At 47.5% G+C, this 269,140-nt stretch overlaps 76 protein-coding genes across 76 annotated transcripts; 37 read left to right on the forward strand and 39 right to left on the reverse strand.

The window, feature by feature from the left end:
• Nucleotides 1-2,447: 2,447 nt before the first annotated feature.
• N7498_001694 (Phospholipase patatin family protein) lies at nt 2,448-3,527 on the reverse strand (the record flags this gene model as incomplete). Its single annotated transcript, XM_058448756.1, has 2 exons — nt 2,448-3,370; nt 3,413-3,527. The coding sequence occupies 2 exons, from the start codon at nt 3,525-3,527 to the stop codon at nt 2,448-2,450; spliced, it is 1,038 nt and encodes a 345-aa protein (XP_058311100.1).
• A 15-nt stretch (nt 3,528-3,542) lies between these two features.
• On the reverse strand, nt 3,543-5,689 carry N7498_001695 (uncharacterized protein; the record flags this gene model as incomplete). The annotated part of the gene is made up of 3 exons (XM_058448757.1): nt 3,543-3,964; nt 4,046-4,591; nt 4,690-5,689. The coding sequence occupies 3 exons, from the start codon at nt 5,687-5,689 to the stop codon at nt 3,543-3,545; spliced, it is 1,968 nt and encodes a 655-aa protein (XP_058311101.1).
• Nucleotides 5,690-8,635: 2,946 nt separating this feature from the next.
• On the forward strand, nt 8,636-9,100 carry N7498_001696 (uncharacterized protein; the record flags this gene model as incomplete). Its single annotated transcript, XM_058448758.1, has 1 exon — nt 8,636-9,100. One exon carries the CDS (start codon nt 8,636-8,638, stop codon nt 9,098-9,100), a length of 465 nt encoding a protein of 154 aa, XP_058311102.1.
• Nucleotides 9,101-9,868: 768 nt separating this feature from the next.
• On the forward strand, nt 9,869-10,483 carry N7498_001697 (uncharacterized protein; the record flags this gene model as incomplete). The annotated part of the gene is made up of 1 exon (XM_058448759.1): nt 9,869-10,483. The coding sequence occupies one exon, from the start codon at nt 9,869-9,871 to the stop codon at nt 10,481-10,483; it is 615 nt and encodes a 204-aa protein (XP_058311103.1).
• A 1,229-nt stretch (nt 10,484-11,712) lies between these two features.
• N7498_001698 (uncharacterized protein) lies at nt 11,713-12,348 on the forward strand (the record flags this gene model as incomplete). The annotated part of the gene is made up of 2 exons (XM_058448760.1): nt 11,713-11,939; nt 12,111-12,348. 2 exons carry the CDS (start codon nt 11,713-11,715, stop codon nt 12,346-12,348), a joined length of 465 nt encoding a protein of 154 aa, XP_058311104.1.
• A 3,069-nt stretch (nt 12,349-15,417) lies between these two features.
• N7498_001699 (uncharacterized protein) lies at nt 15,418-15,862 on the forward strand (the record flags this gene model as incomplete). The annotated part of the gene is made up of 2 exons (XM_058448761.1): nt 15,418-15,672; nt 15,725-15,862. The coding sequence occupies 2 exons, from the start codon at nt 15,418-15,420 to the stop codon at nt 15,860-15,862; spliced, it is 393 nt and encodes a 130-aa protein (XP_058311105.1).
• Nucleotides 15,863-17,390: 1,528 nt separating this feature from the next.
• N7498_001700 (uncharacterized protein) lies at nt 17,391-17,750 on the forward strand (the record flags this gene model as incomplete). The annotated part of the gene is made up of 1 exon (XM_058448762.1): nt 17,391-17,750. One exon carries the CDS (start codon nt 17,391-17,393, stop codon nt 17,748-17,750), a length of 360 nt encoding a protein of 119 aa, XP_058311106.1.
• Nucleotides 17,751-17,934: 184 nt separating this feature from the next.
• Nucleotides 17,935-20,003, reverse strand: N7498_001701 (phosphotransferase family protein; the record flags this gene model as incomplete). Its single annotated transcript, XM_058448763.1, has 4 exons — nt 17,935-18,821; nt 18,873-19,247; nt 19,311-19,613; nt 19,928-20,003. The coding sequence occupies 4 exons, from the start codon at nt 20,001-20,003 to the stop codon at nt 17,935-17,937; spliced, it is 1,641 nt and encodes a 546-aa protein (XP_058311107.1).
• An 866-nt stretch (nt 20,004-20,869) lies between these two features.
• N7498_001702 (zinc knuckle domain protein) lies at nt 20,870-22,620 on the reverse strand (the record flags this gene model as incomplete). Its single annotated transcript, XM_058448764.1, has 3 exons — nt 20,870-21,767; nt 21,834-22,319; nt 22,469-22,620. 3 exons carry the CDS (start codon nt 22,618-22,620, stop codon nt 20,870-20,872), a joined length of 1,536 nt encoding a protein of 511 aa, XP_058311108.1.
• A 1,139-nt stretch (nt 22,621-23,759) lies between these two features.
• On the reverse strand, nt 23,760-24,348 carry N7498_001703 (uncharacterized protein; the record flags this gene model as incomplete). The annotated part of the gene is made up of 2 exons (XM_058448765.1): nt 23,760-24,185; nt 24,241-24,348. 2 exons carry the CDS (start codon nt 24,346-24,348, stop codon nt 23,760-23,762), a joined length of 534 nt encoding a protein of 177 aa, XP_058311109.1.
• Nucleotides 24,349-30,558: 6,210 nt separating this feature from the next.
• Nucleotides 30,559-30,868, reverse strand: N7498_001704 (uncharacterized protein; the record flags this gene model as incomplete). The annotated part of the gene is made up of 3 exons (XM_058448766.1): nt 30,559-30,666; nt 30,724-30,762; nt 30,812-30,868. 3 exons carry the CDS (start codon nt 30,866-30,868, stop codon nt 30,559-30,561), a joined length of 204 nt encoding a protein of 67 aa, XP_058311110.1.
• A 4,138-nt stretch (nt 30,869-35,006) lies between these two features.
• On the forward strand, nt 35,007-35,654 carry N7498_001705 (uncharacterized protein; the record flags this gene model as incomplete). The annotated part of the gene is made up of 4 exons (XM_058448767.1): nt 35,007-35,170; nt 35,195-35,362; nt 35,417-35,495; nt 35,517-35,654. The coding sequence occupies 4 exons, from the start codon at nt 35,007-35,009 to the stop codon at nt 35,652-35,654; spliced, it is 549 nt and encodes a 182-aa protein (XP_058311111.1).
• Nucleotides 35,655-35,684: 30 nt separating this feature from the next.
• N7498_001706 (uncharacterized protein) lies at nt 35,685-36,557 on the forward strand (the record flags this gene model as incomplete). Its single annotated transcript, XM_058448768.1, is given in 3 exon segments — nt 35,685-36,116; nt 36,129-36,262; nt 36,281-36,557. The coding sequence occupies 3 exon segments, from the start codon at nt 35,685-35,687 to the stop codon at nt 36,555-36,557; spliced, it is 843 nt and encodes a 280-aa protein (XP_058311112.1).
• Nucleotides 36,558-36,807: 250 nt separating this feature from the next.
• N7498_001707 (uncharacterized protein) lies at nt 36,808-38,327 on the forward strand (the record flags this gene model as incomplete). Its single annotated transcript, XM_058448769.1, has 3 exons — nt 36,808-36,876; nt 37,764-38,067; nt 38,098-38,327. 3 exons carry the CDS (start codon nt 36,808-36,810, stop codon nt 38,325-38,327), a joined length of 603 nt encoding a protein of 200 aa, XP_058311113.1.
• Nucleotides 38,328-40,834: 2,507 nt separating this feature from the next.
• On the forward strand, nt 40,835-45,485 carry N7498_001708 (uncharacterized protein; the record flags this gene model as incomplete). Its single annotated transcript, XM_058448770.1, has 2 exons — nt 40,835-42,096; nt 42,149-45,485. The coding sequence occupies 2 exons, from the start codon at nt 40,835-40,837 to the stop codon at nt 45,483-45,485; spliced, it is 4,599 nt and encodes a 1,532-aa protein (XP_058311114.1).
• A 1,486-nt stretch (nt 45,486-46,971) lies between these two features.
• N7498_001709 (uncharacterized protein) lies at nt 46,972-52,621 on the forward strand (the record flags this gene model as incomplete). The annotated part of the gene is made up of 3 exons (XM_058448771.1): nt 46,972-48,425; nt 48,475-52,070; nt 52,131-52,621. The coding sequence occupies 3 exons, from the start codon at nt 46,972-46,974 to the stop codon at nt 52,619-52,621; spliced, it is 5,541 nt and encodes a 1,846-aa protein (XP_058311115.1).
• A 333-nt stretch (nt 52,622-52,954) lies between these two features.
• Nucleotides 52,955-53,961, forward strand: N7498_001710 (uncharacterized protein; the record flags this gene model as incomplete). Its single annotated transcript, XM_058448772.1, has 2 exons — nt 52,955-53,268; nt 53,316-53,961. 2 exons carry the CDS (start codon nt 52,955-52,957, stop codon nt 53,959-53,961), a joined length of 960 nt encoding a protein of 319 aa, XP_058311116.1.
• Nucleotides 53,962-56,197: 2,236 nt separating this feature from the next.
• N7498_001711 (uncharacterized protein) lies at nt 56,198-59,618 on the reverse strand (the record flags this gene model as incomplete). Its single annotated transcript, XM_058448773.1, has 10 exons — nt 56,198-56,767; nt 56,831-57,070; nt 57,239-57,352; nt 57,403-57,515; nt 57,669-57,837; nt 57,904-58,092; nt 58,291-58,423; nt 58,471-58,597; nt 58,829-59,210; nt 59,268-59,618. Coding segments are annotated over 10 exons (2,388 nt in total), but the record flags the coding sequence as incomplete, so codon positions are not given.
• Nucleotides 59,619-69,820: 10,202 nt separating this feature from the next.
• Nucleotides 69,821-71,739, forward strand: N7498_001712 (bZIP transcription factor; the record flags this gene model as incomplete). Its single annotated transcript, XM_058448774.1, has 4 exons — nt 69,821-69,893; nt 70,026-70,844; nt 70,899-71,521; nt 71,677-71,739. The coding sequence occupies 4 exons, from the start codon at nt 69,821-69,823 to the stop codon at nt 71,737-71,739; spliced, it is 1,578 nt and encodes a 525-aa protein (XP_058311118.1).
• A 257-nt stretch (nt 71,740-71,996) lies between these two features.
• Nucleotides 71,997-72,640, reverse strand: N7498_001713 (uncharacterized protein; the record flags this gene model as incomplete). Its single annotated transcript, XM_058448775.1, has 2 exons — nt 71,997-72,533; nt 72,593-72,640. 2 exons carry the CDS (start codon nt 72,638-72,640, stop codon nt 71,997-71,999), a joined length of 585 nt encoding a protein of 194 aa, XP_058311119.1.
• Nucleotides 72,641-73,107: 467 nt separating this feature from the next.
• N7498_001714 (uncharacterized protein) lies at nt 73,108-74,389 on the reverse strand (the record flags this gene model as incomplete). Its single annotated transcript, XM_058448776.1, has 2 exons — nt 73,108-74,246; nt 74,314-74,389. The coding sequence occupies 2 exons, from the start codon at nt 74,387-74,389 to the stop codon at nt 73,108-73,110; spliced, it is 1,215 nt and encodes a 404-aa protein (XP_058311120.1).
• A 1,922-nt stretch (nt 74,390-76,311) lies between these two features.
• On the forward strand, nt 76,312-78,087 carry N7498_001715 (uncharacterized protein; the record flags this gene model as incomplete). The annotated part of the gene is made up of 1 exon (XM_058448777.1): nt 76,312-78,087. The coding sequence occupies one exon, from the start codon at nt 76,312-76,314 to the stop codon at nt 78,085-78,087; it is 1,776 nt and encodes a 591-aa protein (XP_058311121.1).
• A 2,631-nt stretch (nt 78,088-80,718) lies between these two features.
• N7498_001716 (Ty1/Copia family ribonuclease HI) lies at nt 80,719-83,971 on the reverse strand (the record flags this gene model as incomplete). Its single annotated transcript, XM_058448778.1, has 3 exons — nt 80,719-82,286; nt 83,094-83,482; nt 83,535-83,971. 3 exons carry the CDS (start codon nt 83,969-83,971, stop codon nt 80,719-80,721), a joined length of 2,394 nt encoding a protein of 797 aa, XP_058311122.1.
• A 787-nt stretch (nt 83,972-84,758) lies between these two features.
• Nucleotides 84,759-85,315, reverse strand: N7498_001717 (Lipopolysaccharide-modifying protein; the record flags this gene model as incomplete). The annotated part of the gene is given in 3 exon segments (XM_058448779.1): nt 84,759-85,000; nt 85,048-85,210; nt 85,226-85,315. Coding segments are annotated over 3 exon segments (495 nt in total), but the record flags the coding sequence as incomplete, so codon positions are not given.
• Nucleotides 85,316-87,056: 1,741 nt separating this feature from the next.
• On the reverse strand, nt 87,057-87,925 carry N7498_001718 (uncharacterized protein; the record flags this gene model as incomplete). Its single annotated transcript, XM_058448780.1, has 2 exons — nt 87,057-87,866; nt 87,920-87,925. The coding sequence occupies 2 exons, from the start codon at nt 87,923-87,925 to the stop codon at nt 87,057-87,059; spliced, it is 816 nt and encodes a 271-aa protein (XP_058311124.1).
• Nucleotides 87,926-91,545: 3,620 nt separating this feature from the next.
• N7498_001719 (uncharacterized protein) lies at nt 91,546-93,021 on the forward strand (the record flags this gene model as incomplete). The annotated part of the gene is made up of 1 exon (XM_058448781.1): nt 91,546-93,021. The coding sequence occupies one exon, from the start codon at nt 91,546-91,548 to the stop codon at nt 93,019-93,021; it is 1,476 nt and encodes a 491-aa protein (XP_058311125.1).
• Nucleotides 93,022-94,857: 1,836 nt separating this feature from the next.
• Nucleotides 94,858-95,772, forward strand: N7498_001720 (uncharacterized protein; the record flags this gene model as incomplete). The annotated part of the gene is made up of 2 exons (XM_058448782.1): nt 94,858-94,961; nt 94,986-95,772. The coding sequence occupies 2 exons, from the start codon at nt 94,858-94,860 to the stop codon at nt 95,770-95,772; spliced, it is 891 nt and encodes a 296-aa protein (XP_058311126.1).
• A 2,162-nt stretch (nt 95,773-97,934) lies between these two features.
• On the forward strand, nt 97,935-98,417 carry N7498_001721 (uncharacterized protein; the record flags this gene model as incomplete). Its single annotated transcript, XM_058448783.1, has 1 exon — nt 97,935-98,417. The coding sequence occupies one exon, from the start codon at nt 97,935-97,937 to the stop codon at nt 98,415-98,417; it is 483 nt and encodes a 160-aa protein (XP_058311127.1).
• A 4,069-nt stretch (nt 98,418-102,486) lies between these two features.
• N7498_001722 (5'-methylthioadenosine/S-adenosylhomocysteine nucleosidase family protein) lies at nt 102,487-104,162 on the forward strand (the record flags this gene model as incomplete). Its single annotated transcript, XM_058448784.1, has 3 exons — nt 102,487-103,300; nt 103,341-103,607; nt 103,723-104,162. The coding sequence occupies 3 exons, from the start codon at nt 102,487-102,489 to the stop codon at nt 104,160-104,162; spliced, it is 1,521 nt and encodes a 506-aa protein (XP_058311128.1).
• A 1,558-nt stretch (nt 104,163-105,720) lies between these two features.
• Nucleotides 105,721-106,221, reverse strand: N7498_001723 (uncharacterized protein; the record flags this gene model as incomplete). Its single annotated transcript, XM_058448785.1, has 1 exon — nt 105,721-106,221. The coding sequence occupies one exon, from the start codon at nt 106,219-106,221 to the stop codon at nt 105,721-105,723; it is 501 nt and encodes a 166-aa protein (XP_058311129.1).
• Nucleotides 106,222-107,134: 913 nt separating this feature from the next.
• Nucleotides 107,135-107,650, reverse strand: N7498_001724 (uncharacterized protein; the record flags this gene model as incomplete). Its single annotated transcript, XM_058448786.1, has 1 exon — nt 107,135-107,650. The coding sequence occupies one exon, from the start codon at nt 107,648-107,650 to the stop codon at nt 107,135-107,137; it is 516 nt and encodes a 171-aa protein (XP_058311130.1).
• Nucleotides 107,651-109,581: 1,931 nt separating this feature from the next.
• N7498_001725 (uncharacterized protein) lies at nt 109,582-110,100 on the reverse strand (the record flags this gene model as incomplete). Its single annotated transcript, XM_058448787.1, has 2 exons — nt 109,582-109,643; nt 109,740-110,100. 2 exons carry the CDS (start codon nt 110,098-110,100, stop codon nt 109,582-109,584), a joined length of 423 nt encoding a protein of 140 aa, XP_058311131.1.
• A 221-nt stretch (nt 110,101-110,321) lies between these two features.
• On the forward strand, nt 110,322-110,708 carry N7498_001726 (uncharacterized protein; the record flags this gene model as incomplete). Its single annotated transcript, XM_058448788.1, has 2 exons — nt 110,322-110,540; nt 110,598-110,708. The coding sequence occupies 2 exons, from the start codon at nt 110,322-110,324 to the stop codon at nt 110,706-110,708; spliced, it is 330 nt and encodes a 109-aa protein (XP_058311132.1).
• A 2,955-nt stretch (nt 110,709-113,663) lies between these two features.
• N7498_001727 (ankyrin repeat domain-containing protein) lies at nt 113,664-114,650 on the forward strand (the record flags this gene model as incomplete). Its single annotated transcript, XM_058448789.1, has 1 exon — nt 113,664-114,650. The coding sequence occupies one exon, from the start codon at nt 113,664-113,666 to the stop codon at nt 114,648-114,650; it is 987 nt and encodes a 328-aa protein (XP_058311133.1).
• A 2,673-nt stretch (nt 114,651-117,323) lies between these two features.
• N7498_001728 (uncharacterized protein) lies at nt 117,324-118,061 on the reverse strand (the record flags this gene model as incomplete). The annotated part of the gene is made up of 2 exons (XM_058448790.1): nt 117,324-117,555; nt 117,616-118,061. The coding sequence occupies 2 exons, from the start codon at nt 118,059-118,061 to the stop codon at nt 117,324-117,326; spliced, it is 678 nt and encodes a 225-aa protein (XP_058311134.1).
• Nucleotides 118,062-119,002: 941 nt separating this feature from the next.
• Nucleotides 119,003-121,316, forward strand: N7498_001729 (uncharacterized protein; the record flags this gene model as incomplete). The annotated part of the gene is made up of 5 exons (XM_058448791.1): nt 119,003-119,318; nt 120,187-120,227; nt 120,312-120,589; nt 120,656-120,682; nt 120,752-121,316. The coding sequence occupies 5 exons, from the start codon at nt 119,003-119,005 to the stop codon at nt 121,314-121,316; spliced, it is 1,227 nt and encodes a 408-aa protein (XP_058311135.1).
• Nucleotides 121,317-123,528: 2,212 nt separating this feature from the next.
• N7498_001730 (uncharacterized protein) lies at nt 123,529-124,034 on the reverse strand (the record flags this gene model as incomplete). The annotated part of the gene is made up of 2 exons (XM_058448792.1): nt 123,529-123,593; nt 123,641-124,034. The coding sequence occupies 2 exons, from the start codon at nt 124,032-124,034 to the stop codon at nt 123,529-123,531; spliced, it is 459 nt and encodes a 152-aa protein (XP_058311136.1).
• Nucleotides 124,035-124,701: 667 nt separating this feature from the next.
• N7498_001731 (uncharacterized protein) lies at nt 124,702-125,354 on the forward strand (the record flags this gene model as incomplete). Its single annotated transcript, XM_058448793.1, has 2 exons — nt 124,702-125,051; nt 125,180-125,354. Coding segments are annotated over 2 exons (525 nt in total), but the record flags the coding sequence as incomplete, so codon positions are not given.
• A 2,689-nt stretch (nt 125,355-128,043) lies between these two features.
• Nucleotides 128,044-128,898, forward strand: N7498_001732 (uncharacterized protein; the record flags this gene model as incomplete). Its single annotated transcript, XM_058448794.1, has 2 exons — nt 128,044-128,217; nt 128,320-128,898. The coding sequence occupies 2 exons, from the start codon at nt 128,044-128,046 to the stop codon at nt 128,896-128,898; spliced, it is 753 nt and encodes a 250-aa protein (XP_058311138.1).
• A 2,088-nt stretch (nt 128,899-130,986) lies between these two features.
• Nucleotides 130,987-132,774, reverse strand: N7498_001733 (ankyrin repeat domain-containing protein; the record flags this gene model as incomplete). Its single annotated transcript, XM_058448795.1, has 1 exon — nt 130,987-132,774. One exon carries the CDS (start codon nt 132,772-132,774, stop codon nt 130,987-130,989), a length of 1,788 nt encoding a protein of 595 aa, XP_058311139.1.
• An 816-nt stretch (nt 132,775-133,590) lies between these two features.
• On the reverse strand, nt 133,591-134,157 carry N7498_001734 (uncharacterized protein; the record flags this gene model as incomplete). Its single annotated transcript, XM_058448796.1, has 1 exon — nt 133,591-134,157. The coding sequence occupies one exon, from the start codon at nt 134,155-134,157 to the stop codon at nt 133,591-133,593; it is 567 nt and encodes a 188-aa protein (XP_058311140.1).
• An 899-nt stretch (nt 134,158-135,056) lies between these two features.
• On the forward strand, nt 135,057-135,604 carry N7498_001735 (uncharacterized protein; the record flags this gene model as incomplete). The annotated part of the gene is made up of 2 exons (XM_058448797.1): nt 135,057-135,228; nt 135,282-135,604. 2 exons carry the CDS (start codon nt 135,057-135,059, stop codon nt 135,602-135,604), a joined length of 495 nt encoding a protein of 164 aa, XP_058311141.1.
• Nucleotides 135,605-135,959: 355 nt separating this feature from the next.
• On the forward strand, nt 135,960-136,727 carry N7498_001736 (uncharacterized protein; the record flags this gene model as incomplete). Its single annotated transcript, XM_058448798.1, has 1 exon — nt 135,960-136,727. One exon carries the CDS (start codon nt 135,960-135,962, stop codon nt 136,725-136,727), a length of 768 nt encoding a protein of 255 aa, XP_058311142.1.
• Nucleotides 136,728-141,083: 4,356 nt separating this feature from the next.
• Nucleotides 141,084-141,824, reverse strand: N7498_001737 (uncharacterized protein; the record flags this gene model as incomplete). Its single annotated transcript, XM_058448799.1, has 1 exon — nt 141,084-141,824. The coding sequence occupies one exon, from the start codon at nt 141,822-141,824 to the stop codon at nt 141,084-141,086; it is 741 nt and encodes a 246-aa protein (XP_058311143.1).
• A 1,752-nt stretch (nt 141,825-143,576) lies between these two features.
• On the reverse strand, nt 143,577-144,524 carry N7498_001738 (exonuclease/endonuclease/phosphatase family protein; the record flags this gene model as incomplete). Its single annotated transcript, XM_058448800.1, has 1 exon — nt 143,577-144,524. One exon carries the CDS (start codon nt 144,522-144,524, stop codon nt 143,577-143,579), a length of 948 nt encoding a protein of 315 aa, XP_058311144.1.
• A 235-nt stretch (nt 144,525-144,759) lies between these two features.
• Nucleotides 144,760-145,995, reverse strand: N7498_001739 (uncharacterized protein; the record flags this gene model as incomplete). Its single annotated transcript, XM_058448801.1, has 1 exon — nt 144,760-145,995. One exon carries the CDS (start codon nt 145,993-145,995, stop codon nt 144,760-144,762), a length of 1,236 nt encoding a protein of 411 aa, XP_058311145.1.
• A 574-nt stretch (nt 145,996-146,569) lies between these two features.
• On the reverse strand, nt 146,570-148,546 carry N7498_001740 (putative sensor histidine kinase/response regulator; the record flags this gene model as incomplete). Its single annotated transcript, XM_058448802.1, has 1 exon — nt 146,570-148,546. One exon carries the CDS (start codon nt 148,544-148,546, stop codon nt 146,570-146,572), a length of 1,977 nt encoding a protein of 658 aa, XP_058311146.1.
• Nucleotides 148,547-150,600: 2,054 nt separating this feature from the next.
• Nucleotides 150,601-152,938, reverse strand: N7498_001741 (uncharacterized protein; the record flags this gene model as incomplete). Its single annotated transcript, XM_058448803.1, has 3 exons — nt 150,601-150,917; nt 150,970-152,171; nt 152,229-152,938. Coding segments are annotated over 3 exons (2,229 nt in total), but the record flags the coding sequence as incomplete, so codon positions are not given.
• A 1,206-nt stretch (nt 152,939-154,144) lies between these two features.
• On the forward strand, nt 154,145-155,736 carry N7498_001742 (response regulator; the record flags this gene model as incomplete). Its single annotated transcript, XM_058448804.1, has 3 exons — nt 154,145-154,718; nt 154,777-155,435; nt 155,494-155,736. 3 exons carry the CDS (start codon nt 154,145-154,147, stop codon nt 155,734-155,736), a joined length of 1,476 nt encoding a protein of 491 aa, XP_058311148.1.
• Nucleotides 155,737-156,989: 1,253 nt separating this feature from the next.
• On the reverse strand, nt 156,990-157,371 carry N7498_001743 (uncharacterized protein; the record flags this gene model as incomplete). The annotated part of the gene is made up of 2 exons (XM_058448805.1): nt 156,990-157,179; nt 157,226-157,371. 2 exons carry the CDS (start codon nt 157,369-157,371, stop codon nt 156,990-156,992), a joined length of 336 nt encoding a protein of 111 aa, XP_058311149.1.
• Nucleotides 157,372-157,932: 561 nt separating this feature from the next.
• On the forward strand, nt 157,933-159,324 carry N7498_001744 (uncharacterized protein; the record flags this gene model as incomplete). The annotated part of the gene is made up of 5 exons (XM_058448806.1): nt 157,933-158,114; nt 158,166-158,491; nt 158,556-158,896; nt 158,953-159,115; nt 159,164-159,324. The coding sequence occupies 5 exons, from the start codon at nt 157,933-157,935 to the stop codon at nt 159,322-159,324; spliced, it is 1,173 nt and encodes a 390-aa protein (XP_058311150.1).
• Nucleotides 159,325-159,410: 86 nt separating this feature from the next.
• On the reverse strand, nt 159,411-160,901 carry N7498_001745 (uncharacterized protein; the record flags this gene model as incomplete). The annotated part of the gene is made up of 2 exons (XM_058448807.1): nt 159,411-160,767; nt 160,819-160,901. 2 exons carry the CDS (start codon nt 160,899-160,901, stop codon nt 159,411-159,413), a joined length of 1,440 nt encoding a protein of 479 aa, XP_058311151.1.
• A 6,644-nt stretch (nt 160,902-167,545) lies between these two features.
• N7498_001746 (NAD+ transporter) lies at nt 167,546-168,448 on the forward strand (the record flags this gene model as incomplete). The annotated part of the gene is made up of 2 exons (XM_058448808.1): nt 167,546-167,846; nt 168,243-168,448. The coding sequence occupies 2 exons, from the start codon at nt 167,546-167,548 to the stop codon at nt 168,446-168,448; spliced, it is 507 nt and encodes a 168-aa protein (XP_058311152.1).
• An 864-nt stretch (nt 168,449-169,312) lies between these two features.
• Nucleotides 169,313-170,899, reverse strand: N7498_001747 (C6 zinc finger domain protein; the record flags this gene model as incomplete). The annotated part of the gene is made up of 1 exon (XM_058448809.1): nt 169,313-170,899. The coding sequence occupies one exon, from the start codon at nt 170,897-170,899 to the stop codon at nt 169,313-169,315; it is 1,587 nt and encodes a 528-aa protein (XP_058311153.1).
• Nucleotides 170,900-174,905: 4,006 nt separating this feature from the next.
• Nucleotides 174,906-176,323, reverse strand: N7498_001748 (ferric reductase family protein; the record flags this gene model as incomplete). The annotated part of the gene is made up of 5 exons (XM_058448810.1): nt 174,906-174,922; nt 174,991-175,174; nt 175,223-175,290; nt 175,342-176,077; nt 176,126-176,323. The coding sequence occupies 5 exons, from the start codon at nt 176,321-176,323 to the stop codon at nt 174,906-174,908; spliced, it is 1,203 nt and encodes a 400-aa protein (XP_058311154.1).
• A 1,629-nt stretch (nt 176,324-177,952) lies between these two features.
• On the reverse strand, nt 177,953-179,100 carry N7498_001749 (uncharacterized protein; the record flags this gene model as incomplete). The annotated part of the gene is made up of 2 exons (XM_058448811.1): nt 177,953-178,507; nt 178,558-179,100. The coding sequence occupies 2 exons, from the start codon at nt 179,098-179,100 to the stop codon at nt 177,953-177,955; spliced, it is 1,098 nt and encodes a 365-aa protein (XP_058311155.1).
• A 290-nt stretch (nt 179,101-179,390) lies between these two features.
• Nucleotides 179,391-183,660, forward strand: N7498_001750 (DUF3723 domain-containing protein; the record flags this gene model as incomplete). Its single annotated transcript, XM_058448812.1, has 3 exons — nt 179,391-179,814; nt 179,918-180,210; nt 180,268-183,660. 3 exons carry the CDS (start codon nt 179,391-179,393, stop codon nt 183,658-183,660), a joined length of 4,110 nt encoding a protein of 1,369 aa, XP_058311156.1.
• Nucleotides 183,661-187,791: 4,131 nt separating this feature from the next.
• On the forward strand, nt 187,792-188,528 carry N7498_001751 (uncharacterized protein; the record flags this gene model as incomplete). The annotated part of the gene is made up of 2 exons (XM_058448813.1): nt 187,792-188,019; nt 188,073-188,528. The coding sequence occupies 2 exons, from the start codon at nt 187,792-187,794 to the stop codon at nt 188,526-188,528; spliced, it is 684 nt and encodes a 227-aa protein (XP_058311157.1).
• A 537-nt stretch (nt 188,529-189,065) lies between these two features.
• On the reverse strand, nt 189,066-190,122 carry N7498_001752 (uncharacterized protein; the record flags this gene model as incomplete). The annotated part of the gene is made up of 3 exons (XM_058448814.1): nt 189,066-189,576; nt 189,631-189,928; nt 189,990-190,122. 3 exons carry the CDS (start codon nt 190,120-190,122, stop codon nt 189,066-189,068), a joined length of 942 nt encoding a protein of 313 aa, XP_058311158.1.
• A 3,999-nt stretch (nt 190,123-194,121) lies between these two features.
• On the reverse strand, nt 194,122-194,854 carry N7498_001753 (uncharacterized protein; the record flags this gene model as incomplete). Its single annotated transcript, XM_058448815.1, has 3 exons — nt 194,122-194,137; nt 194,173-194,771; nt 194,819-194,854. The coding sequence occupies 3 exons, from the start codon at nt 194,852-194,854 to the stop codon at nt 194,122-194,124; spliced, it is 651 nt and encodes a 216-aa protein (XP_058311159.1).
• A 382-nt stretch (nt 194,855-195,236) lies between these two features.
• N7498_001754 (ribonuclease H family protein) lies at nt 195,237-195,950 on the reverse strand (the record flags this gene model as incomplete). The annotated part of the gene is made up of 1 exon (XM_058448816.1): nt 195,237-195,950. The coding sequence occupies one exon, from the start codon at nt 195,948-195,950 to the stop codon at nt 195,237-195,239; it is 714 nt and encodes a 237-aa protein (XP_058311160.1).
• Nucleotides 195,951-196,774: 824 nt separating this feature from the next.
• N7498_001755 (uncharacterized protein) lies at nt 196,775-197,023 on the reverse strand (the record flags this gene model as incomplete). The annotated part of the gene is made up of 1 exon (XM_058448817.1): nt 196,775-197,023. The coding sequence occupies one exon, from the start codon at nt 197,021-197,023 to the stop codon at nt 196,775-196,777; it is 249 nt and encodes an 82-aa protein (XP_058311161.1).
• A 2,380-nt stretch (nt 197,024-199,403) lies between these two features.
• On the reverse strand, nt 199,404-201,786 carry N7498_001756 (protein kinase family protein; the record flags this gene model as incomplete). Its single annotated transcript, XM_058448818.1, has 2 exons — nt 199,404-201,589; nt 201,642-201,786. 2 exons carry the CDS (start codon nt 201,784-201,786, stop codon nt 199,404-199,406), a joined length of 2,331 nt encoding a protein of 776 aa, XP_058311162.1.
• A 162-nt stretch (nt 201,787-201,948) lies between these two features.
• On the forward strand, nt 201,949-203,016 carry N7498_001757 (exonuclease/endonuclease/phosphatase family protein; the record flags this gene model as incomplete). The annotated part of the gene is made up of 2 exons (XM_058448819.1): nt 201,949-202,357; nt 202,616-203,016. 2 exons carry the CDS (start codon nt 201,949-201,951, stop codon nt 203,014-203,016), a joined length of 810 nt encoding a protein of 269 aa, XP_058311163.1.
• A 3,808-nt stretch (nt 203,017-206,824) lies between these two features.
• N7498_001758 (MgtC/SapB family protein) lies at nt 206,825-207,658 on the reverse strand (the record flags this gene model as incomplete). Its single annotated transcript, XM_058448820.1, has 1 exon — nt 206,825-207,658. One exon carries the CDS (start codon nt 207,656-207,658, stop codon nt 206,825-206,827), a length of 834 nt encoding a protein of 277 aa, XP_058311164.1.
• Nucleotides 207,659-208,389: 731 nt separating this feature from the next.
• On the forward strand, nt 208,390-210,613 carry N7498_001759 (vWA domain-containing protein; the record flags this gene model as incomplete). The annotated part of the gene is made up of 2 exons (XM_058448821.1): nt 208,390-209,953; nt 210,009-210,613. The coding sequence occupies 2 exons, from the start codon at nt 208,390-208,392 to the stop codon at nt 210,611-210,613; spliced, it is 2,169 nt and encodes a 722-aa protein (XP_058311165.1).
• Nucleotides 210,614-214,390: 3,777 nt separating this feature from the next.
• Nucleotides 214,391-215,140, reverse strand: N7498_001760 (uncharacterized protein; the record flags this gene model as incomplete). Its single annotated transcript, XM_058448822.1, has 2 exons — nt 214,391-214,687; nt 214,754-215,140. The coding sequence occupies 2 exons, from the start codon at nt 215,138-215,140 to the stop codon at nt 214,391-214,393; spliced, it is 684 nt and encodes a 227-aa protein (XP_058311166.1).
• Nucleotides 215,141-219,236: 4,096 nt separating this feature from the next.
• N7498_001761 (uncharacterized protein) lies at nt 219,237-220,028 on the forward strand (the record flags this gene model as incomplete). Its single annotated transcript, XM_058448823.1, has 1 exon — nt 219,237-220,028. One exon carries the CDS (start codon nt 219,237-219,239, stop codon nt 220,026-220,028), a length of 792 nt encoding a protein of 263 aa, XP_058311167.1.
• Nucleotides 220,029-220,665: 637 nt separating this feature from the next.
• Nucleotides 220,666-222,843, forward strand: N7498_001762 (uncharacterized protein; the record flags this gene model as incomplete). Its single annotated transcript, XM_058448824.1, has 3 exons — nt 220,666-220,927; nt 220,977-222,750; nt 222,804-222,843. 3 exons carry the CDS (start codon nt 220,666-220,668, stop codon nt 222,841-222,843), a joined length of 2,076 nt encoding a protein of 691 aa, XP_058311168.1.
• Nucleotides 222,844-225,606: 2,763 nt separating this feature from the next.
• N7498_001763 (uncharacterized protein) lies at nt 225,607-225,929 on the forward strand (the record flags this gene model as incomplete). The annotated part of the gene is given in 2 exon segments (XM_058448825.1): nt 225,607-225,632; nt 225,650-225,929. The coding sequence occupies 2 exon segments, from the start codon at nt 225,607-225,609 to the stop codon at nt 225,927-225,929; spliced, it is 306 nt and encodes a 101-aa protein (XP_058311169.1).
• Nucleotides 225,930-233,115: 7,186 nt separating this feature from the next.
• Nucleotides 233,116-233,533, forward strand: N7498_001764 (uncharacterized protein; the record flags this gene model as incomplete). Its single annotated transcript, XM_058448826.1, has 2 exons — nt 233,116-233,208; nt 233,396-233,533. Coding segments are annotated over 2 exons (231 nt in total), but the record flags the coding sequence as incomplete, so codon positions are not given.
• Nucleotides 233,534-247,029: 13,496 nt separating this feature from the next.
• Nucleotides 247,030-248,034, reverse strand: N7498_001765 (chromo domain-containing protein; the record flags this gene model as incomplete). The annotated part of the gene is made up of 2 exons (XM_058448827.1): nt 247,030-247,224; nt 247,327-248,034. 2 exons carry the CDS (start codon nt 248,032-248,034, stop codon nt 247,030-247,032), a joined length of 903 nt encoding a protein of 300 aa, XP_058311171.1.
• Nucleotides 248,035-262,311: 14,277 nt separating this feature from the next.
• N7498_001766 (uncharacterized protein) lies at nt 262,312-262,965 on the forward strand (the record flags this gene model as incomplete). The annotated part of the gene is made up of 1 exon (XM_058448828.1): nt 262,312-262,965. The coding sequence occupies one exon, from the start codon at nt 262,312-262,314 to the stop codon at nt 262,963-262,965; it is 654 nt and encodes a 217-aa protein (XP_058311172.1).
• A 525-nt stretch (nt 262,966-263,490) lies between these two features.
• On the forward strand, nt 263,491-264,772 carry N7498_001767 (SDR family oxidoreductase; the record flags this gene model as incomplete). The annotated part of the gene is made up of 5 exons (XM_058448829.1): nt 263,491-263,512; nt 263,573-263,746; nt 263,808-264,046; nt 264,110-264,187; nt 264,257-264,772. The coding sequence occupies 5 exons, from the start codon at nt 263,491-263,493 to the stop codon at nt 264,770-264,772; spliced, it is 1,029 nt and encodes a 342-aa protein (XP_058311173.1).
• Nucleotides 264,773-265,187: 415 nt separating this feature from the next.
• On the reverse strand, nt 265,188-266,775 carry N7498_001768 (FAD-dependent oxidoreductase; the record flags this gene model as incomplete). Its single annotated transcript, XM_058448830.1, has 4 exons — nt 265,188-265,364; nt 265,447-265,564; nt 265,648-266,607; nt 266,669-266,775. 4 exons carry the CDS (start codon nt 266,773-266,775, stop codon nt 265,188-265,190), a joined length of 1,362 nt encoding a protein of 453 aa, XP_058311174.1.
• Nucleotides 266,776-267,940: 1,165 nt separating this feature from the next.
• Nucleotides 267,941-268,795, reverse strand: N7498_001769 (SDR family NAD(P)-dependent oxidoreductase; the record flags this gene model as incomplete). The annotated part of the gene is made up of 2 exons (XM_058448831.1): nt 267,941-268,431; nt 268,507-268,795. 2 exons carry the CDS (start codon nt 268,793-268,795, stop codon nt 267,941-267,943), a joined length of 780 nt encoding a protein of 259 aa, XP_058311175.1.
• Between the last annotated feature and the right edge of the window lie 345 nt (nt 268,796-269,140).

Below are 269,140 nucleotides of genomic sequence, written 5' to 3' on the forward strand. Positions count from 1 at the left end.
TAAAACGGAGTCAACAGCAGACTTTGCCAAAGAAATGACGAAAACATCTTCCGCAGTCATCTCAATAGAAGGCTTTCGAGATGATGAAGCAACAGATGGTAAGACAAAGCATTTACAATTGACAACTGTACAATCGGCTAGAGCTAGTCTGTTTTTATCTGACACTCTTTACAATCCGGGCTATTTGTCGATGCTACCACCAATGAGTAAAGAGACGGCCCTTTGGACCGATACTTCTCCTCTCTCCTATGACCCCACTTTTATCTCCGTTGGATCTTCAACATTTTTGTCACCAGCAACAGAGGAAGTGAAAGAAAATTCGCAAATGTCTTCGATGGTTTCTTTAGTAGAAGGAGCTCCAAATTTGAGTAATGCGTACCCCCAAGCCAACCCGCCTACGCGATTCGCCTTTGAACAGATTTGGCCTACTCGCAAATCGCCTGAAAGCTCACTATTCCGAGAAAGCTTGGATCTGCCTAGTAGCATCCACAATAATCACAAATATATGAATTCAAGGTCTTCATCGGCGTTGGAGTCTGTTAGCGCTACGCAAGAAGTGAAAACAAGCCCGATTTCACACTGCTCGCCCAGCATATTGACCACATATATCTCGGCCATTCAAGACCCTGAAGAAAGTCCGAATTCAGATTCAATCCAGACTTCTCAAGCAAATAGTTCCATGACTTCGGCCACATCTGATGCGAAGCCAACCAATGTAAACGATTTGACAATGGCTGGAAGCAAAGCGTCTCGTTATATTCAGAAGCAAAGTCTAGGAATAATCCTGGGAAGCATCTCTGGCGCTGGGGTAATGCTCTGTGGCATTATTTTCTTATATCGGCCATGCTATCAGCGTTTTAAAGAGGCTAGGAAAGATACCTCTCGGATTGCGAATGACTCTGAAAACCGCAATCATGGTAATAATTCATTTGCCCGTCATTCCGAATACCGGGAAATTTCACGTTTCTCGGTGGACTCATAGGGCCTTTCCTTTTGTCCCATTTCCGTTTGTAAGCAGTCATAAGGATTCGTGACTTCAGCATTTTCAATTATAAAAAGCACATAGTTCTTGATATTTCAACAACTTTGGTGTTTTGCTGCAAGTCTGACTTCTTGCTTTGGCGCCTCAATAGTTGGCATGTTGCTCTTAATGCAAGTCATATCCCTGACCGGTTTGGTTGACGACATGATCGGCTTCACGGCGAGTTACCCCAAGCGGCCATCTTTGCAGCTTCTTCATGCCTGGATAATGCTGTTGAATTTTTCCGAAACAACCACTCGCCTATTATAGGGACGTTTTACCTGCTTGCGCGGCTTTATGAGATTGATGTAGGGTTTTGCAGTGACTCGGCGGCTTGGTTAAAGGTTTGAAAAGGCTTTTCGTAATAACGACACACCAAGTCTCCCTTTCATTTGGCTGAAGGCCTCAAGCTTCAGGCTTCAGACTTATCGATAAATTATTACGATTGTGAATCAGATAGATACATTCGAGTGTAAAAGTGGTAATACAGAAGAGTGTTGCTTTCAATTGACATCCGTTGCGTTTAATTTACACACTACATAACGAGCCTGGTTAAAGGGATAAAATGGGCGCAGCCCTCGCAAATTTCTTTCTTATTATTTGGGTCTTCATCATCTTGGGATTGATTCTCGTCTAGAATTGACGTTACCTCCTCCCTTGGAGATCAAAAACGACACTATCATAACACTTGATCTATCAATTGATGAAACTCTCTTTCTTCGGTAAGCAGGCCTTCCTTTGCACTGCTTGATCTGACCGTTCTCACGCGTAGCAGGAGATTTAACTTCTTTCAATCAACCTAACGATTTGGTTCTCCACAAACCAAATACAGCATCAAAGAGAGACGCTTCCCCGGCGCCTGTTTCTTTGATGTCGAAGGTGTTCGAACTTAGCACTTATTCTTGCAAAGGAGACAATTCGCCTTCCTTGGATGTTCACCGGACGGCAAAAGGTCTAAGTGATGTTTCGAACAATATGCCGGCAATGCACCCAAGCGACTCTGGCACCAGTTAATCTACTCAGCTGCGCGCAAAATGAAAACTTCATATCCATCGATCAGCTTGTGCTAGAATTATGGATGGAATGCTCTCTTGTCACTCTAAGTGACGGTTCGGAATTTTTTGGAATGTTACTGTAAAGGGAATAACTTTATAAAGGGAATAACTTTAATACGCATAAGACGAAAGGTTCCATATTTAGCCTCACAGATGACATAAAGCAGACGAGTCTGTTGTTTCGGACAAGAGCTGGTTGGGAGGTATGCCAAAGTACTCTTGCCGCCCAAGATATCAGTGCCATTTTTCTTACACAATCCCGTCGATCCCATGACCTTGATCTATTAATTTTACCCTCTTCCTTCATCCGTCACCTGTAGAGAGTGTTTACCTCCAATCTCTACGACTAATGACGTGGAGCCCAATTGTTATTACAACCGGCGCTTTTTCTTGCTCAAGGGGGGTTCTAAGAATTGGACCATGCGTCGAGTTCCGCGGAGGCAGAAACATTTTCTTCGTGGAGGCCATGTAAGCATTGAGTGATCGGGACGGCCAAAGCGCGCAAAGGCTTGCTGATTATCAAGCATTTCTTGCACGGATCTTGGGAAGCCGCCAACTTTCCGTCGAAAGGAGGAACTAGTAACTTCAATCGAAATTATCTCTTCCAGGCTTTTCACATGGAATGCGACTTTTTTGCGGTAATAACCGCACTCGTAGCAGCCGTCATCCTCTTCAAGAAGGCCAAGAGAATGACCCCGAGCAGTTTGAAATTGCCCCCCTGGGAATTCTTCGATCACTCTTCTGAGCACACTCCTAGGTTGTGAGTTTCTGCAGAGAACCGATCCCTGACAATAATACGATCCATTATTGAGGACTGGCTTTTGGTCGATTTCGAAGAAAAAACAGCCGGTAACCAAGACTGCACGGACTAAATCATCAGGCACATTGTATGTTGATTTTGCCAAGTCTACCAACTTGTCCACGTCGTCCAGTCTGGGAAGGGGGCAAGTGACAACATGATTTAGCCGATATATATCCTCCCTCAGGTGATCTGGTATATAGTTTAGTGCCTCATAGAAACCCTGCTCACCATCCATGGAGGGGGAAGACATAGCTGCCCGAAAGAGGCGAGGGACGGCTCCATCCTTAAAGATGTTCCCAGTATGATGACCGTCGCGGCCACAATCCGAAGTGGATCCGGTGCCTACCGATATGAGAAGATCATGTCTTCCCGCTGTGGGCCAGATAATAGCAGACTCCTTCAAGGCAATGGAAACAGGATTATTTGCACGCACGCCACCGTCCTGTAAAGGACCAAATCCAGGGAGAGTTTTAGTTTTGAAAAACCTAAATTCTTATTAACAAAGACGTGTTTTGTTCGATCAAATAAGCTCACCAAGGTGCCGCGACGCTACATCGAGCACTTGAGAATTGTTACATGTCAGCGCACCGATCAGAAACGGAAGAAAGAAAGAAGCAGCGGTGCAGGCTTCAAGAATTAAAAATTCCATAAAGAAAAGGAAAACTCACGCTTCCCAAAGGAAAGGGTCCTCGTTATGTTTCTGAGGTTTGAGGAATATATATGCTGCCTCAACCGGACGAGGCCCAACCCCCCTATAGTTTGCTATAACGCATGCTTTTCCATCGGATATTCGACTCGCAATGATAGCAACCCGACTGCTCGAGCCAGAAGTCGTACCAAAATCAAACATGCGCCGGTCTGAGCCCAACCCATCTTTGAGCACGTTGTCCAGATTTTTCCCATCGTATTGGCCATCCGCCAAGAGTCCCACGAAGCACTTTAGCCATTTTGGGCATTTGAACATTGATCTTTCCTGAAAAAGATTCAACTGGGAGCCAAAGGCCTTTCGAGCAAATTCTGGGAATTTGCGAAAACATTGTTCTACCGAAGATTCGTTGAAAATGATGTCCATGATATTCAGTCCCCCTGGGATCCAACATATTAGCGATTAGGGGCCTCGGCAGATCATGGTGAACCATTACAGGGTAGAACCAGTATCCAACGTACCAACACTTGTACCGGCGCAAAGATCAATTATTTGAGGCAGCGGTATCTCTTTTCCCAGCCTTTTCTCCAATGATTGTAATAATCCCAACTGAATTATCCCTCGGATTCCTCCGCCATCCAGGCTGAGAACGACAGGAGGCTTTGTGGGAGGGAGATGGCGAATTGATATTTGTAAACTTTGGCTGCACACTGGGCAATGGGGAATGTCAAAATGATATTCTGCGGTCTTACTTGGCAACCCGAATATAACTACACATGTATCGCAAATTGCATGATGACAAGGGAGCATATGCTCTGGCGATCGACATAGACATAGAAAGCATGAAATTGTCGAGTAAAGACCTTTCCATTTGTGATAAAAGTCGCTTAAAGCGGTTCTTCTGATACTTGCTGAATTTTGAGCAGGGCTCATTTCTCGGGAATTTCGACCCAATTGGGCCATTATGGAGCTGCAAAACAATGACGGGTCAAGCCCTGTACGTTTATTCCAAGCCTCCCAGCATTGGACTTTGTAAAGGTGGTCGAAGACATCTTCGTGACGGAAGCCTGGATTATTAACTTGTTAGTAGATAGTTCATCTATCAGGTGAAGTATGAAGTTGGTGCTCTTCGAGAGGTTTGTGAGTTATATTAATGATTCCTTACGATGCATCCCAGGGGGGTACGCGTTCATTAGCAGTGCGGAAGCAATAAAGGCATGAATAGCTTCAGCAGTGCAGCCCAAGTCATTTGCGTGGTCTAGAAAGCGCACCAAATGATCTGCGGAAATCCAGTTTAGCATGTGGCTTTCGCGCGCAAACTGGAGACAGTCCAAAGTCATTTTCCCCGGGCTTCCCATTTCCAGCTCAAGCGTTCGACTCCAGAGGGCGCACAAGTGTAGGCTGGAGAACGATATACCCTGCTGAATTCGCTCTGCGCGGGAAATTTGGACCTGATCGAGAACGACACGCCGTAAGGGCTCAAAAGCTGCCTTTGGGGATAGCATCAGACGGTGTCGAAGGTCTAGAAAAACGATTTCCAGCTTAGTATCTCCATTCAAATACTGCGAAAAGCATTTAGTAATGGTATCAGCGTCCGATTCTTCATTGCATGTGAGGGCAATGATAACGCGCGTTAAGCTGGGAGCTGATCGAGAGCCAATTTTGATGTTGGGACGTGGACCGTCAAGCAACTCCAGAACCTTTCGCATCTCTGAGGAAGTGTTTACAAAGAAGCATAGGACCTGTGCCCATGTGAAAATGGCACTCCTGATCACATGTTGCTTTATATCTGCTAGGGACGGCGTCTCCTTTTGAGATATATGGTATCGCTGAAATTTTTCCGTTGACCAGCGACATAATCTTGATTCACCTACTCCTGAATCATTGAATAAATTGCTTTCTGCAAAAAAGACTGGGTATTCAGTATTCGCGGTCTGTGTACTGATATGCAACCGAGTCAATCCAGCTGGCCCCCTCCGTGTTATGTTGTTATGAGGAAACAATGCTTGGAGTGCTTTGATCCTATTTCCATTACCTGCGAACCAGATCAGTGACGGGTATTGCGTTTCAGGGTGACTCAATCCCTCCACTAGCGTCTCCAGACGCCCTGTATCCACTAAGGTCCAGCCAGTAGCTTCTGGTACGAGATCAAGCCACACCGCCATTGGGATGATTTTATCTATTGCAGAATTGCACATTCGGGACACCAGTAGCTTTTATACGTAGCATTGCGGGAAATACGTGATTAAAAGTGTTGATTTTTGGCGCCCTCATTTTTGGAAAAACATGATTGATAGTTGATAGTTCAAGATTGAACTAGCGAAAGAAAAGAGGTGAAATTATGCTATTGCTACTGCGACAAGAAGTGCCTTTTTTGACCTGACTAATGAGATGTCTTCCACCACGAATCACAAAGCATCACAAAGCCTTTGATTCTTCAAGCAAGCATGATATCTCTATTTTGATGGGATAAAGCCTCACAAGTACTGTAATTACTATTACTTTTTGATCTAATAGCACCAAATTTGCCTCTGAAAGAGTGCTTAATGGCACTGCGATCCATGACCTTGGGGGGTACAATGTACTAGGTAAATGCACAATCTCGTCTTCGTATACAGAATGAATTTTTTTATTGTAAATATCAATTGATGATCAGGCCCTCAATTTGGCAAAGTTTCTGGAGACACCCATATACTCCACAATACAGAGATTTTTTGCTAACACATGTGTTTGTTTTTAGCCCGCATTTAGCGGTGGCTTGAATATGCTATGCATATGGCAAGAAGTCTCGTTTATATATCTATTCATTTCTCACTTGATCTACCAAATACTTTTGCAATGTTAATCTGGTGGTCGAAGCTTTCTCGGTTTTGGTTCAAGGTATGGCGAAGCAGGTCTGCCATCTCTTGCGGCAAGAGCTTTCAAGAAAGATGTAGCAGATGTGGACAAATAGATCTGGGCACATTATACACGCAGATGCTCAAAGAGGAAGCGCAGATGGATTTGAAGTATAATCTATGCGCTGGTGTGGCCAACTGGGTGCTCCTTGCGGGGTACCTTGTGGTTCCGGGCACTTTCACATCCTTGAAAGAATCCGATGAAGTTGAACTAACACTGCAGAAGAATGACGCAGGGCGTGTTCTCTTGAAAGCCATACAAAATCCCCCACTTTTAGTAATCGCCTGCATTTTCCTAGTGGCTGGGATTCTGATACTCGGGTGGCTCTCGGCCGTTTTCAAAGACAGCTATACGTGGCTGATTAATCGAATCTTCATGTAAGAGGCCCACCTTGGATGTGAGCAGTTGAAATTAATAAACATGCCAGGCCAGCTTGCCTGAACGCCGCAGCCGGATTGTTGACAACTGTAATCAATGTCTCAACCTCGCAATCTGGTGAATGTTCTGTGATGGCAATTATGACATTTCTCGTCACAGGAATCACCTTCCTTTCATTTCTCACCATCCTTGGCGTTTATAAATTTTGGAAATTGAGAAAGGTTATTGAGAATGACGAACTTCAGCATCTATCAAGTCTGCCAAAGCGGTTCCTTACAAGCATCAGGAGATTTTCGCTTACAAGAATATCTAAAAGCTCCTAAAACAGCGATAAAGGGTCTCGAATATATTTAGACTATGTTTATAGCTACTTTTAGTCTATATTTAAGAAGAGCAATGGAGCAACAGCTCATTCAGAGCAATTTAGGGCATTCTGTACTCTTCCAGCAATTAGAAAAAAAGTTATCTCCTTGACTATTTTTCTATCACTTGAGATCTTAGAGCCCACCAAGAGTGTGTACATGTAAAAATGTGTATATGGAAAAGCAAAGATGAATGAACATTACTGTATGTACAAACCATAGGCTGGCGACGACTTTCACCTCCCCGTGGTGCCGACTGGGAACCTGTGAATGCCTTGCCTGGAGGTATTTGCAAAACTAAGAAGACTCACTACCGGCCAACACTGTCCGCTAGCTAGGGCTACGGCTGGAGTAAGAGCTCAGGGGTCAGGGGCCCTGACCCCCTTGGAGTGCTCTCGGGCTGCTCTGCTGAAAGGAGGATATCGCTGGGTCTGAGGAAACAGAAACGACAGAGCCAAAAACAAAAACGCGAACGACACGGCACGACCCAGCATGCTTGAACCCCCACAGAGAACGACGAGGTACTTTGGTTAGTAGGAGGGACAACACTGTGTTGCTTGGCTGTTCTGGGTACAGAGAGGATACAACTGGACGAGCTCCTGTGAGACACGGTCAGCCTTGTCAGAACGATCTTGCAAGGTAGCGCGAAACAGAGTTGACAACCTGTGGGGCGCAGCATATAATGGAAGCGACGGAAGACTGGGTGGGCGGACTGCAGTTACGACACTTTCTAGGGCTCGAGAGGAGGGACGCGCGTGTCGGTCTACTGAGAGAATATGATTCTGAAGATGACCATCGAGGATGGAGTCTTTAGGGCGGCTATGGAAGTAGGCTTAAGGTGCAGACTGGTATTGACTTGCGGAACCTGCTGTGCCCCGCGAAGGATGCGGAAAAGGATCGAAGGGGACGTAAGGTGGAGGGTCTATGTAGGTAGACATGCTGCCATCTCTACAATGTATTATCCGACTTGCTTAGCTTAGGAATACAGATCAGTTCTTGACAACGCGGCAGAAACGGATCAGTGGGCATGCGGACAAGCTAAAGAAACCGTGGAGCACTTCCTCTTTCGATGTCGGAAGTGGACGGCGCACCGGACGGAACTACTACAATGTACCAACACCACCCCCCCCCGGGAGGAAATACGCCTTCCGATGATCGGAAGTGGACACCCAACTTAGAGGCGGCACCGTGTAGACATTGACATGGGCGGCCCATGGATATAGGGAGTGGTTTTATTGGGGTTGCCTCACAATGCCTGTAACCTCACCATGTCTGTAGTTAGCCTCACGTGATATCTACACCGACATTTCTGAGGGCCTCTTCCTCCTACAACTGCCTCACGAGAGTCAGTTGCTGGCCTCTGCGGGTAGCTCGTCATCTCTCACGCAGTCAAGTGTCAATTTTGTGTTTCACGTCCTTACCGACGGCTACAGCACCGATAAACCCTAAGGCCTGACTATATCCCCCTTCACCATGACGTTCAGCCAGTCTAGCAGTGTCACTCCCGCCCCGCTCGACTCCGCTTGGCCGCCGGCCCATATCTGGGAAACCATGGGTGCGGCCGACCGTGCCAGTTGGTTAGGACAGATACAGAGAGACAGGGCTAGGCGCCTTGAATTAGATGTCGCAGAGACCGATCTACGCCGCAGGAGGCCTCGTGCGGACCTACAAGATGACGATACTCCCGAGGAAAACCGTGAGCCACCCCCTGAAGTCAAACCACTCATCGACATATTTCCGGGTGTCTCCGCCGCCCTTCTTACGCGCGTCTTCGAGAGGAAGTTGAAGGCGACTGAACTCATACGCTTCAAAGAGAAGTCAGTCACCGAGCTGGATCAGGATGACAGAGTCTTCAAGATGACCGAGTCGGGAGGCACAGTAGGCTTCAAGAAGGCAACAGCGTCGCTTAGGGACTGGGGCCCTAACCCTCAAATATAGACGACCTGCTTTCTTGCCTATCTGGCCGTTGTGGGATATCTCTTCGGCGAGAAGCATCCTAAGGCAGTTCCCAACCTACTTATGTTTATGAGGCAGATCCTGGACTTCGCTCAGACTTATCAGTGGTCGGAAGCAGTTCTCCCACTTGCCCTTAATTTCCACCAATATATACTGGATAAAGGAGAGCTATCGACGGACAACTACCTGGTCATAGGCCCATTTCGCGAGAAATACCTCCGCCACAATCTCACCCTACCTGCGAAGTCACCAACAAACCCTCCAATCCGGCCTTGTCAAGCTAGGAATACTAGATCTTCGAATAATGAGTTAGAGATTTGCGACAAGTTCAATATAATAGGGTGCTCCTGGGAAGGCTGCAAGAGACGTCATGAGTGCACGGCATGCGGCCTCAGCGAACATGGCGCCTACTCCTGCCGCAAGAAGAAATAGCAAGTGATAGCACTTAGGAACTGCACTAGTGGCACCGATAGCGTTGTTCTTAATCCCTTCCCTCCAAGCCTCATACCGCAGGGGCAACCACCTAGACCCAACACTGCTGCTCAATACCCCGTTTTCAACCCAGAGCTCCCAAGGTTACAATCCTCTCCGTCACCACTGTACGCGAAAGGCTGGAGCAATCTCCTACGCTACTATCCAGGCGATCTCGGCTCCACCATCGCTGGCATCCTGACCTACGGTGTCTAGGTCGGCTATAGGGGCAATAGGCAGTTTCGCTACTCCTCTAACCACCACATACACGAACCCGGTATGATCACGGCCAAACTAGCAGAGGACCTTAACCTCGGTCGTGTTCGACTAGCCTCTAGGCCCTCCTTCGTTTCACCGCTTGGGTTAGTCCCTAAGCACGATGAGGGATGGCGCCGTATCCATGACCTATCTTGGCCCCCTGGACAGGGCCTTAACCAGGGCATACCCGACTCCTGGTTAGCTATCGAATATATGTCAATCGACAAGATCTATGAGCAAGTCATACAATCTAGCCCAGGTTGCACAATCATCAAGAGAGATATTAAGGACGCCTTCCGAATAGTCCCTGTTGCCGAGGATAACCAGTATCTCCTTGCCTTCCAGTGGAACGATTCCACTTATGTTGAATGCTGTCTCCCCTTTGGCCTCGTAACGGCTCCATTTCTCTTCAACCTCTTCGCCGAGGCACTCCATTGGATACTCCAATGCCTCCTACCTTTATTCTACATCAATCATTACCTAGACGACTTCATCGTAATTACCCAGTCTCCCTTAGTGCCCGACCCCACGGGTCCCTTCGACGAGGTTTATAACAGAGTCACCGACTACCTACGTATCCCTCGCAATACTAAAAAGGACCGGCAAGGAACCTGCGCTATAGTCCTAGGTATCTAGATCGACTCTATTATAATGGAAGCTCGTTTGCCACCAGAGAAGTTGTGCCGCGCCACATTGGACGCCGCAGCTGCCCTGAATGCGGCGAGTCTCTCCCTTAAGCAAATAGAGCGCCTTATAGGCTTACTAGCCTTCTGTTCAAGAGTTGTCCGGCTTGGAAGAACAAGGTTACAGTCCCTATACACCTTCTAAGCCTCTTTCCCATATGGGAGTAGCGCGCGCCGCCGTATCCCTTACGAGGTACGTGACGATTTGGAATGGTGGAGGGACTCCTTGTCTCTCTTCAACGGCGTACTCCTGATTGACCCCTGCCGCCGCACTATTACGCATCTCTATATAGATGCCTCTAGTATAGGCTAGGGGCTCTTCTTCTTCTCATCTAAGTCTACATCAGACTGCTGGCTAGCCCATTGTCACTAGCTTCATCAAAGCAATGCTACCACATTGGCCCTTGCTCAAGACGTATATGCGCACATTAATACTCACGAAGTAGACGCTATCCTATAAGGCTTCCTACTTTTCAGCCACTATTGGCTCCATCATACTCTCGTTATCCATATAGATAGCTCTATAGCGCACACGGGACTTAAGAAAGGCTTCCTTCATGGTCCGTCTAACGCACCTCTGAAGAGCCTACTTATCCTAGCGGCGGCGAGAGACATCCACATCGTGCCACACTGGCTCCCCTCCCGGGAAAATACATTAGTAGATACGCTCTTACGTAATAATCTTGAAGATATTGCTAACATTTGTCCCCACTGGCAGGACCTCTCGGTATTGAACCGCCCGCGTGGTTCTCTTCACGAGCTCCTCAGCTCAATATAGGCCACCTGAAACTGCTCTAGAACGGACTCAGCGCTAACACACGTTCCGTCTACCTCTCCGTTTAGCGTAATTACGAAAAGCACTGCGCGCTTCAGAATTTATCCGCATGGCCAGTTTCAAGATATTCATTGACCTTATGGCTAAGCGCACGACTCCTTGGTAACGCTAGTCAAAAGGCCGTCAAGCCTGACACCGCACTCGCCGACCTAGCAGCTCTCCGAGCCTACTATATCGACAATTTCCTTGACGATAAACTCTTTGATAACAAGCATTTCCGACGACTAATAGACGGCGCGAGAAGACTCAATCCCATAACAAAAGTACGGGTCAGAAAACCGATTTCGCGTGACACTATTACGAAACTATCCGCGGGCCTCGTCGCACTGCCGTTACGTCCCTTAGACATGACTACGAACCTCCTAGATGACCTAAACTTCGCAACCGCGTGTCGGGTAGCATTTGCTGGGTTCCTCCGCCTCGGAGAATTCACCTATAAGACTGAAGACCTTAGCACACGTTCTATCTTCTCCGCCACAAAGTTAACGCGCTCAGACGTCAGATTCTCGCCCTCGTTAGACCACGCGCAACTCACACTTAAGCGCAGTAAGACGGACCGCCGTCACGAAGGGGTGTAAATTATCCTTGCCAAGACGGGAGATGGCGCATGCCCAGTTGACGCGCTTCGGAAACTGCTACTTCTCGACCCCAGAGGGCCGGACGCCCCATTGTTCTCCTTCGGCAGAAGACCATTTAGCCGTAACAACTTCCTCTCGACCTTATCTACTAAGCTAAGAACACTTAGGATACCGACACACGGCTATTTAGGTCATAGCTTTCGGAAGGGTGCGGCTCAGCATGCGCACGATAGTGGGATACTCGACGACCAGATTCAGATGCTAGGGAGATGGACCTCGGAGGCGTTCAGGGTCTATTTTACGACGAACGCGTCAGTTCTGTACAAGCTCAACCACCAGTTCCAGACAGGCTCGCCCGCACCGCTGTCTCTGCTGCTTCCACCACCGTCCCCTCCACCATCCTAGTTTGGCCCGGGTCATTTGGGCCTATCTGACGCTACGGTCTACGACCGCAGCGATAGGTGACCTGTTGCGGCCAAACTAAACTCTTCTTGCTCTCCTTGACTGCGTGAGGTCACCAATAAAGGGAGTGGTTTTATTGGGGTTGCCTCACAATGCCTGTAACCTCACCATGTCTGTAGTTAGCCTCACGTGATATCTACACCGACATTTCTGAGGGCCTCTTCCTCCTACAACTGCCTCACGAGAGTCAGTTGCTGGCCTCTGCGGGTAGCTCGTCATCTCTCACGCAGTCAAGTGTCAATTTTGTCCCTCCCACCTTCCCTCTGTATATAGGATCCACTACAATACAGACACATTGCCTCCCTACAAGGGAGCGCGGACGGGCCTATCTGACGCTACGGTCTACGACCGCAGCGACAGGTGACCCGTTGCGGCCAAACTAAACTCTTCTTGCTCTCCTTGACTGCGTGAGGTCACCAATAAAAGGGGACTGAAAATCTGCCCATGGATGGTAATATATACATATATTACATATATTAATCGACATTTCCAAAAAATTTCATGGTAATTACATAAAAATCCAAAAATCTTGCCCATGGGCAGGAAAAAAGTGTCCATGGGCATGCCCATGTCAATGTCTAGCGGCACGGGCCTCAATATGTTTCGCCATCGCCACGGGGCCGACTCGAGGCCACCTAACCATGCCGACGAACATAAATCACCCCCCTTTCGCCGATCCGACCCACCAACCACCTCGTGTTACAGATGGTAGACGCGCTTCAACTGCCGAAAATAGGATGTTGAACACTTGGAGAAGCGCCTTCAAGCCAGCCTACTAACAAAATTCCTAACCCACGAGGATGCGCTGCGACACTGCTTGCTGGAAATGACGTATATGGCAAGGTTTTATGTATGGGCTCTAAGGAGACACAGTGCTGTATGTATTATGACATGTATAGTAGATCAGCGATAGTTGCCCTTTCGGCTTAGCCGCTGGGCGTTATTGAATTGTGTGTGTCTGTACAAATCATGTATCTCAAGCTGTAACTCCCATATATGGGCTCCTTTTTATTGACCGATTTTCCTTGATGTGGACAGGGCTGTAGTCTTGTGTTCAGCTGATGGAATTTCTAAATCGCTCGTTGCCTAAGGATCGGTTGCCTTCGGGCCGACGAATAAGAGAACCCGCAAGATTGCAACCATTAGGGAACTTCCTTGGAATTCTAAACTATAAATCCAAGTTCAAAATATTGTAATTCAAGGAATTGTACGTCTTCTCATTTTCTGTTCATTTAAGAGTCCCATCGTATACGTTGCATGAGACGATTCCAAATTTCGATGCGTCGCTCAGGAAAGCAAACAGCAGGCGGTTTTGGAATAACCAAACCAGGTGAAGAACTGGGCTCATAATCAGTCGGTGTCCTGTGAACCGCAGGCTGCGAGCGTGACCTCTGTAAAGGTTAGTCTTTACGGGGTATTTTCCGCGTATCACAAATCTTACTATTTCTTCCTTAGATGGAACAGGAACATTGGGGTGGGAATGGTATGTGTAGATCCTTCCATTTGGCATTTCCATGGTCAACCAGCTCCGAATAGCGTATAGTCTCCAAAAGTCATTATGGCGTCGGAGAAGATTGTTCCGACGCTTTCGCAGCTGTTCCTGCTTAACGCGGCTCATAACTGGAGCCATACATATAGCCCTCAAAGTCAAAGTAAAAGTCCAGCCGGTGAAGATATATTCTATGCAATTGAAGGCAAAAATAATAGGTCATTTGCAACAGGGATCGTCAGGCATAATAAATGGCGGTTTCGGTTAGACAGATTAACAAGCTCAGAAGTCCATCACAGGTCAAATGAGAAGCCTCACATTTTAATGGCCCATCAACCTAACGAAATCAACGTCCATCATTTTCATATCTTTCGTGACTGATCATCTCCTTTTGAACCCCATCTTAATCATAGTTCATTAAATGCCCCGATCATCTAGCAAAATCTGGAGACGTAAAACAATAATGGCCATTCTACAATATATGGTCATTGTCAAAATACAAAAATGCCCCTTAAAATTTCAAGAGATTTTTTTGTAAAGTTTCTACGGCCTACTTCATATAATTACGGTTCGTTTCTGAACCCTAAACCCAGTGGCTGGTTACATTTGCCCACCAATTTCTCTATTTCTATTTGACTAATTAACTATATCAAGTCCAAATCATCGAGATTTTTTCTATACAGCCATTTTTAAATTGCCTTGATCAACACATAAAGAGTGAATCTTTTCTGGCCCCGCCGCCAAGATTTCAACGTAGATCAATCATTAGACGGACCGCACAAATTTGAAGATCAGCTAATGCACACCTACTTTCAAATATCTAATCCTCCCTTGGGTAGAAGAATGCAGTCAGCTTCTATAGCAATCTATTAGGGTCTCTGATCTCATGCGGTAGGGAGTCCATTTGGGGTCTATGAGCTGGATAATCTTGGTCGCGTCGATTTCCCTTACCAGCTTATGCGGCATATGTTGGCTATCGCTCCTGAAAGGTGTATGTGGCTCGGAAAGCCTTAAAAGAGCACAAGCCGAGATCCAGTACATAATAGAAACTGCGAATAAATCAATTCTTTTGTCTTGTTTTTATTTACAGTACACAAACAAACGTCTGAGAAATCATGGAATGTAATGGCAATTGATCTACAGGACTTCTAGATTCCGTCATGGGCAACAAAAATGGAACACGACCTCAGATATTGCATTATTTGAATTCAATTCATATCGACTCATCTGCTCCTTTCTGGTGGCTCTTCGAAATTTCCGGACACTATATAATTCCACAGGCCATTGCAATTTAATTGAGTAATTTAGATCTTCTACGGCTTGGGGAATATTTTCAAATAAACAGACCGCAGATTATCGAGGGCCTGGTGGATGAGTCACGCATCAATCAAACGATGAGTGCAATGAATCCGTTCTGGACATACCTGTGACAGATCTTCTGGGCAAGCCAAGAAAACATTATATAGTTCGAGGCTGGACGGGCTCTAAACACCATATTCTTCAGTCTACACTTGCAGTCAAAGATGCTTAGTCGGCACTATCAGCGGAGTGGTGACGCAGATTCTTCCTACAATGGCACTACCCTCCGATCCAATGATTCCGATACTCTAGATCTCTCCTCGGATTACGAATCCGAGGATCTTCTGTCGGAAACGAGTGCGGACAGGGCATTTGTTGTTTCCGACACTGACGCGCTTTCATATAATTCCGACAGATCCTCTATGGAAGGAGAGGTCTCACGTGGCTTAGAAGAAGGGACTTTGGATGAGATTGAAGACGTGAGCTACTTCACGCATATAATGATGTCAATTCTCTAACAAATGATGGCAGCCATCACCTCTGGGAAAAAAGAAAGCGATTAAAGCAATCTCAAAGAGAACCGTCTTTTGCAATGGTCAGCCAGAAACGCATCTCCTAGTTCTTTGGTATTCCTGGGAGAAGAGCAGAAACCCTTCAGAGACCGAATGAGTGCGCAAGAATCCAAATACACCGCGAGTGACAGACGCGTTTTCGAAGTAACAGAGGCTTTTTTCAAATGCTGGGGAGAGTGGTACTGTATCACTTTTTTCACAATCGCGAAACTAGGGACAATTTTCCCGGTGTGCCAAGCTTTTGCCATGTTCATTGTGTGATAGATAAGGCGGCTACCTCACTCAGCTCTTTGTTAGCGCTCGTGCAGAATGTAATTTCCCTGGAAATACCTAGTTCCTAGTGGCTCCAGTTCCAGCACTGTGTACAAACTTTTGTACGGAATATCAGGAAAAATAAAGGGAGCGATTTTATTGGGGTTGCCTCACAATGCCTGTATCCTAACGTGATATCTATACCGACATTACTGAGGGCCTCCTCTTCGTACAACTGCCTCATCAGAGTCAGTTGTGGTTGGGCGTCTGCTTGAAGACCATGTGAAGAAGTTGAGCAGCCGTTTCCTTATTGGCAAGCTTAAACTGTATTTTTATCCGTGCGGCCAGGCCGAATGAGTGCTTCGTCCAAATGCTCGATGTGGTCGGCTGTCATAATGAGCACCCGGCCTTTTTGAGATGACACGCCATCAAGAACATTAATAAGGCCGGATAGGGTGACTCAAGTGCCTGAATTGCTCTCTTGATCTGCATCCGCGTCATCCCTTCGTCTCATCCCACCTCAGGAGCTTGCAGGGACAACAATTTCCCGTTTGTCTTGGTGCCTTTACCCGACACGTTGCATATTGGTACCATGGAGAACTAATGGCAAAGATGATGATCCTGAGCTGGACTGGAACGCGGCTTCAGCATGTCGTCAATGATGAGAATTCCGTCTTCTTTCATCAGAAGCGCGACCAAGCTCTGACCGTGCTTCGGTCCCACGGAGTTGTCCATGGCGACAACATATGGTGCAATATGTTGTGGGATATATTAAATGGCCGTTTAATTGTCGTTGACTTGGAAGATATGAAGTGGCTGAAACGCCCCCAGGCCCTTGAACCAACGTCTGGAAATGCACGGCATGGTCATCTCTCAAAGGCGGTAAAATGTCGGCTGATAAGAGTGGGCCTTTTTTTTTATCTCAGCCTGCATCTGGTAACCCCAAGGGCGCTTACTGCAACACCAACCCATCACTCAATACGCTTTCCCCAATCCTCTCTCCCCTTCTCTTGGCGTAGCGCCCCTAGTGGACGCTGCCACATTTGAATGGCTGCCACATGATACGGCAGGGGGCGCTTCGAGATCTCACGCGGTCCCGTTTTTATAAACGTAGCGAGGCCTGCTCCACAAAACCAGCCGACTTGATTTAATAACGGCCAATGATTTAGTATCGTATGCAATCCATGCGCTAAGTCAAACATTGAGTAGACGCCCAGGACCCCTAGCGCTTTGCTCGGTATTGGCATCTGATCGTAAGAGCATCACATATAAGATGGCTTTCGTTCAGAGAAAAGAATCTACTCTACGCCCTAGGTTATACCAAATCTCGAACTCGGAAACTTTCAGCAATTTTTTCCCCTACTTTTCTAGCCATGTCGAGGGTCGTCAAAGCTTTTCGGGAGTTCCTCGTTGCGGAGAAGACTTTTCGGAAGATTTTTGCCAAACAAACGCCCGGTAATCGCATTGCACCCCCAAGGACCAACGCAATGGATGCCAAACTCCAACTCCGGCTTGATGCCGGAGAGGTCGTGAACGGCAAAAAGGCGATTTATCTTCAGGTCAATTCGCAGGCCAAGAACGAAGCATTGAAAAAGTTCAAAAAGAAGTATGGAACTGATGCAAACCTGGCTACCGCATTCATCGATGAAGATACGCCAGAAGAGAAGCAGGAAGAGGTCTTCGAGGAGATGTGGCAGCATCTCGAGCCTCAGATCAGGGAGAGACTTGGTTGAAATAATGTATGCATCGAATGCATTTAAAGGATCTTTCTATTGGTACTGACGATGACCTTACTTTCAGCGAAAGATGCAACGACCGACATACTTCGATGGTGGAGCATGCAAAGACGCATTCCAAGTAGTTCTCATTTGTGGACCAGTTGGGTCAAGATCTTGTATGGCGTTCGATTTGATGCGTTCATGTATCTAAAGGAAATGGCCATAAGCCCCGGACTTCATCTGGGGTCTTGTTAAGACCTGGTTTAGAAACATAGTAGTCGAACAACACCTTGTTCCGAGACTTTATCTCGGTGAAATCGCGCTCGGGAGGAACCCAGCCATCGTCGTCAGTATCAAGAACTTGCTTGACGAAGCTGCGCATTTCGTACCATTCTTGATAGACTTGAAACTCCTTCGTGTGTGCTGCGATCTGCTCGTCATTGAAGTTGAGCGATAGACCTTCTGTGAACCCGAGGTCCCGCTGACTGCGAAAAAGTTCTATCAACGTTTCCCGGAGCGGGAGAATTCCCTCATCCCAAGTATCAACACGACGGAACAGTTCCTTCAGTGGCGAGGGGACTTGCATCGCTCTCCAGGCTGTTCTGTCATTCAAAAAGGATGCAACCTCATAAGCTTTTGTCCAGGTAGCCTTCTCTTTATTATATAATGCAATCTCTTTGTCATCGGCGTCCATATCTTCATAGTCAGGTGGAAGCTGAGGCAATACCTGGCCCACTTGGTAATCTTCGGGCGGAGTTAGAAAAACAGGCCACCTGACTTGTAAAAACAAAGGATTGATAGAAGTATGCTGCCAGTCAATAAAGCCAGTAACCTCGGCTGGGTTATCTTCAGCGACAAAGATATTTCCCATATGAAGATCGGTATGCCATAGTGTGGGCTGGGATTGAGCTAGCAGCTTAGGATTGTTTGCCGCCGCTGGCATAACTCTCTTTGCCATATCGAGGGTTATTAAATGTTCCTCCAAGGGACTATTCAGAGAGACTGGTAGGTCTGGATTGAGACCGTGTTGAGACTTAATGAGTGAGCGATTGATGAGAGATTCGCCTAAATCAATGGTTGTTTTCCCTTTTAAAAAATATCAGCTATAGTAAGTCCAGGAAAAGGAGCGATACTTACAAGGGCCGCAGTGAACACTAGGACTATGCTGCATAGACCAGGCAGAATCACATGAGGGACCAATGCAAAAGAGACCCTCAGGATCCACGGATTGATCTAATGAGATCAATTCATGCTCACCCAAGGAGCCACTTAGGGAGCTTTTGTGGTACAGGCTACCAAAAGCTGGAAACCGAATCTCAGCAAGTTCACGCTCCCATTGCGTGAGACGTTTAATGATCGATATCCGGTTGCTCTCTCCCATTTCATTCCATTTCTTAAAGATCTGGACACCAGGGACCCGCTCCATCACAATATACTCAGCGCCTACCGGGTTGGTTGAATCGGCACTCCATGCTAAGACCTTAGGCACAGGAATAGTGGTATGTGTCCTGACTGGATCGAAAATTTCCATCAGTTTTATAAATTGACGGGATTAAAATAGGAGATCAATCTTACCGAAGCTCAAGACCGCAACCTCGGATGCTGTGCAGTACATAGGCCTTCCTGCATTCGGGCACGGAATTTTGACGATGTATTCTGAGCCATCTGTGGTTGTCACAAGGAGGGCCTTGCTGAACCCACCCTCCATCTTCTCTATCTTCGAAACCTGCAATGCCCCGGCTCCGGGGATGCTTGCGATCACATCACATAACCGGTCAACATCAAAACGAACATAGCGCTTGGAAAGCTGGCGGTCTTCCTCGGAAAGAAATCGGCCATTTGTGTATTTGAACAGCTCCTCTTTGGAAATGGGGTTTCCTAAGGTTTGATCAGCATCGCCGACTCGGTAACCTTTTAGGCAGGTTGTACCTCGAAACGTGATAGATAGGCGTCTTTTGGATATGTCTGAAATTAGGCTCCTATGAAGAGTTCGAGGCCGTAAGACTTTTCTCAAAGTCTGCATGGCGCGAAATTCCGGTTGTGAGACGTAGCCTGAAGAGGGTTTCAAGATGGGCGGCTGGGGACGCGTTCAGGGCCGCGGTAGGAGGCGGCGCCGGATTTAAATATGTCCGCTTCTGCGCACTAAACTACGGACTTAACCATTAGTAATCACTCCGGCCAATGAGAGGTACCGAGCCACTCATGTTTTGTTTTGCATATTTTCTGCTCGCGCATCCGTGTATCCTTTGTAATGTTCGCTGATCCCATCAAGTGCAGTGTGAAATTGAACCTTCAAAACAAAGAGGGTGTTTAATTGTTGCTATTGGCCAAATTAGCCATGTCATCCACCCTTGTTGAGCCCCGCACACCTCACGTGTATTTCCAAACCTTCCTCACGTGAGCGCCAGGGAGCAAGATGTAAATAATTTTTGCCGGTGGTGTTCAAAGAGCATCTTACCCTTTCGTTTTTGAGTCCACTGAGATATGTAGGAATTAATTTCTTTTTCACCAACCCTCAACCCTCTTCCCCCTCTCCTTGTTGACCCTTGTGTTTTCATCACCATCAATTTTCTTCCTCTCTATAAACAATACATTATGTTGTAATGCAAAAGGAATGATGATGATGATGATGATGATGATGATGATGATGATGATGAATTCATTTGCCCGATGTAGCTCGCTCTAATATATGCTGCTATGCGGGAGTGCTGTCAGGCCTGCCGACTGCTAGAAGTTGGGTACCAGCCCATTGGACGGCCGGTTCCTGAAGCTCACAGTGTGAGTTTCCAATCGGTCCTCCCCGAATATAGAAATGCAAAAACGATAAACACATAGGAAACTGCACGTAATGAATGCCATGGCCCCGTCCCCGCTCCCCGAGGGGCCCTTCCCTTCTCACTGTTCGTCCCTACATGACGTCCCTCATATTCGCCATGGGCAAACTTTTCACGCAACCATCCTAGCCATCGGCTGCCGCTCACGTGTTCGTTTGGATCAAGGGAATGTAGTGGATATGGCACTGCACTCCTAGCGGGCGCCATCCTTCTTCTTCCGTCACACTGTCTTAAGGGGCCGTATTTCTCGACACTCTTTCCCACGTCCGGAGAAATGATTTGGGATTATTTCCAAGAACTTCATTGCTGTGACTGATCGTCGTCACTCCGCTCGCTGACCTCGTACCATATATCATCGTCTGGGTCTTCGATTGTGGGTGCATCGGTCAAGATCACCGGAGGAGAGGACTTGCATGGTATCGGGACGGGTGGCCGTAACCAGTCGCTGTCGTCCGGCTGCTCATCCATGATATCCTCCGGTTCGCCCACGCGGCACTTCTTAGACATCGTGTGTTCAGACTCAGTTCTCTGGGTGGCCGTCTGGGATCTTGTTGACCGCTGACTTGCCGACTGTACTGGAGGCAAGACGTGATCTTTGGGCTTGGTCTTTGAGCCTTTCGGGCGACCCGGTCCTCTTCTGGGCTTCGCGAGTTTGATGTGTTCCTCGAGTGATGTCTCCTCTCTCGTTGGTTCTGTCTCAGGTTCCGTTGTAACCTGCGGGGACAGGTGAGAGGGATCTGCCTCCTGCTCCCCCTCTGGTGCATGTATAGGTGCATCCAGGTCGTCCCTTTCGGTGGCACTCGGTCTGAACGGAGATGACGTGGTGTCACTGCTTACGGTATTTCGGAAATGTAGTGGGATGCGGTGGTACGCAGGGCAGTCGGCCAGTGCCTGTTTTGCCTCATCCAACGCCGTAATCTTCACTGGACATTCTCGACTGGCTGGGCGACGTCCTTGGCCGCAATTGGCACATTTGATTGTTATCGCCTGCCCCCGTGTCGACGGACACTCCCAGGTCGGGTGCTCGCCGGCGCAGTGGCCGCATCTATAAACGTTGGAACAGTGTGACTGGATATGCCCCGGTTTTTGGCATTTTCTGCACAGCTTCATCCGTCCCTCGCGGCAGACTCGCGACGCATTGCGGATTTGCTTCCCCCAAACGACACCAGAGATGATAGCACGGTTGGCCACGACGGGGCTGGTGAACTCGATCAGGATCGAGCCCTCCGCCCGGATACCCGGTCGCGTCAGCTAGCCAAGATACTGGATCTTAGCGCTTTCGCTCCTCTGTCGAAGCAGTTCGGCTGCAACGTCGGTCATCGTCTCCGGGGTGAGCTTCATCGATTTTACAGGAACGTGGTACGCCACGACGCCCCACGACGGCTCTTGGACCACGGAAGCGGGCCCGAATGCCTTCAACCATCCCGTATGCTTACGAAGAAGCTCCTCCCCTGCAGCACTGTTTGCTACCATGGTTACATCGCCTGATGGTAGTTTTCGAGCTGCAATGAAGGCAGCCCCTTCAGCCAAAGCGGCAGATTTCTTCTGTCGAGCAGTAGTCACCTTTTGGCGCTCCGCCCGCTCGACCAGCTCCCTCGGTGAGAGCCCACGAATCTGTTCACGGTTTGATCCAACCTTCACGATGACTTGACGATCCTCACGAAATTCGATATCAGGCACCTCGGCAGACGACGTGCCGTTGCTCCGGGTACTGGGTGACGCCGCCTTGGCCAAGCCGCGCTGCCAGTCTCTGGCTCAGAAGTCGCGCCACGCTGCTGCGGAATCGGCCGCAGTGGAGGACAAAGTTGTTGATACAGTGTTCGTTGTATTTTCGATGGTGTCCATTCGCTGGTTCAGACGTTCGGTGTCGGCGTTGATCTTGGTCAGCACTTCAAGCACCTTCGCCATTCCCTGGCCGTCGCCCCGTTGGGCATGGCATTGAGTGCGTACTGGCGGACAGCCCGAATATATTCAGTGACGTATCCGTCCGTCGTGCCATTGTTTTCTATGTGGTCCAGCACCAGGCGGGCTCCCTCTACGATGTCGTACATCGATATGGGTCGGCCGCCGCGGGTTTTGGTGTTCTTCTCCTGTCAGGGGGCAATTTCTGTGCGTTCGCACCAGTCACAACCATTGCTGCCATCCGCCTCCAAAGGGGTATTGGACGATAGCGCTTGAGGTTAGGAATATGATGAATTAATTCTGGGTCCCCTCCCGGGAAAATACATTAGCAGATGCGCTCTCACGTAATAATCTTGAAGACATTGCTAACATTTGTCCCCACTGGCAGGACCTCTCGGTAGTGAGCCGCCCGCGTGGGTCTCTTCACGAGCTCCTCAGCTCAATACAGGCCACCTGAAACTGCTCTGGAATGGACTCAGCGCTAACACACGTTCCGTCTACCTCTCCGTTCAGCGTAATTACGGAAAGCACTGTGCGCTTCAGAATTTATCCGCATGGCCAGTTTCAAAATATTCATTGACCTCATGGCTAAGCGCACAACTCCTTGGTAACGCTAGTCAAAAGGCCGTCAAGCCTGACACCGCACTCGCCGACCTAGCCCCTCTCCGAGCCTACCATATTGACAACTTCCTTGACGATAAACTCTTTGATAACAAGCATTTTCGACGTCTCATAGACGGCGCGAGGAGACTCAACCCTAGGACAAAAGCACGGGTCAGAAAACCGATTTCGCGTGACACTATAACACTATAATGAAACTATCCGCGGGCCTCGCCGCACTCTCGTTACGGCCCTTAGAGATGACTGCGAACCTCCTAGACGACCTAAACTTCGCAACCGCGTGTCGGGTAGCATTTGCTGGGTTTCTCCCCCTCGGAGAATTCACCTATAAGACTGAAGACCTTAGCACACGTTCTATCTTCTCCGCCACAAAGTTAACGCGCTCAGACGTCAGATTCTGCCCCTCGCTGCGGCGACTTGGCAGTCTGCGGTTGAGAGACCGCCTAGACAGCAGTTTCTGGATTAATGACGTAGCCAAGTTGTCAGGATTTTTTGATGAACTCATTACCTGCTCCATCGGAGTGAGGTTGGTCCATCACGGGGTGAGGTTGGTTCATCAAAACGCAAATAAAGAAAAGCCCAGCGGTAGCACGAACCTAGTACTGAAGTGACGATCTTCTTCAGGGCAAGTGCGTCAAGACAAAACATCCTCTTCTACTGCAAAAGCCTAAGCCAACTGTGGATCGCCACCATTGCTGTGGGTAGAATCACGCTCCGGCACAAGCTCAGGAGAGCAGTTTTCCCAGTCTTTAAGAACACCAAGGATGCCACGCCGAACGTTTTCAAAGGCGTCCTCAAAGTAGACAAGTAAGGCTTCCTGGTTGGCGTGTCGATATTCTAGAGACTCTCGTTCTTGGCATAAATTTATATTGATGGCACGTAGCGCCTCGTTCTCTTTTTCAAGCCGCTGGCTGTGGGCTTTCTTAGCGGAATAAGACTCCCACAACATGGAGTAGAATCTCAACATTTGGGCAGCCGGCTGCGAGAGGTGGAGAGAGTCTTGATCTAAGCACTTCAGCTCTTCGACTAGAGGTTGGGAAGGATCATGAAGGGTCTGGGACTGGGAACTTTGAGGCAGTATCAATTCGGGCAACTACTGACGAATTAGCATAATCTCGGGACATGTCTGACAGCCATTGCTCTGCAACCTCTTCCTCTGTTTGAATGGAGCATTGTTCGCCATGCTCGAGTGCTGGACAAGATGGATCTTGAATTGGCGCGGCGACCGACTTGTGCTCATGGTCGGGGTTGTCCATGGTCTCTGCGTTAGTAGCTGAATAAGGTGCTGCCAACATTTTGACACCGGGGAAGATACTTTTATATTGCAATCAATCGTTTCAGAGATAGATCATTTTGTTTGATTATCAAGACTATCGGCTTTTATCGCCCGTGTTCAACAACCTACGGGGCTGATAATTATTGCGGGCGGTACAATTTGCCCGTCGGAGCATATTGCAAATCCCAACTGGTTAATCAATGAAAACGAGTTACTCACTGGACTGGCTCCCCATCAAGGAAAGGGCTGTGTGTAATACTTGGTGATGAATTCGGTTCCGCAAATTGGTTTGCCATATTTCTGGTAAGATCAATTGGCCAAAGGCTCCAAGGGTAAAGAAACTATCTCATCAGGCTGATTTTCGTCCCTACTTTCTGAGTTATGGAAATTGATGATGCGGTGATTATTCCGTCGACCCCTGGATGGATTGAAGCAAAGAAACGCGACCGCATTCTTCTTGTGTCCAGTGGGTTGGGGCTAGAGTTTGATTAGTCATCCTGCCACACCCGCTTCGTAGGAATGGCCAGACAGAGCCTCGCATTACTGTATCTGAGCAGGTACAGCATAAACGGTCACTTTCTGGTAGATTTACGAATAATCTGTAGGGGGGGTTGGGTTTGTTGGTAAGGTTGGTACGACCCAGCTAAAGCCGATTAGTGTGCCCCCGGATGCCATTGGAAATGTATTTGTCTACAGTGCTACTTATATATTTTGATTGGGGTTAGGAATAAACCGAGATACGGATTATAATTCCCTAATAGGTTGTGGAAAGCTAATGTAAATTGATATGTACCTAAAAGAAATAGCTCAATCAAGTATCCCAATCACCCTTAAAGCACGAAGAACCGAGCTGGACAAGCCGCTTCGGTTGAGCAAGGCTCACGTTTTGTTTTCTTAGCAGCGATAGGGGTTCAACTGAGGTTCAACTGGGGTTCAACTGCGGCCATATCTCACGTGATCCGACTATAGTCCCAGACTCCCAGTGAAGTCCCTCGTCCGAATCCCATATAAACCAATTCCTTTTCTTTTCTGCTAAATACTGTTCACTCTGCTAGTCAGACCGCTATCCGGCGACTATACCACCGATGTTAATGTATATGCCTTAGCACCTTCTGCCTCAACACAGAAGATTGCTATAGAGGCCTGGTTTTCGATATGCTACTGTGGGTCGCCTGCGTGTTGTCGGCAAGAGACTCACAACGTAAGCGCGCTAGTGACGCGGTATTGCCACGGAACGATACCATAAGTTAAGGCTAGACTATAGCCGCGAAGATGGCCCCCTCATCATCATTATCTTGGAATACCCAACCTAGAGCCATGCGCGTATAGGTTATGTCCTTGGTCGTGACATAGGGCCTGGGCAGAGACAAGTTAGTGCAAGGATCAGCGGAACGCGTGATGGGTCACCTATCGACCCCCTTCGCCCTCCCTATACTGCTCCGAGATAGAAGCAGAGCGTATATGTTGATTCGAACTTTAGATGATCGGGACTATGGTCGAAATTTGATCTATGCCGTCCAGTGGTTTATCCTCTATAGACAGTCAATCATGTGAACTAATAGCCTCCCTAGCTCGGTGCGTCTGTTTTGCCAATATACCTGAGAGGACGTGCTATTAGTGATGATGACCTTCTGGATTGGACTGGCCCCGACATAGGCGAGCATGACTGTGAGGGATGCTCCGAGAAAACTGCAAAGAAATATGGCAAGATATATTCGCGTAAGCTGCGAACGAAAAAGAGAGGAGGCACAATGAGATCCCGGCACTCCGCGCGACCCTTTGACCCGAAACGATGCTGGAAACTGGGTCGTGGATAAAATCAGCGTCGACCTTTGGTGGGATCCCGCTCCTTTTCAACTTACGTGCCCGTGCGCTCTGCCGTGTCAGTTGCTGAATATTTACTTAACGGAAGTTTCATATAGCGCTTAATTCCACTAATATAGGCAATTTAACGGAAGTGAAATCTCAAATAATTGTTTTAATTGTCTCATTGCTACTTCGCTCGGAGTCTATTATATTAGTTCAATATAACATTACGACCCTGACTGATCCGAATGGGAACCTACACTACTCGTTAGAGCCGATTCTTTCTCCAGCCAGACCCCCTTTTTGTAGGTACCGGCCCACGAGGAGGCCTAGGGCGCAGCCGTAGAAGCCAGTCTTCGCGATCCTTCCAAATGGTATCGCCTAGGTCTACGTGACCAACCGGATTCACCAGTAGCGTAGGAGCGGTCTGCCGCCCCTCCGCGTGACGGGAGTCTTGGTACCGCCGATATGTTAATCGAAAGGTGACCCGGCCTCCTGAGCCCGATGGTATCGTCTAAGTGCGCTCTAGGGGCCCCGAAGGCTACCGCGGGTGGAACATAGTCTTTTCTCTCCTTGGGACAGCAGGTAGCGTATAGGAGGGGTGGTCCAAAAGGCGATGTATATCTGGGGTCTTGCGCTGGCGCTTCCCTCTATAGGACAGTCGGGCCATTTAGGAATGGAGGATCAAGGCGAGATGGATGAGAGCAATCGAGCGGATCATCCAGAGCTATTTATCCGCTAGGCCGTTGCCGCCTGGGTTCTCCTAACCAGCTGTAGCTGAGTCCGACGGAAGATGCCCTTAGCTTCGATGGAACGTTCCGGTGGGAGGGCGGTGTAGGTTATATAGATGATGCTTTACGGGGCCTAATGGAGTCGATGTAAGGTACCATCAGGTTTTGAAGTAGAACTCCAGACAGCCTTATATTCTGCTACGGTTCGGCCTCTATGTCACCTGTAGCATTTTGTGTTCTCCTGTACGGCGTCGAATAAACAGCAAAATTCCTATTAGGTTCCCCCCGGTCCTAAAAAGTGCTGGACACCCATCCATCAAGGCAAAGAGGCCAGTAGGAGATATACTTATTCAGCAGACACACAAAACTGTGGTAGAGCTAGCGCGATAATAGCTATCGGGTCCTTAATCGGTCGACAACGTTCAACGTTCGAAGCACTGCAGTCGCAGTTGTCCCGGCTCTACGAGTGCCAAAGCAACTTGTTGCGATGCTTGAGTAATTGCTACGAGCTCCTGTTGAGTAATACGACGTATTGATTAAGTAGGGGTGGACCCCCTTCGTATAGAAACATACTCTACGAGTTAGTGGTTTTCATCACTCACACTATACTATCAGTCTTGTGTCTGGGTCACTAGGTAGTCATTTTATATAGTACGTAATTCACATCTCTAGAATAAGCGCACGCATTTATTGGAATGACTCTGTCGAGCAACCAGAAGCGCGCGTAGGTGCGGCAGCAATGTCGCGAGGCTCTAGCAGCGCATATTCGTAAGAGCCCACCGAAGAGATTCCGTACGCGGTTGCCTACTAAATAAGCTGCTCAGATGAATAACTAGGTCTGGCCGTTGCCCCTTAACGCGTGCGCTTATAGCCCTCCTTGGAAGATGGCTACGTATAGTCTATGCTGGAAGGGAAGGAATATCTGCTAGCGACTAATCTCGGTAACGGTACGGTCGGTCGCTGCCAAGATATTTAACAATCACTTAGTTCATCGCTTAAAGCGGTGGCCCCTCTAGGACTATAGCTAATAGGTGCAGACACAACATCGAATGTAGAGGTAAGTGCCTATAGTATCTTTCGTTTTGACTGGTAAGGCTATGTAATAGCCCTCCTAACACGAGCAGCCCAAATCTCCGAACGCTGGCTTCACATCTTTTATAGAAACGATTCGGCAATTAGAACATGAAAAGCAAGGCCTTACGGTCGAGCTTGAACGCGAGCGGGCCCGCTCGAAGGAGCTGCTGAGTATAGACCGAGAACGGTAGGCAAAGACCTACTGTCTAGAAGAGGAGCTAGCAGAATGTAAGTCCTTGACCGAGTAGCTCGAGAAAGAGATGAGCTAGGCGAGGGATGGAATCATTGTAGCCGTGAAGGTCTTGCAGAACTCCCAATTGTTGAACGAGGATTAAGTTTTCTTATAAGCGGATAAAGAGGATTCTAGCACGCCGTTATGTAGATAGCAGTCCGATGCCTATATATGGTGGAGCAATTTGTCTTACTAGACGTTTCTAAAAAAGTCTAGAGCTATGGAGCGATCGCTAGTCACAGGAAAAATCAGATGCCCTAGGCGTAAAAGGCACCCGTTGCCCGCGTTTTCTGTAAGGGTATGGGATTCTGTATCCTAGGTGGCCTGAACTTTAGCTAATGTTTGATTTCTAAGTAATGCCCAATCCTACGGAGATACAAATTCTGGCGCAAGTTTTTAGCCAGCGCGGCTGCCCTGATACCCCGACTCTATCGTATGTTGAAGATTGGAGCCTTTATCCTAAAGCACCCAAACCGGTCGGCTTCTCTCTGAATTAGTGGCTGCCGATTGGTTAGCTAAGCCTATAAAGCTATTTAGAACTAGGCTGCTGCTTAGCGCCCATTTATGTAGTTTGCTCGTCCAATTCACATTCTCCTTGGGTTCCTACCTGATTCTTTTATGGACCACCGAGTAGCGGTGTGAAAGAACAGTTTTATATGAATTTCCCTTTAAAAATGGTTCTCGAGAAAAGGGGTATAAATATCCCCTAGGGAACAACTAGAAAAAACCATCGCATTACTTTTTCAATTCCAGATCCATCCTCTTCCGTCTGATATTGTACCATCCCGAGTCTCTGGGCAGCCATCGAAGCCGGCCACGACCAGAATCGCTCTAGAAACCTTACCATAAATCAACTATCCAACCATTTTGAAGTTTCCTTGCCTGCCACTATTAGCGAGCCCCGGCTTCGACCTCAATGCGTTGCAATCCGAGCCGGGTACTAATGCCAAAACGAAGTTTTAAGTAACAGTCGCTCAATCGTAAGTATTAAGCTGGTTTTGGCCTAAATCTCTAATTCTCCCCGATTGCCAAGGGGTCTTTTAAAACTGTTGATGTGTCCCGAATGTGAGGCTTAAGTCTACACTCGGGGAGGCACCTAGACATTTAGGATATAAAAGCCACTGCCACCGCCGATCGTCTTTTATGATAAACGCGTCTTTGACCTCTACCGAGAGGACCAGGCGTGGCTTCGTTCGACTTTTCATCCGATGAGCATAAGGCACACACTAGATAGGAACGAGCCATACGTTTAATGTTTGTTTCCTTTTCTATATAAATCTATTGCGATAAAGCCAAAGAAAGTACGGAAACTCTGAGAGGAAACGGTACTAATGAGCCCGTTTTAGTATCTAAGATGGCCTTTGTTTGTTCCATAAAGTTCTAAGTTATTTTGGTGTGAATATCGTCCACGATATTGGCTCGCGACTGTAACCGCTCTTCTCACCCAAGCTATCGAGTAGTTTTTATTCGCGATAGCAAAATAGCTTGGAAACCCTCTTTTATATACGTCTTAGGAAATCAGAAACCTTTTTCGCAACTCTTTTGGCCTTGTGGTGGCTCTGTGGTACCTCGTTAGACTGTGACGTAGAACTAACTTGATAGGAGGACTGACTAGGCGAGTATTGGATTGCGAGTCAAGTAGCTTTATAGGATATATTTCTTCTAGCGAGGGCGCTTGGGATCTTCTCGTACGGTCTTCCTCCGCAATAGGTTCTTCTATGGCGGAGGGAAGTAAACCAACGTGTGAGGCAAGGCTCTTCTGCTCCAACGACATAGACCGGTCGATGGACAATGCCAACTGCAACTTACGTGTAAGGCTCTGCGCTCGAAGGATTCTAGGACTTACCATATCGGAGTGTCCGATGATGATCGCGCGTATTGGATTTGGATCGAGATTTACGCACGAGGTAAGGCCCCCATTGAAGATGGCAAGCTTTTGTAATCCATAAGAGTACACCGCAAATAAATTCAAAGTGAGCCTACTGACAGAGTGGTCAGGGGCCTTATACCTTTTCGAATAGTCTACGCTAAGGATTGAGCGGTATTGCGCGAATTCTGCAGTTTATGATTCCCCAGATAGAATTAAGTGAGATATAATTCGTCATTCTCCCTTCTTATTGTTGACTACTAAGCCCACTCCAGCTACATGGAACTAATCCCGTAACACGCCTCTTCATTGCGACATAGTCCGACCTCCCAGCTCAGGGGACCGAGCGGTGTCATTTACAGCAATGCTGCCGCTCCTATCCTCAAGGTTGGGTGGCTTGTCTGCTTCGGCTTGCCTTACCACTGAGTTGATCAATACTTCGACGGATTTGGGCTCCTCGTCACCCAATGCCATTCCATGCTATCTAAGGAGGTAGTCCGTGACGGTCCCAAGCCTTCGATTGACATCGTAGAGAAGTTCGGCCACTTTGACAGTCTCGTCGAGCTCGTTGCTGGTCTGCGCTAGCGACTATTGTACTGCAGCCAGGTTATGTTCATACTTTGCAATGATTTTTTCCGCTCGAACACTCCGTGTGTTGAGCGTCGCAATCGTACGAAGTACTTCCTGAGCACGGTTAGCTGAGCCTTAAATGCATCGGCGGAGAGAAACATACCGAGGCATCCATATCGATAAAGCTCGGAGACGGGGTAGGAGGTCGATAGCCGGCCATGGAATGCACAGAAAGCCGCGAACGTCTTGAGTGTGCTGCTTCTCAAGAAAGATTCTGTGGCTGCAAACCCGGAAGATATATACTTATAGACAGTTCGGATCGCTATACTGTCTTTCTTGACCATCAAGACATTACTTTTATCCGTCCTTCCCTGAGGGTTGGGATGTGAATACAGAAAATAGTACCACGATGCTGTGCCACCAACTTTCATGATTTCCTAGCAGCCAAATGATTGCTTCGTGCTTGATGTTCTGTTTCAATTCAACCATATGAAGTCGAGGATGCGTAACGTGATGCTCAATATGATTATGATTATTGCTTATCATTTAATCGTACCGTCCACCGACACATTTCATCGCACTTTCCCCTTAATAGGATTGTGTCGGCGACAATTGCTGACTGACATTATATGACTGCTACGGTACAGTTATAAAACCTAGTACCAGTCATTTGCCTGATGTCTGGGTCTTCCCGTCGGATCCTCGTGTTGTCCATCAACACATCTTGTGACCACAGCCAGCACACTACAGTAGAATTCGAAAACAGATTACCTCCCAGACACACACACGTTGTTTCTCGGCCCATACCCGGAACGACGCTAGGCCATATTAGGCTAATATGAAAAATCCCCTGCTGAGCAGTATCGTGGTATAGAACGTATTGGGCTGTAATGTTCTAAGAGTCATTGTAAATTTCCGTATTAACCCCTGAAAAGGGACCACGTGATAATTACATCATAGCTAGTGACGTGACTGGCGGACAGTTCGAAAATCACCACAGGAACGCCTCTCTCCCTATTCAATTCTTCCAGGCCCTGTCCCTCGATTCGGATTCATGGCTAAGCTACAAGATCTACCGGCGGAAATGCTGTCTGCAATTTTCGCTTATATTCGGTCCGTTGAGGCTCTGCGCTCTCTCTGTTTGGTGTCAGAAAAACTCTGCGGTGTAGCTCAGCCTCTACTGTACCACGACGTGTTTCTAGGATTTCCCGATCTGACAGATAACTCCTTACGGCCACTGTTCCTCTTAGCTCGCACTGCTGTCTCTTGTCGTTTTTTAGCTGCCCGAATACGTCGCATAGTCCTTCGTTTTGCTTTCAACGACGTGCTGATTAGACATCCAAGAAGTCTTACTGAAGTCCGTTCCACTGGCTGGCAGTCTCGTGCAATTCAAGTGCGCAATGTTACGCCCATTTTTCCGTCCAGAATTCCTCAAAATTTAGATATGGATGATTGGCGCTCCAGACTTATCGCTTCTGCTTCACTACTCTTTGCTAATACACCCAATCTTGAAGACCTGACTGTTCCGACTGGTTTTTGCAGCGTCGACTGGTTAACAACTTTTTGTTCGACACCTATTGATGACCACCACAAGTTTCCGCTACTGGGAGATCTAAGGGTCTTGCATCTTACGTACACAGACGGCGACACAGACGGCGAACGGATGGATCGGGCCAAACTCAGCCTCACAGATATTATACCGCTTTTATCGTTGCCACGGTTGGACAAGATTCACGTGGATAACTGCTGTGGACACATCCCAGGTATATCATCTTACCTGTTACCTGAACAGGCTCCTCACGGGACTTTCGACTTTTCTGAGATATGTTTCCGATACAGTTGCGTGGATGCAACCAGCATTCACACGCTCATGGCGGCCTGCAAGTTTCTGAAATGTTTTAATTACTCCGCTTGTGCAAGCCCTTTTAACCAGTTCAATCCCTTAGAACTGAGGTCAGCACTCAATAGTCAACGGGGTAGCCTTGAACGACTGGATGTCTCCTTCTACGATAACATGGAAGATAGTGACTATGTGCGGGTTTGGGGAAATATGTCATACGGTTCATTCCTCGACTTCATCAATCTGACATCGTTGGACGTGGACCAAGCATTTATTGATGTTCTGCCGGGCCTTCCTCCTAGCCTAAAGGCGTTCGGTCTTCGGAACTGCTACGCCTCTGTGTACCACAGTATTTGTTATATAGCTCAAAAGGTAAATTCAGGAGCGACGCCATTGCTCAAGGAAGTCTTTTTGAGCACGGACGTTTTAACTCCGGGGAAAATGCTAGATTTGCCGTCAAGGGGAGCCACAGATGTTCTGTTCTATGAGGCATGCAATCTTTTGAAAAGCCTCTTCACTGGAACGGACGTCTGCCTCAGACTTGAGAGTGATCTTTTGTCACACATGGCCCATGACTACAGCTTTGCTTTCGAGTTTGACCGGTCGGGCCAATTCTGGCCATTGATATATCTCACATAACAACTTGCAAGTCGGGTCTTGTTCAATCCCAAATATCTTTCGTTTTTTTACATATTCAAACCCAGCCCCGGTATCGTTTACCAAATCTCGAGAATTTCTGTGGGTATTTTTGATCGCCTGTTCGCTGCATTCTGCTGCCTCGGCCATTTGAAACCAGGTCACCGACTGGCTTTGTATCATATCACTGATGAGATGTAGCTTGGACGGGGCTAGTGACGGTGCCGGTGTCATATTGCGCGGGAATTCTGGCAGATCTCAGATAGTGGTGCTGTGAAGGATGGACGTCGGGTGGGAAGGTGTGTATAGGAGTTTCGTGTAAAGTACGGTATTATACGTAAAGCGGTCGTTCTGGATTTAAAAAAAGATCTATTGCCCTGAAACGAACGAAGTGAGAGAAAGGGATTCTCCGCGGGCGGGGATACCCCTGTTACTGGAAACTTTATTTTTTTCGCTGTTGTTAGCCAGATTACGGCTTCTCATTCGCTACTTCGATCCACTGCCTTTCTCTGATTTGCTACCTTTTCATTCCACGCTCTCTTTTGATTGCTGTTCGAGCAATGTCCGGTTCAGTTTAGTGTTGGCGGGTTTTAACCTTAATCATTGGCTCTTTCTACTATAACCCTAACAGCTGACTCTCTAACCCTGGTATCCGTGCCTTGTGCTTCCTATTCATTCGTTATATCCTCATGCTCATTATGTGTATGGTTTTGCTACGCACTTCTTTAAGAGCTTCATCTGGTTGGTTAGGTGACTCTGACGTGTCTAGATACACCGCTTCGTTTTATATATACTCTTGTGTTTTGGGGTTTACTGTTTTTACCTATCAAAGTCTTCGGGACTGTTTGAAATATTCTATTGTCCACTTTGTATTCTTGAAGTGCTTGCCTGCTATGCATATGGATATGACGGAGACATAAACACATTCTTATTTGATATCGATATGTCCTTTTCTGCGATTCAACCTAGGTATGCCCTTCGACTACTTCCGGAATTCTTTCTCCTCACCATCTCGTCCTTCACTATTGGGTTACCGGCCTAGTGCTGTATAGCCCGACTCCCCACCTCTTACATTCCTTCCACCCACTCCGTCGGCCTCACGTCTATGTCCTTTCCCTCCTCCGTCGTACGATTCACTAATTTGTCGCAATCATGTTACTGGCTTTTCCCTGGCTCCAGCGCTACCATCTCAATTAACCCCACCCTATCCTCACTTCCCTCCCCTATCCTATATGACCCCGTCGAGTGTCCATTCCACCTTGGTTGCACCTGGCTTCTCGCAGACGATACTCCCACCTAAAGTCACCTCCGGCGTTCGCGCCGGCCCTTGTAGCTAAGGTGTTTCATCAAGTCCTCGTCTTCTTGCTCCAAGACCGACCTTGGATACGACTACAAGACCCTGTCTGCCTATAGTCTCGGCAGCTGGAGGTCGAGTTGTTCCAACTTCAATTACCGTTGCTATAGATCCGTTGGTTCGGGATGGGATATCTCCAGCCCTACAGTCCTAGTCTATGCCGAGAGCTCCGACCGATGGATTCCTAGGACCGGATTCCTATAGCTATCGATTAATTCCGCACTTACCTAGCTCGCTTCAGTCCGCCGCCCCAGCAAGAGGTCGGGCCCGTCTTAGACGCTTCTGCAGCCTAAACGACGTATGCTGGACACCGATACGGACTCTAGCTACATCATCAATAAGGCTCTAAAGTTACTGCGTGATGAACTTGAGTCGAGAAGTTCAGCATCTACGACGTTTCCACTGGTGCTCACTGAAGCTTAAATAAGAGCTTCCATTGCCTAATATCAAAGTCATATAGAAGATTCATCAAAGCAAGGCGTCTGCTTATCCTGCGGGAGGTTTGTGCCGATTCTGGAGATTGTAGAAATGGAGGACAGTGACCCTTTGCTCCTGCCACTAGCTACCCACCTTGACTATTGCGGTAAACATAGCGACGAGTGGGATATATATTTGACCTACCTTAAGTCTCTATCTCAAAATTCGAACCCTCTCGCCGCATCCATCCAAAATACAGTTCTACGTGGCCAGCAGTAGATCCCTAGCCTTTCTTACAGGATTTGGGGCCAGGCAACCCTTACTGACCATTGGCATGACCTATCGTATTTTACTAGCGCATTTCTAACTTTATTTCCCCTCGGCATTAGCGGCTATCTGGACGAGCGTTTATTCGACGTCTCTTTGTCTTCCTTTGCGGAGTGGGCATTAAAGCACTATAGCAGGAGGTATGGTTTACTGAATGCTATTAGTTTATGAACTTCCGTCTCTAACTAGAGCAGGTTTGCGCGCTATAGAATCTTCATGTATCTGATATATAACGTGCTTCTGATTCGAAAATCTTCCCTCGCGAATAAATTAGTCCTTTAACGTCGGCACTAGTCAACAACCGCTGACGACATTTCTTCTCTTACTAAGGATCGACTTCGTAATGCACTACAAGATCTAGAGATCCATCATGAAATCAAAGACCTAGCAATTTCCCGTCTGCTATATGTTATGAAAGCAATTGCTATATAGGTCCCTAGCTCTTTCGTTCAAAAATTGAGAATGCGGTCTGAAATCCGAGGTCTCATCGTCCGTTTTGGAATGCCTACTTTTTGGGTTACCATTAACCCCTTAGATTTACGGAGTCCACTTATCATTATCCTGGCTGGTGTTGAGTATTCCGACGACATATTGTCGGCCTCGAGCTCCGCTATTCGAGGTGCGACCGCCACATCCAACCTAGTGGCGGTTGCCTCATTTTTCTATAGTGTTTATACCGCTGTTCTGGATGGGTTGTTCGCTAGCGGACGCGATCGCACCGGGATTCTTGGGGATGTTTCAAATCATTATAGCGTGGTTGAGACTAATGGCAGAGGAATGCTGTATTTACACGCAATAGTGTGGCTCAAAGGCAACCTCTCATTTGCTAATCTACGAAGCCGCGTTCTCGCCGACGCTGAATTTGCTACGCGTGTGCTCCACTACCTCGAAAGTGTCATCATCTAGAGCATTAATAAGAGTAGCCTCGTTGATCCGGAAGTCAATCTTGTGCCGATAAGCCCTTCTGCTTCCGACCTAGAATCGGATCATGATTTCTATATCAGGCTAGCTGATGATAGCAACCTCGTCGCTCGATCTAAGTAATTGCACTCTAAAAGGCACTTCGCCACCTATTTTAAAAACCGCCCAATAGACTGGTCTAAAAAAATTTGTCGCTTTGGTATGCCCCGTGAAATCGTACCCTCGTCTAAGATCGATGATCTTAGGGTGACTCACCTAGCTCGGAATCATCCCTGGATAAATCTATGGAATCCCGCTATTGCTAGCTGTCTCCGTTCAAACCACGATATCTCCTGGCTCCCAACCGTCTCAAAATCGCTGGCCCTAGTCTACTACATCACTAACTACGCCACGAAAGACGACGTTTCTCTATAGCAGCTGATAGCGAAGGGAGCACTCTTGAAGTAAGCAATTAAAAAAGCAAAAGCTACCGACCCACCTACTGCTAATGATCTACGGCTTCGGGAAAGGAACATAGATAATTTCGCGCTCCGTTGCTTTAATAGCCTAGCGCACGACCGGGAAGTGAGTGGTGTTTAGGTCGCTAGTACCTTACTCTATCTCCCTAACTACTACACAGTCGACACCAAATTCGTCCGTGTCAACCTATAGTGGCTAAGGCAGTATGTACGTGATATTCAACGTGAGCCCAGTACAAACGTTAATGATTCTCCTGGAACTACTAACGAACCCTGTACATTCCAGGCTGGGGATATAGCTCCAGTGAGTTTGTTCGATAACTATAAATGGCGGGGGGTCGACCTTGCTACCTTTTCATTCTTTGAGTACTGTATGCTAGTCCAAATAGGAAGGAAGCGGAGAAATCATCACGATCACTTCGACTTTGACCCGCGCCACCCAAGATGTGGCGCTTACGTCTAGTATATCGCTCGCTCACCATCCTAGGTAGCCACCGTCGCATTTAGTGGACAACTCACATAGTATTAAATGGCGGAAGACTCCATCCGCGGAGGGCATCTAAAGACCGATGCTATTGCGAATGATCTCGGTGAGATACTTCTCGGTCTTTTTGTTCCCTGGGACAAGCTACGCGAGAGGTTTCTTTGTGGACCCCCTGAATCCAATATCTTGTCGTATATCTGGTCGTCGGTTAAGCCCACACTGGTGCTATATATCTAGGAATTTGCCACCAATATCGAACTTCTTCGGAAATCGAAAGACGACTGCTAAATCGACGCTAGATTACGGTATTCATTGAACGACCGCGCTGAGCTGTACGATTGTTATGTTAATAACATAGATCTGGCCGACCATGGGCATATAGACGCACCCGATTGTGATGATATTATGGCCCCCAAAGATAAGCGGCTCACGGCGGAGACTTTGATCGCCGCTTATAATATAGTAACCAAAACCTAGGGCTAAGATTGTTTCATCGTAGTAAAGAGAGCACCGGTCTTGGCCACTTTCTGCTGGGCACACAGTCTCACATAGATAAATCCACTTCTATCTAGTACCTATTCTCTCCGACCTAATCACGCTTTGGATTTAGAAATCGTTGCACCCACAGTCCTGCAAGATTGGGAAAAGCAACTTTCCAGCTATAAAAAGCCTTTTCAGGACGGTGACCTTTCCAATATTACCCCACACCTACCTGACTTTGATCTAGTAGATGAAGATGGCATGCTACAGCCTATACTGATCAACGCAAGTATGCCTAGTGATTCACTAGTAAGGCTGGATCTCGAAAATCCGACACCGGATTCTCTCCTTAGGCTGATCGTCAAAGATATCCCACTAAATACGAAGCAATTACTCGTAGTGCGAAAGTTGTTAACTGAAATTATGTCGTGGACTGAATATCTACACGACTCATCACGGCGCGGACAACTACTTCTGTGTATTACGGGCGAAGGTGGTATAGGTAAGACGTAGATACTAAAGGCCATCGAAGCCGCCCTGTGTATTATTAGCCGGAAGCACGAAATTATCCTTATAGCCCCTACCGGAGCCGTAGCAGACAATTTAGGAGGGAACACCTATTATACTTCCCTTGGTATCAATCTTTCCTATAAAGCTACTGTAAGCACCCGCGTTCGACGGTTATGGGCACGAAAGACAATCCTGGTGATTGACGAAATAAGTATGGTGGATCTGAAAATGTTGAGTGTGATTAATAACTAATGCAAAGTCGCTCGGTCATTGCCGAGATCCTCTCCCGATCTCTTTGGCGGCCTTCCAGTCGTGATTCTTATGGGCGATTTCTTCTAGTTCCCTCCTGTTCGCGGTCCACTATTATAGAAAAGACCAAGGTATGGAGTCGACGATGATGCCGCCGGCCGGCTCATTTAGCGTAGATTTGAACACGTTATCATTCTCGATGAGCAAATAAGACAATCCGAGGATCCATCGTTTCGTGGGTTCTTAACGCGCACGAGGCAGGCAGCATTGACCGAGGACGATGTTGCCCGCCTGAATTCCAAAGCTATTTCCTCACTTATAGATCCAACATCAGAGGATGCCACTGTCATTATTAAGTTAAACGCTATACGACACCCAATTAATCGGATCCGTATTGAGAATTTCGCTCGGCGAAGGTCTTAGAGAATTTATGTCTTTCCCGCTATTTACACTCGGACTAAGTCAACTGGCTAAGTGAACCTTCGGCTTCAAGCCCATGACTTACTGCTCTAGCTAGATCACAGTGCCCAGATTCCATTCCCAGGCCTTCTTCTTTACACAAGGGATATGCCGACCGTTATGCTCACCAATACCTACACCCCTCTTGGTTAGGTTAACGGTGCCACGGGCACCGCAGTGGGGGTTGTTTTGGATCCAGCTGGAAAGTTTCTATTTAATATGCGAGATCCTAAAACATCACTAATATACTCGCATAGCCGAATTATTTGACCTAGATGACCTTTACACGCTCTGTACAAGACCGCCTGCCTCCGTAATATTCAAACCAGATCGAATTTTGCAAATGCGTTTTGACCATCTTCCACCTTCGACTATGCCGATCTTCCTAATGGAACGTTCCATCGCAGTGAAAGACGTCTCCGTGAGAAGGAAACAGGTCCCGATCTGCCCCGCTTTCTGTCTCACCGATTACAAAGTGCAAGGATCGACTCTCTCTATCGCGATCCTAGACCTAAAGAATGGCTCATCTCGGCGAGGACATGATTCTCATCGGAAGTACTGCTCCCTTTACGTTCAGCTTTCTAGGCTGCGGTCCTTTCAAGGTCTACATTTACTCGAGAAGGTTACTCTTGATGATCTCCGCTTTTCTCCCGACCCCGACCTTATCATGGAGATGGATAGATTGCGTGCTCTAGAAGCGAAGACACTTACGGCCTGGGCTTGAACTGTCCGGTAAAGCCTCTTTGCCTCAAAAGCTTCATACTTTTATTGCCACACTCTATATACCAAATTCCACTAATTCCACGTCGTTTCAGGGCTTACAGCGTGCCACAGCGCGCGTCTTCCAGTGCCCTGAAACGAACGAAGTGAGAGGAAGGGTTTACTACCGCGCGCAGGGAAGACCCTTGTAGTCAAAACTTAATCTATGATGTTGCTGTTAGGCAAATTCTACTTGCTTATTCGCTAGTCCGACCCACTGCTCGCCTCTGGTTCGCTAATTCCACCTTTCTTCTCATTCCACGCCCTCTTCTGATTGCTTTTCAGAAATATATCGTCTTAGTTTAGCGTTGGCGGTTTTTATCCTCGCTAACTGGCTCTTACATCCATAGCCCTAGCAGCCGGCTCCTTAACCCTAGTGTCTGTGCTTCATACTTGCTGTTTATTCGTTATAACCTCACTTCCATTACTTGCATTCTTTTGCTACGCACTTCTATAAGCTCTTCTTCTGGTTGGGTATACGCCTGCTACGTGTCCCGGCACACCGCTTCTTCTGTTCAAAGTAATTCCCGCCGTCTTCTCCAAAGGAAAGGCATTTCAAAATGCTCTGTAGCGTCTTTTCTTATTTATGGGACGCGTTGCCTAATTCATACTCTCATATAATACGGTGTTCTAGTCTTCATCATCCCGTTATCTTTCTATAAGTCTCCACGGAGAGATGTCCAAGCATGACGTTTGACTACTTTCGGAATTCTTTCCAATTGCCGTTACAAAATTCTCCAAATAATTTTCCCCACGCTCCTGGACCTCCTGCTTCTTTACCCTACATATACCTTCCACCTTCCTCACCGGCCCCGCACCCTTGTGCTTTTCCTCCACCCTTGTACGATTCACCGGGACGTCGCGAGCATGCCCCTCAAGCCCCTTGTTTCCCGTCGAATCCGACTTCGCCGCCCCGAGTGGCCCGGCCCGATTGTCGTTTCCCTCCACCTACCTACACCACTCCGCCAAGGGTACAATCCCTCGTCATGCAACCTAGCAACCGGTCTATTATGCCACCGTCAGCTGGATCCATAACTCCGTCCACAACTTCCTCCGGTCTCTAAAGCGATTATTCTAGGCAACGTGTTTCGTCGTGCCTCCGTCCCATTGCTCCAAGGCCCACCTTTCATTCAACTACCGCTGCAAGATCCCGTATCCCCACAGTCTCGGAAATATCCGAAACTGACCTTCACGGCCAACAATCAGTTCCCAACTTACCTAGCTCGGTTCAATCCAATACCCCAGCGAAGAGGCCGGCACCCTCTCAAACACTTCCACATTCCAAAAGGCATATGGCAGGTACTGAGGTTAATTCCGTTCACATCACCAATCAAGCTTTGAAATTATTGCGTGATGATCTTGAATCGAGAGAGTCGGCCTCTGCGGATTTTCCACCTGTACTATCTAAGACTCAAATACGAGCTTCCATTACCCAATTTCAGCATCTTATAGACGATGCCTCGCAGCAGGGTGTGTGCTCATCTTGTGGGAGGTTAGTGCCCGTTCCGGAGCTGGTGGAAATGGAAGACGCTGACCCTTTACTTCAACCAATGGCCGGCCATCTTGACTACTGCGGTAGGCATGAGAACGAGTGGGATGTGTGTTTAACTTGCCTCAAGTCTCTGTCTCAGAATGCCCTTCCGAAGCTTTCGGCTTTGAACCGTGTGAATATGTCGATGTGTCAGAACTACCCGGCAGTTCTGGAAAGTCTCACCCCAGTCGAAGAGTGCATTATTGCTAGGTGTCACCCCCTCGGCGCTATCTTGAAGCTACGCCCCGGTGGCCACGCATCACCCGCGTCTTACCGTGCTCTGCGTGGCCACTTTATCGTCATTCCGCAGGACCCAGAGCCGCTTCTCGACATTCTTCCGAGTCCGACATTATCACTGCATAACGTAATGAGGGTTTTCTGGTTGGGGAAACAGCCTCCCACTTATACAGATCTATCTCCGTTCCTGCTGGTACGGAGACACAGTGTGCTTACGGCTCTTCAATATTTGACACGCCATAATCATGTTTATTGCAATGTGGCAATCAATCATTCTATGCTCGACACTTGGGAAGACGACTTCATTCCATCCGATCTTCAACAAAATATAGTTTCTATTACTCTGGCCGATGGCCAGGAACGTGAAGGTTACTCCGTTCATTTGGACACGGGTAATCATGAAAATGATTTCCAGGCCGCGCAAGATACTGTCCTGGACGCACATTCCAATGCGCCTTTAACGACCGGATCCGTTTCTACCGATATCAATGGTGAACGTCAAAATCCCGATAGGCGTCTTTTGAATGCCCTGTTAAACGTGATTTCGAACGATGCAGCGTCATGCGCCCAGCGTTCGCCTGAGCATGATGGACAGCGGATCCCAACGCTTTCCTACAGAATTCACGGTCAGGCCACCCTCCTGGATCATTGGGATGATCCGACATACTTCACGGCCGCTTTTCCAACTTTGTTTCCGCTAGGCGTTGGAGGCCATCTGGAGGATCGTTCATTAAATGTCTCTTTGTCATCTTTTGCTGAGTGGGCACTGAAACATCATAGCCGGAGGTATGCTTGCTTAACAGTGTTTTTGATGAACGACCATCTCTTACTGAACCAGGTTTGCCCGCCACAAAACCTTCATGTATCTGATATACGATGTGCTACAAATCCGTAAGTCGTCTCTGGCGAATAGATTGGTCCTTCAGCGTCGTCACTGGTCATCGACCACGGACGATATTTCTTCTCTCACAGAAGATCGGCTTCGTGATGCGCTGCACGAGCTAGAAATCCATCATGAAGTCAAAGATCCAGCGATTTCCCGCCTGCTACATGTTATGAAAACGATTGCCATGTGGGTCCCCGGCTCTTTCGCTCAAAAATTGAGAATGCGCTCTGAGATCCGAGGCCTTATCGTCCGATTTGGCATGCCCGCTTTTTGGATTACCATCAACCCATCGGATTTACGAAGTCCACTTGTTATCACCTTGGCCGGTGTTGAATATGCTGATGATATTTTATCTGCATCGAATTCGACTCTTCGAGCTGCAACCGCCACATCCGATCCTGTCGCCGTGGCCTCATTTTTCCATGGCATCTGCACCGCTGTTTTGGATGGGTTATTCGCGAGCGGGTGCGATCGCGCAGGAATCCTCGGAGATGTTTCAAACCATTATGGTGTGGTCGAGACCAACGGTAGAGGGATGCTGCATCTACACGCAATGGTTTGGCTCAAAGGCAACCTCTCATTCGCCAATCTGCGAAGCCGCGTTCTCGCCGACGCCGACTTTGCTACTCGTCTGCTACACTACCTCGAAAGTGTCATTATCCAGAGCGTAGATGAGTGTACCCCCCTTGATCCGGAAGTCAACCTCGCGCCACGATGCCCTTCTGCTTCCGACCCAGAGTCGGATCATGATTTCCACCTCAGACTAGCCGATGATAGCAACCTCGTTGCTCGGACTAAACAAATGCACTCGAAAAGTCACTTCGATATATGTTTCAAATACCGCCTAACAGACCGGTCCAAATCCGTTTGTCGTTTTGGTATGCCTCGCGACATCGTGCCCTCCTCTAGAATCGACCGTCTTGGAGTGATTCACTTGGCTCGGAATCACCCGTGGGTTAACCCATGGAATCCTTCAATTGCCAGCTGTCTCCGTTCTAACCACGATATCTCTTGGATCCCGACCGTCTCGAAATCGTTAGCTCTAGTCTATTATATCACCAACTACGCCACTAAAGACGACGTGTCTCCGTGGCAGATGATAGCGAAGGGAGCACTCTTGAAGCAAGCTATTGAAAAAGCCAAAAGGGCTGACCCACCAACCGCCACTGACCTGAGACTCCGGGAGAAAGACATGGACAATTTCGCCCTGCGTTGTTTCAATAGCTTGGCTCACGACCGAGAAGTGAGTGGTGTTCAGGTCGCCAGCACCTTGCTCCATCTTCCAAGTCACTACACTGTCGACACAAAATTCATTCGTGTCAACCTATGGTGGCTTAGACATTACGTGCGCGGCCTTCGACATCAGACCGTTGCAGGGGCTGATAGTTCCGCTGAGATTGCTGACGAGCCCTGTACCTTTCAAGCCGGGGAGGCAATTCCGCTGAGCCTGTTTGACAACTACAAATGGCGCGGGGACGACCTTGCCGCTTTCTCACTCTTTGAATATTGCATGCTGGTCCAGATAAGAAGCAAGCGACGAAATCGTGGCGACCACTTTGAATTTGCCCCAGGCCACCCGAAACGTACCACCTGTATCCAGCATGTAGCCCGCTCAAGGTCTGAAATAGCCACCGTCACATTCAATGGGCAACTGACACAGTATCAGATGGCGGAAGACGGCGTCCGGGGCGGCCATCCGATGACTGACGCCATTGCGAATGATCTCGCGGAAATTCTTCTCGGCCTCTTCTTGCCCTGGGAAAGTCTGCGCGACAGGTTGCTTTGTGAACCTCATCAAGAGAATCTCTTCTTGTCTGTTTGGTCGTCCGTCAAACCCACACTTGCGCCGCATATTCAAGACTTTGCCGCTAATATCGAGCTTCTTCGAAAATCCAAGGAAGATTGCCAAGTTGACGCCAGATTACGGCAGTCTACAAACCACCACGCCGAGCTGTTCGATCACCATGTTGGTCACATAGACCAGGCGGACATTGATCCAGAAGATCCACCGGATAGCGACTATTTCATAGCTCCTGAAGATGAGAGGTTCACGGCGGAGACTTTGATTGCCGCCTATAATACTGTACGCAAGACCTGGGGTCGAGATTGTTTTATAGCTGCGAAGAAAGCATCCATCCTGGCCACTTCCTGCCGAGCACATGGTTCTGCACCGATAAACGCGCTTCCTTCAAGTACTCATTCACTCCGACCTGATCACGCCTTGGATTTAAGATTCGTTCCATCCACAATCCTTCAAGACTGGGAGAGCCACCTTGCCAACCATAAGAAACCCGTTCAGGACGGTGAACCGTCCGAACCTGCTACCGCGCCACTGCACGACTTTGATCTAACAGATGGAGACGGCGTGCTGCAACCTGCATTAACCAATGCAGACATTTCTGACGACACACAAGCTCGACCAACGCTCCTTGAAGATCTAACACCGGCTTCTCTGTTGACGCTGGTTGGCAGACACATCCCCCTGAATACAAAGCAATCCCTTGTCGTGCGAAGGTTATTGTCTGAAATTATGACGTGGCCTGATCAGTTATTTGATCCATCAAGGCGCAAGCAACTCCTCCTCTGCATAACGGGCGAAGGTGGCACTGGTAAGACCCAGATACCTAGAGCTATTGAGGCCGCTCTGGAACTTCTTGGTCGAAAACACGAGGTCATCCTCACTGCCCCTACAGGCGCTGCAGCAGACAATTTAGGAGGCAACACCTATCATACTTCTCTTGGCATCAATCTTTCCCATAAAGCAGCCATCAGCGCTCGCGTTAGAAGGCTATGGGCAAAAAAGACTATCTTGGTTATTGACGAAATGAGCATGGTCGATTTGAGAATGCTAAGCGTGATCAACAACCAATGCAAACTCGCTCGCTCACTGCCAAGATCCTCTCCCGACCTCTTTGGCGGCCTTCCTATCGTGATTCTTATGGGCGATTTTTTCCAGTTCCCTCCTGTTCGCGGCCCACCACTATGGAAGAAACCAAGATATAGAGTTGACGACGACGCCGCCGGCAGACTAATCTGGCGTAGATTCGAAAACGTCATCATTCTTAACGAGCAGATGAGACAATCCGAAGACCCTTGGTTTCGCGAATTTTTGACACGCGCGAGGCAAGCGGCATTGACCGAGGACGACGTTATCCGCCTTAATTCCAAATCTATTCCCTCGCTTATAGATTCAACCTCGGAGGATGCCTCTGTCATTGTCAAATTAAACGCCATGCGTCACCCGATTAACCGGATCCGTATCGAGAATTTTGCTCGGCGGAGATCTTAGAGAATTTATGTTTTTGCCGCAATCCACACTCGGACTAAGTCAACTGGTCCAACGAACCTTCGCCTTTAGGCTCATGACTTGCTACTCCAACCAGATCACAGTGCCCAGATCCTATTTCCGGGGCTTCTTCTTTATACGAGAGACATGCCTTCCGTAATGCTTACTAACGCCTGCACCCCTCTCGGTCAGGTCAACGGTGCCACGGGTACCGCGGTAGGGATTGTTTTGGACCCAGCTGGAAAGTTGCCGCTCGACATTTGAGATCCCCAAACCTCACTAATGTAATTGCACAGCCGAACTTTTTGATTTGGACGATCTTTACACTTTTTGCACAAGACCACCTGCCTCCGTTTTATTCAAACCCGACAGAGCCTTAACAACACATTTTGACTATCTCCCACCTTCAACCATGCCAATCTTTCCAATTGAACGTTCTATCACAGTGAAGGGCTTGTCCGTTAGAAGGAAACAAATCCCGATCTGCCCCGCTTTTTGTCTCACCGATTACAAAGTGCAAGGCTCGACCATCTCAGCCGCGATCCTAGACCTAAAGAACGATACGGCTCGACGAGGACAAGACTCCCATCGAAAATACTGCTCACTGTACGTGCAGCTTTCCAGACTGCGATCTTTCCAAGGTCTCCATTTACTCCAAAAAATTACTCTTGATGACCTCCGCTTTACTCCCGATCCTGATCTCATTGTGGAAATGGAAAGGTTACTCCGCTTAGAAGCCGAAACACTTGCAACTTGGGCTTCACCCGTAGACTAGGCCTCTCTCAACTCACATCTCAAACCTTTCTACTGCCACGTCCTCCGCATCAAAGACCACTAATGCCACGTCGTTTCAGGGCTTACAGCGTGCGACAGCGCGCGTCCCCCAGTTAATCAACACGGATGTACGTGTGCGCGAGACGTTGCGAAAAGAGGTGGCTTGACTATATATGCCTTGTTCTGCCACGCACGTCTGTCATTCGCCCTTGCCTGTTCGCGTACCTGCATTATTGTCGCTTTCTTCGGATTAGATCGTCTTGGCTTAGGGTTGTAGGGTTCGCTCTGCATAATTATGCACCTCCCGCTACTGTGATTGCTTCATCATCTGCTTCTTGCCATCCAGTTTATTGCAACCCTATGCTTTCTATCGCCACTGTAATGTCCTCTTCGAATAGAAAGAACGCTGTCTTTTCCGTTGCCCCTCACTTTCCCTTTGTCTACGTCTCCCTGAATGTTGTCTAATCGGTTTTGCTCTGGCTGTGGGCGTCAAGTACGTCTGTCTACGACTATTCAATCGCCAACATGTCCCGTTTGTCCATTTTCCCTGCTCCCACCTATACGGGAAACACGCCCCTGCTTACGCTGCTTTGTTCCAATTCCCGCGGATTCTCCAAATATTCGCTGCATGCCTTGCGAGGCTTTACTCTCTTCAAATCCGTATTATAGTCCGTGCTATGACTGTCGACTTCCATTCGCCGCTCGACCAGGTGTTATGCGTTGTCGTAACTGCAGATTGAGGAGATCGAATGTGGTGCAGCGTCCCTCCGATTTTCGCCAGACTATTGGTATATATTTTGACCCTAACCTAAATTCTTTTCCTCCACTAATAACACCCGCGCACCCCCCTCAACCCAAGCGTCGAAGATCTATACCTCCAGGTCTACCATCGACAAGTCGGTCTCCCATTATCGACCGGGCTGTTGAATTCCTGCTCCAGGAACATGAGTCTCGCGTGCGTGCTTCGGGGATGTTTCCACAGGACATATCCACCCCACTTGTGCGCCAGTCTATAGCTCGATTTGAGAAGGAAATGGCTGTCTCCAGCCGAGATATTGCTTGTTGCACTTGCGGCATGCTTATTCCTAGCAATGACACGCGTCGATTTCTTGATGGAGATCCTGTATTGGAGCCATTGGCAGGCTTCCTCGATCGATGCGGCTACATTGATGGCTTCTGGAACCTATGCTCAGGATGCCATGCGCCACTCCTACGCGGCTCTGTTCCGAAGTTCTCCGCCGGTAACAAAATCAACGTTGTTCTGTGTCAGCATTACCCCGAGGCTCTTAAAGATCTTACTCTTACCGAAGAATACCTGATTGCCAAGTCCCATCCAGTGGGGGTCGTATTGAAGCTGCGCCCTGGAGGCCGATCATCGCCAGCAAGCTACTATGCGTTACGCGGCCACTTTATCATTATACCACAAGACCCAAAACCTCTCCTTCGAATATTGCCAAGCCCTGACCTGCACTTCGCTGAACTCATCAAAGTCTTCTGGCTGGGGAAAATTTCCCCGACCACCGCTGATCTGCAGCCATTTTTCACTGTTCGTAAGCACAAGGTGCTTGCTGCTCTTCGCTATCTCGTGCGACATAATCCTTTATACGGCAACGTTACTATTGATCATTCTGCTGTCAATCACTGGCCCGATGAGTTTATACCTTCAGACATACAGCAGCAAGTAATATGTGTAGACAACACGGATCACCACGAACGGGCGGGCTACAGTGTTAATTTGCAAGAAGGTAACTACGAAAACGACTGGCAAGCTGCAGAGGACAACCACCAGTTCATCGACGATTCTCTTCCAGTCACTGGTTCTGTTACTACTGACTTGAATGGAGATCGGCAGAACCCTGACCTGCGTCTGCTGAACACGGTGTTTACCCTTGTCAATGACCCGCCGCTCAAAACGCAACCTCAATTTGCCCCCACCAGCCACGCAAGCCATTCTTCTCAACAACCTACCGCTCATCAACGGGTCCCTACGATCGAATACCGTATACATGGCCAAGTATCGCTTCTAAATCAATGGGACGATCCTCATTATCTCACATCTGCTTTCCCTACGCTTTTCCCGGGAGGGATTGGAGGTCATCTGGATGATCGTGCTGTAACTGTATCCCTTGTTGCTTTCGCAAATTGGGCACTTCGTCACCATAGCCGGAGGTAAGTTGTTCTCCGGCTATCCGTGCAAACTGTTAGCTTAATTTTTTAGATTCGCTCGTCACAGGACGTTCATGTACTTGTTATACGACATCATACAGCTGCGGAATTCATGTCTTGGCAACTCTCTTCTCATCAAACGATCCCAGTGGACCTCGGTAGCTAGGGATCTAGACTCACTTAATGTCGATCGCCTACAAAAGGCAGCTGAGGAGCTTAGCACCAATCAAACCACCTCGGATCCGCTAATCCGACGGCTACTCAAGAACATCACCGCCATCGGTGTACAAGTACCAGGATCCTTTTTCCAAAAATTACAGATCCGGGCAGAACTTCGAGGTCTTCTCGTTCGAGAAGGTATGCCAGCGTTCTGGCTAACAATCAACCCTTCCGATCTTCAGAATCCTCTTGTTCTGGTTCTTGCTGGCGTCCAGTGTTCATCTGACCTCCCTGCTAACGTGACATCGGCCATCCAATCCGTGACAGCAACGTCTGACCCTGTGGCTGTGGCGAGATTCTTCCACTGCACATGCAAGGCGGTGCTTAACGGTCTTCTCGGTAGCAAAACTGCCGACATTGGGATCCTTGGGGACGTTTCTAATTACTTTGGCGTGGTGGAAAGTAATGGACGAGGCATGTTACATCTCCACACATTGGTGTGGACTCGAGGAAATCTTGGTTTCGTCCGCTTGCGTGACCGTGTCCTCGCAGACGGTGATTTCGCAAATCGAATGATCACCTTCTTGGGGACTGTCGTGATGCATAGCTTACATGGCTCTGACGAGGACGATGAATCAACCCTCTCGAACGTAGCTCCTCCATCAACTGGCCAAGAAACAGACTCGGAATTCATGCGGAAACTTTTTTACGATAGCAACCGTGTTGCTCGTACGAAACAACTTCACTCCAAGCGACATACGGCAACTTGCTTTAAATACCGCCCACAAAGATCAAACAACCATGTCTGTCGCTTCGGTATGCCTCGCGATCTTCTAGACGCAGCAAAAGTAGACGAGTACGGCATCATTCACCTTGCTCGTAACCATGCTTGGGTTAATCCGTGGAATCCCTCCATTGCCACCTGCATCCGCTCAAATCATGACATCTCCTGGATTCCGACCGTGTCCAAGTCGTTGTCCCTTCTGTATTACATTACCAACTACGCTACCAAGGATGACGTTTCGCCGTGCCACATGGTCACAAAAGCGGCGCTGTTGAAACAAATGATTGAACATGCCGCCGCCGCTCCTACTCCTAGCACGGTAGATATAAGACTCCGTCAAAGGGGCATGGACAAGTTTGCCCTCCGCTGCTTCAATAGCTTGTCCCAAGATCGTGAAATAAGCGGGGTCCAAGTGGCGAGCACATTACTTCAACTTCCCTCCTACTACACACTCAACTATAATTTTACTCGCATTAATCTCTGGTGGCTCAGACGGTACGTTCGTTCGTTAATTCCACCAGGACAGTCTCGTCGAGATACCTTGCCATCAGATACGATTGGAGAAGAGCCATGCAATTATGAGCAAACCGCAACTGCACCGGCAAATATATTCGACAATTATAAGTTGCGTGGTAGTCATTTATCTTCCTTGTCCATCTTCGAATACTGCATGGTAGTGCGCACCAAGAGACTCCAGGATGCGACGACAGAAGACATCCCCTTCGAGGATGCACATCCAAGACACCGAACCCATATACAGAGACTGGCTCAGTCTCCTTCTCAGACGGCCACAGTAACCCTACAAGGCGAGCTGACAGAATTTCAGTCCTCGGAGGACTCCGTCCCAGATGGAAATCCCACAACCACAGCGATTCAGAACGATCTTGCCGAGATCCTCCTCGGACTTTTCATTCCTTGGCAAAATCTGCCCTCACTTTTTCAACAAACACATCCTCCTGCCACATCAACACATGATATTCTTCATCATGTTTGGACATGTGTTGAACCAACACTTCCACCATATATTCGTACATTTGCGGAAAACGTTGAGCTCCTGCGCAAATCAAAGAGTGACTGCCAAGCTGATGCAATACTTCGCAGCCGCACTAATGAACGCGCGAGCCCAATCGACCAAGAACTGGGTAGTCCTCCGTACCCCGCATCGGGTTCAGAAAATGAGGATCCGCATCTGCCACAAAATCTAGATGGTTCACTGACCAAAGAAACCCTTCTGGCTGCATTTCTGGCGATAAGTCGACGCTGGACGAACGAGGCCCAAGATGCTCAACGCCAAATCACCACTCTCGCCTCGTTTTCTTTCACTCTAACCCTTCAGCTACAAAATCTCCGACCCCTCCACATTTCTGACAGCACATTATATCAGTCGTCTGGTCTCAGTTTCTTTCCGGTGTCCACTCTGAACGAATGGCAGGACCAGATTAAGAATTTTACGAGGCTCACTACCCAAGATCCAAACACTGCATCGTCAACGTCCGCTGTCCCAGACCTTGATGACTCCAATATCGACCTTATCGACAATGTCTTACTGCCTGTACTCGCTGGGTCAGATGCACTCCCTGACTTGCTGCATCTTCGCTCGCGAGTGGGACAAAATCCCACTGGGTTTTCAGTAACTTCACTCGTACGCGAGCTTATTCCCCTGAACGAGAAACAATGCATCGTTGTGGAAAAAGTCCTGACCGAGATCCTCAACTGCACTGACCATCCGTATGATCATTCACAGCGAAAACAGACACTCCTCTACGTAGGAGGTGAAGGCGGAGTGGGCAAAAGCCAGATAATTAAAGCAACTACCGTTGCTATGGACTTGCTTCACCGCAAGAACGAGATCATCCTGATGGCCCCAACAGGAGCTGCCGCTGATGTTATTGGAGGAAGCACCTACCACACGTCTCTTGGCATTTCTCTGAACCGGTATCGACGGACCGGTGTGGGGCAAAGGGTTCGCAGGCTATGGACGCAAAAAACCATTATGTTCATAGACGAGGTGAGCATGGTGGATCTCTCCGCGCTTAGCATCATCAACACCCACTGCAAGATCGCCCGATCTCTTGAGAGGTCATCGCCGGACCTCTTTGGCGGTTTACCTGTGGTTATCCTTATGGGGGATTTCTACCAATTCCCTCCTGTCCAAGGCCAGCCCCTATGGAAACCTCCGAGAAATGGGACCGAACAGGATGGGAAGCTTATCTGGAATCAGTTTAAACAAGTCATTATCCTCGACGAGCAGATGCGCCAGGCGGAGGACTTACCATATCGGAACATACTTACTCGTGCGAGGACTGCCACACTTACACACGATGATATTTTGGTGTTGAACTCAAAGGCGATAACTTCACTCGACGATCCGCGTCTGCATGCCACGACGGCAGTCGTTAAACTAAACGCGCTCCGACATATCATAAATCGTTTCCAGATCGAGCGCTTCGCTCGGTCAAAACGTCAGAGAATTTTGATATTCCCCGCGCTTCACACCCGCACAAGGTCCTCTGCGCCGACCGATCTAACGCTTCACGCGGATGACCTACTCGGGCTTCCCGAGCAGGGAGCAAAGATCCCTTTTCCGGGACTTATTCTCTATACACTTTCAATGCCGACAATGCTTTTGACAAACATATGCACGCCTGCTGGATTAGTTAATGGTGCGACTGGAGAGGCTGTGGGCGTTGTGGTTGACCCGGACGGTACGTCAACCCCCCTTAATATATGCGGCTTCTTATCTTATAGGACTCGTTCGCGTTTAGCGGACTTCCACGAGCTTGATGAACTGTACACCTTCTGTACAAAGCCTCCAGCGTGTCTCCTGTTCAAACCGAGCCGATCGAAATCGATTTCTCTTCCTTCTTTAAGTGAAAATGTCTTACCTATCTTTCCACTCGAGGCGTCTATAACTGTCAAGGGGTTCTCGGTGCGTCGGCGACAGGTCCCTATTTGCCCGGCCTTCTGTCTCACCGACTATAAAATTCAGGGTACGACCCTCGAATCCGCCATTCTGGATCTCAAGAATGATCGCAAAATTCGAGGCCAAGACGCCCACCGGAGATTCTGCTCTACTTACGTGCAACTATCCCGTCTTCGTTCACTTGCTGGTCTTCATCTCCTACAACCAATTGAAATGAGCGACCTACAACACGCCCCGGATCCTCAATTGCTCGGTGAGATGCAAAGGCTGCGGGCACTGGAACCGAACACTCTTGCTGCATGGCAATCTGATACCTCGAGATACCTCACCTAATGCCCAGTCATTTTTTCCCGTATCTTGCGTATATAGGCGATAAAGTTAATAAACACGGGCCTATCCCTGTCTCTTCTGTGCCTACCTCCTTCCTAAGGGAAGCGGTGAGGAAACTTTCCTTCTAATGTTTCGTATCTGCACTTATGTTCATGCACTATCGCAGTATCGACCGGGCTATCCCTGCCAGATCCACCCATATAGCTACCTACACGAATATAGACTATCGTCTATGTCTTCCTATTTTCGTCTTCTATTCAACTATTAACCCATATAACCGATATCTTCTCATCCTACTAGATTATCAAACCCCCACAAAACCGGTCCATCTCCATTATGCCTTCCCAAGGCTCTTTCCCAGCCATTCTTCATATTCGCGATTTCATCGACCATGTTGAACAAGATCCAACACGCCCCGGTAAAAGCCTATGCATGCAGTTACGTGTATCACTCAATATACCGGACAAAGATATACAATCAGACGATGTTGAACAGGACGACATTCCCACTTTAATTCGATTATTCAATGAAGGGAACCGACCGGACCTCTACCAATCCAACGCTTTTATTTATGCGTGGGGCTCTTTTCTCGCCACCTCCTCTGACAGTGACGGCTTCCACATCCTTCTCCATGCTCATGGCGTTGAGAGGTTAGTAATTTTCACAATCACTAAGCACACAAATTGACCCACACTAGGCACCCGGGCGACCAAGAAGATACTAGTTCATATTTTATGCACTGCCCTGAAGCGGCTTTGCCCGTCGTAACCGTCCTTGCGACTGTCCTTGAGCGTGAAGGTCAACTAAATACTGGCACAACTCTCCTACACTACCGTCTCCAATCTACAGTTTACAACAGTTCGACTCGGAGCCATAACACATTCCCCCTTACTGCATACTTCAAGAACGGGCAACGTTGGGTGAACTTCCCACCACTGAGCATCAACACCAACATTTTTCTGACAGGGCGTATTTTCGGCATCACCAAGAACAATCGCCAGCTAGCTGTGATTACGGACGACATACATTTCCTTCCAACCCAACCGCAATCTTTGCCATCCACACCATCTCCGACAGCTAGTAAACGGAAACGCCAGGACCGCTGGTCCCAAAGGGCTAATACTGGTTCTCCACTCAAGCCAGCGCCCGTGTTGGAGGATGATTCGATCCCAACCCTCCGACAGTCATACAGCCCCACAGGAACTACTTCCATGAACAATGACGGCGAAGGAACGTTAATAACCTGGCCGGACACGACCGACGATGGTCAACCCTTACCACAACCTCGCACTCCTACACCAGAGCCGCGTTCCCAGAGATCACGAAAAAGACCCAGAAACTAACCTTCTCATTCAAAGCTCAACAATTTAAACCTCTTCCCCAATTCGCACCTTATACTCTCTTCCAGGTTCAGTCCTACGAACAACTTCACCTCATTACTCACATACATTATGTTCTGTCTCAACTTATTGTTGGAGAACCTCCCATTCGCTTTCCCTTTTTACCTTATCCATTCATTACAGTTCAAAGGGGAAAATGACAATTTCAGCAAACAAACATTACTTCCTCCTAGAAATATTCTATTCGTGTTCACCGTGAGGACTGTGATTCTTTCTGAACACCATCTTTTCATCTAGGATTCCCGTAAATACCCCTTGTTTATCACTCACAGACCGAAGAATTCTAGAAGCGCACAAATATATCCCCCGCGCATTCTGATAAACCGCAACTTAAGAAATCTATTATTTAACCAGACCCTATCTAGATAACGACCACCGTCCATGCAGATCACGTGCGGCTAGTCATGCACGCACGGCAGTGTTAACGAATCACAATGCGAGGAGTATGCTACCGTGTATGCCACCATGTAGACTCTTACGACTCACCTTTTCTATCACCCTCTACTTTCCTTCTATTTCCACTCAATTTCATCGTTTCAGGGCCGATGCGCGCGCTGCGCGCGTCTTCCAGTATTATAGAAGGATTATTTACGCCTTCTCTTAGTACGGATTAGCGTCGTCTCGGGTACGGGCCGAGAAACAAAGCGTCAGTGTCTGGGGGGTAATCTGTTTTCGAATTCTACTGTATCCTGTCAAAACCATGCCAAAGATTCTCTCACGGTTGACCAAGTGGTTTGGCTTGGAGGTGGTGCACGTTATCGTTATTCGCCGCTCGCGTCGTGGGGACCTCCGCTTTCTCCAGTCGACCTTTCCTCCAGATCATCCTACGGTAAGTGGGAGCCGCCGACTTTCTTTACCAAGCTAAGCATGGGAATAGGAAGTGACGTTGATGCTCGAAGAAGAGGAGACAAAAGCAATAAAGGAAGCTACTTTCTGTTACAACTAGTCTCAGGGTTGAGACAACTAGGTTCCGGGTCGATGTGGAGGCCGATGAAGTTCGTTTAACATTTCCAGCGCTTTGGGAACTGTAGTATTCTCGCCGTGCCTGTAGATGGAATACTGGGCTAGAATGTTATATGTATTTAGCCTGAAAGTGCTTTTGATCTCTATTAGAACTGGCCTCTGCTAGGACGAGAGATTTGAATTTCGGGCGGGCAAACGCAAGTCTGCTTTGCTTCTCGATTGTAGTGAGAATGTGGTAGACTCTAGTCTATCCTTTCTTCGAAAGAGGTTGCGACAGGCACCGGTACGTATTGGGCAAAGCGCCTGGAATTTCCTGACTATTTGATCAAGTAGTGATGCGTTGATTAAATGCCTGTCCCCGTTCAACTCGTTAAATGTTTGAGACATAGTAGTGAGGCGAAGTTGTCAATGCTGGGTATAGGAGAATGCGAAATGAACAGGCACTATTGCAATTGATTACATCTCCCCACGCCGAGACTTTAAATATGCGGTCCTATGATCTACACCCGGGCATTTTGAATGACACTGTCGCATTGTTGATGATATATTTACGGCGAGGAATTGGCAGCGAGGAATTGGCAGCGAGGAATTGGCAGCGAGGAATTGGCAGCGAGGAATTCGTCATGGTGTAACCGCAATGTTGAACCCTGGGTGTTTGTCCTGCATGAAATCGGCGTGGACTAATTGGAAGTAAATTGAGGGCTTCCAATTTTCACAATCAATCCGACGAGATCGGGAAGGCTCTACTTCGAACGTAGTAGCCCATCAAAATCATGACATGTATTCTAGCTAAACACTTCAGCAGCAGCCGCTCACCGGTGCTTGTTTTCGTCTTATCGGAGCATGTGGGGTACAATGGTCGTTTCGTTTCCTGACGAGTATATCATTTCGTTCTCCGGGCAAATGCGGGTCGGCGTGATCGTTGCTACGAGCGTCCTATCCTGAAATTTATGAGAACGGAGCGAAGGACTCAGCAACCGTCCGGCGCCTGAAATCGTCGTTGAAGGAGATCCTAAATCACCCAGGGCGGACCGCAATGCCAAGAGATCAGTCGCTACATTCACCGCAGGCATATCAATGTCCGCTTATTGGCAAAAGGTCTAGATATTCCGTAGCATCGGCCTCGTACATCCACAAAGCAGCCCTCTCAAGTCAATGTTTATTTTTGATGCTATTCTCAAAACCAGTACCTCTCGACAAATCCATTGTCATCGCTTCACACGACCGCCCACCGCGCCAACCACATTTGAGCATAGCGCCTCAGGATGCCGTCTTCGACAAGATTTACGCAACCATCTCGCAGGGTCCGGCTATCCCTTTCTGCCTGACTAGTCAAGAATCGCTTCCGGCACAGGCGACCGCAGGGCACGTTGGCACTAAATAACAGCTCATAATGATGGATTAGCTTAATAGCGGGGTTAGTCTGTTCCTCGCCTCGCGCCTCACTCCCACGAAGCAAATTCATCCACTCCTCGAACGGCACGATCTCGAAATCATACCCGCTCTGCTTGAGACTGTCCAGCAACGCAGTCCAAGAGAACTCGCAAGGGTTGCACACATTGTAAATCGAATCATCTATCAGGGTCACTGTCGAGCTATCGTATGCACAATCCGCTCCATAGTCGCGGCTAGGCATAGAACACGCCCTAGCGATCTCGAGGATGACCGTGGCAAGCGTGTTCACGGGGAGCCACGAATATATATGGGGCAGCTCAGGGAGGGCTTTCAGGGTTATCGCGGAACGGATCATGAGGGGTAGCGCCTCACTCTCCTTCCACCAGCCCGTCTCTAAATGCCTAGAGACTTATCCAATCCGGAGAGAAAAGGCCTTTGCTCCCGACCGACATACGTTGCTCACCATATGCTCCCCCACGAGTTTCGATTGCCCATAGCCTAGCAGCGCGCTGTCTAGGCGCAGAGGCTCCTCGGTGACCTTCACGGAGGACGCCCCTAGAGCCATAGACACGGAGGAGCAAAAGATCATAACCGCAGGCTCGGGCCTCCTCACCGACAGGGAGAATTCGATCAGGTTATAGAGGCCCCGAACGTGCGGTTCGAAGAAGGAGAGAGGCAGGTGGAAGTTGACCGGCTATACGGCGTGAATGATGAGAGAGACCGATTCGTGTATATATCCAAGGATGTCTTCCTCTGTATCCAGGCCAAAGCCCTATTAGTCGAGCGCGCCGTTCAAGGCCACGATCTTGGTGGTTTATTCACGGGAAACATAGAGGCCTCTCTCGGCCAGGCCGCCTAGTACGGCATCGAAGGGCGAGTGCCGTCGCGTTAGACAGAAGATCGTCGTAATCGTTTCGTTATTTAGCAACTCGAACAGAACGTACGCGCCAATCGAGCCAGTCGCTCCTATCAAAAGCTATGTACCGTTAGACGTATGCCATGAGACACCCAGTCGGCTTCACATACCACGTTCTTTAACTCGGGCAGGACCTCCCGGTGCGGGAGATGCTTTCCAAACCGCGAGTACTTCTCAATCCATTCCGCCATGACTAATGTACCATTGTCGCGCGCCGCAGAACCTAGGCCCACTTATAAGGAGCAGATGGTTTGGGCGAGCTGTGATATGCTGCCGCTTTCCCACACCACATTATCACTAGGCACTCGATGCCGATCGAACCGGAACTGCTTGATAATCAAACGCCGTAGCTAGATCGATTTAAGACTATCCACACCCTCGACGTATATATTAGTAGCAGCGGAAGAGACGGGGATCCCCAACGCATCCCGACACAGTCGGAGGAGGCAAGTTTCCGTCGCCGCCAGGTCAAGGCGGTAACCGCCATGAGGAACGGCGTCCCTAGCAAAGAGATATTCTATCCGCTCGGCATACGTACGATAGATCTAGGCTCGGATGATAGAACCTTTATCAGTCCGAGGCAGCTCGGCGCTATGTGGGAGGATAGCCACCGTATCACGTGATATCTGAGAAAAGGCCTCTGCCCAAGCATTGGCCTCCACGATGTGAGGCCAGATTGTCTCGAGGAACTCGGCGTCCGGAAGCCGCGGTGCGTTAGGGGCCTCCTTGGCGCGCCAGATCAAGAGGCCCAGGAGGGCCTTACCGATCCCCACGACGACCGCTTCGCCGACCCAGAGATACTAGTTAATATAGCCTTCTGTCGGAAGTGGCCACACTTTTTCGCCGTTGACGAGGGTGATGCGGTCGTCCAACCTAGCGACATACTTCTAGCGGCCTGGGATCGTGGGGTAAGGGCTAAAGACGTCCTAGGAATGGAACGATCTATAGGGCTCATCTAAGTTGGATGTCGTCAAGGCCAAATGACCGGCCAGATAGACGCATTCGTAGAGGCGCTCACTACGAGGCTTCATCCAAACATAGGACCGGAGGTTGGCGAAAAACCTTAAATAGTTCCAGAAGGGGTCGCCCAGGGGCCGTGAGATTGACTCCGCCACTAAGCCCGCCTCGGTCCTAACCGTTAGTTAGCAGGCGATTCGCTCGTATCACCGTTCACTCACAGGCTAAATAAACCTCCTAGATAGACACCCTCGAGAACGAGACGGTCCCCCAGACTGTCAGGGCAAGGTGCGCCTCCGTACGCGACTAGCTTATATACCTTCAATACCGAAATCCCGCCCGGGTGGTCTGCCAGCAACTAGAGCATATATAGCATTGCTGCTACGAGCTCCAGTTGGGCCTCTCTGATCGCGGAGATAACACTCGCCGCTGTGAGTGGTAGCGCAGCATTCCACATATACGCGGTCTTGCGCATATATATAGCCTGCAAAGCGGTGGACAAGCCGTGAAGATAGCACCAAGGCAGAGGACTGAACGTGGTGAGTCCGGGACCTCTGGGGGGATGGGTTATAAGCGCACGATGCGAAAGGAAAATCGGCTTGGGACTACCGGTGGATCCCGAGGAATAGAGAATCAGGGCGATGTCCTCGGGGTTATGTTGTCGGGGGAGGGCCACAAGGTGTATCTCAGCCATATTGTTCGCGGAGCACGAGCGTATCGGAGAACATTTCAGGAGCTTCTGCCGCAGGATGTCGCCCACTATTACGCGGATCGCAGGCGTTCGCCTATATATAATCGTCTTATAGCCGACGGTCTCCAGCAGGGCAACGCTCGCCGAACTGGACAGTCTAGGCGAGATCATCATAACCGTATAGCCCAGTCGACTTAGAGCCAAGAATGTGACGACTATATCGAGATCTGACCTCGTTAGGAGTGCTACAATTGGACGAGAGTCATAGACCTATGTAGCATGCCACACTGTTAGCATCACTGCGCAAAAGGACGTTTGCATATATACCGCTTGTACGCCATCGCTATCTAGTCTCGCAATCGTTTGATTGATCATGGCATCCAAGTCCTGTCCGGTGTAAGACCGGTAGGATGCTGGGCCATCTTCGGACTGGGGATACGCGAGGATGGGATGCTGGATAGCGTCTGCTGTACGTAGGCGGATTAAGTCGTCAAGGATTTTCATTTCCCCAAACTCTGACGCCAAGAGTGTCGTGTAGGTAGGAAGAGTGGATTGCCCTATGGTATCGCTCTGGCCGTCCATCATAAAGGCCGCGGGACGTTTGTATTTGCTGTACAGCGAAGAAAGGAGGAGCTTGGCGGAAGAATGAATCCTACCAAGTAACGAAGAGGCTCGTACCCTGCCAAACTTATAGCGTGACCCCTATGAACCACCGTCATTGGACTTGGTTGCCAACTGGGTCCTTTTCTCGTGTCCAAGCCTCTTCTGGCGAACTGACCCAGTTGAGCCGTTGCCTCGCTCGCTTGGAATAAAAAACAATGAAGTTATAACTTATATAGTCTAATGTCCAGTTAAACGTAAAGCCAACTCAAATGAGGAATGACCTTTGTAATAATAAAAGGTCTGTGCATTTCGTCATTTGAGTATATTGATTTTCTGGCCCGGGAAGATCATTATATCTATTTGATTAGTCCAATTTCTTTAGTCAATTGACTCGTTTCGTCTGCTTCACCCTTCCCTGCCATCAATACTCCAAAGAATAAGCTTATGTTATCGTCTTAATTGTGCCGCTGCACAGAGACAGCTTTCGTAGAGGGTTTGCTATGTGACCGAAGCTGACTGGGCTCTCACCGGAGTAGAACTCAAGTAATTGCAAGGCCTTTTATCCTGTCTTTGCTTCTGTTGTCCCACACTGGACTTAGGCTGCTCTTCAAGAATAATTCCGTACCCGTGACTTAAGCCAACTCTTCTATACCGATGGCGAAGCACGTTAAGCAAGATACTACCGATGTTCCATGTATATACGTATAGACTACTTGTGACTTTTTCAAAGACGTATGGGTTCTACGAGCCTTGTCTCAGGACAACGGTATATAACCAGCGACCAGCCGTTTTACCTGTATTGGACATTCATATATAGTTGCGAGTTTGGAAATGGCATAAAGTCTTATGAGCACTTAAAGTACAAAAGTCAAATGTAGATCTTAGCTTCCTCGAAACGGTCGTTTGAGTACTAGTCTTTAGCACCACGAAGAGGTGTCTAACTTTTCGCTGGAGGGAGCTAACGTTACAAGGCCACGCGGGGGCACTACAACACCCGGGTTTCTCATGTCCGAGCAGGGGAGATCTGACGTTATAAGGCCACGCGGGGGCACTACAACACCCGGGTTTCTCATGTCCGAGCAGGGGAGATCTGACGCTACAAGGCCACGCGGGGGCACTACAACACCCGGGTTTCTCATGTCCGAGCAGGGGAGATCTGACGTTACAAGGCCACGCGGGGGCACTACAACACCCGGGTTTCTCATGTCCGAGCAGGGGAGATCTGACGCTACAAGGCCACGCGGAGGCACTACAACACCCGGGTTTCTCATGTCCGAGCAGGGGAGATCTGACGCTACAAGGCCACGCGGGGGCACTATAACACCCGGGTTTCTTATGTCCGAGCAGGGGAGATCTGACGTTACAAGGCCACGCGGAGGCACTATAACACCTGGGTTTCTCATGTCCGAGCAGGGGAGGACAGAAAGTGTTCTGAATCCTGGTCTATAAACCACCGCGAAAGGCTAGGCTTTTATGGGAAAAACTAGGGTGGCCGAGAGAGACCATTTGCACGGACCCTAACTTCACATTTCCTATTCCAACTCGCCCCATGCTCACCATTCCCTTCAATTCGACCTCGTATAAGTCGGCTTTATGACAATAGAAGGCAGCCGGAATGATCAGTTCACGTCGACAAGAATTTAGTTGAAGCCAACAGGAACCTGCGGCCCGAAGCCATGAATTCCCCACTGGTTCTCGATAGCAATAGCTGCCCACGAGCAAAACACCAAGAAAGTGTATGCTTGTTGTATAGCTGCGGAGAGGGACATTAATGAACAAATTGACTCTTTCGCAAACTCGGTGTAACTATCGCGTCGTCTAGATGAATCTAAACTATGTGTTCTTGCGTTTTTGGGGAGCAACTCCAATTACTCATATTGAATTGCCCATATTGAATTTGTTCAGATCCAATTATTCAAATCCAATTGCTCAGATCCAATTGCTTAGATCCAATTGCTTAGATCTAATTGCTTAGATCCAATTGCTCAGATCCAATTGCTCAAATCCAATTGCTCAAATCCAATTGCTCAAATTCAACTGATTCGTTTTAGAGCTTGCAGATTCTATCATCCGCCTAATATTGATTTTTTCGAAGTGTTGGAGTGTGTTTATTTAGCTAGAAACTGCGCCTTGGCGTGGAAAAGACGGACTTGCCCTTGGAACGACTTATTAGTGGGTAGGCCGGACGCATAAGTATGTAGAAGATGTATTTTCCACCACGGAGTCGACCTAGATCCTACTGGTTGTCTAAGCTACGATCTGCTTAGGGAAGTGCGGATTCTCTGGCCCCCTAAGAACCGAGTAGTCTTGTTCGTTCAGAAAAATGATGTACATCTATTACCTCTAGCACATAGTATGGACTGTGTAAATTCAGCGGACTCGGGCCCCCACTTGGAGTATGAGCCTCTGGGCCAGAACTCGGTCGATTCCAACGGTCATAAAAAGCTAACGGCTGATCAGTACCGTCTATTTGACCTAGTATGGCTTGACTGTTCGAGGAAGGCTCAGTGGGTAAGTCCGAAAATTTCTAGGATTAGGTAGGATCATCAACATCTGTTTAATTTAGTCTCTAAATTCATGCCCTCACGGACTGGACCCCACTATTGCGCGGATTAATAGACCGGCCGCTTCTTTTCACCATAAAGATTAGTTTAGTCCCTGGATTTTCCATGCCCGAAAGCATTTTCGAATAGCAGCTTCCTCAATATCGTTTGCTAGCTGCTACATCTCACTTGAACTTAATCGCATCTTTTTATGCCCAAAAGACATGCCGAGGGACGCCACGCTCTCTCGAACCTAGGCTGGAGCCCCTCCCCTCCGAGCGGCCCCAAGAACACGGGCCGGCGTATTTACTGCCTAAGTAGGTTAGCCTTATCCCACGAGCGCCGGCAATTCACTTCGTCCCTCTAACTAGGGCACCCGGCGGCAACCACCGGTATGCTATTGTCACGATGTGGAGATTATCTAGGAGCCTCGCTAATCTTTGGATCTATTACTGGTAGGCACTACCGGAGGGTATCCTAGAAAACGAAGTGTAGGAAAGCGCCAGAGACGATCCCAATCATGCCGATTGCAGAGTTGTCTTTAAGAGGGCCGACAGAGATCGCGCGTAACTAATCGCGCAGCTCAATAGGCAACGTTAGGTAGCCGCCGAGACTACACGGTAGTTTGGCGTCGAGAGAACTAGGCTTAATGGATAATCACGAAAGCTCAATTTGGACCTGTAGGCAGCTAAGGAAGAGGTCCGCCAGCTGAAATAGGAGAATCTGGATCTACAGAAGCGCTTTGACGAGTCAACACTAGACTAGGCGATCTATATGCGACGGGACGAATACGAAAATACTTTAGACGAGTTAAGCAAGCTCTCTTCATCCGTGACAAGGGCAATTAGATCGAAAAAGGGCAAGTCTATAAGCGAGGTCGAGAATATTTACATAACTAAAGACATACCCCCTTCCGATGTTCTACAGAGCCCTTAGGTATAGCCCGAGTAGTTTAATATACTCGACAATGACGCTGTTGCGGATGATATGGTACCGATGCTATCTACATCCGAAGCTCTAGCGCTACTAGACTTTGATACGTACGGAGAAATATCCTAAGGGGTGACATCGTCGAAGCTAGATAGTATTTTGCGAGATCTATATTAATCTAATCTTCTTTTCTTTTGCATTATACGCTCAGCGGCTGTCGGTCTAGTATCGGTAAGGGTATGTCTCTCAATATAACCGACGACTACTACTAGATGGAATTAGAGCACATCCCCTCCGACTAGTGAATTGAGATTACCTTGAGCCTTGGCTTCTGGCGAAGACGCTCGGGGAAAAAAAACTTAATTTCCGTAGATAGATCACCGTCGTGTAAACTTCCTGGTCTAGACTGGCCGGCTTAGTCGTCAAAGCTGCCCACATCGGAATGAACACGGCGTTGATGACTTATATGTCTTAGAACTGGGGCAAAGAAATGATCTCCATAGATGATCGTCGATTAACGGAACAAGCTAGTCATAAAAGCTGTTGATGATAGAGTTTGACCGGTTATGTCTCCACCACCGTATGCCCCACTCCGTGCAGCGCGTAGCGTCCTATATATAATTCACCCCTCCCGTATATTAGCCGCAATCTTAAATAGACTGCACGCTTATTCACGTTTATACTAAGGCCGAGAAACTGCGCTTAGGAGATAACGACGAGATAATTGTCCCTAGAGATGTGATATGGCATACCGTAGCTCTAATGGGGGCCAGGGAGACCTAGATTTATGTGGGTCAGCTGAGATTCGAGCTGGCCCGACGAGAGGAACGGATTGATACGCTATAGGATAAAGAAAAATAAGTTATATCTGTTTCGAGAACGGCGTAGGGGCAGGACGATTAGATTTCGTCAGGCGGTGTTTTTCTATGGCTATGATCTTATGCGTAATGGTGTCTTGGCCACAATATGAACTATGGATTAATCGTCTGAAAGGGGACAAAGCCTTCGATCCTATAGATCGCAAGGTTAGTCTATGCCTAATACGGTAGGAGTCTCTTGCGCACGGTGCTCGTCTAGGACGACTAAGCCGAACCTTCCGAGGCGGATGGTGAGACATTTGAGAGGATCACCCTGTCGTGATCTTTGCCCACCCAAAAACACTAGTACCGAATAAACGAGAAGAGCTATAGATCGAGGCTAGTAGGTCAAAGCCTTGCGGTAGAGGGTGGTCTCCTAATATTGATTATAGTCTGTCATCGTTGGCGCTCTATGCGGGTAACAAGGCCTGAGCTCCAGGCGATGACGGAATGGTTATCGAAAGGATCGTCGAGGCTCGGCGGGTGTTCGAGACTTTCCCCGGGCGGGGCTGCAAGGCTAGCATGATTAGGTTACTCAATGGATCTTCGCATAAGTCCAAACCGTGGAGCTTACGGGAACAACGGCTGCTTGTAGAAAATGGTAGCGATCCACCCGATCGACGTTGGTGGGTCGCTTATATACAGGACACCGTTAGTGATCTGTTAGCTCGGGGATCAGCGGCGCTAATTTGAGATTCCTGTGTGTAACGAACCTTCTCAAAGGCAATTTGGTCGAACTTAGGCCAAAGCAGCGATCGGTGACATATACACAGAGCAACGATGGCGCGTAAGTCTTTCCCATTATAAACCTAAGTTGTCCACTTCCCACGGCCACCTTCCCCCGAATTGGAAACAGGAATTCACCGTCCTAAAAGGCCGAGCTAAGTCTTGTACCTACACATCTCTCGGCATTGAGCAGGATGGGTAGTGGCTTAAACAGGCTCAGAGATAAACGAGGGACGCTGCAAGCTCCGAGGATGCCTTGTCATTACTATGCTTACAGTGCCTCCCTGCCAGGGAACACAAGCATGGCGACGCTCTAGTTGTCCTCATTCGACTGCTATGATTCCAAGGAAATGCGCAGTCGAGGATCGGGACATAGTGAAGAAGCTATACTTCATCTGGCGTGACCGGATATATACGCGAAATGGCCGGATCTAAATTAAGAAGACGGCTTTTAGGTGGACCCTCATCTCGGATATAGGCGCTAGATATCCGCCCGAGCTTAGACAAGAGCGAGGGCTGCTCTGGATGATTTGCCACGGACCTGGGGGACATAGCCCGCCCTGGATCTCCATTATGAAACGAGCTCGCGTGAGGAGATGCTTGGAGAGAGATACCTTATGTGCTGCGACGCCATCCAAGAATATACGAAATGTAGGCTCATCCGGAGAGGGAGATCGAGTCTGGCCAGAGCAAGAGCGGCCTTCTTGATTGGTGCATCAATTAAATATTAAAATACACTTCACGTCTCTCGGCTGGCAAGCCCCTGCCCCCGAGGTGATAACGAGACGTTCGTTAAAGGATCGTCGAGGCCGCTAGTACGTTGGAGGCATGCCTCCCACGGACGGGGCCAATTGGATGGTATGATTGGCTACAATATACTCAAATACTGATGCAGTGGGCCCACAAGGATAGAGCTCGCCCCTGCCAAGACTAACTACACCATTCCTAAATAGGAATAGACCAAACTGTAAATTTGACGACCTGGCTTTGGCGTGGGTATAATCTGGCTGTGTGTGATACAAATATAGTAGCTAAGAAATCATTTTATCAAAGCAGAGGGTCTGGATCTCCCTCTTCTCCACGTCGAGTCTCTCCTCGATTCATTTGACTCCTGACCTTGTCCTTTTTGGCCTACTGCGGCTGACGCTTGGGCCTACCTAGTTTGGCTTTACATAGATCGTTGATCTTTGCCTCTAATATGGCCACGGTTTTTTGGAGGGTAGAGATCTCATTATATTGCTGGGCCACTGTCTCTATCCCTTGCTGCGTATTTTGGTTCCAGTCGTGCTGTCGTAGGAACTGTTGCTCTAGACCACTGTCCCATTAAGTTAGCATAACTAATTCAAATCAAGTTGCAGCGATTCATAAAAATCAAACTAGCTGAGGCTATACTCACTCTACACGATTATGTAGGCTAGAAGAAGTGTCAGCTAGGGCTGGGGCTGGGGCTATTTGGAGGGTCAACCAGAGATATACTGGGTGCAAAGGTCAAGGATGTTGTTTCCAGGAGGCTTGAAAGCTCCATCCTAAGCCAATCCGTCGCCGTAGTGGGCTCCCGAGGCGTAATATCCATTCTGTGCTGGCTTATGGCTGGCACCGTCTAGCGGTGGCTGATTCTCGTATATATAAGATTGTTCCTCCTCGTAATCACAATCTAGATCCTCCGAAACAGCACGAGATTCGGGAACACTCCAAAGGTCGGAGGCTCGGGATAATCTGGTGTCACGCCTTATGAACCATTGATTCTCGTAACCCGAGTGCTAGTCAAGAGTATCGTACGATATAGTCACTCAAATCGTTCGGCAGATCACGTCGTAGGCTAGGAACTAGGCAAGGGTTTAGTACGTAGAGGAACCGAGATAGAATATATACCCCAAGAAATTGGGGGCTATACCAGGACCCACTGAACACTTGGAGTGCCATTAGTCTAGCCCTTTTTGCACGCCCTCTGGTTTTCCGAGCGGCCTACGCCGAACAACAAACGCAGGGTACAGGGGTCTTGGGTCTTCGATTTATATGCCTATAAGCCGTGACCTCAGTTGGAACGCAGAGATACCGCGCAAAATTAAGCCTAATCATATCGCTGTTAGTGTCGAGCACCTTTGAGACCGCGAGGGGATATAGGTGACTACTGCAGGAGTATGATTAATGCCCCTCTCTAATCTGCGGGAGATATGTATACGCTTGATTATCTGCTGCTGCTGAACTGGGAATGAGATAGGGGCCAGTGTGGATGTGCAATTTAAGCTAAAATCACGGGCATCTTTTCCACAATCGCGTAAAATAGCGTCTTGAACCACCTAGCGACCCGACGTGGGCATTTTCTGGTGTTCCTTAGCTAATTGACTAATCCGCTAATGATAGAAAAGAGGTAGTAAATCTGTTTAATTGCTCGTTGTTGCGATAATACCATTTACTACCATTGTAGCTAGACTGTATAACATAATACTATACGAAATCCCCACTTGACCACCTCAATTAACTAGGAGCGGGCTGTTGGTGGGTAACTATCGTGGGCCCATAACACTCCCGAGATGCCCTGCTTTGATCTAGTTCGTAGGCATCGGCTAACATATTAATGGAAGGCAATTTTTGCGTGGATTAAATTCACGATTTGCCCACTTCTTCTGAAAACATCTTTACGCACTGGGTGCAGTTGAATCTCCCACCGATCCATCTTGAGGGTCTATCGTGCACTCCGATTGATTACTGCTTAGGCGAATACAATGTCCCGAGGTCGGTACATACCTTGGACCTCCGAAGAGGAAAAGCGGCTTCTGGCGTGGCTGTCACGTCTTCAGCATCTGCCCTGGTGGAAGATAAGCTAGGAGTATTTTCGAGAGTTTGGAATCCCACGAACAATTCATTCCTTGCGAGGGAAATTGGACTAGCTGCAGAAGGGCCATGAACGCTAGCGTCCTATCTCCTAGAGGGCGTCTGAGTTTCATCATTTAGCAGCACGCCGGGCACGTCGACGGGAGCAGAGGCTTATGGCAATATTCCCAGTGTCTCCTCCACCGCTTATTCTTAAGAAATCCGATCCTCGATTTCGTCGACTACTGCAATAGATGCAGCGGCTTGACATTTGTCGAGAGGACGTATTAGCGGATACTCCTCCCGTCGCGGAGAATCACCTATCTCCCCTCCCACAGGCCCGGAGCAAGCCAGGTGAGCCCTGAATATACGAGCATCAATTTGCAGACACACCACTTACGGCTCTTGTGATCAAATAGAGAACTCTCCTACCTACCAGCCGTCCGGCCACTCGCCCTACTCGTCGCAAAGTTTCTGGAAGATTTATAATTATATCATTGGAGGAACCGACAGGAAAAGGTGAAGAATGAATTGCAGGAGCACGAAGATGTACAATATGAATACAGTCAAGTAATTGTCTTTCTGGCATTCGTCCTGATAGCAGGCTTCAATATTCCATCTCTATATACAATGGCACATGTGCAGTATCTATTTCCAGCGATTTCTATCCGTGCGTACTGCCATTGGTCAACAGAGGCGAGAGCTGCCGCGGAGAATAACTTACACTGTTAATGGATGGGTTGGCTTCCGTGGCTCTTTTTGCAAGCAAACTCGGCAGGAGAAGTTTGAGTCTCGCTGGGGACATCCCTGGTAAGGTACGACGATCAGACAAACGCACGCGATTGAGCACAACACTCACTTTGTCGAGCCCCTTGCGGCTTGTTGAGATCCGAGCCTTTCTGTTCCGGCCTGAGGTTGACGTAATGGCTCAGGGTTATAGAGTGTGTAGAGTCGAGGCAGAGGACCCTGGATCGGGAAAAATGAGACGTTCTGATTGTGTTTATCGGCGACCATGATGCTGTGCTGGGAGCCTGGAGCGGTTTTGGGGGATGTTGAAGCAAGAGGACAAGCACATCCCAGCAAAGATTGGTCTCGGCGCCAAAGCTCGCGGTGGGCCTCTAGGTTGCGCTCAGATACGCATGTGATGGAAAAGGATCCGCAGAGGGTATCGTGTTACTTATGCACGAAGCCCGTTTGGGGCTCAACAGATCGCCGCGGTCAAATTGTGGTACTGCCAATAGGAAGGCACATTTGCGGGGAGAGTGGCGTTTCGGCGGGTACAGTGGGGATGCGGCTGGTTGGTAAAAAACTAATTTCCCATAATTCCAAATAAAGCCCGAATTAGGAGCGGCGTGTCATCGTATCTTGATGCCGCACGATTTTAGAAAGCAAAAAACAAGATTCGAATGCTCTGGCTTGAAAATGGTATGGCCCAGTGGTAATACCTGGCAGGGAATACACCTCGTCACGTCTCCATCAAGCTTCTCAGGGACGCTCCCAGCCTTTGCCGGAATTTGTCGTCGCTCTCGTGATAAAGCAATTTCTCTGAAAATATCACCATCCCTGGTCGATTAATCTTCGGGAGAGACCTTCTCATCAAATTCAAGCAAAAATTACCATAACGGGCATGTCGTTTGAGAGCTGATACAGTAGAGCCTCCTGCCACTCTCCCGACAGGGACCCGCATGCCGGCCTCCGCTAGCGGTCATTTAGAGATCACCCCATCGTAATTGTGTTATGCGCGGTACGGTCTAAATATCTAGTGGAAAAATACCACGGTTCGGGCAAGAAAAGCCCCACAGACAGCTCCTAGCGCAACGGCCTGAGCCACCTCATTTGACTGAGCTTCGAAATAGTCCGTTCTATTGTTACATGAAAGATGGGCCGAGATATCTCGCTCCGTACCCACGCCAGACTCCAGCCGAGGCACACGAGCTACTCGGCTATGCCAGGAGTATACTTGGTCAGGTATGCATTTCTTGTAGCATGTGCCTATTGTTAGGAAGTACTGTGGGTCACGAGATAGAGCCAGATGTAACGCCCATGCATGAGTAGTGCGCATCATGATGACAAGCCAATACGTTCAATACAGTGGATCCAATAGCACTAAGGACGGTCTATTGGAGCAATCTAACTCTGAAGTGACCGAAAATATTTCTCTCTCGAGCAGTGGCGAGCATCTTTGATATTCTACACATACGAAGGTTTGCACTGTTCGTGTTGAACGCTTACTCTGACTGCCTAAATTCTCCTCCATTCTACTTTCTCATCGGTGTCATCATGCAGGAACAAAGTCACGGTCAGTACTCCCCGACCTGAATCGACAGCTTCGTAGCTTTCATCTTCTGCTGCGGAAAGACCTTTCCCTCAGGCCCTTCTACGAGGCATGCACTTTCTCACGCAAAATATGACTGAACGTTCCCAAGTGAATTCACAGCGGGTTGTATCGCCATTCGAAGAACGCCAGAAACCCACTTTAGGTAAGTGCTTTTCCGACCGCTGTGATAAGTGCGATGACTGAAAAAAATCTAGATGGCCACCCTCCGAAACGTAGAGGGCCTAAACCCAATTCAAAACCGGCCTTGAAACGGAGGCAACAATTAAATCGCCAGGCTCAAAGGTGGAGGAAACACAGACTCCAAGCCCAAAATCACAAAGACTGATAACGTACAGAACACATCGCGAAAGAAAGGAGCAGTACGTGCGATATCTTGAGCATGAGATTTCACGCTTGCAGGAAGAGAACAAGAACCTTGCCGAAGCCTACGCAGCTATTCAACCAGAGGGTAAAATGCCACTGTCACTTCGGGATGAAAATGAAAAACTGCAAAAAGGTCTTGGTTCGCACAATATCGAATATCGTCTCGAAAGAGGGCAGCGCGGCTCGTTGTGCGACTCGGTGAGAGGGAGCCAATCGAGTTCAGTCGCAGCGACTAGCACCGCGATGCGAGCGGTCGGGACTCAAACCGAAAAGCGAGTGTGTACCTACGAACGTAATGATGCTCTCGCTCCATACAATGTTTCCATGGCCTCTTTGAAGCCCCTGCCCAGCAGGGGTTCCGCGTCTGAAGTAGTGTGGCTTCCCGGAAGTGAAATGCCAGCAAAATCTAAGCACCCACCGGAGAAACCTCAGAGATCCTCAAAAATTACTGGCGTATACATCCTTGTTGCGTCTAGCAACGAGACTGATGTGACGCTTTTCACTATCCCAACGCTCAGCAAGTCCCACTCTCACGCAATTGTTATGGATCTTGCAAAGATCGACGACCATCTCAGTTGGACAGATAGAATCCGACATAAGCTCATTGAAAATCGGGCTGAGTTTCAAATCGGTGGTGCTTGCTATGGTAATGTCTACATCACGACAAAGTACGATTTCCAACCATATGAGACGATGCGTTTTACGTGCTTGATTCAGAAATGCCTCACCGGTAAGAGCCGTTAATGATATGAAGTTCCGTGTTCTTTGTAGTTAACGGAAGCAGTGCTCGGCAATAATATCACAATATCTCGAGCATTACGGGAAGCAGATCCAGAAGTGGATAACAAGATGCAGCCAGCAGCACCGGCGTCATTTGCATCTGATGTCCAAAGCCAGGGACGCACCACGAAAATCACCAAACGTGGTCGCTTCATACATCAACCAAAGCAAAGAACGACCGCTCCGCAACGCAAAGGAAAGATTGGTTTTGCCGCAGGTTTTGGCCAAGTAGAGACAGACCTGCATTCTCGCGTGCCTAGAGCTTCCAGGAGATGGACAGCATCAGAGAAAATGCAGTTGCAAGTGTTACTTGAGATTTTAAGTACCCGGAAGCATTTTAGCTGGAAAGAAGCTGCACAAGAATATGAAAAGCTTTTTAATGAAGGAAGAAACCCAGTTTCTCTTGCACGCAAAGCTCGCTCAATGGGCTTCCCAGGTCTACGAAAGCTCAGGCAAAAGCATGCAGACCCAACAGAAGTCCAGCACACTGTTTCTTCCAGCGAGGATTTTGCAATTGAGCGTCTCTCTGAAACTTCACCCGAAAATTTACCAGGCGCGGAGTCTTTCCCAGACTTCTCTGAAACCCGTTCTCATTCCCAAGAGCGGGGCAAGCCTTGGGCCTCCTCGGTAGGTTCCACGGACGAACATCGATTCGTGAGGTATACTGTACAAGGTGAAACCCATGCTCCGAGTCAACTAAGGGGCAAAGAATGCGTCGGGAGCATTAAATGGATGTTAAATTAGATCAGAATGCCAGATATCTAACATTGTGAATCGATCAGTCTGGACTTGGCTCGCAGATTCTATTCACTGTTGCAAGACACACCGGACATAATCTCAAATGATTTTGAGGCTTTGACATATTTTCAGAGATTACTGATTATCTTCTGTCCCTATCTAGCACGCAGCTATTGTATGCGTCGCCTGCCTGCAAAAGTTCTTTTCCACAATGATTTTTACGTATTGCTTTATTGGTGACCTCACGCAGTCAAGGAGAGCAAAAAGAGTTTAGTTTGGCAGGAACGGGTCACCTGTCGCTGCGGTTGTAGACCGTAGCGTCAGATAGGCCCAAATGACCCAGGCCCAAATGACCCTGGCCAAACTAGGATGGTGGAGGGGACGGTGGTGGAAGCAGCAGAGACAGCGGTGCGGGCGAGCCTGTCTGGAACCGGTGGGTGAGCTTGTACAGAACTGACGCGTTCGTCGTAAAATAGACCATGAACGCCTCCGAGGTCCACCTCCCTAGCATCTGAATCTGGTCGTCGAGTATCCCACTATCGTGCGCATGCTGAGCCGCACCCTTCCGAAAGCTTTGACCTGAATAGCCGTGTGTCTGTATCCCAAGTGTTCTTAGCTTAGTAGATAAGGTCGAGAGGAAGTTGTTGCGGCTAAATGGTCTTCTGCCGAAAGAGAACAATGGGGTGTCGGGCCCTCTGGGGTCGAGAAGTAGCAGTTTCCGAAGCGCGTCAACTGGGCATGCGCCATCTCCCGTCTTTGCAAGGATAATTTGCAGCACCCCTTCGTGACGACGGTCCGTCTTATTGCGCTTGAGTGTGAGTTGCGCGTGGCCTAACGAGGGCGAGGCGAGAATCTGACGTCTGAGCGCGTTAACTTTGTGGCGGAGAAGATAAAACGTGTGCTAAGGTCGTCAGTCTTATAGGTGAATTCTCCGAGGCGGAGGAACCCAGCAAATGCTACCCGACACGCGGTTGCGAAGTTTAGGTCGTCTAGGAGGTTCGCAGTCATCTCTGGGGGGCGTAATAGCAGTGCGACGAGGTCCGCCGATATTTTCGTAATAGTGTTATGCGAAATTGGTTTTCTGACCCGTACTTTTGTTATGGGATTGAGCCTTCTCGCGCCGTCTATTAGTCGTCGGAAATGCTTGTTATCAGAGAGTTAATCGTCAAGAAAGTTGTCGATATGGTAGGCTCGGAGAGCTGCTAGGTTGGCGAGTGCGGTGTCAGGCTTGACAGCCTTTTGACTAGCGTTACTAAGGAGTCGTGCGCTTAGCCATGAGGTCAATGAATATCTTGCAACTGGCCATGCGGATAAATTCTGAAGCGCGCAGTGCTTTTCGTAATTACGCTGAACGGAGAGGTAGACGGAACGTGTATTAGCGCTGAGTCTAGTCCAGAGCAGTTTTAGGTGGCCTGTATGAAGCTGAGGAGCTCGTGAAGAGAACCACGCGGGCGGCTTAATACCGAGAGGTCCTGCTAGTGGGGACAAATGTTAGTAATGTCTTCAAGATTATTATATGAGAGCGCATCTGCTAATACATTTTCCCGGGAGGGGAGCCAGTGTGGCATGATGTGGATGTCTCTCGCCGCCGCTAGGATAAGTAGGCTCTTTAGAGGTGCGTTGGGCGGACTATGAAGAAAGCCTTTCTTGAGTCCCGTGTGCGCTGTAGAGCTATCCGTGTGGATAACGAGAGTATGATGGAGCCAATGGTGGCTGAAAAGTAGGAAGCCTTGGTGGATGGCATCTACTTCGTGAGTATTGATGTGCGTATGTGCGTCCTGAGCAAGGGCCAATGTGGCAGCATTACTTTGATGAAGCTGGTCATAATGGGCCAGCCAGCAGTCTGATATAGACTTGAATGAGAAGAAGAAGAACCCCTGCCCTATACTAGAGGCATCTGTATAGAGATGCGTGATAGTACGGCGGTAGGGGTTAATCAGGAGTATGCCGTTGAAGAGAGACAAGGAGTCCCTCCACCATTCCAAATCGTCACGTACCTCGTAAGGAATACGGCGGCGCGCGCTACTCCCATGTGGGAAAGCGGCTTGGAAGGTGTATAGGGACTGTAACCTTGTTCTTCCAAGCCGGACAACTCTTGAACAGAAGGCTAGTAAGCCTGTGAGGCGCTCTGTTTGCTTGAGGGAGAGACTCGCCGCATTCAGGGCAGCTGCGGCGTCCAATGTGGCGCGGCACAACTTCTCTGGTGGCAGACGAGCTTCCATTGCAATAGAGTCGATCTGGATACCTAGGACTGTAGCGTAGGTTCCTTGCTGGTCCTTTTTAGTATTGCGAGGGATACGTAGGTAGTCGGTGACTCTGTTATAAACCTCGTCGAAGGGACCCGTGGGGTCGGGCATTGAGGGAGACTGGGTAATTGCGATGAAGTCGTCTAGGTAATGATTGATGTAGAATAAAGGTAGGAGGCATTGGAGTATCCAATGGAGTGCCTCGGCGAAGAGGTTGAAGAGAAATGGAGCCGTTGCGAGACCGAAGGGGAGACAGCATTCGACATAAGTGGAATCGTTCCACTGGAAGGCAAGGAGATGCTGGTTATCCTCGGTGACAGGGACTATTTGGAAAGCGTCCTTAATATCTCTCTTGATGATTGTGCAACCTGGGCCAGATCAGATTGTATGACTTGCTCATAGATATTGTCGATTGACATGTATTCGACAGCTGACCAGGAGTCGGGTATGTCCTGGTTAAGGCCCTGTCCAGGGGGCCAAGATAGGTCATGGATACGGCGCCATCCCCCATCGTGCTTAGGGACTAACCCAAGCGGTGAAACGAAGGAAGGCCCAGAGGCTAGTCGAACACGACCGAGGTTATGGCCGTGATCATACCTGGTTCGTGTATGTGGTGGTTAGAGGAGTAGCGAAACTGCCTGTTGCCCCTATAGTTGACCTGGACACCGTAGGTCAGGATGCCAGCGATGGTGGACCCGAGATCGCCTGGATGGTAGCGTATGAGGTTGCTCTAGCCTTTCGCGTACAGTGGCGACGGAGAGGATTGTAACCTTGGGAGCTCTGGGTTAAAAACGGGGTATTGAACAGCAGTGTGGGGTCTAGGTGGGTGCCTCTGCGGTATTAGGCTTGGAGGGAAGGGATTAAGGACAACGCTGTCGGTGTCACTAGTGCAGTTCCTTAGTGCTATCACTTGTTAGTTCTTCTTGCGGCAGGAGAAGGCGCCATGTTTGCTGAGGCCGCATGCCGTGCACTCTAGGCTAGAGTAATAATTAATGGGAGTGGTTTTATTGGGGTTGCCTCACAATGCCTTTAGCCTCACCATGTCTGTAGTTAGCCTCACGTGATATCTACACCGACATTTCTGAGGGCCTCTTCCTCCTACAACTGCCTCACGAGAGTCAGTTGCTGGCCTCTGCGGGTAGCTCGTCATCTCTCACGCAGTCAAGTGTCAATTTTGTCCCTCCCACCTTCCCTCTGTATATAGAATCCACTACAATACAGACACATTGCCCCCCTACAAGGGAGCGCGGACGGGGCCTATCTGACGCTACGGTCTACGACCGCAGCGACAGGTGACCCGTTGCGGCCAAACTAAACTCTTCTTGCTCTCCTTGACTGCGTGAGGTCACCAATAAAATGCAAGATAGATTGGTCAAAGAGTAATCGCACATCCGTTTCGGGGCCAATGAAACAGGCTTAGAAGTATGTACTGGAACTCAATTCTGCTTTCATAATAGACTGGTGCAGGCCAGGAACAAAGTCGCACCATCGAAAATAATTCCCGGAATTCTCATGTGAAGCGTCAAGTTGATTTTCAATCAACTTGGTCTTCTATTTGTATAGTTATATAACTTCCCGTATCCATCTGACATAACCAATAAATTTGTATGTAGAACCAAAGTAATCAGCTTACCAACGACACGGCTTCAGCAACCTCAGGTGTGAAAGAGATTGACTCGTTCACCAATTTGTGGCTTCCAAGTAGATCATCGATCCACCTGTCAACAGTTCTCCAATCCCAAAGCCCCTTAGGTCCCCTCAGGCATCTGTGCTGCTTTAATACCAGAGAGATCTTGGATTCAATTGCACGGCATGATCGATCAAATCCTCGCCGCAAAATTAGGCAGCGGACTGCTTTATGCCTAATACCCCGAGATGAGAAATAGATGATGATTATTAACTCCTTGTTTGAGCATCGGATATCTTGAGGCATCGTAAAGAATTTAACATTCCTCAGCCTTTCCAAATCAATTCAACAGTAACAAAAGATGTGAGGATTTGGCTGATTAAGAAGTGTTTTGTCTTGTAGTTAGGCTGAAGTAGGCTTAGAGCCCTGTTCAGTAGCCCTTTTATGGGTATCTACCATGTAGCTACTTTGAGGGTCGGGATGGAGCTAAGTTAAACAGGCGGGAAGAAATGTCATTATCTTAAGCCATCGTTATCATGAAGGGACGCGAGTGGAAGTCTTCAGCGAATTTGTTATACTCGTTAGCAGCTCTCAAATCTTGTCCGGCACTTTCTTGACGGTCTCATTATAAAGTTTTGAGGATTGTAATTATGTGAGGGAAGATCTTCGGTACAAGACTCGAGGCCTCAAATAAAGATGAAATCGCTTCTTATTCCTTGACTCACCTGAGCCTATAAATTCAACGGTTTTCAGGTTTTCTTTCATTACTCCTACCTCACGTACAATTATCTTTGTAACATCCAAATATGCCAGTTTTGCGGAACAATAAGTCTACCGATGCAAAAGCGAAAGGCGCAAACTCGTCTGGGATCCAGAAAAACAAAGGCAAAATCAACAAGCAAAAAGTAGAGAAGGGAAAACTCCTCGAGCAGAAAGCCAAGGCACAGCAAAGCAGAGATGCAAGGCAAAAAGATCTCGAGGCTCTTCGGCAAGAAGTCGAAGATATCCAATCTCGCTTGAAATCGGAGGTTTCCGAGGATTCAAAGCATAGACTCGAGGATGAACTCAAAGAAAAGCTCGCCCGCTGCCAGGGAGCCGAACAATCAGTTGGAGAACTGAACGAATCGATCGAACAAATTGAAGACGATCTGATGGATATTGATGAAGATACCACTCAAGAGCCTACGCATATCAATGAGACCCAAGCGAGCGATACGAATACCATAGAAGTTCAAGAGAATGATGCAAGTACCAATGAAACTCAGGCAAGCGATATGAGTACCAATGAGACTCAGGGAAGCGATAAAAATACCAATGAGACCCAGACAAGCAATACGAATAACATAGAATCTCAAGAGAACGATGCAAACACCAATGAAACTCAAGGAAGTGATACGAGTACGAATGAAGATTCGCAGCTTTTCGTCAATCAGATGGAGTCGTCGTTGAACAACGAAGGTCTAGATCAAGAAGCATTGGGCCAACCTAAAGATTATAAAGACTATATTTTTGTTGACTTGACATTGGATGACGAAGATAACCCAGATCAGCTATTTGAAGACGGTACGGTAACTTTGAAAAAGAATTCGCGGAGCGGACTTAGCTATCTTAACTCATATGGGCCCAGAAACAGCGCTATGACTATTTGGAGCTCGAGTGCAGCCCCCAATGAAGTGAAAGAATGCACATATCTCCAAGGCGATCCTCACCGGAAAGCAATGGATCCGGACACAACCGGAAAACTCTTGTACAAGTGCAAAATTGGCAAGATCAAGAGAGTTGCCTGGCAACCCAAGGAAGAAGGTATTACCATGCTGGACTTAGTGGAATCAGTGGAAGAGTTGAATCCCGAAATCAAAAAAACAAATCCAAAATACCGCTATCCACTCACCACGGTTCTTGTTGACTGGAAGGCGAACATCGATTTGCCTGATGTTTGGATTAGCCGCTCGGATTGCAAGAAATTGAGTAGCTCAGCGGAAAGTACGAAAATAGATCGAAGAATCTATGCGGTGGCTTTGAATCAAGTGCGAAACTACAGAAATTGGGCAGGAAAGCGGCTTGACAACGAATGGGCAGGAAACAAGAGAGAAGGAAAAGATCAAAGTCCTTCTATCCCTCCAGAATCACCAGAGCCCGAGGGGCAAATTTCGGCCGAGGCTCAGAACAACCAGGTTCAGAACAGCCAGGTTCCGAACAACCAGGTTCAGAACAGCCAGGTTCCGAACAGCCAGGTTCCGAACAACCAGGTTCAGAACGGCCAGGCTCAAAACGACCAGGCTCAGAACGGCCAGGACCAGCATTCCCCCAGCCACGCTATATTGAGCCATGGCAACGAGGAAGATGCCCAGCAAGAATCTTTCAGCGAAGAAGCCAATCAAACGGAGAACATAAGTGACTTCTACGAGATATTCATGGAGAAAAAAGATCTTGACCCAAATACGCCTTGGAAAAGCATGGACAATGCGACTTTTGGTGAGTTCGTAGCGGCGACAAAGAGCTATATCAGGCATTCGAAGGAACAGAACATCATTGTTCAGGATGACATGAATTTTGGAAAGTCTTTCAAAAAATGGATATAAAGATTTCTTCACGTAGATGAAGACAACAAGCCTTGGAACCAACAAATCTCGACTTGTTTCTGCTGAACGTGAGGAGTATAGCAACAGGGATCAGCAACCGAAAGTTTTGTTTTTGTTTGTTTCTTTATCTATTTTTTCTCTTTCTTATTCACAACACTTGGGCACTGTCGCAGGCGGCGAGGCCCTATGCTCTGTTTGGTATATTGCAGCATCTAGATTGACAGTGATTCTTGATTAAATTGTCTCGACTAGTCTTTTTACGCTAGTGGGTATCGCACGCTTTTGAAGTTTCTCTCTCTGGTTAGTTTCGACGCGTAAATAACTCTCGCGGTCTCATTCAAGAAGTTCCTGTGAAGAAGAACCTATTTCCTCACTGTGTTCGCGTGCACTTTTTCGGAGAAGCTGACGACGCCGACGCTAGAATCAACTGATGGCAGGCCTTTTTACGTCGTTATCTACCAGATAAAGGACAACCGCACTATAAGAGGCAAATGAGCCATCATACGTTACTTTGAAAGCTCCAATAGCAAGTGCGGCAACACCTTAGCTCTCCGTCTAACAGTGGACTCGATATTTGTTGGCTATGCTCCCGAATTGGACAAGGAGCTCCACCTGCAGCACACCAGACAAGGCCGTCAATTTGACCCTTTGAGGCACTGCCGTCAATCTTGGGCGGTGATTCTGTGAAATTCTAGGATGCGGGTTCTAAATTACGCATTTTGGGTACAAGCGAGAAGGACGAGGCGAACAGTTTATTTGCCGCAATCACACGGACAGGGCGCGGGGTCCCTGAGGGTTGCTGTTGCTTACGCACTTGCAAACATTTCCTGGTAGCCGGGGACTGTTCCCTTGGTAGTCTCCGTCTGAATGGCAATGGAGCTCGCCACTCGTCGAAATCCCATGGATGAGGAAGATGGCTTTCATAGGTTCTGGAACGAGAACCCGTACTGCGGCACCGATTTCGCCTGTGTTCCACTCTCTTACCCACTGTTTCTCCGCAAGAGTGTAGAGCGTTGTGCGGCTGTTTGACATAAGTAGAATGGGAGGACTAGAGTAGTCTGAGGCTGGCCAGGAAGACCGCAAAATGCGACATCTCGAGCGACTTGTTTAGCGCAGCGTTCGGTATGCCATCTGGCCCAGGTGCTTTGTATAAAGCTATCTCGGAGACTACTATAGTCATTTCGTGCTGTTTGGCTGCCGGTGTTTCGACTCCAGAAGAAATTAAGTAGCTCTGACAGGCCTACTTGTATAGTCCATTACCACAGCTTTTCACCCAATAATTGAGGCTTCTGTTCTCTTGAAATTCACCATGCCTCTCATCATGGGTGTCTCTCAGTTTGCTCCATAGGCATACTTCACGGGCAGGCCAACTGGGATGACACCGCTTCACCCGATTGGCATTGATCTCAGGCCCCCAGTGCTAGTGAGGTAGTTGACTCCCGCACAATAACAAGTTTTATTAGTGACCTCACGCAGTCAAGGCGAGCAAGAAGAGTTTAGTTTGGCCGCAACGGGTCACCTGTCGCTGCGGTCGTAGACCGTTTCGTCAGATAGGCCCCGTTCGCGCTCCCTTGTAGGGAGGCAATGTGTCTGTATTGTAGTGGATTCTATATACAGAGGGAAGGTGGGAGGGACAAAATTGACACTTGACTGCGTGAGAGATGACGAGCTACCCGCAGAGGCCAGCAACTGACTCTCGTGAGGCAGTTGTAGGAGGAGGCGATCCTCAGAAATGTCGGTGTAGATATCACGTGAGGCTACAGACATGGTGAGGCTACAGACATGGTGAGGCTACAGACATGGTGAGGCTACAGACATGGTGAGGCTACAGGCTTTGTGAGGCAACCCCAATAACACCACTACCTTTCAGGGCGACCTACATAGGGCAGATATATTTATTATCATCGCCACCGGGATTGACTAGGGCTGATTTCAGAGCGTGCACGCCATTTAGACTGCGGGGAGAGTGTTACCTAATAGATAGCTACTGCGCTCCAGAGCTATTAGAAAAGCTCAAAAAGAGTCGGCCTTTGACGAATGTTATAGTTTCTGACTAAGCTCCCTACAGCTGCCTTTGCTTATACTTCGAAGGTTGCTTTAATGCAAGCTAATAGTGACTTTCCAAGACGCTGTAATCTGGACTCCTCAATTGCCGTTCCAAAGCATTCGTTCCACTGCTGGCTCAATGTGCAGTGTATAGTCCATTTCTTTTGAGTTTAGTCCCTATAGGGATATCCACATATCTTATTTTGAAGTAGGTTATTGGGATGAACTTGAAGTAAAATATAAACTATTTGAGGGAATAAGAAACTGTTGTAGTTCAGAGGAATGAATTGATTATTTATTCAGAGGGAAACATGAGGCTATATATATACAGCGAGAAGATCAAGTTGATTGGAAATCAACTTGGTTCTTCGTATGCATACTTCGGGATTAATTCCGATGATTCGGCTTGGTTCCTGGTCTGCACCAGCCTCATATCACAACATTCCCCCTCAGGATCGCTTTGCTGGCAGGGCGATACTGGAGTTGCGCAGAGCAGGCAGGCCTCGGTAAAACTCCTCAAAAACCGTCGCGGGAAAATGAAGTGGAAAGAGCGCCTGTGCTGTCATGCATGTTGCCTTGGAGTTTCTAAGGCGTCGACTCCCAAGAGGCTACAAACTTGGCAAAGGACGTAGGCCCCAATGGCTTGGTGAGACCATCTGCGGCCTGTTCCTCAGTTGGAACATATTGAAGTCCAATCTCGCCTGTATCCAGCACGGCTCGCTGATAGTGAAACTTCACATTGAAGTGCTTTGTCCGTTTATGGAATTCGGGATTGCGCGATAGCGCGATGGCGGACTGGTTGTCAGCCATGATGTTGGTGACCGGAGACCGGTACAGCTGCGTTTCGGTCAGAAAGGTGCGGAGCCACTGCAGATGCAGAATGGCATTGTACTGTCCGATGTATCCGGCATGAGTGGTAGACGTGGCCACTTCCCCCTGTCTCTTGGACGACCAGGACACTGGCGCTCCTGCAAGCTGGAATACATAGCCAGAGGTCGAGTACGCACCTTCAGTGACGACGGAACCACCAAAGTCGGCGTCCGTGTATCCAATCAACTGTCCACTGCGGTAGGTAATACGATGAGATTGCGTGGCTTTGATATAGCGAAGCAGTCGCTGCAAAGCGACTTGATGATGCGATTGCGGCTGGGACGTGAAGCGACTCAACGTACCCAATGCAAACGCGATATCCGGTCGCGTGCCGACCATCAGATACATCAACGAACCGATGGCGGTCGCAAACCGTGCTTTTGCTTCCTCGTCCAAAATTTCTTCGTCTGGACGATGATTCAAGATTTGCTTGGGATTCATCGGCGTGGACTTTGGCTGACAGGTCTCCATACCAAATTCGGAGAGCACCTTCTGGATGTACTGTTGTTGGTGAATGGATACGGACCCATCAGCATGATAGTCGAACTGGATCCCGAGGAATGAACGCGGGATGCCCAGGTCATTCAATCGAAACTCTGTTTGCAATGCCTGTTGCACTTGTTCTATTTCGTGCGTGTTTGCTGCAGCAACGAGAAAGTCATCGACATAAACACAAATGACGCAATTCGGTTTATAGAACACACAGTTGTCCGATTGTGCCATGATGAAACCATGAGAAGCCAGGACGCGGTGGACGCATTGGTACCAAATCCGCGGGGCCTGCTTCAGCCCATACATTGAACGGCGCAGCCGACACACGTACCCTGGTTCTTCGAAGCCCTCAGGCAACTCCATATAGATGGACGAGTCGACATCACCATGAAGAAATGCGGTGACCGCGTCGAATTGGTGGAGTTCCCATCCGCGCAACACGGCGCTGGCGACAATGCAGCGGACCGAGTCCATCCGGGACACAGCAGCAAACGTTTCGTGATAGTCGATGCCATGTTTCTGCCGGTAGCCTTTGATGACCAATCGCGCTTTGCGCGTTCCGTTGGCTTTGGTCTTGAAGACCCATTTGCAGCCAATCACATGATCTGTGGCGGGGACGTCCTCTCGCCGAACCTTGTCCCAGGTTCCGTGTTCCAGGAGCGACGCATATTCTTTCTGGATGGCGGCCCACCATTCCAGCTGGTCTGGGCCCGACACAGCGTCGCGAAAGGTCGCCGGGTCGACTTGTCTGGCCGGTGCGGTATTCAAAGTGCCTGCCGAGTACACCTTGCCTAGTGACTCCAGGGGTCACCTCGACGGTCTTCGTCTGCGACCATAGATCGAATACCCAAGATCCGATGTCAGGTCGTTTTCTTGCTGGCTTGGATTGGCCACTGGAAGTGTCTCCTCTTCACGCCTAGGTGGCGTTTTCTCTCGCTCAATCGCCAGAGGTACTGGCGATGCCGGTGGTGTTAGCAGCCCTTTGGCTGAACTTCGGTGGAAAGACAAGTGATGGAGGAGCGTTGTCCAGGAGGTCGTTGCCTGTTTCCCCCTCGATGAGTGGCGCCAACGGGGTCCTCTCATCGAACTCGACATTACGCGAAAAGACGGTCTTTCCAAAATGTATCTCATAGAGCTTGTACTGGTTCGGTTCACAATAGTCTAGCAGTCGACACTCGGATGATCTCGGTCCGAGTTTTGCTCGATGCTCTTTTGGGATTAAGACTCATGCACGGGAGCCGATCCGTCGCAGATGCAAGAACGAGGGCGGTTTTCCATATAGAACTTCAAACGGTGTCTTCTTCTGTAAGATCGATGCTGGCGCGCGTAATTTCAGATAGACCACCATGTCCAAGAGCTCGACCCACCCGGATAGTACGATTGGTGCGTTCGGCCAGCCCATTTTGCCCTTTGCAGTATGGCGGCGATGTGGAAGCGTATTTAGCTCGGAATCTAGCGGTGTAGTATTAAAGATAGAATGAGACTCGAGCATTATTTCATATTCAAATTTCTGAACTCTTTTTACTCATCGAGAACACGCCATCAAAGGATGATAGAGGCCCCCAAAGCCACCGCGGCAGCAAAAACCCCAAGCATACCACTCAGTCCATCCCAAGTCAACCTGGATCCAAATTTTAATGCCGCATTTGATGTAGACGAAGCACTCCCGGTAGTAGCAGTCGTAGAAGCAGCACTCTCAGTAGCCTGGGCATCGGTTTGATGATGCACAAGAGTTATCATTGGCATAACGGAAATACCCATAAACGAAGACGCGACTGAGGCATTAGCAAAAGTCTTCTCGACATACGAAATGGGATAGGTAGCGGTGATTGTGTTCCACAATTCCGTAACAGCTGTCCCATTCCACGTTTTGGTCATAGTTATTTCCTCGACATCCGAGACGGGTGGCAGGCCCTCACAGCATATTGTGACCTTGTAATTCGAGACTATAGAGTAGCATCCAAGAGATACGTCTGCCGTCATGGAGCTAGGACAACGTTAGCTAAACAATCTCTAATTCGTTACTTGCACAGACTCACCGCGGACAGCACATGACAGCGCTCTCTTTCGGGTCCAAAAGCTCAACTAACAGGGTCGCTGGGTTTGGAAATAACTGCTCACGTTGGGAGGTGCTCAGTATACCCCAGGCGCTCAGGGAATTGTCGGCATCACGGGCCGCAACGCCGACGGTAGCCCATCCCGCTGGACAGTACAGTCCTGGTGAGAAGTATGTTTCCTGATAAATTTCCGTGGGGTTTAAATTGTATGACGTTGTGGGCGTGATGGTACCTGTTGGGATACAATCATAATTCCAGGTAGTCGAGCATTGTTCCGCGAACATAAAGTTAGGACTAGTACCGCGATAGCCGATCATAAGGTTGCTCATGGTAGAGCAACTTGCCGGGGCTGTGAAAGTGGCGGTGATAGGGCCCCAGTTGTTGAAGGTGTATCCATCACTAGTGGTGATGCTAGGCATGTTTTTTATTGCTCCTTAACTCGAGGACTGGAATATTCCTGCACGTCAAAGAAAGCCGGGGATGGATTCTGGAGCAATGGGGGAAGCCAGGGCTTTAAAGAGAAACGTACAAAGCGTCCCCAAGGGGAGGGTATGAAGACGGACCCAGGGCGGAATACGGCGTTAAAATGAGGAATGCCCAGTACGCACGAGTCATCAGCTCGTGTCAATTACATCCCTGCCCTTTGTACACACCGCTCGTCGCTAATACCGATTGAATGGCTCAGTGAGGCCTTAAGATTGGCTCAGGAGGCGGGGCTTGTAGTGGGCTCGTTCCCCTTCCTCGTAGGTAAGATATTGCTGTCTGACCGGGCTCGGCGAGATCTGACCAATTGTTTCCCTGGAGAAAGCCCCGGGGCTCTAGCTCAAAGGTTGCATCAGCTGGGCGGCTATACGACGTTTAAAATTGTGGCCCGTGGTCCCGCTATGCTCAATTGTCCTTAGTGTTTTCTAGTGCGTGCTCGGTCGGGCAAAAATTGGCGACGGCAGAGCTAAAATCGATTGGCCAGAAAGAGTGTGGATTTAGCCCTATACAAGATTTGAAAGGTATGAATTTGGGATTCTAACGCCAGAGAAAACACCGCTTAATGCATCATCATGAACAAAATACGAAAATCATCAATGCATAACTAACCACGTCTCGAAGGGCACACCCCTAGCCTTTTGCTTCCTATACGACCGGCGGAGAAAAGAACAAGCTCAAAATCAGACGACGACGCGTTCTGCCTATTAAATCACACCAGTAGCATCACTCGGCAGCAGGAGTAAGATACCGATCCCGGAAAGTGCGCACCGCATTATTAGCAGTACGCTCCGCGTCTCGCGATTTATCGATTAAGTAAGCGATCTTGCACGACAAATCCGTAAACCCCTGATCGACCTCGATATAGTTTGCTTCAGGCCCAGACAATACTAGTGCGGCATGATGAGCCTCTTTCCACACAAGCGGATGCGAGATAAAGACAGAGCGACAGTTTAGGAGATACTTCCCTCTACCGGAGAATCTGCGTCCCTCAGTATGAGCAAGGAACATATACCGGCAATGATCTTCAATAGCAAGAAGATTAAATCGAATATCGTTCTCATCATCTCAGTCAATAACACGCACGCTAGCCCAGCTCTTCCCAACAGCCGACTTGAGTAGTTTAGTGCGCACAACGGGGCTAGACTACTCCGCCAAACGAGCTGCTTCTTCTTATCCTAGAACGCAATAACCGGTAGGAAGGATCCATCGGGCGCGATTTCGCCCTGGTCAATAGCTGCAATGCGACGACGCACTTCGTGGTACGGCGACGCGATCCAATCCTAGGCGACCGTGGCGGCAGGTATAAATAAACCTAAATCTAAGAAAAGAACTGTGTTCGAATCAGTACGCAGCGGTCCCCTGACGACTCGCCCAACGCATAAGGCGATGTGAACGCCTTCGGCCGCTACCTCCCTACCTCTACAGTAAACGTATATATTAGAACCGTACTGCTGAACGCCGCATCCACCTAGAACGTATAAGTCGCTGGAATCGGCACCATAGAGATTGGGTACGTGATCCGATTTAAAGTCGCCACGTCGGCTAGGCTGACCAAAAATAATAAGGAATGGTTGAACGGGCTAGGTAATAACACAAGATAGGTGATACCATATTTAGAGTGGCGGTACACCACACGCCTTCCTAAGGACTAGATCTCGAAAGAGACAAAGCAGGCGTATACAAGAAAATCGCTGAAGAAAACAATATATATTAGGTACGCTTCTTGTATCCTTCATCCTTTGGGGTATAGGTACTTCTCTGGCAATAGTCGTAAGCTACTTAAAGTCTTTTGGGAAGCGATGGTTTACTGTAGATCTCAAATACTAACAAAAGATGTTATTGGCTCGCGTCGCAAATAGCAGGAGAGCTATGCTCGTGTGGGGCGAGACGACCCTTGTACTATAAGGCTTTTTGGTAATATGCGCGGGAGGTGAAGGGCATAGACACGAGCAATCGAGAAAGCTAAGGTATCGCACTGGAAACGGTTCCTTGATGAGGCTGGCGAAGGAAAGCTTTGGAAAGCGGCTACTTACATAAAACCGCGAGACTCCTAGGGGCACATCTCCACTCTCAGGGTAGGTGACAAAGAAGTAGCCAGCAATAGAGAGAAGGCTCAAGCTTTCATAGGCCCTTTCGTCCTAACTATAGCAAATCCCAAGAGGAAAATATAGCCCACATTCTAACTCGAATCCCGTGGCAACCAATCTCCAAGCTTGAAATCCGTCAGTCCCTTAAAGCGGCCAAGAGCTCAACAGCGCCAAATGGCCTCCTGTCGCTAATATAGAAATGCCTCTAAATATATCTTGGGACACCATTACCTGGATAGTCGCCTCATCAATCAACCTAGGCTATCACCCCAAAAGGTGGAGAAATGCCTGGATCGTAGTCTTGCGGAAACACACTGACGGCTTTCGACCCGAAGGGAGCTTCCATAGGGTAAAAATGACAAGCCTAGATGTGCGTCTCTAATCTAAAGGTATCCCGGCCACTGCCTAGACCTGACTTGCAAGTTTTATGAGCGGACGGTAGGCTAACATCGGGTTTGACGATTACGACACGGAGGTAGCGCCACTAGACAACGCTGGGCTCGCTCAAGGTTCCCCTTTGTCGCCCGTCTTGTTCGATTCAACTGTGACCTAGTTGACCAAGCCGTCAATTTGGACGGCGGTGTATGGGCCTTCATCGATGAATACTTCCGCTGGAAACATCGACTGTGACAAGGTTAGCGATTATTCGCGCCTTAGCAACATTAAGACTTACCAAAATGCACAGAAGAGGCACGCGCCGCATTCACGCGTGAGAAGCCATCATTCAGCACACCCAAAAAAACCTGGAACAAGCGATGCATTGCAAGCATATGCTCTCGTTTGGTGTCTCTCGCAGGTGGTCAAGACAAATTGGGCAATCTTCGAGGTGCTCGCAATCATTAGAGGAAGAGAAAATACAAGAAGTTGTTGTACTGCGAAATTCAGAACTGATTTTTGTCTTTTTTTCAATACGACCGCGTCCCATAGGGTCTAATCAAGCGTTTTCATTCGCATACGGGTCATCCCCGTAAATCTCATTGTCACCCCCTGTGCTTACTGCCATCCGTCCCTTGCTGCTCCTCAACAGCCCCTTCCTCGCATCAACTAACGGACTGGCCCACTTCTCCTGGCCATGCACATTTACTTTATGAGTCGTCGCGCCTAGTCCACTGGGATGATAGTTCACATAGATGTTTTCCCACTTTCCGACGGGAACTTGGTAGACTTCATGCATGATGCCGAACATACGGCTCTCTTCGGTCTTCCCCTTGGCCATAACCTCGGTATTCCAATAGCTCCAAGCCTCGCGATGCACACCACCTTCTGTATGAGCAAATGCATGCAAGCCCTCGTACGTGCGAAAGTATGCCAAGATCATGACCTCGTTGGCTGTCGCACGCTCGTTCGCCATGTAGCTACTGGCGCCGAGGAAGTCATACCGTTCGCTGTTGTCGTCGAGATCCTTCACCATGCGATTAAAAAAGGAGCTAATGGTTCGCATGTGTGGATGGAAAATGCCGAGCGGATGGTTGCTGCGGGCCGCGAGCTTAATGACGACGATTGGATTTTGCGATGGCGTTGTGCTGCCAGGGAACTGCGCGGTGGTTTTTCCGGGGACTACGCCAGACATGTGTGGGTTTGGCCGCATGCCGTGCCAGATGAGAACGCTGTCGATGAAGCGGACGATGAAGTAGATGATAACGGGTAGAATGGCGACGTGCGTGGGAAGAAGCAGCAAGAGTGTAGATTGCAGGAGGGCACCGAGGAAAATCCAGGTCGGTAGTGTGAAAGCGTCACGGATGAACTAGCATGGATGGTCAGTCGGACAAGTGGGGGTAGAAAGGCTCCAAGATGGACATGCATTGGCCGGATTGCTAGTGAAGAATTGCGACCGAGGTCTAATTTCGGCCGGTGTGAAGACTGGCGTAAAAGCAGACATGGCTGATATTGGGTCGTGGTGATATTTTCCACTTTTGGTGGCTGTTGACTTGCTGTTAAGCTGAAATGCTCCGATGTGCCTGGTAGAGGGCTTGAAGGAGTGGACGTAATCGGTTTTGTGACAGAGTTCTTGGAAGCTGAATGTGTTGGTGACTTAGAAGCAGCTCTATCGTTAGGATATGCCCACAGCTTTATACTTTTTTGGATCATTCAAATCCGAAGATTAAGGCGTTTAAAGGCATCGGCCCCGAGGAGGACCGGCGGGGTTAACGTACTAATGTCATAGCATAACTAAATCACTCTATTGGTGGACTTGTGGAGGTCAGACTCGTTCTACGCCTAGCCTCTTCGATATTCTCATTGGCTCCTTTCTCCCTGGGCCAATCGCGTTCTTGCTTTGTAGCTTTGACGCTCCACCATCAATCACCTTCGGCGCAGCCGGTGAAACCAACCCGAAATCATGCGGTAAGCCTGCAAGGCGCACCAATCGCGATCTTGCTTACAGTTCGTTAATCCCCCATCTAAAGTGACTAATCAATGCTAAATTGGCACTATATACACACTAGTCTAATACTTCAAAATTATAGAGCGTTGGCGCGATGGTTAGGAAAGCAATATGGATTTATCTCATGGCCATCATCGTTGAAACAGCCATTGATAATCGCATTCCAACACGGTAAAAATTAAACCTCTGGCATTGGCAGGTCCAGCGATAAAAACAAACTTTGACCGGAATTAGCGATGAAATTTCGGTTCAATTTGGAGAGGGTAGATGCTCTATATACTGCTGCTGTCGTGCCGGTGGGCGGCGGATTTCTGCATCCGGAAGAAGCTGGGAAGTACAATGTCTGTCACTGCTAGACAACCTGACCCCTCAATAGATATATGAGTGAACTATCTCAACGATAAAGCTTGATGTCGGAGCAGATTGAGCAATGCATCCTAGTTGACGGTCATTCTGGGAACTGATAGGGACACCAACTTTCACTGCGGACACCTCATCTGCTTATATAATCGTTGTCTCGTGCAAATGCCACACACATTCCATCTCCCTGGGCCAAAACAAATTTCCAGGTTTCTTTCAATTTCCCAGTAGAAGCCTAGGCAACCATGGAACCCCCTAAAGAAGAGATCTTCAATAGCCGTGAGGAGTTGCTCATCTCTGTTCGTCGACATGCCATTCGGCATGGCTATATTATCACTATACATCGGTCAACGGCCAACAGACAAGTCATTCTAGGCTGTGATCGAGGGGGACAACACAGGAATCGACTGACCGCTCCAGATGGAACAAAGCAGCGATTCACTACCACAAGGAGAATTAATTGTCCGTTCAAGCTCTACGGAAAGAGGCTTCCGGATAACAGATGGGATTTACAAATCCGATGTCCCACTCACAACCATGAGGCTGACGATCTCATGGGCCATCCACAAGCCCGCCAGCTTACAAATGACCAATTACAAGACCTCAGTCAAATGGTGGAGATTGGGACTCAACCGAGAGACATTCTGGCTCTTCTTCGGGAGAAAGAACCTTCAATTCCATTGATATCTCGTGACATCTACAACAAGCGGCAGACGATCCGCCGAGAAAAGCTAGGCGGGAAATCACCTCTTGAATATCTTCACAATATGTTGGTTGAAGAGCAATGGAAATTTGGATTCAAGCAAGACTCTGAAGGCCGTGAAATGTTTCTAATGTTTGCGCATAGAGAGTCGATTGACTTCGCCAACAGATACAACAGGGTCTTCGTCTTGGATTGTACATATAAGACAAATCGATATCGAATGCCTCTTCTTCACATTGTTGGAGTATCACCATCAAATGCTACCTTTAGCGTTGCACTGTGTTTCGTGCATAATGAGAGAACTGAGAGCTATGTGTGGGCTTTACAGACTTTCTTCTCATTTCTCCAGCGCTATTAACATCTTCCAGTTCTTTGTACTGATCGAGACCTCGCGCTACTAAACGCTATCGAGGAAGTCTGCCCTCGGAATCCACACTTACTTTGCATTTGGCACATTAATAAGAATGTGACGGCAAAAGTTAAAAGTCAATTCGCGACTTCGGATGAGTTTGATGAATTCTACGGTCTTTGGATGAAGCTTGTCCACGCCCCGACAGAAGATGAATACAATAAACGGCTTGCTGACCTTGAGTCTAAGTGCGGAAAATATCAGTCCGCTATACACTATGTGAAGGGGGTGTGGCTTATTCATAAACAAAAATTCGTGGTCGCCTGGACTAGGCAAAATCTGCATCTTGGAAATGCTGCAACTTCACGTGTTGAAGGCTCACATGCCTTTATTAAAAAGCATATCGGATCTTCATCTGCCAGTACGCTGATTGTGTTTGAACAAGTGAAGCGAGCCATCCAAACCCAGATTGACATTCTTAAGTTGGACGTTGCTCGTGACCGTCTAGAGAATCCACTTGTCACATCACATCCGATTTACTCTAAGGTCACCACACAAATTACTCGATATGCTATTAAGCTTATTGAGCAGCAGTTCCAGAAAGCTAGGTCCGCCACAGAGCGTTCACCTCTACCAGCATGCACCAATGTCTGGACTGTCACAATGGGCTTGCCTTGTGCCCATCGATTGACCGTCTTTCTTCAACGCAGTATTCCGATTGAACTTCAGGAGGTCCATTCATTCTGGCATACGAATGCTAGGCATGGCTCTAAATATCTACCCCTTTTGGAACCTCGATTGCCAAATTCATTTTTCAAGTCTCGGAAAAGACAATCTCCATTCGCAGATCCAGGAAGGATAGAGAAGCGTGCTCTATGTTCGTTTGAGGTGGTTGAGACACGTGATAAGAAAGCAAATGGAGAGAGGAGTCAGAAGAGAGCAGTGAAATGTTCTAACTGTGGGAGAATTGGGCATACTTTGCGAACATGTCCTGTAGCAAGGAACGCTTGATTTTTATAGATAGTTAACCTTGAGGCTGTTGCCGTGGCTACTGTGGCATTTGCACGAGACAACGATTATATAAGCAGATGAGGTGTCCGCAGTGAAAGTTGAGGTGTCCCTATCAGTTCCCGTCACTCGGGGGTGGACTACGTTAGCATTAAAACCCAGGGTGTGTCAGCTGCATAAAGGTCACATGCGTGGCTATAATAGGCAAGACCTACAAGAATAATGCTAGTGCGGTTACAGTAGTTTTCGAAATCAGCTATACCGTCATACTCTTACTACTTGATTCGGGGAAAACTAATTCCGGATAACGCTAACGTGTTTAGCTCACCGCCTTAAAGTTCCAGCAGTACCGTTATCGTAATGATTGTATTGCCATAAATGAGTCATCGTCATAGTACAGTAAGGTTACATGGAACCATCCAGAATTGTTCTGTAGATCTGGCGATCTGGCAAGATCGCCTGCTAGCTTCCCTCTCCCGTCAGCCACGTTTTGCCTCTTTCCCCTCATTCTTCCCGCATGCAGCGAAGCCCTCGTTGTCGCTCGCCAGTCATAATTCCGAAGGCTGTGCTTATCCTGTAGGAAGCTAAACCTGGTAGGGAAAGATGTTTTGTCTATCTCCATGGATTTTGCTTTCTACTGCGCATCTCATTCGTTACCAGCCCCAAACCTAACCTGGTTCTCCCAGCTAATGTGGCTTTATAAGGACTGTGATTACGGTGAGATGAGCCAGTATCGCCTCGATGACACATCTCAGTTTACGGAGCACGAACTATGGGAACACCACTCGGATTATGCCCCGACACCTGGCTATTGCGGCAGCCCCTACGCAGCGATATCGACCCTGAGCCCCTCCCCATCGAGTGTAGTTGAGACTAGTATCGATCCTACGAGTAAACCCGCCCCACACACTCTCAAATTTCTCCAGCTGTGTGAGTGGGAGGATGGGAAGACCTACGACGAGGACCCGCCAACGTGCATCCACTACCGTGTAGAGTGGCGAGTGACTGTCAATAACAGGGAGGTGTCAAAGGACACGGAAGAGGATGTTGTTTTGGCACCTAGCGCCTTCTGGCAGCTGTCCTTGGAAAAAAAGTTAGAAAAAGCTCTACGACGCAAGACTGCTCGCCATCGCCAAGTGAGACCAGATGATACCGTCATAGTGGCATCAACAACCGATCGTACCAAGCGAAAATTGACCAAACGATTTGACGATACCGATATATCTTGGACCGCAATCGAAAAGCAGCTTCTGATGTGGTCAGATCTTTTACTCCGTGGAAAAGACCTTACGCTGAAAATCAGTTTCAACTATGTAGACGATCGTCATTCCTCTCCATCCGCTGGTCGGAAAGGGGAGAAAAGAGGGAAGTCATCTGTCACGCAAAGAATGCTCGGTGAGAGGGACGCACAGCTTGACGCAGAGGAAAGTACTTCTGGCGGGAAGCCAATTTGGCGCAGCGTTTATAGTCTGATGCGATGTGACTCGTCGACGTGTCAGCATGGCCCCCATTGTTGGGTGGACCCAGTGGGGAAAAAACACTACCCGCTCAAAGCTCATCACATCAAACGCCTAATCACCCACGTTGAGAAGGGTGGTGTGCTGGAAGGTCACAAGGACGTACCAGAAGCAGTTCGTGACGAATTATACCGGGAAGAACAGGATAGACTGGGTAGAGACAAGCGCAAGGGAGGCCATGTCACTGGTGCAGGGTCACCATATCCACCTATCAACATCAATGTTTCGTCCTCGCAACCTGCGCCCCAAGGGCTTGATGTCTCGGTTCCGAAGGCAGTAGATAATTTGCAGACTCTAAGCCCACTCGACATCCCTGGTCTCAGAGATGTAGCTGTCAAGGAGTACGGGGAGTGGCAGGTGTCGAATGTCGAGAATGACACCCTCAAAACTGCATTTCGAGAAGTATGTGATGTAATGCTCGAAAACGGTCTTGACCTTGAGCAGGTGTATAGGGATCAGAATCCCCATTTCTTCATTGAAAAAGGGATCAAAATAGGCATCGCTCGACGTTTCGTAGAGGATATTGGGAAGTGGGTTGAAAGCGTCAAGAAAGTCTTACCTGTCCTTGAAAATTATTAGTCTAAACAATTTGGCATTGTGGCGTCAAGGCGTCCGTGATATCTGGCCTTGTTTTCAAATATTGTTCATCCAACACTAAGCTTCTCCTATTTATGTTACAGAGAACCCATTATGAATCATTTCTCTCTTCAGAAATATTTGATTTAGCGAAAATAATAAATAATTGGGGGCTTTCAGGTAGCTATTTATAGCTCTTTGAAGAATGCACTCCGGACGCCATTCAGAGAATGGGCTGCACAAGGTCAACTACTGATGGGTGCGGTGGAAAGTTGACCTGGGCAATCGAAGCTTCCCCATCTAGCAAGTTGACCTCTCGGGGATTTTCTGGCTGTGATTTATCACTACCCTGTCACCCCTCACATAAATGATTCATAGAGACCCACATCTATGTCCAGCCAATCGCTGCGCGGAATGATGGACGCTCATCTCGCTACATTTCTGAGGCCAACACTTTTCCCCCACCATCATTTTCCCATGCATTTTGGTGCCTTTGGTGTCCGCTATTCGCACACAAGTCACCATCTAACTACTTGACGTCATTTACCAGGTGCTTTCTCTTAGGAATGGACGGTCCAGCCTTGGCATTTGCCAATCCTCGAATGAGTCATCCTGCACTCAGAAACGCGCCTCGCTGCCTTTACTGTGGCCGCCGTACCAAAGAACAGCGTTGCTCGCGTAATAATAAGAACGGCAATTATGGTCGTCCATTTTATGCCTGCTATAGCTGTGGAGAATTTGCCTGCTTTGGGGATATGCGAGGTGTGCTGGCAGAAAACCCTACATGCTCCTGTGACCACGGAATGCAGTTTAGCAGACGAGCCATAGCAGGTGCAGATAGTGGAGAAACTAGAATTCCGCGGTCGGTTTTCTATCGGTGCGCCACCGGGGGCTGTCTGTACTTCGAGTATATGACAGACGAAAACAACCAAGTTTTGATCTACGATGGCTTTGTCTCTCGGAATGTCCTGACATCGTTGGGTTTCTGATATTCCCAATCTTGCCGCAAGGTACGTTTGGTGAACGCCTAGTCGAACATTATGGCCGCAATGATGGGTTGGACCTTTTTATTTACAGTGATATTCGAAATCAGATATACCAATATATTCTCACGAATTAATTCCCGAACCCTGACCTGAAACACACTAAACTAATTGTGGTTACTTTCTCAACAATCCCTGCCCTCTTGTAGATCGTATCGACTAGTAGTAACAAATGAGTCATGGTTATAATACGGAAAGGGTCCATAGAATCTCGCACCGATTTCATCGCAACGGCTAGCACTACAGTAGAATTCGAAAACAGATTACCCCTTGGACACACAGGCTTTCTTTCCCAGCGCCCCACTTAGATCGCGTTAAGCCAAATTAGGTTAGAGACGGTCCCACAGAATTTTCTTGATGTATCTCTGGTAATTAGATCACCAAAATCACCGTAATTACTGGTTCCGGCATTGGGCAGACCATACTTGCCGAAACGCCCCGTGGCCATACAGTGAAAGTAGACAACAGCTTCCCCTCCGAACACACGCACTGTCGATCGGCTCGTACTCGAAACCACCCTAGTCCATATTGGGTTACTCGATAAAGGGAGTGGTTTTATTGGGGTTGCCTCACAATGCCTGTAGCCTCACCATGTCTGTAGTTAGCCTCACGTGATATCTACACCGACATTTCTGAGGGCCTCTTCCTCCTACAACTGCCTCACGAGAGTCAGTTGCTGGCCTCTGCGGGTAGCTCGTCATCTCTCACGCAGTCAAGTGTCAATTTTGTGTTTCACGTCCTTACCGACGGCTACAGCACCGATAAACCCTAAGGCCTGACTATATCCCCCTTCACCATGACGTTCAGCCAGTCCAGCAGTGTCACTCCCGCCCCGCTCGACTCCGCTTGGCCGCCGGCCCATATCTGGGAAACCATGGGTGCGGCCGACCGTGCCAGTTGGTTAGGACAGATATAGAGAGACAGGGCTAGGCGCCTTGAATTAGATGTCGCAGAGACCGATCTACGCCGCAGGAGGCCTCGTGCGGACCTACAAGATGACGATACTCCCGAGGAAAACCGTGAGCCACCCCCTGAAGTCAAACCACTCATCGACATATTTCCGGGTGTCTCCGCCGCCCTTCTTACGCGCGTCTTCGAGAGGAAGTTGAAGGCGACTGAACTCATACGCTTCAAAGAGAAGTCAGTCACCGAGCTAGATCAGGATGACAGAGTCTTCAAGATGACCGAGTCGGGAGGTATAGTAGGCTTCAAGAAGGCAACAGCGTCGCTTAGGGACTGGGGCCCTAACCCTCAAATATGGACGACCTGCTTTCTTGCCTATCTGGCCGTTGTGGGATATCTCTTCGGCGAGAAGCATCCTAAGGTAGTTCCCAACCTACTTATGTTTATGAGGCAGATCCTGGACTTCGCTCAGACTTATCAGTGGTCGGAAGCAGTTCTCCCACTTGCCCTTAATTTCCACCAATATATACTGGATAAAGGAGAGCTATCGACGGACAACTACCTGGTTATAGGCCCATTTCGCGAGAAATACCTCCGCCACAATCTCACCCTACCTGCGAAGTCACCAACAAACCCTCCAATCCGGCCTCGTCAAGCCAGGAATACCAGATCTTCGAATAATGAGTCAGAGATTTGCGATAAGTTCAATACAACAGGGTGCTCCTGGGAAGGCTGCAAGAGACGTTATGAGTGCACGGTATGCGGCCTCAGCGAACATTCCGCCTACTCCTGCCGCAAGAAGAAATAGCAAGTGATAGCACTTAGGAACTGCACTAGTGGCACCGACAGCGTTGTTCTTAATCCCTTCCCTCCAAGCCTTATACCGCAGGGGTAACCACCTAGACCTAACACTGCTGCTCAATACCCCGTTTTCAACCTAGAGCTCCCAAGGTTACAATCCTCTCCGTCACCACTGTACGCGAAAGGCTGGAGCAATCTCCTACGCTACTATCTAGGCGATCTCGGCTCCACCATCGCTGGCATCCTGACCTACGGTGTCTAGGTCGGCTATAGGGGTAATAGGCAGTTTCGCTACTCCTCTAACCACCACATACACGAACCTGGTATGATCACGGCCAAACTAGCAGAGGACCTCAACCTCGGTCGTGTTCGACTAGCCTCTAGGCCCTCCTTCGTTTTATCGCTTGGGTTAGTCCCTAAGCACGATGAGGGATGGCGCTGTATCTATGACCTATCTTGGCCCCCTGGACAGGGCCTTAACCAGGGCATACTCGACTCCTGGTTAGCTATCGAATATATGTTAATCGACAAGATCTATGAGCAAGTCATACAATCTGGCCTAGGTTGCATAATCATCAAGAGAGATATTAAGGACGCCTTCCGAATAGTCCCTGTTGCCGAGGATAACCAGCATCTCCTTGCCTTCTAGTGGAACGATTCCACTTATGTTGAATGCTGTCTCCCCTTCGGCCTCGCAATGGCTCCATTTCTCTTCAACCTCTTCGCCGAGGCACTCCATTAGATACTCCAATGCCTCCTACCTTTATTCTACATCAATCATTACCTAGACGACTTCATCGTAATTACTTAGTCTCCCTTAGTGCCCGACCCTACGGGTCCCTTCGACGAGGTTTATAATAGAGTCACCGACTACCTACGTATCCCTCGCAATACTAAAAAGGACCGGCAAGGAACCTGCGCTACAGTCCTAGGTATCCAGATCGACTCTATTATAATGGAAGCTCGTCTGCCACTAGAGAAGTTGTGCCGCGCTATATTGGACGCCGCAGCTGCCCTGAATGCGGCGAGTCTCTCCCTTAAGCAAATAGAGCGCCTTATAGGCTTACTAGCCTTCTGTTCAAGAGTTGTCTGGCTTGGAAGAACAAGGTTACAGTCCCTATATACCTTCCAAGCCTCTTTCCTATATGGGAGTAGCGCGCGCCGCCGTATCCCTTACGAGGTATGTGACGATTTAGAATGGTGGAGGGACTCCTTGTCTCTCTTCAACGGCGTACTCCTGATTGACCCCTGCCGCCGCACTATCACGCATCTCTATATAGATGCCTCTAGTATAGGCTAGGGGCTCTTCTTCTTCTCATCTAAGTCTACATCAGACTACTGGCTGGCCTATTGTCACCAACTTCATCAAAGCAATGCTACCACATTGGCCCTTGCTTAAGACGTATATGCGCACATTAATACTCACGAAGTAGACGCCATCCTACAAGGCTTCCTACTTTTTAGCCACTATTGGCTCCATCATACTCTCGTTATCCACACAGATAGCTCTATAGCGCACACGGGACTCAAGAAAGGCTTTCTTTATGGTCCGTCCAACGCACCTCTGAAGAGCCTACTTATCCTAGCGGCGGCGAGAGACATCCACATCGTGCTATACTGGCTCCCCTCCCGGGAAAATATATTAGCAGATGCGCTCTTACGTAATAATCTTGAAGACATTGCTAATATTTGTCCCCACTAGCAGGACCTCTCGGTATTGAACTGCCCGCGTGGTTCTCTTCATAAGCTCCTTAGCTTAATATAGGCCACCTGAAACTGCTCTGGAACGGACTCAGCGCTAACACACGTTCCGTCTACCTCTCCGTTTAGCGTAATTACGAAAAGCACTGCGCGCTTCAGAATTTATCCGTATGGCCAGTTTCAAGATATTCATTGACCTCATGGCTAAGCGCACGACTCCTTGGTAACGCTAGTTAAAAGGCCGTCAAGCCTGACACCGCACTCGCCGACCTAGCAGCTCTCCGAGCCTACCATATCGACAATTTCCTTGACGATAAACTCTTTGATAACAAGCATTTCCGACGACTAATAGACGGCGCGAGAAGACTTAATCCCATAACAAAAGTACGGGTCAGAAAACCGATTTCGCGTGACACTATTACGAAACTATCCGCGGGCCTCGTCGCACTGCCGTTACGTCCCTCAGAGATGACTACGAACCTCCTAGATGACCTAAACTTCGCAACCGCGTGTTGGGTAGCATTTGCTGGGTTCCTCCGCCTCGGAGAATTCACCTATAAGACTGAAGACCTTAGTATACGTTCTATCTTCTCCGCCACAAAGTTAACGCGCTCAGACGTTAGATTCTCGCCCTCGTTAGACCACGCGCAACTCACACTCAAGCGCAGTAAGACGGACCGCCGTCACGAAGGGGTGCAAATTATCCTTGCCAAGACGGGAGATGGCGCATGCCCAGTTGACGCGCTTCGGAAACTGCTACTTCTCGACCCCAGAGGGCCGGACGCCCTATTGTTCTCCTTCGGCAGAAGACTATTTAGCCGTAACAACTTCCTCTCGACCTTATCTACTAAGCTAAGAACACTTGGGATACCGACACACGGCTATTCAGGTCATAGCTTTCGGAAGGGTGCGGCTCAGTATGCGCACGATAGTGGGATACTCGACGACTAGATTTAGATGCTAGGGAGATGGACCTCGGAGGCGTTCAGGGTCTATTTTACGACGAACGCGTCAGTTCTGTACAAGCTCAACCACCAGTTCCAGACAGGCTCGCCCGCACCGCTGTCTCTGCTGCTTCCACCACCGTCCCCTCCACCATCCTAGTTTGGCCCGGGTCATTTGGGCCTATCTGACGCTACGGTCTACGACCGCAGCGATAGGTGACCCGTTGCGGCCAAACTAAACTCTTCTTGCTCTCCTTGACTGCGTGAGGTCACCAATAAAGGGAGTGGTTTTATTGGGGTTGCCTCACAATGCCTGTAACCTCACTATGTCTGTAGTTAGCCTCACGTGATATCTACACCGACATTTCTGAGGGCCTCTTCCTCCTACAACTGCCTCACGAGAGTCAGTTGCTGGCCTCTGCGGGTAGCTCGTCATCTCTCACGCAGTCAAGTGTCAATTTTGTCCCTCCCACCTTCCCTCTGTATATAGGATCCACTACAATACAGACACATTGCCTCCCTACAAGGGAGCGCGGACGGGCCTATCTGACGCTACGGTCTACGACCGCAGCGACAGGTGACCCGTTGCGGCCAAACTAAACTCTTCTTGCTCTCCTTGACTGCGTGAGGTCACCAATAAATAAAGCAACTAGACAAACAGAGACGATAATCATCTCGCCTTTGATTACCAGTGGACGCAAATTTAAGGCCTAGCAAAACACACTGATCTGTCAAGGAGGCTGATATCTGCTCCATGCTCACAAAACGTACGTATTGGCCCGTGTCTGTCGAGACTTCGACAGGTCGACAAGCTATTTTGCACATATTCATGTATATTTTCTTCGTTCGGAAATATTCAGCAGGGAGACGCGATGAACCACAGTTTCCGCCACCCTTACGTTTGCAAGAGCGACATACAGTTGCGACAACGGCAGATACCGGTTCGTTCCAAAAGTTGAGATCGAAATAGGGCAGATGATGTTCCATGGGGTATTCTACCAGTAATAGTGCCGAGCAAAGAATACACCACGCAAAAAGATGGTTTTGATCCAAATCCACTATCTGGGAGGAGGTCCAAGTGCTGTCTTTGACGGTTGCAGTTTCTGGGTGCATTACTTCGTCGGTAGGCCATAGAGTGTTATTGTAATGGAGCAAACTTGATCCTTAGAATTGGCCATAAGCGATTGGAAAACTAGCTGGGCATGTATAGTGTACGCACCTGGTCTCTCTTGGGTTGTTATTGTCGGAGTGTTCCACCAAGGATCGGCTTTTGTCGTGGGTAATGAAGCAGGGGGAGCCTTTCTACCTTTTTTGTTCACCATTTTGGCGTATCGAGACATTCGCAATAAAGGCGGGATAAGTGGGTTAAAACGGCCGAAGTACGCCAGATATAACGGGACAACTCTCGTTCCATGCGGCATGCAGGATTTGAGACCCTGGAATTGTCACATTCTACAAGGTCTTGCGAATTTTTGAGTCGTGCTCCTTACCTCAAGTGTAATGCGCAGGATAGTTTGACTGTACAGTCCCAGCTAGGTTGAGTACATGGGGAATGCTGAGATCATCATCTTCAAAAACCGTGGGAAGGAGGCTGGTCAAAAGCCCGGAAAAGAAACTTTGCCGCTTTGAGCAACAGGATTGTACAGTCATGCTCGAATCGGCACGAACAAAACAGGCTGAGCAACTCTTTCCTGGGCCCAGAATCAAAGCCTCAGTGCATACCAATCACTGGGGTGGGCCGCACTAAATCAAGGGCCGAAATGCAGCTCACATATTGAGTAACCACTAAGATTACCATTCAGTGAGCAAAGACCATCGAATAAGTTGACCGAAACTGCACAGTATTACCTGTCATTGATGGCCATTATTATAAATGAAGTGCCCGGCATTCCGACGACCTTTTACTACAGTTAGCCATACAGGTATTTTATTCAAGGTGTCAGGAAAAAGACTGATCGACAGCTGAGAATGGACAATGGTTGCGCGGAAACCCAAGAATGCGATGCTATATCTCAAGTTATATCATCAAAAGCTCTCTAGACCAGATATGGTTTCTCTACCAAGCAGACAAGACAATCAAGCATGGAGGGGGTGAAGCCACCGTAATTTTCGCCAAGCCGGCTCTGCTCGAAAAAATCGACAAACTATTCGCATGAAATGTGAGAGAATACATCAATTTCCCACAACTAGTAGTTGTCTACAATCAGTCTAGCGGAAAGAGCTCTGTCTTGGAGGGTCTTACAAAATTGAAGTTCCCTCGAAACAGCAGGCACGCGACAATTTTCCATGGTATCTATTTGAAGATATAGAGGTGGCAGCCGAGGAAGCCGAGGAAGACCGTAGCGCGGAAGAAGTCCTGGAGGAACTTGCCGATCCTTCAGGATTCTTCGGGGGATTGTATCCGGAAAACGAGAAGCTGCAAAATTGCCCGTCGCTCAATTTGACAATGACTCTCTGCGGCCAGGCGTGGAATCCCCTGTCCTATTTTCGAGGAGAAACTAGAAGAATGTAATCCCCCTGCGGATGCAGAGTGATGTAAAGATGCGTTATCCATAATTAGAACGGATTTTTGGCTCAGGCCACCTTCCACAATGCCTCAGCAGCTGGTCAATAAAATCTTCGAATAGAGCAGCATCAGTGGAGCCTTGAAAAACTCGAGAGAGCACGATTCCATCCTGAGAATATACAGGCAGTATCTGGTAGCGCTGATCACGATGGAAGTTGGCTACCTGTAATGGTGCTACGCCTAACGGAGACCAGCCTGTCCGTCTGAACCCAATTCGCTTATCACATCCAGATTCATCCACATAGACGGAGTGGTAAGAGTAAAAATCCGATATGTTATGTGGGTAGAAGTCTCTCAAGTCGGGACTCTGCTCCTTTGCTCTCTGTCGAGCCACCTTCTTTGACCAACCGACCGAAGCGAGAGCTCGCTTGATACTGGAATTTGTCACCTGGACACGGAATTCGTCCCATAAAAAAATTGCCATCTCGTCCAATTATAACCCTGGCTTTTCCAGTAGATGATCGCACAAGGCCTGTAACATCGGAGGAGTTACGCTTCGTCGTCGACCGACCTGAGTTGGGGGTGCTCTGACATTTCCGAACCAGCGAAGGTTGTTGCTGATGTTAATGACTGATCGCTTGCTGCATTCAGCAGCTTTGACCATTTGTGAGGTGGTTGGTGATTCGCTCAATATCATATCTTGGATCATCTCAAGCTTTAGGAGGGGCAGTCTTGGTGCCATGTTGTACATAGAAAGACAGTAAAAGGATCAGAATGTTGGGAGGTGGGATTTGGTGGAAGAGACGGGCGGGAAACCAGCGAATGTGAAGGAAAACCAATCCATTTGCTCACCTCGCTCACCCCTCTGCTCAGAGGTGAAAAGATTTTGGCCGAAAAGTCTGGGGGATGCTAGGTACTAGGAAATGTACGTGACGTGCCGTGATGGCCATGCTGGGGTTCCTGGGAGCTTTACCCCTCTCAAAGCTGCGGCCCTAAAAAAAAAGGCGATTGAAAGACCGGCGCATTACCCCTCGATCAATCAGCATCAATAACAAACTGCAATCTATTTGTTCTCCAAATATGTGCAAAAATCGCTGAGAAGAGGCTCTTCTGGTGCTAAGGTTCAAGCGTTTTATCCAGAAACGCTTTGGCTGGTTATCGCGAGACTCGCTGGATCTGACTACTCTGGATCGGGTCGAACCGTTCCTAGGAACGGCACAAGCCCCACCACATGGAAACATGATCGACAGATAGCCATTCAGGAAGCGGTGTGGTGGGCGGAAAGGCAGATGATGACGAGGCTGAGGAAGTACCCCTCTTTCAGCTCAAGTCCAGAAGATCAACGTGGCAATCATATGTAGTTTACAGTACCTGAACTGGCCAATTTTGTTTTACCTCTGCCCTCCTCAGCAATGCCCTCCATCAGCTTTTCAGTTTGCCGACATCTTTTTTAGACAATAAGGGCCAAGGTCTCTTATTTTGCTAGGAGAAAGAGAGTTCTTGATTGACCTATCCAGCACTATCCCGCTCGTCTAGACACTCTGCTTCGTCGAGTCGTCCTCCATTCAAGATGGCTGAGAACCCCCCATCACAGCTAGAGCAATCAGTGTCACCACAAAATAATACTAGCCCGGAAACACTCCCATGCCAAAAGCGCCTTCGACATGATGCCTATACTATCGGATGGGTATGCGCCCTTCCAAAAGAACAGACCGCAGCGAGAGCCATGCTAGATGAAGAGCACGAATCTCTTCCGACTCGCAACGACCATAATGCATATACCCTTGGCTCAATATGCGGCCACAACGTCGTCATAGCCTGCCTCCCTAATATGGGAATCAACCCTGCCGCGACTGTCGCGACCTCTATGATAAACATGTTCCCATCAATCAGGTTCGGGCTGATGGTAGGAATTGGCGGCGGAATTCCATCAAAAGTCAATCTGGGTGATGTGGTGGTTAGCCAACCTGTTGCTGACTACCACGGGGTGGTACAATGGGACATGGGGAAGCTGGAACGCGGTGGGCAGTTCGTCCACACTGGCTCGCTGAACAGACCTCCGAACGCGCTTCTTAATGCGTCCAATCGGCTGAAAAGTAATTATGAGATGTACGGATCGAAGATAAATGTGTATCTGGATGATGTGGAAAGAAGATTCCCGCGACTGGCGCCAAAATATACCAGGCGTGAGTGCTTGGAAGACCCATTGTTGGTTTCAAAGAGGGGACGTCGGACTTCGACCGAAGACCATTTTCTGTCTAGCCCATGGCAGGCGATCATCACAATGATTGCATATCTTCTTGGCTTATGGGCTATTAGCCCAGTAATTGAGGAGAATAAGCGGCTGTCAGAGAAGGCAGAGGAAGCACGGACCACAAACAGAAGTGAGGATACATCATGGCCTGATCGCATCCGGGAACAAAGTGGTTAAGGACGCCCAGTCTCGAGACTCCCCCGATAAAGCATTTGGCGGGCACTTGTTGTGTGTCGAGATGGAGGCAGCCGGGCTTATGAATGATTTTCCATGTATTGTTATCCGGGGCATTTGTGATTATGCGGAGTCAGGGAAAGAAAAAACCTGGCAAGAATATGCTGCAGCCGTGGCCGCTGCATACGCAAAGGAACTTTTGGGATGTGTGCAGCCCAGTGTTGTTGATGCCGAGGATTCAGCGAAGGCTACATTGGAAAAGGGTTAGTACCTACCTACCTACCTACCTGAATCTATCGGTCGCAGATGTCGAAATGACCAGCAAATAGCCGAGACCGGATATTATATGATCTTAGACTACGTCCTGATTGCGAGTAGTCCAACAACAGATTGATAGCATGCAGCAGACGACAGTCAAAACAAAAGCCACCACTGATTCTATCAGGTTTAACCTCCATACCGGTGAAATCAAGCGCTGGCTTTATCCCCCGGATCCATCTTCAAACGCCAACCATGCGAGGACGCTCCGCCATGAGGGGACAGGCGCGTGGCTGCTCAAAAACCCAGTCTTTCAATCGTGGTACTCGAGGTCACGTCGACAATTATGGCTGCACGGGGTCGCGGGATGTGGAAAATCGGTTCTCAGTACAAACGTGCTTGATTATCTTGCGAAGGGAAACGACGGTCTTGTCCTTAGCTTCTTCTTCGATTTTAACGACGTCGCAAAACAAACATTGGATGGCATGCTGCGCTCGCTTGCTTTCCAGCTTTACCACAGCGGCATAAACTCGCTTTCCAGCTTTACCACAGCGGCATAATCTCCGCCAATCATCTCAATACTTTGTTCCAGGCACACCAGAATGGCAGTGAACAAGCCAGGAAAAATGTGCTCTGGGATGTCATGATGCTTGAAGCCCAGAGTGAGGTCTCCATCATTCTGGACGCATTGGACGAATCAAAAACTAGGATCGATGTGCTTCAGTGGATCAAAGATATGATATCTAGGCCAGAGTTGGCCCATGTCTAGCTACTTCTTACCGGCCGACCTGAGTCCGAGTTTCTGCGCGAAATTCCCGCTTTGATAGGAAGAGAAAGTTGCCTTCCATTTGATAAGCAGGCTGTCAACTCAGATATCCGCTCGTGGGTCTTGGCACAACTTTCCCAACGGCGTGACTTTACAGAGAAGCCCTTGTCGCGGCATCTTCTTGAGGAAATTGGGAGAAAAGTTGGCGAAGGTGCTGACGGGATGTGAGAAATTTGCGCTTCAATAAATAAGCTGACAGATTGCTAAAGCGCAAATTAGGTTTAGGTGGGCATTCTGTCAGTTGGACAGCCTAGCTCGATGTCATCACGAGGCAGCTATAGAGGAGGCTCTTGCATCTTTGCCAGTGAATCTTAGTGAGACATACGATCGTATGATTAAAAGTATACCGACAGAGCTTAAAACCGACGCGATACGCCTGCTTCAATTTCTAGTCCACTCCAAGCGACCGCTCAAGCTCGACGAGGCTAAGGAAGTAATAGCGACAAAGATCGAAAATGAGCTGCAAGGGTTCAACACCAAGCGTCGATTGTTTTGCGAGAATATATTGGGTTATTGTCCCGGCTTAGTAATAGTCGTTCATGGCACTGAGAAAGAGTTACATCTTGCCCACTTTTCCGTCAAAGAATACCTTGTCGGGCAGAACCAGTTCAATATTACGGCTGCCAGCATTTGCATCACGAAGACGTGCTTAACTTACCTTACAGACATAGGCGGTGATCATAATGCCATCAAGGAGAAATTTCCGATGGCACGCTATGCTGCAGAGATCTGGACGAGCCATGCTGCGTGGGCTCAGGCCTCCGAAGATATAGTCCAAATGATAGTCCGATTCCTGAACAAGGATACGACATTCCAACGATGGACCCGATTATATCAGGCTGATATGGGTTGGAATACTGACCCTGATCTTCGCTAATGGGGATCCACCGGACGCTGATCTGATTTCCATGCCTCTGCAGTTTGCTCATAAGCTTGTAGATTTGACAGACAAATTCCTGGCCCGACTGTTGTCGCGGGTTCTTCAACGTGAGAGCCGCCGCTTTGTTGGTCGTGATCAGTGAGATCCTATAGTCTTTCAATCCCACGAGTGTCTTGAGTGTATGCGCCATTGCCGCCAGCTCCGCGGAAAATGGATTTTGCTCTGTTCTCGCGCTCAACGTGACGGACAAGGTCTTCAGTCTCACTTTCCGATAGCGGGGTGGTTGTTTCTCGACCGCCACTCCAAACCCGACTAGCTCATTCCGCGCCGAGCTGCTGAACGCGATTAGCATTGATCCGCCTAGTACAGTTGATCCCTCGGTAATGGGCTCATCAGTCTGCATGCGTGCTTCCTATGGTGCCAGTGTAAACGGGTTGATGGTTTCCAGTGATTCCATATCGATATTCTTAAGCGCGTCCGCTACTTGATATAGTGGCGAGCGGTGGTATCTCCTGAACTTCCGGATTCGATCTGTGTTTCTGCGAAGAGGGTTGGTTTCTGGTAGTGTGTGGAGGTCTGCCCACGTCTTCACGGCTCGTCTCCAGAATCGGTGTTGTGCCGTAGCAATGTGGGCCTCGGCCTCCGCTACGCTAGTCGCAACTGTGAGGAATGTCCCCATAATTGCTTGTGCTCCTACCCTTTGCACTCGGTTGATCGGTCCGATGTTCTTATTCTTGAATGCGTGCATCCAAACATTAGAGGCATAGTCCACCACCGGAGCCACGGTCGCTGTGAAGAGCTGTCGTGCGGTCGCTGGGGAGAGGCCTTGGAGCCGTCGTAGCTCCATCGCGGCCTCCAGGCCCTTAGATGCTGCCCTCGTAATATGCTCCTTATACTTTAGTCGCGTGTCCATCAGGACCCCTAGGATTTTGACCTTGCTTTTAGGCTCGACCGTCTGTCCCTTGACAGTGAACGGCTCTTAATCCACTTTGCGAGCCTTGGGTGCGAAATGTATAATCGCCGTTTTGTCTGCTTCAAAAGTCGCTCCGCTCCTCCTCTCCCAGTCGAGCGCTTCATTAATAATGGTTGTGATACCTTCCCGATTACTCTGCACGGTTGGCCCTGTAACCCATACGGTAAAGTCATCCATCCACGAAGGCAATTGCTCCTCCTTGGCCGTCGATCGGTCTCTGCATAAGGTCTGCGTTGAAGAAGAGAAATAGGATTGGAGACAAGGGCGAGCCCTGAGGCAGTCCAGCCTGTGGTAGGTTCTGGATCTCAGATATTTGCCCATTGATCTGGATGGTCGCCGTTCGTCCTGAGCAGAACGCCTCAACCTATCGAAGCAGAATCTCCGGTATACCTCGCGCCTTTATCCTCTGGATCAATCGTTCTTTACAGACCCTATTGTAGGCCCCCTTGACATCGAAGCTGATCAGGCTCAGCACTCGTCGTCCTCGCCATGCTACGTAGATTTGTTCCTATAGGAGTAAGAGTGCCTGCTCCGTGGACCGCTGCTTTCGGGCCCCAAAGTGGCTGGTCGGGAGTAGGCCGTGGGTCTCCACTGCGTGCGAGATCCTTTCTGCCACCACTGACTCCAGGATTTTGCCTAGCGTCGCGAGCAGTGAGATTGGCCTCTATGCCTTGGCAATGGTGTAGTCTTCCTTATTCGGTTTTCTTAGCGGAATGATCTTTGCGTGTCTCCACTGTTTCGGCACCGTGCCTTCTTCCAATGACGCCTAGAAGAGATCGAGGACTCGGTGTTTGACCGTGGGCCAGGTCATGTTCCACACTATGGCCGGCAGGCCATCCTCACCTAGCGCCTTCTATGACTTCGTTGCGAGCAACTGCCGCTCTACCTCTTCTATGGTGATGGTCGGCATCTCTACCGGCGCTCTTTGTGGCCTAGTTCCCTCATCGTCAATGTTGTCCGGCAGCGGTGGGAAGAATTTGGTCAGTAGTTCTTCCGCCTGTTCTTCATGATCGGTGGTAACCGTTCCATCTGCTTTGAGGAGCTGCGGTACCTTCCCGAAGGCTATGTCTTCCCCTGATTTCAGATACTTAGTAGCTTTCCAGATGTTGTCGTTGTCGGCCAGAAACTCGTTCCAGTGTTTCTTCTTCTGTTTCCGAATCGCGTCATGGTATTGCTTCGCGGCGCTTGTAGCTATATCCTCTAGCTGTGGCACCTTTCGCCCTGCCCGTCGCTCCGAGCGGGCGCGGTTTCTCCAATGTGTGTATATTTCACGAAGTTGTGTTAGGTCCGCCGTCCACCATCGCTTTGCGTGCGGTGACGGTTTGGCCTTCGGCGTCAACGCACGAACCGCTTCCGACACCGCGCACATAAGCCGATCGGTCTTCTGCTGTACGGAGCCTTCCCACGGGGTGTTCTGTAAAGTCCTTGCAATGCTGGCATTAATCTCTTTCCACGGTGCATTCTTTAGTAGCAGTCTGTCTATCTACGTTGGAGCTGTCTAAGGCGCATCAAAAACGGTCTCAATGGTGCTGTGATCTAAGCCGTGCTCCGTTCCATGGACCGCACATTTGATCATCGAGTCCGTCAAGTTTTCCGAGGCGAGAACGAGGTCGATCGTCGACTCGCAGTCCCCCGAATATCCTCCGCCGTGCTATGTCTTGGTGCCCCATTTAAGCAGGCTACTGAGTCCAAATTCATTCAGGAGGTCGATGATCGGATCCGCTTCGCCTTGTCTAGCCGAGGACACCTCGTCTCCTCCCCACAGTTAATCATGGCGATTGAAGTCTCCCATAACAATGAGCTCCACCACCGTCCCCGCGTCTCGCCGTACCTTTGTGATTGCTTTTCCGAGGTGATCGCACGCATCAGTCAACGTAGAGGCATCTCCTCCCTCCACATAAACTGATGCTATGAAAATTCGTCGCTCAGGAAGCCGAATAACGGCCGCTGTTAGGTCCGCCGAATCAATCCGCACTTACTCCGCTTCCACATCCTTATTCACCCATAGCATGCTTCGGACCGCCCATCTCGCTTCCCTCCACGTGGAGGGAACCATCTTAGTCCATTTATGATGCCCCATCGGGGTAGTCAAGAGCCGTCCTTGAATCCTCCTCGCCTAGGGTTCCTGGATTGCTAGTGCCACTGCGTCCTGTGTCTCTTCATCGTTCATCAAACTGTCATACACTGCACCCTGTTTCCTCACATTCAGCTGCATCACTCGGAGCGTTTTATTCATTGCGTGGCGGGTAGAGCTTCCGACAACTCCTGCTGAACGATTCGTAAGGGCCCCCGCATGGAACGCACTTCGGAACTGTCTGGTCGCAGCTACTGTGGCGATGGCCTTCTGCGGCGCACTTTGCGCATCTCTGGGCATTCCTGCACTGGAAAGCCTTGTGGCCAATCTCTTGGCAGTTGTAGCATTGCATTGGCCGCGGCCGATACTCGAAGATGCTGGTTGTCCCGGATTCTCCTCCGACGGAATGCGGATTTGGTTAACCGCAAACTGACGGTCTTGGTCTTGGTTATCACATTGCTAACCGCAACCGCAAATTTGCGGTCTTGGTTAGTAAAGTGATAACCAAGACCAAGACCATGCCGCAGTCTAACTGTTACAGTGATATAGGGCAGGTTAATTTTCCGGAATCAGTTACGCACTGCCCGTCTCGCAAAATGAGCATTGGAGAATGAGTCCGAAGGGCGTATATCATCATGTGCGTGACTTTGTAATGCTGGAAAAACTGTTATCGCTTAATATTTCCGGCAGAACCACAGTCGATTTATTGTTCCGGCAGAACGATCCCAGTCCACCATGTGCGGGCAGAACCATCCATAAGGCCGGCAGAATGATCCGCGGTTCATCATTCCGGCAGAATGATCCATTCGACCATAATGGGGGCAGAACGTTCATTGTAACGACTTTACAGCCATGACGAGCCGTCGTTATGGTATTGTAATACTAGCCAGCGTCAACATATCACTATCTCACTTCACACGAAATTTTGCGTAGTATCATTCTCGCTTGTTGAGAGAAAGTCATTTGAAAATATTTCACTCATGCTTATTTTTGACATATTCTCAGAGCTTTCCTAATCTTTACCATTTGCAAACTGGTAGCTTTGAGCTGAAGTTGTTCATTAGACGGGGCTCAGAACTTAGGTAAAGATCTCGCAGGGCAAAGGTATTTACTCGTGGGTGCTACAGTATCACTACAGCTCTTAGTGCCTCATATTTCCAAGAAACACGATTGGCCTTCACAAGTTCGACTAGTACGGCCTATGGCCTGGAATGAGATCTACGATCCTAATTTTGATCGCAAGCCTTGCCAATTCGTCCAAACATATCAAAATCATCATCGTTACGGGCTAAATGAAGTAGAAAAAAAATTGCCTCTGCAAGTGATTTAGAGTCAACTATTGATATGCATTGAAATGAAATTCTCATTCCCGGTATGACCATACTGCTCACAAAGTTCCGGAGGCCTTCTCTTACCACCACAACCAGTATATCTTTGGATTGGAAAAGGGCTATGGTGAGGATGGTGAGGATGGTGAGGATGGTGAGGATGGTGAGGATGGTGAGGATGGTGAGGATGGTGAGGATGGTGAGGATGGTGAGGATGGTGAGGATGGTGAGGATGGTGAGGATGGTGAGGATGGTGAGGATGGTGAGGATGGTGAGGATGGTGAGGATGGTGAGGATGGTGAGGATGGTGAGGATGGTGAGGGTGGTAGCTAAGATGGTGAAAGGTTGGCTAGACAGGAAGCGTTGGCTAATAGGAAGCGTTGGCCTCACATCAGATGGCTCCACAGATTTCAACATGGTGAAAAGACGCAAGATATGGTATCATACTTTTTGGAACAACCTGAACTTGAACATACTTTTCCAAATCCGCGGTCTCTTAGGGTTGATTAAAAAAGCCCTCACTTTAATTCCTACGAATATAAGAAAGCTGGATCCTGAACAAAAATCTTCAAATGTTTAACAATTCATCCAGCATTGATAACTGAGCGCCCTCCTCGACAATATTTTCTTTGACCAACATGAACAGCAACGACAATATGCTGCTGTCTTGGGAATCCGAGGACACCTGTTCAGCTTCTTCCGAAAAATCGTCCGTGATACCCTCAGAGACAAGTGAGGACCGAGATTTCATCGTGTCGGACACAGAAAATTTCTCTGACGCCTCTGCTGGGTCGACCGAAGGTTTCAATTCTTACTACTGTGCCTCATGTCGATGCGATGGGAAATACGGCGTAAAGGTAAGTGAGCGCAAAAATCTTCGGATGAACCCACTAAGCAAGTGAAACCAATCATAGGGAGAGAAGATTGCTATCAAAACAATCGCGAAGCACTCGGTCACCCAGGATGAACATGAGGTTACCAGGTACCTTGTATTATGGTACTCTTGGGAAGACGATGAGATGTGAGATGTTCTCCAGTTTGCAATCTTTGTATGTCAAAACCAAGGAATCCACTGCAAAACTCATATTCGAGTGTGAATGAATGACAAATCTAATCTTCCGAATAGTTTTTACTTTTAGTAGTCACAAGCCTCTGTGATCAGTCTTTTCAATTCAACGGTCATTTTTCCCAAGACCTTGCCACTCGTTCCCTCAGGGGGGTTGAGGGTTTTGAAAGCTTAAAGTGACACATGGAAAGCAAAGACGTAGGAAGGAGCTTCAAAATTTGTTAATCTCTGCTTTGGGGCCCAGGAAACCGAAGACTCACCAAGTATGTTACCTCTGTAGTCTTTTTCAAATTCTCTAACATGGAACATCTCGGAAACGACAATCTCGTCAGGCTTTGACTGCCGAAGGGCCGCGACTTTTTTGAAAGCCAAGTCCAAGCATTCCGCTGGACAGGTGCCGTGAAACATATCAGCCAATTGAAAAGCCAGAGTAACTGCACTCAAGTCAATGAAAGCAACAGTATGGCGATCGTTTCACCAACCTCGGTCTAGCCTATCCTTCATGTCCAGAAGCCGATGCTTTCTGGACGATACAGATGTCTCAGTTGCACTCTCCATGACAGCCAGAATATCTGGCAAAAGCATCGGGTCCAAAGCTAAGAAAGCTTGCCGGTAGTAACCCAATACTTCGGTTTGACTTGCAAAATTGATAATCTGTGGCGTCACTGAAGCGACCCGAATTTCCTCTTCTTGGAAAGCTTGCTGGAGACTCAGTATCGCAGACTGTAGACGTTGCATTGAATATTCCGATTCAAAAAGCGGAGATTGTTGCAGACGATCAAACGTGGTGGAAAGGAAGCCATGGTCACAAGCCCAAATATTTGCGGACTCGTAGCCCTTAATCTCCGCGGCTTGGACTCCTTCAAAAACAAGGCAAAGAAGTGCGATGCTTGCCCGTACACCAAAAGGCCGATATGGCGATCTCCCATTTTGAAAGCACTCGGCAAGAAAACTTGATTCAGGTACAGTATGAAGCCCGATTAAGAAAATACAATACCTCGCTTGCAATTCCACATCTTCTAGAGACATTGTATGCGGACCTTTATATGTGCACAAAACATTGCGCGCGCTAGTTAGCCAATAGTGCAGGTTGTCGTATTGCAAGATAAAACTTTTCTCCCAATCACAAGCGCGGCGGCATATGATTTTCCACAACGCCCCCTCATCTTTGGGAAGCAATGAAGAGATAAAGAGGTAATTTAATACCAGCAGCATCTCATGAAAAGTGTGTGGCTCGCTGTTGTTTCTTTCAAGGGAAGTAAGATTGAAATTTGGCGGTGGTGGTAGACTAGTCTTGTTGGTAGTGTCAGAAATTGGGCTTTCAATCATCAACGCAACATGGCAACTATACAGGAATAGCCATTCTGTAGTAAGGCTCTGAAACAGCTGGATCCCGCAGGCCTAAATGTCTCACAGATGAAGGGGCATTGAAAACACAGCCTTCATTGATTGTAGTGGTAAAACCGCTCTTAGCCATCGGATTATGGGCGGCTCGGCCGAGGGCAGTATTAGATAAGTGAAGCTGGACGGCGGGTCGGTTCATTTTTGGGGGGGATTGGCTGGTTATCTTCACGCCAATCGGCTGTTATGTTGCGATATCTGATCTTGTCTTTCACTAGGCTCTGTGCCCGTTTTAGTGACGCGCCCAGTCCACGCAGAATAGGAAACCAGTGTATACTATAGTGATCAAAAAGAAAATTGTAAACAAAAAAGTACTCACAGCAGGAAAAGGATATAATGAGATCAAAGGCCTCACTTGTGAAAGGAACTGAAAGTAGACCGCTAGGTACAGTGTATTGAAAATAGAAAGAAGCGCTTGTTACTCAAGCAAGCATATTTATATTTTGTATTGCCCGCAAACTTACCCCGCATAGACCACGTAGCCGCATTATCATAGATATTATGAGCCAGGACCAATGTACGGCAGTCCTGGGACTACTACGGCCCCTCAATAACTACATTGGCTCCTCGAAGATAGCCTCAATTGTGTGAGGATCTCACGTATGCGTAGTTGAATAATCAATATTAACAAAAGCTATTGTCCATTCCAGATACAAGACGTAGCGCGAGGAAGCAAAAGAGAGGCAGCTTCCTCGCGTTCAGGGGAGCCCATATACACCACGTGGGTCCCGCGCAGATCATATCTCCATCAGCCCTGTATGCTCCATGTATATCCTTGACAAATTGCACCAACATGAGGCGGTGGCGACCCCATTAGTTCTGACGGGATTCTATGGATCCTAGGAGCCCCCTGCTTCCCGGGAGCCAATAATACAATATTATTGAAGGCCTCACATACCGCATTTACATTACCCAGAAATGCAAGAGAGCCCCATTCCTTTGCTTTTTTTGCGCTATGTCGTGTATGCGCTACCTCGTTATCGAGAGACTACCATAGCTGATCTAGTTTCTGATTGCCTATACTGTAATGCTATTCGCCTTATAGTATACGAGGGGCTTTAAATACCCTTAGGACGCAGATAAAGAATACCGGTTCACACGGCTTGCAAAACGAATATAATCTCTCTAGTGCTGAGTATCATAATTACAACGTAAAAACCTTCTTCACTGTTGCTTACTCTCAAGTCAGTCTTCAGCTCATTTTCTACGACGGTTTTCAACGATAATGATACGTTCCGCTCGATCATGTGCCCATAGATGTTCGACCAGTCACGCATAGTGAAGACCTTCCAGAACAGGCTGTCAGCTCTTCCCCCTGAGGTGCTCATTCGCATATTCGCCTGTCTATCAAAAGCAGCCAATATTTCCCATCTTACCAAAGCTAGTAAAGCACTATACTCCTCGCTCAATCGAAGCCTTTACAAGTTCAATATCAAGCACCAAAGAAGTTGTGTACTTCCCTGGGCAGCAAAAGGAAATCACGGCGAGTTGGGAAAGAAAGCCCTCCATTGTTATGTTTTCAAACATCAGTTCGAAAGTTAAAGGTCGAACACCACTGACAGTGGCCTCTCGACATGGGTCTGACGTTGTTACCGGAATTTTGTTAAGAAACCGGAAACTACGTATAAACGCCCGACACAAAAGATCAAGCGCCCTTATCTACGTTGCATGTAATGGACACACCAATATTGTTGCCAACCTGCTTCGACATGATGATATAAATGTGAATCTTCCCGATACCGCGGAACGGACAGCGTTGTGGCATGCCACTTACAGAGGCCCCGTGGAAGTAGAGCGACAACTGCTACATTTTGGAGCCAACGGCCTCACAGCTGATGAAAATGGGTTGACGCCTTTCAAAGAGGCAGTGTTTCAAGCCAAAAAACCAACTGCGGGCCAACTGGCGTATCTAGAGCATGCCCAACGAGACTGGATTGGAAGGGCAGGATTTGGCAATCTTTCACCACCACTGTGCTGGGCTGCTCAATACGGCGCCATTGATTTTGTCCATTATCTATTGGTTGAGCACGCAGATGTCAATGAGACGAACATTGGAGGTTTTGTCTCAGCACAGTGGAAACAGGAAGAAACGGCTCTTTTACTCCTTGAACAGCAAGGTGTCAACGTTCAGTTGCAAGATAACGATGGAAGAACTGCACTCCATTATGCTGCTATGAATGATCTGTATGATGTAGCCAAAAAAGTTCTCGTTGACGGCCGTCTAGAGTTGAACTCTCAAGACAAGTATGGCAACACGTCGCTATGGTGGGCGTCTCGGATGGGTTCATATAGGGTCAGAAATCTGCTTCTAGCCCAGAGTGGCATTCACCCCAATCCACTTGGTATGGACCCGGACAGCGGTAGGGTTACGACTGCCTTCCAGAATGTAGCAGAGAGCAAGAACAGCCTGGCTGTGCATTTGATTCAAACTGAAGACGACTTCGGTCAAGGCTCACGGATCACTTGTATTTTCTTGTCTCGCACGATAGTGAACGCTTAGATATGATGTTTATGGATAAGCTGTAAGTTCGCAAATGTGATGGGTTGGAAAGCTTCGCAGATCATTTTTCGAAATTAAGTGATATTAATAGAATTTGCACCTTCGCATATTGAAAGGAAGTGCAGTACAATCGAGAAGACGCTTCATTTATTGTACATAAAGCGCAGCTATACCAGACGATAGTAATATGAATCAAACCATAACTTAGGATATCACCAACTGCGTAGGAGGATATTTTTCATGAGAAGAAACACCACGAAGAACGCCCAAAATCGCGCGGCATTGGGAACCGCCCTACTGGCGGATCCCTCCATTGTCATGTTGGGCGAGAAGAGTGTTGGAACGGGGGCACCAGCTGCACTGGCAGAAGATGCAGTAGTGACGACAGGTGCGCTAAGAGACGGAAGGGGAAATGTGGGAATGATTAATGACAAAGGTAAAGCTGCAGTATTCCAATCTAGCTCTCCAGTTGCGTCAGATTTTCCAGCCGGGGCAATCTCCTCCCCAGGACATGCAATGGAAGCTTTTCCGATCATCTCATTGTTGCATGGAAACATCCTGATACTAAGTTACGTTAGTGAATAGGCATAAACATCCCTAGTTAAAGCACTAACCGAGATTGGACTGCAGATCGGGTAGACGTGATGCGGAATGAGGATGCAGCGGGCGTGTCGGAATCGATAAATTACTTCCAGACAATAGGCCTCTCCGTCACGTACTATATGTGGCTGTCAAAGCTTTTCCTTGTGCTCTGAGAATGCAGGTAAAATCTTTTGGTTCTGCGGCAGCCAGCCAAGACCGATCTTTGTGTCCAAAACCTATCTTGTATGAGTGACTGGAGACCAGACAATGGAGTGTGAAGGTTGGTGCACTAAAAAATTCATGTTTAAGTTCGGGGCAGCACTCGGGTTTTATATTTTTTCAAGTCTAAGTTGACTTCCAGGGACTAGACTTCCGGGGGCCACAGACTTTCAGACGAATTTTTTCCGGCCCCTAGTGCTACAGTAGAATGTACGAATAAAGTTATGGAGACTGTATGATTCCCGAATCGGTTGATATTCTCAAGTCAATTGTCTTGAACCACCCGATCACTACTCTTATAGAAAACTACATTTCCGGCGCCTGTGCCTGTGTCATAAGATCGAAATGTTAGGGTTTGGACGAGCAGCAGCCGTTGGGCCAGTCAGCCTTTGTCAACCCAGAAAAAGCCAACTGCACAGCCCTTTCGGATGATTCAACCGTATGCTCTGTTGAATAGCTCTTGAGGACCGGCTTGTCTTAGTGATTACCGCTCACAACTCTCACCACTCTCACAACTCTCACCACTCTCACCTTCACCATTCTCACCTTCACCATTCTCGCTGTGTTCTTTCTCTATGTCCTGTTGAGATATTTTGGTGATGTTTGCGTTGAATAAAAGGGAACGCCCCGTGTCGTAGACACGGTCAAACAAAAAGCTGAGTTGCAGGACTATTCAGGGGTTCCAACAGCTTTGGAGATGATGTAATACTGTATGGATATTGAGACAGGGAAGTACATTCTATTCTCTGCATCTCTCAATGTGTGGCTCGAAATTTCGATTCTCACACTGAGAAAAGAAGTGCGACGAAAGGAAAGGCAATGAACCAAAACAAGAGCATCACGCTGCATCTCCTATTGCTTTTTCTGCCTCCTCATCATCTGTCAGAGTGCAACAATTCTTGGTGGTTTTAATTCGGCGATGTGGATGAGATTCGCTCATCTCAATATCGCCAGACACGTTTGACTCCCTCACGTGGTCACTCGCTGGAACTAAATCCCTTTTTCGAGTGCTGTGGATTTCGCCTCGGTAGAACGGATCATGGTGGCGTTCCTCTGGGCGCTGCGCTTCATGATGATAAGAGATGGATGGTTGTTCCGTGTCACATTTGGTCTCTTCCTGAGATAATAAATCGCCCATCACCAATTGCTCTAATTGATCATGCCTGATACGATTACTGAATCCAGTCGCTCTTGGGCAGGATTTCTTGCCAACACCATGTTTTGAAACCTTGAATGTTTTGGGAGTCATGGCCGTCGATCGGTGCGAAATCTTTTCATGCATGAAAGTAGATGTGCTCCATTAGCATTATTTATACCTTGCTCCAGACCACCCACAATATATATCAAGCGCCAAGATTCAATCATGAGAAGAAAACTTTTTGCGGCAGCACGCAATGTTTTGTCTATCTACAATTTTTAAATTGCGGCAGTGCTAGGAACACTCGACTCAGATAACACCTTGCCGACGAGATGTCAGAAGGAATGCCTGTCGGAGGATAGGTTTTACATTGAAGCCTAGTTCTCAATTGCTTTTCCCAAAATAAGGTGTTTACGAACTCATATTGATTGTTACTGCAGTGCTTTGCCTACAACAAACATACATCACCGAGCTCTATAGCGGCAGAATGCAATCTCACAGTGGCGAGCCTCCTTCAATCTCAAAACTTATATTCATCTGAAAAAACCAATATATCATCTTAATCATGCGCAGAGACAAAGCTGTTTCTTTGTAATTTTCTAATTTTCTTGCTCCGGAGCTTGTTTAACAGAAGTAAATGACAGTATGAAAAGATCCAAAAGAGCCGATTATCGTTTTCCTTTTTTTCTAATTTTCTTCATCGGCCATGATCGGGTTAATACCAGGTTCTCGACTTAATGCTGTGATCTTGACGAAGGCAAAACATGTGTCAAGACCGCGTCTTCCTGTTTAACCTTCTCCAACAAGTAGAATTTATAAAAACACAACAGGGCCAGGGAGATAAGGAGAGTCGTTCCAGTAACGACTGTTGTTACAATGGCCATGACGGACCAATCTCCTCCTTGGGATGCACAAACGTTGATAATTGTGGTTAACATCTCAGCAACAGCGTTCAGCGACACTGGCCTATTGAATAGTTAGTCCCAGTCGTCTTGACTGATATTTGTCTGTGATGCAAGAGCTTACATGAAGAGCTTATTGATCAACCATATGTAATTGCCTCTGAGCTTCGCAAAATGGAGAAGCCATATGAAAGCCGCAATACCACCGACGAGGAGACAACAGGCAATAGAGAGTAATGGAGGATTCTGGATCGTGTGTAACACCGTCCGACCGGCTTTGTTGGCTTGTAAAGCATGCTCCACCTGCCCTGAGCTTTGAAGAGAGGTAAATGTGCCAGGAACTACCAGATAGCCGGCAAGCAGAGCCCAGTTGGCTGCACTGACAGTGACGTTGAAGATCAGATCTACTTCTTCTTCTTCTCTAAGCATTCTCGCATATGTGGTCTCATTGGTGCAACCAATACGCAAGGGCGTGCTTGACACTGAGGGAATACAGCCATCATTGGGGAAGCTGCGGATACGTGCAGGCTTCCTTGGAAGAGGAATACCTGATTTGGCAAATCTAGGCATGACAGACTGCCGTGAGACCAGATATAGATATGGTGTTAGAGAATCTCTAGAGGTATTATGAATTCGAGATACCGACGCGGGCCATCGGAACTTATAATCATGCATCTGACCTTTTGCATGATGCGATGAAACCAAGCGTCTATCTTCGTTATCCCCGCGACTTTGTATTTGAAGTAAACCGGTCAATATATGATGGCCATTCTTTGCAAAATAAATTGAAACTGCACAGAAAATGGTAAGTGCTGCACACAGGGCTCACCGACCGTTGTTAAGGCAGCGTAATGATATGAACGTTTTCAAACGATACTCACATTCCTCTTTTATGCTTAGTCTCAACACCTGAGGCAAAAAAAGAAGTATATTATTATCTTTGTGCGGCTTGCGGCACATTTGGTGTCCTACCCATCGGATTTAGTTTGGTGTCATTCGGTATAAAGATAGCCTTAACTCTCCATCTGCTGCTCAAATGATCAGACGGCCCAATGGCAGCATGGCTTGATCTTGTTAATGAAGATGAAGCTTGGACTTTGGTGGATACCGGCCGTCTGGAAGAGCTGGTGCAGGGCATGCCATATCCCAAACGCCAATATCCATGTTTGGTCTACTTTGCTGGAAGCTCAAATCGCCTGAAAGCCCTGCGAGTCTTTTATCCTCACAACAATGTCACACGCAAAGGCCCCGCTGGATTAGTTCGTCTTCACCTCAGCGTGAAAACCGGAAATACAGAAAATCCCATCTTGTTCGCCGAGAGTAGCTTATGTCTCGAAAAAAGCCTGGGAGATTCAAAGTGGTTGAAACACTCCACAAAAAGACATCGAAAATTCACTATACCGGATGCAGATAGTTTCTATCCGTCGGTAAAACTACACTAGGAAGTGAAAAAACAACTCATCTTACCGTGGACCTAAGTTTTGTGCCTGTTTGTAGATTCGGAATCGGACATGCAGTCCGCACAAAACCTGCTCCAACAACCACTCCGAGAGCTGGCAATCGGCGGCAACCCAGTTCCTGCTTCTATGCAGGTAGTCATTGTTTTGACCAAGCGAGAAGGCCCCAACGTTTCTGCAGCAAGTATGCTTGCCAATTTCCATGAAGTTGCCGAGACCTGGGGGATTACAGTTCTCGATCTACGTCAAAGGTGTGGCCTTTCCGACATGGTCACCTTCGAACCACTCCGCAACCTTATTCGTGAGCACCTAGCCACCATTCGTACTCAGCAAGACTCTACTTATTGTCGTTTCTCGGTATCTCATATCGGTGCGTTCTGGAATTCTTATGTCCAAGGTTACAGACGATCTTTGAATGCACCACAGTTTGATCTCCTGGCTCAAGCCCGAAGAGGCTATCCCAGAAACGAATCAATGAGCGATTGTCTTCGGGAAAGCGCGTATGCATTGATATCCTCCGGCTGTCCCGAAGAACATATGTAGGAATTTGTAGTCTCTGCTTTCTTGATGGATGCGTACCCCCTAGGAATGCACGGTAAGAGCCTCAACCTCACTTTGGATTTCTTAAATGACATTTATAGGTTTTTCCCCAACCCTCGTCTTTGCCGCACTCTATGAGAAGCATTGTGTCAAGATCTCGAAGGACGGTTCCTCCAACCACTATTGCGAGAGTATCTTAACCGGGTTTAAGTAGTAATTCGTGCAATTGAACTCCTATAATATATCCGCGACCATTCGAAAAGATGTACTTCGTCGCTTCTTTCGCCGATGGGGTGGTCTTCGCTCCACCTCGACCTGCTTTGTATGCTTGACTCGTCCGCCCGAGCATATGATGCTATGCAAACACGCACTCTGCGACACCTGTGTCGTGATTTTCGGCAAGTCGAGTTCTCTCGGGGAGTATCTTTGGGACGTGGCTGAATGCCCCGTGTGCGACGAAAAGTTTGCCGTTAGCATACGCTAATTACCCCCTACTAAGTATCCGGTGATCCTTAGTCTCGATGGTGGTGGTGTCCGTGGCTTGTACTAGTTGGGGCTTCTGCGAGTATTAGAGAAGCGCATTGGCGTATCGATCGCATTTCTCCCGGACTTGTGCCTTGGAACTAGTGTCGGTATGTACCATCCTTGGCCGAATAAATTTCCTTTCGACCAACGTGCTAATAGTGTTCACTGTTTAGGCGTATTGACGGCGATCGATATCTTCTTCAACAACTCTTCTGTGGAGGACTGTTTGCGAGCGTTCCCGGACCTAGCGCGAAGAATCTTTTAGCGGTCACGGATCCCGGTTCCTCGCTTCGTTTAGTGGTTCGCGTCTGCGTTCAACTTGATGCTCACCGGCCTCTATGACTCGGTAAGTCTGTCGCAAACCCTGAAGGAGGCGGTCACCCCGGAGCGTCGTATATTTGATGTTGCCACGGCTAGCCCTGTAGGATGCCGGGTTGCCGTCGTGGCAAGTCGTACGTCCGACGGAAAGGCCTGCGTGTTGGCAAATTACCGAGGCATCGGTCAGCGCAGTGCGAAGGCCGCCTACCAGTTCTTGGTCCCCAACAGCAGTCAAGAAAATCCTTCCTTGTCGGATGTGTAAGTCGGCCTCTTCCTACCAGATCCTTGAATCGGATATAGCTAACTATTCTTGTGTTTCGGTAGAGCCATGTGTAGTGTTGCGGCTCCCTTGTAAGTGTAGAACTGTGAGTGGATCCTGAGATAACTGCAGCTGACATTGCAAAGCTACTTCTAGACAAGACGCTTGCTAGGTTTCGTCCCTTTGCAAGACGGCGGGGTCCGCGCGAATAATCCGCTTGCTATTGCGTTAAGGGAGTCGGGCATCATTTGGCCTAGCTCGAAACGACACGATCTCCTATTATCGGTAGGAACAGGGGTTTCCACGACTAGCCCCGATCATGACTCACGATATGGCAATGCCTGGGATGGAGCTCTCCCTCGACTATTCCGCGCCATGATGTCCTCCCCTTCTATGGATGGACAGCAAGGATTTTTTGAAGCCCTGAACTACCTACCGCATCACTCGAAACTAGATGTATTCCGACTCGATCAAGCCATCTATGGTCCACTCCCCGAACTGGACGATATTAGCGCGCTGGAGGAGTTCTCCAAGATGAATTTTGTGGTTCTAGATGAGCTCGTGAGAACCATTCTCGCATTAGCAATGTTCTTCTTCGAATTAGATGCAACTCTAGTTCCTAGCCACGTTGGATATCATTGCGAAGGGTCCATCCTTTGTTTACGACCTGGAGCCGGCGAGATCCTCGCCCGTGTCTTAGTTGAGACCCCTGGTGCGAAATTTTAGGCTGGTCAGGACCATCCCTTGGGAGTTGTGGATCCAGCCGATTGCTGTCAACTTTGTGGATATTTCAGAAAACGCGTTGCCTTTCACGTTGCTAGTCTTGAAGAACGGTTCTCAATCAATATTGCCAACAGTATATGTTGTGAAAAGATCGGTGGCTTCCCGAAGTCTATATAGGAGTTCCTCGACGAGCAACAAGCGTTTGCTCACTTTGGCCGGGCAGACCATCAAACGCCACAATGGCCACCGGCAAGGCACTGTTGGTGCGTGCGCGCCACGAAGAGGAAGATACGCTTCATCGAATCCGCCTTGGGGCAGAAGCGTATGCGGTTATGACGTCGAGGGTTTGGTGTATCCTATCTATTTATTTAGACTATGATGTTTACGGGTACGTTTCTATAGCAATACTATAATATTTCAAGCAAATTTCAATACATAATGCTAGGGGATGATCGATTTACTTTCGGTATCTTACTTATACAGCGAATATTTCTTGTAGCACCACATACTTCCTGAGCCGACATACATATATAGCTAAATATCGGGCAGAACACAGAACATATTTCATCCTGTTAAGCACGAGGATAGCCCCTAGATAAATTTATTCGTTGATTCTTGTTCCGCTCCAACAGATAATCCTTCGATGTCAGACTTTTTCGGGGAGTGAATTTCGCTGGCAAGCGCAGCACAGAGTACCTTGGTTTAACGACCGCTGCATTTAGTTAGTAGCAGAGCCCACAACCGGGTGGGTCTTGGTCGTCTTTCGCTCCGCTTTCTCCGCCCTTCAAACTCCCTAAATAGCTTTCCTATTTTTCGCAACAAGAGAACTTAAGAATCGATGCAGCCTATGCTCTATGCTATAGCTCGTCTGATTTATAATGAGAAATTTGTTCTCGCATCACTGTATAAGTTACTTCTTTAGGCCTAGTGCCACTATTAAATGGAGTTTTGTCCGAGGCCTCTCTACCATCCTCGGTAGACGTACGCCTTGGCTGACCCGCGGTTGGCCTAATCTCGCCAAGAGGTACTGCCCCTTGGTTCTATGAGAATCACCTATCTAGAACCTCTGCGTTTTCTGCGGTGAGTATTTCTAGCAATTTTCTGCGAAAGAATAGTACTGTAAGAAGATAATGATCCCGCGAATCTCTAAACCCGCACCTAAAATGCGTAATGTCTTTGACCTCCGACCTAAATTCATTCCTTTTGAAAATTTTCTTTGCCAGCCTACTCCCTGAGAAGTCACTCAGCTACTCTTTTAATCTAGTTTGACGGATATAACGTTCGGGATGACGAATCGCGCAACCAAGACCCCTGCCTTTCAGCCAGGCAAATATATTGCCTGGTTAGCCAAATCTCTCGAAGATGAAGCTAGGGCAAAAGAAAATTCTCGATACCAAGCTACAATAGAACGCCAATCTGAAATGCCTCTGTCAACTCAAATAGCGCATGAAGGCGCACTACCTAACAGGGAAGAGCAACTCGGAAGCCGCCACAGCAGCAAGGCTCCACACAAACCCGATCGAGAAATGGAACTGGTCGATTCTTCACCATGCAGGCTATACAAGCCTACAACATGTGCAAACAACCGGTTAGTGAATACTTTCTCGACTATATAACTCCGATTCTTAATTCTAATCAGCTATGTCTAGAACGTCAGGGGAAGTGAAGCAAGGACCCTTCAAAAGTTCAGCCGTGAGAGAGGAGCAGATAGAGCAATGCAGGCAGTCGGAAAACAAGGCTGCTAAACGACTAGTTAAGAGAAAATTGGCCGACGATATCCGCAGTTTAAAGAGCGAGGTGGAGGATCTTAAACAAACGGTCATCGCTCTGTAGCCACTCCTGCCTGAGCGACGCAAGAGAAAGCGAGTCTCGTTCCAAGACGATCCTATCTAGGCTAACAAGGTATGTAGAGAACATTGGATGAAATGAAGTACAATAGTGAGTATATTCGAACAGCATAGTTTGCAGTACAGTCTTTCATTTTTGTTATTCAATGCCTAAAGACTGATCTTGTCTCTGATTTATTCCGCAAGTTGACGCGTGCTATTTGAATTTACATATAGTCACGTATTGTTTTTGTATAGTATCATCCTATAACCTGTGCGCTGCTTAAATAACATTGAACTGTTGCTCTCCTATAACTTCTCACAATCAGTTTATACTACGCACTCTAGAAATCTAGCTTCCCAGTCGCGCAAACACGATGTATATATTCCTACATCCAAGCCGACGACTGGTTTTCTTTAGGCGCTAAGTAGGTGGGCACCGACGTTGTGCATTCTATGATGAGAGTCAGCACCGAGTGATATATCAAGGCCGGTTCGTACCTGATCTTGATCCTTTTGTTTTTGTTGAGTCGCCGCTGTCGGTAGGGCTAGGTTCGGTCATAAGAATTGTCTCAAACCACCGGTCGATGTTGCTTCGGGCCACACTTTTTTTCGGAAGCTTTGGCCGTGAGCGCCTATTTCCCACCCGCGGGCGAATGGCCCCTGATCGTTTTCGGCGGCCTGGATCTTCAGAAGGTCGGGCAACCCTAGGGCTTTGCTTTCGCAGAATATAGTACATCTTCCCTCGGAGAGAATCAGGGCTTCGCTTCACCCCGTACTGTTCATAATATGCGTCCTGCAGGGCTTTCCACGACAAGGTCCGATTCTCATCCAACCAGGGGAGAAGGTTTTCTTCTTCCCATTCGGGCCAGCCCACCGTGCTACGCGGAGACATGCTCTTTCTTAAATAGTGGCAGTGATAGGGCCAGTCAAGATGATGGCAGAACGGTGAATCTCACTTAGATGGGTATGGTGAGGTCTAAACTTCCTCCAGGACTCACTTAAAAGCTAAGCAGGATACCGCTGCCTCGCAAGACATTACCCAAAGCTCGATTATGACCCATAGGTCCATCTGGTGAGCCACCAAAGTGAGTCTAGATACTGTAATATCGGACCCGCGTTTCAACTTTCCACCATTTCAACTAAGTCCGGAGGTTGAAGTTCAAGGCGTCTCACTTCGTCGGCGTACTGTTGGAAACCTGGTTGGTGAGATCCAACAATACTCACTCAACGCAATAACGAGTTCTCAACCCGAACCTCATCATGTGTTGCATTGAATAGAGCAAAGAGACGTTGCATAGAAAACCGCTCTTTTCGTTGGAAATTCCAGTTGACTTTACCGATAAGCGTCAACGGCCTTAATTGAATGTTTCTCGTGACTAACTGTCCAAAGACTGAAGCGACGAATGCGGAAAGTATGGATGGAAGAAAGTGGGCCTTGTAATCTTTTGTTGCGAACAAGCGGATGGCTCAGCTCCGGTCGTACGAGCCAGAATTTATAAAGACCGAGGCGTTATCTATGAAACGTAGTAGAGTTGTGGAAACTCGTTCTAACATTTCAGCACTACTCGCCTGCAAGCATAACTGCCATTCGAAAATTTCCCCACCCCGATCGACGAGAAAGCTTTCGGAGTCGATTGCATCGTGCGTTATCCTTGTCATCCTCCGAGTCTGAGGATCATCGGAGCCCATTAAGATCGGCTGCGGGTGATACCACAGAGGACGACGAGTTCACTCAGGAAGAGGATGACCACTCTAGCCGTCAGAGACGGGGCAACGCCGTAAACATAGTCGAGGATGACGCTCGACATGACTGTAATTCAGGTCCAAGACTTGGAGTGGAGCTGAGTCTGCCACAAGAGCCAGATCTCTCTGGGAAACGTAACATAATCGCTTTCCAATGCATTGCAGAGTGAGTAACAGAGTCTGCCGTATAATGAATTTTTGTAGCCTACTTGCTTACAATCATCAGACTCGACACCCGAATGAAGTTAGCTTTGCCACCTTCCGGAGAGAACTACACCGCTAATATGATTTCAGGTCTATGCAGAACTCACTGAGCAACCAAACCACCTGGAATGAAGCTATCCGCAGTGACCTGGACGAGATTCGCAGTCGGCTGGCGGCTGTAGAGGCAGTTATAGAGATGACGGCCAAAGATAGAGAGAACAATACGGCCGAGGGTAATAGGACTAGGCGCACGCGTCGTTCCTAGACCCCATTTCAGCTAGAACGTGATTGTTTTTGATTTCTTGTGATTGGACTCTTATATCAGCTTTTGTTGAAAGCTTCTGTTCCAGGAACAGGTGTGAATATCACATCTATGTACCTCATCACCTAGCACCAAATATTGCTAGGCTCTCATCCTCCACGTATTACATTAGTATGGCTATGGAACATGACAGACTCCGGACTGGGTCGCTGGTGTAGAAAGTTGGCTCTTGCTTTGGCCGGCTAGACCTCGCAAACTAACACGAGGACCTGCCATTTAAGCTTTTCAGCGCTAGTCAATCATTTCTTAGCCCACCTGCTCCTCTTTTCCCCGCTTCGTAGATCCCTAAGATCTACGCTAGGTTATCAAACGCCGAGTTTGAGAATCACCAAAGCCAAGGCGATATTCGTAGAATGTTTCGCAAACAAAACATGTGAATGAATACCGCGCATTGCTACGTTGCGTAGCAGTCGACGCCTGTGGCAGAGCACTGTGCATCATTTGATCCGCGGGCACCCATACGATTGACTTTTATTATATTTGGCTCGGCTACTGGCAGGAATCAAATGATATCGGTTTGTACGTTGCTCCTTTCGATCGTTCGTTATCTGGGGAGGGGCGAGCGCGTTCCGAAGTCACGCGAAATCTGCGAGCAAATTCTAAATCTCTATGCGCAGCTCGCAGCAGAGCCAAATATTAGCAGAGTCTGAAACTTACGGTCTTGTAAGTAATGCGTGAGAACCATCGTCATAGATGAACCATGGAAGTTTATGTCCCTTTTCGCTTGGGAAAAGAAAAATATATGGGGATTTTAAGTGGCGGAGGTGGCCGGGTTGTGGGCCCTTCTGCTTATTAAATTTAGCGGCCAGGGAACCAATGCGTTCACTGCTCTGCTCGCCAGAGAAATTCACCCCCGAAAAAGTTTGCCTTTGAAAGATCTCGGTGTCTAAATCAAGGAATGGATTTGTCTAGTATATTACAATTGTACCACAAGCGAATCGTAGGCATTGGTTGGAGCGGGGTCTTGCTGAGTGACCAGCGGGAGATTGGCAGATGTGGAGAATCCTAGGGAGCGCAGTGACAGAGTTCCGAGCGGGCCGCCTTGATCGGGCCAGTTTCCGTGGATCACTCCGGAGCCTGGCAAATAGGATACCAGCCTGTAGTTCTGGAAGGCGTCGATCGCGTTCCAGAACCGCGTGGTCGCAGATACCACCTCGCCATGTGTTTCATGCAAGATCTACAAAAACCATCCGGATGGCACGAATGACAAATCTTGGACCATGGAAACGCTCAGTCGGTGAGAAAATGCGTCTATACATGTAAGATTAGAGTTGGGCTTCGGAACCAGTCAGACACCTTATCGGCAGGCCTCTGCTCAGACTCACTGTTCAAATTACTAGTCAAGGGGCCGACAGCCAAGGCGCGAGTCGTGATCACAATAACATGGCTAGCTATGCACTAACTTTAGGTGACAACGATCTACTGATAATTGCCTCTGGTTGACAGACGTATGGACATTTACTGGTGTGCCTGGGAAATAGAATACCGGATCTACGCATGCTCAGGCCCATAATGTCAATTTCAATTAGTCTCTCGGCTTTTGTTATGACCCAGAAAATACTCCTCTGGTCCCCTCGGCACGTCAAAGAGAAGCATGAGATCACCTTAGTTGTCTGTAAGCATTATCCACTTAGCGGTCAAATTCGACTACAGAAAAGGAAGCTAACAGCACAGCAGGAATAATTGGAGAAAACCCAGTAGATGGGCAGTAGACAAAGATGCACCAGGCTATGCATTATCCTCAGCACTTCAGCTGTTCCAACCATATCTGCGTCGTGGCTCCTAAGGCACAGAGGCTTGCTCGCACGATTCCATGGGAGCTCGGCCTTGAGAGGGGATTGCCGTGGTTCTTTCTCCCGCGTGGTACTTTATTGGTGGCGGAGGTGATTGCTATGTTCCATGTTCCCTTCTAGTGTGATTTCAGCGTTTCAGTCGCACAGAGGTGACAATCGATGGGGATGGAGATCCTAGATAATGAGCCTTGGCGGCAAGAAATGCCTCATAGGTACTACACTCGGGTTTCCTAACCTGTTTCAGCAAAGTCTAGATCCTTCAATGTAAGACTGATGAGCTATGAGGGGGATATCGTAGCGACCTACTATGGTCGACGGTGGCATTGGTCAATCAAACTTGGATTTGAAACTTCGGTCCTCTCAAAATAAAGGCGAGACTCACTATAGTTTAATTAGATAGTACATGTCGAAGCGCGGTAGGGCGAAAAATGCATTGGCATCATATTGAGGTTGAATGGTTTTCCTTGCATACAAGAACAACTCCACTTCTTGTGCTGCGACCGATGTTGCGATATCACTAGGTGCGTCAATGTAGAATTCTGTGCGGGCCGGTCAATTATTGCATATACAGTCCAATGGCAGTTTAGTCGTGCTTCGCGCTAGCACTCCACGGGGTCCGGTGTGGAAATGGCCACTCCAGTTTCTAGGCTCATGATCTTGATGCAGATACATTTGCTTGGCTGCGACAAACTGCGTCTTGACCTTGTTTCAAATCTGTCTATTGACTCTCCACCTAACTTAGGTCTTAAAAGCTCGATTCCCCAAGAGGTCACCCAATGCACTCTTTTCTTTCCTGTAACGACTTGCCGAATCATTAAGTGCCCTCTCACAGACTCACCATGACAAGGGACCCCAAAGGCTCACGCAGGGGACCGGACAATGGGATCTCCAAAGCCACATCGCGTGCTGGGGGATCTCGTGTTGGGTCTCCCTGTTCTGTTCGATCGGCAGTCTCTGCGTCTCACCCGAACCGTGACGCTCTCAGACCCAAGCGGAAGACTTACAAAGAGTCGGTACGTTAATATTTGTCTCCTCGTCGCTTGTTTATGTTTTGGGGTACCTACGACCGCGCTCAGCATGGCTTATTATGCACTCTTGATTGACCATAGTTCTAGGGACATTCTGTGAAACAGGTCCAGCGGAAAGACCGCGAAGCCACTCATCGAAAATGTTTCGTTATGATGGACAAGCTTGAAGAGGATCTTCAATTGGCCTTCGCAGAGAAATATGACGAGAGAGCTCATAACTCTCAGCTGTTGGAAAAGCTGCGTGCCGAAAAGGCCAGAGAGACTTCCAAGTTACAGGAAGCCATCACGGTTAGAGAAACCGCCGTGGCTGAAAACGAGAGACTTCAAAGGGAACTCTGTCAACTGCAGCAGCAGGTGGAGTCCACGAACGCCACGATGCAGGATCAGGTCTCATGGAACGATGTTCAGCTAGTCTTACATCAGACACATGGCGAGCTGGTGTCTGCGACCACGCGATTCTGGAACACGATTGAGGCCTTCCAGAACCGCAGACTGGCATCTTATTTGCCCGGCTCCGGAGTGATCCACGGCGATTGGACCGAGCAGGGCGGCCCACTGGGAACCCTAAGTCATAGTGACCTCCCCGGGTTCTCCGCATCGGGTAATCTGTCGCTGGTTACTCAGCAAGAGCCCGCGCCAGCCAATGTATACAGCTCGCTTGTGTGAAGGGCGGCCCGTTAAGTATGGAACCCTGAACCTACTTTGGCGGGTCTACATTGTTTGGATGATAAATTACCTCACAAAGAAAAACTTCATGACAGCATCCTCGCACTATTGCCATGCTATGACAACATATAAGAATAGAAGATAGATTCCATTCGTCGATTCATGTACCACTCTGGCAGAATTCTTGGATACAAGGCTTTATCGACAAATAAATTTCGCTGGCAAGCGCAAGAAAAAGTACAGTACCTTGGTTTCATAGCCGCTGGATTTGGTTAGTAACAGGGCCCACAACCGGGTGGCTTGATCGTCGTTCGCTCCGCTTCCTCCACCCCCAAACTCCCCACGCAGCGTTCTTTATGTGGTAATAAGAGGACTAAGGAATGAATGCAGTCCACGCTCCATGTTTTGGGCTGTCTAGATTTAAAATGAGAAACTTGTTCACGCATCACAGGGTGACTTCACGTACGCGCTGCGAGACTTTCCCTCTGTGAGTTCCACATAGAAATTTACCTTTGCTCGCACGCTTTGCTCAACCAAGGTTGCCACTTCGTAGATAATAGACGGACCGACCCAGCCAAGTTTAGCGAAAGTCAATTGGAAGGGTTCCGCGGGTCGTGCGATTTACAATGCTGTGCCACAAGCGGACTGCCAAGGAACGTATGTCGAACTAGATTGTGCCTTGCTGTAGTCAATTGCCTAGTTTCATCGTTGAAGATTCCCTGAATAATTCTGTGGCTTGGGTAAATTTCAATTTGACGTTTGATAGATCGAAATAAGTGTCGGGATCTATGACGGAAGGAAAAGAGGAGCGTGTGGGTCCAAAAATAATTGCATCTATTTACTGTCAAAGGGTCGTGCGCGTAAGCAGTACGCAGTCTTCTTCAGCTTCTCTGCAGGTCCGGCCAACAAGTCCCCGACCCTATTCCTCGACCCAGATCTCGCATGAACGTCAAAATGGACGAGCAAGTAAACAACCAAACGTGCACAAGCCTCCCGTGTCTATAGGAAAGAGTGCGGTTTGCAGACAGTCTCGGTCGACCGGACCACGAAATCGCCGACGGGAAAGGCTTAGTAGTGGGCATCCAAGAACAAACGAATGAGGCATCGAAAAGACAGCATCCTGACAGAATAGCGCCCATTGAACAGCGTTGCTTCCGTTGGGAATTTTACTGCCGGCTGTGGCCTTGGATATACTGCCCTACCTGCATGGACTGCTGTCCGACCCTTTCTCGTGGTAATCAATCCATCGGTGCGATTGTGTTGCATCTTGACACAGTGGATTTGGGATAAACTATTTCCTTTGACCCAGATCCAAGTCTCCATCGGCCTAAAATTGCCTTGTGTAAATTGAGCACAGGAATTCCCGACCCTATGCTGTATCGCAGTCGATCTTTGCCTTCATGGTAGGTTTGACGATGCGAACTAATTTACTTGGCATAGTTCGTCTATTCTATCATGACCAGCTTTCACCAAGTCAAGTCGTCACAGGCCTGCTATTTCCATCTCTGCGATCGTGCGTGTGCTTTGTGGGGGGCCTACCCTTCGTCACATCGCTCCAGTCTTGCACGCCCTGAAGTTTAGTCATGCAAAGAAACCGAATCTTTGCTACAGCGTTGCAACGTTTGGACCCACGACCAAGCCCGAGATGGAGCAGCCTTTTGCTGAGAGCAGAATTCAAAGCCGTCTATATCACGATGTTGCAATCTAAGAGATATCCATTCTATATTGGTTGGTATTTAAGATGATATCGGGGTTATAAGTGAACGTTCAGATTCATGACATTGACTAAATCCCATTATTTCATCATGTAATCTATAGCAGAGTTTTCACTTCGAAAAAGTGACCGATGAACAGGGTGATTACCCTGTTCATCAAAGGATACTAATATCGGCACCGTATACCAAGCGGAGTAAGACCCTGTCAGTCAGGCCGCGAGCTACGGCCAAGGAGATGTCAGTCTGATATCCCACCATTTGACTTCTAGTTGGTGATTCAAAAGGATTTTGCGTGAAGGATTTCACGCTCAGTAGCGAGAACTCCATGTTGATGTCTGGAATAGATATAAAAGCTATTTATAGCGCGAGAAGATCAAGTTGAATAGAGATCAACTTGGTTTGTTTTACGGTATCGTTCTTCTTTCCTCTTCCAAGCCCTTTGAATATGGAAATCACCAAAAGCTCGGCCGACCATTTGTAGAAAATCAGATCTCGTGATCCAGCTATAACTATGGGGGCACAACACAGAATCACGGTGATCAATACCAACCCATTTGATTTTGACATAGATCGTCGGGGCTTTTCGGGAATACTTCCACGATGATCTTTCAGCAATAACCACACCAGCAATTCCTTTGATGTTATCCCGTCCATATCGGCGCTGAGGAAGTCCCATTTCGTCTGTGTATGTGATATGCGATATGCGACTTCGCGAGTCGGAAACATTTTGGAGAGAAGCAATGTTTCCATACACTCCTTTCTCAAATATGTACTTACACATCTCCAATGGACCGATGCGCACGATGGAGAACCTACCTTTCCCAATATAGCACCAAGCATCAACCTTACGAGCTCCATCATTGACGCTCAAGGATTTCATCATGGCCAAAACGCCATCATCGCGCTCTTCATTTCCGCCTTCAATCGACAAGTCTCCGTCAGCCGAACTCGTTGGAGCGGCCATCTGTGGTTCAGAGACATTGGTTGTCCGAAATTCTTGCAAGTGCTCGTGTGCGGGTATTCCAGGACGGCCCGCGACATTTTCGAAAGATTGAGGACTCTCCTGATCAAGGCGAACGGCGTTTTCTGAGAGACCCACATATTGTGGGTCTGCACCGCACTCTAATAAGACACCCAAAAACTCCTTCTCACTCTCGTTGTTGACTGCATGCCAAAGCGCTCTATTCAGCTGCGTCTGGCTGGCACGCGGGGCTAAGCGTTTCAACAGGCTATGCTTCATTTGGCTATCTCCCGTCATGATAATCTCCAAGACCGATTGGTTGAAGACGTTAGGGGCGGTGATATCAGCGCCGTGATTAACCAAGCATTCAATGGCTTCATCACGTCCCAAATGGCAGGCATTCATTAGCGGTGTATAACCCAGGCGGTCGCGATTGTCAAATGCAGCCCCTGCACGGATGAGTGCATCAATGACAGCGAGAGGAGAGATATTCATCGCATAATCAAAGGCAGTCTGGTTGGTATCATCAAGCTGATTAACATAATCTACTCGCTTCAGTTCTGGCACATCTCGAAGAATGGTCTCGATTGCTTCAATACATTCCGTGGCACAGGACAGCGTTGAAATATGAAGAGCAGTCATTTGAACCTCATTTGTATCGAAAATCGCGTGTGGGTTTCTCAGCAAATAAACACTGGCCGCTTCATTGAGCCCAAAACGAAGACAGCTGCGCAATATTGGCAATTGGAAATCGGCGCACGCATGGACAATATCTCGCAGTTCGTTTTCAGGCAACTTTGTGTCTTCGAACAGTGCTATGAGGACATCGAAGTCCCGTAGTATCGGTCTTTTAGATCTGGCGGACTTCTGAACTATGTCCCGTAGCCACTGTCTTGGCCAATTCTTCTTGTTGAAGTGTTCCACGAGCGAATCAAGATCTTGGAGTGCAGGCTCCACTTTATGCGTTAGGAAGTCGACTGAGGCTTGAAAGAAATCCCATCGACAAAATGCGAATGAGATGAGATCTTCCACGGAGAGATAGTCCAATATGTCGTATATTAACTCAGCCGGGAGAGGAATAATGTCCGCTGGTAGTTTTGCATCGGTCTTTCTTATGATATCTCGTAAACTGAGTTGACTTTTGAGTTCAGGTTGGGCATTATCGAACAACGGTTCATTTATCATACCCGGCAATGGCATCGTCCCTTCTGGAGTATGTGATTGCTTTTGTCGAGGAATCAGGTGCCAAGCAACAGGTTCAAAGTGTATTTTGATGAAATGGTGCAACGTATGCAGAGCGGTATGGGCCTGCAATCCCTTGGAAGGACATGGGAGCCAAGAATTATATATGTTTTATAACTGCAAGGATCCTGTTCTTTGTAAGCTTCCATTTGGCATAGCACGACTAGTTCAAGAGCTTCGTAAATATGAGCCACAAAGAGACGTATCACCGGAACAAGAAACGAAACGCAAAACCCGGAGACTTGCAGATAACGCATATTCAGTTTCTCAACGTTAAGCATCAACTTTGCAAGATGCTCTATTTGTATTGGTCTTTTCTTTTTTGTGGCATCACTTTTCATCGTTGTTGATAGATTCGGCGCAGACTGGATGTACTGTCTCCATTCCATCATGACTATTTGGTTCAATTTCCGTACTGTGAAAGTATTGGTTGGAGCTACAATTTTTGGAAACGCTTCCATCTTAACTAGGAACTTCAATTGGTGAATTATTCTAGCAACTACTTGAAACTTCTTTGCGGACGCCAATCTGCCCAATTATCTAATAGTCCAGAATACCATCTCTCTTCCCATCACCCTTCAAAGGATCATATTGGAATCATCTGAACATTTGCCATCGGTATTCTTCAAAATGCTTCCTGTCTCATTTTTTCACGCAGCCCTAACCATGAGAAGCACTTCGAAAGCCCGCTTTGACTCTTCAGTCGGCTGAGTGCCTTTGCTAGTGACCGCGCCCAGTCCGACACGAAGACCCACACGAGAGACACGATGACCATTAGAGATCCGAACGCGGCTTCGCCGACAGCTCCATAATACATGATCTTGTAGTATGGAACTGGCCCGCCCGGTCAAAATACTCGAAAGAAGTTTGATAGCCGTGTACGCGGCTTGCAAAATAGCCACCCACGCAGACAACTACCAAGCTCAGCACGACTTGAATGCAGCCGTAATCCAGTCCAGATTCGCAGTTCTCTTGGAGCCAACTTGGGTAAATCACAAGGATAATACCGAAAATGTCAAACAGGGCTGAGAGAAGGGCCACAACCACCATGCCTTCAAGGACGTTTTTCATGAGGTTTTCGAATGTGATATCCAGTATAGAGGCATTGGTATTGGCGAGGTCGGATTTTGCGCGATCTTGCAGGATGTTTGCGAAGTGAGAAATAGCCGAACTGAGACCAGCAAGGGCTAGCCAAGCGGTAGTAAGGAAGAGAACAGTCAGGCGCGTTCTGATCATGGCACTTGTCGTATTCAATACGATTTGAGGAGCGTAGGAGACAGCTAAACTGGTGTCGAGAAGGTGGAATGGGTCTTGGCCGAAGAAAGTTGAGCAAAGTACCATGGGAGTAGAAAGATGAGATAAGAGAAGGTCTCTAGGCGCAATTTATAGGGTCTGTTCTGTTCTGCAAGCAATCGCCATCTGATCGTGATGCCGGGACAAACTGAACACCAGAAGCATTATCCGCTGCCTTGGTGGCAACCCATGTATGCATATCATCGCTAAAAGCGTTTCGATGCTCTCCATCCATGTGTTGCTACCTCTATGTATACGTCAGACCCTCACAAGGAGCGCGAAAGCTCCCAGGACCAGCCCAAAAGACCCCAGCACCAACCATGTCGTAAACGGAAACAGAATTTGCAGCCCCAGGGTTGAGGTCTAAAGTTGAAAGCTTTCACCTTCGACGATTGCCGTTCTATGACGCAATATCTCACCATGAAGCAACCGCCACCCTCCTCCCCAAAAACAACAACACCGAGGAAAATGATGGCGAAGGCCGTCAGCTACTGGTATGTGGTGGTGTAGTTAGCTGTTGAAGAGAAGCACTGCCGAATATATGGATTTCATCGGATAACAGTGTGTCCGCATGTTCTGGCCGTAGATACATCAGGGGTTACTGATCAGGTGTCAGATTGCCTTCGCTGGCGGAAATGGATACGCGCCTCTATTTACTGTAAAGGAGGCCTCAATAAGCTGCCCAGGCTGCAAAATTAATGGTCTTCGATGCACCTCAAGTTTGGTCAAAGGACTCACAGTTATTTCTCAGCATTTTAATCCCCCACAATCAGTTCGAAGCCTCCCAGGATTCTACAAATGTCGTTATAAAAGCCTCTGCTTCCATCCGTCCTTTCACTTGGATACACAACAGCAAATAAGCCTGGTAAGAAACACAGCACACGAGACGCAGCACACAGGATATCTTCGAGTTTAAAGCTGCTACAATTTGCCTGAAGATAGAGAAGATGCGCATCTCTATAAGTTTAATTCTCGCGAGTGTTCATGCATGGACATCTTTTGCCGGTACTCTGGAGGTCATTGAGTTTGAGAATCAGTGCGCGATATGGTCTTATGACAACCATGGCTGTACGGGTCATTCGGGATATTTTAGCCAACTCAAGGGAGAGGACTGTTCACGTAAGCAAATTTTCCGCATGGAAATCAACAAAAAGGTACTGACATAGTCACAGTGTTGGACGAAGTCAAAAACGGCACCCATCATGGTTACCCTGTGCTCGGTGTGGAGGCTTGTGGCACAGAAAACAATTCGTCAGTCGCATGGGTTGAAGTGGAAAAGACTGGCTTAGTCACTTTCTTCAATCACCAAGGAGACAAATCAGCATGTAAATTGGACAATGGACTTAAGCTTGGCAGCCGGTGCAATGCCTCTGACTCGGGATCTTCCACCAAGTTGTCCTCCGCTTTGGCTACACCCGGATCTTCGTTGTCAGTCTCTGAGTCAGCCTTGACTACCTTCCAGACCGCCCCTTCTTCCGGTTGTTCCGGGGCTTGAAAATTTAGGACAATTGGCAAAGTGGCATTGCTGTCGGGATGTACCTTTCACTACTCTGCAGGTCCATCGAGTTTCGGGCTTTCTATTACGTCTTCTAGTGTCTTGCTTTATTCCCTGTTTAAGCTCTTTATGTATTGAGGGCAAAATCAACTCTCCATATCTTCTTTCTTTAGGTAAAAAGAAATCCTATCATTAGTAACAACAAATATAAGTACAGTACCTATCTCAGGTTAGAGGAGGAAGTGCGCTAGTAGCGCGAGGGATTCACAACTTGCAGTCCGGTAATGTCCGAAGTACGGGTTGCAGGATTCACGGGCAAACCTAACAATATCGGTATTTCCGCTTTTGAGACTCGATGCTACGCGCCCCTGAAAGCTCACCTTCCAAAAGATGGGAGGACGGGGGAACAAGGGGAACGAAACAGCAGAGGCGCCTCGGATATTATCATGTAATTCCACCACATAATCCTCAACAACAGTCTGGCCAGGGATTCGTTTCTCGGATGTACAAGTTTATAAGAAGATTGCACAGAAACGGAAACTATCTCAACGTCCTCTGGATCCCCACTAGCGAAGACAACAAGCTGTTAGGGCTGGCTAAAGAACAGGCTAGAGCCGCGACACAAGAAGATGCTCCCCTGCAAAATCGCGCCCCAAGGATGAAGTCAACCACGCTGAGTCTCGCACGGTCCCAAGCAGTCCCCAGTAATGGCCTGCCAGTGAACGTTGGAAAGCACGTCAAACGAGTGGACGCAGCACTTCCAGGAAAACACACACGGCAACTATATGATCGCTTGTCGTGGAAAGAAGCAAGCGTACTAGCACAACTCCGAACAGGCATGGCAAGGCTAAATGGATACCTCTACCGAATCAATGCGGCACAGACGGATCAGTGCGCATGCGGACAAGCCAAAGAGACTGTGGAGCACTTCCTCTTTCGATGTCGGAAGTGGACTGCACACCGGACGGACATGTTACAGTGTACCGATATCCACCGAGGGAACATATCCTTCTTCCTAGGAGGGAAATCACCTATCGACAATGAGAAGTGGGCACCGAACTTAGAAGCAGTACGGGCCTCAATACGATTCGCCATCGCCACGGGCCGCCTCGAGGTCTGCTGACCATGCCGACGAACATAAATCACCCCCCTTTCTTTCCGATCTAAGCCACCAACCACCTCGTGCTACAGATGGTAGACGTGCTTCAACTGCCGAAGATAGGATGTTGAACACTTGGAGAAACGCCTTCAAGCTAGCCTACTAACAAAATTACTAACCCACGAGCATCCGCTGCAACACTGCGTGCTGGAAATGACACATACGGCAAGGTTTTATGTATGAGCTCCAATGAGACACAGAACTGTATATATTAGGACATGTATAGTAGATTAGTGATAGTTGCCCTTTCGGCCTAGCCGCCGGGCGTTAATGAATTGTGAGTGTGTGTGTGTGTGTGTAATAAGGTCGAAGAGAATGCAGGATAATGCAGAGCTGCAGGTGCTGAAAGAGCAGACTGATTTATAGTACGGGCCTGCCGCACTCTCATCGATAAAAATCGAGTGGCAACGGTCCTCAGCATGCTCGGGAGAAGGGAGATCTGGAGCTTTGGGATATGCCTCTGTGAAACCAGGCATACACGCGGCATGGCGCAAATTGAGGTAAGCTGATTGCTAGGAAGGGCTGAAGAGTGAGGATGATGCTACTGACGGAGGAGAAGAAAAAATATAGTTCTCCAGCTAAGCTCGAAGCTCGGGAAAGGTGGCGAGTAATGTCGGGTCACATGCGGCGAAGCGAGCGGTGTTTGGTGATCGACACAGTTGTAAATAATAGGATAAAATAATCTCTATTTTAAAGCTCTGTAGTCTCTAGGGTTTCTAGAACATTGAACCTGCAAACATGCTAACAAAGACGGGTGTCTGCCCATCGGGAGAAGTGGCAGCAATCCTGTCCCAATTCTGTCAACCATGAACTCGTCGTAAATGTTCCTCCAGGTTGTCCTTTCTGTTGAAGAGCCTGTTGCATCGCTTATCTGGGCATTTAACAGATTGTGGGGCGATGTGCTGCGAGTCCATATGTCGCATTAAATTTCCTTTGGTGGAAAAAGGACCAGGGCGTCTACAGTTTTCCCATCCGCAAACGAGAGACCCGTCACTATTGAGGATTGAATATTAGCACAAAACAGGGAGCAACATGGAATTGGACTTACTCAATTTTCTCGGTGCAACCCGGAGGATGAATCGCCTCCCCCTTGCTTTTTGGTGAACAAAGCTGTTCTGAGGCACGTGTAAAAAGAAGATGTTGTGACCGGAGATCGTCATAATCCGCTCCTTGATCAACTTTGCTTCTCTCATCATCAGTTGCCCCAACTGATGGATACTGCGCAGTATTTGAACTAATGCCCTGTTGATAGATCATGGTCGGGGCCACAGGAACAATTGGACGAATGCTGGGTTTATAGAAGGAATAATCGTTCAATACACAGTATGTGGAAGAAGCAAGGTTGGTAACCATTGAGGCTGGTGGTGTAAAGTTCAACGGGCCTGGATCATATCCAGCATCTCTACCCCCTGGTTCCGCTACCCAAGGCACACCGCACTCGTCAGAAACTTCGTACAACGACCATTCCATCTTGCAAGCCTCTGACTGAAGGAGAAGTCTTTCAGTTTCCTTGATGACCGATATGCTGCCTCAGGATCGGTCGAATGTGGACTGCAGTTTGCTATTGAAATAAAACAAGGAGGGATGCTGACTAGCTTTCTAACATGTGTGAAGGTGGTGTTATTTGAATGTATTCATGCTACGTGCTGCTGAAGGCAAGTATCCCTTGCAAGGCCTTGTCTCTAAAGGTTCCCACCCGCAACACATCGTCAAATTGGAAATTGCTCCGGGAGAATCACAACCAAGCAGGAAGCCGCAGCTGCAGGGATGTATTTTCAGGGGTTAGATGCAGTTTTGCCTGTGCCAAACACAAGTCAGGATGGAGTTTGCTCCCACAAAAGCTCAGACATGCAAGTAGCCGTGACTGTAGAAAATAATGATTGGAGGGCCTAATTGCCTCAAGCTGCACCTACGCTTTTGGACTGGGTACAAACGAAGGGCAAATGAGCCTATGCTTGTTGGCTCCTTTTCATCGACTTCTGGTGTCCCTTTCGAAATGCTACTCAAGTATTTTACTAAAGTACACAATGAAATTATGTACTGTGGTCGTCTGAAACAGGCTCTCGGAGTGGCAGTGTCGAAGCGTGCTTTTACTGTACCCGGCGGGATCTGGCCGATTGTGGCGTGCCGCGCTTCATTTGAGTGCGCAACATGTCGGACGAATTTGCAGTACCGCTTAAAGGGGTGCGGCGGTCTGATCACGGTTTGTCTATATGGGGCACGTTCTCTCCGCCCGGCGCTAACTCGGACGCGTGGAACCGGCACGTAACCGTTTTTCTTGGCGAGAATCCAATTCTCATTATTGTGAACAAACATGGTGTGAACAGACATGGCGGCTTTGCTCCTTTTTCCCTACTGTATCCTGAGTGTAAGGTAGTTGATCAGCTTGCATCATTCAAGATGGGGCCAATCTTTAAAGAGGCGCACTCAGGTTTCGATAAGCCTAGGAAGACTTTGCAATGAACTCAGTTCTCGGATGATATACGCAGCAGCCAAAGCCAATCTTGCTTCACAGCCCAGGACGTGCCTCTGGTAGATGCGACGGCACTTATATGCAGAAGAAATGGATTACTCACAGATTGGTTAGTCTGGCGATTTCCCAACATTGGCTTCGCACACTAACATTTGCCACATTGAGTCCCCCCTCTGAATCTGGATTTGGATCTGGAGCAGCTATGGGCGGATTATTCGGATATATCAACGCCGCCCCTGGGCTTCGCGGCTGATCATGATCATCCCTTCGCGATGGAACTACCCGACGCACCTATCTTCACGAATCATGAAGACTATACGCCATCGCTCGTCGAATGCATCTTCTGTCCCAGCCAGGATGCCCAGCGCTGCTTTCCCTGGACCGGACCGGACCCGTTGTCCTTTCGCACGAGCGCCGACGACATCTTTCTCCACTTCTCCGCATTTGTGCTTTTCGAACCAATAGAGTGGGTAGAATTTCGGCTCTGCAGGCTGATGACGGCGACTGGCGAGGCTGTAGAGGAACACCCGTTCTTTCTCCCTCGCGTGGAATCGATACTGGGAAATATGCCTCGGATTCGTGGGCAGGTATGTGATATCATCTCGCGACAGGACAGCCGGGGTGCCTTAGAAAATTCGTACTTCCAATTGTACATATGGCCGCGGAAAGAGGCAGCGTCAGGTCTTGTCCGGGAAAACGCATTTTCCTGCGTTCACTCAGCCACACCGGTGGTGCTCGATCCGGCTATTTTTGTGCGGAATATAGCGGGAAACTTTGCAGTGTGACAGTCGATGAGAAGAGGCAAATGAACCCATACATTAATTGATTCAACCCTTGTCCTAACTAAAAACGAAGTTCCGTTTACTTTTTCTACAAAGTAGTTCTGGTGCATGATCGTCACCGTGCTAGTTGTTCGGCACGGGTCCAGATCGGCGGAATGATCGTGGATACGGTCTGGATTTCCTGGTGTCTTCGGGAAGAGCGACAGCCCTAGCCATAGCTATGCAGAAAATATTTGTTGATCGTACTGTAGGACCTATGCTACGACTATGTCTGAACAAGCACTATTCTATGTTTTGTTCGCATCCAATTTGAAAGTCATATCATGTCATTCATTGTTGCTTGGTGACTATAGTGTGGCTTACGTATGATTCAGCTATGCGAAATTCAACCTGTTCTAGTGCTGGCCTGTCAACTGGTATTCCATTCATTCAGTCTTACAAACTGTCTTCCTGCTCAGCAATGCATCTCGTGCATTTTGTTTCCCACTGCACCAACGTAGGAGTGCAACGTATCACATCATGGCGGTCTGTGGCATCCATTGCGATGATTTGCTCGTACTCATGCAGTACACACACACACACACACAATTCATTAACGCCCGGCGGCTGAGCCGAAAGGGCAACTATCACTAATCTACCAGTACATGCATGTTTGGGTATACGCCGTGTCTTCTTGGAGCCCATGTAGTATTTCCTTCCGTATTTGACAATTTAGTTTCCAATCTCATAGCTGGTCTCTGTGGGTTAGTATTGGTTAGTAGACTTGCTTGAAGGCGCTTCTTCAAGTGTTCAACATCCTATCTTCGGCAGTTGAAGCGCGTCTACCGTCTGTCACAAGGTGTTGGGGTTAGTATGGGGGGGGGGAAAGTATTCTATCTGCGTTCGTTGGCTAGGTCAAGTGGCCTCAAGTTGGCCCGTAGCGATGGCAAACCGTATTGAGGCTCGCACTGCTTCTAACTTCGGCTTCCAGTTTTGATCATCGGAGGGTGACTTCCCTCCCAAGAAGAAGGACATGTCACTTCGGTGAGTGTGGGTGCATTGCAGCATTTCCGTCCGGTGCGCGGTCTATTTCCGACATCGAAACAGAAAGTGGTCCACCGTCTCTCTTGCTTGTCCACATGCGTATTGATCTGTCTCGGCGGCATTGATCCGGAAGAGATATCCATTGAGTCTTGCTATGCCCGTGCGGAGCTGGGCCAGCACGCTCGCCTCTTTCCACGACAATCGGTCATATAGCTGTCGCGTGTGTTTTCCTGGGAGTGCTGTGTCCACTCGTCGGGAGTGTCTCCCTATGTTCTCGGGCAACTCGCTATTGGGGACTGCTTGGGCACGCGCAATCTTCAGAGTGGTCGATTTCATTTTGGGGACCTGTCCTTGCAGGATGGTATCTTCTTGCGTCGCGGCTCTCGCTTGCTCTTTCGCTAGCCCTAGTAGTTTGTTGTCATCGCTAGTGGGGATCCACCGGACGCTAATCTGATTTCCATGCCTCTGCAATCTGCTCATCAGCTTGTAGATTTGGCAGACAAATTCTTGACCCGACTGTTGTCGCGGGTTCTTTAACGTAAGAGCCACCGCTTTGTTGCTCGTGATCAGTGTGATCCTAAAGTCTTTTAATCCCACGAGTGTCTTCAGTGTATGCGCCATTGCCGCCAGCTCCGTAGAAAATGGATTTTGCTCTGTTCTCGCACTCAACGTGACGGACAAGGTCTTCAGTCTCACTTTCCGATAGCGTGGTGGTTGTTTCTCGATCGCCACTCCAAACCCGACCAGTTTATTCCGCGCCAAGCTGCTGAGCGCGATCTGCATTGACCCGCCTGGTATAGTTGAGCCCTCTGAGATGGGCTTATCATCAGTCTGCACGCGTGCTTCCTATGGTGCCAGTGTAAATGGGTTGATGGTTTCCAGTGATTCCATGTCGATGCTTTTCAGCGCGTCCGCTACTTGATATAGTGGTGAGCGGTGGTATCTCCTGAACTTCCGAATCCGATCTGTGTTTCTGCGAAGAGGATTGGTCTCTAGTAGTGTGTGGAGGTCTGCCTATATCTTTATGGCTCGTCTCCAGAATCGGTGTTGTGCCGTGGCAATGTGGGCCTCGGCCTCCGCTACGCTGGTCGCAACTGTAAGGAATGTTCCCATAATTGCTTGTGCTCCTACCCTTTGCACTCGGTTGATCGGTCCGATGTTCTTATTCTTGAATGCGTGCATCTAAACATTCGACGCATAGTCCACCACCGGAGCCACGGTCGCTGTGAAGAGCTGTCGTGCGGTCGCTGGGGAGAGGCCTTAGAGCCGTCGTAGCTCCATCGCGGCCTCCAGGCCCTTAGATGCTGCCCTTGTAATATGCTCCTTGTACTTCAGTCGCGTGTCCATCAGGACCCCCAAGATTTTGACCTTGTTTTTAGGCTCGACCGTCTGTCCCTTGACAGTGAACGGTTCTTGGTCGACTTTGCGAGCCTTCGGTGCGAAATATATAATGGCTGTTTTGTCTGCTTCAAAGGTTGCGCCGCTCCTCCTTTCCTAATCGAGCGCGTCATTGATGATTATTGCGATACCTTCCCGATTACTCTATACGGTTGGCCCTGTTACCCACGCGGTGAAGTCATCCACGAAGGTAAGTGCTCCTCCTTGGCCGTCTATCGGTCTCTGCACGAGGTCGGCGTTGAAGAAGAGGAAGAGAATCGGAGACAGGGGCGAGCCCTGAGGCAGTCTAGGCTGTGGTAGGTCCTGAACCTCCGATAGCTGCCTATTAATCTGGATAGCCGCCGTTCGTCCCGAGCAGAACGCCTCAACCCACCGAAGCAGAACTTCCGGTATGCCTCGCGCCTTTATCCTCTAGATTAATCGTTCCTTACAGACCCTATTGTAGGCCCCCTTGACATCAAAGCTGATCAGGCTCAGCACCCATCGTCCTCGCCACGCTACGTAGATTTGCTCCTGTAGGAGTAAGAGTGCTTGCTCCGCGGACCGCTGCTTTCGGGCCCCGAAGTGGCTGGTCGGGAGTAGGCTATAGGTCTCCACTGCGTGCGAGATCCTTTCTGCCACCACTGACTCCAGGATCTTGCCTAATATAGCGAGCAGTGAGATCGGCCTCTATGCCTTGGCAATGGTATAGTCTTCCTTGTTCGGTTTTCTCAGCGGAATGATCTTTGCGTGTCGCCACTGTTTCGGCAGCGTGCCTTCTTCTAATAACGCCTAGAAAAGATCGAGGACCTAGTGTTTGACCGTGGGCCAGGTCATCTTCCACACTATGGCTAGTAGGCCATCCTCACCTAGCGCCTTCTATAACTTCGTTGCCAGTAACTGCCGCTCCACCTCTTCCATGGTAATAGTCGGTATCTCCACCGGTGCTCTTTGTGGTCTAGTTCCCTCGTCGTCAATGCTGTCTGGTAGCGGTGGGAAGAATTTAGTCAGTAGTTCTTTCGCCTACTCCCCATGATCGGTGGTAACCGTTCTATCTGCTTTGACGAGCTGCGGTACCTTTCCGAAGGCTACGTCTTCCCCTGATTTCAGATACTTGGCAGCTTTCCAGATATTATCGTTGTTAGCCAGAAACTCGTTCTAGTGTTTCTTCTTTTGTTTCCGAATCGCGTCGTGGTATTGCTTCGCGGCGCTTGCAGCCATGTCCTCTAGCCGTGGCACCTTGCGCCCTGCCCGTCGCTCTGCGCGGGCGTGGTTTCTCCAATATATGTATATTTGACGAAGTTGCGTCAAGTCCGCCGTCCACCACCGCTTTGCGTGCGGTGACGGTTTGGCCTTCGGCGTCAACGCACGAACCGCTTCCGACACCGCGTATATTAGCCGATCGGTCTTCTGCTGCACGGAACCTTCCACCGGAGTGGTAGTTAGCGTGCTCGCGATTCTGGCATTGATCTCTTTCCACGGTGCATTCTTGAGCAGCAGTCTGTCTGTCTGCGTTAGAGCTATCCAAGGCGCAACAAAAACAGTCTCAATAGTAACATGATCTGAGCCGTGCCCCGTTCCGTGGACCGCACATTTGGTCATCGAGTCCGTCAGGTTTTCCGAGGCGAGAACGAGGTCGATCGTCGACTCGCAGTCCCCCGAATATCCTCCGCCGTACCATATCTTGGTGCCTCGTTTAAGCAGGCTGCTGAGTCCAAATTCATTCATAAGATCGATGATCGAATCCGCTTCGCCTTGTCTGACCGAGGACACCTCGTCTCCTCCCCACAGTTGATCATGGCGGTTAAAGTCCCCCATGATCATGATCTCCACCACCGTTCCCAAGTCTCGCCGTACTTTGGTGATCGCTTTTCTGAGGTGATCGCAAGTGTCGTTCAACGTAGCGGCATTGCCTCCTTCCACATAAACCGATGCTATCAAAATCCGTCGCTCAGGAAGCCGAATCACAGCCGCTGTTAGGTCCGGCGACTCGATCTGTACTTGCTCCGCTTCCACATCCTTATTTACCCACAGCATGCTCCGAACCGCCCATCTCCCTTCTCTCCACGTGGAAGGGACCATCTTAGTCCATTTATGATGTCCCATCGGGGTGGTCAAGAGCCGGCCTTGAATCCTCCTCGCCTAGGGTTCCTGGATCGCTAGTGCCACTGTGTTTGCGGTATCTTGGTCGTTCATGAGGCTTTCATGCACTTCACCCTGTTTCCTCACGTTCAGTTGCATCACTCGGAGCGTTTTATTCATTGCGTGGCGGATAGAGCTTCCGACAGTTTCTGCTGAACGATTCATGAGGACCCCCGCATGGAACGCACTTCGGAACTGTCTAGTCGCAGCTACTGTGACGATGGCCTTCTACGGCGCACTTTGCGCATCTCTGGGCATTCTTGCACTGAAAAGCCTTGTGCCCAATCTCCTGGCACTTATAGCATTGCATCGGTCGTGGTCGATGCTCGAAGGTGCTGGTCACGCCGGATTCTCCCCCAGCATGGAAGAACCCGTCGGCTAGCAGTCTCCGTGCGTCACTACCTTTAGTGAGGTAGACGACCATTGACCCATATGCTTTTGCGCTCTCCCTCTTGCTAAGCCATGCGATTTTCGCAACGGTGGCTTCGTTCTCCTCGCTGAAGGCAGCTGCTGCTCCAGCACGGATCTCATCTTTTTCATCCAGAACTGCGGCTTTGTTAACGCTGTCAACTTTGATAGGGTAAAGCTCATCCCGAAGCACCCGTGCCCCTGCACCAATTTGGGATTCCGCCACTTTCTTGATCAGCTGGTGCTCGGCTTCGTCGCGGCACGCTATTCTGATCCGGTTCGTGTTCTTCGGGTCCACAGTGACGGCGCGACAACGCCAATGCGTGTGGTCTGCCGTCGCTCGGATCTCTGTCTCGACTGCCGCCCGGATAGAGCCTGCAGACATCCTCTCGTTTTCGTTCTCTGCCATCCTGGAGGTGTCGATTGTGCAATAGAGCGTGTCGGTGAGCGTGGTTGGTGTTGTGTTCGATGTCGAGAGACTCCGTATATTACTCGGGTGGCTGAGCGGGGGAGTGCGGGCGACATCGGCATAGGACGGGGAACCTGTGAAAGCGGGAGCGCTGATTTCTTCACGTAGGGATTGGATTTCTCGGAGGATTTCATCGTGACCAGTCTGGGCGCACGCTTCGGAGTTGCACTGCGATGTCGGGGTCCTGTCTGTCAGGTTCTGTAGCTCGTGCCGGACCCCGGCGAGGGCAGCACCGAACTCTGCTTTGGCTTTTTGTAGTTCTTCCTTGTGCAACTCGTCTCGTAGTCTGATTTCTGTCCTGAGTTTGGCGATCTCTTTCACCAAATCGTTCACATCGAGGTTGTCGCTCTCGGTCGCGGAGTCATCCGAAGTTGCCCTATCAGGCTGAGATTCGGGTCCAGTTCTCTTCTTTTGCTGAGGTCGCGTCTGTCTCTGTTCATTGTCGATTTCTTGTTCTTGAGCATAGATTCTGGGTGGTCTGGTGATGCGTTTCGGTCTTGCCAGTCGCGGTGGCGAAGCTTCGCGTTCGTCGCGGTCGGGCGGTTCAGGGGTTCGCATCGCGGCCCGTCCCGCCATCACTCTCAATCAGTACAGGAAATCGATATTGTCGCCCCGTGGCACTCCGCAAAGCTCCAGAGTCGTTTTTCCTAGAAGTATACAGTGATATTCGAAATCAGTTTTACCTCCAACCTCTCTCTTCATTTCCCACGGGTCCATTACAAGTGCACTAGTCCGTATTAGGATATATTTCCGCTGGCCTTGCATTTGTCCATGTACCTTCGAGACCCACCGTAAATTACAGTAATCTATTCTCAAAAATTCTTCTCTGGGTGGTTTTATTATCTCCTCACAGACAGCGCAAGGGAACCCCAAATTTATCGAGCACTAATATAAGCGCATCGTGAAGATAACTTCAGTCATATTAATCGGGCAGCGGGGGTCACAAGAAAACCAGGTGCTCGTCCTCTGGAGTGTCTGTCGCTAGTGCATCGATTTAGGAACCGGCGTCGACACTTCAAAATTACGCCAAATTTCTGCGGATATTTCTGACCTTACGATAAGTCCCCTGCATTCGGCTTTTTTTCAACCGCCAGGTAATTCAAGAATGATATATAGCAGCCAGTCTACTATTTCATTTCGTCGATCTGAGTATTATCAGCTGGTTTATCTTCTCATACAAGTCATTCGTTCGATATGGCTTATGGATAATATCGTCCATACCAGCGTCCAGCATCTCTATTTGTTGAGTCGCCCTCACATTTGCAGTGACCCCAAGAATAGGGATATCTGCTGTATAGTCGCTACCAAGATTGCGGATTGCCATAGTTGCGGAAGTTCCATTCATAACTGGCATTTCTTGGTCCATGAGGATGCAGTCAAATTCATCACGTTGGACAGCATCCAACGCCTCTTGGCCGTTCGTCGCCTCCGAAACATGGAATCCCAAAGATTGTAGCTTCCGGGAAACAATTTGTCGATTGATTATATTATCTTCTACCACGAGAATATGTCGAGTTGCTTTCGTATCGGATTCCACTCCAATTGAGTCGGACGTTCCTGGGCTGTTTGATGGCTCGTCCACGTCGAGATCAGGGTGTAATATTTGGCGGTCGCTCGCAGAAGGCTCATCAGGCTTAGCTTGGTGGGCCAGTTCCAACGTATGCATATATTTGTCGTCACTCGCAGCCCCCGGGGATATCTCCGCAATGTGAGTGATAATGGGATCCTCTGGGATTTCGGGAGACTTCTTCCGACTGTTGACCCCGGTGGCTTTGTTGCTCAGCGCTTGGATGCCACCACATAAGTGCTCAATTTCGGATTCGTCATAATTAGGCAGATTGAGACTAGGTGGCTCAGTGTCCCGCCTGACCTTGAAGAAGAAACCAAACGTGCTCCCTTCCCCTTCCCTTGAGCTTGCGCCGATTTCTCCTCCGTGAAGGTGACAGAGCTTTCTGCTCACATTGAGGCCGAGACCGGATCCACCGTAAACGCTCTCAGTTCTCGGTGTTGCTTGGTTGAAGCGCTCAAAGAGCCGCTTTTGAGCTTGGTCACTAATGCCAATCCCGGTATCCTTCACTGCAACCATCACATACGCAACTGGGCTCTCCCCCCACTCAGGTGTGGTGGTGGCGTCTAAACGAAGTGCATGTTCGCCGGATTCGAAAAAAACAACATTGGGGGGGTAGGATGGCGGCCGCTTCGTGGAGGCGCCTATGGAGACTCTGATCTCTCTCTTGCTGTCCGCTCTGGCAGTGAACTTAATAGCATTGGAAACCAGGTTGATGAGAACCTGGCCCATCCGGCTGAAATCGGCTAACACCCACTCAATCCCGCAATCTGCGTAAGAATTGTCAAGTTTGTATTCGAATTGAATGTCTTGCTTCCGAAGCTCCGGCCGAAATATGGACATTGTCCGTGCCAAATGTCGTTTTGGCTGACCTCTTCGCGGTGATAAGGTCAACATCGATGCGTCTAGCTTGGAGAACGTAAGGACATCGTCGACAATCTTCTTTTGATGTGCAATGCAGAAGCTTATAGTTTCTGCTGCTTGTGCAATGTCTGCGACAGGTTTTTCTTTGTCCTTTACTGCTTCAAGTATATCCTCCGTGCAATGAAGAATAGCAGAAAGAGGATTTCGGACTTCATGACTGATCATATCAATGAAACGTTCCTGTTGTTGCTTGCGCTCTTGCGCCTCTCGTGCAATTTCCGCTTGCAGTAGCTCGGCTGTCTTTTCGTGGGTAATGTCTGCTATAGTGCAGATAAAGCCGCCATTGCTTAAATTGAGCCGGTGCAGATCAGCGTTATCTAATGGAGCCAACATCAGAACACGCCACAAAGGGATTCGGCTGCGAGTGCGGAATTCGATGCGTAGGGCATGCTTAGAGCGTGAGGTCTCGAAATAGGCAGTGGCTACCCGGTCATAATCTTCTGGGTGGATTGATTGTGACCAGCATTCAAATGATCTCGCACCGGAACAGGTCATAAGCTCCCGGAAACGCCGGTTCACCATGATTGACTCATCATTTTGATTGAGAATTGCAACGCCGGTTGGTAACATATCAGCAAGTTCCTGTGCAGAGAGACTCCCATCGAGAACAGTGGCCATTTTTATCCTGAATGCCTTTGAAGGCGGACCTCTGGTTTTCGAAAAGAGTAATAGGATCGAGTAAGCATATGCTTTGGCTACCAGCTAAAAAAAAAAATCGGTGGAGTGGGTGATTGGGGAAAGAACGAGACACCTTGAAAGGTGTGGTTTCAGATATGGGTGTTTGGGGTGTTTAATTTCGCTCATTTGGACATCGAACAAGCATTTCCCTTACGGCGACGGATGAGTTGCGGCTTGGATCGCAAAATGATGTCATCGAGGTTACCTTGACGCGGAATAATATCTCTCCTTAATTGCCCCACAAATATTTTATTGCCCGCCGTGCCGCCGCTAATTTGATTGGAAGGAAGAAAAACAGCACACCCATTTTGAGTCCACTCCACGGATTGAGGTCTAATTTTGATTCATGACTGGGATTGCCATCACTCAGTCTAACTATTGAACAGACAAAGGAGGAACTTTGGAGGCCCTGGACTTGGAAGAGCTTGGCAGGCCGTTGCGTATCTTGAACAAAGAAATGCGGACCCAATAAGTCATGCACCTGTTCTTTCTCGCAAAAGTGTTTTGTAAGGTTTCCACCAAATAAGTCGTCGGCATCCTCAAAGGAGTTCAGGGCACACGGACTGCGCCACATTAGCAATATTTTTCAGACCTTCAGTAGATTCGGCTCCTCCAAGGAATAATCCCCAGTTCAATTTTTGATAAGCGGTAATAAGATCTATTTATCTAATCGGATTGGCCACGTAGTTATAACAGCTTGGCACCCATAGCAAAGTTCCATGTGAAATGACGTCATTATACTTCCTTGATTTTCGTGATACTCGCCATACGTGGCCCAACCCGCGAAAGCGGTGAGGGCCAATATTCAGCTGGATTACCGTCAAGAAATAATCTGCAACCTGAGCCTTTATTCTTCCATTCAGCGAAAAGTCCATGCCAATTACACAAGCCCGACGAAATGGCTTCGAATTATATTGTAACTTAACTTCTCTTCCTCTCTTACGCTCCCCATTAATAAAGACAGGTAACCTTTCAAGACTCGGCCACCACTGAGCAGATCAATACCTACGTTCAACAGATTAACGGAGACGGTGGAACTGTAATCAACAGATTCCCAGACATGATCGCTAGAGGCTTCACGTATGTGCTCAATCTACTACAATGCTTCATCGGATGTTCTACTTATTTGCGTTCCAGTGCCTGTATAACAAATTCAATTCTCCAAAAGCTTCAGTCAGACCCTCTGATTGATCGTCTCACACCTGATAGCTCCTCTTGAGCTTGGGGTTGGCTTGCCCCTTCTGAGATACCTGCAAAGCCTGGCATCCTTTTTCATCGCATTCCTTATACTACGAAAATAACGTTATGATTTGTGGCTGCCTAATCACACTGACCACTGTGTTAGCTACCTAAGTGCCTTCTACTGTATATAAACTAAAATATTTTTTGCTTGAAAGCAAAATGACACTGGTAGAAGTTCTGTGAAGTAATTCACTACGAGGAGAAGACCGACTGAGCCCCCAAAGGTCACGGACAACACTTGATTGGTGGAGTTCGAAGAAATTGTTGATTTTCTTTAAGAGAGAAAACAGGAAGCTACATGTATAACACAAAGCCCAAATTGGGTTCCAATCCACTCGGTTCTTTGTATAAACACGGAATATTTCGCATGGTGCGGTTCTGTTCCTGATCTGCACCAGTCTTATATCAAAACTCTGATACCCGGGCATCCACCCGATGTCCGGCAAGAACCAGTTTACCTGCCCAGGAAGCAGGGTGAGCACTAACTATAACAGTGCAAGAATGCGGGAAACGGCTACCAATTTCCCATTCCCACGGATCCTCACGATCTACCTATAATCAACAAATGCTCAATTGGACATCCGCAGTAGTACTACTCAGTACGCAATCCCCTGCTCGGCAAAACCTAATATACACCTACAGTACCTATTTGCTGCTTGACAAGCTCATTCTACTTTCTTCTGTATCATGAAATCGGCGACGAACATTTGATTTAGGGGTAAACGTTCGCGCTGGGTCTATGCGGTGCGGTATTAAAAGGTCAGTTTGATCTCCACCGAGGAGCCGATATGGCCGCTACCGCCGCTGCCACCAGGGCTCGGCCCTTCGTAGATGTCGACAACCATGTCTTGACCTTCCGGAATGTGACGCACAACATCGTCATCGACCATAATCCGTATGCCGTTCTGGCTCATATGAAAAATGCGGACAACACATGCTGGATCGATGTCTTGCTTCTCGGAAATTTTCTTCATCAACTCCCGGGCGGTACGCTCAGTCAGGTAGATTGCACGGTAGTAGTCGGGAGGATGCTCTCCGTACCCCCGGAACCCGATATAGAAGCATGCGACTGTGAAAAGCATTAGCACCATAGATTACACTGTCCGCTATGAAAAACATACTCGGCTTGGGTGGCCGCTCCGCAGGTGGTCGGTATTTCCGATCGATGTCGACAGCCTCGATGAACCCCGTCGAGACATTTGTATTACCCGAGGTGGTTCTATGCATGATAGTCGGATTCTTCAAACTAGCTAATTGAGTGGTATCCATGCAAGGCGAGTTCAATGAGACATTGCCGGTCGGCGGAAGAATCAAGGACTCTATGGACTGCAAAATTCCGGTGTTTTGACGGCTGAGGGCTTCTGTCCTCACAAAATCGCTATCAACCGATAATCGGATTGGGTAGAGATCAGGATCATCTTCATCGTCGCCACCGAGAGCCAGAACGCTCACAGTGCGAGTGGACGACAACATGGCCTGTAACATGGACAGCTTGGCTTGCAGATCATCCGTTAAAGATATCTTATCCGGCGCCTCGTACTGTGAACTCATCGACCAGGCGCGCTTGTGCTTGGAAGCTTTCATAGGCTGAGCGGGACCCTTGATGCTGGCCACAGAATTGCTCCCGCGCCTGCGCTTGCCGAATCCTCCTCCCATTTTTGCTTCCGCAATCTGTTGCTTCAACCTTTCGACGGCCTTCGTGACATGGGCGACGTCATTAGACAGCTTGCGCTCGGCGCCGTGGTCGCGGAAGACTTTGACCTTGCAGTAGCACACCTCCGCTTCGCGTATCGCACCGACTTCCTCCCCTGGTGATAGAAGCTCTGTCTTCGCACATAGACGGACCGGAATGCCCCTGACACCCTTCGAGAGGCTAAAATCGGTGGAAAGGAAATTGAACCGCACGGGGATGGTGCAACCGGAAGGGCCAGTTACGGGGTCGGCGGTCCAGGTAACGCAGAAACCATCGAACGAAGTCTGCTCGACATGAACCTGGCGCTGCTTATAGTCGTCGCCCTTGCCTTGGAGTTGGTCCACGTATTCCACAGCCATAAGCTTGCCTCCGTTCTGGTGTGCCTCATTCGAACCGCGGCCTTCCTTCCATAATTGCCAACAAGCTGCCGGTTTCGACCTTTGCTCCTCCTCTTCAAAGGAAACTCGAACGAATGTTCGATATTTTTGCAGCTCAGAGCTGACAACCGGAGGATTGGAGTCCAGCACTGCGAGATCGTAGGCTTGACCCTTGTTGAGATAGGTCACTGGCATTTCCTTTGCATGCTTTACCATTGCGGTCGGAGCACGCAATGTTACATTATAACGAAAACTGAGACTGTGCTCAGAAAATAGCAAAACAAGGACGTCAATATTCTGACCGACTTACTTTCCATCTTCGGCACAGGACATGCCGCCCATGGCGCCAGCAGCCGAAAAGCCCCTAAAGAGTGTAATGGTTGATGCTTGATCCACCGGGATGTCATTGATAGTACCATCCGGAGATTCGTGCATAGTGTCGTAGCCCGAATCACGATGGATAAATGCGCTTGGTGCGTATGATTCCACCCCGCCATAGAGGTTCCTACCTGCCATGTGCTGGGCGAGGTACTGCTGATTGAATTGATCGAAATAGGGCTGGTGAGTGGGTTGTGTGCCTGCCATGGGATTCGAAAGGGAGAGCGAGGTGGTCATATTCAGATCGAGCGTGGGCGTGTGCAAATCGCCCGCCTGACTGTGGAAGACAGTGCCCCGTCCGCCCGAGCCAGGTGTGTAGAAATGACCAGCGAGGGACATCATCAAATCCGGGTTTATCCATGACGGAGTAAAATTGAGGTCTTGCAAGTTGCGTGGCGTTCGATCGTTCGAGATTTTCAAGTCGTGCTTATCCATTTTCAAGTCACCTTTCGGCCTAGATCCGTCATTTGTTATATGAGCTCCAGACATCACACCTAGAACCTCGCTGTCCGCATATTTTACTGGCATCATAGGATTACCCATTTCTCCATTCAAATCGCTATCCGGTCTGCTGTCGCCGTTTCGTTGGCGAATGATATCGGTGAAGATTTGTTGGAAGCGGTTGATGAACTCGTCATCAGGCTTTTGGGAGTTGTTTCCATATATGAGCAAATATCAGCTTTAAACCTTCACCAGCAGATAAATTTGCGCAGAAACCTTTTGCGAAGCATGGAGGACGAATTTACTGGCGGGTCGCGGTGGGGGCCGGATAAGTGTCAGGTAAGAGGGAGACGAAAGGCTGCAGACTTATGTGCAACAAGATGCAGACTGCGGGAAATAGACCCCGAGTGTTGCGCGCCGTGTGGTTCGCGCGTTCGCACTTTTTACCGCGATAAGGGGGAATTGGAGAAAATGTTCGAGACCAAGGGGTAAAAGAGGGGTGGAGCAACAGTACTGTATACGACGAGCGGGCTAGGAAAGAGAAGAGTAAAGACGGTACTGCCTGTGGGACCTTCCAATAAAGAGAGATCTCTACAACCAAATTAGACTGACATCAAGCCACAGTTCGAGGGGCGTGCACTCCTTAGAGGAATGAATGGGTGCGTGAATGTGGATGTGGAGTAGGAGGGAGAAAGATGGGAAATTTCGGAAGAGAGCGAGAGAAATAGTCTCGCAACCAGGAGCCGCATTGAGCTCCAGATTTACTGCGGTCCCTTCCCTTTCAATCCGGACTGTGCGCCTGGCGAATCAGAGCGCGTGCTTTTGGACATCCTAATATAATTATACACCTTTCTCTTGCATTATATACAGAATCTCAGCACTTTCATTCACATAATTGCAATGATAATACGAAGGCATCGCATATTCGGTTTTCCGCGTGCGAACGGCACGACACATAGTCCGAGCCGTCCGAGCTACCGTGCCAGCAGCCTGATTGGCGGGTACTCAGCCCAGCAATGAACAGTGCAGGACACGTTCTATTTTGTCCAACCACGTTGTATTCATGGGGGTCGTTACAGTGCGTTTTATCTCAGTATGGTTCTTTCGCGACCCTTGGAGCCTGATTGATTGCGCCAGTGCGATAAATATGTGACACCTTGTGTCTTATTGGTTGATCACTTCGCGGTATTCAGCACTTCTCTGCTGTAGCTGAGTACTCGCGGACAAAACCGCCGACCGTCATCTCCTTTCTTCGCTCTCTATTCGAGCTGCGCCCCATCAGGTCGACGATTTTTCTTCCTACGTCATATCGACATCTGTCAAGTAAACTGTTGAAACTGGCCTTTTCTTCAGAAGGAAAGCAGGGGTAGCTGCTACCTCCAACTGCTACTCCTCACTTCTGCCATAATGGCGCGTCGCCGTGTCTGGGTCAAACGCTCGACAGGTTCCGCCACCTTGGTATCGTGCCTGGAAAATGCAATTGTGGATGAGCTGCGCGACCAGGTGATATTGAAGTTTGCCAACTCCTTAGGGAGGAGTTTCGATTCTCCGGATATCGTGACGGCAATCACGCCTCGGGAGGGCTCAGACGTACAGGCCTACCCAAAGCGCCTTCTCGGCCCGGAGGAAGTACTGTCGTCAGTACTCGACATATACTATCCTGGTGGTCAGACTATAAAAGAAGCATTGGTTACCGACGCGCCAGTGATCTGGACCGCTAAGCCGTCGCCGCACCGTTCGGTCTGCAATCATCGCCATTCGGAGCCAGGCGAGTATAGCGACTGCTTCCCTCAAATACCACTTAATAAGAACGCGCCGAGTGCACTTGTAACGGGCGTATTAACCTCAGAAGCTGGGCCCAATCCGTCGATGAACTCCATACTGACCGTTGACGACTCTCCGCTGCCATCGCCTGTGACTAGTGGGATTCGGCATACCATAGATTCGCCGGGGATGCTCAGCCAAGCACTTGGCGTAGTAGGTATGTTGATATTGATACTTCATCATCCTCTGGCAGTCATAATGACTGGCGTCCATAGATTGCGGTGTACCTACCTATAGCCAACCTTCGCCCGCTGTTTCGGCCCCGACTATGCCCAGGCCACTTCCAGCACCAGCAGTGTCCCCCCAAGCCAGGACGCACATTCCTCCGGCGGAAGTCGCCACCCCACGTTCTCCCCACGAAAAAAGTCATGACCCGTCGCCACATGCAGCATTTGATGGCCTCATCGCCGGCACTGTCCCACCAATAAATGTTCTCATTGTGGAAGACAACATTATCAATCAGAAGCTTCTGGAGGCGTTTATGAAACGGCTAAACGTCCGTTGGAAGTGTGTGGCAGACGGTGAAGACGCCGTGCGAAAATGGAGACAAGGTGGGTTTCATTTAATACTGATGGACATCCAATTACCGATCATGAACGGGCTGGATGCTACCAAAGAGGTCCGACGACTCGAGTGGCTGAATGGAATCGGCGTCTTACCCAAGACCGTTCCAGGCTGCTCTGTTTCAGGCATCAACCCTACATTTCCACCATGGAAAGAGTCTAAACACCGGCACTTCTTAAGTGAAGAGGATGCTTTGGCCGATCGCTCTATGTTTCACAGCCCGACGGTAATCGTCGCATTGACAGCTAGCAGCTTGCAAAGTGATCGTCAGGAGGCACTGACTGCTGGCTGTAACGACTTCTTAACCAAGGTTTGTTTTGCTGGCCCTGGCCCCCGCTACCTCAGTCGCCACTAACCTCAATGAAAAGCCCGTGAGATTCCCATGGCTTAAGCAGAAGGTCACAGAATGGGGCTGCATGCAGGCACTGATCGATGTTGATGGCTGGCGGAAATGGCGCGGGTTCATGGACTCATCTCCCATCAGTAGCGAGAGCGCTAGCATTGACAACGAAGCTAGCCCCTTGCAAGTTGGAAATAACGGGGGGATTGTACCCCCAATGAAAGATGAGAATTTTAGCACCAAGACGGAAGAGAATCAGATGCAACCATGATGGAGTAAATACTGTAATTTACGTCGACTCACAGTAGATACTTCAATACATGCAGGTGGGCGGAAAGATTGCCTAACACGGACTAGCATGCTCCCAGCCCCAAGAGAACAAAGAAGAGAATATGGAGGTAAAACTGATTTCGAATATTGCTGTAATTTCAATTGTCCCTCGTGGAAAGTCACCTTCTCGTGGTGAGGGATGTCAGTAAGTTAGACCGCAAGGTCTGACCGAAGCTAAGAACTTTCTAAATCGAAACTCCGGCGGAAACCCCTTTATTGGTTGTGACGACGCGGTGGGAAGCTTTTAAAAGAACACGTCGACAACTTCGCAACGTCGACGAGCCTTCGAACAACCGACCTGCCTACCCATTTTCAACCTATACTCACTGAGTTTTATTCATAATAACTCACCTGCCCTATCGGTTCGATCGTATGTCGATTCGTCAGTCCTTCGTCTGCTATCTGGTGTTGCCGCCAGCGAGGCAGTCAGCTACTTCGGGCGTTAATATGAGAAGTACTCTGGGTAAATCGCTACTCAGGGAAGAGGTTCACGAAACTACATCGAGAATGGACACGTGGGGGGTCCGGTGTCACAGAGGGATGGGTTATTGCTTTTGGGGAGAGGATATGATGACAACAACAAGAAGAAATCGTTAAGGACATACCCGTATGGGCTAGAGGGGTTTTTGGCAGCTGGTTCAGCTTTTCCTCTCGAAAATGAGACTATGACAAAATGTATGCAGTGGAAAGATCAAATAGCGTATAGGTGCCCTCTAGGTTTGAAACCTTCGGGCGTAATGAATCGTGTGTGTGTATGTTCTAGCGGCATCATTCATTACAGAAAATGAAGCACCTTGCATTGACTCTGAAAAACTGCTACCTATGTGTCCCGTGGTCACATCTTTCTACGCTGCAGACAAAATTCCCAGTCAAACTAAACCACCGCCAGGAGATCCAGCAGCAAACAGCAGCCTCATCTAGGATCACCTCTGTGACTCTCACGAGGGGCTGCAGTTCCACGAGGGGGTGCAGTTCCACGAGGGGGTGCAGTTCCACGAGGGGGTGCAGTTCCACGAGGGGGTGCAGTTCCACGAGGGGGGGCATTTTCGTGAGGGGGCACATTTCCGTGAGGGTGACCAGTCTCACGAGAAGAAACACCTGTACCCGTAGCACGGCTTTGAGTACTCTCATTTCCACGACTTTCTCTACTGCTCCTTTCTCTTTCCTGTCTCCGCTGCTTCTTCTCCTTTCTCCTCATCTGCCTTCGCCTGTTTGAGTCTTCATTATCTGGTCGCGGAAGGAAGACTGAGCCACCACCAACCCGCCAATGAAGGATGTACCAGGTCCTTTGGCTGCGTAAAGACGGATTCGACAAGCGAACAGTGACATGTGGAACTGGGTTGGGGTCATGGGTACTTGTAGTGGGATGGAGACCGTTGCTAAACTGATTTAGTAAAGAAAAACTTTCACCATGGCAGCGTATCACTTACAGAACATGAGCCTGGTCAAAACCAAGTACAGTTCCATCATGAATCGCGAATTGGTGATTCGCGTTAATCCATTGTTGGAACTGGTTATGATAAAGACGGGGAAAGTTTTGGTCACAGTCAGGATCATAAATGACCTGAACGGACATCGTGAGAAACAGCCAGGGAAAGCTGAACAAGGCGTTCGTGTGTATATGCGGTCGCAAATAGCCAGATATCTGAGGGACGTGTGTGTGTTTAATTCTGGTGATACACCAGCAACATTATATGTTTAGCGTTGATCAACGAAGCCGCCAGCATGACGCCGACAGCACCTAGGTGAGCGCTTAATCAAACAAGAATTGTGTCATTAAAGCGCGCAACACCCACATTCGGTCGGGCTCGCGTTTCGAGTCAAACACTAGACAATTAGTATCCTATTCTTGGAACACGGGGTGAATATCGTTGGACCACAGAAATCGGTTCTAAAATGACTCAACATTCTAGTGTCGAAGTTATTTTGCGCGAGCGGCTATGAGTGCCCAAAGCGGTGTGCTATATATATCCAACCAAGGGTTCCGAGACATGGATAACTAACTTAGATTGTCGGTCGGATTAGTCATCACCGCTTGGCAGGCAATAAATTATCTCCGACGCATCACGACTTTTTTGATTGCGACGTTCGCCTCCTCCCCAAGCGCCTCCCTACCCCCGTCGACCTTTATTCTAAGATGGATCTATCTATATTCTGCCAAAGCAACCTTCTCTACACACAGGAGTCATTATCAAGATACCAGCCTGGTGGATATCATCCAGTCAACCTTGGAAATACTTTTAAAGATGATCGTTACAAGATACATCACAAGTTAGGATGGGGTGGCTTTTCCACAGTATGGCTTGCGAAGGACAAAGAGTCAGTTTATCCCTGACTGACTTTGCTCATTCCTAGCTAATCTCACGCCAGTCGCAATCAATGGGTCTCGTTGAAAATCATGACCGCAGATTCATCGGTATCGCGAGAGCTGCAAAATTTGAAATATCTGGAAAGGCATTCCCAAGGAGAGCTTTCTTCAAATTATGTGGTTCAACTGCTTGATGCCTTCACCCACGAAGGCCCTAACGGGGTCCACCAATGTCTTGTATTTGAATTACTTGGCCCTTCAGTTGATAAGGTCCTCGCAGACTACCATGAGAGCCACGACAAGCTCTGCTCGGAAACCGTACTCCGAATGTCTACGCAGCTTTTGAAAGCCGTCAAATATATTCACAGTGCCGGCATGTGCCATGGAGGTGAGGTCGCTTCCCCCTCTACATTTATGCGCGAGTCGGTTCCATTGTACTCACTTCCTATTAGACATTAGTGGCCGAAACATCGCATTTAGTTGCACTCATTTGTGGAAACAGACCGAGGAGCAGCTTTTTGATGTTCTCGGATTCCCGGAAGTTGAGCCGCTGACCCGGGTTGACGGGACGCCTTTAAGAAATGGATTGCCGTCCCAGCTGGTCAAAGCAGCAGAATGGGATGACTGGATAGACGAGGACGACGAAGATATCAGACTCTTTGATTTTGGAGAGGGATTCTTCCAAGGACAGGAACCTAAAAAGCTGGCCCAGCCAGGTTCATTGAGGGTACCAGAGACGATTTTCACGGATAGTTTTAATTATCGGGTCGACTTATGGCGCACAGGTTGCATGGTACGTCAACATATCTTTCCTTGAAGCAGACATACTCACGGAGATATGGATTGTAGATTTATTCTTTCTTATTCACGACATGGCCATTCTGGTATCTTGGCGAGGATGAAGTCCTCGTTTTCCAAATGATTGGCTTTGTGGAGAGGTTGCCGTCCGAGTGGGAGTCTAAGTGGACATCAATGTTGATGAGGTCTAGCCATGATCTGGAATTAGAAGAAGGTAAACAAACTGATGCCCAAATAAACCTGTTGCTAATTTTGCTCAAAGATTACGGAACGTCGAAGCTTGAACGGAAGTTTGCTGGGTTGGTGCCTAATCCAACACTTAAACCTCTACTTCATGTGATTCAAGGATTGATGCGATTTTTACCGTCTAGTCGCCTGACTGCAGAGGACGCACTTGATTTGCTTGGCAACGCTCAGGAATAATGACAAATAGATCGCTCGTCTACTATGAAGAGGAGCCGCCTCATCCAATACGGCAAATACATCCAACACATACCAAAAACGTTTTTCTATACCATTTCAATAACAGGTATCTCTTTCTTCACGTTTTCAACCCAGTCACGAATATTTTCCACAAAACTCCGGGCAATTCCGGGCTTGACCCCTTTGCCGACGAAGAATTCTGGGTTTTGATCCTTGTAAATGTGTTCAAGTTCAAAGCCATCTGACAGCGTTATCTGACACGCTTGTCGAAATCCAGCTTTGAGGGTATCATCGGTTACATTCGATGCAAGCCACTCACCGTATTCTTTGACAGCTACGTCTTTGAACCCGGGAATCTTCAATGGACCCACAGCTCTCAGCCCCGTGGCATCACCCAAGCTAGTGGCCGATTCAGTGGGATGGGACGAGTGAACATTGATGTTGATGGGTGGGTACGGCGATCCACCCCGAAGAATGTCACCACCTTTGCGCTTTTCTTTCTCCTGCCTCTGCTGCTCCTCCATGTAGAGCTCATCCCGGATTTCATCTGGAACGTCTTTGTGCGTCTCCAGGACACCACCTTTCTCGGCGTAAGTGACCAAACGCCTAAGAGTTTGCGTTCGGAGTCGATAGTGCTTTTTCCCCATTGGATCCAGCCAACAGTACGGTCCTAAGTGGCAAGCAGCCGAATCACATTTCATCAAGTCATAGACTCGGCGCCAAATTGATTGCTGGCCGCATGCATTTTCTTCAGCATCTAGCTGGGCATCTCGATCATCAAGCATCTTTCGTGTGACGGAAGATTTACCTCTCTTGTCCCCTTTCCGTCCAGTGGATGAAGAAGTGCAATCCTCTACATAGTTGAAACAGACCCTCAGCGTGAGTCTCTTTCCACGACAGAAATGACTCGACCACACCCGCAACTGTTTCTCGATTGAAGCCCAAACAATTTCGGTCTTGTTGAAGCGCTTAGTCAAATCACGTTGGGAACGATCATTAACTGCCACAACAATCGCCGTGTCATCCACCCTGACCCTCTTATTGCGGGTGATTTTCTCTCGAAGGACGGTTTGTAGCTTCTTTTCCAAGAACAACCGCCAGTAGGCGCTTGGGGCCAATACCAGGTCTTCTTCCGTGTCCTTTACCACGGCCTTGTTGTTGAGGGTGACACGCCATTCTATGAAGTAGTGGATACAGCTTGGCGGATCCTCGTCGTAGATCTTATCCGCATCCCACTCAGATTCCTGCATCAGAGGTATAGTATTTGGTTGAGGTCGGCCTGCGGGGTTGGGTTCATCTTCGAGCGAGATAGACGGCGAGGGACTACAGTCGGACTGTCTAGCATAAGGGCTGCGGAAATTTCCCGGGGTAGGGGCATATTGTGAATCTTGTTCCCATAGTTCGAGCTCTTGGGGCTGGGACATGTAATCATCGTGGTATGGGCTGCCGTGCATATCTACACACGATCAAGTCCCTGGAGGTCTGTCAGCATACGTGGGCGGTACCAGCTGTGAGTAGACGCCCAATGAAAGCGACGAAAGCGAGCAGGAGCCGTGGGAAGCATGAACGAGAACCATATTAGCCTACCGGGGTTAGTCTTCTATAGCAGTGGTACAGCTTTCGTCATATACGAGGTACTGTAGACGAAGACGAAGACTACGGAGACAAATGGAAGAAAGGGAGTGGGCGTGGATCAAGCCAGATTGCCAGATCTCCCCCTCCCCCTTTTTTCCTTCCCCCTTCCCCCTTCTTTCTTCTTGATCCTGCCCTAGAACTTTCCATGGGAGAATACAGTAATTTACAATGACTCATTGGAAATTACAGCCAATACGTTCTATACCACCATCCTCTCGGCAGGTGTTGTTTTCGTAGTAACCTTATATGGCCTAGCGTCGTTAATAGGTACGGGCCGAGAAACAAGGCGTGTTTTGTCTGAGGGGTAATCTGTTTTCGAATTCTGGTGTATGGCCAAGAGGCGTTTCGGCAAGTATAGTCTGCCTAATGCCGGAACCCGTAATTACGGTAATTCGGGTGATCTACAGAAATACACCAAGGAAAGACGGTGGGGACTTTGACTGGCCGAATTCAGTTTAGCGCGATCTGGGTGGGGCGCTGGGAAAGAAAGCCAGTGTGTCCGAGGGGTAATCTGTTTTCGAATTCTACTGTAAGACAAGCTCTGTAAAAATTTACATTGTCAGCCTCGTTGTACTGTACGTGACATCCTCGTTTGTTTATATAGATTGCCAGATAGCTTTTCTCAACAGCCATCCGTATCATCGATCTTGTACTTGTTGGCTTACCATACCATGGGTATTATTGCTTCCCAGGTTCAGCCAAGGCAATGATAACCCCACCAATGGTCAAAACAAGACCAAAAAACCCTGCCAAGGGAAAAGCGTCGTCGTCTCGCACTGGAGACTCCTGGTACGCACAAGTCACTAGTGTCAGCCCACACAGTAAGAATGCGCATGCTATATCCTTCACTGCTTGCGGGTGCCAGTGAGAGTAAGACCCCTTGGTGAAGAAAAAGACCGGGGTCACACAAGCAATGACAAAAGTCCAATAGGTGATAATCCCCCAGGTGGAGGCCCGCCACTCAGCGTATTTATCTTCACCAACGCTCGCATAAAGGAACGGCCCAATTTCCGCTCCAAAGACCCGAACGAAGTCCTGCTTAGCGCCACTATATAGGCCGCTTCCACGGCCAAAGCGCCATAGGTCGGCAGTGGTTTGGGCGAATTCCAAAGAGACATCGTGTTTTTTGACGAGAACATCAGCCAAATAGGCCCTGACTTGGTCAGGCCCGGCGCCTGGAGGGGGAAGTCCAGTCATAAGGAGAGTGGGTCGTGTGAAGTCCAGTGCAAAGGCGGTAAATAAGCTTGGCTTAGGATTCCTTGCCTGTGGGGACTTTTCTGAGTGTACCCAGGGCGATCACGCTGCTCTGTGAGAGAGAAAATGGATTTTGTGGTGCGGAGGTGGTCTTAGCAGGGGGGGCTGTGAGAGAATAGAACGGAAGAATTGATTGTCCTTTCCGGAGAGTGTAGAACTCCAGCTAAATACTAACGTATTTCCCAAGCGAGCCGCCCACCCAAGCGAGCCGCCCACCCCAAAACACCATATCAAATGCTGTTTTTTACAACCTTATATCTCAACAATCGGGGCTCTGATAAATAGCAAACTCTAAGGCCATGTTCTTTACAGTAAACATAGTACTTGGATGGAGTCTAGGAAATTTTGGTAGGGGAATATATATATTTCTGGTTTATTTAACTAAATTACAACGTAATTTATGGTATTGTGAGTATACGACATTTTGATCGGCTTGAAATTAATATCCACAATAAAGAATGCTTATCAATACTAGTATACTTATATTGGAATAAATTAGAGTTTTGGTTGTTGAGATATAAGGTTGTAAAAAACAGCATTTAATATGGTGTTTTGGGGTGGGCGGCTCGCTTGGGAAATACGTTAACGTATTTCCCGGTTGACCTGCGCACCCGGTTGACCTGCGCACACCGCCCGAAACGCGTCGCGTTTCCACACCTACTTTCTTTAACCATCTACTATGCCACCAAAACGCGGTCAAAACGCTCCAAAATCACTAGAACGTGAGGGTAAAACCCTTCTAGCTATCCAGGCCTATAAAAATGGCCAATTTTCCTCTCTTCGCGCAGCGGCTCTTAAATACGGTGTGCCTGAAACTACAGCACGTACGCGTATGAATGGAACACCCTTTCGCGCTGATAAACGCCATCCACGACATCTATTGACCCAAACCGAGGAAGATTCGCTTACACAATGGATACTCTCTATGGATGCACGTGGAGCAGCGCCTAGGCCAGCTACTGTAGGAGAAATGGCCAATATTCTCCTCGCAGCGCGTGGCCCTACACCATCACCTACAGTTGGCAAAAATTGGCCATCAACCTTTATTAACCGCCGGCCAGAGCTTTGTACGCGATTCTCGAGACGATATGACTATCAACGCGCCTTAAACGAAGATCCAAAGGCCTTACGCGCGTGGTTTACGACTGTACAAAGCGTTATCGAAGAGAACGGTATCCAACCAGAGGATATCTATAACTTTGATGAGACAGGCTTCGCGATGGGCCTAATCGCTACAGCTAGGGTTGTTACCCGCGCTGAATACTACGGTCGGCGAGCTATTTTACAAGCTGGAAATCGTGAATGGGTCACTACAATTGAATCAATCAACGCTACTGGTAGGGCGTTACCGCCCTGTGTGATATTTAAAGGCAAAAACCATATTGGAGGATGGTTTGATGGCCTACCGCGTGATTGGCGTATTGAGGTCTCGCCGAATGGCTGGACTACCGATGAGATTGGCCTACGCTGGCTAGAAAAACACTTTATTCCTGCGACCGCTAGGCGTACGCGTGGAAAATATCGTTTGTTGATTCTTGATGGCCATGGTAGCCATCTTACAGCGCAATTTGATCGAATCTGCACTGAAAACGCAATTATTCCGCTTTGTATGCCAGCGCATTCATCACATCTCCTACAACCTCTTGATGTAGGTTGCTTTGCTGTATTGAAACGCGCCTATGGCCGCCTTGTGGAGAATCAAGTGCGTCTTGGCTATAATCATATCGACAAGCTCGATTTTTTAATGGCCTACCCTGAAGCGCGTGCGGATACATTTAGGCCAGAAACTATTCAAAATAGCTTCGCAGCAGCTGGTTTAGTGCCATTCGACCCAGAACGAGTGCTTTCAAAGCTTAATATCCAGCTTCGGACGCCTACGCCTCCTAATAGCCGACCAAGTAGCAGATCTAGCGTTTTTACCCCAAAAACGCCTAGAACAGCTATTCAATTAGAGAAACAGGCTAAAGCGCTTAAAGATCTACTTAAGCAACGTTCAAAAAGCCCACCAAGTCCTACCAAAACTATGCTTGACCAAATTATCAAAGGCCACTCTCTTGCTTTGCATCACACAGCACTACTCGCGAAGGAAGTTAGTGATCTACGCGCGCATAATGAGAAAAAGCGGCAGAAACGCGCACGATCAACTAGGCAGATAGCATATCCAGGTGGCCTAACAGTCGCTGAGGCCTCACAGATTCTACAGCCTCCTACACAGGCTATAGAGCGCGTTAAATCGCCTACGCCTACGGCCGTTCAACAGCCTAATTTACTACCTCTGCCAGCCAAACGTACTCAACCAAAGTGTTCTGGGTGTGGAGATATAGGGCATAAGATCAATTCATGTAAAAATCGATAGGTTTTCAATATATTATGGCGTTTAGGTGGAAAAAATCCTAATTAAAAATACAGTGGTAGGCGGTGTGCGCAGGTCAACCGGGTGCGCAGGTCAACCGGGAAATACGTTAACTGCTAGTTGCTTATGTAATATATCCCGTACGGGAATACGGAATATAGTATCTCCATCCTCCGGTTGGCCCTGGGGACCACAGCTGGGTGTTATACGCTGCACGTGACTCAGAATAGTTTGTGGCTTGGGACTCTATCATTTCTCTGGCAAAGATCACTAAGTTAGGACTGAGAGTCCTTGTTTAGCCTATTTGTCTTGGTATAGGTGAGGGCAGCCAAGGAGGGGCAAGCAGGCAGCAGTATAGTAATTTCGAGTAAAATACATCATTCAAGGTCTCAGGCACGTCTTGTATAATACAATGTCTATTTTGAGAAGTGGAGGGTCTACGACCATACCGTATTTGGATTATGGCGTTCCAGGTTAGGGTTCGGGGATTAATCCGTGAGAGTATGTTGGTATATCTGATTTCGAACATCGCTGTAACATCTTCGATAACTAGGAATATAACAGGGAACAATGGTACATCCGAGAATTATCAATAGCATCAATTCATTGTGACATCGCCAAAGTCAATCCAATCATCAAACAAATTGTCAGACCTCGTTCCGTCTCGAGCCTTTCTCTTTCCTTGCTTCCTTATACTTTTGTGGCCTATGTGTATATATTGCATCGTTTACCGCCTGTCGGGACTCAAAGACTCAACCACCTAACACTTCTATTTTCAATCCTGCATGGCGAAAATGGCCTTTGGCACTCTCTTCTTTTGCACCCACCACATTGATACACCATTCGAGGAATGTATCAAAGCCTTGACCGGGGTCTCTCTCATAACGACTCCAATTACGCTTGATAAAACCTTTAAGCTCAGCAAAAAACTCTTCAATTGGGTTAAGGTCAGGCGAATAGGGCGGCAGATAAACCAATTTCACCCCAGCATCCACGCACATTTGTGCGAGACGCTCTGAGTGATGAAATGATGCGTTGTCCATCACAAGAACGGATTTAGGTTCTGGCCATCTTCCACAATGCTGGAGTAGCTGAGCTATGAAGTCCTCAAACACGATAGCATCCGTAGAGCCGCGGAAGACTCGCGAGAGGACGATCCCATCTTGGGTATACGCGGGTAGTATCTGATATCGCTGGTCGCGGTGGAACTGAGTAACTTGCAGAGGAGCTCTGCCAAGAGGTGCCCAACCGGTTCGCCTGAATCCGACCCGTTTATCGCAACCAGATTCATCAACATATATCAGGTGATAAGACTGAAACTCCGACAGATTGTGTAGGTAGTAGTCTCTCAAATCCGCGTTCTGCTCTTTAGCGCGCTGCCGCGCTGCCTTTTTCGACCAACCTGTTGTTACAAGGGCTCTTCTAATGCTGGAGGTTGTAACCATGGTTCGAAACTCATCCCACAGGAAGACAGCCATCTCATCGAGATAGAGACCTGGCTTTTCGGAAAGGTGTTCACAGAGAGCTTTTATCATTAGCGGTGTCACGGTTCGTTTTCGGCCAGTTCGAGTTTGGGGAGCATAGATAGTTCCAAATTGGCGTAGGTTTCTGCGAATATTTATAACCGTAAGCTTGGTACATTCTGCTTCTTCGGCCATCTGAGACGTGGTAAAAGACTGGCTCTCTATCATATCACGGATCAGATGAAGCTTCGAAGTAGGAAGCCTAGGAGCCATGTCGCTTGGAGTGGTCTCGGATACTAAGTTTCGAAGACAGACGGGTGGTGAGTGGGAAAGGAAATATGGCCCCTGCCATGGAATGGAGAGGGGCGCACCAGATAGCGTGCGTATAGCACTTTCGTGTAAAATACATCCTCTGTTGTCGAACCATGGTATTATGAAAAATACCTACTAAATTAGAAAGCGGTCTGAAAAGCGGAGCCTCCAAGGTCTATCCTATCAGGACTCACTGCCGCTGGATCTATTTTCCGGGAACCAAGTCGCAAGAGTGAAATGGTATAACTGATTTCGAATACTACTGTAACCGTTGGTTAACCGCAAACTGACGGTCTTGGTCTTGGTTAGCAAAGTGATAACCAAGACCAAGACCATGCCACAATCTACGAGCAAGCAGGCGGAAGAGAATTGCAGGTATGAAAGAAAGTACACAGAAATACGAAGACGTGGCTATAGGAAGGAAGGTAGGTATGTAGGCGAATGGCACAAGCACGCAAGCAGAAAAATGAGAGGAATCAAAAATGTAAACCAGACTAGAACTGCAGCAGAAAAGCCTCGTCAAGGATTGATGCACAAGAGCAAGCCGAATATCGGCGGGACCGAACAGAAAGGCCAAATCGGGAAGCGAATGAAGGCCAATTGCAAGAGAGGAAGCAAGAGGAAGTTGCCAATAAGGAAAAGAGGGCGACAACCAACTAGAAGCGAGAAAAGGCCAGGAAAAAACCGAAACGGGAACGAATCAGAAGCCAGAGCAACGACGAGTTTGGCAGTCGAGGTTTCGCGGCAGAACGTCGCACGGCTCACGTGGGGACATGGCCGAAAGTAACCCCTTCACTCGTTCCTCGTTTCAGGGCAATGTTTTTCTAACAAGGGTACTCCCTGGCCACGAAGGTAAACCCTTCCTCTCACTACGTTCGTTTCAGGGCAGGGACCCGCGGGCGGAGAATCCCTTTCTCTCACTTCTTTCGTTTCAGGGCAGACAAGCTGCTTCCTTTTGCAGACGCGCACGTACATGCACGTTGATTAGAACCCTTTCTCTCACTTCGTTCGTTTCAGGGCATTAACATACGTTTGATAACAGTTATCATGGCGTAATTGGCTGTACCCGACGACGACTCCTCCACAGTAATTTTCTCTCTTTGACCGGGTTCTTGGGTTCCGAATCGAGCACCAGATATGCTTGTGTCCGGGAGCCCTCGGTGATCAAGACAGACAGACCAACGTGAGCGCCTGCCAATTCTCAATGTACTCCGACGACAGAGACATTTCTACAGCTACCAGCAACTTCTCCCATCAGCCGCCGGGCTTTCATTCTGAGAATGGAGCCCAGTACGCTCCCCACGTGCCCGCCGCCGATGTATCACCGAGCGCTGATTTTATCACTCGCCTGGAGGTTCTCTCCGCCAAAGTTGCCAACATTTGGATCGCTCTTTTTTGCGGAGCCTTTGCAGGTGTCGCTTCCGGAATCGTGACCTGTCCCCTCAATGTCATCAAAACCAAGCTGCAAGCCCAAGGCGGGTTTGCCCGACGCGCTGCGCAGTTAGGTGAGAAAAAAAAAAATTTATACTGTGGCATGGTAGGAACTGGAAAGATAATATTCCCGGGAAAATGGTCTGCGTGGATTGTACCAAGGACTTGGTCTGATGTGATGGGATATCTTCCTACTTGGGCTGTTTATTTGGCGGTGTACGACAAGTCTCGAGAGTCCCTCTACGAAGAAACAGGTCGGTGGTCTTTTTCTTGGGTATATTTGGCTACGATATACTGACACATCACAGGCAGCTGGTGGTTATCACGAGGATATGCTTCTGTAACTGCTGGAGCTTGCTCGACGATCGTGACGAATCCTATCTGGGTCATCAAGATACGGCTTATGTCACAAAGCTTGAAACAGAATAATGAGGGAGCGAGAGCTCCATAGCAATACTCAGGCTCAATAGATGCTGCCCGCAAGATGTACCGAATCGAGGGTCTCCGCTCGTTTTACTCCGGCCTCACACCTGCTCTTCTGGGGCTGAGACATGTTGCCATCCAATTTCCGCTCTACGAATATCTGAGGATGGCCTTTACCGGATACAGCATCGGGGGAGCATTCAAACAACGGCAATTCCCACTGGTTTGGGATTTCATGCGTCACGTTCCTTAGCAAGGTCTGTGCTAGCACCATCACCTACCCCCACGAGGTTTCTCGCACACGACTGCAAACCTAGCAGCGTACTGCACCCGCATCTTCGCCGGAGGAAATCGCATTCTGTGGCGGCTTGCATTACCCGCATGACCGTGGTCTGCCCCGGGTTTTCCCGTCTGACGACGAGATGCCCATTCGCCCTCGAAACACAGGAATGTTCGGCACGTACCAAACGATCCTCTCAAAGAAGAGGGCTGGGCTGTTTTCTATTCTGGGATCGGCACCAATCTGTTCCTGGCCGTCCCGGCTGCTATGACGACCATGCTCACTTACGAGTATTTGTGGTAGCTTATCCACAACCTCCAGCATCAAGGCGAGCTGAAGCTTAACATGGCAGAAAATCGCGCCGACGCAGAAAGCGTGATTTCATGAAGATTCGTCGAGACGATCAAGAATTCCATCTCCCACCTCTAGCACTCATGAGTGCTCCGCTCTTTCTCCCCTCTCCCTCCTTTCCTTCCTGTATAGACCTGGAAATAACCGTCTTCCAGTTAGTGGCTCTTTCAGTGAGCGGGTTTCAGGCTCTTTGCGTCAACGTCTTTTGGCCGGAGGATTCTCGGCTTAGATTGCAGTTTTCCTTAGGAGGCTCTTTAATGTGAAGGCCCCACAAACTATACCTTGCTCACATACCAGAGATCGCATTTCGCGTTCACGCAAGTTCTCTGTTGTTTGCAGCGCTTGTTTTGGCCTCATTTACTATCTTTCCCGCATGGTTAATTACTGTATGCCTGCTTTTTGTACATATGCACTAGGTTTATTATGACACGCCTTGGCTTTCATTTCCAACTCTTCCACATCATTCATCGGAACAGCAAACGTCATCTAAAGCGTAAGCGGGATATTTTCGTGGACTATCTGCCAAGAATCACTATCCACATCACGTCTATTCCACGAAAACCTCAGAAAGACCTGATCCGCACTCAGATTCCACTTCACGAGATCTTTCTCCGTCGTCCCCGGCGGAAGCCCGTCTCTCGGTCGAAAGACGTTGATAGGTCCCATACGCGCCTCTTCCGGAATGAGTTCCGACGTCGGCATCGATCCCAGCTCCGTAGGCATTGTATCCAGACTCGTGGGATATTCAAAGTCTTCGAGAAACTTGGCCAGGTCGAGCCTGGGAACCTCGCTATAGGTCGACTGGGATGCAGGCGATCTTGGTGTGGTATTGCGACTTGCGTTCATTGCCACTCCGTATGTTTCCTCTAGCACCATCACCCGTTCGCTGAATGTGATTGCAGATTTGGTCTTGTAAAATCCATGGACCAGCGGTGCGCGGCGTAGTAGGGATAGGGCTGTACGTCGAATTCTAGGTTCACGGCATCTGAGACAGGTAAACCAGAGCGGGCCACCGATGCTAATCTCGAATGTGTATGGTGGTTGTGTGCCGTCTGGTCGGGCGGTAGCGTTGAGAGCGATGGATGACTTGTCCACTATGGTTTGGAAGTTTGGTATATAAGCGTCGGTTATGATTTGGGATGTTGTGAGGGTGGTTGGGAGTATTATGTATAGCACTTCGTGATGAGCGATGAATAGAGCACTGATGCTGATTTGTAGTGGGGATAGCCTTTTGGAGCGAAGGAGCTCCATCAAAATGATAAAGGCAGTGTTCCAGCTCTTTAGCTTGGCTAATAGCATTTTTTGTTGGGTCGTTAAGTCCTGGGGTATGTTTGAGGTGCCGTGCTCTCGTACATACTCAACACATGTGGATTGGAAGAGCTGGACTTCTGCGCTAAGGAGGACGAGGGCTTCTCGGGCAGACCTGAGGGAATCAAATTGCTGCGCCAATGTGTATTCGGTGTGTGATAGTAAAATGCTCAACAGCGGCCTAGTGAGAGGGAGAGCGAGTGATCCTAGACGGGTGAAGATTGGGACGATTGTACCTTCAAACCAGGAAGCTTCCATTGCTGGCACTGTTCCGCAAGCTATTTGCGCACGAAAAGAGAGAAGAAGACGCACGCCCTGGCTATAAAGCTGCAAGGCCTCCTCCACACCTCCCTGGAGGGCCTCGATGCAGATAAATAGTATACAAGTAATCAGCCCGACAAAAACGTCCAAGCGACCACTCTCAATCCTCTGGCGGATAGCAGAAACCGAGCGCGAGTACCAGCCCAATGCATCTTGGTGGTTCTGATTGAGAGCAAAGGAGCTGGAAGAGCGAGAATACCCCCCGCGTATAGAAAAGAGTTCTGGACATGGCTCAGGACTCTCGAATAGTGCACTAATGGAGATAATGGCGTCCCACACGCCGGGTTCACGCCGACAAACCTGTGGAACGATAGTGTCCCAAAATTCACCATCCAATCCACCGCCGATAGAGGATGCAGCGTTTTGGAAATAGTAGGCAAAAGATCGCCGTTCCCGCCAGACCGTGTTCGGTAATAATGAAAGAGGATGGTCAATGACGGACATTGTGCCCTCGTAGTCACATTTGCGACCCGTGGTAGTGCACCGGGCACAGTGTGGCTTTTCTTCTCCGCATTTGACTCTTCTTATTCTGGAAGGGTTTAGCTTAATATACCGCATTCGGTAAGATAGGAAGCTAGAAGACACCTACTTGCAAGTTTTGCAACCCCCTCTTGATTTCAAACGCCCGGTCGGACTGACCCTTGAGCGGGCCCTGCCAAGAGGCATATCAAAATTCCCCAGAGCAATGTGCTGAGGCGTTCGTAGTCAAAAGCACTCGTGAGCAACTCGTGATTACAGGTGGAGTGTGGTCTTAAGGCCAGACGAAGGACGGATATACTATAATCCGCAATCCGTACGGTTTTCCTTACATAAGCATATAGTAACGTAACGTAACGTGATCCACGGCCGCACGGGCGACACGGTCGCGCGAGCGACCTCGCCAAAATTGAGAAAGCCTACAATTTTTAGCCACTACTGAATCCACAATAATAACATAAGTTTGGCTTTGGAACACAGGTAGGGCATTTGGAATATGTGCGACCTAGGGGTCGGCACGAATAACGAATATATTCGCATTCGTTACGAATATTCGTAACGAATATTCGTGTTGAGTATCACGATGGCTGAACCTTGCTGCAGGGATTGGGGAGTGATATATATGAGGAATCCCGCCCCTGTAAATAATAACTCCTTGGGTCAATCAGTAAGAATCAATCAGACTATCACTTATCTCAACACGCGGAGTGCGAATATGAATATGTCGTATACAGTATTTGGGCCAAGACCAGAGGTACCAACTGATGCGGTAATTCTGCAACATCTATCTGATCTTTCACTATGGGCTGCACACAGAAAGGGGTGTACAGAAGAGGATATAGCGTCAATTGATGCTTTAACAAAAGCATTCAAGAAACTCGAAGTCGATGGGAAGAAACAAAAGACACTGTTGGAGATGGGGTTTAAACTCAAATAGGAAAAGCTTTATGTAAACATTATATAATCATTACATCATCATCTCACAAGCTGCACACATCCGGAGTGTGCAAGGGAAAACCTCTGCCCGGGAGGGTGTGCAGCTCGCGGGAGTTGACTGTATTGAGTGATATACGTAGCTGCATTAAAAACCCTTTACCGGAACGTGTAGGGTCCGGTTCGACATGCTCGACGAAGTCCCGAATATGAATCGTAGCTGGACAAGTCAATTTTGAAGCCATAACGTGATCCAGCGTACATCAAATCTAGATAGAAATTGTATAGGAAGGCGAAGGAAAACACCGTGTATAGCGGGCGGGGCATCAGAGCATTCGAATATAAAGATGAATAGAGATACCTAAGACGTAGCGGTGAAGAACGGAGACGGGAATTATGTATGCATGGAGAACGGATAATAGGACCAGAAATATATTTCAAAATGGAATTTCACAAACGGCAGTAGCGAACGTGGAAGGTCCAAAATTCTATGGAGGGGTTACACGACATAATATACAAGGATGAACCCTGCAGAGCACGCGAGCCGGCAGTAGGGCAGGAGAGCGAAGACGAACGGAGACAACCGAACACGAGAAGAAAGGAACGTGACCTGGGATCCAACCAAGGTCCAATGAGAGAGAGGCTTGGCGGAGAGGAGGGTGTGTGTTTCTCGCTGTGTTTTTGCTGTGTCAACGTCGGCGTCGCGCATCCGGGGGGTTTAGTAACACCTTCCACTCCGTTCCTCCGTTTCAGGGCATTCTACCTACCTACCTACCACTGTAACAGCACCACGATTGACTGCGCTAGACGACCAAAATTGATTTCAAAGAGCTCAGCTTTAGTGTCTCAAAAACCAGATCAGCCGACTTGCCCCGCGGGGCTCTCATCCAGTTCTCATCTTAATTCTCACCCTGTGAATTGTGCACTGACCCTTTTCACGCATTTCTCACACGGCCGACACCCACCCGACTATTGACCGCACATAAGCCACACCTCGGCAGGTTGCTAGTTGGATGCGTGACCACCAGGGAATCCCTGCTGTTGTATGTTTTTTCTCACCGGCTTTTTTGTCCGTCGTTGGGACCTGAAACCCCTTTAATCTTCACCCGAACGCCCTGAACACCGCTGAAACGCTGACGTGGCCTCTCGGCCAAACTTTCCCTTTCCTACCGCCCCCTCTTTCCCGAGAAAGGGACTTATCTATCTTGAGGTGCGCCCGACAACACAGCCTCTCTCCCATGTAACGTGAGGTGACTTGCGACTTAGTCAATTAGCCAATAAAATTAAAGTAACGAGAAAAGAAGCCCCCTATAATCCATAAGCCTATTTTTTTTGTGGGATCTTAAGTTTTAACCAGTCGCTATATAATCTGTGTAATCGCCTCCGTCCTAAGTATTTGGCTAACTTTTCCTATGTACATGTCACATACATAAGTCTGTCGTTTCCCTTTTCTTTCGATTAATATCGATGAGATATTTCTGGTCCAGCAGCATGACGAACCAAATATTTACTACAATGATTCTTTTCATCACCTTTGTGTGTGTATGCACACAAGCAACCGCTGGGTATACTTAACATTTTATGAAAAAACAAGCGTACACAGACTGATGATCACTAGAATGGCATGTCCACTACCAGTCCCATTAGCTCCGAAATCGGCGGATTTGATGAACCTAGCGCTTGTATCGGCATATTCAAGCTTTCAACAGAACCCAGCCTACTCCAGTGCAAATGCTGAGTTTTCATCGGCTATGGATTCCTTTCCGGCATCCGTTACATCTTCGCTATATTGTTCGGGGTATAGTGGTATTGACATCAATTCACTTCCTACCTGGCTTACCCCCGTTCCGACTGCCGTCGTAAGCATCATCTTGCAAGAGGAACAAGTTTATAAGTCAATAATTAGCTCCTTCGAAGAGGAAGCGAGCATGGCATCGTCGGCAAGCCCATTGACTCCCCAGTCTACAATAATCCCCAGCTCATCACATATCACTACCTCTGGAATATCAACCTCTGCCTCCTCTCCTACAAACCTGACTTCCCCGTCTTCGTCATCGGCTACAGCTGCAGGTACATCTGGAAGCCTTACTAGTAGTATCCTGGCCGCTGCCAGTCTAATACTTGCTAGACTGCTGTAATATAAGTTATTCCTCATCTTTTTATTCCCTCAACAGAATACATACTCGATATGGCGAATCAGCATGATTGAACTCCTCTTTCGTTCTCCTCCACATGCGTGCGTGCGTGCATGTGTGCATGTATGTGTGAGTGTGTGTAGTTGATATTATATAATTTGAATTATCCCTTTCATCTTATTCACGGATAGCCAACGAGACATCAAATTCTCATGCTGAGGAACACAGTGAGGTACTTGAGATTTCTTCGATTACGAGGCGGGGAAGTTGTCCATTGGCAGCTTCAGTCTTCGCCGACATTATCTATCATGTCGCGTCCAGTCTCGATATATTAGCAACGTTTTATTCACCGAAGTCCAACAATACCATAGCATATCTAGAGAGAGAAACTGTTGGATCCCCTGTACTGATGGTATTGTCCTGTTACCCTGATACGCACTACTCATGCATTGGGGTTAGTATCGGTCCCGCGAGATGCAGTATGCACTAGTACTAGAATAAGCCAATGAGGCCATTGCACGGTACTTGAGATGTGTTCTCTATAATTCTGATAGCAAAAGGGTTAAGATGATTCTCAGATGAGTAGAGACGGCACCCGAGAGTTTGCTCCCGGGCTCATAACCTGTTGTAGTTCAGAGGGAAACATGAGGCTATATATATACAGCGAGAAGGTCAAGTTGATTTCCAATCAACTTGGTTCTTCGTATGCATACTTCGGGATTAATTCCGATGATTCGGCTTGGTTCCTGGTCTGCACCAGCCTCATATCACAACAGAAACAAACCCCATGAACTGAAGTTGATGCCTTGAGAGTGGCCAGGAAGAATGTCAAGTATATTAGCATGGCTGAAAATCTGTTTCATGCAGGCAGAGTTTACGATCCAAATGCCTATAAACAACCCTTCTCAACTCGTCTCGTACTCTGGGAGAGGCGGATACTGTGGAGTCAGTGAGATTCAAAGTCAAAAAAAGGAAAGTCGTGAGACATACCTAGAACAAGAGCCTTACCTTGTTCCTGACTTGTATTTGGAAGTCTGGAAATATATTTACCAGAAGCTTCTTCCAAAACAATATTTTCGTAATTAGGATCGCCATTGAATACCGCAGCACGTCCATGAATGCCAAAGGCTTCTTTCAGTCTTCCGAAATTGACGTAAAATGAGATTTCGAGGATCTTTTAACAAGTCAGCATGTTCAGAAAATGGACAGCTCCCTCACTCACATAGCCGTTATCCAGAACATCGTCGCTCAGAAGGTCATTCAAGAAAGATTGGGCAGCGACAGCAATATCTATTAAGTCAATTCTATCCAGTTTCTTGATAACATTGGAATTATTCTTACCTAAACTTTGCACCTGCCAAACAAAATGAACTCGCCGGACATATGAGGTGGAGGTATTATATCCATAAACAAGTTTCTTCAGATAAGAAATGACCCCAGCAATGCCAAAGTCGGTAGCTACGGCCAAGACACATTCGTAGTCGTCCATAGATTTGCTAGCTCCGTACGGGCCGCTCACAAATGCGGTGTACGACGCAAAACCATCCAAAGCTGCACGAGAATGAATAGTTTTTGTGAGTCCTCGTCGTGATTGGACAAAAAATTCCAGAACGTTCTGCTTTTCTGGAGACCACGATGTCACCATGAATGGATGGGATTGAGTCCAGGAAACGAGGCTGACGGTGGGCATCCAAAGATTCACATATTGACCGGCCTTTACTCGCAGGGGTCTGGACAAAAGCACACGGACCCTTAATGGCGTCCCCTCCTGACCGACATGAGCTAGTCCTTCTTTTGCTCTTGCACAGGTGATTGATGCTCGTGGATGGGGTCTCGATGGGAAAACTCCATTTCGAAAAACGAAGAGAGCTATATGCACCACGGTCGTGATCCCTAGTAGGCCGAGCGATACGTAGATGTAGATCTGAGAGTCAAAGGCAGTAGATGATAAATGACGCCATGTTGAATAAACGAAAACCGCGGCTAGACCTTGATGTGTGCGAATGAACATCTCAAACAGATGTTGGCGGATGAAGGAGAAAGAAAAGCAGACGAGAGCCCCCGTCGATACGGCACCCTAATTCGTGTCAGCTATTTTGCATTCTATTTGTAGCGGGGAAAGTACAATAAGAGCGAAAAAGTTCTTTTCTTTTCTCAAACTCCAGTCCCGCTGATGATTGCTCATGAGCAAGGTGATGTGGAATCCAAGGAGAATGGCTGTCATCCAGCCCACGACACGGTGCATCCGTCGGCAAGCCATCAAAGAAACCCCCACAATATCAGCAAGAAAACTCAAATGGGTCGTAGGAATAAGCAAAGCCATGTTGATCACGGACAAAGTTCCTGCACGACGCCCAGCGATTTCTGTGTCTTGAGCTCGGAATGAGATAAAGAACACATTTAAAACAGCGTACAAGACGCATAAAAAGACATTAGCACGACTCCATGGACCACATATCCGGTGACGATTGACTATGTAAGGGTATATGAAATGCTTTGAAATGAATACTGAAGCGACATCCGCGGACTCAGTAAGAAACGAAGCTATGCGAACCAATAAAAGTATTGCAAGGAATCCACCTACAGAGATACCGCAGAACGATAACAGTTCCATTATCTCTTATTCCTTGGAAAAATAGAATAGACCTAAATGAGCCTCGGGCTATCTTATATACTCTGATTTTGTAGCAAGGCAGATATGCGGTGCACTAACTAAAATTAATATTCGAACTCTTCCATGATGGTATCTTGGTTATAAGTAGACTATCCTTAGTTTACTGATGCAAGGATTGTTTTGATCAAAAACTGATGGCTAAAGACATACATGAACACACCACTATAGTTTATCATTCATCTTTCTCCGCGGTTAGTGCCATCACTTACCAAAGCCCTCAGAAACAAACTTCTGACAAGAAACCTTCCTGCAATAACATTCACAGTGTCAAACAAAAACCCAGGACGGAATCAATGACGTATCCTCGCTTGTAAAGTCACAAATTCGTTACTGGACCTTACATACCTCCACATGCAAGTTTTTCGAATTAGTCGCATTTTGACTGCGTGACATATAATCCACGAAAAGCCAGTACGCCTGATATTCATGTCCCAAGCATTCATCTGTGTCAACTAATGACTGACAGAGCCTAGTTGGGCAAATTAACCGGCTACTTTAGTAGCAATTCAGCTAGGGCGAGATAAACTTAGACCCCAACCACTGTCCGCGTGTTCAACTGAGCTCAGTTTCTTCGGAGAAGGGCTTTTTATCAATACACGTCCACTAACATGATACGAACTCATTCGTCTTATTATAAAGTATGTAAGAACAATATTTCACGTCTTCAATAAATCAGAGACTTATTAGGCTTAGATTGAGTGCTTCCTAGATTTAATGCGTGCTTAATTCATTCGATATGAAAACGATTTACATATAAGAAGAAGAATTTGCAGGGATATACAGTATGTGTGTGTGGTTATGTGGTTCCCATACCCTGACGACTTGTCGAAGTTGAATAACAATTTAGCTAAAATCCGGGTCCGCTCTCAGCCCAACTAATCGTCAGTGGTTTATAATCAGCTTCGACAAGGTGTCAGTGTGCTGTAAATGAATCATTCATCCATCCATCCCTCCATCCGTATTGTAAAGTAACCTTGACAAATACACACTTGCCTATTGTTTCCTGGCCCCACTGCCAAGACCTCAGCGCGAATAAAGTATTGAACGTGCCATTCAGTTGATGCATTGTAAAATTCGGCTCGGTAGGCTTTCTGTGTCCCCCAGTTAGATGCGACCCGCTCAATATTTACTCTACGTTAAAGCCTTGGCGATGGGGCTAGGCAGCAATTGTGAAGTGTTTATCTGTCAAACCGATTCTGAGAATGGAATCACGATATCCTTTTTCGCCTTCAAAATCAAAGATGAGATTGATTTTATACATTACGCAAGGAAATCAAACTAGACTTCATGCGAATAAAATATCTTCGCAGAAACAATGACTGTCCGGGCAAGGAGGACCAATTTCCCGAGAGATCGACTGTTGTTTTTGAAAAGTGGGTGCTGAACAACAGTCAATAGGGAATCTTGAGAGACTGCCTGAACCATTGAGATGTTCTTTATCTCAGAGTTCAAAATTCGAGCACGACTCACCTTCCTCAACGCTGTTATTGATTTGGTCGTAGATATCGCTGAGAGAAAGCCAAACGCGTCTGACTCTACGGGCCAACGAGTCAAATCATCAACCCCAACCATCCCATCATCTTTGGTATATTTCTGCATAAGTTCCATGGTGATACTAGCAAGTGCTTTGGTGTGTGTGCCTTGTGCTTGACTAGGCAATGTCTTTCCACAAGACTCTAAGCACGCTGCAGCAATATTAATTAGAGACTCCGTGGGGCATGAGAAGCACATACCTATTTTTACTGCTCCATCCAGGCCTAGCAGAACGTTTCGGCATATCAGTGATCGGTGCTCCCAACCATTCTCGCTAAGATAGCAGGCTCCATCAAGGGTCTTCGCTGATTAATACGTCTTTCTCAAGTAGTGTCTGAAGACTGACGTACCTGCCAAAGCATAGAAGCTAATTCGCTATCGGTTGGATAAAGCGTACGACATCCGACGAGATGTTCAAAAGTGAGTGGTAAGTCATCCACCAAAGCGAACAATGAGTCACCGTCCACAAAGCACTCTCGTGCAGATAGGATTCTCTCGTGATTTAAGTGACGGTACACTTGTATCATCCGGTCCACATCTTTCTTTGGATGCTGTCTAATTGCAATCACCCGCGACGGGCTGGAACGATGAGCAGCGATGATCACATTTCCAGCAATTACACAGGTAATCGATCGTCGATATGTGTCCCACGGCGATTCGTACCTCACAATACAAGAATGGGAACCATGGTTGCTTTCATTTATCTGAGGTAATCCGAAATTCTTCGGGCGTCCTCTGATGACCTTTCTCGTGTCTCCATGAAGCGGTGAACTTGTTTTCCTCCCAGACTCCGGCCGTCGGGGGATTTCATCAAGTTGAGCGGGCTTATCGGCCCCACTAGGGAAATGCTCGAAATCAACAACCGTGACACGCTTTCTGCGATCTTCTGGCATTCCTTATGCTATGTTTAACCAATGAATATGCCTTAGCGGAGGGTACTGTGAAAGGATTGTCAGTATCCCTCGAAGAGTGCCTATATTTATGTATCAAAACGCGTACTAAGCTCCTGACAGTTTACTGAACGGGCCCTCAATACAAGAATGGCATTTTGATTAATTGAATTCACAATAAATGATCCTTTATCACAGGGCTTCACCACCTATTTTTGAGGCTCCAAGAAAGGATGTAGATAAAGATGATACCCCTCTCGTTGTGCATGTGGTTTATCGTTTTCTGCTTAGACATGGAGCGATCTATGTACACAGATCACGAGCTTCGTGTAACCACTGAACGCAATCGAAAATACCGAGGAACAGCTCGCATCAACTTGAAACAGATTTTCCTTCACCCCTCTATCTGTCGGTCCTTGGATCCTAGGAATGTCGATAGACTATGCGAGATCTTCAGCAAAGAAGGCTGTCGACGATTAGAAGTTGCTAATCATGTCACTGCCGTTGTATCGAATGACAATCTCAATGCTGCGCTTCAAAAAGCGGGAGTGAGCGCGGCGCTACTGATGAGCGGAACACCCGATAAATATCCTCTACTGCCTTTCTCTAGCGGGCAAGTAAAGTGCCTCCACGGCCAGCATCGTCTGAAGGCCGGCGAAGAGTTTCTGTCGGAATGCGATCAATGGTGGACAGTGGATTTATACTTAGATGGTTCGCGTATTCTCCCACTATGAAACCAACCCGCATGATGCGCCTTTAAAGCCTATCAAGCAGCTTTTTCCCCACTGATTTGTGCATTGCTTGCTAATTTGTGTCACAGATATAAGCCATTCGCTTCAAGCAACGCTCATTGAAGAATACTGTAATGAGAAGATCCCGACGGACGGCGAGATATATCGCAAAATCCGACAGTATCAATACGAAGCAAATGCGCATTTTGAAAAAAGATGGAAGGCGCGTCTATCGCCGAACAAATTGAAACGATTTAATCAACTTAAATCCCACGACGACGTCCGTGCCGCTTTGAATTCTCTTTTGGCATTACCGGCACTACTAGACCAAGGCTTAAAGCTCTGCTCAGTCTCCCGAGCATTGGCGATTGGGTGCGACGAGGTTAGTTGAAAATTGAAATGGGTGGAGAACTCACGTGACCAAAACTGATCAACATAGGAATTAGTCAATGGTTTGAACGATTTGTATGAATATTGGGCGTCTTTGGTGAAGTACAAGCGTTCAAAGATGTTAAAGTTTGATACCCATTCGATACAAGCTTTGCAGCTCCTGGGTCCAGGGGTCTCAAACAAAGACAGAAAAACTGCGAAGGGGCTTGTTCTTGGCGGTGAAGCCTTCCCGAGATTCACTTCGGCTGAGCGTGCCTCGATCTGGAAGAAAATGAAATCCAGAAAACGGATTATCCCATCGCTCCATACCTTTTTTTATGATGTCTGGTATCTGGAGTCTTGTGCAAATTGCTTGAAACGAGTAGTTTCATTGAACCAAAACCAATCAACTGTCAAGCGCGCGATGCGAAATGCTTTTTCGCGACCACTTTGTGACAAAAAGGGTTGCTTAATTCAAACCTCCGAAACGAAATTCCGGCGAGACAAGAGTTGCGAAACCGACCGTGCAGAAATCGCTTATCGACAAATTTGGCTCTATGCTATGCGTCATTACCTGGAACTGACTAAAGAGCCCAAAAATAAGGATGGCGTGGTGAAAAGCTGCGAAAAGGCAGATCAAAAAGTCCTTTACGACATGGCTATTCTAGCTCATAAGGTTGGTTTTCGGTCTGAACAGATCGCCAATCTGTTGAAACAGTCCCCCGATCGGCAAATCGCACGCGAAGCCCTTTTAAAAGCAAGGAAGCCTGAACAATTCCAGTATAACGGTTTTGATTCCATTGTGGATCGTGTTGCGGAGTACTTCAACCAAGCTTCACCGCTTGATTGCGAGCCCGAGGAAGAGTTCATTGATGATAGAGAATTACAAATCAAGTCTCGATGTGGGAAGCCCGCAACCAAAGTTCAGAGGCAAGACCGTCGATTCCTCTTCGTCGACCAACTCCATAGTGCATGGCCATCGACTATCAACAAGGTTTCTTCGCTGTTTGTGAGACAGTGTGTTTACTACAAATTCTTCGGTGAATTGCAACCCACTTTGTCAGGGCATGGTAGGGATCGGGATTCTATTTCGCCGCTATTTGTACCCAGGGAAGGACCTCGGCCAAGCGACCGATTCAGCGAAGCCGAGATATCCCGGCATCAAGCATACTTGGAGGAAGGGTACCAAAAAAAGCATAATACGGCAGAAAAACACAGACGTCGACATCGGCAAGAAAAGCAGACAGAAAGGGCGCAAAATCGAAAGCATGAGCGTAGGATGAACCCGCTGGTTCGTTCTCGTCATGAAGGATTGGAACGTCCTGTGTCCCTTACTGCTTCTGAAAGTATTTACGGCGCAGGCGATGATTCGCGTTCAATGGATGGGTCATCGATATTTGCAGAAAATGAGGGATCCCAGTTCAGTTCAATCGAACGCCCGCAGCAAACCTCCGAACTCGATCTGAATGACGACACTGAGATGTCGTCAGTCGCCGAAATCAGCTTTCAGGGCCGTTTAGATCATGAATCTCAACATGAAGACTTGCGAATGTCTATCGACACTTTACAGGAGCAGCCGCAACCTCAAGACAGCCCACTCGTGTTGGCAACAAGTGCCGAGCAAGACCACCTAGAAGAGAACTCAGTAAACATGAGCCATCAGCCCGAGGGCGATGTGGCCATGAGTGATGCATTGGATGGCGCAGGTGCAGGCAACATTGAAAGAATTGAATCTGGAGAAGACCAAATCCAGTATGTTACGGAACACAGGCGGTCCGTACCACATACTGGTAGATATTCTGGTAACAGCGTCCAAAGGAGTCGAAGTCCCTACATTCGCTCACAGCGGGATAAAGAGATGAGATACAACGCCCGAAGGAGTCGAAGTCCTGACAATTGGGCGCCACGAAATTATGGTTTACGAAGCGATGCCCGACAAAATTGGAGTTCATATGACAGGACACAGCCGAGAAAGCAAAAAGACTGTTCTGTTCTTGATGACCTGCAAGAGACATTGGACCAGGAGATCGACAATTTATCACATCAAAAGGAACCACCCGGACAGGAACGCCAAACCAGACCAGTGACGCAAATCAACTTTGGAGAGACGCATGTCCAGCCACAGGATATACAAGATTATCAAGACTATGGCTTGAAAGGCCGAGAAGATCGGGGTGGATCCGAACGGAATCTGTCTCCCTGGGATGCAACTCTTACGACTTCTGCGGGGATTTTCGACGCTGGAAAAGGTGATTCTCTCGGATCCCAGGACTCCTTGTTGCGTCGAAGTCATGATGCGGAGCAAGCAGCCGAGCCGAGTACCATTCAAATGCCAGCCGATGGCTTCCTAGCAAATCAAGCATATCCGGCGGCAGAGGGCCGGACCAGTTTGTCGGAAAACCTAGAAAGCGTATCTTCGCAGATCCAAGCTGAAACCTTGTCGCAAGCCTCTGGACATGTCGGACATAATTCAAAGCGAGACGGATTGATTTTCCCTCAGTCAGCATCTGAGCAGCAATTGGTGGGTGCAGTACCAGGAAGCCTTCCATCCATCATTCTAGCTACTACAGAGGCCGCTGGGGCAAGGCAAAGCCACAGTGGACCTACGGACGCCTCAAAAGCATTACCGGGTGGCCGACCAAGTGAAAGACAGGGCATCGAGGAACGACCACTTCGGGTAATCTCTGAGCACGTTGACGTACCCCAACAAACTAGCACGGTCGAACTTGAAACGCGCGATAACCCACCAACAGAGCCACACGCAGAGACATACCCCCCAAAAAACACTTCGAATGAACTCAAAAGGTCTTTTGCGTCACGTGGGTACAGCAAACAATACCAACAACGCCCTGAGGGCGAAACCAAGAAGCCAAGGGCGATCAAAGAAATGAGAAAGGCAAGGGCAATCACGCGAATTGACTTCGAAGAATGGGCGGGACAAACTGCTACATCAGAACAAGAGCCCAGGGAGTCGCAAGGAGGGGTTGGAACACCACATGACTCGCTGGCTGCGGTGCATTACCAGAATTCGGCTTTTGTAAATGATGGAGGCCGAAATGAAAGGCAGAAAGCCGTCTATGCGCGTCTTGAACAAGAACCCCATGCTCAAGCTGATCCACGCGATGAACGAGAGGATACTTCGAAGATACAAATTGTTTTCCGGGGAAGAGATGCCCGTGGTGGATTTAAGGAAGTGCATATGATGGTCGATCCGTCTGATCCGGCACCAGTAATCAGCTTCTCCAAGGACCTAGCGCGGAATTATGAGGCAACATTTTATGATCAAAACCTCCGCCAGATTGCTCCTGGGATGTGCTTCGAAGCGGCCGTCCAGAGTGACACAAACACCGTTTTTGTGGCAATTGGGCGCAATTTCTCTGCCAGTGAAGAGAATGTGAAATTTGTTTCACGTGCTCTGGGGGAAGGTGATGGTAACGAAGCTTACGATGATGGTATTTCATAGATTCTCGCACCTCAAAAGACACAGATTGTGATCAAATCCGGACCGCAGGCGCCGGTTCCTTGGCCCGTCGTGTTAATAAGCAGGTGAGGCCGCCAGTTGACGGCTATTTGGTCTGGCTGGCCCACGATCCTCGGATCGTGGGCCAGCCGGGCCAACGGGCCGTTGACTAGTGTATCAAGCACACAATCCCTTGACATCTGCCTTTGTCTCTCATGCCATCGCCTTCTACCCGCGACAATCTGGCTTAAGCTATAGAGCAGCGGCCAGTCGCCTTCGGCGTACTGCCACCGGGCATACGATATTTGATCATTAGCTAGTTTGGACTCTGAACTCCGTATATCAGGCCTGAATGGCCTTGAATCAATGTATCAGAGGCTCTCACGGCTTGAAGGTCATATAGGCTTCTGATACAAGATTAAATGTCCATAGAGGTAGTCGAGCCCTTCTCAGTGCGATTTAGACTTCTTTATCAACCATATGATCGTTACAAGTAAAAGCACCGCATTCCAGGCCATTCTGACTGATTCGGACAAGCATTGATAGCTCCCGTATTCAAAGTGTACGGCTACGTTTGCAGCAAATATTTAAGTATTGTGCTGTCAACTTAATCTCCACAGTCTCTCCGCTTGAATAGACACTCTGCTTGTAATATGCCAGCTTAACCCTGTGACTCTCTTTGTCATGTTAAGCTTCTCCTGTTTGGATTTCTTTCCCTATATAGCTTCCCATGATGGCGTTTGGAATTGAATCAAAAACCTAAATAGCAAGTATTTGGCTACGAAAATTGTTTCTTAAAGAATCTCTGTGTCTGTTGAGAGTTAGTGTAAAAAATTCGACGCACTTGGAAAATGGATTTCAATTTAAATGCATTAGACTTGTCATATATTGTTGTCCACGTTTGGATAACCGTAGTTCATATCTGGGTTGTTATATTCATAACAGGTACGTAGGGAAGATACATCACGAAGTTATCGGGATCGAGTTGTAAAATGTTCGGTGACATTAATGGGCCCATAGCTGAGTTCAATTGGATTTCATAGCTTTAATCATTGCTTTCAGCAACTCAAGCCGATTCTCCTTACCTTTATTGTTCCCGAAAATAATTGGAATAGCCAAGAATGGTGTTTTTCCCTTTCAACTCAATTCATGCACACTGGATTAAGTGCATTGGTGAATCCAGATGCTTGTGATGAATAAATTTACTCAATGTAGCTCTCCTTGAACACTCGATGAATTAAAAACGCCAATCCGAAAAAGTGATATATCCAGACAATTATCTTTTCTACCACTGGTATTCACAAAGGAAGCCCTCGAATCCTTTTGCAAAGAGCGTCTTTCTATCCCTTAACTTTACAAATAAATCTACACACTCTTCGGACTGACAATGCGTGGTGACACAAAGCCTTCACAAAGAGCACCGGTATGGGAAATATCTGGGTAGCGCGAGCCAAATTGGTCAAGAGTGGTGGTAATTACTTCACGCCAGAGAGGAGTATATTCACCATATTCAACAGTAGCATTAGCTTGTTATCGACTCATATGTTATTTCGCGATGTCCAATCTTCCGTCCCTTACAGCTCGATAGATTGAAAGAGGCCTTTCTTGAAAAGAGTATCCCGATTACAACAGCGTATATGTCACGCGACACAAGGCGTAACACTATAATATCATCCTTTCCAAATAGTCTGATAGTCCAGACGAGAAGCTCTGGCTGAAGATTTAGGACCATTCGGCCTAAAGGTAATCAGAGGCGCAATAGGTTGACTCGGGGAATACCTAATTTTCTTTCTCACGTCAAAGAAACGCAGAGAATGTGTTAACGTATGAAGACTTTCAGGAATATGGGTCGAATGAGTCTAGTAAAATAAACCTGCAGCACATGGGCGATTTTTAAATATTTCATCTACTATTAGAAAGAGAACCCATCTTTGTACGATTGGTACAACCTACCTGAGTCAAATTTTCAAGCTTTTTTATAGAACGTATGCCATCAGAAAGTCTTCCTAATATGCTAAGGGTCTCAAGCCAGTAGAGGTATCTCTGTAGAAATGCATCTATGGCATCCCTGTCGTTAAGACTCAGTCTGTAGGTAGCAGTATATAATTCCTCAAATCCTCTCCTTATATACAGGTATGGGTCAGAACCCTAGCTAAGCGAGTGAACTCGACAGGGGTCACGTATCATTCGTACCGGTTCTAGTACCAAATCGTCGTGCTGCAGGTAACTTGACGATATGTCAACTGCGCTGTGACAATTTTCTAGGAACGCGAGGGATCTGCTCCGCCCTGAGTGCCTTCTTCAAACGGTCTTGTTGAAATCGTAGAGCATGTTTTGTCCTTGGACTACATCTACTAGGAACGTTGCAGACTGTTTCGGCCAAGATATCCAAAGAGGCTCCGCGCTGGAACAGCCAGCTGAACTTGTCGATATCGCGTCTGTTATATGATTGACAGCTTCTGTCATAACTTTCGCGACAAAGCCTATTGATTCCCCCTCGGACTTCATGATAAGAAGCACCATGATCGGTCAACCAGTTTAATTGTCTTTTGTAATCGTCCGAACGAGCCGCGTGTTCAACGAGGTTACCACAAGGGATGAACTTCAGGGATGCTCCATGTTCGACCAGAATATCCAGGCCTGAAGTCAGACCATTCTTGCGATAGGCGTATGATAGAATGTGGCCTTGCGATATGTAATGACATCCTTGTAATTGGCAGTTCCCATACCATTCTTCTAGCTTCTCGCGTTTGAGAGCCTTGATATTTTTAAAATTGAGCGTAAGAGTCTCACAGCCGAATAAAGACCACGTTCGTCGACAAATCATACGGAACTGTAAGTAATCGGGAAGGTCGAGGTTCATTGCGATTAAATCCAAGATCTCCTGTGGTAGAGTATGGAAAGATCCCATTATAGTCCTCGTATGACCAGCTTTATACATGATATATCGCAGCAAATAAAGACGGCTGCCGAATTCGATCACAATCGAGGGTTGTGAGTTGCGAAGGGGACCAAGTCAATGCGAAAACGTCGGCGGGCGGCCGGGAAAAAGGGGGGGGGGGGAAGGTTGCGCATATATGTGTTACATTCAATCACGTGATATATGATGTTTGGTTAGTTTGCAGCAACAGGGGTTTTGGTAAAACCCCGGCGCTAACTAAGAGGATCAAATTAATATTAGCAGGCTACCGAAATTCAACATTCTACTGGTTACGTGTGGGGATGGTGTTGACTGTAGCTGGTTAATGGTATACACCCCTGCTTGCCATCCATAATTTGTACCTCATGAGGAATATTCGTTTGCATGACTGTAGCTCGATAATTTCGAGGGTGCTGGAAAGAGGAGTCACATCTCCCAAATTCCAATCTATCCCGCTCTCAGGTGACCCACCTAGATGCAGAAGAACCCGGACATCTTAGTCTGATATCTCACAATTGTTTAGACAAGGAGGACTGCTTGATAATTGCCATCACCAATCGTAAACGTGCAGATACCTCATGGCACATTACCTTGGCTCGAGCGGAAGGAAGCATTCATGATAGACAACATTGAGACAAAATCTCAAGAGTCGTTTCAAGTTTCAAGAAAGTTACAGCCTCGCCGGCGGAGTATCAGATGTTACAAAACAATTCATGATCTCACCGCAGGCTAGATCAAATGAGGAATACCGTGTTTCGGAATAGAGCTCAAGGGGAAGAAAAAGGAAGGAAACGAAGGGTGAAGCTGATTTTGAGCGGCCCTGTACAATCAAAAGCAAGTAAAAGATTTTTTAAGCTAACCCCCTAGGAACATCATGACTCCATTTTCCTCTATCCAGCTTATCCGGGGCACCCATCGATATCAATGCTAATAGCTATTTACAGATGAGAAACGACCAGAGGCGCAATCAATGAAAAAGAAATTACTGCAGAGCTAGTATGTACTGTAACCACTCCTTTTCCGCTCAACCTCAGTTGAACGCTATTTATCGCCCTTGTAGCTCCAGGGAGTTGATTATCCTGGCGCCCTGCCGTTTTTTTAGTGCGGGCATGGTTGTACCATAAAGGGCTGCTTGTCCCATTTTTTCCCTCAGCCTACTTTCATTTTTTTTTTATACCATCAAGAGACATCTGGCGTTCAGTCATCACAATCACATGTCTTCCCATCAATTCTCAAGTCCAGTGCCTTTCGATGGCCTTGTTCTGCTAGAGAGCTTTTTTGGCGAATCTGATCATGCCAGGACTGTGATCAAGAGAACATTTGCCATCCTGGTCGTTGAGCCGATAATGCGAAAACGGGCTACTATTTACATACCATCTCCCGTCTCCGCCTTTCTCTGGTACGATTATCTGACCACCAGCGCCTCTTATCAAGCTATTGACGTATGCAAATCCCTTTTTTCCATCAGATTTTTACGTTGACAAGACTTCTTTAGGAACTTTTTGGGTCATCTTATCACAGAGTAACAGATGGGAAGAGCGTTAAAGTGGAGTGCCTCAGCGAGCCCAAAATCCCCTTTTTTGCAACACACGAAATATTCCTGATCCCCTCCAAAGCTGTATACTGCCCTTTCAATAATATCTCCCTTGCCAATCACACTGTTGTGTGCGGACCTTTGAAAGGACGCTGGCAGGTCGAGGAGCTTAACACGCTCAGACGCCATGGATGGACTATCCACCACTACGCCGCTGGTGAAATGCTTGATGATTTTTCAAACCTACAAATACAGTCGGAGCTGTCTCTGGAAAATGGCCGTCTCTTTCTAGATGAGCACACCGCTGTGATTGAGTACGACAAAATGGAGGATGACGGACTGATCTCTGCGAGCACGGAACTGAGGGCACGTGACGATGCAGGTATTGAAGTGGGTTTCTTTGGCCTTGGCTTTTGAAAGAAGTCGTTGCACCTTCGGAACTGATCAATAGCGTTGGATAGCCCCCTTGCTCTGCAATTTTGGTTTTCACTGAGACCTATTTAATGAATGTGAAATATGGAATCAAAACAAACCTGATGATTATCGCTCGTCAACTCACGACGTGTACGAGACATTAGCTTAAATACTTATACTTCCTGTCTCATTTCGCCCTTCATTTTTGCCATACCTTCGCGGTCCTCTAAATCGTCCGCCAAAAATTGTCCATAGAAGCAAAAGGTCTCCCCTAGAGCCTCTAAGTAAAAATTTCAACATTCACTAAATAGCGAAATACCGGCTATGTCAAGGCGGCAGGTATTCTAGTGGCGTGAAGCCGCCTAATGCTGGGAACACTGTCGGTGCTGAAGTATATAATGTCATGCTATATATCGTATTATGTGTTCACTAGCATAGGATTCACCAGCGTGGGTGATCTCAATGTTCTACCTATTTTTGGTAGTCATCCGTTTCCGGCTGTGTCAAACTTATTTCGCAATCCGAATACACTTTTATTTCTCAACAAATATCATTTGTGACCAGAGAAACAGGCGGATGGGCGGCTCTGACTGAAGGTTCTCCGTTATCCATGTCCTCGGGCATATCCAGTTGGTCATAATAAAAGCTGACCATCTCTTGTTGAAGCATTCTTTCCCAAGTGCCAGGTGACAACGCATCCCATATCATCGTTTTACGCATTAGAAACTGTTTCTGAACCACTTTATGATGAATATTGGTCATGAAAACGGCGAGAAATGCAAGATGTTTCCAATCGATATCATCTCTGTCGCAAGCCAATGGGGCTAATTCGCTTATTGTAGATCCTGGAGCTTCGTCTAACAGAATCCATGTGAGATGGTCCACAAAACCCTCTCTATCTTTTTGGAGCATCTCAGATGGCGGGACGACCTCCCAGCCTCTCCAGGAGTCTTCCGGATCTGGCTTCTTGAAATCAGGGCCGAGGAGCTGAGGCAGCCTCACTGCGTAACGTACGGGAAGTTGTTTTGCGCAAGTCCAGTTGATCAGCCTACTGACTACCATTAATGTCTGCATCAATATAGTTGATACGGATTGAGATACAGACCCTTTGACATTGTAGTCTTTGTCAACTATTATGTTCTTCGCAGACAAATCATCATGCGATATAGCTGAAATGGCTGCAGTCTTTTCCAAATTGACTGGAAAATTAGTTCGATAACTGCATCCAGGAGGATTTTCATGTAGATAGAATTTGTTGGGCATTTTAGACAAGATGCGCGCAATGACTCGTAGAGAAATGCAATCCTGGAAATCGAGTCCTTCTACGCCCTCGTGCAGCACGCGCCGAGCCCTCTTGTCAATCAGGTTGACAAGGAATGCCTCGGCAGTCCAGCTGTTGTCCTCTGTATAAAATGTAGGTCAGATGAAGCTTAGCAAGGGAAGGTTTTTAGTGTTGCCACCTACCTTCCATTGCGGTGCATCTCAGCAGCTCAAACGTGATCGATGCCAACTGGCGAAGTACTTTATCCCGAGCCGCTTTGAGAGGGATTTCATCCGACCACTTCAGTGGCTTACCATCGATCCAGCTTAGGACCATATAGGGATATCGCAAATGGTTGTTGAAATCAAGAGAGTAGGTAATGGGACGAGGCGACCAAAGGAAGTTGGCCCGAGCAAGCCCATCGAGAATAGATATCTCATTCTCAACTAATTTCGCAATAACATTTGGTTTTTGACATTGCATTCGGACTGGAACCCTTACGCAGACTCGTGATCCATCGTGGAATTGAAGGACCCAGATATCATATACCCCACTTTGAAGAGGGCGCATGTCGGTGTCTAAAATGAAGTGGGGCGCCTGGTCAAAGTCATTTATGAGGCTAGTGACGAGCAAAATACGCCTGGAGGTTACCAAAGGCATGCCGGAAGCCCACACTGGGTTGGAGATAGAGGGAGAAAATGTATTCATATGTGGGAAGCTGGATCACTTTTAAGAACTTTATATTTACTATCCTTCAGCCGATTGGTAATAGTGTAATTTCAGTTGACCAACTCATTAAGGGTAAGTTACGTCAAAATAAGAGCCACACCATAGAAGTCCGATGTTACTGTACGTCAAAACCCTTTTTCTTGAAAACCGACGCAAAGTATGGTTTTTTGCTTTCTCTCTACCACTCTATTGCGAGGTACATGTAATGTGTACCTATTATTTCATATTACTTTTCGCATTCAGACGTGTTTTCGTAGTAGATTCTCACTTTTCGGCGAATCGGACAATTCCAACATTTATTTGAAAACAGGGGCCAACCTGGCCGTTAATACGATAATACGGGCGTGTTTTCCTATTAACATACCACCCACTGTCTCCACCTTTTTGGCATGATTATCTAGCTAATATTCTTTGATCGTTTAGCCAAGTCTGTACTTTATATTACGGGACCAATCAATTAGTTTACTGTTTCCGTTGATTAATTAATCGGAGGTAAATAACATCGAAGCGAAATATGTTTCCTGCTCCCGGGAACCGTTTCTCGGGTATCCACCTACTAAATAAAATCAATCTAAATGTTCCTCCCAATCAAAGGAATGTTAAAACGTTAACAACGGCCCCTTATTTAAGAAGTCCCTGAAAGACACTTTAAATGTGTAAGCCAGTCAGTTTCTTCTCAGTGACTGCGTCAGAGCCATTTCTCCTAGCTTTATCTTAGAACACCATAGTCTCCGGTTGACTTTAATTAGTCCAAGATTTTGGAGGGCACCATCGAGGGGTGCTAGCAGTTTGGTCTTCGCTCAGAATGTGATACTCAGAAATGACAAAGGTCACCTTCTTGGGCAATTTATCTATATTTACCAACACCGAATCTAAGAGAACTTCTTCGCAGCCTATATCCCAGCTTTCATCCCACAATAAATCATCACATTCACTCGGAGCTAATTCAATCCCAGCCGTGCTTTTTTTTTTACCTGGAGTCGACTAGAATGACTATCAAAACCTGAGCCATTATGAACAAACAAGGCAGTATCCTCATATTCAATCGGGCGGCCAGTCGTCAGTGCCAGAATTGCTGCCACTACTGGCTCCAGTGGTGTAAGGGTGAATTGTCCACCCACGTGACCGAAGCTTCTCGAACTCCACTTGCTGCCAGCTTTCGCTCAAAGGGCCATAAACCATGGTTTGCTTTTTGGCCGCGAGGGAGCGAAATGGCAATAGTTAAGTTAGTGGGCCTTAGCAGTGACTAAGCATATCTCGTGGGTTGCGGAAAAAGTGAAAGATGGATCGGTACAGTATACGCCTTCATACTAATCCTCTTGCCGTCTTTTCCTGTCAGAATGAAGCTCCAAGTGGGTTGGTACACTGTTATAACGTTAAAATCAGGAACATGTAAATTTTTTTTAAATAATTCATACCTTCTCGAGGATGTAAGGATCTTCGACTAACAGGTCCTGCCAAACAGAACTAAGGGTAAAGTTCCAAAGGTAGACCATCGACCGTGATTTAAGGACAGGCTTCACGACAATAAGGCTGTCCCCGTCACTGATCATCATTTTGATTTGATGAAATACGCCCCTTATTATTCAAGAAACTCCTGAGAGGACTTTTGTAGAAAGCGCGGGTTGCATTGCCAGTCCCTTTTAGTACAATCCTCCCAATAGATAACATACCACTGTCATTGACGCTAGACACGTTTTGGAAGATGCTAGGTCGAAGAATAGGCTTCTAGGAGAACAAGACTGATCGGTAATAATCATGGGGCATTCGCGGGAATACATACTCAGTTCTCCCAACGATAAGAAACTATAAGACCAACAACAACTACAGCAAGATAGTCATAAATAAGGCTCGAGTAAGTCATGCAGATGTGGGGAGCTTGCGACATAAAATATGGTAGAATCTTGTTCCCAGGAACTTTTGTTGAAAAAGGAGGGTTTAATGAGACATACCTGGGAAGTGGAGGGGATATGATATGCGGGGTCAACATGGTGCATCCTCGGAACACGAGGAAGCCGCTTTTTTTTACTACCCCGAGTTTTGACTTGTATACATTTTTCCATACCAATGCCGCTCGTGCTCTTGGTATACGAAATCATGCTTTGCTCCTGGGAGCTTTAAATGTTTCTACCTATTTTGCTGAGGCTACTAAAACTTGAGTATGGCCTTGCTACTCGTCACGTTCTGATAAATAGCCATACAACCCATTCTGTCTAATTCACGACTGCTGCATTAAAGCCTTATCCCTCATCATACTTTCTTATCTCTGCAATATGGAGTTTCGATCATCACCTTCGGCTGAGCGTCTCACGCAAGAACTTTATTGCCTTTTAAATAATTGCACACCCGTCATTAAATCTCCTCCACAAGCCGCGACTGCAAATTCGACTGTGCTTGGGACCGCCTTCAGTTACGAACCCAGAAACATCCATTGTACGGGACAAGCTGTGCGCTTGTCCCGCACGAAACCTAGTAACACATCGGTAAGCGAGGTTCCACCTTTTCTCATTTCTGAATCTTTAATCAAATGACGTATTCATAGGCGTATTAAACAGGGGTGCTTTTTCCTGCGGGCCACTGGAGATCTTCAACGGGTAATTAGGAGGGGATATAGCCCCAACCTTCTTTCCTTCTAAGCCTCTCTACCTTCGCGTGGCCTCCACACCCTTTTCTTTTATGACGACCATTGCAAGCCCGCGTCTACTAGGTGATATGATAGTGAAGAGCAGAAAACCAAGCGACAGATAATTTCAATCCACTCCAATTTGAATTCTGGTGTCACTAGTAGCATCAAAGTGAAGATTTAAAACATGCCCAGAGGTTTAATCCAGTCACGCTAAGCATCGTAGATAATAGGTAGGCGGTGTTTTTCGGTCCCACCGCACCTTGTCCGGCGGAATTAATAGCCCAAGTCATGATTGCTGCTTTGAGAAAAGCTTCATGCACCCTAAGAACAGCATCTCGGCTCAATCCAACAAGTTCAAAGTCTCCCCCTTTTATAAGGCATAGGGGGAAACCTCCTATCCAATGCCCCAAAAAGTTTCGGATGAGAGTACGTGTATATGCACGGAAATCGTCATCTGAACAGTGTTGTGCAACAATATTGTCTGTCAAAGAAATCCCGTTGCATGGCTCGTAAGGCGTTTGGCGCGGAAAGTTGGTCTGCGTGGGGGCACTTCGAAGCATGCAGATGATTTGCCAACGCCAATCTGGAGGCTTCCGCCGAATATCTCCATTGTCATGCGGAAACAATGCAGCAAACTCACGTGGATGAGACGACCACGCCGTCCGGGTCCGCTCCTCATCAAGTAGTTCACTCTGTAGGGCCGCAAATGGAGACCTGTAATGAAGGAAATTGGAGTAGAAAGTCGGAGTATTAACTTGAAAGACAATCTGTTGAGGCATATCCTCGTCGATCTTTTCTTCGATATCAATGGACGACACTGGAACTTGACCTCCAGAATACTGTGAACGTGCATATATGACCCCAATTCTATCACAGTGCTCTCCGGAGGTGATATATTTTACACTTTTTATGCGAGACTGGCCCTCCACCATAGAGCATAGAATTAAATAGAAGTATTGTTCCAGTTTCCTAAGGACAAATTAGTCAATAATGCCCCTTACAGTACTGACTTAAAGAGAACACTTACTTACCTGTCAGATAAACGTGCAGACTTAGCAATGGCTGTTCTAAGTGGTTCTGCTCTTGTCTGGATGTTGAGTTCGTTGTCACTGTGTGTCAAGTAAATCTTGGCAGCTTTGGAAAGTATCCGAAAAACCACGATGGCACACATAGGGACCCACCACCACTTCACGAGGAAGAGCACGGAGGAGCCTAGGCTCGCAGTAGCAGCGTCAAGCGGCGGAGCAGTGGAATTGACTACTGCATGCATAACCGTTTTGTTTTCTTGTTTCAATGTCACCATAATCTTGAGCTTATCCAATGGCGCCGCACATGGATCGCTTGAGTCAATGACATAGCTAGCCCTGAGAGGTGTGAAAGGTGAGACTTGCAGATCCTTGTCGAATTTTCCCTGAAAGCAGTAGGGGCCTCCTCCGGACGCGTTCTTTCGGCAATTTCTTGTGAGCCACATTCTTCGCTCGCCATATGACGTTTGAAGCTGAACGATCATTGCACTGAGTTCCTTGTTGGAGTTGTAAAGATACCAGAAAGAAAGCGGGTTATTCAGCTGCCGTGTAACACACGGTGGCGCTAAAAGGTATGCATAAGGCCACTCGGCCGGATCTTCTCCCTATCAAAGTTTAGCCAGTGAAATTATCTTTTCCCAATATGACTCACCTCAGACAACAAAAACTCCTCAAGCTTTTGAGTCATCGATCGGTTCGCTCCACCATTGAAGCCGTCGGATCGACTGCCTGGAACTGGCCTAGAAGACCGGTCTTGACCATGAAATCGGCCACAATTGTGCGGGCCTCCGGTCGCGTCAGGAGTTCGTCTCGATGGAGAGCGATTCCCTAATCGGAGAGAGCGCTTCTCATCCTCTCGCGCTCATCCTGGTGCAACGGGCACTCGAGCAAGACGTGAATCACCGTCTGGTTGCCGAGATCGCAGCCACACCGCGCTGACTCGCGTCGGTTGATTCGGTGCAGGTAAGCGCTCAGCCCGATTCTCCCGGTCCGTAGCTGCATCAACACCGACATCGTTGCTTTGCGCAGGCCTGACCAATATTCCAGTGTCTTCTTTGTCGGTGTCTCGATCAAGCGTCTCGTCGGTGGGATGGTCGTTTCCTTCGCCCACGCCTCTCCCACTCAATCTTCGCCTCATAGCGAACCCGGCGCTTGACTGCGGCTGCGAGACGGATATGCCTGTTGTCAGGGTTCTGTGGTCCTTCTGGTTCCCGGGCTTCCTCTTTGGCGTGCTTGTCCACAATCTCGTTACCGATCACTCCTTGGTGGGCAGTGATCCACCTGAGTTCTGCCCGAATGCCTCTGGCCGCAAGCCGCCGAATCAGATTAAGGCAACCTTCCAGGTAGACTTGTCCGGATGGCATCTTCGGTCGGCGGAGCGCCTTCAGCGCCGCTTGGCTGTCTGCAAAGATGACTAGCCCGTTCTTTGCTTGTTCTGCCCACGGCTCCGTACTTTCAAGAACCAGTGCGAGCGCCATCTCGATTGCGTGGAGCTCCGCCGCGTACACGGTAGACATATCATCGTTGCCCATCTGGCTGTGAGCATGTTGATCGTCGAGATCGACGATTGCCGCCGCTCCAATCCTTCCCTCGATTCCGATCCCGTCGGTGTACACAATCACGAGTCTTTCCCTTGAGTCTCCCATTAAGATGTTATTATGGCTGTCAACTGCAACTTCTCTGTCCTCGATGATCACCTCTGGTGGCGCTTGCCATGGTGCCTGGACGAATGCCTTTCGACTTTCCCAGTCGCTCGCCAAAGTTCCGGGGGAGCCGAAAGACATCCGCCCGTCTTCCAAGCTTGTGTCTCCATCGGAGTCCATCCAGCCCAGTCCCTCTCCTCCCCAGGTCGACGTCGCAGCATCGTTCGCTTCGCTGTGCCCGTTTTGTGAACTTTGTCGGAATCAATCACTCGTTGGCCACTCCCGGGTTTCACCTCTATTGATTCAAATTATTTGGAAAGATACTGGAAAAATCGCACCGAGATAATAAACCCTTGTGCAACTTTGTTTACCCATCTATTTTGATCAACTTACCCTTCACCGCCAACTAACTACTTCTATATTCCTTCTCAGTACAGACTACTATCAACCTCAGGCACGTGGTTTTCTCAATCGGACCATCACGTACTCCGTTTGTTTCCTGTAGAAAATTCGCTTAGGATATGCTAGGTAGAGCATCGAATAAAATGATACCAGAATGAATTCGGCACTACATACTATTGCAATGTGAATCAGAATGAAACCTGCAGCGCGGGAACTAATCTCTTCACTGTAAATACCAAGGATCAATCAGGTAGATTATAGGTAGAGTTGGACTTTTCATGTAGCGCTTTGATACTGTTTTTTAAAAAAAAGTCTCCTTTGTGGATATATATATGTATTTGTCATAAAAGGAAACAACGAACGAAACAGATTTCAAAGGAGAGAACAATTGACGTTTATCAAAAAGCCTAAGTTTGATACATGATTGATTGTCCCTTCCATAGCCTGATATATCTACTCCTCAAGATTACATGGTAACCCGAACTTTGATGAATAGATGCTGATCATGATGTGATTTCAGTTCTCTGATTGCCAAATTAAGCAAGGGACTTGCAAGTTCAGTTTCAGGGAATGTCCACAAAGGGTTTCGCCTGACTAGCACGCTTGGCAATGTCCAGAGAATCTTCAACCTCATTGTTGCGCTTAGCGGTGTCAATTGACGGCTCAATTGAGCTGATCCGTTTGAAAATGCTGGAAAGTGTCGTGGTCTCGCCGATACGCTTGGCAATATCCAAAACCTTTGAATCAATGGGGCCCAAGGGAAGCGCCGAGGCGGTCATAGCCAAGCCAAAAACAAGGGCACGGAGCTGCATTTTGGGCCTTAGGTAAATGGCAAAGGACACAAAATATTTCAGGCCAGAAACAAAGCTGATATGTTTAGAGCTCACTGTGAGAGGGTGCTTGTGGTATGATGGTGATAGATAAATTTCTGGATAGTATGAAAAGGTGATCACGAGGTAGAGAACACCTTCTTTATAGGAAGTAGTATTTAGTACTCTAAAAATTGGCTCAGTGAAATGTGAAGCGTCATCAAGCTACTTTTTTGCGAGCACTTTCTGAGTGATTGTAAATCATGTCCTTTGTTCTTCCTGAGGAACAACCAATTCACCAATATTCGGATTGAACTCTTTAAAAAGTCCAGGTGACATTTGCCAACATTTTGTTGCTGTCAAAATTCACTGATAAACGTGTGGCCCCAGGTAAGAGCTCATCAATTAATGGCATTACCCATCATTTCTTGGCCATCTTTGAATCTGAGGGCTGGAATTGCCCCTGAAGAGTCTCTGGCCCAATGCACGCCTCGGAGGGATTTCACTTCAAGGTGATAGTGCGAGTGAAAGGAACTATACCAACCGACATATTTACCATCATAACCGAAGCCTGATAAATACCGCATGGGTCCTGCCTTGGGAAAAAAGACCATGCGGTCTGAGAATGACAATGTCAGCTTGTGACATTTTTCTGCGGGGATGCAAAGCTTTGTTATATTCTCTGGCACGCGCAATTCAGGGTCCCATGGCAAAGGCCGCGGTAGAGGTGTATTTCTCATCGCATCCAAAACAGCTTGGACATTGTTCCACGCGACGCGGAGATTGTAGGTTTTTGGAAATCTTGACGCGTCGCTTGACCTGAGATTCTGCACTATTTTTTTGATCTCTGGCCTGACGTTCATATTGATATTGTGACACAGTGAGTATGGAGTACCTTTACTATACGTAGCCAGTGTGCTAAGCATCGGTCAAACTTTTCCACCTGATCTATGTGAATGGTGTGCGAGTTCTGGTCAAGTAATTGAGAGACGCCCTCAAAGAAGGCTGGAGGAATCACTCGATTCATATCTTCCTCGTTGGTGTCTTCACCCCTGATGACCGGGACTGTCTCTGCTAAAAGCTCGTGACCCACATCATGGGTTTCGCATTCAAAGATTGGTTTGTCGCCGAAATGTTGGAGTTGAAAGAGGTGGCAAGCAAATGTGTTCAGCCAATTTTGATCGGAGCAGGGGGAATTAATGACATCTCGTGCAACTTCCCAGCAGCAAGCATGCATAGATGGCTGGTGTCCAGGATAGTATTTCTGAGCAGGTTTTATATCACCAGTAGTTCTGTTCAATTCCAAAGGCTGGTAGGAGCTTTTCCAACTATTATCGATGCCAGAAGAGGGTTTGATAGGTTGACGGCAAATCCAGCAATCAACTGGGGCCGGAGGCGCTCCGGAGAATTGAGCCATCCGCGGCGGGTGAAGCGGATTCCCCCCTTAGGAATCGGTCCCGGAAAAGGAAACATCCCGGGTATAGAGAGTGATCTATGAAGATCCAGTCGCGAATAAGGCCTCCAATTTTACCACCCGAGTCCAAATTAGAAAAGTTTTTGAGGATGGAGAGCGCCAGGCTAACGACGCTGCTTTATAATCGCGCTATTACTAGCGTGACAGAGATTTCAATCACACGGTAAACGAGGCATTGGACCCATCTATCCCCCGTTTCCCAAGAAACTATAGAAGGCCTTAAAATAGAGAATGAAATGTCAATTCTCTGTTTGCGAAACATACCAGGGATACGCCGTAAGTGATTTCCACCGCGCCAATTCTCTGCCCTGCTAGCGCGAAGTAATACGCTGCATGGCCCAGGGGTCGCACGAATTGAAGCCATTCCTTGAAAGGCCTTGTGTGCCGTTCTGGCTTCTTATGTATTCGCAATTCGAAACATGGGTGAACTGTGGTTTCTACTTTAAGTTTAGCAATGGGGTAGTGGCCACCACCATCCGCCGAGGCCCCGGGGGGGAAGGGGGGGAAGGGACGTGATTCCAAGCAGGGCCCTGGCTGAGGACGATTTGTTAGGAATGTGGATAGACCATAGCCAGCTTTTATTGGCCATTGCGGTCAGTTTCATGCAGTTGATGTCTCAGGCGGAATTACCCCTGAGTTTAGTCAGTTCGATCATCATCAGCGGGACACCATGGGGCTACGACTTGAATTGTTACGCGTTGGCATATTCTTGGCGTACTGGCCGATAAGTTTTCCTATATCTGCCAGACTTGTAAATCAACTCTACTCTGTACTCGACTCTTATTTATCTTATTTCTGGGGCAAAGGTAGCTTTGCTCTAATTAATCTTGTTCTTTATTATCCTAAGATTACTTGACAGTGGCATTAGGGCTCCGTGTGCAAGTTTATCCAATAAGACCCTGAGTTCTCTCAGTCCTCTCGAGCACCCCGCAGAATCTCTTTCATCCGATCATACAATCCTGCATCCTCCTTAGTCCACCTCCTTCCATTAGGAAACACTGCTCTCCGAAGTGCATTGACACATTGTATCAGTGGGTGGTAGTGCCTTGTGAAGTGCACATTCGCGGACCTCAGGAAATCTGCTTCGTCGGATATTGTCCCTTTCTTCAAATCAGCTAGCGCCTCTGTATCCCGAAAATTCCAATCGTCAAATTTTGGCACAACTTTTCCCTTGCCCGGCTCCTCGTAATGGATGCATATCCAAAATATCACCCAGAAGAATGACTCAAGGTCATGCATAAAAGAATGCTTCTCGCCCAGAAGGGACCCAATCGCCATGAAGGCCCTCGTGCCGGTCTTTCCATTCGCTCCCGAGACACCGACTCGCTGCTCTTTGATGGCCAAATCAAGATCAATCAAGAATGATGGCCACGAAGGGTTGTCTTCGTCCTCGTTGATCATGAGATTATTGACTGAGATATCTCGGTGAAGAATCCCTGCCCTTTGCAAAGAATGATGTCCTGTAATGCAACCCTCTAGCGCCGCAAGTAGAGCCGTACGAGTGCTTGCCTTATAAATAGGTTTGCCATAATCGCGCAGGATGATACGCCAATGAACTCGATTTGGCAGTGGATTGATGGATGCCTTGGTAGGAGATGCTGAACAAGGTCGCTTATTAGGTGGCAAAAAAGCACCAGTTTGACTGGAAGAGCGCTTCAAGCTAGATCGGCCGCTGCCCCGGCTCTTTCGTGGACCATCGGTTGTGCCTGTGCCAGTCGAAGGCGCCGATCGTTCTGGCCGATAGTTGCTTGCGGTCCTGATGTCCAAACCCGCTCGAACGTTGCCTTGAACATCGTCATCCTGATCACGGATACGGATAGTTACATGATGAAAATGCCGTGCGACGTTGACCACCCCGCGCTCGGTGGCTTCTTGAAGAAGTTCCCCTTCTTCGTCGCGCTCTGCATATTGCCAGGAGTCTTTGACAACGAGTGGAACCCCAGGTTCCGCCTCACGGTGCGCTTTCCAGCATGTGGTTGCTCGACCTGCAATGCAGGGTGCCCGACTCATGAGACTTTCGAGGACGAGCCGCTCCGTCTGGCCGTTCCGCTCGATCTCAATGAATCGCTCGCCATCTCGCGTTATGATGGTGGGATCAAATCCACATTGCTCTTCGCTCATCCACAGAAATCCAAGAATAGTGAACACAAACTGAAGTCCGTCCTCATTTATATCAAACCGTTCGGATGCAACTCCTCCAAGACGGTCAAATGCCCATATCCTCATAAAGGACCCGCATAGGGTAAAGCCTAGAACAAAGCGACGCGTATCCTGAGCCGCAAGGACTTCCCTGGCATATCTACCTAAGTCAAGCCACGCTTTGGAAGCGCTGTCGGCTGCCGGATTGCTTTTCAGCTCCCCCGGCACTAGAATCTGCGACCAATGACAATGGGTGTCCTTCTTCGCGTCGACGTCACTCACGAAGCCAACGTCTAGCTTGCGCTCTGCCGTGGAGCCTTGAATGGGCTTGTTGGGCTGTGCTAGCGGTCTCCGCAGGTGTGCTGTCATATGGTTGTAGTCTGCCGAGATTGTTGCCAGTTTCTCGCTCAGATCTGCAAACCAACTCAAAACCTTTTCCTGGTTTGCGTCGTTTGGCCATCCTTTCCACCCATCAACAAAAAGCGGATCGCTGCCCTCTTTGCATCTTTGAAATACAGCTTCGGATCCTGTTTGAAGACCACTGATAGCGCCGAAAAATGTTGATCGAAAATGCAGGAGCCCAACGTACAGTTGCCCAAGCTCAGACTTGAGGACCCTGTCGACATCTTGGCGGTATTCTGAGGAGTTCGCGAAGCTACTCGTCTTGTGAAACCATGGAGTTTGTTGGAGGGAGGAAGCAATCGGTCGAGGGGGCGGCGTGGTTTCCTCTGCGGCAACGTCCACAAGATTCCATATCTGCTCATCTGTTGCTGCATCTAGAAGAGATATCTTGAGCAGCGGTTTGATTCGTTCGAGATCGAAATCATTTGATGCGACGGCGGATATGAGTCGAAGCAGGTCACTTCGGACGACTCCTCCTGAATTGGACGGCAGAAGACGAGCGGCGGGAAGGACCTGAAGGGCTGTCAGGAGGCTGAAAGCCAGGTCTTGCACATCTATACTCAAGTCAGCGAAAAGAAAGGGTTATGATGGGCTCCTGTGTCTAACCCTCCCGCTTGAGCTGATCGACGGCGTCCTCTGCTGAGCGCAAGTCCGCGCCTTCACAGATCGAGGTGAACGTGGTGCGAAAGCCGTTCAGGCCATTGCCGATAGGGTTTTCGATGATAAATCTCAATCTTGTTTGATCTGACATAGCGCAGTCCTCTTTTTGCCACCATGTTGACTTTGGAGAGTATGGGTCAATAAAGCGAGAGAAGGGGGGACGCGATGGTTGAAACGCGACATCACGTGACCTTTTATCCGCCAAGTTGCGGCGCCAACCCAAGTAAATTCATTCGACCCTATGTAGACTTAGATGAGAATCCAAACTCAGGAAGAACACTGGACGAGTGGAAAAGTGCGAGATCAAGAAGAAGCGGTGTTTCCGCTGCCAACGGTTCGGGCATCTGGCGTGGTCGTGCCAGGAGACGCCCCAGTGCGGCCACTGCGCCGGCACGCATTTACGAGCAAGATGCCCACCAGGCGTCAGAGCACGCTGCCTGGAATGCAGTGGTCAACATCCGACGGGAGATCGATTGTGTCCGACCCCGACGAACGCACCATCCCTGCGATGTTAGAGAAAAACCTTTATCTTTTACAGCTGAACACCATGAAATCGAGGGCAGGAATGGAAGCCCTCATTAACGACCACCAGAGCCAGGACTTAGACGTGTTGCTCATCCAAGAGCCATCCATCACTGCGTACCGAACCCATGTCAATCACAGTGCGTAGCGACTATACCGACCGACAGTGGCAGACACCGAGGTGCGCATTCGAAGCCTGATTTATGTCAACCGGAGACTGTCCACGTCCTCGCATCGACAAGTGCCATGCAACCACCCCGATCTGACGGCGGTCAAGATCTGGTCCGCCGACACCCAGGTTCTAATTTTCTCCGTCTATATCCCACCGCTGCCGATGCACACGCCCGACGAGGCATCGGCGACAACCATACTGGTAGCCATCTAAGATACTATGCAAGATACCCTCCGAAATAGCTCTAAAGCCACGGGTCTTATACTGTCTAGGGACTTCAACCGCCACTATCTGGCATGGGGAGGAAACCACATTCAACCTCGATTTAATGAAGACGCCAGCGAGTTGATCGACTTCTTCTATACATACGCCCTACGAGGGTGTCTTCCTCGCGGTATACCGACGTTTTGGTCGCTAAGCCACCCAGGGAGAAACTCGACTATTGACCAGACCGTGACGAACAGACCCGATCTCCTCGTCAAATGCCATCTCTACCATGACAACTATAGCTCGGATCACCGAGCAATATACTCGGCATGGAGTCTCCGAACACGGCGTAACTCTGCCGCCAAGGCACGCAAAGCGTACGACCGAGCCGATTGGGACAAAATCGGGAACGACGTATAGAGCATTATGGGGCCCTGGAAGGAACCTAACATAACATAGGCACTGGGCGCTATGGTAGAAAAGCTCACTCGGGGCACCGCGACGACCGTTGGTCGTCACACCCCTAACCTGCGACCTTCCCTATACTTGAAACGGTGGTTCTCCGCCGACCTCAAATCGCAACAGATGGCAGTGAATCAAGCACGACGCAAATGGCAGGAGAACTATGCAGAGCTTGGTCGAGACGACCCTCGTAGTATGTCCTTCTTTGAGGACATACGCTAGAAGCGACGAGAATGGACGCGAACGATCGAAAAAGCCAAGACCTCACACTGGAAAACATTCCTGAATGAAGCAGGCGAAGGAAATCTATAGAAAGTAGCTACTTACATGAAGCCACGGGAATCGTGGGGCTACACTCCTTCTCTCAAGGTAGGGGACAAGGAACTAGCCGATAATAAGGAAAAAGCTCAAGCGTTTATGGACTCGTTCTTCCCACCGATAGCGCCTGCGGAGGATGAAACCCTCACGAATGCCCTATACGAACTGTCGTGGGAACCAATCTCGGAAGTTGAAGTCTACCGATCCCTGAAGGCCGCGAAGAGCTCGACGGCGCCTAGCGAAGATGGTCTCCCAACGCTGGTCTGGAAGCGACTTTGGGCCTACATTGGGAACATCATCACACGGATATTCACAGCGTCCATTGACCTAGGCTACTATTCCTAAAGATGGAGGAGCGCCTGGATCGTGGTGCTTCGGAAGCCTGGAAAACCGGATTACTCGCTCCCCGGTGCGTACCGCCCAATTTCCCTGCTTAACACGCTTAGCAAGCTATTGGAGGCTGTGATGGCCCGAAGGCTGTCCTTTCTTGCAGAGAGGTATGGGTTATTGCCAGACACTTAGTTTGGGGGACGTCTAGGACGCACGACTGAACAAGCTCTCCTGGTGCTGGCCAATGCAATCGACCGAGTATGGTATCGACAGAAGATTGTCACTCTCGTGGCCTTCGACCTGAAGGGAGCCTTCAACGGAGTGAACAAAATCAATCTTGACTTTCGTCTCCGAGCGAAAGGCATTCCCATAGTGGCTAGGAGATGGATCTCTAGCTTCATGAGCGGACGCCAGGCTAATATTGGTTTCGACGACTACCAGAGCGCGGTGGCACCGCTAGAAAACGTAGGGCTCGCGTAGGGATCTCCTCTCTCGCCTATCCTCTTCGCCTTCTTCAATAGCGACCTAGTTGATCAACCGGTCGATTTCGACGGTGGAGCATCGGCCTTCATCGACGATTACTTCCGCTGGCGGGTCGGTTAGACCGCTGAAGGGAACCTGGCCAAGATCCAATCCGAGGACATACCACGGATCGAAGTATAGGCCCGGAGGACGGGATCCTGCTTCGCAGCAGAAAAGACCGAATTGATCCACATCACCAGGAGAAGGAAAGAGCAAGGATAGGGCCAGATTGTCATGAATGGCAAAGTCATCGAGCTGTCTACGACTGCGAAGCTTCTGGGCGTGATCTTTGACCATGAATTACGGTGGAAAGACCACGTACAATAGGCGGTTAAACGACCTACCTAAGCCAACATCGCCCTGGGGGGCCTACGACAGCTACGCCCAGAACAGATACGACAACTCTACGAGGCGTGTGTGATGCCAGTCCTCGACTACGCGTCGACGGTCTGGCATGACCCGCTTCGCGACAAGACGCATCTTCGGCACCTGCGTACTGTCCAGCGAACAGCACTTATCCGAGTGCTTTCTGCTTTCCGGACAGTGGCCACATCCACCCTCGACGTCGAGACGCATGTTCTGCCTACCCATCTTCGCCTCCGACACCGTGCACAAAGTACCATCACCAGACTGCACACCCTGCCGCGAAAGCATCCTATCTGGGACGCCCTGTTACGCGCACACCGGCGAAGGAACAATATTGGATCATACGCCCGGTTCCCACTCGCGGAAGCTTTGAAAACAATGGACCTGGAGAAGCTACGCGAAATCGAGATGATCGACCCCACCCCGCTGCCACCTTGGAGATCCGAGGCATTTTCAAAAATCGAAATTGTGCCAGAGAAGGAGATCGCCATAGAACGAGCAAAGTCGGCACGATCCACCTCGGACATTGTCGTCTATTTAGACGCCTCGGGACGCCAAGGCCACCTAGGCGCAGCAGCGACGACACTCAATGACAGCACGGGGACGGCGGAATTTCTACAGATCTAGGTGGGGCCAATGGACCAGTGGTCAGTACACGCCGCCGAGCTAGTGGGGATCCTGTATGCCATCAATATCATCAACAAGGCTGCCCTCCAGCGATAGAGGTTAGCCGGCTTGCACACTAGAACTGCGACCATCCTTAGCGACAGTATGTCGGCTTTGCAAGCTATCTAGAACCCGAAAACCGAGACAGCACAACAGATTATCTACGCCATCCTGCAATCGGCTAAGAACACCAAGACGCACGGCATCGCAATTCGCCTATAATAGATGCCCGGACACTGCGAGGAACCTGGTCACGACACCGTAGACCAATTGGCCAGAGAAGCAGCCGTACCGGGGAAAACCCATCCCTTCGCCCCATTACTATCTCGCGAGAAGGCCTTCATTCGGAGAGGGATCTACGCTCAATGGGAGAAGGAATAGAAGGAATGCAGAACAGGTAGCCACCTCCGGAGGGTAGATCACTCACTGCCGGCCAAGTACACGAGGCGACTTTATAGACCGCTACCAAGAAATCGAGCCTATCTGCTGACACAACTACGGACAGGACACTGTTGGTTAGCCACGTACGCAAAAGCGTTCCGCTTTCGTGACGACGACCTGTGCGTCTGCGGCGGACGAGAGAGCGTCACTCACGTTCTATTGGATTTTCCAGATCTGAGAGGTCTGCGACGGGAGCTACGGGCGAAAGTGGGCGACGCTTTCAGTAGTGCGTCGACGTTGTTAGGGGGTTCGGAGGAAGGAAGAAGAGGTAAGCCTAATCATGCCTCGCGTGTCAAGACGGTGGACGCCGTCTTGGATTTCGCAGAGGCATCCCAACGGTTTCAAAGTCGCGCACCATAAGGGCAGCACACACAAACGGCATCTAGGCCACGACAGGCCTCGGCGAGGCTCTAAGTTCGTCTAAGAAGTGGTACATTCTACCTGTACATACATGGTTATATAGTTGTGGTAGCCTGCATATCGCTTTCAATTTTGCGAGGGGTCAGGGTAAATGAAGTCATACATACATACATACATACTGTACCGTCTCCAATCCACAGTTTACAATAGCTCGACTCGAACCCATTACATATTCCCCATCACCGCATACTTCAAGGACGGCCAACGTTGGGCCAGCTTCCCATCGCTTAGTGTTGACACCCATGTATTCTTGACTGGAGGCATCTTCGGCGTTAGGAAAGAGAATCGCCAATTAGCTGTGATCACAGATGACTTTTTTTTTCTTCCAAGATTAACACAACCTTTGGCCTCCAGCTCTCCCTCAACAACTGGCAAACGAAAGCGCCATGACCGCTGGTCACAGAGGGCTCCCCCGCCCGGCCTCCAATCCAATCAAAGCATCGCAAAATGACTCCACTCCTACCATCCAGCATTCATACAACCACACTGAGTCCACTGCTCCAGATGACGACGATGAAGACACGCAAATAATATGCCCAGACACAGCCGATGACACTAAATCCTTCACACAGGTTAACTCTCCGACGCCAGAGCGACGTTCCCAGAGAGCGCGGAAAACGTCCTGCGTTAACGGGCTTGCTCAACCAAGACAGAATAATTAAACCCCTGAGGAAATTTACCCGCCGTTCGTTGTCACACATCCTTAAACCTCATCCGTTGGTTCATCGTGGATTACTACACCAATAACAGTGGATAACTGAGACAGGAAGCAGGCCACCTCATTTGGAGACTTGTGCCCTGTTACAAGAAGCTGCACATCAAAAATCCGACCATGTCCATAGGCTGCCATGGGCGGTGGAAGTGGGGACTCTGTGGGTGCAGATTGTCGCGTCGATTGACGGTCCATGTTGGCAGCAATAGCCGGGCTCTGAAGCGTGGAAAGTACGATTTCCTCTATTCGCCTGACATTCACCGTCTCAGCTTCGGCTTTCAAGACTCCTTCGAGGATTGGTTCCAGTCCAGTGTCGGTACTGCGGTATCGGATCGTAATCAACGCTTCCACGGCATTGTCTGTGGTCCGCAATCTTCTAGCATAGGTCCAGGCGACAGGAAGAACGAGAACGGTGACAAAATATAATCCTGTCGCAATGCAAGCTAGAATCGGCAAGCCAGCTCCACAGGCGGACCCTACGGCGGCAGTCAGCCAGACAGCTGCAGCAGTCGTCAAGCCTCGAACATCGCTTTGCTGCTTGAAAATAATACCGCCTCCGATAAAGCCGATCCCCGAAACAACCTGGGCTGCGATTCGCGATGGATCCACGACGACGCGATATCGGGACAGGACGTCCATGAAGCCATACTTGGATACCAGCATAAACAAGGCTGACCCCATTCCGACCAAAGTATTGGTGCGCAGTCCCGCGGCTTTTTGTCGTAACTGGCGCTCAATCCCTATGAGAGCGGAGAGGCCGACTGCGAGAAGCAGTTGGCAGATCTGAGGCCAATCTTGGCCATCGGGTTCACTGAACAAAGCCATAGTTGGTTGCGTCTTTCCACGAAGGTTTGTAATGACTCCCGAATTTGGTCGGCTACCGATGGTTCGGTTCTTGGCTTTGTAAGGCTCGTAGAAAAGGGTAAAAATCTTATACTATAATAATATCAAAGAGGTCGAAAAATATTTCGAACGGACCCGTTTCCGGTCACCCAGACTAAATTTGTAACTAGGTTAAGTTACGTAATTCCCAAGCGCGTGACGAACCCAAGAGAGTGACGTGCGTTACTATAAAATACAACGTATTTTTGAGGTTCAGGACATGAATATATATATCTAGACCATTATGTCGCTAAACATATCAAGGTCCTAAAAATACGTGAGACATACTATGAAGAACATAGAAATATAAGATGACTTTATGATAATCTTTCGTTGCTGAGATATAAGGGATTGAAATATCGCATTTACTATGGTGTTTGGGGTGCGTCACTCGCTTGGGAATTACATTACCTTACGTCATATATATGATGCAATCAAGCTTGGACCATATTACTGATCACGTGCGCTTCACGGCTGCGGAATTTCGCATTCGCTTGCCTTTCGCATCCTTCTCTTTACAGGCTCGCTCATGCAGACGCATCTTTTTGGCTTCGCGGCCTCGCCTCACAAATAAAGCCTAACCTTACTTAGAAGATTTCATGGTTTCCTGATCGGACTGATATCCGATATCCCTTACGTCGCGGAGCCCTTGTTAAAAATTGGCAGTGTCCATTATGCAGCCTTCGAAAGAGAAATTAGCTGCGTTTGTCGCCTTTGCTCCCGGATCTGACGAGGGAGCTGCCTTCATGTACCTCGAAGTATCTATTGCCATGCCTTTGATCGCCAGAGTATCTTATGTAACTGACTGTACCCTGAAGAGCGCGAACACCCTCAGTGAGGCCGTCGACCAGTATTACGAGAATCCAGCCAAATTTTCCCACAATTTAGTCAAAACCCCTGAAAAGGCTAAGATTCGACCCGGCGCCCCTTCCCCTGCGGTGATCATGGGTGCGGCCTTGCGACGACCTCACACGAATGCAGTCATTGAAGCCGGGAGCGTTCGCGCTCGAGACGAGCAAGAGATGCAGAACATGCTGCAGAGCGTCCAGCTGGCTTACCGCATTTACAACCCAGAAATTGAGCCAGACCATGACGCGGATTACTATTGTGGCTGTGCCATACATCAGTACAAGAGAAGACAAATGAATCGCCTCGGCGTCCAGCATATGTGGTCCAAAGCCGTGATGTACCCAGGCGAAAAGGCCTACCATGGCTGCTACCAAATGCCAGTATTTACCAACAACCCCTATTCCTACAGTGTCATTTCACCCTATGGCTTCGGCTCATCATTCATTGGAATTCAAATACCTGACCCACACTATCACGCGAAGTCAGTGTATCAGACCATAAAATTGAATGCGGCTCTCAACGTGAAAGCACAAGCTTCTATCAACTCCAAGGAACCAAACTTCAGTATCTGGGAAATCGACCAGCTGGAGACTTCGATGTCGAACATGGCTGTCGCTGGTCCATCCACCTATGGCGACAATAAAAGTGCTAGAACATCCAAGATCTCAAGATTGAAGAATACTCTTTCTATCAAATCGTCCGAAGAAAGGGCCGTTTCCAAGTTGAGGAAACGACTTGCATATGCAGTAGAGTTGCAAAATGCGATACTTGAGGAAGAGAACTACAGATGGCCAGGCCAAAATGAGCGACGGATTGTGGTCGCATACCAGGAAAATATCGGCATGGTTTCAAGAACAGCTGAACTTCGAGCCCGCCAGCCTATACAGTATCTCCACCTCCTTCGAGCTGGTTATTTCGAGCCTATTCCAGTCAATTGGGCCAATCTAGCTTCTAATCCGTTAAAGTTCACTATCGATGTGACTGCGGGATGGAGAGGGATCACCCCTGCGTGGAGAGGATATGAAGACACCGCTGAGGAACGTCTCTACTGGGTTTTAAATCACAGAGAAGGGGTTGGTAAGGTAAGATTGAAACCAGATATGATTTCCGCGCTGAGCATGGCTCGTGCCAGAATGGCCTCTGCGGTTGAACCACCTCCTGCATATTACTCTCCCGATGATACCTGCTATGTTCAACATACCTCGAAGGGGTACTCGAGGCAGGTCATGCCTGCTCCTTTCAGGTCATGCGATGCGCCCGAAGTTCCTACTGATGACACTATGATCCTATTAGATGTTTCTGGCTCAATGGAATTTGATCCCATTCGACCAAACTATAACCAGTATCTCATCACCGAATTTTCCAGGTCTACCCAGCCAAAGAACAAAGGTGTTTTAGCACGATTAATGATTGATTTATGTAAATTATTGACTTTATGTTACAGACGTAGCAAAGGCCATCATCCGTCGATTCGCCGATGCAATGGCCAATCATGACAATCATGACCATAACTGGCAAGGCTTTAAGTTCACAACTTTCTCGACTCATGCCAATTATGTCGGTGTTATCAACCACTGGAACATCGATCAAATATGGAGGGACATTAATTTTGGAGGAGGCACAAGGGTAATGACAGGCTGGCAAAAGGTCAAGGAGCTACATTTCCAGAAGCATTCCGAGTCCGCAACTTACCACCCTGTTTATGGGTGGCAATCTGGTCCACAAACCCCTATTCTGAGGTTACTTCTTTTACTTGATGGTGAAGCGACCGACATGGATGAGTTTGAGCTCGATATTCTCAGCCTCGCTTGGGCCCACGTTACCATTTTCTTGATCGGTGTCGATGGATGCCCACATCACCATCGCCATGCTAACGAGTTGCAACGAATCAGTGATGTTAATCCCCATGTGGCTTTTGTTGATGCTCAAGGCAACACACCTGAACGATTCATCACCCATGAACTGCTTAAGCGCCATCTCGGCTATGAGCTTTCCATGTCTGAGTTCGAAGAGCTGGAGCAACCACCTTCATATTCGGTATCGACATAGTATGTTTGGCAGTGCCTTGCGAGACGAGTCAAAAACCTTTTGTGCTTTTTATTCTCTTCCTCTTTCCACTGACCTAGTACGTATCAGTAGCATCGGTGAGCTGCCTGTATAGGCTTCAAATTAGAGAGGAGCCGATTCCCTGTCCGTTTTCTTGTTGAATAAACATGTGAGATCTATGATCAATCAATCTTTGGAAAGTCGCTTTAAAGAGCTGGTTATGGGGCAGCTCTAGTGCTTGCTTGGGTATATCTGAAAACACGACGACACTGACGGCTCGTCGTACATTGGGTTTAATCGATAAAATCTCTGCCAACGTCTTTGAAACAGTGAGACTTGACATATGTTGATGACCAGGAATAGCCCATGCACAGTTGTGTCAACAGTTAAGTTCGGTTCGTTGGCAGCAAGTCATAGCGTAGCGCGGACGACAACGTAGTGTCTATTCTGTGAAGGTAGTCGCTCTCATAGAGCATCATTCATTTGGATTAGGGGTGCACACGAATAAGGATTTTGGTTATTCGTATTCGACTAGCTGTGTTGAGAAATGATGCTTCGGTGTTCATGCTGTAGGTAGAAGTTGTGGTTCCAGATACAGGTGGGCTGACAGCCTTATATATGCACATGCTCCCAGCCCCCGTCATATCAGTTCAGTCACCGGGATATTCAACACGCTTATTCGCGCGAATACGAGATTCATTTACAGTATGTGTGTGTGTGAAATCCTTTACCCTGACCCTCGGCGAGTTGAAACTCTGGATTGAGGTACAAGTGTGATAATTGTTCAAGCTATGAAAGTCCCAGCTATTTGTACCCCCAGCAGCTCACCATGCTACTGCCTAGTGAAGTGGCTGCCTGTTAGGCAGCCACTTCTACAGACCTATATACATCACGTGACCTAGGATACAACTCGGCCGAAGCGATATGCAGGCTACCACAACTATATATCTCCGTCGCCTCATTGCCGTCTGCGCTGTCAGGCTGCCCTCATGGCGCGCGACTTCGAAACCGTTGTGACGCCTCCGCGAAATCCAACACGGCTTCCACCGTCTTGGCTCGCGAGGCGTTGTCCGGCTTACCTCTCCCCCTTCCGGAGAACCACCGAGCAAGCACGACACGCTACCGAATGCGTCGCCAACTCGCCCCCGCAGCTCACGTCGCAAGTCCCGCAGATTGGGGCAGTCCCATAGAACATGAGTCAGTGTTTCTCGATCGCTACAGACGCACCGGTCATTATCCTGGAAGCGAAAAGCCTTCGCATATGTGGACAGCCAGCAGTGTCCCGTGCGCATCTGTGTCAAAAGGTAGGCCCGATTCCTCGGCAGGGGCCCGTAGAGTCGTCTAGTGTACTTGGCTGGCAACGTCTTGTCGATCTTGCGGAGGTGGCCGCCTTTTGTAGTTTCTTTCCATTCCTTTTCCCACTGAGCATGCACTGTTTTCCGAATGAAGGCCTTCTCTCTGGATATCAAAGGTGAAAATGGGTAGGTTTTGCCCGGAATCGCCGCCTCTCTGGCTAGTCGATCCGCTGCCTCGTTTCCGGGTGCTTCGCTGTGTCCTGGTATCCACTGGAGACGAAAAGCAATGCCATGCGCCTTGGTGTTCATGTCTGCTTGTATGACTGCGTGGATGATCCGTTGTGCTGATTTGGTACCTGAGTTCCGGATTGCTTGTAGTGCTGACATACTATCACTGAGAATGGTGGCAGACCTAGCGTGGGCGCCGGTAGATGTCTGGGTTTGGAGAGCGATTTTGTTGATGATATTGATAGCGTACAGGATCCCAATCAGTTCAGCGGCGTGCACCGACCATCGGTCCATCGGGCTGACATGAATCAGTAAGGATTCGCTGACCACCAGACTGGCATCGCGACCGCAGCCCCTAGGTGGCCCTGGCGCCCTGAGGCATCCGACCACACCATAATGTCCGAGGTAGCCTGGATGGCCTTCGCCCTTTCTAATGCGATCTCCCTGTCCGGCTCAATCTCAATCTCCGTGAAGGCTTCTGGTCTCCATGGTGGTAGCGGCTGACGGTCGATCATTTCTAGTTCATTTAGCCTCTCTAGGCTCATCGTCTTCAGAGCCTCCGCCAGTGGGAACCGAGAGTACGATCCGAGGTTATTTCTTCGTCTCTGGGCGCGTTGTAATGTCCTCCATATCGGATGTTTTGGTGGGAGAGTGTGAAGCCTAGTGATGGTCCGTTGTGCGCGATGACGGATCGGAGATGCGTTGGCAAAACGTATGCTTCGACGTCCAGCGTTGGCGTTGCGACTGTCCGGAAGGCGGAAAGGATGTTTATTCGTGTCTTTCGACGATGTGTCGAAGATCAGGGTCTCTCTTTTTGCCCTGAAATAGAGGTTCAATGCGTTGCTGCTGTAAAGATATATTTAGGAGCGAGTACGTGAGTTGCTCAACCTGACGTGGGCAAACTGAATGAGACAAATGCCGATAACCCCAAGAGTATTGCATGCAAGTATGTGGAATCATCTCGGACACCTATTCCTACAACTGACCTTGGAAATGATACTGTACACACACACATACACACACAATTCATTACGCCCGGAGGTTTCAAACCTAGAGGGCACCTATACGCTATTTGATCTTTCCACTGCATACATTTTGTCATAGTCTCATTTTCGAGAGGAAAAGCTGAACCAGCTGCCAAAAACTCCTCTAGCCCATACGGGTATGTCCTTAACGATTTCTTCTCGTTGTTGTCATCATATCCTCTCCCCAAAAGCAATAACCCATCCCTCTGTGACACCGGACCCCCCACGTGTCCATTCTCGATGTAGTTTCGTGAACCTCTTCCCTGAGTAGCGATTTACCGAGAGTACTTCTCATATTAACGCCCGAAGTAGCTGACTGCCTCGCTGGCGGCAACACTAGATAGCAGACGAAGGACTGACGAATCGACATGCGATCGAACCGGTAGGGCAGGTGAGTTATTGTGAATAAAACCCGGTGAGTATAGGTTGAAAATGGGTAGGCAGGTCGGTTGTTCGAAGGCTCGTCGACGTTGCGATGTTGTCGACGTGTTCTTTTGAAAGCTTCCCACCGCGTCGTCACAACCAATAAAGGGGTTGTTTCCGCCGGAGTTTCGACTTGGAAAGTTCTCAGCTTCGGTCAGACCTTGCAGTCTAACTTACTGACATCCCTCACCATGAGAAGGTGACTTTCCACGAGGGACCTGATACTGTACACACACACACAATTCATTAACGCCCGGCGGCTGAGCCGAAAGGGCAACTATCACTAATCTACCAGTACATGCATGTTTGGGTATACGCCGTGTCTCCTTGGAGCCCATACAGTATTTCCTTCCGCATTGACTTCTCAGCTTTCACTCTCATGGTTGGTCCCTGTGGTTAGTATTGGTTAGTAGACTAGCTTGAAGGCGCTTCTTCAAGTGTTCAACATCCTATCCTCGGCAGTTGAAGCGCGTCTACTGTCTGTCACAAGGTAATGGGGGTTAGTAGGGGGGAAGGTATTTTATGCGCGTTCGTTGGCTAGGTCAAGTGGCCTCAAGTCGGCCCGTAGCGATCGCAAATCGTATTGAGGCTCGCACTGCTTCCAAATTCGGCTTCCACTTTTGATCATCAGAGGGTGACTTCCCTCCCAAGAAGAAGGACATGTTACATCGGTGAGTGTGAGTGCATTGCAGCATTTCCGTCCGGTGCGCGGTCCACTTCCGGCATCGAAACAGAAAGTGGTCCACCGTCTCTCTTGCTTGTCCACATGCACATTGATCTGTCTCGGCGGCATTGATTCGAAAGAGATATCAATTGAGTCTTGCCATACCCGTGCGGAGCTGGGCCAGCACGCTCGCCTCTTTCCACGATAATCGGTCATACAGCTGTCGCGTGTGTTTCCTTGGGAGTCCTGTGTCCACTCGTCGGGAGTGTCTCCCTACGTTCTCGGGCAGTTTACTGCTGGGGATTGCTTGGGCACGCGCAATCTTTAGAGTCGTCGATTTCATTCTGGGGACCTGTCCTTGCAGGATGGCATCTTCTTGCGTCGCGGCTCTCGCCGGCTCTTTCGCCAGCCCTAGTAGTTTGTTGTCTTCGCTAATGGGGATCTATAGGACGCTGATCTGATTTCCATGCCTCTGCAGTTTGCTTATAAGCTTGTAGATTTGACAGACAAATTCCTGGCCCGACTGTTGTCGCGGGTTCTTCAACGTGAGAGCCGCCGCCTTGTTGGTCGTGATCAGTGTGATCCTATAGTCTTTCAATCCCACGAGCGTCTTGAGTGTATGCGCCATTGCCGCCAGCTCCGCGGAAAATGGATTTTGCTCTGTTCTCGCGCTCAACGTGACGGACAAGGTCTTCAGTCTCACTTTCCGATAGCGGGGTGGTTGTTTCTCGACCGCCACTCCAAACCCGACTAGCTCATTCCGCGCCGAGCTGCTGAACGCGATTTGCATTGATCCGCCTGGTATAGTTGATCCCTCGGTAATGGGCTCATCAGTCTGCATACGTGCTTCCCATGGTGCCAGTATAACCGGGTTGATGGTTTCCAGTGATTCCATGTCGATATTCTTAAGCGCGTCCGCTACTTGATATAGTGGCGAGCGGTGGTATCTCCTGAACTTCCGGATTCGATCTGTGTTTCTGCGAAGAGGATTGGTTTCTGGTAGTGTGTGGAGGTCTGCCTACGTCTTCACGGCTCGTCTCCAGAATCGGTGTTGTGCCGTAGCAATGTGGGCCTCGGCCTCCGCTATGCTGGTCGCAACTGTGAGGAATGTCCCCACAATTGCTTGAGCTCCTACCCTTTGCACTCGGTTGATCGGTCCGATGTTTGTACAGTAAAAGTTGATTAAGACCGTTTCTAGAGCTCACTGCTCATGTTAGGCTGCATACAATGATCTCGTCGAGGTTTTAAATCTAGACAAGTATGAAATTTTCTGTTTCGTATGCGCGACTTTTAAAATCATCTTTAAATATTATTCGGTACTGTATATTTGTTCGTTATAGCGGCGTATTTTGTACCTCATGTTGAAATTAAAAACGATTGGTAATTAACCCTATCAACCAAGAGAAACGAATACATGTGTTTCATACAGAGATAAAGCCATTCGGGTGTGCAGATTGCCAAGATTGTCCGACTTGCACTGTCGAGCTTTCTGATGGCGTCTATTTTATCTGGAAAAAGCTGAATATAGGGAGCCCTCATTGTCTCTCGCTTATGCCATGCCGGTGTTTCCGGCCGTCTTGAAGTAATAATTGCTTAAGACACCTCTGTTGTATTGCTTAGCGCAGTTCCGGGCAGGCCCGTCTTTCTCTGCGAAAGGGTTTAGTGCTGTAATCGCCTAGGAACTCGATGACTTAGAAAACTGGCAGTTTTTCAGTGAGACCTCTTGTTCTTGTTCAACCGCTTGGCCTCCGGCTTTTACCCGAAATCGGAGCCGCCTGGGTTTCGAACACATTACTGTAGCTATACAAATAATTTTCCAATCTTCTGCAGTACCTTTAGTAGGGGCTTCTTATTGGTTCATTGACAGCCGTCCGCCCATTGCTGAACGATTTCTGAAGGCCGGGCTAGTAGAACCAGAGACTATGAGTTTGGAACTAGATAGAGAGAAAGATCTGTGAAACGATCTTATACAGGGAGCCGGAATAGCTTTACCAGATACTCATTCATACAAGGACGGGGTAAAAGTGATCGCTTGCATCGCAGCATATTTATCACCTCAACTATGAGGCGTCAGAATCTGGAGAAGGGAGGACTACTAACGGTGGGAGCATGATTTACTGTAGATCATCAACAAGCATAAATCCTAACTCCATAGCTCCATACTGTGATTCTCAAGCTTTGCTACGGTGTGAATCAGGCTAAGGATGTTCGTTTTTCAGGTGTTAGCTACTTTTTGTGTAGGATCTGGCTTACTGGCTGCCGCGTCATCCGCCTTTACCATCCGATCCTCCAGCGTATGTTATTCAATGTTGCTATCTCCTCACTAAACCAATATTTACGGTATGCAGAATCTATACGCACCATTGCAACTGCAAGCTTGGACCGGTATAAACTGTCAAGGCAAACCTGCATGGACCTATTTCGACGACACGAGCTTCGCGCGAAACATATCAAATTACTTTATCGCTCGTAGCTTCCAGCTTAACCGTACATTGGAAAAGCAAGAACAGTTGGATATCTCTGTGACAAACAGTTATTCCACATGGTATGCAGACAAAGACCAATTGTCATATGACAGTTTATCCTGTACCAATTTCTGGCAGAGGTATTATGCTAAGAATGGCAACACAGCATGTCACAATACACCACCATTTACGTGTCACCGGCTGTGGAACAACCTAGGCTTACCAACACCTTGAGATCTGCGTTACAGCTTTATTGAGCGAGTTTAGAAATCCGGAGGATGCCGAATATAGCCTCGGTTTTCATGTGGGTGGAAAACAAGATCGGATGCAGCGAACTCTCTTGGGTGCATTAAGCTAAAATGAATCAAAGTCAAATAGAAAGTCTAAATACCTAAATTCACAGTTAGTGGGCATACGTGGCGATTGAATCACGGTAGCTCCGACAAACAGGTTGAGAAAAAATGACTAAATCGGTTTCTTGTTTGTTCAAAATCCGTTTACCGTCTGCAAACTCTCGTGTTAAGAGAGATGGTTATGTGCAAGATTTGCGATGATAAGTTAAGAAAAGTCACATATTTCCACTGATATGCCACGGGTTATCACCCGATTAAAATTGGACCTTTGTGGTACGCAGTGTTAGATTAGCTGATTGATTAGCTTTGCTGCTTTTTGGACATAGACTGTTCAACACTTAAATCAACCACAGAACGGTCCGCACTTTAAAAGATTACTTCGGCCCACCGAAAAAGATATATTAATGTAACTTGGACGTCGACTATTTAATCATTGAGTGTAAATTGGGTTTACTGTAATATCTAAAATGGCTACCGGAAAGTGAGGGCAAGGACTGTACGCCAAAAGATGATGAACGAGACAAAGTCATACTATGAATGCTATATTGACAGGCAGTCAAGTATGTTTTATTATTTCGGGATAAGAAAAGGGCACAATGATCAATTCGGGTGTGGTGATCAATTCGAGTCTGGTGATCAATTCGGGTGTGGTGATCAATTCGAGTGTGGTGATCAATTCGGGTGTGGTGATCAATTCGGGTGTGGTGATCAATTCGGGTGTGGTGATCAATTCGGGTGTGGTGATCAATCCATATGTCTTCTTTCCCTCAAATTGGGGCCACAAAATATCATCAATTATCTGCTGCCTTTAAGGCCCTCTCGTATGGTATCATGTTAAGTGAACTTTTTTCATCTGCCGGTATAAAGCTCCCTTTTGCTGGGAGGAGCAGAGGTCATGCATCGTAAGTCATTGATTGGTTCCATCGTTCCTGGTAAAAAGGCTAATCTGGCGATGTTCGGCTGTGATGATATTGACAGGGTGCCTGATGTAAATCCTATCGGGACTGTGGTATTCCATGAATCCGCGTAGAATATTGACACTGTCATCGTGGACGGCAAGATTGCCAAGCGTGATGGTCAGCTTATCGCTGTGCACTGGCAGTCCTTACATCATCACATGATTCGCAATTACCGGCGACTGATGAATCAAGCAGCCGAAATCGATATGGAGAAAGCAAATGGTAATCCTTGCAAACGGCTGTCCCTGGTTCCTAGCACGACGTCTCATATGGCATCATTTCTTTGGAGTTCGTCGCGTACGTAATATTCGGTACACAGCCACTTGAATATGAAGGTCTGATTCATTGAATCTACCGGCGATACCGCACTAAATACAGAAGAAATAGGGGCAGGCTGACTAACAACCGAGAAAGCGCTGAAAACTCAACCAGTTTTCCTAGCGGTACCCGTCATGGTGCATGGTTGACTAAGCTAGTTGTATGCAGGCCTGAATAAGAATTATACGAGAGTACTGATCTTAGTGCCTTCTTAATTTGAGGCACGATCCCTCTTTCCGAGAGATAACTACCAAGTTGAGCCACTGCGAAATAGACTAGGGTGGATATAGTTCGTACTCCTGTCAATCTACCGCCTTCAAATGTAGAGCAGAAAGCAGTTGAGCATCTTGTACCGTAACTTATGAGCATCTTGTAACAAGGCACACCTGCTTCGTTATGAAATATCCAAGTACACAAAAAAGGACCCAAATTTTTACGTTTCGTACGCCAAAAAATAATTACACCTGACCTCATTTAAGCGCGGTTCGCTCTATCATGCAGTCGGAACGTTCTTGGCGGTGGGCTGAAAAACAATCGATCTGTGTGAAGACGTCAGACCGATTTCGAAAATCCCCGTACATTTCAGCCTATCGAGGAGGATATTTCTCCATCGAGATGAAGCTGAATTTGACGTGGTGGTCAGGTCTTGGTGGTAAGTAGCCACGGAACTAAAAAGTCGACAGTCATTAATCAAAACGGTCTGATTGCTATAACCGCTTTCGTAGATGCAAGGGTTACAGTAGTCGATGACGCTTACATGATTTGCTCTAGACATTTCTTGTCAAAGAATACGACACTGCCATGAAAGCTTAGAATTGTGGGAACTCTTAAATCAAAGGCTTGAGTCTATGTATCTCTTTTTGAATTCACAGACTACAGAACCAGTCACATTCAATATGCAGCCAAACGAGAGCTTTGAAGAAGTTGAACTTCTATGGGGAGCACAACGCTCTGTTGAAGTCCTGGCACACGATGCACGCCCGATTTCCTCCAATCATTGGACCCAAATCCTCCCCACTGATCCCGTCTTCTTGATGACGGAGATTTTCTGGGAATCATTACATGTCGACGAACAATGTCTGAAGAATAACCTCCGACTGATGGCAGGCTATCAGCAACTACCAGTGACATTGTTGTTGAATCCATGCGGGTCTCACTCGGGAGAATTCCACGATATGTTTGGCAAGACGTCCGCTTTGAGATGGCTTAAGCGAGTTTTTGACAAGATCGGTCTTGATATTGAGCATGAAGTCTCCATATGGGACATTTTGCCAATGATGTGTGACGGGTGGCTTGAAACTATGGCTCGCAGTGGATGTCAAGTGGAGCTTGAAAAGACGATCTTACAAGGCTATGAGCTCATAGGTCAATACTTGGAAAGATTCAAGCCGCCTGCCATCGTTGTCTTACAATGTACTACCCATTCGTGCAGAGAAACAAAGTACTCCTTCCTGCAAACGGTGTGCCATCCCTTGGCAAAAGCTCTTTGTTCGTCGCTGGAGAAGGCACTTGAAGGGAAATGCGAGACCATCAGATATCGGAACCATGAATTTTACGTGGTGCCAGGGTTTCATCCAAGTGCAATCAATTACGAACAGGATGTTCTAGAGCGAGATGTGCTTGCTAAGGCTCTCGAGAGAATCTTGGTTTCGATTTACCAACCATATGTGGAAGCTTCCTCTGAATAGAGCTATGAAGATGTACTGGAATGGAATTACTAGTCACTTCAAATGAATGGTTCACCTCCATGAAAACACTCTCCTACCCTATAATTATTTTTACGAGTATGCTGCGAATATTTTCGTGTGTGTTGATGAGGCTGCAGGGAGCCCACGAAGGGCGTTAATTATGCAGAACCAAGTCGGGACTGATGTTGTATACGGCGCTCCCATATGCTCTGTCAATGTTACATCGACATTATCAAGTTACTCATACACTATGTATCTACAGACACTATGTTAGAGAAGTATATGTGTCATAGATCGGATCTAGATTTACAGATTGGGTTGCATTCTCTCCCTCGATTCCGTCAAGACCCTTCGTAATGAATATAAATATACCTTAGCCGGAGGTGTCCGTTTGGCAGTCGGAAGCTATTTTGCCAGCCTCTCAACAAGAAACAAAAGAACCAAGTCAAAAACAAATTAGGGAAGTACGAAAAAAGAACGTTAAATAAAAAAAGAACAAAACAAAAGCACCTAAAAGCGCAAGAAAAATATACAAAAAGCAAAAGAAACGCAATTCTGACTTTACACCATTTGACCTATCTTATTATTTGTATCAGATTGGCACAAGATGTCGATTTCGAAACATTCATTCAACTTCATGTTTCACCTTGTTATTCTTCCTCCTTGGCTGCCACAGTATGATGATGAAGACGTATTGGATGGCGACTGGCCTCTAGAACGCACGCTTCACCGATTCGTTCAAGAAGCCCTTGAGTCGTTCATACAAAAAGGTTCGCCGGAAAATAAAGAACCCTGGAATGTTTTGATGACCATGTTGAAAAATTGGGAAGAAGTGGACAAGCAATGTGTTGTGTGCCAAGAGACCCTTGCTCGGATCATATCAGGTCTCAAAAAAAACGGTATGCTTTCCTTGTGGATGGTCAAGATCAAACCAACTAACGACAGTAGGGGCGGCTGCTCTATACATTCGGGCTCAGAACTGTGGCTGGGTGGCATACTACGATAAAGGCTGCGACAAAGTCATCGTGGATTCATTTGAAGCATCACCTCGCGCAAAGGACGTGATTTCTGCGCCGGGAAGCCTTGTTCGCCAGTTCCCAGGGGGAAGTGTAGCCATCCCAGGTAGCATGGTGGAGGATGCTAGGTTTTGCATGGAACTTTCAAGAAATCTAGCACGCCTATCGACTGAAGACGTGGAAGAAATGATGCCTAAGTCTTCCAAAGCCGGAAAATCAATTCCTGAAGAGCGGGATACTACCCACCCGGGCCTCGTCACTGAAGGGTTGATGACTCAGCTGTTGGCATTCGGTGAACACAATGCGGAGCTTTCCTTTGCCAAGAACACGCGAGACGAGGTCAACTGGAGAAGCAGCAAGCTCCCTTGGAGAAGATCTCCTCATTGGCTTGTGCTGCGAGTTGCACTCCAGACAGTGCTTCAACGCGCTCTTCCTGATGGAGACGGTTACAAGCAATACAAAAACCTTATGCTATATTTTGTAGCTGAGCTGGGGCATCTCTCTACGCTTGTTCGACCTGTTGTTCCTGCAGATTATTTGGAGATAATCCGTGCCAAAATATGTCGACGCCTCCTAAAGTTGAAGGAAGGAGCCTGCGATTTTGTTCTGCAACACACGAAGTCGGCAGAAACGATCATACAAGCTTCCTTACAGAATATTCAGCAGGAAATCATCAGGTCAGGTGCGATGCCGGTACCAAAAGGATTTGCCTGCACACCAGAAGATTTGCAGATGTCGCTCAAGAATTCCCGAGAATACTTGAATTCCGCAATGTCACGTGTTCCTGCCAATTTCGAACAATCAATTTTCGATCGACGCCACGAACCACGCAATAAAATTAATAGGGTTGGGCTACCTATTTTGGAAAGTGGCGATCTTTTATCATTAACAGACTTTGAGTGCTGGGTGAAAAATGCAATGGAGACCAATTCGTATGCTCGCGATAGAGAGCCTTCAGAGCATTTGTGTTGTTTGCTGGGAGACTTGCTTCAAACATATTCAGGGCTCGCAGTCGAAGCATACAGTGACAGCCCAGATGCTATGTCCATCGCAATTCTCTGTATAATGGAGTTGTGGGTCATCCTTGATAAGATGTGCATTGCCATCTGTCCACTCTTGGGAACTTATTCCCCTGAAGTACCAAGCAACATTCTTGAATCCTTGCTCTTACCACAACTCTCTGAAATGCGACGAGCCAATAATATCGAGACCTATATCCATTCCAGATACCAAGGACGGGCAGCCGGTGCCCCAAGCATATTTTCTGACCCCAACTCGCAAGGGTTTGCCGTTTCTTACTTTGACGGTTCTGGAAAACATCACAGGCTACGTGAGCGTATAGAGCAACATGCGCGTGATAGCATTGAGAGCAAAAAAAGAGAATGGACAAACAAGTCTCAACAGCATGAAGAGCTCCTGCGTCGGGCAGCTCAAACCCCACACAAGTGGGACGTTGATTCGCGCGGCATACAATATCACTCTGGATCTTGCCAGTGCTGTTCCATCGAGAGTCATGCTAGGAATCTCAGCATTGACGTTTACGAATGGCCACTTCCGAAGAGTGAGGAGATCCTCAAAACAGTTATCTTCGAGTTGGATTGCCCACAATGGTTTCTGAAGTGGCGCGATGTCACTTGGAGATTAGTCCATGACTTTGGTCGGGTGCAAATTAAACAAGGACCCAACATGCAGCAAAATCTGCTCTCGTACAAAGAAACCCAACAATTTTGCATGAGCTGGGGCCAACGTCTTACCTTAGGATCAACAGCAAAGTCGTGGAAGAGGAGTCACTACAGTAGTCGTCAATTTCCTGTGACTTTTGGAGATATAATACCCCCAAATGCGTTACGGTTCCGGCTTCTCGACAGCAAAGATAACAGCTGGGCAGGAGACCAAAAAGAGCACCCTTCGTTAAAACATTGGTGTACCTTTAATCTCCCTCCGGGGCCGTACACTTGCCTGCAATACATAGTGAATTCGTTCCTGCATTCGGAGAACCAGGTCATTGCGGATCAGCAAGGTTGTCCTTCTGAGCTGAGTTTGCATGAATTTGTCGCTTTTGGTTGTCTTCGAGCGGGGTCTAGAGTGCAGTGGTATAATATGGTTCGTGAACTAGCGTTATCTTCTCTCTTAATGAATGAGAAAGCAACATGTATATTGTTTCGTCAAGCAGCCTGAGAGCTCAGCGGTCCAAGCCCTGGCTCAGAGCTAAGAGAGGCTCACGTAGCATTTGCATAGGGTGGCTTAGGTAGCCGGCTGTTGGGGTGCTTAGACCAAAAGCTTGGTTTTATTGAAGCTAACTGGAATGAGCATTATACTTTGCACATCCTAGTCATTCTGGGCCTTCGTGCGCTCAGTTTGTCGGAAGATGGGTTCTCAACTGTTGAACGAGCGGTAGCATTTTTGTGTCGATGCCGAAGCACCGCTTTAACGTGGTGCGAGGACCTCGCCGCTAACCTGTCCACTCAGATAGACGCACAAAGTGAAGCATAGTAGTTGCTTATTGTCAAGATAGGGGGTGTATATCAACTTACGTACGCGGTAGAGCCGCAGCACCTTCTACGTCTCCTCGATAACAGTGCAGACCTCTTTTATCTAACGCGATCCTCAATCCTGGTTTTCGAAAACTCGCCTCGATCGCATGTGAATATTCTATCTAGAATTGCAAGCAGTCTCATCTAGACAACCAGAACTCTACATAATATCGAAGAGCATACCCGTCATTTAATTGAGGCTGATGCATCAGGCTTCAACGAAGCAATTAACAGGAGTGTGCATGACCTATAGATTGCGTCTGCCTGGAAGTCATGTCTAGGGAATGCTTCACGATGGGTTACCAGTGAAACGAGTGTAGGCCCCTATGGAAGCCCGCAAGTGATTCACTATAACCTGCTTAGTGGGGAGCTTCTCTTGGCAAATTGTCCTCCTGGCCGCCTTCCTCGGGAGTACACTAGCTTGTCATTATTTCAGCGCATATTTGGCAATGTGAGAAGCCTTTGCCTCTTCTTATTCCCTGCATTAAGAGCTAATCAATATAGCGAACCCTTACGGTGCTACCATCAAATTTGGATGGGTCAGCATTCATGTCAACAGCCTAGTATGAGGGATACTCTATAAGCTTATTGTCTGTACCTCCGTGGTGCGAGTGAGAAACTTACTTTTCATTTCGTAGCTCCATTTCTCGATGGATGATAGTGAACTTATCATCAAAGCGCGAGCGGAGCATCAAATATTATAGCTTATTCCGCACGAGAAGCTGGCTGGGGACTTCCTAGAGAGTTTAGTCTCTAACTATGTGCATTGGCTTGATTTGGAAAGCGGGACGCTCGAGTTCCGTCCATTAGAGCACGCATGGGTCCCTCAATCGACAAATTGGCGTCTTTCGATTAGATTAACATCACGAAGAATATCGACTATAACCTTAGGTCACCAAACAATGGTTGACATCAATAGCCAGCTAATCAAACGGGTAGTAGGTGTTCTCGGAGTATTAGACGCTCCTAATCACATCTATGTCATTTAGACGCGAAAAGATAAACATAAAACAATCGAGATTCACTTGGTTAGGCTTCGACTGAAGTTCTTCATAAACCAGGATGGCGGTCTAGAGTCCTAGGAACTCAATGCAAGAGTCGACCAAAACCAAGATATAGGTTGTTTATATGGTCTGAAGAATAAGCTTGTGCTTCTTGACTCTAGGAGAAGTTGCCGCTCCGTCTTGATACCTTATGGTGGTGTCTAGCTGTTCAAAGTCAAACGCCAAACTGTCGTGACTGTCAACCTACCTAAAGAGCCTCGCCTAAGATGTTTCCACTACTCGTTTGATAGTTATCTTAAGGTGCTACAGGGATTATTCGATATATTAGAGATACTATATCTAGCATATATATATGCAGTCACAAGCTATATCCTTCCTGATCCTGCAACGGAGCGATCAGGAACAGCAGAGGCTATTCGCATCCTACGATAGGCATGTCTAAGAACCTCATTTCCACTCAACTCCGAAATAATTGCGCTCTTGAAACACATTGTAGCTCTTACTCCTAGGCGTCGCTACTATCCTGACCATTTGAAATCTATGCAGACAGTCTCGTGGAATAGTGAGCTTGGAGAATTGGCCTAACACGACGATTTTCGAGCACTTACATAAGAAATCGTGGAGCATGCTAGCAGATTTAGTATACTCTATAGGCAGAGTGATACTGAGCGCGATACGATGGCCAACTGCTATAAGAATCGTGGGGATCTTTATCTTCTCGAAAGAGCCCGTTCTCGAAACTCGCAACTTTTCTACTCTGAGCTTGGAGGTGGTTCGGTGCATCGAATGCCTTAGCCATCGTTGTATCGCTATCGAGATCGCGAGTTCCAGAGTGAGCGAAGTTAGCGCGTCTACAAAATTGCAACCCTTGTGAAAAGCTGGCGGCCGTGTCTATCGCACTGCATTGAACTTCTCGGAAGCGTTGGAAGTTGGAAAAGCGTCCGGCCATTAGGACCCTCTTTAAAGGAGGCCAGCTATATAGAACTTCTGCGATTATCCTTTAGAGACGTATAGGGTTCTCTGTATGAGCTTTGCCGGTCTAGCGACTAGGTAAGAGACTTGTATAGCCTTATGTCTCTCTTTTGCATAATTGCATTTTCCGGAAAAGAGGAACTATATATTTATTCGCTTTTGGCTGTCGCATTTTCTAGCCAATTCGAGGACCTCCCTGTTCCTCCCAGTGAGCAAAAAGTCCTTAACTTGCAACTAGGCGAGTGTTTCGATGAAGAAATGATTAACGGAGCGATAGAAAGAAATTATAGTAATTTTTTGCATCCCGTTGTAGGTATAAATTCCAAAGCACAAAAGCGAGCGGCTAAAGAACGAAAAGCGGAATATGATCTGTAGAAAGAGACTAATATAAAGACTTTCTCCGAGGCAGTCAAAAACCAATAGCCCTACGTAATACCTTAGTTGCCGGAAATTGAAAGGGTCAATAAAACGGGGGCCTCGTAAGCATATTCATTTCTGTGCGCTTAATGGTACCAAAATCGCCAGTTTTTAACCTTTCTTCGCTCGGTGCAAGAGAGGCTTAATACTATTAAAAATGAAGGGCCTATAACAGACTTAAAAGTTCCGTCTACACCACCACGAGATTCGTTTATCTATAGCCATCCGTTTCTGCCTCCCGGCCTGTTGGACATTCTATTATCGTCCAATCCGACCAACCTGCCGATAGAGAGTCCACCTCTTATATTCCATCAGCAATGTATCCCATAACGCTATAATGACGGCACAAATATAGAGCTTCGTTCTTTGATATCTGACTTTCGGAACAATCTAAATTTGTGTCAGCGCGAGCTTGGAGAAGGGCTTGAGGAAAGCTTAGACTCTCTGGAAAAAAAGAACTTACCTTGCTCTTCCCCGTCGCTGCCTGTGAACCGAGGCGTTATTGTCGGATATTTTGACTTCCAAAGGAAGCAAAGAGACGCAATCTGGAATGCGATTAAAGAGAATTTGACTTTGACTGAACACGGATGGGAAGCGGTTGCTGGAACCGTTTTGATGACGTAGTTTACTAGTCACTTAATACTGTCACTTCTCTCGAGGGAACGCTGGTAACTGGTACCTAAGGCATGGAAAAAAAGCATTTTGACGTTTGCAAGAAGTGTCAATTCTTTACGCCGGGCTGACCGTCTCTTAAGTTGTTATGATCGGCATGATATTGATGGCTTTTTCAAAGAAGCAGAGAGTGTTAGCGAGGTAGGATAGGAGGCTTTAGACTACCTGGATTAGCTACTTTTTGAGATCGAAAATAATCTCACCATCCGGAAGCCGCAGATAGATGTTACTCTCAGTATTATTAGCCCTAAGCTCCAGTCTAATTCGGTTATGCAACTAAATATGGGTGAAGGGAAAACTTCGGTTATAACACTATTAGTGGCTTTAGTTCTCGTAGATAGTGGAAACCTGCTCCGAATTTTTGTCTTGAAGCCTCTCCTATGGCAGAGCGTGAATCTTCTCTCTTAACGCCTCGGTGGAATGCTCGGTCGACGCATTTACCATATACCGTTTGTAAGAGACACCCCTCTGGACACAACCACTGTGGATTAACTACGCTAAACTTATGTTGAATGTCAGAGACAAAGAGGGATTTTGATAGTATTACCGGAGGAGGTCTTATCATTTCGCCTTGTCGGTTTAGATTTGATGGACAGAGATCCTGTTCTAGCTCCTTAAGTGATAGGCCTAGAATGATGGCTTCAATCTAACTGCCGGAACATTATCGACGAGAGCGATAAAGTCCTCGACCCTAAGTTTCAACTCGTGTATACTGTCGGTAGCCAGCAGACAGTAGACGGGCATAGCGATCGATGGGATATCATTCAAACTTTGCTTGTATTGGTCGATAGGCAAGCCGAAAAGATACGCTTGGAAGAACTAAATTGTCTGGAAATTGAACGTAGTGGCGCTCGCTACCCAATACTACGTTTTCCGAGACCAGAGATAGCCAATATAATAATTGTGAAGATCTTGGATATTATTAATAAAGAGGGTCTACTAGGCCTTCCAATAAATCAGTGGACTAGGCGAGTTCGTAGAAGTGCGTTAGATTTTATTCACTTTATTAACATTATAAATGGGTGTAGGAACATCCTTCGTGAGACATTCTAGGATGGCGTTTTCCTGCGCAAGCTGCTTATCTTGCGAGGTCTGCTAGCTCATAACATTTTGAAATTTACGCTGGCTGGAAAGCGCTGGTTAGTCGATTATGGGCTTTATACGTCCCATTATTTGATGGCTGTTCCATTCCGAGCTAAAGGTATCCCTTCCGAGAATACGGAGTTTGGCCATCCTAATGTTGCTATCACATTGACTTATCTAAGCTATTATTATCACGGGCTCACCGCCAAGCAAGTACGGCATTGCTTCACGCTACTAGGCAAGGAGAACGACCCTTCAGCACAATATCACGATTAGATTTCCAACGGCCTGACTACCCTTCCCCTAGCGCTGAGAGTGATTACTAGAGTGAATCTTCAGGATATATAGGCTTTCTGCGGAATCCTCTACCTACATCTGAGGTATCAGAAGGGTATCATAGACTTCTATCTCTCGTAGGTCGTGTTCCCAAAGGAGGCCAAGGAATTTCCGTAGAAGCTCTACGCTTCTACGTGGGACGTACCTTCGCAAAAGGGCTAACCACTTATGACTAGGTTTAGTGGTACGAATGACAACCGATTTCTTCTACCGAGGTCAACACCTTAGCGTGATCTACCTCACCTACTCCATACAAACGCCATAGTCCTTAGTTGTCTATTAAGGGAGGAAAATCGATTATGCATTTTAGCATAGGATCGGGGAGGCCGACAACTTTCTATAACCTACCTCATTGCTTTGATCAAGACCTAGTGCCCATCAGTACGTATTATAATTAACGTCGGGGCGCAGATTTTGGAGTCCAGCAACTAATGGGTTGCCACTCACTGGCTTTCCACTGCTGATGATATAGATAGGGCTATATTCTTCGATGAAGATAACGAACCTACTGTGGTTGATCGTGAGGGCCACGTAGAGAGATTGCTGTGCTCCCCATTTCGGTAAAGGATACATAGATGTCTGGTTTTTTTGGATTAGCAGCACGCGCGCGGTGTTGATTTAAAACTTCCCTCTACTTATCGGGCCGCCGTGACCATCGGGCCTCGTTTGACGAAAGATAGACTTGTTCAAGGTAAGTGCGTCTCTAAAATGGGGACTCAATATTCTGACTTTTGTAAAGCATATAGCAGAATGCGTGGCCTTGGGGTTGGCTAGTCTGTCGTATTTCTAGTTCCCCCTGAGGTTAGCCATAGTATACAAGGGAATAGTCTAATGACCTCGCTCGACGTGATTCGATGGACACTTATGCAAACTTGCGATACTCTGAGAAGCTTGAAACCGCTTTGGGCTTCACAAGGCTTATAGCATTATAAGAAAAATAAATTATGGAGTATCCTCGTTGAGGGCGGTAAAGCTGCCCAAGATATTGTTTTATGCATTCAGGAACCCGAAGCGCAAACTTTGTCTTAGCTTTATGATCCATCGGACATTCCTAGGACCTTAAGTCTGAACGAGTATATAGATCTACGTGATCTCATCGTACGTGAGCTTCTTATGGCTCAATCATCAGCTACTAGTGGGAATGCGGGTGGCCCCACTCTACACGAAGAGTAGGAGCGTTAAATTACTCACGAAGTGTAGAGAGAATAGCAGGTCTATCGCCCGCCAAAGCAAAGCCCCCTTCTTCATCGTGTATATAAAGATATTCGTCATTTCGTGAAGTATAGGAAAGTTCCGGACAAGGGCACAACTATAGCCTGTTTGGCATTTGACGGCCTTCGTAAGACCTCTGCTGGGCAATTCAATCTACCACGATCCTTGGGATCTCGCCTTTATACGTCGGAAGACTTTGTTGAAACAGTTAAATGGGCCAAAAACACAGTGGACGACTAGTTCTTGAAGCCTGTTCACTGGATATTATCTAATATCCACAACTATAACTTGTTGCTTTTGAGCCAACACGAGGCCAATGAGTTTCTGCCTGATATAAGGATATCACAAAATGCAAGTTTATATGTCTACTCTCCGAAGACAACTAAAATAATGTGGTCCTTTGATGACCTCGCTTTCCTCACTGTCGGCAAAGGACGCAATAAATAGCATTGGCCACGTAAGATAATCCAAGACTTAGCACTATTCTTAGGGAGCCTTTACTTCGAGACATTCTTGGTATATGAAAGCTTCTGGCACTTTTTGGGTCTGGTGGTAGGTTCTTGCAGCGAAATTCCAGAAGGTCGCGTCACGAATAAAGGGTTTGTGGACGAGGAGACGCAACGACTGGTTGGCTGGCCCACACAATCTCTATTCTAATGCAGCCCTTTGCTATTCCTAAAAACACTTTTCAACCTTAGAAGCAAAGGGCATGGATTCTCCCAAACCTATATTGGGATGGTTCTAGACGTCAGAGTACTGACGGCCAATCATTTCTAATTCTGGATGTGGTATTTAGCTTTTTTTTTTCAATTTAAGACCGAAACTGAGTCCTCCAGTTTTAGTTAGTTCCTGTCTTTTGAATTTCGTCGCGGGTTTGAAAAATATCGAATACTCTAGACCAGAATATGATTTTGCTTTATATATATATTATCGTTCTTTTCCGAGTAGCCGTTCTAGTTGCCCCTCGTCTTTGTATATGAAGCAAATTAGCGACCCTGCCTTCGGCCGAAAAATCACTATAGAGCCATCTTGATTTTATCGCCCGAATTCAGAGGAAAAGTCTAGCTTCGTAGCCCTTATCTTATGGAGGTCCAGATGTCTTCTATTTAGTCTAAACAAGCTGCTACGCTTGAAGACCTGGTTCTTCGTTCCCTTGGTCTCGGCTGATTTTCCGACTGTCTTGAAGTGCTGGTCTATAGTTAATAAAGAGGCCGGATAGTAGGGACCCTAAGATAACTAGCTATCTTGCTTAGTAATTGTCACTCGCCAACATATTAAGTTAGTCATGATCTAAGAAATTCCTAAACCTATAAAGCATCCGCCGATAGGATAAACACTACACCGTCCCGAAGTCTTATCCCTAAGCAGACGTCTCCCTCAAACATCTTACTGTATCGCCTCGTCATTTTATATATATTTAGGATTTTCTGCTATATTAAGAATCCTAGCAAAGCTAACAGGCGTCTCGGGATTACTGCAACCCAAGAATACGGTCATGATAATTGACGTTATCCTTGATGCCTATCATCCCTTCTTGAGAATGATAACTCTTGACTCTCCATAATTCTTGGGTAGTAATAAGCATCTCCATTTCCATTCAAAAGTATTTGACCAATCTATTAGCACCTATATAGCAACCTTATGGTGTTGGACATTTAGAGAAGCTTCATAAACGATTTGAAATGCACAAACCGATTACGCAGCAAAATGCGAGCGACGAGCTTAAACAACCGCATCAATATTCTGCGTATGCCGGATTCCTTAATCTTCCATTCGAAGTAGGTCGAATGGTATACTCCTTACTCATTCTTTGAAAGCGCGTTATAAGAGTTACTCGGTCAATGTTCGCTTATAGTGTCTCATCTAACTACAACTTTTTCAAACCCCACCGTAGCAGGCTCAATATCCTATATGATCACACAATCCTCGCCTAGCGCATGATTCCGTATATATTTAAGATTACCTACTCTCTTCCACTTCTGGAATTGATATCGAACCATGGCGTTGAGGTCACATGCAGAAAAGAGGAAGGGGCAGTTGACTCAAAATCCTGAAGATAATTAACACTGAATTCGAAATGTAGGAAGTATATATAATTCTGCGTCGCATTAATCAACAGCACACTGTATTCTCTTGTTAGACTCCGTGAAGTATATATCTATTCCGTGGGTGATAAGAAATTCTCCGAGCGATACCTATTATGTTGCAGCTCCCTTAGTGGATCTGCTAGTCTGGCTACTAGAGCCTCGCACGTTATTTGGGCGAAACACTTATCCGAAACAATTGGCTGGCTATGCTCTAAGCATTGGAAGTGCCTTTTGGCTTCTAGAATCGCTACGTGGTTCTTGGAAACCCTAAAGGCGCTATGCGATTCTTCCCGTAAGCAAAGTCCTCCATCATCGGTTGCGATTAGTTTCCGTCCTAGCCGAGGTGTTAATGTAGAAAGTCTTGCTTTTGTATCTCGAAATTCGACAACAATCGGCGAAACCACCGAGTCTTAAGGCGGTGCAAAGTACAGAATGTGGCGTATTATAGATGACGCTAGCCGTAAAGTCTTATCTTCTAGCGAATTCAGGAAGAAATGCGTTTCACTATCGATATATCCCACCGATGACGTCCCCTAAGAACCTTCGGCTAATGGACTGCTAGATCTAACCTAGATTATACTCGAGTCGATGAAGCCGTCGTCTTGAAGAGTGCGACGTCTAAGTCGCTTAGTCCCTCTGTCATCATCACTTTTATCTCCATCCTCTATATCAATCAGTATTTCTCTCCTCGGATTATCTCGTTCAGCCCTAAGCTTGGCTATTGCTACCTAAGTCTAACTAAGGGAGATACTATATTCAGTATCTCGCACAAGATGGTGTTCGCTTCGCGTCACATAGGTAGACTTCGGTCCTTCAATAAATTTCACTATTTTGGCCGAGCATATAAGGTCGGAGTGGTGGTAAAATTCTGCGAGAATTAGGAGAATATTAGGCTGGGCGTATTGGCGAATCACACGACAAGCAAAAAGGTGTTCGCGACCCTAATCACTTATAGCTACATCGTAAAGTTGAGGGAATGTTTTCGCCCCCTCGATCTCAAAACGAGTCCTAAAGATAGATAGAGAAGTAATACTGCTAAAATACGGACTGTTGGCCATACTGTGGAGCGGAACTGGTTGACGTTCTTACCTAGCCCGGGAAAAGGAGGTTAGCCCGGCGAAACTGTTCTTCCGTGATTATATAAAATTAGCCTCACGCGTTTGCGCGGTCCAGCCACGAACGAAGCCAACGTCTTTGAGTATGTAGCCTAGCTCTCGCCGGCCACGGCTTTATACTCTTTTATGCTAGGAAGGCCTTCTTGTTGACCCTTTGCTATAGACCTTTCGCTATTTGGAAGTGGTGGGATGCCAATTTCAAGAAACTTATACCTTGCCAACAATCTCCAGATCTGACGATTGCGTTGCAAACCGACGTTGCGCCGGTAGAGCTAACGTCGAAGACTGGGCACGTCTTTAAGCGGAACGACTTGCAAGGAGCCGTGCGCCTCGCGTTAAGCATTACGCTTTGATCTATATCATGGAGTGTGAGGGTAGTCTATTCGAGAAACTAGGGTAAGCAATGCGTCTACCAACAGAATCATGTATCTATGACTTACGAATTCTATACGTAGCGACGAAACCGTTTTCTATTTCGCTGGATAAGCTGTTCATTAGCCTCGTTGCGTTACTTTTTGTGGTCGTCAGTAGCCTGCCTAGCCCAATTATTCTACTTTAGAACCGTTAATAGGATACTTGGAATACTCCGATATCAACTAATGTCGCCAAAAAATGCTTTAACCTCAAGAATATCTAGGCGGAGGAGATAATGCTACAGGGCTTGGTCTATTCCGCAAGAAGCTATATCGCATAACCCTAAAAGATTGGACGCTCGACCTATATTTTATTTGTGTTATGTTGTCCTTTGGATAGCTTCAAGAACGATTGTTTGATTCGCTATAAGACAATTATACTGTACGTCTGTCTTCTGCCTCCTTCGTATTCCTTTAAATCACTATCTAATTCGTGTATGGTCAAGTCGCGTCTGCTCGTGATAAACGCTTTAGACAGCGAGTTCATTCATCTTTATGAAATATAGATCTCGTCTAAAATTCTTAGAATGCTTGACAACCTAAGTACTACGAGTTCCGCGGGTTGGCCGACCATCCAGCGAAGAAGAATTCCGTTTAAACCCTTTGAAACTTTCATGCATCGGCTTATGCGCACATTGCTCTAACTAAATATTCTATATAATTATAACGCCTCGGAGGTAGCTGTTGATGTAGATATAGTCGTCACAAAGAGCCTAAAACGAAAACATGCTGTAGAAAGAGGCGATAGATGTATGCTCAAACGAAAGCTGTGAATTGACGGCGGGTATTAAAAGTTTGACGTAAAGAGTCTGCTGAGGCATACGAAACACTAAAGCCCGCTGACAGCGCATATTTGTGCTTTTGTGCTCCGCAACCACGCTTTTGGTTCTTATGGCGTGCTATAGGTATTGCAAGAGACTAATCAGTCTTCACTCGACTCTCTGCGCGTCCGAGGCGACATCCTGGTCCAGAGTCTTGAGCACTCAGGAGTGTTTTTACTATATATATCGCGGGCCGGAGAGCGACTTCTTCTCTAGTAAGGTTCTAGCCACGAGAGAACACCATTCTTCACACCACTATTGCAAGCAATACTAATTATTGTCCCGCTAGGCTGATTTTCTTCTAAGCATATTGCCGACACACTATCGCCACCTTTGTAGCTCGCACACACCAAGGCAAAGGAGTCGAGGAACTTCCTTTTAAGAAGCTGGGTCCTATGAACACCTACACATTCTTCCCAGTCCAGTCTATGCGTTGTTGGAACTCCCCTCACTTCATTTAAGGCTTTTAGAAGTAAAGCTCTCTCCAAAAACCGCTTTTCGACGTTTCCAGTTATACAAAAGAGAGACATTTCGAGATGACCTGCCCTTTATAGAGTGCCGTTGAATCTTGGTTCATTTACTGTAAGGTATAAGGGATATAGCGTTGACGACTATTTTTGATGGCAAGTCTATAACGTCATTAGATACTAGGTTAGCTATTCTGTATAGCTTAAAATTAACTAGACCAACTGCAGTGCTATAAATTTCTCCAAAGCCTATCTTGACTACTCCTCTACGAACACTTTAGCTTTTTATTTTATGTGTACAGGATCGAGAACTGATATTATGATTAGCTTTATCAAGATTTGCTTTCACATTTTAGTGCGGGGACCATGTGAATACAGAGTCTGTGGTACGTAGGAGTACCCAACATAGGCCTTGCTTTTACATTGCTCAAAGTATTTCTTATAGTTATGTTCAACAAAGTAAATAGTTTTGTGATTCGGTGGCTAAACACTGGTACTTCTCAGACTGGGCAACCGTTGGTTCTTTATATATAAATTAATGCTATCTACGATGCTCTACTATTCACTGACATAGGGAGGTCAAGAAAAGGGACTTTCAACCTAATCGTGACTTATTCCATCTTATGTGTTATTCAGCGAGCGTCTCTGATAGGGAGAGCTAGATATTCGAGACAGAAACTCTTTACAGTAAGTCTCGAGGACTAATATCACACTGTATCCTAGGCGGCTAAGTCCATCCAGTTCTTTTAAGTGTCTCCCTAGCATCTTTATCAAATAATTAATGTCAGTAGAGAGTAATACGGTTAGACAGGATTTAAAGGACTTCACAGAACTTTTCGTCAACATCGTCGTAGTATCTATTTCTTTTAACACTGGATCAGCATCATTATCATCACGAGGTCAATGGTTTGGGGGGCTCATAGCAAATTCACTAAGAATGCTGAGACGGACGCAATAGAAGGAAGCAAAGGTGTTTTATTGTGGTAGTCGTTGTTATAGTCACCGTAGTATCGAATGGCCTTGTTCCTGTCTTCGAGAAACGCAGGTAGGTCCGCTTTAGCCTTGCCACTACCAGGACAATTATAAGCTCCTCTAGTCGTTTTGATCCATTAGCCATAGGCAGAGCATCGAACAGCCATGGCGTTTGTGAAAGTTGTAGTTTCGAAAGACAATGATTTGGCTAAGGCACTTGAGTGATTCCTAGAGGTTCAATGATTATGATTTTCAAAACGGATCAGACGCAGACAGGCCTTTTATGCATTTTCTATAGCTCTGTGTCAGGAGCTAGTCGAACGTTCGTTTGCGCATAGTGGTCTATATCACTTTGCTTTACGGTTGTCAATCAATCTCTCACGGGAAAAAAAACTATCTGATTCGCCTGAAATAGCCGAACTGCGGCAGGACATTACGCCGTATATTGCACTCGCGCATTATTACGAGCAGGCAGCCTATAAATAGAATCGAGCAACCACTCATGACTGTTGTATAAGGGGAAATGCTGGGATGTCCGCACGGTCCCTGTCACGCGCCCGCATATAAAGCGCCCGTATATACGGCCTAGCCAACCATACCTTTGATACTTTGGTTTACTTACGTCCTTGCTACGCGCCGCGAACAAGGGGCACAGGCTTGCTGGGCAGCATAGACTTTAGGCAATTACTGATGATAGATATGGCAGGCAGATTGCCAAGGTTTCCCGTTGCGGCTCTTGCCTATGCGTCAGGAAAATCGCTTAACACACCGCACACAAACTTGAAATAGGAAATTATCCCTCCTATATTTTATAAGTTTCTGGCTCTCCCTATCATCTCCCCCCCCCCCCCCCCCAAACACAATGGCGAACCCTTATAAAGCGAACCCAGAAAAAATCCCTACCACTAATATATACGCCGATGTGCCCTTTTATGGTCGATACTACCCGAGATCTGATGACTTTCGCGTTGACCTCTAGTATATCAATTCCCAGACCACAGACTCGCTAAAATACTAGGCGTTAGTTATTAAGCTCTGTACTAAGGATAACCAAATTTACCCTGCTGATGAAGGCGGTCGTGATGTTTTTGCTCTTGGAAGCGTGATCGTGAAGTCTAGCCATCTCCACGCGAGCAAGGGCGCTCAGTGTACGGAGATTGACTTCTCATTCGCCGATGCAAATAAGGTCTAAGCAATTGCTATTGCAAAGTCCGTTTTGAAAGAGGTCAAAGTTCCAGAAATTTACTTTGCTGGCAAGGTACCTACGAATGCCACTCATTTATTAGTTCAATACCTTATATCCACGCAGATTAATGGTCGCCAAGTGCTCGTCCAAGAAAGGCTTCTAGGTGTTGGTCTCTCTGTCGTATGGCCGTATCTCTCAATAGACCAAAAGAAGTCCTTCAAAGAACAGGCTAGGAAGATACTTCATCAGCTTCATAAAATCAAACCGACGAAGAAACTTCAAGCCCGCTCTCATGTGGTACCGGACCCCAATATACTTATTAATGGCCGAATTAATCCGTTAGAAGGGGACATCCTTTTTTCGAGCACCAATCATGATCCAGATATAAGCTTTATGTATAACGACTTTACTAAGTCTAACTGTATCGTTGATAATGGCACAGTTGTGGGGCTTATTGACTAGGAAATGGCTAGATTTTTTGGCTGGAAGACCGCCGAAGAAGTCCACCGTCGTATAAGAACTCCACAACGAGCGTATTTCATGAATGCCAATTTGACGGAACAACAGCTTTAGGATATGATGTTCTAGAATAACCTTTATGATAAAGATGTGCCAGAGGATTAAGCAAGGAGATCGCGAATTCTCAAGGGACGTTTGATATTATCCTATTCTTTTCCTTCAGTTTCAGCTCCGAGTCGGAAGTCTTTCGCGATTAAGTAGCTGTTCCAGCACCTTGGCTACTATCACCTAGATCAGAAAGAGAATTCACTGCTAAATTAATGGCTTATACCCAAAAGTTACAAACCTACTAAAAGTGTTGAACAATCTCGCTGCTAGCCAGGGCTTGCTAGTGCGACTAGCGCCTTGGTCTTTCCCTTCCCTAGTCTAGGAAGCTATACGAGAAGTGTTATAGTTCACAGCAAGGAAGTCAAAGACATTTGCGCCGCCAAAAATCATATTATAATACTTCTATGATAGAGACGGAGTAAAGAAGTTTTGGTGACAATAATTGCCTAGGGCATTCAAAGAAAATTTGAACCTAATGCTCTATAGAAATATAGCAATATTCGAATTTGGCTTCTATATTTTACATAGAGAAACCACCTCAAGCCCCACCGCCAAGACGATGGTCCAACCGCCTAGGCTAGACTCGGCTAGGCTACAGATCATTTTTGTTCTAAACAATTTTAGCGTATAGTATAATTTGGGGCATAATACGACCCTGCAACTTATCCATCCCGCTAATACTCTTACTATTCTTAATCCCCCGATTAAAGCCCATACAATTGCTTATAGCCCACTATATCACATTTAACGCCACCACGAAAAAATCACTAATAGATTAGCTCCATAACTACCTACTTCTACTAGATATTCCTTATCCCATCACAAAAACACTTACGCTCGCGGATAATAACGAGGTGGGTGTCTCTAGGTGATATAGATGAATACCAATAGATAGAGTGAGGGATTAGGCGAATATCCCGAGTCGTGTGAGGGTCGCACTAACCCCCTAAACTAAATTTATCCTTATGATTATTGGATGGAAGCGTTTTACCTAAGCCGACCCCTTGATCTACACATAGCCACCCTCCTCGTGTATGGCATTAGAGATGATGTGCCAAAAATTCACCTCACCGCTAGGAACGGTTCATTTAGCACTAATCAATTTCTGCCTTATAGCTATGCCCTTAAGAAGTCTACTTATGCCCATCACACGTAGATAGATGAGAACGTCAATCTAACTCCTCTTGATAGGTCCTGGCCACACTAGGTCGTACGGTATATTCACAGCGCTAGCGTTACATTAATTTACCTTTCCGGATTCTCGACAAGAACCGCCTTACCCCTTTTGACATCACTTTAACGCAAGTCTCGCTACACGAACAATTGGCATATCTAGTAGTAGCTAATGGACCTCTACGAAGCCGCATGGAGGGGACACCCCGAAACCGTGAAACTACTTCTTGAGAAAGACGCGGATGTTAACGCTCAAGGAGGCAAGTATGGAAATGCTATCTAGGCCGCCGCATTAAAGGGGCACACCGAAATTTTGAAACTACTTCTTAAGAAAGGTGCGGACATCAACGCTCAAGGGGGCGAGTATGGAAATGCTCTCTAAGCCGCCGTATGGGGGGGGCACTCCGAAACCGTGAAACTACTTCTTGAGAAAGGCGCGGACGTCAACGCACAAGGGAGCACATTTGGAATAGCTCTCTAGGCCGCCGCATCGAAGGGGTAGATAGTGATTCTGCTACTACTTCTTGAGAGAGGTACGGACATCAACGCGTAGGGTGGTAGCGAAGGGCGGACACCTCTTTATCTTGCGGTTGAGGCAGGCTCTATATCCGCTGTTGCTCAACTTCTCGAATAAGGTGCTCTTACTAATAGACGGGATTTCGGTGATTTAAATCCACTTCAACTTACGGCTCAGAAGATGGACTATTAAATTACGCTACTCCTTCTTTCAAGAAGCACTGATAGTCTTAGCTTCGTGAATGCTTCTACGTAGAGGACCCTCTTGCCCACTTCTCTAGGCCATCTTAAAATAACCATCAATAACTCTATAACTATCAGAAAGATACTAGAAAGCGACATTAAGAATAGGGGCTATCCCCTTTCTTATAACGTTATTGAATTTGCTACAAGGGCTGATGATTTTATAGGAGCGGACATTGGCTCTAGACATATTTTGTACGTACTCTTAACCTGCTACTGACAACCTAGCGCTCACACTCGACTAGGGTAGTATCCTTGCTGATGGGGTTCTCTTTTCCCCTAACTCGACTAGTGTCTATTGTCGTTGGTGGCGTAGAGTGCAATAGTAGTCCCTAGCTAGCCTTTTTGTTGGCCATTGAATGTAGGGGGCTAGCTTCGTATGGAGAGTCCAGCCTAGTATAGTACCAAGTCGAGTGGCTCTAACTTAAATTGCAAAAAAAGATTGTAAGTCTCTTCTTTTTATGCGGTATATGTTGAGCAACTTCCTTATTAATATATATAGGTTTCGTTGAATGCTGCTTCACTACTCGTGCAATTATATTGCCTATCTCCCCCTAACTATAGCTGGCCTAGATTATCCGATACCTCCGAGTTAGATATACGGGGCTTCGAAAAGACTTATGGAATTCTATGGATTATGACTAAGCGTGATAACACGATGGCCTCGGAGAGTGCTTTGGAATCCAGAATATTTTTCAGTATATCAGAATACGTATAAGTGCCCCCTTCCGCCATTGATCTTTTCGCTCCCCTAGTTCAGCAACTCCTGCGAGAGTGGGATTGTACCTTCTAGGCGGCGGAAAGTCGTTTAGCAATAAAGGTGAGTGAAATTCGGTTCGCAATAAGGCTCTCGTTAACCATATAACAGCGCACGGAGTTGCTAAGGGCGAATAGAAGAAACCCGCGCTTAATTCGAGACCTACTGGGCGATGCGCAACTCTAGGATCTACTGAGAAGGAGCTGTAATAAGCAAATAGTCGAGCTTATAGCATTTCGGAACAGCTACGTAAGTCAATCGTGGGCTATCCTCCGTGAGAACTACTCTTCTGGAAGCAAAGAGGTAGATAAAGAGACGAAATCATTTCAAGATTAAATAAATAAATTGGAATAGGTTTATTCAGAAGTGTTGAAAGCTCTAAAGGAGACTTCTAACAATCTCATTTAATTAGTATCGATAATTCATTTTAGCTATAAAGGGAATAGGGAATGCTAACTGACTTGTGACAGGAATTTAATCTTACGTTAATCTCGGAAGCACAAAAGTCAGCATCGATAAATAAGAGCATAAAGCGCCTTAGTTGGATTACGGTGGGTTGATATTACCTATCTGTATCTACCGCATTAATTGCTGACTAGTTCTGTTGCCAGTTTGTTTTTCTCCCACTAATGTTTATCGCGGTATAGCTCTTAGTTTTGCCTTTTGAGAAAGATGCCTGACATGGATTTAGAGTCTATTTAGTATAAGCGTTGATATCTTGGCGTCTAACCTATCTTGGTGGTTTTATATTATTTTTGCCGTGGTTACCACGTTTTTGACGCTGGCCGTGTGGTTGATTTTTAAGCATAATAGTGATGTGAGTCTGACTTATTCCCTTACGGCTCTGTTCGTTTTTAACAACATATATAGCTAGAAAATAATATAGAGCGTGGATTCAATCGTCTAACAAGGCGCTAGCTATAATAAGACCTTGAGAAAGGGCGACGAAGCCTTTCTCCACGGCGACGAACAGCGATGTTTTCGACTCTAGGGAAAAAAAGATCTTGATAAGGAAACTTTTGTGGTAATTGCTCTGCCACGATATAGTGGGAATTAATGGTTTGACGAAGACGTTTTCGTTACTTTAGGTTTATACACGGTGAAAGAGACCGCGAAATACTGGCTACCATACTGTTGACATCGTCACTAGGCATTTAGTTTGCATAGGTAATAAAAAGGGTGAAGGCTAAGATTCTTTTTCCAGTCAATCATGTCTTGGTACCTTCTGCCACAATACCTAAGAAATCGATCGATAAAGTAGTCGAGCACCGAGGCATCCGTTGAGCCGCGAAAAACGCGAGAGCACAATACTACGTCGGTATACCCCTTATGAAGAAAGCTAATAGGCGTAGAACTGGTCATTAAGCAAAATTCGAGGCATATACTAAGTTACTTGAATGAGTGACCTTATATATCTATTCTCCTGGCTATGATCTATTCGTAGAGGGTAGTGGTGGAGAGTCGTTCCTATTCTTATACCTCTTTATTATCCATCATTTGGGAATCCAGGCAGAACGCAATTATCCCTGGGAGGATCCTCAATTGAAAGAAGGGCCCTAGCTAAACATTATCGGAGTTTACTATATCCTTTATACTCAGCTTGGGCAGCTAAGACGGCCGCTACTTAGTAGCCAATTCCATAGAATATATAAGTCTAGTCAACGACCTATAAGAATTTAAGTCACGGATACTTCTTTGCAATGATTGCGTAATAGTACCCACCTTCTATATATTCTGAACAGGCCTTGCCACAGCCGCGGAGCGAGATAGATAGTACCCTAATACGTTAGTCGCCTGTATAGAGAGTGATGTAACAATTATGGTCTCGAAAAAGTGTGCGATTAAACAGGACAATAGAGCGGGTCACAGGATGCCTAGATTAATGGTAATGCGACTCTAGTGCTCAACTCGAAGTGCACTATACTAAGAATCTCTTTGTGAGAGCTCTCGGATATCTTGTGTTTTTGAGGTTTTGAAAAACTCTAATTATGACCAACGAAGACAAGTGTAGATTCTTCAAGAGCTTGTACAAGGACCATTCCAAGACCCTAGCAAATAGTGTTAAAAATATATTAAGCAGTTGCATAAGTTTCACCGAGTTATACAATCTCATGGAAAATACAGAGGTAGATGGGGTTTTTATAAATGGATTTCCTAGATGTGTAGACGCTTGGTCGAAGCAGCGTCTTAAGTGCCGCGATGCTCTCTTGAAAGTGGTTTCGATTGGCCGCCTCCCTTATATAGAATTTAGTAATGTAGGCGAATATGTTAACTCCCGCGAGAGCGGAGAAGCTATCATAGATGAACCTAATAATTGCCTAATAATTGCCTGGCTTACAACAGTTGGCCTTGAGTGCCCGGTATAGAACCTTGAGATTATAAGTAGGTCCAATACTGTATTGATCAAAAATCTGCTCGAGCTTATGATCAAAGGTACATTAGGATTATCATCGTGTTGATGATAATAGCGCACCTTCCACCGCCGATGTAAAAGATTGGATAGAAGACAATCGCATATATGTGATAGAGGCCTCTCGTATCTTTAGTGGAATGAATGCTGATGCAAGGCTCTGCGGATAAGAGAGGAATATACCATCAGGATGACGCCCTGTGCGACCGTAGCTATAATCACGGTGCAAACAAGGTTCAAACGTGAGCGTATGGTCCAAGCTATATTATCCCCGATTAATAACCACGCAGAGCGAGGGAATTCCTCATTCAAAACCTCGCCGATCGCTCTAATGTAGGTATATATATCGGTCGTCACCACCTAAAAGTGTCTTCTGGGTTCTTATATTTTGGCTATCCCTTCCATCTACCATAAAATAGCGCATTACTGCCTTCCGTGCATTTTCAAATACCGCATCGAATGCTGATCGAAGACTAATAACGTCCCTAAGAAAGATTGGTTGGAAATGCCGGAGTCCTACGTATAGGTGCCCAAGGTCTGACCTGAGGACCCTGTCATCATCCTGGCGATATTCCAAGGATTTCGCGAAGCTGCTTGTTAAATAATGGAGTGTGCTATAGGGAAGAGATTATCGCTCTCAGAGGAGAGGGGGTGGTGAGAGGGGAAAGCATCCGTAGCGGCAACATCCACAAGATTCCGTATATATTTAACTATTGATACCCCCCCCCCAAGATATATTTTGAGCAGCGGCTGAATTCGTTTGAAGCCAAAATCATTTGATATGATGGCGGATATGAGTAGATGCAGGTCCCGAGTAGGATGGCAGAAGACGAGTGTCGCGGAGAATCTAGTTGGCTGTTAGGAGGCTGGAAGCGAGATCTTGTATACCTGTACTTAAGTCAGCGAAAATAAGGGTATATAATAGATTCGTGTTTCTTACCTCCCATTTGAGCTAGTTGGCGGCCTCTTCTGCTGAGCGTAAATCCGCGCCTTTACATATCTAGGTGCACGTGGCGTGAAAGCCATTTAGGTCATTGCCTATAGTAAAAGGGGCGAAAGTGAAAACGCGATGCCACGTGATTTGAACGACTAAAAGCAGTATTCGCAAATTTAGGTTAATCAATATTTACTCTCGGCTTTGTGGAGTTAAATGAGAATCTATACTTAGGAAGAAACACTTCGGAAAAAGCCGTTAGATTCTTAGAGACTAGATACAGAATGACTAAGGCCGTTTGCGGAATCCACTGCTCTCGTCAGGCAGCCTACTAAGATTTAGTTAGGTCATAAATGCTCTAGACGAGTAAGCAAAACTCTGTTTTATGTGCATAACCTCAAAGCCGTCGTCTAGAGAAGTGGCTTAGTTTATCCGTCAGCCTGATGTTTGAAGCAAATTAGCGTCCCAACTGTTAGCTGAGTAGTCATGTTAAGATAAAGCCATTTTGATTGTTCTAATTTTAGTGAGAATACTTGATTTCCTAGCTTCTTGATGCCAATTTGTAAATCCGAAATAAATAGACTACACTTAGGAACTTAGTTCTTTTTTTGCTTATTTCACAACGAGGTTTTCAGCCGTCTTTAAATCCCGGTCTGTGATTAAATAAGGCGCGGGATAGTAGGAGCCCTGAGATGGTCAGCCGTATTGTTTTATAATTGTCACTTAGCAGTATACTAGTTGTGATCTAAGAAATCCCTAAAACCCGGAAGCATCCGCTGACAGGATAAACACTTAACCCGTCTCCCGAAGTCGTATCCCTAAATAGACGTCTGCTTCAAACATCGTACTATATTCGCATGCTTTCTTCATCAGATTTAATTTTCGACGGCTTTGTTTTTGGCGTATTAATTTTCTTTTCAAAGAGGATCGATGCGGTTGGGAGGGGTTTGCAGCCGCTATGTTCAAATTGCCGCCTCGAATTAGATCTTGGAATGTTATGATTGGAATATTATCGAATAATGTAGCTAATAATGCTAATGAAGCGGACGATTTTATAGACATAGGCTAGCTGTTATAGATGCATATTTGAAGAGCTTCAAATCTCGTCGTTTTGTGAATGGAGATAGGTAAGTTGTTAAGCGAGCATAGAGCATCATTTTTTTGCGTCTCACTTGTGGTCAAAAGTCTCAGGAAGCTATTGAGTGTTTGATTAGTGGCTCAAGTTCTTTAAGGGTGCCCTTAGCAGAAATTTATGGACGTCCATCAAGATCGTGAGCTTACTATAGCCGCTGCAATCCGATGACACGACGATTTCAACGTGACATTTCGCCGAACTGTAGCTTAACGGCCTCCTTGGTTCTAACGTTATTATAGAACGACCTTGAGCAAAGCTCAAGGGATCAGACAAAGCTGCGCGGGTATTCAGCATAGCACAAATAAAAGTACCGATCAATCCGATTGACGTATGAAAGATTCTTCACAAGAGCTGAATAAATAGAAATTGGATAAATCTTTGAGGAACTGGTAGCTAGCTACTCTATTCGTGGTGAGCAATTCGTGGTGAGCAATTCGTGGTGAGCAATTCGTGGTGAGTAATTCGTGGTGAGCAATTTAGAGTGAGCAATCCACCGTTTCATACTGATTACGGCAGTTGTGAGGTGTGATCAATTGGTTTTTCGGATCGGGAATGAGCATAGCTAGGCTTAACATTATACTAAATTTTCACAATGGAGTAACACATGTATATTGGGTTATTGTTGGTGCTGAACTTTCGGTACTAGGCTAGCCTTGCTGTAATTAATTATAAGATCTTATGAATTTTCTAATTAAGTAATACAACGTAGTCATTAATAGACATAGCTTACAAGCTGAGACATAGTGCTTTCGTTATAATACTTAACGCAAAATATATAGAGCTGGCTGTGGCGGTGTATATCTAAACACAGTACATTCAGTACGTGTAAATCGTCGTCGTATGTGACGCGATAGCTTCTATAAGCACGTTTATTTTTAGAATATATGGACGAGGGTTTCTGGAATAAAATAATGTTTGTTAGCAAAGTTTATTAAGTTTGCACTGCGTCTTTCTGGTTGTCAAGTCTGATAGCCGTTTGCATTTTCCATCTAAGTCCACCGAGATTTTGCTCCCTCCACATACCAATTCATTTTACGCTGGGCGTCCGTCAACTAAATTTGCGATGCGAGGCTCTGGAGCTATGTTGTCAAGAACTCATTTTTGACCTAAAGTATTACGCTGTAATACTTAGAGAAGCTCCGAGTAGATCAATCACTATCTACTAGAAGGCGACCGTTGTAGTTACATGGGAACTCCATGTTCTCGAACGTTTGTATATATGTTTCTGGTACTGTTTGTCCCCTTGTTCTTGTTCTTGTCAAATTTCTTGTTCTTATTTGAAGCTCTCGTCTTTGTTCTATAATAAGCTCTATAGGTAGTGGGTCCAAATACCTTACTATAGCTATATAGGTCGTGTTCGACTTTTCTGCGGCGTTGAATTTTAGCGATCTCATGGTAAGTCGATGGTAGTTTTCCAAGTATGTCTAAGTAAATGCCCAAGAACGTGCTAGAAAGGAAATGCTAGAATAATTAAGACGCTATTATACTGGGATAATGCCTGTATGTGTTGTATGAAAGACTGTGAAAATATTGCATCTAGGTAAGCGAGAAAGCTTATTTTAAATATCTAAGAGATGGCGCGTCATCGTTTTTGCTGTAGCATAAAGAGGAAATTTGTGCCCTTCATTTTTGCGTCACCTTAGATGAATGCAAACTTAAGAGGTGGGAGGTGGAATTAGAATTAATGGAAAAGGAACAGGAGAAGTGAGGGAATGATCAGGACATCAGAAAGCTATTTAGGGGAATCAAATTTCTTTGTGGGGCTCCTAGGCGCTGTTGAGTGCTAGGTAGGTGATGGATGACCGAGCATCCTCTGATTAGCCTCTAAGCATCCTCTGAGCGTCCTCTAAGCGTCCTCTGAGCGTCCCCTGAGCATCCTCTAAGTGCTCACTAAGTCTGAGCCTGAGCTTGATGCTAGAGATTTTAGATCTGAACTTCCCCATAAAAGTAACATCAGCTATATTTAGGATTGCGACGTGGCCCACGCTCTTCGGCGGCTTTGCACACCAAAGGGATTTTTACCCTTAGGCTATATGAAGATAAGCAGGTGAGTCAATTCTTTTTAATAAGACCTGATCTTTATAATCCTATGATATGTAATATCGTCAGAGTCAAGATATAAATTCCAGCTCAATCTAAATCGTTCACCCTACTCTCCAAAGTCATCGTAGTAAAGCAACAGCGCAATATTCCATGCCAAATTTTAGCTGTAAAATGGGGTTTATGAGAAAAATCTGGACTATCATACAAAGTTTGACATAGAATGCTTATCTGAGTCTGGAAAGAGAGACTCGCGAACAATAACCTTTCAATATGAGCGTTCTCACATTGCTTTAGATATCATAAAGCATAAAGCTTGAAGAAATCGCTTCAACCTTAAATTAATATTGACAAGCAACTACTACAAAGGGCTGGGGAGGGGAGGGGGAGAAGAGAAGGGTAATTGCAGCACTTGGAATGCACTTGTCAGGATCATAAAGTAGCTTTAACTATGCGAATATATTCTTGAATCAATGCAAGAACCTTAAGTAGCCTTAAGGATTTTTTGGTACTCTAATCAAATAAGAGCACTCGATCTTTCCCATTGACGTGTCGGTATCAAACTCAATCATAAAGTCGGTAGTAGATTCTTCCCTTTTATGCTCCAGTACACTTGCATGGATCCCTGGGTCCGACTAGGGAATTCCTTTGTGAATCGTCGATACACTTCTGACTAAGGAAGCTGTTCATCAACCTTCAGTTTTTTTAGAAGACGTGTTTCCTCTATCTTATACGTCTGACCCTTCCTTGTTCTCCCACCGACTAATCTTGTATTTTTGCTAGAGTAGGCTGGTCTAGTTGCAGGGTTAGAACTGCAATTAGAAGCAAATGATGACCTAAATACGCCCTCTGCAGCAACGGCTAACCGCAGCTCGTAATTCTCTAATGCAGTCGTATCTTGCAAGGCACCATTCGGTTCCTAAGTGGCCTCCAATTCTTCATAACCTTTCCATTTGACGAGGTATGAAATGGAACCGTGCGCATCTTCCCTGTGTCTAAGGATCTTATCGACCTCATACTCGAGCTGATTATTGTCCACCGGTCGGCATACCTCTCCTTCGCTTGGCCGTTCCTCGTGGGCCAGTTCTAACGTTGATGCATAATGAGGAAAATCCTGTATTTCTGTAGGCTGGCCGCTTGAGTTTTGATAAGCGCATTCATGCACTATATCTTCGTGGGAGTATGTAGTGTAGTTTGATGTAGCTACGTTACATACGCTCGTTGAGAGAGAGACATAGTGCTGCAACGAACCCTCGAAGAGCCAGGACAGGAATTGTAAACGCTCTTCGGCTGGTATAGCCAAGAAATAGGAACGAAGCGAGGAAAAAGAAAAGGTTTTCCGACTACTGACCCCTATTTTAGGTAGCCGATTAGGACCCTTTCCCGTCGCTCGCTTTCGAGTATACGGGCGCTTCATCACTCGAGGGGTTTGTCGATTCGATTTCACCGTGTCCTCTGCGTTATGTTGGGTCGATCGCGGAGTTAGATCTGTGTTGATAATAGGTGGCTCCGGCGAAGGACAAATGTCTAAAACAGTGGCGTTTAGGTAGGTCGCAACTTCGGGTTCGTGCTCGGTATGTGGACTTGAACCATCGTACAGAATAGCAGGGTCGATGTGCATAGTAGCTGGGATATCTTGAGTCTGCACTGCATCTCCGGGACAGGACTTTGAAGGAAGCTGCTGGAGAGGAACAGTTCGCTGTGATTTTTCTGGTTCAGACCGAGTCGATTGAAGGTCTGACTGGAGTTTTTCTGCTTCAGGCAGGGTTAATCGACTTTCTGGCTGGGATCCACCATTCAAGCACACCTCCACTAGAGGGCGCGCAGGAAGGGGGTGTCGCTGAACTTGGTCGAGGTGACATTGAAAGTTTTTTGGGACATCATCACGGGGAATAGAAGGAGGTGGAGTTGCCGTGATCGACATAGGGCTTGGATAACGACAAAATCCTGCTAGATCTCGCGGGGATTGCGGTTTATCTTGGAAGGGATTCTATGGTCGAAAGGATTGCAGGCGAAAACTAGCACTTGATATATTAAGGAGAAGGAGCCAGCTGGAGAATCTTCGAAACTCAGGAAATTGGGGTCACTCGTAGAACGGGGAATGGGCTAGGACTGGGAGGGAGGGATTGGGAACAGGGGCAGGGAAAGAGGGAAATGAATAGGGATTTGGTCCGTTTATGCCATCCGAGCGGGATCACAGTCTCCTTTATAGAGATAAACCGATGGGGCGGTAGTTTCCGCGTTTGGGTTGGTACCTTGGCTAGCTCCCCCAATCTTGGCCACTTTATCCAAGGGACGGCCGGAGCGGTTTCAGAAAGAAGGGGAAATTGATCTTCGGAAAGTTTCTCGTAATACCCTCTAATACCTCTCCGTGACCCAGATCCACCAAAACTGTCAGCCAGAGCCTCATTGGCTAGGTAGAAGGAGATCATGGGATAGTGCGTGTGTATGTCGCAATCCACTATAGGCCGCATGACGCATCAGATAGCATGAGATAGGGGTAGGCCCGAATGCGGTATTTTCGCCATTGGCTCGAATCACGGCAGTAAGAAGCCAAACACGCATTGATTGGGTGGGAAAGGTCCGGAGAGACTGACGATGACGACAGGAAATTGCCAAGGAGCTCGAGAACAAGCGGACCTTGGGGCCAGCTGTGACACCGGGAGGCTGTGCAATGCAACTTGAGACAGACTAGCGCAACGCAAGGCGGATGAATCGAAGATGCCCGAGGCCCCGTTTGACGACCATGCAAAGATCACCGGCGGAACGAGCGAGAGGCTCCGCGAGCAAGGTTCCCGAATAGAAGGGGCGTTGAAAAGCTTTGTATAGTATGAATCGAAGATAAAATCGGCAGCATCTCATCACGCAGTATGATGGCGGACTGCATCATCCTGATGCTTTAATCATGGAGTGACTGGGCCGGTCGCCGCCAACGCAGACCCGAACGGCCTGAGCGCTAGTTCGAGCGGCATCTCCGGCGGAATAAAAGGGCCAGGGCGTCAAGTGGAGACGGAATACGAGTGAGTCGGTGGGGGCCAAAATAGAAAGGGGTCAGGGGGGCGAGAGAGGAAAGAGAAGAGAAAGTGCGTGGGCAAGTCGCGAGGAGGGAGAGCGCCGTTTTATAGATGGATGGCAGACGACTGGGGCGGTAAAAGCGGCCAGAGCTGGCACTAATCCCAAATGGGGGACATGTGGAGACGCCAAACTCGAAAAGGCAGGGTGTTGGTGGAGTTAGGCAGGCGGTCGATAGCGGCAGAACGATGGTTCAATGGGAGCGGAATCTGGCGCCCCGCTAACCGTCACAACTAATACTACATTTTGTAGCTAAAGACGCTATTATATCTAAATTTAATTAAACCAATTAATATACAAAGTTCGAAAGCTTATATATACGATAAATAGCGCCTACTAATATATATATAATCACTTAGTTAGCTTATCTAAAGCTCGTGTCGCTTTATACCCTTAGATAGCTAAAGAGGCTAAAGAGGGTGACGTTTACGAACCTAGTTCTAGTCGATTAGCCTTTGAAGCCCTCTATCTTTAGGTTTTTTGCTTACTACGTGCTCTAGGACTTTAACTCGCGTAGACATTGACACTCCCATGGGTAGACATTGACATGCCCGTGGGTATACCCGTACGGGTAGGCCCAAACCCGCCCGCGGGCGGGCGACGGGTAGGACCCTCAAGCCCGTGGGCGGGTAGGGGTAGGTAGGCCCGCCCGTGGGTATACCCACGGGCCGCCAAGAAACCCGTGATACAGAAAGGTATAATTAATGCATCTTATGTAGTAATTTTTGGTATTTAAGTAGTAATATTACTAACTAATTTTTTACAACGCGATTAAATTAGATAAAATAATTAAATTTTTCCTTAATTAAGTGAAATATTAAAATAATTTAGCTACTAGTTTATAAATACAAGATAAAAAAGTGATATTTAAGTGATTTTAAAAGTAAAATTTTGGTGAGGGTAATCTTAAGAAAAGTAGTGGTGCCGTCGCATACAACAAATATATATCTTTTACTTCACCACTAATTTCTACCACCACTTTTTAATCCTTACTTTTCTACGCCTAAAATATTAACATGACTAATAAAACCGACCCTTAAATATATATAAACAAATTTATTTCTTATAATTACCTAGTGGGTAGGCTAAAAAGTGGTGATATTACTTGTTCCGACCAAAACAGACGTAAATAACAGAGATTAATCAGCAGAATCTGTATAATAATTCAGGCCAAATCAGGCCAAATCAGGCAGAATTAGGTGTCCACGGGTACCCGTGGGTATGACGGGTATGACTCACGGGCGGGTAGGCAAAGACAATACCCGCACGGGTATACCCACGGGCGGGCTATGGGTAGGACTTCCTACCCACGGGCGGGCTATGTCAATGCCTACCTATGGGTATTCCCATTTAGGACAGTCCCGTCCCGCCCATGGGTGGGATATGGGACCGACCCTTAGTCCCATAGATGGGACGGCCTTTTCCCTACCCACCCATGGGACTCCCATACTCCCATGAGTACCTATAATACAAGGAGGTATAATTAATGTATATTATATAGGAATCTTTGGTATTTAGGTGGTAAAATTACAGTCGAAAGGTAATAAAATAAGAAAAAGAAAGTGAGGTTTGAATAAGAGAATAGCACCTATATTATTCTATAGAATTTCAAAGCCCTTAGGCCCCCGAGGACGTCTTTTCACTCGACTAGAGGCCCGAATCTGGCTTTCTAGAATTATAGGCAAAGAGACCAAATTATTATCACTCTCATTAGATAAAACACTCTTTCTTCTCTTACCAGCCCGAATAGAAGATAGCCTAGAAACATCTATCCTATCTAGCTTATCTAGCTCATCTAGCTTATCCACCCTATCCGCCTTAGTATCACTAATTAGCTCAAAACCTTCTATTTACTAAGAAGGTTCATCTATTTCACCGTCCTCGTGGATAGATAGAGATCGGATAAAAGCTAACTACTGATCTTCTATCTCGAACCTAGTCGTATATATAAATATTATTAGGTCTTAGATAGTTAAAGAATTCAGACGACCCCTCCGATAATAATAGATATCCTGGGCTAAATTAAATAACCTTTCTACACTAGCACTAGTAGTAGGGATAGAGAAAATATTCTATACTATATATGCTAGTGTAGGGAACTGATGCGTATGATCTTTCTAGAATAGATAAGGGCTAATTAGGACTAAACCTAAGTAAAACCAAAGAAATTAGACGAGAGGTAAAATAAGAGGTAAGACTAGAAGTGAGAGAAAAGTGAGAGGAAAGTGAGAGGAAAGTGAGAGGAAAGTGAGAGGAAAAAGTAAGCTTACCTCCTTAGAGATATTAGGTTAATTCATCCTGATCCTTAGTGGATTTAGGCTTAGAAGTAAGCAATTAATCAAGCTTAGAAGCTTGGATAGAAGCCTAAGGTTTTAGGATTGAATCACTCTCTATTTAATATACTTTTATTCGCTCTTGAAAGCTCGCTCGATATAAAGAAGTATAGTCTTTATCTATCTAGTCGGGGCTAGAAAAGAACTATAACTTATACTAAGGGGCGAGGATTGTGCTATACGTATAGATATCACTAAGTTCTAGATTATCCATTTTTGCATAGTACTCTCGAAGCTTATTTTTAGCTAATTTAAGAGCTTTAAGCATCTACCGTTTCCACCTAGCCTAGAAGTGAAGGAAAAGTAAGTAAGTGAGACTTAAATAAATCCCTTTTCCGCTAATTGTGACTCTGATTTTTCGCACTTTAACCCTTGTTATATACGTTAAAGTGCTAAAAGCAAGAGTCAAGATTATCGGAAAAGGGAGAGAATAGAGGAGACGAACCTTTTTCCGCCTCAACTGCTGGATTGAAGCTTCAAGGTGCTCAAAAAGCAAATTATAAACACTAAAGACATCATAGATAGTAATATCTTTGGTTTTGGCTATAATTAAGGTAAAATCGAAGAAAGGCTTAGTAAGATAAAGAAGGTAATCAATCTAACGCTATTCCTCTAGATTAATCATTAAATAATTAACCTAGAAGGCCCTGCAGTACTAATCAAGATTAGGTTAAAGCCGTTTAGCCTATTAAAGCATTAGATAGGTCGAATTCCAACGCGTACGGACGTCTTGGATTAGGACTAATGTAGGCTACTTAGTCTAAGACTTTAGGAAGTTATCCCGTCTCTATAGGCTTACATTAATATAGATAGCAAGACTGCGAGCCTTACAAAGGGTATTCGTAATATCTAGCTTTCTAGACCTCTACTGAGCCCGCGTAGTCTAATTAAGCTCTTCCGTCTAAACCATTTCCACTATATCATTCTAGGGGTTTGCCTTTATCTAACCAAGAAGCTGTTTTAGACTAAGCTAAATCACATACGCAAGGTAAGGAATACGGATAAAAGGTAGACTAGGATAACTAGTTTGGATGCTTATAATCATCGTCTAGTTATTTAACGCATTATCCGTGGTAATAGCTATAACCTAGTCTAGAATCTAATGCTTTTAAAGGGTCTTAGATAGGACTAAACCAAGGTTTGGTCTAGTATATATGCCTTCTAGAGGTTCGAATCCTAGTAGCACCTCGCGATAATCCTAATTCTAGTCTAGGAAATAGCTAGTTATAGCCATAAATGCCTACTGAAAGGGGGATGTCTAGCAATCTAGACTAATTGAGAGCTTTAAATGGGGTGGAAGCGTCCAAAGGATATCTTTCTGTCGGTCTTCGACTATATTTTGTAGTCGGCGCTGTATTGTGCGACTAATGGGAAAGGTTGGGACCGAAGGGGCGGATTAGGTTAGGCGTAGAAGCTTCTAGAAGTGCTCGTTCTCGATAATCTAGAAAGGTAGGCGTAGGCTAGTGATTATGGTCAAAAGCTGCTCCTGCTAGAGCTTATCAGACCAAGGTTAGGATAGGTAGGAATTGATTGCCTAGTGAGAGAATAATAGGTTAGTTATCTCTCACTTTTCTCTTACTTCTCTCTCACTTCTCTCTCACTTTTCTCTCTCTAGTAAACATACCACTTTCTCTATTAAATGCTTAATATTTGTTTGCTTAGTTTTCCTCCAACATAGGCCATTTTTCTGATACCTACCTATTGCTGACGTCCCATTAGAGATTGGATGTTCTAGTATAACACCACACTTCTTGTAAATAACCTTAGGCTTCCTAGTATTGATATATATAATCTGATCAAACTGCGCCTAGACATAAGACTGAAAGCCCTTTTTATCCCAACGGATACGTTTTGCCTCGGGTTTCGTTCTATACTAGGTTGTAAGCCACCATTCAATAAACTTAGCCTTCGTCATTTCCGTCCAAAGTGCCCACTGTTGCTTCCGGTCTCCAATACGTTAAATAGAGGGTGGTAGTAGTGGTTGGGTGGTGTTAGGCTTATTAAGCTGGCTTCTAGTTGGTTCGGATGGTTCTAGTTTAAAAGAGAAGGAATCAGATAAAAGAGGTTTAATACTATCGCTATAGATAGATTAGCTTATAGGGTCCGAAAGGTGTGCCATACTAGCCGAAAGTGAAGAGAAACCAAGACCAAAATAAGAGAAAGAGCTTAGAAGGCAAGGCATACCAAGGGATTTTAGTACGTACGCTAATATAATTAGTTCTTTAGGAGCCAATCACTACTAAGTGGGTCAGGATAGTCTATCCTATTAGCCTAAATCTCTATATACCTATAGATATACCTATAGGTATACCTGTAGGCCCGTAGAATTCGCTAAGAGCTATGCCCCCTAAAAATTTTTAACTTTTCTCTCAACTCTACCCTTTTTATCTTAACCACACACCCTACACTAATAATTAAGTATTTATAAGATAAGTATAGATAAAAGAAGCTATAATAATTTAATTAAATAATAAAATAAGCCCTAATAACCTCGTATTATACTATAATAAAATTACTAAATTAAAGGAAATAATATAGTGGTGTGGTCGCATACAACAAATATATATCTTTAAGCACTAACTATAATTTGTACCACCACTTTGTTACCTTTACTTCTATAGGCCTAGAGTATTAATAAAACCAATGAACCGACCCTTAAATATATAAAATAAATTTATTTCTTAAAATTACCTAGTAGGTAGGCTGAAAAGTGGTGATATTACTTGTTCCGACCAAAATAGACGTAAATAACAGAGATTAATCAGCAGAATCTACATAATAATTCAGGCTAAATCAGGCCAAATCAGGCAGAATTAGGTGTCTATAGGTACCCGTGGGTATAGCGGGTATGACTCACGGGCGGGTAGGCAAAGACAATACCCGCGCGGGTATACCCACGGGCGGGCTACGGGTAGGACTTCCTACCCGCGGGCGGGCTATGTCAATGCCTACGTGCGACTAGTAGGAAAGGTTAGGATTGAAGGGGCTGACTGGGTTAGGCGTAGAAGCTTCTGGAAGTGCTCGCTCTCGATGATTTGGAAGGGTAGGCGTAGGCTAGTGATAGTGGTTAAAAGCTGTTACTGCTAGAGCTCTTTAGACCAAGGTAGACTGCGCCAAAGCCCATACATGGGCCCAGAGGTCGGGCCCAAGGCCCAACCCGCATGGGCCGTGGGCCTTAAACTAAAAGCCTAACCCAACCCACGGCCTATGATGGGCCGAAGGTTTCGGCCCATTCAGGCCCATTTAGGCCCATTTTTGCATAAAATCATGGTCTTGGCGTGTATAACTTAGCTGATTAATTGTATTTAAATTCTGTTATTTATATATGTTCTAGTCACTAATTAACTTACCCTTTAATTCTATTTATTTACTACTGAAACAAAAGGAAATTTAAGTGTATCTATTAATAATCTAAGGGATAATTTATTAATTACTAGTTCTAACCGTACTTATATAAAGCTATTGTGGTAGAAAAGGGAGTTTTTTATTATAATGTGTCCTATCTAGTGACGTGGAAGTGGAAATATATATTTTTCCTTACTGAAGGTAGTGTGTGTTTTAGAAGGAAACTCACTTTATTTTTTTTTAGCCTTAACAACTCGTTAAATTTATTATTTAGGTAGATGAATTAAATCTATTAGGATCCTTTTATTATTAATTAGTATTTAACATTATTATAGGTAAAGCGTAGGCTATAAATTCGGATTAAAGGTAGAGATACTGAACTTAGTTGTAAATTTTTGAGGGGAAACTTAATCTAAATGGGCTAGGTATAGGCTTTTAGTGGGTTTTGTTGGGCTTTTAGTGGGTTTTGGTGGGTTTTGGTGGGCTTTGGTGGGCTTTTGATGGGCTTTGGTGGGCTTTGGTGGGCTTTGGTGGGCTTTGGTGGGCTTTAGGGGGGGCGGGCTTATATTAGGTTATTAGAGTCTACTAATCATAGCTAGTGTTTAGGATCTAACTTAGTGATAAGTCTATCCTTAACACTAATATAGAGTATTTAGTATGTTTCTATTCTCTTCCTACCTCTTTCTTACTTTTCTCTTATTTTTCTCTTACGGAGCTTATCTTTTGCTATAATGTCCTAAAGCTAACACTCTAATATCTTTCCGTCATCTAACTTCGATGATATAGAAAGTATTCCGTTTCTCTCGCGAGGGAGCTAACTAGCACTTAATTTCGATCACGAGATAGCCTTCTCACTACCGCCACTACACCCTCCCTCTATATTTAAGCGTGTTGGACCTACTCGTATAAAGGGATACGTTCTCTACGACCCTATAATGCATTCCGAATAGGTAGAGTGGTGGGTTTAAACCGACGGGGGTAGGATAAGTAAAATCAGCTGGGATGGTAGGCGTCAGTCTTTAATTTGGAACTATTTTGAGCAGGTGGTAGACGCCCTTAAGGGCACACTAATGCTTATGTGTAAGCGCTGTGGGACGATTCTTGAGCATCTATCTTCGCTTGTTCCTGCTAGTACCTCGCGATATGGAACTTCGACGCATCGAAGATATCTTGATATAATCGTATGTCAAAGGGCAATCGGTACTATAAAAACGATTACTAAGTTTCTTCAAGAAGTAGTAAGTCTTCTACTATCCGACGAATATAATACTAATTATTTAATAGAGAGAAAACCTAGTAACGTAATTCACGGCCAACCCGTTAACACGGCCAACCCGTTAGTCCACCTCCATTACCAATTTTCTATTCAAGATAACTCCACCAAGAAAGTATAAATTCATCTCAAACTAGCGCTTCTTACAACGATTAATCTTATGCCCTAACTCCCCACACCCGCTACACCTTGGCGGAGCCCTCTTGCGTGGCAAATCTGCCTGACTAGCTGATTCGCCTGCCTCACGCGATACCACCGGGCTATCTTCAACTGGCTGGTCTGGCTGCTGAGCTAGCAGTTGGCCCTCTGCGATAGATAGGCCTCCTTCATGTGCTATTTGTCGATTCGACCGTGTACGTTTCTGGCGTTTCTTCTCGTTTGCTCTACGTAGACTAGCGTTCTCCTGCGCTAGTATCGCAGCGTTATACATCGATAAATAAGCACCTTTGATAATCTGATCCACAGCAGTTTTTGAGGGTGACGGAGGGCTATTTGACCGCTGTCTCAATAGATTCTTGAGTAAGGTAGCCTGCTTTTGTAGCTGAATCACTGTTTTAGGCGTTTTTGGTGTGAATTGGCTAGATCTACTGCTTAGTCGGCTTCCTGGCGGTGTTGGCGTTCGGAGCGAGATATTGAGCTTAGAAAGCACACGCTCTGGGTCAAACGGTGTAAGACCAGTAGCAGCGAAGCTAGTCTGGATAGTCTGCGGTTGAAACGCCTCGATACGCGCCCGAGGGTAATCTGCGAGAAAGTCGAGCTTATCGATGTGGTTATAGCCATATCGGGCGAGGTCGCTCACGAAGCGACCGTATGCGCGCTTCAACGGAGCAAAACACGCAACATCAAGCGGTTGGAGTAAATGCGAAGAATGCGAAGGCATACAGAGCGGTATAATATTATTCTCAGCGCAGATTCGGTCGAATTGAGGTGTAAGGTGGCTACCGTGGCCATCAAGAATTAATAGCCGATATCGACCTCGTACGCGCGAATTCGTATATGGAATGAAGTGCTTCTGTAGCCAGCGAAGGCCTATCTCATCGGTAGTCCAGCCGTTATTCGAGACCTCAATCCGCCAATCGCTAGGCAGATTTGATTCGAACCAGCCAGCAATATAAACCTTGCCTTGAAATATCACACATGGCGGTAGTGCGTAGCCATCGGCGCATATAGCCTCGATAGCAGTAACCCATTCGCGGTTTCCTGGCTGTAAGATAGAGCGCCGACCGTAGTATTCAGCTCGCGTAACCACCTTCTGTGACGATATAAGGCCCATCGCAAAGCCCGTCTCATCAAAGTTATAAATATCCTCTAGTTGTATCCCATTCTCATCGACCACGCGCTTTACGGTATTAAACCACTCTCGTATCGACTTCGGATCTTCATTCAGGGCGCGCTGGTAATCGTAGCGTCTCGAGAAGCGCGAGCGGATCTCTTCGCGGCGTTTAACGAAGGATGATGTCCAATTCACGCCTACAGTAGGCGGAGGGTGAATCCCACGAGTGGCCAGTAGGATATTAGCCATCTCTCTCACAGTAGAGGGCCTAGGTGCTGCACCACGCGAATCCATAGAGATGATCCACTCAGTAAGCGAATCCTCTTCTAATTGTGTCATTTTATGGCTATGCCAGCGTTTATCGACGCGTGGAGACGTTCCGGTAGCGCGGTCGTGGAGGGTAGTGTAGGGCATATCGTATAGCTTCGCTGCGGCGTAGAGAGATTTAATTTGGCCCTTTTGCACCGCCTGAAGGGCTAATAGGATCCTGCCCTCCTGCTCAGCAGATTTATGCCAGGATTCAGAGCGATTTGGTGGCATGGTGGGTAGTTGAAGATGGTAGGTAGGACTGGACGCGCGATTTCTGGTGGGGCTAACGGGTTGGCCGTGTTAACGGGTTGGCCGTGAATTACGTTAATAAAGAAAGCGTTTACGTAAGACGTGTGGGAAGAGTAAATCTTTACCTTTGTCACTGCCGCTTGGCTCCTATTTCGCCTTATTGAGCACCCTAAGTTCCACCAGTTATTACAAATAATATAGTCTGCCCCTTTAATGCCTAAAGTGCCTAAAGCAAAGGCTATCTGTGATCGTCTTAGGATAATAGTCAAAGAATGGCACTAGAGTATTATACGTAGGCTTCTAGAGCATTCGAAGATCTTAATTACCCTTAACTGTTGGATATCCTCATTTAAGCAATTATTTATAGCTATTACTAGCTATTTTATTGACGAGGACTGGTAATATCGTGAGGTTCTACTAGGCTTTAAGCTAGCCCCCGGAGTCTATTCGGGAGAAAACCTTTGTGCATTACTTCTAGATATATTAAAGGAGCATTAGATCTAGGATAGAGTCTTTGTAGTTACCGCTGATAACGCATCGAATAACGAGACTCTCTTTACTGCGTTATAGTAGTCATTACCGGATTCTATGGATCTTATTTGAGTTCTATGCCTTGCCTATATTATTTAATTAAGCTTAAATGAGCTACTTGATAGGATGAATGCAGCCCTAGAGAATGATATAACTAAGCTACGCTGGATAACTGAGCGGTCCTAGAGGGCTTGGGCGAATGCAACCGTAAGTGCGAGGAAGCGATAGATATCGTACACTTTAAGCAAGGTATTTCTTCCTTTCTCTTACTTCTAGCCTTTAACTCACTTTATAGTAGGTTCGCGACCTTGCTATCTATATTAATTATAGCTCCTAGCGCCGTGAGGCGTTTCGCGACCTCTAGACTGAAGAAAGTAAGCTACTACTACTTCAGGACGTTAAGACGCGATGGAACTCTACGTTTCTAATACTTCGACGCGCAAAGCGTCTTTGACTGGTATTAACCGACTTCTGTCGTGCGTTTGATCGGCTAGATATGATACTTAATACAGACGAATGGCGTTAAATTGATTACCTTTTATGGATTACGTAACCATTCTTTGACTTTACCCTTGAGCTTTCAAAGACCACTAACGTAACTATATATCTTATCTTTCTAATCTATAATAAGCTATTTAAGTATCTCGAGTCCTTAGTTAACTAGCTTCGACGGAAGAAAGTGCCTTAGAAGTAGAATATGCTTATAGCACTTAAGGCTAGGAAACAAAAGCTAAGCAAATATTATAGCTAGACTGACTATATTCGGGGTGATCTCTATATAATTGGAACAATCCTAGCACCTATTAATAAGTTCCAATTCTTTATAACCATAGATTGGGATAAATAGTGGCGCGAGAGGTACCGAAAGAGCTTTAAGGAGTACCTTCTTCCTTATCAGGAACGTCTTAAGTCGCAACAAGATCAACCTACGCTTTAAGTAGCAGCAAAGAAGGGATCGCGGCTTAATTAGATGCTTAGTGGACGTAAGGGCTATAAAGCTCCGCCAAGGGACGAAATGGCTCAATACCTTGATAGTGGTATGTCTTTTATTTTACCTAACTCCTTACTGCATACTTACTTACCTTTTATAGATACTATCGAAGCGTAGCCTCTTTCTTTCTGGAAAGAGAACCAGCACCGGTTCCTAGCGATAAGTGCACTTGTGTGGGATATCCTTGCAGTTCCCGCCATAGGTGCTAGTGTTGAACGTCTATTTAATACCGCACGGGATATATACCACTATCGACGAGGCCGCTTAAGGACGGAGACAATTGAAGAGCTAATGATGTTTTATTATTTAATAAAGTTTGATCTTTAGGAAGAGGAGAATGCCCTCTTAAAGGAGTTTTTTACTGCGGAGGAGATTGATCTCTTAAAAGAAGAGTAAAGGGAGGATACACCTGACCAGTTCGGGCTTGATCTAATTAGTTTAGACGAAGAAGGCTCCCAAGAAGCTGAGGGGGAGAGCGAGGATGAACCTCAGCCAAACAATGATAAGGGTGACGATAATAACCTTCCTGAAATAGAAAGCACTTAGGCGCGGCGTATATCTAAGAGATCTCGCAAGCGTCCTCGATAGGAGGACGATCAATGGTCATATCATTAGTGATCAAGACTATAGCGAATTGAACCTATATTTCTGACGGCCGTCAAAAAAGCCAAAACTATAGCTAAATACCCCTAAAATTCTAACGGCCGTCAGAATTCTAGTGCCGTAGCTTTAAAAATTCTTCGAACGTATATCAGAAAAAATAGACGTACAAAGAGGGGCTAATTGCAAGTCAAATACCTAAAAATACAGACTTATATTGTATAAATAATGCATACCATTTGTTTGCATGGTTTGTAGCCTACTTAGGCCCAATGGGCCCCCATGGGCTATCTACCCCAGCCCATAGCCCATCGATGGGCCCAGGAACCAGGCCCAAGGCCCGGCCCATGGGCCCGGTGGGCTTTGGCGCAGTCTAGACCAAGGTTGGGATAGATTAGAGTTGACTGCCTAGTGAGAGAATGATAGGTTAGTTTTCTCTTATTTTGCTCTTACTTTTCTCTCACTTTTTAGTAAATATACCACTTTCTGTATTAAGTGCTTAATACTTATTTGCTTGCTTTTTATCTAACAGGCACTATTTTTTAGATGTCGTCGCATCTTAGATGTCCCATCTTTTACTGGATGCTTTATTATTATACTATACCTTTTGCAAGCAACTATTGGTTTTCCTGTATTAATATATGCAACTTGGTCAAAATGCGTCTATACATTAGATTGATGGCCCTTTCTATCCTAATAGATATATTTTGCTTCGGGTTTTATCCTATATAGAGTGGTAAGCCACTATTTAATAAATTCAGTCTTGGTCATTTCCGTCCAAAGTGCCCACTGTTTCGTCCGGTCTCTAACACGTTGAATAGAGGGTGGTAGTAGTAGTGGTGGTGTAAGCTCAGTTGTTTGGCTTTCAGTTGGTTCGTTTGGTTCAAAAGAGAAAGAATCAGATAGAAGGATAGGATCAATACTATCGCTATATATAGATTGGCTCATAGGGTCCGAGAGGTGTGCTATACTAGCGAAAGTGAAGAGAAACTAAGACCAAGGTAAAGAGAAAAAGCTTAGATAGAAGGTAAGGCATATTAAGGGCTTTAAGCACGTAGCCTAATATTATTGGTTCTTTATAAGCCAATCACTACTAGGTGGGTCTACCTAGCCTATCCTATTGGCCTAACTCTCTATATTTATATAGGTAGTCCTATGGGAGTCCTATAGTCCTATAGAATTCAGTAAGAGCTATGCCCCCTAGAAATTTCTTAACTTTTGCTCTCAACTCTGACCTTTTTCTCTCAACCACACACCCTACACTAGCAATTAGGTGTTTGCAAGATAAATATATATAAAAGAAGCTATAGTAATTAAATTAACTAGTAAAATAAGCCATAATAACCTAGTATTATAATATAATAAAATCAAAGGAAATAATAGCAGAGTGGTTGGTTGTATACAATAAATATATATCTTAGAGGACAAACCATAATTTCTACCACCGCTTTTTTACCTTTACTTCGATAGGCCTAAAACATTAATGCGACCGATGAAACGGACCCTTTTATATATATAAACAACTTTATTTCTTATAATTACCTAGTAGGTAGGTTAAAAAGTAGTGATATTACTTGTTCCAACCGAAACAGACGTAAATAACAAAGATTAGTCAGTGATCTTATGCACAAAATTCAGGCGAATTCAGGCGAATTCAGGCATAATCAGGTGTCTATGGGTACCCATGGGTGGGTATTCCCTTAGCATACCCAAATGGGTATTCCCATGGGTGGGACTTGGGACGGACCTTAGTCCCATGGGAGTCCCATGTCAATGTCTAGTGGGTACCCTCTGGCAAATCATAAACCCTGGTATATTCATTACTCTAAGCTTATTTAGGTAGTTTGGCCTAAGAGATCAGGAAGAGGGGGGGGTTGGTAGGATCAATCCGATACAATTATCCTTCGTATTTATCTTCTCCGCCTCCCAAATCTCCGGAGAACTTCTTCGATGACCTTTTATGGAATTCCGTGACTCCATTGGACCACTCCGGATACTAAGTTCACGGATATGAGGATGAACCTACTGACAATATCAGCAATAGTTGAGGAGGTCCTAATAATACTGTTGATACAGTGTGGAATCAGCCTTGGCGGTCACTGGCGGCGAAGATATATAAATGGTTTGTAATGACCATTAAAGACAAAAGATTCCTTCCATTGAACAGTATCTTCGGAGCCTACAGAAACCTTCTTTTACTTGTTACCAAGATACAGCAGAAGAACATGTTGGCATCCATCGCCCCCGTGCGCCTCTTCCTCGTGGCACTAAGCGTTTTCTTCCCCTTGTCTTCCTTGGCCGCCGTCGCACCATATCGATCTTCCTCCTCCGAGACCAACACCCACAACGAACAACAACTCGTAAAGCGTTACACCAGTCCTACAGTCATCTGGCCTGCCAATCTCACTCGCACTCCGCTCAATGTGTTTCGCCAAGTCCTCGAAACCCAGCCCGACCCCGACCCCGACCTCATCAAAGACTGCGTTGCCCTCGACGCCACCTATGTCTCGCTGACTATGGATAACCCGGACCTGCATCAGATCATGCCCTGGGCAGGGACTCGCTACCGGGTGGGACCCCAGGCCTTCCTGGACACCTTCACACGCGTCGGTCTTTGGTGGACGCGGGGCCCGTTTTCGATCGAGGTTATTTTTGGCGATGGGGGCAATGTCACCGCTTGGGGACAGTTCGAGATCACATCCAATACGATGCAAAAGACAATCACGGCGCCGTGGTCAGCTCGTGCGGAAGTCAACGATGAGGGAAAGATCACGTATTTCCAGTATATGGAGGACACGTTTGGGACGGCGAGTACCTTCTGGGCCAACGGCAAGAAGGAGTATCGGGCTGATCCCTACGGAGGAAGTGTATGGTTTTGAGAACTTGGTGAATGAACCTAGACTAAGATAAGAATAATTCTGGAGAGGTGATGGAGACGGAGATGGATTAGGGTACGAGAGAATGGATACAGATTTACGAATGGGAGAATACCACCACTGTAGAATTTTGATCTGTTGGTAGAGCTGCCCGTCTGGAGCTTGAATAATCGCATTAGGAAGATCAGGTACTCCTCCGTTCCTAGTAAGTGGGGCGGTGAACTCCTTTGGGCAGGAAGGGCCAAGGTCCGAAACTCCTTGGGAAGTGCGAGGGCGGTGTCTCCAGATCACCCAATCGGGCAAATCCAACCTTTCCTTGGGTTACTACCATTGCCATTTTCGCGGTTTTGGGTCTGTTTATCGATTTTGAGTAATGTTAGTTACTAATTCTTCTGCGAAATTCGAAAACTATAGCTAGCGTGCCATTTAGATGATAAGCTACAAATAAGAATCAGACATCCATTGAACAATACTCTTCGTTCCATCGTCCTCCATTCTTCGCACTATACCACGTCTACTACCATACCCATGACTCGTGTGCTTTTGACTGGTAGAGCCCAATCCAGCTGTATCTCGCTGAATCAGGCGTCCTAACTGACTGACTTTCTAGGCGGAAGTGGCTTCATTGCCGCTCATGTACTCGAGGCTCTCCTGGCCCGGGGCCACTCCGTCGTCACCACCGTTCGTTCCCAGACCAAGGCCAACGCCATCCAAAAAGACCACCCGGGAATTAACAATGACCGCTTGTCATTTTCCATTGTGGAAGACATGGCCCAGCCGAATGGTATAACCTGTCTGGCAAATCATCAGATAGAAACGCAAACAGTTGCTGACTGAGGATCCAGCTTTTGACCGAGCAGTGGTCTCTGACCCCCCCTTTGAGGCTGTCATTCACACGGCTAGCCCGTATCACTTTCATGCGCAGGATGCCCAGGAGCTGTTGGTTCCAGCTATCACGGGTACAACCGGGATCCTCAAGTCCGTGCAGAGATATGCGCCTCTTGTGAAACGCGTGGTGGTGACCTCCTCTTTTGCTGCGATTAACGATGTCTTCGCCTCAAAAGCCTGCAAGGTTTATTCCGAGGTGTGTTTTTCTCATGAACCCAACCAACTCTTCCATATCTGACAGGTAGGGCACAAATTTCAGGCGGACTGGAGTCCCATCACAGAAGCACAGGCAAACGACAGCCCCGCCAACGCATATCGAGCCAGTAAGACTTTCGCTGTAAGCCTCCCGACATCCCTCTGATGAAAGACGGGACCGCGAACACTAACCACTCATGTCGCCCCCCAGGAAAGAGCGGCATGGGAATTCGTCGAGAGAGAGAAGCCCACCTTCACTCTCTCCGTCATCAACCCACCCCTCGTCCTCGGCCCCATCGTCCACAACCTCAGCTCCCTCGACGCCCTCAACACCTCCAACCAACGCATCCGGGACTTCCTCTCTGGTGCGGCCAAGACCCGCTGCCCGCCGACCGGAAACTACCTCTTCGTCGACGTCCGTGATCTCGGCCTGGCTCACGTCCTCGCCGTCGAGAAGGAAGCAGCAGGCGGGAAACGATTCTTCATCGTCTCGAGCCATTTCTCGAATGCGGAAATTGCGACGATTATTGGCGAGGAGTTTCCTGAGTACCGGGATCGTTTGCCGACCGGGGATTCCTTGAAGACCGGGGAGTATCCCCCAGATGGGGTTTATGGGTTCGATAACACCCGTGCGAGAGAGATTCTGGGTGTTCATTTCAGACCTTTAAGGGAGAGTATTGTTGATGCCGTCAAGAGTTTGTTGCCTCTTGGTGTGGATAAATTTTGAGAGTTAGATAATACGAACATAGCCGCTGGTTGACTTTTCAATAAGTGAATATTTCGTAGCTTGTTAAAAAATCACGACTAGATATATTTTCTCGGCTTAGATCGGAATTTCACGATTTGCTAACTCGAATTTCTCTCTGTGTAGTACATAGACACGGGTTACAATGCGGGCCACAAAAGTACAAACCACGAAGTGTTATCTTAGCAATAAAACTGTACGAGCAGCCTATTAAGATTAAAATGCCATTCTGTGTTACTTGATTCGCGAGAGCTAAGACGGAAGGTGGGAAAAAACGAAAAAAAGGGAATTTACCTCTTCCGAGCCAGTGGCATATATTCAACGATCTGGTCGCTAGAAGGTTCTTAAGTCTATGCATGGATTGGTGTATTGGTATACGGACACGAACGTGATTATCTTAAGATGAAGTCGCCCGGCATAACCGACCATCCGACTCCTGCACCCATTTTTCGCTGCCCACAGCAGTGTGCGCATAGAAGGAGTCATCGGGATCATACTTCTTCTTAATCGCTAAAAGACGGTTATAGTTCGGTCCGTAGAAGGCTTCTTGCCAGTTTGGTTGTTGCGGATCAGCCTGGAGAATGTTGTTGAATTAGCAACTTGCTGAATTTTGCCTCTCCACACGCTAGAAAAAAATTGGTGACCTTGATACATACCTCGTTCATATAGCACCCTGGGTCAGATGTCAGAGAGCTCAACATTGGCATCCATTTATGGGTCATATCATTGGCAAGTTGATTCATTCTTCCGAGGTTTGCGTGCTCAGGCCAGGATCTAGGATGAGAACATTCAACACACACTTCTCGAGATATTGAAGGCAACAATTAACGGAGGACGAAGGGTTCAGAGGAGCTTACGTTGCCAGAATGACATTCATTGCCGCGGTCCTCCACGATGGAAGGACCGAATTGGTCGTGGCCCCCATCACGGTGGAAGAGACATTCAATCCGATGCTGACAAACGTCACGCCATCTTGAGTGATGTTACGCATCGCGGCAGTCAGAGCCGAATTAGATTGCTCAATCACAGACAAGGGGATCAATTTACCGCCGTATTGGCCATTGTCCACGAGCTGCGTGGGATTGGGTTCGATCAAAGCATTGTAATGATCCATGTACGATGGAAAATGGGTGAGCTTCATCACGTAGCTGATGTTCAACTGATCCAGCTTATTGATGAGAGGGGTAATCAATTCCAGTGCCCTCTTCTCGTTGGTGCTGGGAAGAGTCAGAGGCGTCAAAAGGAAGGAGGAGTTCATCACGCGGGCGATGGCCATGCCCCCCGCCGCTGTGAAGGCCGGAACTAGGGAGTGGTAGTATTCCACTGCGTCGTAGAATGGGTCAAGGTTGCTGGGATCGGATTCGAATTCGAGAACCACGCCCGCAACGGAGAAATCAGGAAAGACCTTGACCGTCAAGGAGGTGACGACGCCATACGTCCCGCCGCCACCGCCGCTTAGGGCCCAGTACAGATCTGCATTATCCGTGGGGGAGGCATGAAGCTGTCGTCCTTTACCATCAACCAACTCCCACTCCAATGTCTGATCGGCGGCGAGGCCAAACCGTGAACTGAGGGCGGAGTGGCCGCCGCCCTGCGTGTACCCTCCTGCCAAACCAACGGTGGCACATTCCCCACCGACCATCACTAGATTGTGCTTGTGCAATGCAGCGTAGACTTCCTCGCCCTGGGCGCCGGCTCCGATGGTGACTGCCGGGCCGCTGTAATGTGGTGAAGAGTAGTTTGGAATGACCTTGATCTCTTTAAGGTGATGAGTCCAGATGGAGAGACCTCCTGTACCGGTCGACTTGCCCATATAACTGGCGAACTGTTAGTTTTTCTGGATTGTCTTGAAAGCTTTATTATCTGATCGGAACCTACTCATGGCCGGTGTTGCGGATCACAAGTCGGAGATTCTTTTCGGCTGCATAGGTCATCGTTCGGGAAATCTCCGCTGGGGATGAGACATTGACGGCATACGACACCATATTTCCAAGCTGACAGGGTCTTGATGGAGCGGTGAATGGGACGCAACTATCGTTAGCTACGGCAGCAGCCATGATGGATGAAGAGGATGCATCACTATTCATGGATATGTTAGAGTACACCAGAATGGAATGAATCACCAAGAGGTTGGGAAGTAATGCAAGTGTGCTTACTGCAAGGCGGGCTGGGTCCACTGGTCCTGCAGATATTGACATTCAAGGGCACTGTAGTTGGGGTCATGACAAGGTGCGCCCAGTGGAACCGTCTTGACCAGTCTCCCACCCACGGTGGAATTGAATTGAGACCATTCATTCACAGATGGCCAGCAGGAGTCGGTGGGCATACATCTACACTGGGAAAAGGATGTATTGTTTTGCCAAGCGTAAGTGGCACCGATCACAAAGGCCAGGAATGAAAATCTGATCAGCAACATTGTGGCTCTCCGATTTGCTGGAATTGTTATGAATCGCTTATATCTCGACGCATGGATTCGTGCGTATCGCAGGCCTATATATGTATTGATATAGATTGAACACAGTAAAGGCCTTGTCCGGGCCCACACCATGATATATTAAGACAGCCACAAAAGTCCGCCGGATGGAGCTGGGATGAGTTGGCGGAATGCAGGATTTCCGGAAATGGTAGTTGGTCTTTGCCCTAAATGGAAGTGGATGACTCCGACCGGAGTAAGCGACATGCAAGGCAAAAGCGGAATAGCATAGTTTTTTGTGAAGTTCTTGTTGGGTTGGTTACGGCAAATTCGTGTTTTTATTAGCTTGCTTTAAAACATTTCCCACCTCTAAATATCAAGGAAGGACCAGAACTATAATACTTTGGGGAATGATTCATGTTGTACAAGATCAAGTGAAAGCAGGTCTTAGGCATCAAAACAAAGAGAAATGCAACACAATTCTACTATGAGCCGTATGTGCAACAAGTATAATGAATAGTTCTATTGTCGGATTGCATTCAACCCATTATTTCGCAGGCTCCCTTCTCCCGGGGCAACAGACCTAATTCTCGGATATCCTGTCCAGATATATTGAACAAATGCATCCAATTACCTAGAATGGTGTCGCAATATTGCAATCCAGAACTACGAAAGAGATCGATTAACACACAGTGGAAGCATCTTTCGACACTGTCCAGCCCTTGGATAAACTACATCTAAAACTGTGTGCCGACGTGGATACCTCCATCCACCAGTACATTTGACCCGGTGACAAAGCTAGCCAATGAACTTGCCAAAAAGACAGCCACATTTGAAATTTCCTGCGGTCCCCCCAATCGCCTTAAAGGAATCTTCAGCCGCTGCTCTTCTACCCACTCTGGCATGAGTTTCGAATATTTCTCCCAGGGACCGCCTTCGCAGAGCACTGGACCCGGCGAAATGGCATTGACCCTGATGCCCTTGGGACCCAGATAGTGCGACAGCTCCTGCACATGTTGCAGCTGGGCGGCTTTACAAGGTCCGTATGCCGCAGGCGGGCTTCGGTAAAACTCGCGGCCCATGAAAGAGCTCTGCACGATGATGGAGGCCTGTGTGGACTTCTCCAGGTAGGGTTCTGCCGCCTTCACCAGCTCCACGAAGCCCATGACATCAATCTCGAAGCTGCTCTGCCAGTGCTCGGTTTCACCTTCCATATGCATAGGAGATGCTGAAGAGATCATTAGCCTATCAGTTGGTTCGTTCTTTTCCCGTTTTGGCGGGGAATGTGGCTAGGGTAACGAACCATTTGCGATGACCACGTCGATGCGTCCTACGCGTTCGGCGGAGCTGTGGACCCAATTGATGATCCCTTCTTTGGAGGAAACGTCAAGGGCAGTGCCAAATGCTCTAGCAGGGTTGTTTTCAAGGAGAGATTGATGTACCTCATCAAATTCGGTGTTGGTGACGGTGCGGGCGCAGTATGAGACGTCTGCCCCTTCCTGTAGAAATCGCCGCACCATGGCCTGACCCATGCCACGGGTGCCGCCGGTGATGAGAACATGAGTGCCTTGGAGGCCAGTTTCGAAAGGCATAGTGTCAAGTCAAGGCGTTGGGGGCAGATGAGAGGCAAAAAAAGAGGTAGACGAGAGTGATGATGGCGGGGTACTAATGGGAAATGAGGGGCATTTCGCTTACTATATATACACATAGGTATAATTGCCATAATTCTTCGTTGACTTCGTACTAACTCTGATGTGTTGTAAGCCGCGTGTACTAAAGTAACTAGATACAGTAGCCCACATAACGGAGCCTCGTCTCGGTGTGATGGACCCGAAAATTTCAGTCTGCTTCAGAGTCTCCTGGGAGGTCGTGGCGACGAACTCCCCCTTGGACATATTGAGAGCGATTCTGTATCTGGCCTGGGTACTCCTTACGGA

This window comes from Penicillium cinerascens (assembly GCF_028974065.1).
Source record: "Penicillium cinerascens strain IBT 15544 chromosome Unknown contig_1_segment0_segment0, whole genome shotgun sequence".
NCBI classification, from domain to species: domain Eukaryota; kingdom Fungi; phylum Ascomycota; class Eurotiomycetes; order Eurotiales; family Aspergillaceae; genus Penicillium; species Penicillium cinerascens.